The following is a 212,710-nucleotide window of genomic DNA, read 5'->3' as shown; positions in this document are numbered from 1 at the left end:
TCCCTTGACATTGAAGCAGCCATGCCCAGTCTGCTGATCCAGCTCTTCCCTGGTAGGGCCGGTGGTGATGAGTAGAGACCATTGACCTATATGTGGTAACCTCACCCAATGAGCACTCTGCTTTGATTAATCAACCTAGTTCATGCAGCAGTCAAGCCTTGGGAAGGTCCTGACACACAGGGGTCAACTATAGGATAGGGTGCTTGAAATGTTTATGTTAAACATCACTATTGTGTGTGTACCTCACTCACAAGGTGAAATATTGATGACTCTTTGAAAATTCCAAACAAATGTTATTACCATACATATTGACGTTGTCTATCATTCATTGTTTATTAAATGATGTTAAAATCACATTACCCGTCCTCCTAAAAATGAAACTTTTCCACACCTCCTTGTCATGTTTGTGAAACGGACTTTGAGATAAGATCCAAAAGGTCGACAGTTCATTTGAAGAACATTCAAAACGTTTTAGAACATTACGGCATTCTGATTAGCCAAATTATGTTCTCTTCGCACTATATTGCAAACTTTACAGTGTTTCTCATTTGCAATTATATATATAGAGAGAGAGACAACAGTACAGTAGCACATCAATGACGGATAAACTATTAAATAACGTTTCCCAGAGTTTGATATGTCCTTTCAAGTACATAATAAACAACTGCCTAGCCGGTCGACTCAAACCCCGGTCTCAGGATATAGAAAGATAAAACATTTAGATTTCTTCATCGCACTATGAGTTTGTTCAAATGTAGCCCTATCTGTAGATCACTCAACCCCTAAAAAGGAACCAATGTGTTCTCCTTTTCTGGATAAAATGACTGATAACATCTTTCTCTCTCACTCTTAGTGAGAACATCACTGCTGTCATTCAGTCACATTGGGTCCTAGTGAACAGGTCACTGCCATTCTCAAGCTCTGTTCTGCAGAACTGGTTTCGCAAGAGAGAGCAACTGTGAAAGGAGAGCCGGACTACCCCATTTGGGGCCCCAGGGGACCAACCTTTTTTGGGGGGTGAAAACAGATAATTTCATGCATTTCAACAAATTGTGTGTTGAAAAAATGTTTTAGAACGCTATTCTACACATTTTGTAAAGAGGCTATGAGAAAATGTACAGTTTTAAAGCTAATTTCCTGCAATTCTATACTTTTTGCAATGGGTCAGAGAGAAAGAATGTGCTGTTTTATAGCTTATCTCATGATATTGTTCACATTTCCTGCTATTCTACACATTTTTCCATGAGACTGAGTGATAATTTACTAGTTTTAAAGCTAATTTTCTTGTAATTCTAAAGATGTTTCTATCCTATGGTATCTGGGGGTCCCCAACCTCAAAAATATTTTGGTTGGTAGCCCCCTTGAAGGTCGGGGGCCCTGGGGCCCTGGGGCACGTGCCCTGAGTGCCCATCCAGTACAGTCCAGTCATCTTGTAGTGCCTGTAATAGGCCTAGGTGGTTGAGTGAGAAGCCGCCCATGGTTGACTGGTGCTGCAGCAGAACAGACATATCTTGCATAGGATGACTGTGGATGCAGAACGTCAATTCAGTGGAGTCCTAGTTTTTTCCATTCAACACAAAAGTGGTTTTAAGCCCTAATTACAATAAATGCCTACATAAAACCACATTTGTGTCAGTACCTACTATGGGCTGTCTGGCTCGGAAAAGGCAAATTTGTCCAAAGCTTACTCATTACGATAGATTACCCTACAAGGAATAAGTCAATTACATGCCAAATATATAGCGGAATTAGTGGAGATGGCGCTGAGATCTAGCAACTATGATCTAGCAAGCTATGTGACACTTTGACCAGACTTCTCACACCTTATTCAGAGAAGCAGACAGAGTTTATTTTCAGAAAAAAAATTCTCTGCCAAATCTAGGTCTGCAAAGCTAAGATAACTGATCTACCAAAGATAATCTTCTGTAATTTTGGAAATTAGCAGGTAATCTATAGCAATATATGGTAACTTTGGTAATTTATACTTGAATAACCTTTAAATATATGAATGTAGAGTTTTATCTTTTTAAATATCTGTGTCTACTTTCTAGTGGATAGGGAAAGGGAAAGTGGGATACCTAGTCAGTTGTCCAACTGAATGTATTCAACTGAAATGTGTCTTCTGCATTTAACCCAACTCCTCTGAATCATGGAGGTGCGGGGGGCTGCCATAATCGACATCCACGTCTTCGGCGCCTGGTGAACAGTCTAACAGATTTGGCCTAATTAATGAAAAAATATCTAATCAAGAGTTCAGTGTGTCAAATCGGAGGGCATGCTGTACGGTCCTCTGGCAGTCTCTATGGGGGTGCCACAGGGTTCAATTCTCGGGCCGACTCTTTTCTCTGTATATATCAATGATGTTTATCTTGCTGCGGGCGATTCCCTGATCCACCTCTACGCAGACGACACCATTCTATATACTTTCGGCCCGTCATTGGACACTGTGCTATCTAACCTCCAAACGAGCTTCAATGCCATACAACACTCCTTCCGTGGCCTCCAACTGCTCTTAAACGCTAGTAAAACCAAATGCATGCTTTTCAACCGATCGCTGCCTGCACCCGCATGCCCGACTAGCATCACCACCCTGGATGGTTCCGACCTTGAATATGTGGACATCTATAAGTACCTAGGTGTCTGGCTAGACTGCAAACTCTCCTTCCAGACTCATATCAAACATCTCCAATCGAAAATCAAATCAAGAGTCGGCTTTCTATTCCGCAACAAAGCCTCCTTCACTCACGCCGCCAAGCTTACCCTAGTAAAACTGACCATCCTACCGATCCGCGACTTCGGCGATGTCATCTACAAAATGGCTTCCAACACTCTACTCAGCAAACTGGATGCAGTTTATCACAGTGCCATCCGTTTTGTCACTAAAGCACCTTATACCACCCACCACTGCAACTTGTATGCTCTAGTCGGCTGGCCCTCGCTACATATTCGTCGCCAGACCCACTGGCTCCAGGTCATCTACAAGTCCATGCTAGGTAAAGCTCCGCCTTATCTCAGTTCACTGTTCACGATGGCAACACCCATCCGTAGCATGCGCTCCAGCAGGTGTATCTCACTGATCATCCCTAAAGCCAACACCTCATTTGGCCGCCTTTCGTTCCAGTACTCTGCTGCCTGTGACTGGACGAATTGCAAAAATCGCTGAAGTTGGAGACTTTTATCTCCCTCACCAACTTCAAACATCAGCTATCTGAGCAGCTAACCGATCGCTGCAGCTGTACATAGTCTATTGGTAAATAGCCCACCCATTTTCACCTACCTCATCCCCTTACTGTTTTTATTTATTTACTTTTCTACTCTTTTGCACACCAATATCTCTATATCTTTTGCACACATTGTATATAGACTCCCCCTTTTTTTCTACTGTGTTATTGACTTGTTAATTGTTTACTCCATGTGTAACTCTGTGTTGTCTGTTCACACTGCTATGCTTTATCTTGGCCAGGTCACAGTTGCAAATGAGAACTTGTTCTCAACTAGCCTACTTGGTTAAATAAAGGTGAAATAAAAAATAAAAAATTGCATTATTTTCCATTAACTCTGAAACTATTCCAATTATTAACTTTTTTCACAGCTGCCACCAGTTTGACACCAAAACATTTACATTAAAGACATTTAAACAAAGTACAATAAATACAAGTGTGTAAAACATTTTTTAAGGATATTTCATGCAGAAACACTTCTATTAAACATTAGTGGTATTCACTAAGTTGATGGTTTATGCAGGGCCTTAAGAAAGTATCCACACCCCTTGACTTTTCCCACATTTTGTTGTCTGAAGTTAACTTGAGATTTTGTGTCACTGGCCTACAAACAACACCCCATAATGTCAAAGTGGAATTATGTTTGTAGAAATTTTTACAAATTCATTAAAAATTAAAAGCTGAATTGACTTGAGTCAATAAGTATTCAACCCTTCCGTTATGGACTAAATAAGTCATCGTAAATAATAATTTGTTCTTAACTGTCTTGCCTAGTTAAATAAAGGTTACATTTAAAAAATGTAAAAGTTCAGAAGTCAATATTTGCTTAATGAGTCACATAATAAGTGTTTAACATGATTTTTCAATGACTACCTCATCTCTGTACCCCACACATAAGGTCCCTCAGTCGAGCAGTGAATTTCAAACACAGATTCAACCACAAAGACCAGGGCGGTTTTTCCAATGCCTCACAAAGAAGGGCACCTATTGGTAGATGGGTAAAAAGACATTGAATATCCCTTTGAGCATGGTGAAGTTATTAATTACACTTTGGGTCGTGTATCAATACACTCAGTCACTACAAAGATACAGGCGTCCTTCCTAACTCAGGAAGGAAACCGCTCAGGGGTTTCACAATGAAGCCAATGGTGACTAAAACAGATAAAGACCTTAATGGCTTTGAGGATGGATCAACAACATTGGAGTTACTCCACAATACTAACTTAAATGACAGTGAAAAAGGTGAAAATAAGGAAGCCTGTACACAATACAAATATTCCAAAACATGCATCCTGTTTGCAATAAGGCACTAAAGTAAAACTACAAAACATGCATCCTGTTTGCAATAAGGCACTAAAGTAAAACTACAAAACATGCATCCCGTTTGCAATAAGGCACTAAAGTAAAACTACAAAACATGCATCCTGTTTGCAATAAGGCACTAAAGTAAAACTACAAAACATGCATCCTGTTTGCAATAAGGCACTAAAGTAAAACTACAAAACATGCATCCTGTTTGCAATAAGGCACTAAAGTAAAACTACAAAACATGCATCCTGTTTGCAATAAGGCACTAAAGTAAAACTACAAAACATGTGGCAAATAAATCAACTTAATATCCTGAATACAAAGCGTTATGTTGGGGCAAATCCAACACAACACATCAGTGAGTACCGCTCTTCATATTTTCTGCATCATGTTATGGGTATGCTTGACATCGGCAAGGACTGGGGAGTTTTTTAGGATAAAATAAACAGAATAGAGCTAAGCACAGGCAAAATCCAAGAGGAAAACCTGGTTCAGTCTGCTTTCCAACAGACACTGGAAAACAAATTCACCTTTCAGAAGGACAATAAGCTAAAACACACGGCCAAATATATACTTGAGTTACTTTCCAAGACTACATTGAATGTTCCATAGTGGCCTAGTTACAGTTTTGTCTTAAATCGGCTTGAAAATCTATGAAAAGACTTGAAGATCGCTGTCTAGCAATTATCAACAACCAACTTAACAGATCTTGAAGAATTTTAAAAAGAATAATGTACAAATATTGTACAATTCAAGTGTGCAAAGCCCTTAGAGACTTACCCAGAAATACTCACAGCAGTAATCGCTGCCAAAGGTGATTCTACAAAGTATTGACTCAGGGATGTGAATACTTATGTAAATGACATATTTCTGAATTTCATTTTCAATAAATTTGCAAACATTTCAAAAAAACTTTGTCATTATAGGGTCTGTGTGTATTAAATACAATCCCTTTTTAATTCAGGTTGTAACAAAACCAAATGTGGAATAAGTCAAGGGATATGAATACTTTCTGAAGGCACTGTATTTAGGAGAACGTTTTCCAGCTTCGTTAATTTCATTTAGATATTATGTGATAATCCAAAGTAGCCAAAAAGGCCACGAGATGTTATTTCATAAAATTCCAAAACAACTTAAAAAGATACCAAAATCTGGTGGTTTACTGGTAAACTGAGACATTTTCCAATATTATACCCTCCTTTTGCAATCCTAGTCAAAACACAGATTAAAGTACATCCGTGGAGTCATTACTATGTGTGTGTGTGTGTGTGTGTGTGTGTGTGTGTGTGTGTGTGTGTGTGTGTGTGTGTGTGTGTGTGTGTGTGTGTGTGTGTGTGTGTGTGTGTGTGTGTGTGTGTGTGTGTGTGTGTGTGTGTGTGTGTGTGTGTGTGTGTGTGTGTGTGTGTGTGTGTGTGCGTGTGTGCCTGCGTGCGTGCATTAAGTAGAAAATGGGTTCTATTTTGTCCAAAAAAGTCAAACATCTTATCAATATCAACAATGAGCTCTGAAGCAGTCCTGTTAGGAATATTTAACAAGGGAGATTAAAACTACCAATGTACTGAGAAGACAGTAACCAGTGGCTACCAGGAAGACTTCAATGTTACTATGAATCATAGCTCTTCAACACAGAGCTGTAAATCAATAACCTATCAATAAGCTCTTTGCACTGAACGCAGTCAAGTGTATCAGAAAATCACACGACACGGAGAGCGTGGTTGTGAACCCTGACCTCTCAGCAACAAACTCCAACATGCTCCTAAAGAGGGGCACAATAACCAGGAAGCTCTGAGTAGATTTCCACACGTCTGTTTCCATGAGATTCCTAGTATTTGCCCACTTTGGATGATTTACAACCAGAAATTGGCCTGGCGGCTTGCTAACAAGGGGTCTTGTTGATCAGATTGATGAGGTACTCCTTTTCTGAGGAGGTGATTTGTAACCTGTTTATAGCATCCAGCAAGTCCAGGAGAGAGTGTTTTCAAAAACTTAATTATTGACAAATCATGCCAAAATATAGCCAAATAGGCCTACAGTCTGTAGCTGTATATCGTTTAGCTTTCTGTGCAGTTTAAGGAAAATGCACATTCAAGTTGCTGTTTGGTCCACTTTCTTGACCTTCGCAATTCATAATCTTATATAACATACAATACAGGGGAACCCAAACAAAAGAAGAAGCATGCATGACTCATTGATGGAGAAACTGTAAAGATACACACTGATTTGAAGAAGAAATCTTATGATCATACACTCTTAGAAACAAAGCTGCTATCTGGAACATAAAAAGGCTATTTGGCTGTCCCCATAGGAGAAACCTTTGAGGAACCATTTTTGGTTCCAGGTAGAACGCGGTCCACAGAGGGTTCAACATGGAAACCAAAAGGGGTTCTCCTATGGGTAGAGCCGAAGAACCCTTTAGGAACCCTTTTTTCTAAGAGTGTAGGACAGTTGGAAAAGAAATGAGACATAGTGTGGACAGAAGGGGACTATAGGGTTTTCTTCCTCACAACCACTGATTTACTAGTTCAGATGACAAGATTTGAAGGGAGAACAAGATGCTATCCCTCTGAGAGAAGAACTGTCTTGTGGTTTTGTTTCGACTGCGACACAGTAAATCATGCATTGTGTTCTCGATTCCAGCCCTATCTGGAGGGAGCAGTTGGCAGCTGGGGGTTCAGTCAGATTTGGCTTGTTGTTCCCATTGGGCTGTGGTTGAATGAGGGGAGGCAGTGGGTGAAGTTAAAGTAAGGTTTGTGTGCGTGTCCATGTGTTTTTTTCCTTAGCTGTGTGTGTGTGTGTGTGTGTGTGTGTGTGTGTGTGTGTGTGTGTGTGTGTGTGTGTGTGTGTGTGTGTGTGTGTGTGTGTGTGTGTGTGTGTGTGTGTGTGTGTGTGTGTGTGTGTGTGTGTGTGTGTGTGTGTGTGTGTTGTGTGTGTGTGTTTTCCTTAGCGCTTCACGTTTGTGTGGTTTGTGTGAGTGGGCCAGAGGAACTTGTGAGGTGATTAGATAGCGGTGTGGTTTTTATAGAGATGTCTCAACACTGATGGAGGCTCCACAACAGACTCCACTCTTACTGGATTCCAGCCCCCATGATCTGCCTCTGACTGCTTGACGTACATTGGGGAGATTATTTTGATACACTGTGTAGCTTAATATTCTATGGTGAATTGGACAAGAATCCAAACATGCTTGAGTCACATGAGCTACAAAATGGACTGTGGAGGCTCACAGTCCACTGAGCTGTTGATAATGTCTGAGAATACCTGCTCGGCTTTATAAAACCCACAGATACATACATAAGATTAGTCTATCAGTGGTAGGCTTATTTTTGTACCTTTATTCAACGAGGCAAATCCGTTAAGAACAAATTCTTATTTACAACGACGGCCTTCCCTAACCTGGACGAGACGCAGCCCTATAGGACTCCTAATCACGGTCGGTTGTGATACAGCCTGGAATCGAACCGCGGTCTGTAGTGACGCCTCTAGACCGCTGCGCCACCCGAGAGCTTAACAGACCTGACTTTAAAGTAATTTTCCTTGTTGCATCACTTTTAGAGTGGATTGCAGTCAAGAAGGTTCAGTTGAAACTTTCAGGGCTGGTTTTCCAGACCAAGTTTAAGCCTAGTCCTGGATTTAATAGCACTTTCAATGGAGAATCTCCATTCAGCACAATGTTTTAAGTCCAGGAGTAGCAGACTTAATCTGGGTCTGGAAAGCAACCCTCAAATAACTAACATATTGCACAATCAAGTGTTTTGAACTGAGTTGTCTTCTGAGAGATTAACAGGGACTGTGTGGTGTTGAAGCGACAGCATTGCACAGGTAAAATACTATATATACTTTCCAGGAACAGTAGTCACATACTTTCTCTCTGCGCAGATATGGTTTCAAGAACATTAGCTTGAGCTGCAGATATAGACTGGTGGTTCAGAGACAGCAAGTCAAAGCCCACGTTTATTTCTATAGCATGTTTGAGAAAGTTGAAAGAAAAAAACCACAAGCTGTTATCACAGCGACTCTTTGCAGCTATTTCAATCACATATTTGGCTGAGAGACTGTAGCGTTTACCACCAGGGTCTCTGGATGGTGAGAAAAGGGGAGAGAGAAAAAAAGCCCGGCTGACGAGATGATGACCTGCCGCAGCGTTGATAGCGCCTGCTCTGCACTGTGTTTGATTTCCTGTTCTGCCTCTGAGTTTATACTCTCCAATTCCTTCAGCTCTGCTCAGATAGATATCACTCTGCAACACTGCACAAGGTCAGTCTGCTTTGCCTTTACCTCAATGCAGTGTGATTGTGATTGACTGCTCAAAAGGATGCAAAGATATTTGCACTCCTTTTAATTTTTGTAATGGCTTATATGGTCATTATTATAGACAAGACAGAGTGTTGGGCTTGATGCACTTGATGCTCTTAGTTTGCTTGATGCTCTTAATGCCTCAGACACCATATTAAGTCTGTACAGTATCGTACATGTCAAGCTATTTATCTAATCAGTCTCATTCTCAAGACCCTAAAAGGCACATAAAGGTGCATCCTCCACTGAGGTCCCATGCAAATGGGATTTTTCCCTCCAGATATCTTGATGCAGATCAAAACTTCAGGGAACAAAAACTCAAAAGATTATACATATTTCACAGACCCGGGTTCAAATAGTATTTGAGTTGTTATCTTTCAAATCCTCAAATTTGATTGAGTCTGATGGAGTGCCAGATGGGAGAGGTTTGCACTTGGGTCTATTGCATTGGTTCAATTTTACCAGGCATGCTCAATCAAGCCAACTCAATTATTTGAACCCAGATGTGATATCAAATTCATAAAGAGAAACAATGAAGGCCACTATGCCCTGCCCTGTGTGTAAGAGTAGGCATTGGTGCATCAAGTGACAGTCCGTCTGGCTTTCAGGTTGGAGGCCTTCTATTCCAGTGAACTCCATCCAGTGACAGTCCGTCTGGTTTTAAGGGTGGAGGCCCTCTAATCAAGTGAACTTCCACCTGCAGGAAAGTGAAAACCAGGAGAGAAGACAACAATGAGCTATTCATGTCAGTCAAGATGCCTGGTCAGTTCAGTACACAAATAGTTCAGATAATGAATAGTTGCGAGATCCATTTAAAGGAATGTTTAGGATCTGTCTGAAATTACACAGCTTCTGTGTGGGCATTGGCACTGTCACAGCTAAGGATAAGTCTAGCCAGCCCATAACCCGTAGGTCTAATATTGGAAACATCATTACAAACTCACAGCCCTACCTTGAGCTGTAAATAGACAAACAGAGTAAAATTGGGATATGGAAAAGCTGCTTTGGAACATGAGTTGTCTGTGGGAATTTTTAAATGATGATTCATTGGGTGTTGTGTTATTAATTCATGAGGAGGTATAACTTTGTTATAACATCAAATCAAATTGGTTGAATTCATTTCATATGACTTGATTGTCAAACAAGGTAGAACAATTGAAGTAAGCCTACAAATTATTTAGAATAGCCCTTTATGTCATTAGTGATCAGGCCTAATCACTGTCTATTTACTGAAAGTTGTGCAAAAAAATCTGAAGTTCAGGAAGTTGTCAGCTGTTTAAAGGTCATGACAGCCGCACAGCTGCTGTGTTCAGATGAGAGAGAAGGAACGCTGCAAGTGGCGTCTATTACGCATGTGGACACCGTGTACGGGTAGGTCTCAATGCATTAGACTTAAATAACAAAAAATGTAACTGAAACTGTTTTGTTTCTTGACAATTTTAACAATGTAGACTAAATGTGAATGCTTCTATGTGTGGTTGATTGAGTGTCAAATGTTTTAAGGTAATTAATTAAATACTTTTTTGGGGGGGGGGGGCAATACTTCTGATGTCAAGTGATTTATCAATTACCTAAAGTTGCAATGTGTTGGAGGTGTTAGTTGTTACTCAAAAGGCTCTGTAAATAAATAATAATAAGCACGGGTAAACTACTTTGGCTATGAGTATCGAGCATGTGTTCCAACTTTGCTTATCTCAAGTTGTACTTGCAGGTTCAACTAACAACGTTCTTTCCCACACCGTCCAGAAATCGATATCACTTTGCTTTCAGACAACGTCGAACACCAACTTTGAACAAAAAAATCCTCGCAATGATTTAATTTGAAGCTTAGTGATTTCTGGAATAGGATAAATGACAACATCTCAATTCACTCCAGCTGTTTTTAATCTATGGCGAGCCGAACCCTGGGCACGGGCGTCTCATGTCATTGAAATGACGTGAAAACGTTGATTAAACCAGTGTGCCCAGTGGGAACTGATATAACAATATAGCCTTGACATGCTTTTGCATTACGCATTTGGATAAGATACATTTGGAAGAAGTTGTTGGGTCTATATGGGTGAATTAGCCAGCATGTTAACTGACGGTGGTTCAGTAAGGGATACCTCAGGTCCGCACATGCAGACGGTTGCATGGAGAGGGCTCGTCACCTTGCCGTGCATGCGTCATTAATGGGATATCATTGCCGGTGGGTGAGCTCTGAGAAGGTACCGCAGGATCCGTTTACATTGACATGGGCCTAGCTGCATAGGCCATTAATGAAGGGAGGGTTAGGGCTTTAAATCGAAAAAAATATTCTAAAGACTCCACATCATAATCAAAGAAATTCCAATAAGATTATGTCAATTTTAACCCAATGCACACGCGTTTAAACCAATCATTGTATCAAATGATAATCTGTCATCTGATTCTGAAGAAACTCAAATATTACCTGTCATGAAAGGAAACAACTACTATGGCCTCTTAATGACCTTTTTGAAATATTATAAATTGTGGTATTCAATCACACACTCCGCAGACCGTGGAGGGCAGTAAGTTCCTCTGGCCACCTGTCTAACAACACCTGGTGAACGCGCAGGTGCCTTTGGGCAATGCGCATGCTTCATCTCCTGCCAAAAAAATCCCTATGCTGGATGAACCTGTCAACCAATGGTATTCAAATCTTTCCAGAGATAAAATAGGTCCGTGTGGACGAAGAGGATTTCATCACAAGTGACCAGGGATCTTGACAGTCACACAGCAGAGAGTAACCATGCCGAGGTCATTTTTGGTGAAGAGTAAACGAGCACATAGCTACCACCAACCACGATACCTGGATGATGACTACATTAGAATGGATACTATTTTAGCCCATATATGCGCAGGTATGTCTATCTGTGATGCTGCTCTCAACGTATGTCTTGCCTAGGCCTGGACTTAATTATAATACATTATGCACGTCACACACAACTCTGTCTGGATATGGATACGATTCAAAAGTGTCTAAATTCGCGTCAAATATTTATGTTTACTTTTTAGAATTAACAAATAAAATATAAAACTATGACGAATATTGTGAGCTTGAGATAAGTGCCAGTCCTTGCTCTCTTTCGCTGTGGCTATAGAAAGCAAATTGCAGGTTGAGTTTGAGGGGAACTGTGACGCGCAGGTTGCACCTAACCTCTCCCCCGAATCCCGTCTGGTGCACACGGCTGACCACTCGCCCATCTACCCGCTGAGCTGCGAGGGCAGCGTGTGCGACCGCTTCTCGGACTATGACGACTACTGGCGCCCTCCATCTCCATCTGCATCACCAGGTTTGTGTTTACAGTTTGTTGTGATGTCATCATTACGCATATGCGCACTGCATCTCCAAACATGGTTATTTGAGGCTGTCCCTCTCCTTTTCATATTTTAGCACTTTTATCCTTCAATATAGGCTACCAGAATATTAAAGGATGTATTATTTAATAACTATGACCTATTTTTGTCAATAGTATTTGGAAACGTGACGACTCATAGTCCAAATGTTTTCCAGATTCGGAACAATGCTTCACTCCGTCAGCAGACGACGCTCACCCTTTCGCCATTCCATTTCGCCCTTACCCATGGATTGCCTACTCTGGCTCCGAGCTCCGGCACCTTGTGCAGCGAACATATCAACACAATCTCCCCACAACCCTGGAGCCCGACATACAGATGGGCCTCTATGGATCCGAGGATGGTGCCACCAACTCCCTCATTTACGCACAGAGGGGCCCAAACACTGGATTTTATAGGGACTTTGGGTCGACGGTGTTCCCTACCTATAGAATGCGGGACGCCGACCAGTTATATTCGGACATCAAGCTGAAGACCAAGGCCTCTGAAATCAAGTCTGAATCCGATCTCATCTGTTCCCGTATAGAACCAAGTGGATCGTACAAATGCATCAAGTGTTGCAAGGTGGGCCTAGCCACACTCATCTATCAAAACGTATGGCAACGATAAACAATTGTTCGGTTTCAATTGGGTGATTGTCACTTATTAACACATAATACCATCTCTTTCATCCTTTCCGAAAGGTATTCTCGACGCCGCACGGGTTAGAGGTTCACGTTCGTCGGTCGCATAGCGGTACTCGCCCCTTTGCCTGTGGATTGTGTGGGAAAACGTTTGGGCATGCAGTGAGCCTCGAACAACACAAGGGTGTTCACTCACAGGTAAGGCCCAAATGCCTATGTCACTTAATATTTGGACCTTTAGGCCTACTTTCTCCTATGCCTATTGGGAATCAATACCACGTGTAATGCATGCGTAAACGACAAAAACGCAATGGATGAAATTAAAAGGTGCAGACGGCCACATGTCACATGTACTCACATCTTACCTGGTTCACAGGAGAGGAGCTTCAACTGTAAAATATGTGACAAAAGCTTCAAGCGCTCGTCCACGCTGTCCACGCACTTGCTTATCCACTCGGACACGCGGCCCTACCCTTGTCAGTACTGCGGGAAGAGATTCCATCAGAAGTCCGACATGAAGAAACACACCTTTATCCATACAGGTGAGAGATCCCGCACCAACCACAAAAGATAAGTTACTGATTTTAAAAGATTATATAAAATATTTTACAAACGCCTGTTATATATATTAAAAGTGTCAACCAACCCAAAAGTAACTTTTCCCTCTGGGCACACACTGGTTGAATTAATGTTGTTTCCACGTCAGTTCAATTAAATTACGTTAAACCAACGTGGAATAGACCTTGAATTGACCTCGGTGCCCAGTGGGTATGCATATTATGTTTCTAAAAGTCAGATAATTAGGCACGAGAACAATCACAGCAGATATGGAGAGCTCAAAGGGACACTTTCATAATGCAACTTGTTTACATTATCAGGTGAGAAGCCGCACAAGTGCCAGGTATGCGGGAAGGCCTTCAGTCAGAGCTCCAACCTCATCACGCACAGCCGCAAGCACACAGGCTTCAAACCTTTCGGCTGCGGCCTCTGCGGCAAAGGATTCCAAAGGAAAGTGGATATGAGGAGGCACAAGGAAACACAACATGGATTGAAATGAAAAACTGTCAACACCGAAAAACTGTGCTGGAGAATTGTATTCTTTTAATACATGTAGCGTAAATATGTCCCTTTCAAAATACGTTTATGTTATTCTATCATTGCTTGGCTATATTATGCCTAATTGTTTTCCTTCTTGAATTCTTGTTTTGAAAATTAAACATGTATTTATTAAATAGGCCTATAGATTTTCATTAGCTACAGGCCAAATTCTGAATAGCGTTTCACACAACAAAATACAGGATTTAAAAGTTTTGGTTGTGATCCACAAGGATTGTATTTGCGCATAATTCGTTTTAGCCTAGCCTATTTGTTTTCTTCTCGAGAAGAAACCGGCTGGTTAAATGCTATAGCTTAGTAGGCTATTTATCGGAACATTTTAATATTAATGCCTGTTTAATTAATTAACGCCTTTAATTATCCAACACAGTCGCTTTATAATCTGCTGTGTATACCGAATCCATGAGTTGATGAATTTATGCTCTTTTGTCTGAATATACATTTTAAATGTTCCCTTGTCTTTTGTAAAAAAAAACAACCAATGATAGGCTTATAAGTGAAGACATCTAAACCAAACATGTGCATATATATACATGTATGAAGGCCTATATATATATATGGATGAAGGCCTATATATATATATAATAGGCCTTCATCCAAAATTGTTGTCAGCACAAACACACATTTTTATCACAAAAGGCGGCACACCCATTTGTGTAAACTGAGTCAAAACCCTATTTTCAGTTCTCACTTGGTAGACAGCAGGTTTGATAAACTGGGACACCATTATTACAGTCCTAATTGTACCCCAAAAACAATTCAATGTTGTGTGATTAGGAAACATCTGAGAATTTCAGAAATATATCATGTGTTGTATATGTTGGCAAGATAAAGTGTCACATTTTTTCTGAATTCCTTCAAATAACAGTACTAATAACAATTCTACAAGACAAAATGAACAAGAAATTGTACTACAAGAACCAGAACCTTGCCTAACCTAAGTACAGGTGTTCCCTAATGTAAACCGGATCTTTCCTCCATTGGAAAAGCCTAGAAGCCTGTCCTACTTTAGCTAGCTATGTTTAGTAAAGCGGGACAACAAAAAAGTGCTGAATTATAAAATGTAAACATAATATTGGCAACTTAAAAAAAATGTATTTGATGCACCAGTAGTATGCACATTTACATCACAACTTGGCACTGTTCATTATGAGTTGTATGGCCAACAGAAAAAAGCTATATGTCACTGTGCATTGTAAGGTGAACTTCCTGTTTGAAGTTTGCTCTTGGTGCTTTCAAGACAACTGGGAACTCAGAGAAAAAAATATGTCAAATCACGACGTCCAGATCGGATATCTAGAAAGAGGTTAGAGTTGCTGACTTGGAATTCCGAGTTGAATCAGTTCAAAACGATTTTCCCAACTCAGAGCAAGTTTCTTTCGGGAGTTCCCAGTTGATGTGAACTCACTGACGTCGGAGATTTCGGCCAAGTACCCAGTTGTTTTGAACGTGGCATCTGCCCCCTCTATGATGTCACACCAACGAAGTGATGTGATTTTTATCATGTGGTTGGTTTCTCTGCAAGGGCATTTTTTTACTGTTTACAAACTGTCTTTCTATTTGTGCAACTAAATTAATCGGAACTAGGAATCTCAGAAATGTCCGCTTTACTAACTAGTTAAACATGGCTCGTGCATAACTACAACCAGTTTGCAAGTGTGGCATTTCCGAGTTTAGTAATATCTGAACGTGGCATTAGTGTTGGTGCTTTCAAGACAACTGGGAACTCAGAAAAAAAACGAGGCATCAGTGATCTTCAGGTCGGAAAGTCAGAGCTCGAGAAAGATGCCAGAGTTTCTGACTTGGAATTCCGAGTTGGATGACCCTTCAAAACGTTTCACCCCCTCCGAGTTCCCAGTTGTCTTGAACGCACTGATGTCGGAGATTTCCGAGTTCCAAGTTGTTTTTAACGTGGCATAACAATAATTTAGATTTTCTCTTGTCAGACCAATGAATATATGCTTCAGGATTAAGCTGTCCCAGTTTATATGATGTTCCACTTTCTGAATTCACCCTATAGGCTTTTACAACTTCGACACAATTCTATTGCACAATATTTTAAATATATAAATAATATAGTTTAAATGAACAAGGAAAAAATGAAAACTCGCACCAACAAAATTAACATGTTATTGGCTTCACGCGAAAATCTTTAGAAATAATATACTAAGGTTATTTATATCTGTAACCGCATAATCCTAAAATCTTTGAATAATAAAATACACAAAATATCCATAAAGAATCACGATAAAATATTTGTATCCCCTTCAAAATGCTCCTCAGATAATGTTTCAATTCGCGCGAGCCACCTGGTCCAAAACAAATATTTTCAGACACAACTTTGTCACACTTGGAACAAATGAGATTACAACACCATAAACTTTCTGTGAAGGAAGCCGGGATAAACAGCGACACATTTATTGCACCATCCTCTTCCAGTATGGCAATATAGTCGATCACATGACATTTTTATACACAGTGGAAAACCTGAGTGTGATTTATTTGGTTGTATAGAAGCATGGGGTTAAACATTGGGAGGCTTGTAACTTTGAAGATTTGATTTAGACATTTACAGTATCATCAGATTCAGTATATCAGTGTTTGTTTGAAAATTAGAAGAGGCATAATACGACTATACATTTCCGCCATGAAGCTGTGAACGATGCACCTGTGTAATAACAAGCCTATTCGATGATACAGTACGTCTGCAGAATCTTCTTGGAAATTACAGTCTTCATTTCAGAGCACTAAAGCCTCAACAAGCACTGTCCATATCCCGAGAGAAGATGAAAAGTAATTTCTCTCAATTCTCAATAGTTGTATCAATAAAATTGAAAAATCAACCAAACCAAAGTAATACAAAAAAGGCAAGGCAAGGTTCTCCAATAGTGATTTCAAATAAAAGTAAATCAATGATATCAGAAGTGCGATTACCTCCAGCCCTTGCCGTTCTGATAGGAAACATGTAAAGATTTGGCTGTAACAGTAAAGAAAGTAGTATATAGTAGAGGATACTGGATGGCTATGGTTGTGAGTAGCTAGACTAGGCTCTGTAGGTCCTGAAGTGACAGCTGCTACATCAGAATAGAGAGGTATTCGACTGAGGTCGGGTTCTTCAGGGCCTCCCGTACACCACTGATAACCTGCAACACACAAACACAACATGGTCAGGAAAAACCAAGGGTTATCCTACAAAGCAGGTTTGAGGAGTTAGCGAGGTAACTTTGGTCAACTCTTGAGTTCAACTCGGGATAACCGTAATTCAATAGTGGCTCACCTTTTAAGCCTGGTAAATGTATATGCAACGAATCCATCAGAACTATAACCTGCTCTGGGGAAGAGCAACTCACGGCCAATGCCACTTACCCTGAATGAAATGACTGAGCCACGAGTTGAGGACCAATGAAATCAGATTCCCTCCTTCATTTGAGGAAGACAATTGATTATATATTTTAATAAAATGTCTGTGTTAAAAAATAAAAATGTTAAAATATATCACATTACCCATTTAGTAATGACAGAAAGCATTAGGGGTGGGAAAGGTGTTTGTGCATTGATAAGCACACCAAAGCAAACCAAAGTCGGCACGAACAATAATAAAATACAGAAGGAACTTCGAAAATCCTATTTCACGCCACAGCTTGCTGGATTTGCAAGAAAAATATTATTTAATTTTGATTTCAGCACAAATGAAAATGTGGCACTTACTCGCCCATATATTGACGTTTCAGTATTAAGTCACTGAAGAGTTTTATCGTCCGACCAACCATGTGCTACATGCACGCGTAGTTACAAGCCTGCTAGAGTTAGCAGCAGACGGACGAGCAATATCCACCGTCATAGTACGGACGAAGCCTATGAAATGCGAAGCTAATTGAAGCTGATTAGCTTTAGAAAACCATGAGTAGATCTAGCTTGCTTCATAGGATCCCCCCCTGGATTCTAGCAGATCGCACCTTGTCGGCTATGCACCCTTTGGGCTCCCGAGTGGCGCAGCGGTCTAAGTTTAAACGGAATCTTCTCGACTGCAATCCACTCTAAAGTGATGGGTCAACTTTTGCAACAAGGCAAATTAATTTAAAGTGAGGCCTGTTAAGCTCTCGAGTGGCGCAGCGGTCTAGAGGCGTCACTACAGACCGCGGTTCGATTCCAGGCTGTATCACAACTGGCCGTGATTGGGAGTCCCATAGGGCGGCACACAATTGGCCCAGCCTCGTCCGGGTTAGGGTTTGGCCGGGGTAGGCCGTCATTGTAAATAATCATTTGTTCTTAACTGACTTGCCTAGATAAACAAAGATTAAAAAATAAAAACATTAAAGGCAATGTTCCCACGTTTGCTGAGACCGCATTCCATAAATGATACATCTGTCGGCTCAATAGTAAATGACCTTTGGTGGTAGCAAGCAGACTAGGTATCAACAGACAATCCAGAATGGGCTGAAAACTAATGAGCTTCGATTGGCCAACAGTAACGAGATGTCACTGAGTATTTGCATAAAGTTCCACATTCCCCAACTTTGGTCCCGCCCTTTTCAAGTCCCTAGCCCATGTTCTTATTGCCCAACGGTACCGCCCACTTCGCTTCTGTCATTGAAAATAAACGTGCTTCTGTTGTTTCATCGCCCCCGACGCGACATGCAGATCTCCGCAGGCATCTATAGTAAATATGTATATGATTTCTGGGTGGCAATAGGACTAATCTCTTCAGCAGCACAATGCACATGTTGGTAAAGTTTACAAAGCTGTGTGTTTAAGGGAACACTTTATTTTGTATAGCCAGTAGGGATGGGTAAGGCATTCCAGATTATATATTTGCCTTTGGTGATGGGAAAAGTATATCAGAAATAGGCTAACCAGAGGGCTGGTGAATATGTTTTAGGAATACCGGAGCACAGTGAGTATGTCTCCTGGAGCAATGCTGCTACCTGGGTCTAGTGTTGCATGAGGCCCATCCATTATTCACATGATTCACCTAACAACAACAACAGAGGCCTGACTAATTACACAGCTGCCATGCAGGAGCTAGGCCTCAACTGCAAATTATTAATGAGATGGATAGTTGGATAGTTGACTCAAATGCTAATGGCTTGGTACTGTTCTATGGTCCTGCAGATATATTTGTAAGTAAAAAAAAAATATGGATAACACTTCGGATAAGTATGTATGCTTTATGATGCGCTTATAATGCAATGTAAGACTTGTCATAAGACTAACTTATAATTTCTTATAATATACATCATTATGAGCAGGACTAAATACGAGATATTTTGAGTTAGTTGAAACCATACTGCAGCCAACAGCCAGGTACAACATTCAATTATTTGTTGAGCACCTCACTCAATAAGGCATGTTCTTTACCATCTACTTATCAGATTGGATGAAGACAACATCTGTAGCCTTGATAAGGTGATATCAGCTCAAGAAAGCGTCATCTCCCATTTATTTAGACAGCTATAAATCAGAGCTGAAGTTATGTCCCTGTTTCCTCTCTGGGGTGGTGTACACAGTGGATCAGTTAGGGACCAAATGGAATGTTTCCCAGGGCGTGTGTGTCGCCCCGGGCTGCTGCATCACGGATCTAGAGAGGGTTGGGGTTGGGGGGGTAATCAGGTGGAGGAGATAAGGCCCGAGAGGCGTCTGTGTGTACACAGACGGGAGCAGCACGGAACTGTCCCACACAGCGCCTGCTAGGCTCACGCCCTGCCACCGACCTGCCTGGGGAAGTAGTGCACACACACACGCCATCTGGCACAGGTCAAACAATGCAAGGGCAAGCACACAATGCAGATTGGAGATGCCACACACACACACCACTGTATATTTCACAGGGCAACATAAAACACAAGGAAACCTTTGAATTGCTGTGCCTGTGGTTATGTATATGCATTTTTCATAACAATGAATATACCATTTCTAATTCTATGCATATCTTAATGAAATCATGAGTTTTAACAGGTTGGCATTCACTTTTGTGATGTTTAAAATGTACCAAAGAGAGCATCCAAAAGAACACACACACACTCATGTGCACACACACACACTGCAGTGCACCCTGGATACACACAAGTAGAGATAAATCACTAGGTTAAGTTTGTTGAGAGGGTGTTCCCCCAGGTAAAACAATGTTCTCTGATTTCCTCTGCTGATCCCTGACGGATCCTACTGAGGCACAGGCTCTCCAGCTGTTCCTGCAACAGCACATGACACACACACACACACACACACACACACACACACACACACACACACACACACACACACACACACACACACACACACACACACACACACACACACACACACACACACACACACACACACACACACACACACACACACACAGATTAAGGAGCACCATAACGATCATGGTCCCCTCTGGGCCTTTGTGGATAATGTTGGTGTTTGTGAACCTGCCATGGAAAAAAAAAGACACGTATAGTAAACATGACATCGCACTGCCACCAGGCTGGACATCGCACTGCCACCAGGCCTGACATCGCACTGCCACCAGGCCTGACATCGCACTGCCACCAGGCCGGACATCGCACTGCCACCAGGCCTGACATCGCACTGCCACCAGGCCTGACATCGCACTGCCACCAGGCCAGACATCGCACTGCCACCAGGCCAGACATCGCACTGCCACCAGGCCAGACATCGCACTGCCACCAGGCCTGACATCGCACTGCCACCAGGCCAGACATCGCACTGCCACCAGGCCAGACATCGCACTGCCACCAGGCCTGAAATCGCACTGCCACCAGGCTGGACATCGCACTGCCACCAGGCAGGACATCGCACTGCCACCAGGCCGGACATCGCACTGCCACCAGGCCTGACATCGCACTGCCACCAGGCCTGACATCGCACTGCCACCAGGCCAGACATCGCACTGCCACCAGGCCTGACATCGCACTGCCACCAGGCCAGGCATCGCACTGCCACCAGGCCAGGCATCGCACTGCCACCAGGCCAGACATCGCACTGCCACCAGGCCAGACATCGCACTGCCACCAGGCCTGACATCGCACTGCCACCAGGCCTGACATCGCACTGCCACCAGGCCTGACATCGCACTGCCACCAGGCCTGACATCGCACTGCCACCAGGCCGGACATCGCACTGCCACCAGGCCGGACATCGCACTGCCACCAGGCCGGACATCGCACTGCCACCAGGCCTGACATCGCACTGCCACCAGGCCGGACATCGCACTGCCACCAGGCCGGACATCGCACTGCCACCAGGCCTGACATCGCACTGCCACCAGGCCGGACATCGCACTGCCACCAGGCCGGACATCGCACTGCCACCAGGCCGGACATCGCACTGCCACCAGGCCGGACATCGCACTGCCACCAGGCCGGACATCGCACTGCCACCAGGCCTGACATCGCACTGCCACCAGGCTGGACATCGCACTGCCACCAGGCTGGACATCGCTGATTTTCCATGAAAGAGAAAACACAACAGTCTCTGTCCTTTGCTTCAACTTGGCACTGAAAAACTCTAAATCATATTAGCCTAATGTCCAACCATATCAGAGACACCTCATCATATAGATTGAACAATTATAGGTGTTTATTTGACAGTTTGCAGTGTAATGTCTGGCTGCTGTTCCAGCAGGCCTTAGTAGCTAGCAGATACTTCCTGGAAACAGGCCTCTTGCTGAAGGTGTGACTCAAGTGCCTCGCTATTAAATCAGAGCTACAGGAAGTCAATAGCACTCTGCCAATCACTACTTCCTGTTGACTGCACCTCAATCAGCCAATCACAGCCCAGTTAGTGCCCATGACAGGAACAGAGTTCACCTCTGGCAGTTTGGGGCTACCCTGAAAAGTTCACTCAGTTCGTGGAAGCCTTGTCGCCACATAACTTCTCCATAGATACCAGAGCATGTATTCATAGTGTCTCAGAGTAGTAGTTCTGATCTAGGATCATGTGTGTCCTCGTCTCCCGTCCATGTAATCTTATTCACTATGATCAAAAAGCCAATACTGATTCTAGATCAGCACTTCAGATAAGATGGTTTATGACTACGGGACCAGGTAAATATTGACTGAAATAAGAGTGTAAAATGTCCAGTTTCTCTCCCAGACATTATTGGACACTGTAGTAGGAAATGGTGTGTTGAAACAGCAATCTGCAGTGTAATACATCCATTTTTGGACTTATAAATTAACAACACATACCCATTGATTCTTGAAGAATATAACTTGTAAATTGCTTTATTATCTAAGTTCAAATGTCATACCCCATCAGAACCCAAAATATAAGCTTGTTTCACTCCAATGTTAGTAAACAAGCATTTAGCTACACCTTCAGTAGCATCTGCTAAATATGTGTATGCGACCAATACAATTAGATTTCAAATATAAACAAACACTGTATTGCCTCAAAACATGCTTGAAACTCTAATCTAGGACGCTCAGGCCTGGCATCCATAGCTCTGTCTATGAATTTGAGAAGAGTTACATTTCTCCAGGCCCATCCTTTTATTGTTTTTTATTGTTTCAATTAAGGATTGGCCCTTTAACTCTCAGAGTTGACATTGGCACTGACCTGAAGGTCCTGACCAGGCTGTTGTGGTCACTGGAGATGTCAGTCATGGTGAGACGTTTCCCAAGATGAGGAAAACCGGACATATAAATACACACGCATATACACAGAACTTGATTCTTAAGTTGCTGAGATGCGAAGTTCAACAAGACCGAGCTAGTACTTACCAATGCTTCTGTAATATTGCTGGTTGTCAACTATCAGCACATCAGTGACCACATTTCCATTGCATAAAACCGTAGCAGCATTTTCATACAGACACACACACCCTCTAGTGAGCTTCTCAACCGTTATGTGTTTCTGTATGAGGTGCTAGGCATGGGAATCAAACAACCACCCTGGTCCTGGGTGGGGGGTGGAGAGAGAGCATGAGAGAAGGAGAGAGAGCGTAGATGGGAAAGGAGGAGACACAGAGTGAGGGAAAGAAGTGAGGTGAGACATAAAAAAAAACATCTTCATGGTAAAAGCCAACCTCAAAAACAAGACCATCATCATCACGCTTAACATCTATAACATCTCCAATGCTTATATATAGTGCCCCCATCTGGACACTGACGGTTACTACACTACACTTATCCCACACTCACCTCTGGGTCTCAGGGGCTGTTTCCCTGACACCCAGTGGGCTTCCTCCCCTTTGTAGAACTCCCTAACCCTCTGGGGACACGCCGTCCCCTCCATCCCCAACCCCTTCTACAACATCCTCCAGGTTATCTTCATCCAGTTCTTCTTCTTCTCCTCCTTTTTCTTCTTCGTTTCTACTGTTGTTTTATTAAAGTGGTCTGGGCCATATAGGAACTTCATAGTCTCCTCAGTCCACCATTCGTCAAAGGAACTCCATAGGACTTCTAGAAGGTTCAGTCAGACCGAGCCAGGTTTTGGAGTAGTTTCGTGGCCCTTGAGGAGCCCTGGGTCCCCCTCCTGCTCATGCCCAACTGGGTGATAATGAGCCCCGGCTGGGTGGGCTGTGCTGGGGTTGAGTCCCACTGAGGGTTGGGGGTTGGAGCTGGATCTTGATTCTGTACACTGCATTGTGTTGACGGTTGTTAGTACAGAAGATGTAACCGTGACTGGATCTCTATCCTGCATTGTGACTTGGCTCAGTAGTGCTGCGACATCCTCCATAGACCGGCCCTCTGGTGAGCCTCTCTCTTCCAGGAAAGGCTGCTGCTTACTGGGGTGGTTTGTATCTGTTGTGTGTTGTTGGGGTCCATCTATGTCATTGATTGTCTTTGTTGGTTCTTTCTGTGATTCTTCTGTATTCTCCTTCCTTCTTGTCTTCAGCCTTGTTTGTTTGTTTTGGCATCTTTGTGTCCTTCCCTCCCGACCTTCTCTCCCTCTTCTCGTTCCCTCCCCTTCATTGGTGTGCTTGGGCAGACTGCCCCAGCGCACCCTGGGTCCCTGTTGCTGGGAGACTACGCTGGAAACAAAGTGCTGTTCTGTGTCGCTGTGACCGGCTGTACAGGATCATCTGGGGTTCTCTGGGGCCACAGAGTACAGGGGAAGGTTCCTCACATCCTCCTCTCTGAAACACCTCAGTCAGCCTCTCTTCCTCTCCAGTGCTACCGCTACAGACAGACAGAGGGAATCAGGGGGAAGTCAGTCAGTCAAGCCACCAATCAATCAATAAATCAATGGATCTATAATTTAATTTGATGTATACATTCTGTGAATTATTTAATTATTATGCCGTAATGATTGATAAATGGATCCATCCCTCCATCCCTTATAAATCAGTTGAATGACAGCTACACATCTTATCAATTAATTGAGACTATATGAAATTGTAAAAAAAAAAACGAATGTACATACCAATCTCCTTTATTCATTAAGTTTACATCTGGGGGTTGCAAGCAAAAAGAGGAAAAACATGGTCATAAGAGGAGAGTCAACATTTTGGTCATATCTGGACCTATAGGAAAATGGCGGCCTACCTGAGCACGGCTATATCTGCGGTTAACCATGACTCAATGTAAAGTGAAACGGAACATAATTACCTCTTGTGCTTCCTCAATCATAGAGGGCTCTTTGAAATCTGCAGCTCAAATGACTTGGAGGCTTTGTAACAGAATTACTGCAGAAGGACTAGGTCAGAGACGAAAAGGGCATTGTTTCAGTCTTACATGAGTCACGTTCTTCAATGGTGCCGGTCATAACACAATAGAATATCTGATTCTGTACACTGACCTTGCGTTCTGTAATGTCATTTACTTTGTAATTGGCAGAAGTGATCAAGCTTTCCTGCAAATCAAGGACAACATCGTGAATACATGACAGATACCCCACACTACCTGAAATAGCGATGTGGTGCTCCTCGATCAACTTATATCGATTGACAGAAACTGTAAAATCTTTCGATGAGGTCATAGATCCTCTTCTAATACTCAAAAGTGGAACCGTTCCAAATCCGCATGTCACCATCTTAGCCACCAACCACAGATAAAAAGAGCAATCTTGTATTTGGATCAGTGTATTTGTAGACCTCAATCTTTATGGTACTCACACAGTCAAACAGGAAGTCCTCCAGTACGCTATCCTCCAAGAGACACTCCACCACCTGCAGCTCCACCACCTCTTCTCCAGGGCGGGATACATTCTTGCTTCCTCTGCAGAGGTCTGTGCTTTGACACTCTTCCCATCTGTCGAATAAGTGACATTAGGTGTCCGTGCTCATGACAGAACGTAATAAGACAGTTAGCTATAACTTATACTGTAATTAAGTATTAAAGGCTAACGTTGTATGGTTAGCTATGAAACATGTTAGCTAACTATATGTAAACACAACTGTAGCTGCAAGATTGATATCTCCATTTTCATTACTTTTTGAGGGCCTACAGAGACCCAACAATATCCAAACACAATGTTAATACCGGTCTGATGATGCCTTATAAAAACGAAACCTTTTACATTGCTCCTTCTTCATGCTGGTCCAATGTTTTGTACTAATTTCAACTTTGACCTGTGACGTATTACATCTACGGCAATTCATCAGGGTCAACGCTGTCGAAACACTTCCGAATCCACGCGACTGACAGTGTCTCAGATAATTGACATGTAAGTAGCAATTCCTCTAATAAATTAAACCGATTAATACTTTAACTATGGCCTTATATTCTTTATCGTGGAAATTAAGCTGTAGATCCTATGTAGCTTTATGAAACGATTACACTTAGAGTCTATTGTTGCCTCGATTTCTCGCCTCAAGGCAAAGCAGCCACAATAGTGAAGTGATTTGACTCTTCCGTTCTTGCTTATTTCATGTGCGTTTTAGACTAGGCTAGCTACGCCACTAGCATAAACAAACAAAATACAGTTTTATTAAATCACTAATGATGGAGTTAAACCAAGATACATTTCTGACGTTACATCCATTATGTGTGCCACTCACTCACAGCAAATCAGCTGGTGCATACTAAATAGTCCTACTTTGCCTTGACTCTCTGTTTTGTGTGCCACGGTTTCATACATAAAACAAAACTGTGATGACTGCATTCGAAACGTGTTATTTAATAACCCGTACTACTGAACACACATTTTTCCCCCCTCACAGGAGTGTTTAGTGAAGAGATACCCTCTGTTGGAGAACAGCCGAGACAACGAGGATGGCTCTAGAACAACTGAGTGATGTCGTCCAGAGATGTGTAAGTTATAAGAGTACACATAAGACAGGGGTGTGAAATTCCATTTAGGGCTTAGTGTCTGCTGGTTTTAGTTTTTTCCTTTCAATTAAGACCTAGACAACCAGGCGAGGAGAGTACCAAATTAATTAGTGACCTTAATGTATCAATCAAGTACAAGGGAGGAGCAACACACAGACACTCAGCCCTGCATGGAATGAGTTTGACACATGTCCTATGACAACTGAGTTCACCAGAGCATTGTGTTATGGCTGGTCTCGCTCACCAGACGTCCTCCCCAAGCTGGTCTCGCTCACCAGACGTCCTCCCCAAGCTGGTCTCGCTCACCAGACGTCCTCCCCAAGCTGGTCTCGCTCACCAGACGTCCTCCCCAAGCTGGTCTCGCTCACCCAGGCGTCCTCCCCAAGCTGGTCTCGCTCACCCAGACGTCCTCCCCAAGCTGGTCTCGCTCACCAGACGTCCTCCCCAAGCTGGTCCAGGCGTCCTCCCCAAGCTGGTCTCGCTCACCCAGACGTCTTCCCCAAGCTGGTCTCGCTCACCCAGACGTCTTCCCCAAGCTGGTCTCGCTCACCCAGACGTCCTCCCCAAGCTGGTCTCGCTCACCCAGACGTCCTCCCCAAGCTGGTCTCGCTCACCCAGACATCCTCCCCAAGCTGGTCTCGCTCACCAGATGTCCTCCCAAGCTGGTCTCGCTCACCCAGGCGTCCTCCCCAAGCTGGTCTCGCTCACCCAGACGTCCTCCCAAAGCTCAGATGCTTAGTATAGCATGTGCGCAGTAGCATGGGGGCAAGGTTAGTAAAGGACAGACTTACCAACCCCCCTTTCCCCCTCTCTCTTTTTCTCTACCCCTTTCTCATGCAGCAAGCCATCCAGGGTGACAACTATACGACTGAGGATTATTCCGTGTTCCAGATAGCTGGACGTACCTGTCTAGAGGATGGAGAGAGTGCTCAGGTTCTGAGTATTGTCCTAGATGAGGAAAATAAGGTGAACTAAAGATTGTACCAGACATCTATACCAAGTGTACAGTAAAAAATAAATACAAGTTGTATTATCACATATACACTGGATAGGTGCAGTGAAATGTGTTGAAAAAGAGCTGTGTTGTTTTACAGGGTCAGTCATAGTAGTACGGCGCCCAGGGAGCAAATTAGGGTGAAGTGCCTTGCACATCAACAGATGGTCATTTGGATGTGGTGTGCTGCTTCTCAGCTGAAAGGCTCTCTCTCTTAAAGTAGCCTATATATGTACTTTTATAGGGATGTATGGTTGGAACCTGAGGTTTTCCTAACCACATGATCTGACCAGGAAAACCTCTGGGTCATAATGATGGTATATGTTAGTTATTACATAGTGAAGTAATACTACTTCTCCCATTGTTTTTCTGTAGAACATAGTGAGATGTATGGGCTGGAACCTGCTGGGTCCTCTGGTTCAGATTCTGCTGAAGAAGGAGGAAAATAATCTTCCTCACTGCCTCACCATCCTCACACACCTGCTGGAGGTCTGTTGACATGTTCTAATTATTATACGTTATTACAAAGGTCTAATACTCTGCGTTTTGACCAATCATAACAGAACTTTTCACATAAGCTCTTTTTCCGAGCTGATCTGATTGAAATGGGCTGCCTGTCTAAACGCAGCCATATTGTTGTTTTGGTTATAAAATGTAAATATTTGCTAGTCTGGCCCCAGATCACCATAGGAGTTTGCAAGATATTACAAACAGATCTGAGATTAGGCTACATGTTTGCATGTCCAGACACGGAAGTGCATTGACACAGAAAAAGGAACCCTATATTCTTGTGTGTGATTGGTCAGGTTTGCAGTCCCAAGGAGCTACTGGTTGGCTTGCTGGAGCAGGTTGAGGAGGCTCACCCTGACTCCATCGCAGAGACCGTCATCCTCCTGCTGCAGCCACTACAGAAAGGTGAGGAACACCTTTCCACCTCTGAATGGAAAACCCTCAATATTGTTTGACATTCTTGACCATTAAGAAGTTTCTGTATCCCTTTCCCATGCCTTAATGCCTACTCTCTGCTACCACTCTCTCAATCTACACACCCCTTCCCACCCACTTCCTCTACTCCCACCCTAATGCCCTTTGCCCCTACTCACATTTCCCTGTCTACTCCCACCCTTTTCCCCACACTGAACCTCTCCCTTACTGTCCCCACCTCTCCACCCTCCCCCTCAGTGTTGTTGCGGCTGGGCAGCAGGAAGGCCTCCTCGGTGGGCATGACTCTCTCCACTCTGCTGGACCAGGTGGCCAGGCTGCCAGTGCCCCAGACCAAGGAGCAGGAGGAGGACGACGTGTTCAGCCTGTGCCGCTGCTGCTCGGCCCTGCTGGTCTTTGTCAGGCCCTTCGTGGAGGAGGCCAAGCAGAGCAGGACGCCCAAAGAGGATGAGCTGAGGACTGAGCTGCTCAAGTTGTAGGTCTACATGTTTTATTGGGGAGCTATTGAGTTAGCATGTGTATTTTTTTTTTACATAGGGACAGATACAATACACCATCATACTGTAGCTTAGCAGATGAGAATTGGATTCTGATTGTTTAATAGTCGCATGTACAGGGTTGCAGGTGTGATTGCAGGGTACAGTGAAATTCTTTGGCTCCGAGCTCCAACGTTAAAGTACGGTGCATTAAGTGTCTAGGTGCATGAATAGAGTGTGTCTATAACATGTGTATAGAGTGTGTGTGTGTGTGTTGTCACCCTAGTAGTATGAAGAGTCTTTGTGAGCCTCTTCTGGAGGTGCAGCTGAAGGATCCTGAAACCCTAGCAGAATCTCCCCTCAGGAACTTTGCCACAGAGATTCTGGTAAGATGCCTGCTCAGATTGTGACCATTGCTCCTAGAGCTAGCCTGGTTCCAGATCTGTTTGTGTTGTATATCTAAATCCTATGGGCATTGACAACGACTATAGGAGACTGTTAATACAGCACAAGCTAGCTCTTTTTATACTATTCATGAAGATTATATTTCACTTCCATTTAAGTGTTTACATTAGTCATTTTGCAGACGCTTTGGACTTAGTGCCTTGCTCAAGGTCACATCAACAGATTTCTTTACCTAGTCGGCTTGGGGATTCGATCCAGCGACCTTTCGGTTACTGACTCAATGCTCTTAACCGCTAGGCTACCTGAGTTCTCATACAGCTAGGTGAAACTTCATCCTGTATAGGGGTAACTAACTAATAAAGGGCTAACCCTCTCTATACTTAGGTTAACCCTGCTCCTCCTGTGTGTGTGTGTGTTTTGCAGGGCATCCTGTCAGACATCGGGGAGTCCCTCCCTGACCTACTGTCTCACAGCCTGCTGAGGAGGAGAGAGGTGCCTGGGTTCCTGGAGGAAGAGGTGTGCTACCCCAAAGAGTCTCTGGCCTGCCTGGCCTACCTGCTGTTCGTACAGCACATTGCCATGGATACTTTCCCCACAGTCTTCAGGTAGGGAATAAAGACTGTGTGTTTTCAGTTCATATTACTCTGAAAGTACTGTTGCATCTGGCTAAGAAGTTTTTCATTCAATTTGTATTGTATGCCTCGGTGGTATTGGGGTTGGTTGGCTCTTAATGTAGTGCTAAAACAGTGTTGATTGTCCTAACACTCTTTTCTTCTTTCAGTTCAGTGTTTATTCTTCAGTGTAATATGGAATACATCAACCTCTTCTTGAGCAGGTACATATTCATTTACTTTTGACTTTCTTTTCCAATTGATGTAAATGACAAAGTATAGCATTTTATAGACTTCTGTTTTGATTGTGTCTAAATCCAAACAATATATTTGGTGCCCCCCCCAGAACGGAAGAATCCAGACTGCAGAAAGGACTGGTAAGGATCCTCTGTTTAAAAGTCGGAAGACTAGCAATTCTGTACAAGTAACACTTTCTCATTGACCTTCTACAACTCTTAATTGCTTGTTTGTCCTTTGCTAAGGACCTGTATGAAAAGAGCCTGGTTAGGGTTGAGGACAACAGTCTCCCAGTCCAGCTAATGGAGCTCAAATCTTTCTTCAGTGTCCCTCAGGTAAAACAAAACATCCAATATTGATGTAATGCCGCAAATACTTGCGATAGTTTGTGTTTTATCAATCAGTAGAGAGGAATTGCGTCATCCCATCTCGCTGTGTGAATCAGAATGACATTTTATCCTTCCTTTACATTTTAGAACTTGGTGAAAGTCATGACATTGTGTCCAATTCAGCATTTGGTAAGTAACCTGTATACATATACTATGACTACTTTGTCCTCTGGAGGTTGGATTTATAACACATATATATACAGTGGGGCAAAAAGTATTTAGTCAGCCACCAATTGTGCAAGTTCTCCCACTTAAAAAGATGAGAGCCCTGTCATTTTCGTCATAGGTACACTTCAACTATGACAGACAAAATGAGAAAAAAACATCCAGAAAATCACATTGTAGGATTTTTTAAAATGAATTTATTTGCAAATTATGATGGAAAATAAGTATTTGGTCACCTACAAACAAGCAAGATTTCTGGCTCTGACAGACCTGTAACTTCTTCTTTAAGAGGCTCCTCTGTCCTCCACTCGTTACCTGTATTAATGACACCTGTTTGAACTTGTTATCGGTATAAAAGACACCTGTCCACAACCTCAAAGAGTCACACTCCAAACGCCACTATGGCCAAGACCAAAGAGCTGTCAAAGGACACCAGAAACAAAATTGTAGACCTGCATCAGGCTGGGAAGACTGAATCTGCAATAGGTAAGCAGCTTGGTTTGAAGAAATCAACTGTGGGAGCAATTATTAGGAAATGGAAGACATACAAGACCACTGATAATCTCCCTCAATCTGGGGCTACACGCAAGATCTCACCCCGTGGGGTCAAAATGATCACAAGAATGGTGAGCAAAAATCCTAGAACCACACGGGGGGACCTAGTGAATGACCTGCAGAGAGCTGGGACCAAAGCCTACCATTAGTAACACACTACGCCACCAGGGACTAAAATCCTGCAGTGCCAGACGTGTCCCCCTGCTTAAGCCAGTACATGTCCAGGCCCGTCTGAAGTTTGCTAGAGAGCATTTGGATGATCCAGAAGAAGATTGGAAGAATGTCATATGGTCAGATGAAACCAAAATAGAACTTTTTGGTAAAAACTCAACTCGTCGTGTTTGGAGGACAAAGAATGCTGAGTTGCATCCAAAGAACACCATACCTACTGTGAAGCATGGGGGTGGAAACATCATGCTTTGGGGCTGTTTTTCTGCAAAGGGACCAGGACGACTGATCCGTGTAAAGGAAAGAATGAATGTGGCCATATATCGTGAGATTTTGAGTGACAACCTCCTTCCATCAGCAAGGGCATTGAAGATGAAACGTGGCTGGGTCTTTCAGCATGACAATGATCCCAAACACACCTCCCGGGCAACGAAGGAGTGGCTTCGTAAGAAGCATGGCTAGGCCACTCCAGGACCTTGAAATTCTCCAGATCTCAACCCCATAGAAAATCTTTGGAGGGAGTTGAAAGTCCGTGTTGCCCAGCAACAGCCCCAAAACATCACTGCTCTAGAGGAGATCTGCATGGAGGAATGGGCCAAAATACCAGCAACAGTGTGTGAAAACCTTGTGAAGACTTACAGATAACGTTTGACCTCTGTCATTGCCAACAAAGGGTATATAACAAAGTATTGAGATAAACCTTTGTTATTGACCAAATACTTATTTTCCACCATATAATTTGCAAATAAATTCATTAAAAATCCTACAATGTGATTTTCTGGATATTCTTTCTTCTCATTTTGTCTGTCATAGTTGAAGTGTACCTATGATGAAAATTACAGGCCTCTCTCATCTTTTTAAGTGAGAGAACTTGCACAATTGGTGGCTAAATACTTTTTTGCCCCACTGTATTACTAACATTAGCGGTCAAATGTTATTTTCTGTTCACAGAGAATTAAAGGACTAAAAGTACTGCAGTTGAGCATCGATAAATTTGACACGGAAGCCAAATACAAATTCTTCCAGTTAAGTTCACCCCTGTAGAACAATATGGCCGCTCTTTTGTTCTGACACCTTTCTGATAACTTTTCATGTCATTTTAGGTGTATGCTGAAGACAAGTCACCATGCAGGAGTAGAGGGCTACATCATCAAGAACATCAAAAACCAGATCGACTTTGCCTTTAAGGTACGGTGCTCATGGTTTTGTGCCTTGTCAGATTTACATGGATTGCAAATGTAAATGATTTGATATTTTTGGGCTAAAACTTCAAAAAAGTGAACTATACCTTTACCAATGGTGCTATATTACCTATGTAAATGTACATATCTTTCCTCGTCAGCCGGACAAGGGTAACGAGTGGTTCATGGGGGCACACCTGTTCCCTCTCCTGCGTCAGGTGCTGTGTCTCCCCCAGGGTCCTGAGACCGACCTCCTACAGAACCTGGACAGGTCAGTCCACTCCACACCCAACTACCAGTAGTTGATTGATGCAATGTTTTCCACCCACCATCCAAGCAATATTCACTACAATAATTGATCGATTCAAACAAGTTTAGCCCAGTGAGTAGTAGTAGGGTGTAGTGAGACTCAACGCCTTGGTCTTTCTGACAGGGTGATGGAGTCTCTGAACCTGCTGCGCTATTTACTCATCAGAGACAAAGCGTGGAGGAACCAGGTAGCTACTGCCTCAACCACAACACTTATCCATATTGCAGAAGGGATGCATGCAATGTTTATGAACACAAAAAGTGAAATTTTGATATAGTGAGGATGACTGAGGATGTTTACACTATTGCCTTTGGGTTAATTGAATGCACACACTAATCATTCTCTGGTGTCCAGACGGGGATCTGGACTGAGCTGTATAAGATTGAGGACTACTACATGAAGCCACTACGCACAGGGTTGAACATGTCCAAAGCCCACTACGAGGCTGAGCTCCAGAACACCAAAGACAACAGCAAGAAGACCAATGCTAAAGGTGAGACACAACCACTTAGTCTCGTCTAGTGCCAGCTGGTATACCTTCCTAAACTCAGCAGGACCCTGTCTTTCAAAGATAATTCGTAAAAATCCAAATAACTGCACAGATCTTCATTGTAAAGGGTTTAAAAACTGTTTCCCAATGCTTGTTCAATGAACCATAAACAATTAATGAACATGCACCTGTGGAATGGTCGTTAAGACACTAACACCTTGCAGACGGTAGGCAATTTAGGTCACAGTTATGAAAACTAGGACACTAAAGAAGCCTTTCTACTGACTCTGAAAAACACCAAAAGAAAGATGCCCAGGGTCCCTGCCCATCTGCGTGAACGTGCCTTAGGCATGCTGCAAGGAGGCATGAGGACTGCAGATGTGGCCAGGGCAATAAATTGCAATGTCCTTACTGTGAGACGCCTAAGACAGCGCTACAAGAAGACCGGACAGACAGCTGATCGTCCTCGCAGTGGCAGACCACGTGTAACACCTGCACAGGATCGGTACATTCAGACATCACACCTGCGGGACAGGTACAGGATGGCAACAACTGCCCGGGTTACACCAGGAACGCACAATCCCTCCATCAGTGCTCAGACTGTCCGCAAGAGGCTGGACTGAGGGCTTGTAGGCCTGTTGTAAGGCAGGTCGTCACCAGACATCACCGGCAACAACCTCGCCTACAGGCACAAACCCACCGTCGCTGGACCAGACAGGACTGGCAAAAAGTACTCTTCACTGACGAGTTGTGGTTTTGTCTCACCAGGGGTGATGGTCAGATTCGCATTGATCGTTGAAAGAATGAGCGTTACACCGAGGCCTGTACCTTGGAGCGGGATCAATTTGGAGGTGGAGGGTCCGTCATGGTCTGGGGCGGTTTGTCACAGCATCATCGCAGGCAATCTCAAAGCTGTGCGTTACAGGGAAGAAATCCTCCTCCCTCGTGTGGTACCCTTTCTGCAGGCTCATTCTGACATGACACTCCAGCATGACAATGCCACCAGCCAAACGGCTCGTTCTGTGCGTGATTTCCTGCAAGACAGGAATGTCAGTGTTCGGCCATGGCCAGGGAAGAGCCCGGATCTCAATCCCATTGAGCACGTCTGGGACCTGTTGGATCGGAAGGTGAGGGCTAGGGCCATCCCCATCAGAAATGTCCGGGAACTTGCAGGTGCCTTGGTGGAAAAGTAAGGTAACATTTCACAGCAAATCTGGTGCAGTTCATGAGATGCACTGCAGTACTTAATGTAGCTGGTGGCCTTTTGTTCAGGGACACATTCAATTTCTCATAGCCACGTCTGTGAAACTTGTTCAGTTAACTTATGTTCATACAAATATGTACACGTTAAGTTTGCTGAAAATAAACGCAGTTGGCAGTGCGAGGACATTTCTTTTTTTGCAGAGTTTACTTCTGTGGTGTCTATTTTGGCTCCTTAGGGAACGAATTGGCTTTCGATCCATGTTTTCTTCATTTGATAGTAACCTCTGTTTGTCTGAGCAGAGCCCCAGACCCAGGAGTCAGTGTGCTCTCTGACAGTCGGGAACGAGAAGATGCCAAACATGACGCCAGAGATGCAGCTTCAGGTAAAACATTTAATTACATCTGTATAAAAAAATATTGTTTGTCTTTGGGTAATTTGATAATTAGCATGATTTATACATCTCTGCCTACTTTGTATGTAAATGTATTTTTAATCTCATGCTTGCCATTTGTCATTGTAGGTTCTGCACTCAGCACTGCACTCGTTTGACATGATGGAGAGCGTCCTGGCGAGAATAGAGGAAATCATTGAAGTGAAAGAGGAACCCTGAGCAGCAGTGGATCTGGGTTACAATTTCACCGTGTTGTATTGAGGCCTCATAATTGAAACTCCCTCCCTGTTGCCTAGACAAGCGATTTGGGTCATTAAGCAAAGCACTTTGGATCACTTGTTTCTGGTGAACTTTCTTTGGATTCTGACAATGTGGTGATTGTTTTATTCTGACATCGTTACCTAAATATGTCAGGTTCAGGCATAATGACACCAAGACCAGCTTATTGAATACTTGTAATAAAACATGTTCAGTCTTCAACTCGACCAGACTAAATGCTCGATGGCAGTTAATTGTTTTAAATGTCTGCCGTGGCCATTTATTTAGTTACTCAAATGCCACTAAGTTAAATCATGTTGATGGATCTTTGTTAGACAGTTAATAAACTCTAGCCTTTCTAACCATGCTTTGCAAATGTCTTCATCAGTTCCCAAGAGTGCTTTAATACATTTTATTCGACAAGACAATCATAAATTATATATGGTAACAAGGAAGAATTCAATTAAATAGCACATCTTCACATTTGAAATTCATACACTTCCTTGGCAAAGATGAGTGAAAACAGTAATCTCAGAGGTCAGTAAAAAGTGGATGCTGCAGTGCCTGTGCAGCTGTGATGCGTTTGGCTGGATTCAGGTCCAGCAGTCTATCCAGCAGGTCGTAGGCCTCGTCAGGCACGCTGTCCCATCCCCTCTCATCCTGGGCCTCAGGCTCTGCTAGGGTCTGGTCCTCCTCTGGGTGGTGCTGTCTAGAGGGCTCCCCAGGGTGATGAGTGGAAATGGGGGAGTCATGGGTACGGTGGTGGCGTGTGGTAGTGTCTCTGTGGGGATGTGGTGTGGCCTCATCGTCCGGGGATGGTCTCCTTCCTCTGAGGGTTTCACACAGGGTCCTCAGGTCCTGCCGGGGGAGCTCACGGCTGCACACCACTGATTTACCTGTGGTTGAATAATGGTCATGTTATGGTCAGACTGCTGTACTTTACTATGGGTTTACCGTTTTTAATATTACCAGTGGCATCCTGCCCTTACTCTTGTAATTCAACTCAATAATTAAAGCATTTAAAAAAAGTTTAGCCTTTTTGTAAATGGCTTTTTATAAAGTTATGAACTAAGCTACATTATTAATTGGAGCCTCTTATTGCTGTTTTTTTTAAGTGACATGACTAAGAGGACATTAGATTATCCAAACAATTACATTGATAACAGTAACAGGTCTTTGGTAGGCCCATTACGACATCAAGATAAAGGACTTTCCTTCCATGACATAGGTGAAGTGATGTCAGTGACAACTTTGCAAATACAATGGCTTGTGACTCAATCTGGTGCTCAGTGTTGCTTCCTCAAGCAACGGAGATACAACCAAAATATATTTCTGCGGCCTCTTCAAGCATCCTAGGGCACAGAAGAGTCTGAAGAGCAACAACAAAAATACCATGGAGGAAGGAGAGGAAATGACAGACAAAAAGGTCTGTATGAAGATTGAGGAGTAGTTGAGGATCCAAGGAGATGTGAGAGACCGCTTGTCTGAGTTGGAGACTTATTTCCCTCACCAACTTTAAACATCGACTATCTGAGCAGCTGACCGATCGCTGGAGCTGTACATAGTCCATCTGTAAATAGCCCACTCAATCTACCTACCTCATCCCCAAACTGTTTTTATTTGATTTACTTTTCTGCTCTTTTGCACACCAGTATCATTACTTGCACATCATCATCTGCTCATTTATCACTCCAGTGTTAATCTGCTAAATTGTAACTATTCGCTCCTATGGCCTATTTATTGCCTACCTCCTCATGCCTTTTGCACACACTGTATATAGACTATTTCTTCTACTGTGTCATTGATTGGTTTGTGTTATTGGCTTGTTTATTGTTTATTCCATGTGTAACTCTGTGTTGTTGTCTGTGTCACACTGCTATGCTTTATCTTGGCCAGGTCGCAGTTGCAAATGAGAACTTGTTCTCAACTAGCCTACCTGGTTAAATAAAGGTGTTCTCAACTAGCCTACCTGGTTAAATAAAGGTGTTCTCAACTGGCCTACCTGGTTAAATAAAGGTGTTCTCAACTGGCCTACCTGGTTAAATAAAGGTGTTCTCAACTGGCCTACCTGGTTAAATAAAGGTGTTCTCAACTGACCTACCTGGTTAAATAAAGGTGTTCTCAACTGGCCTACCTGGTTAAATAAAGGTGTTCTCAACTAGCCTACCTGGTTAAATAAAGGTGTTCTCAACTGGCCTACCTGGTTAAATAAAGGTGTTCTCAACTGGCCTACCTGGTTAAATAAAGGTGTTCTCAACTGGCCTACCTGGTTAAATAAAGGTGTTCTCAACTGGCCTACCTGGTTAAATAAAGGTGGGGGATTTTTTTATTTTTTTGTTCCCATTTATTGAAAATGCTGCTGCTGGAGCTTATGCCCGATTGCCCGTTGCACAATTCAAGGACATGAATAAACACTGGCAATATTATAAAATGTTAGTTTATAAGTTTAACTTGTCAAAGTAACACTCAATGCAACTTTTATTGACAGTACCCTAGCGTAGGCCTATATTACTGGCTGTCTGGTTTGCGAGGGGGGATTTTCCAACGGCACAATTTATTTTGCCAGCACTTTGATAAAGTAAAGCAAAAACTAAATGTGGACTTCCTGTTCGGTTTGTCGACTTCCTATTCGATTAGTCTATCTTGCAATTGTCTGTTCTCTCCCTCTCTCTCATTATTACTATACTGTTTTTATTCAGGCTATTCTGAGATTGAATTAATAATATAATATAATAATAATTATATAGGCCAAACAGAGTTCAATGTTTGATCATGAAAGAATAGGCTATGCCTAGGTCAAAAAGTCATTGAAATCGAAAGGGAATTGGAGAAAAAAAAGAGAAAATATATTAATAAAAACTAAGATTTTAAAACAACAAGCCAGACAACGATGTTTCCGCTGCAAAAGGCCAATGATCATCAGACGGAGGAGGAAAACACCTTGGACCCCATGTGACATGTTCAGCTGCTTTGATGCTCTCTCTTTCTACAATACACATTGTTCACTTGCATTATGTTAATAGTCAAACTACCACATACATATTAAACATTTAGGCTATGGGGAACAGGCCATTTGACATGTTGCCCTGCTTTGTGCGTTGCCAGATTCCAGCATTAAAGTCAAGTTCAAATATGCTAAACCATCGTTTGTGACATCAAGATGTCGTCACCACCGACAATGGCTGTCAAACATAGTCGATAAGACGAAATACACACCGAAAGTCATGGCAGCCTGGATGGTTTCTCTGGAGCCTCGGATGGTCATGATCTGTGTAAGGGCAATGAGGTCGTCACTGGCTTTGAAGAAGGGGTACCTGCCACTCAGCAGGGAAAGCAGGATCACACCAGCTGACCAAATGTCTATGGCTGCAGGGAGACAGGAGTGAAAAATAAACAAGTTGACATCTGTGAAATATGATTGAGAACGCATTCTAATTTACAATGCAGAGAGCGACATTGCAGTGGAGAGGAGTATTAGTAGAGATGTGAGGTGTAGTACTGCTGAGGATGGTATCTGTTAGCCTTACCTGTTCCCTGGTTGGGACACTTGGTCAGGACCTCTGGTGCTCTGAAGCCAGGAGTTCCGGCCCTGGGAGCCACCTGCTGTTTCCTGGACATACAGATGTTACAGACTCTGTCGGTGGAGTAGCAGTTGCAGGTGAAGCCCAGGTTCACCGCAGCAGGGGTCATCCTCTGGTTGGGTCTCTGGTTGCTGACAGGGGTCCTGACAGGTACTGGGCGCCGGTGGGCAGAGATAAACTTGCGTGTGGCAGGGTCCTCTGTTTTAGTGGGCTTCACCAGCTGGCCCAACATAGAGACAAAGGATTGTTATGATCGGAGGAAAGTCTTTCCAAAAAAAATCTACAGTTCATCATCTGGTTTTTACTGCTGGAGGGCAGTCTGACTGAGTATCCAGAAACATGTATTTGTTGGTGACAAGTCCAAAAGACTTAAACAGAGTTACAGCCAGCTAAGATAGAACTGAAAATTATACCAAACTTTTGCGGCAATATGTCTGTCAATCAAATGTGTTAAATACACACTGGACAACAGAGTAGCTATGGATTGAATGTAACAGGAGAGAAGGCAAGCATTTCCTACCTCTAACTTGGGGTCAGTGGTTTTGGTGGGGACTGAGGTGAAGCTATTCAGATTCCTCTCTCCAAATATGGCCCGCGGTGCTTTACACAGACCTGAGAACTCCTGGTAAAAAAAAAAATCACATCATGTCACTAATGAACACCGCAGACAAAGTATATAAAGCAAGATAACTACATGTCACCGTATACATTACAACATCCCTGAAGTGTGTTTTCAGCTCAAAACCTCTTCAGAGTATCACAACACTTTATGGTCCAATAACTACAAGGTCAATGAGTTAATAAAAACTAAGCCTATAGACAAATACCATAACACCACTGTAACCAAATGAAGTGCAATAGATGGATCCAGTGCAGACAACCTTGGTGTGTTTAGAGCGGGTGGTGGAGGAAAATGTGGAGACCGAGACCCGCTTATCTGGTGGTTTTGAGGAAGTGGAAGAAGAGGTGGAGGAGGAAGAGTGAGGTGCTGAGGTCCTGGGGTGTGAAAGTGATTGTAGAGGTGGGACTAGGGAGGTTGGTGCCCGTTTCCCCTGTGATGTCTCCGGTTTCCCCGTGGAGCCCCCACCCTTTTGGGTATTCTGCTTCACCACCTTCAACAGCTCGATCTGGGTGTCGGTCGTGCCCTGTGCCAGCCCAAAGTCCACCAGGGCAAACCTGCAAACCACCATGAAAACAATATATGGTTAACATTTAATGGGTTTATAAATGCTTGAATTTTGGACTAGAGACCATTCAAGACAGGAGATTAATGATCTCAGTCCAAAATGTGGACGTCAGACCAGAAGACATGATCTCTGGACCTGACTAACTGAGTCAAATATTCCAGAGTGTCATATAGAGCTGAAGGTTAGCTCCAGTGATACAGAGGTATTCAGTACTCACATCTTCTCCTGCCGGTTGTAAAGGAAGTTGGTGGGCTTGATGTCACGGTGGATGATGCCAAACTGGTGGACATGTCGGAGAGCTTTCAGCAGGTGGTAGATATACTGACGCACCTCCTCGAAACTCAGCAGGCCAATGATATCCTGATAGGAGAAAGATTTCCGTCACTTTGCTAGTGTTATGCCACAAACAAGGTATAAACACACTAACCAGGTAACCAACTACACAGTATTGACTCACCACAAAGGTTTGATGCTCCATATAAGGCATAACAATCACACAGTGATCATCCTTTCTGAAGCAGTAGGTCACACCCATGACGTTTTCTTTTCCACTTAAAGAGGGAAGAAAAACATTGAGAACATTGTGTTGTCTAAACCTGGGGTCTCCCAACTTTTTCTAGCATGAGAGATACTTTTAAAAACTCAAACATGTCACAAGCTCCTTTTTCTAGCTTTCAAATAGTGACATTCTCCTCCTCTCCCCCGGGAACATCAGTGTACAAATCAAATCGATTTGATTTGTGTACAAGAGAAAGTAGTGCACTGTTTTTACTGCCAATATACCTGGTAAAATAATGGTTAATAAACTACTAAGGGGGGCCCTATAAAATCTGTGCGATTGACTTGTTGGAGACCCCTGTTCTAAACTGTAAACTAATGCAGTGCAATCCTATTCATGAATCTCTTGAGAGAATGTTCCTCTACAAGTGGATCAGTCCATGAAAATATTAGTGCTTGTGGTAATATTGCTCCTACACCCAGAGCATGTAAAGTGTGAGACTTACCCAGCCACAGTGAGGCATTGGAGCTCTGCAGCGATCCTCACAGGGTGACTGGTGGGGATGAGGTGCTTCAGGGCAAATTTCTCTTTCGTCCCATTGGCCATCAGAGCCTCACCCAGGTACACTGAACTGAAAGTACCTACATAAAACAAAGTATTTTTTTGTTTTGCCAAAAACAACTGATATAGGATAACCCTTTTTTAAACTGATATTTGTTAATTGCCAAACTGTGGCTAACCCGCAGTCATCTGCATATGAAGACATACAGAGTACTACTACATACCTTCCCCAATTTTGTCTAAAATGTGGAAAACTGTGGACAGCTGAGGAACAGCTTCGTAGAGGTACTCAATGTCATTCTCCACATCCACTGGAGAAAAATAGAGTTACCATACAGAAGGCATAACATAATTGGTAAAGACAATATCACCGAAACAATGGCTCTACTTCCTGTTGCACGATCAAACTCACTTGATAGTTTTCTCCTTCCAATGTGCTTGTCAGCTTTGACTTGACTTTCTGTGCTGTTGCTGTCATCGCAGACAGAGGGAATGACTTCCATTTGTTCTGTGGATCTAGAAATACAGATGAGCATTTAAACCAGTGACAATTCTGACATGATGAATGTGATGAAATGTTAACATGTAATTGGGAAATGTAAGTTAACTAAAGTTAATATTTAGTTTAGAGTGATCAACATGTTTAGCATATGTCCAGTTTCTGTAATACACATCTTCCTGTGTTCCTTGTTTGTGACAGTCAAGATGTGGGTTGACTAGAGGCACAATGACCGAGTACACACTGATTATTCTGCAGAGCAACTGTGAGCTAACCAAGTTACTGTGCATGGGATAGCTGGCAAGTTAGCTGACTTTTAGCAATCTGCTAACTCCGGTTTGACTAGCTAACTATGTTGAAACAAGGTGTTTAATAAGGAAACAAGCAGATACAAAACAAAGTACTTTATGCTGATATTACTCAATTGTAGACTCGTCAAACAACACAGACCTGAACAACTAGCTACAAGCTCAACTAGCTAGCTTCTAGTTTGGAGAATGTACACTGAACAAAAATATAAACACAACATGTAAAGTGCTGGTCCCATGTTGCATGAGCTAAAATAAAAGATTACAGAACTTTTCCATACGCACAAAAAGCTTATTTCTCACAAATGTTTTAAACAAATTTGTTTACATCCCTTAATGAGCATTTTATCCTTTGTCAAGATAATCCATCCACCTGACAGGAGTGGCTAATCAAGAAGCTGATTAAACAGCATTATCATTACACAGGTGCACCTTGTGCTGTGGACAATAAAAGGCCACTAAAATGTACATTTCTGTCACGCAACACAACGCCACAAATGTCTAAAGTTTTGAGGGAGCGTGCAATTGGCATGCTGAGTGCAGGAATGTCCACCAGAGCTGTTTCCTGAGAATTTTAGGATAATTTCTCTACCATAAGCTGGCTCCAATATTATTTTTGAGAATTGGGCAGTAGGTCCAACTGGCCTCACAACCACAGACCATGTATAACCATGCCAGCCAAGGCCTTCATCTGCAGGATGGTCAGAGGGGGAGGTGGGGTGCTGGGGAGTATTTCAGTCTGTAATAAAGCCTTTTTTGGGGGGGGCGACGACTCATTGGCTGGGCCTGGCTCCCAAATGAGTGGGCCGATGCCCTCCCTGGCCCTACTATGGACGCGCCACTGCCCAGTCATGTGAAATCCATAGATTAGGGCCTGATGAATTTATTTCAATTGACCGACTTCCTTATATGAACTGTAACTCATATATTTGTATATTTTTGTTCAGTATATATTAGAAGACTGCTTTGAACTACCAAGCTACTTGCTGTTTAGCGAACTTAGTTAATGTCTAGGTTCAAAATATATCCCATCATCAACCTAGGCTAACGAGCTGAGCTAGCCAGCAAAGTTCTTTGCAAATCGAATTGACGTTACAAAACTTTATTTTACCTTTATCGTACAAATCGCTTGTAAAGGATAGCCGATGATACTAATTGAATACTCTCTGAGACTAATTTAAAAAAATAAATAAAGATATCCTGGAATATTACAAAGCAGGACTTTATAAAAGACAAACAAATCCAGAAGTGCTCTTCCCCCTGTCCTTTTCCGCAAACAACAAACTCCGCGCTAAAAATGTACGTCAAATGACGTTTGACGTGATACGCACACACGTTTTTCAGGTTTTATATATTTTTCTAGTAATGGCGTCTTTTTTGTATGCACGAACTGCTCCGTGGTTCTTTGAACAAAGCCCATGGAAATGTATGGAGTTCTTGTAACGTTTTTTGATAAACGCCGAAAATAAGGTCTGTGGTAAACACAGGCTTAGGAGATCTCAATCAGCTAACGTCACTTTTTGTGAATTATGTAATAAATAAAACAAACGCACATAAAGGCTTCATAATTCATAATGGTCAGGCTAACTGACTGTTCTATAGAACAAAACTTATTCGATCTCATAAACCTGTGTTAACCTCAGACCTTATTTTCGGCATTTATTCCAAAGCCCTATTCTTTCCCCATTCATTTTGCCCATAGAAATGGTTGAAAGAAAATGGGGACACCTAGTCAGTTGTACAACTGTATGCCTTCAACTGAAATGTGTCTTCCGCATTTAACCCAACACCTCAATCAGCGAGGTACAGGGGACTGCCTTAATCGAAATCCACGTCTTCGGCTCCCGGGAACACTGAACATAAACAGAACATTGTATACCTCTACACACTGTCAGGAATCCACAGATATGTTTTTTTTGACTCACTGAATAATGTTCACTCTATCAGTGATATAGAACGTAAACAGTGTGATAAACCCATCAAAGCAAACATCTAAAGAACAATAAATCACCAGGTGTTGATGGAATTACCTCAGCATTTTACATATTATTTTCTGAACAAGTAGTTCCCTTCCTATTTGAATTCTTTTTAGAGGGTATTAAAACAATGTTCTCCCTCCTACAACGAGTCAGAGGTTAATAACACTGATACCTAAGCCTAAAAAGGAAGTGCTGCTCATCGATAACTGGCGTCCAATTTGTCTTCTTAATAATGACTATAAGATAATAGCCTTACTATTTGCAAAAATAATTAAAGAAGTCCTGGATGCAGTCATTGATGAAACACAGCCTGGCTTCATGAGGAACAGACATATTTCTAACAATATCAGACTAGTATTAGACATATTTGACTACTCAGACCTAATAACTGAGGATAGATTCATATTATTTTTAGATTTTTAAAAGAGCATCAGTGCCTCTTCCACTCCCTTGAGAGACTTGGCTTTGGGGACTTTTTCTTTAAGGCTATTAAGACTCTCTATACAAATGGTAACAGCTCTATCAAATTGAAATATGGCACCTCACCTCGATTGGAGTTAAAAGAGAGGAATTAGGCAAGGTTGTCCTATCTCTCCGTACCTGTTTTTATTAATCACCCAACTTCTTACAAATGTTTTAAATAATAGTCCTGTACAAGGTATTTCCAGAACTGGTAAAGAAATTATTATAAGCCAGCTGGCTGATGATACTACTGAAAGATGCTAACCAAGTTCCCATATCGATCAATGTGATACAATCCTTTTCCAAAGCACCTGGTCTATATCTTAACATTAATAAATGTGAACTCATGGCTGTCAAAGATTGTGTGACACCTTCATATTATGGTATTCCAGTAAAATAAGCACTTACATATTTAAGCATAACCATTACAAAGGATCAGAAGTCTAGAGGCTTACTCAATTTTAACCCTCTTATTAAAAAACCCCAGAAGAAGCTAAATCAATGGCTACAGAGGGACTTATCTTTAAAAGGAAGAGTCCTAATAACCAAGGCTGAAGGTATCTCTAGACTAACACATGGCGCTCTATCTTTATATCTTGACAGTAAAATAAGCAAGGAGATGGACCAGATGCTTTTCAACTTTCTGTGGAGAAACCGTATGTCACGCCCTGACCTTAGATATCTCTGTTTTCTATATATTTTGGTTTGGTCAGGGTGTGTACTCTATTGTTGAATGTCTAGGGTTTTGTAGGTCTAGGATTGTTGTAAGTCTAGGGGTTTTTGTATTTCTATGTTGGCCTGATATGGTTCCCAATCAGAGACAGCTGTTTTTTATCGTTGTCTCTGATTGGGGATCATATTTAGGCAGCCCTGTTTCCCACTTTCTGGTGTGGGATCTTGTCTACAGTTAGGTGCCTGTGTGCGCGCACTAGAAGCGTCACGGTTCCTTTGGTTGTTTTTAAGATCAACTGGATAAAACAATTCCTAAGACCCACTTCTATCTGGAATTGTATTCCTCATGTATTCTCTACTTTTGGTGGCCTTAACTTCATGTTGGTTTGCAATTATAATATTTACAAAGTTCCAGTGAAACCTTGTGCTTTTCATCGGCAGGTTTTCTTGTCATGATCTTTAATTTATAAGCATACTTTTTCTCCACAGATGTTACATATGGAATAATCGGGATATATTGTATAAAAATACTTCTGTTATTAGAATATTGGTTCTGAAATAATATCCTATTGGTGAGCCAATTGGTAAATGCAGAGGGTCTTCTACTCAGTTATAAGGAATTCTTATCACTTTACAAGGTCCCTGTAACACCTAAAGATTTTGCAATTGTTTTAGATGCCATTCCCACAGGTGTTGTTCTATTATTCAGGAACGTGTCAGAGCCTACCTTCTATTGACTCGTCAGTAAGAAAGATGAGTTTCTCTTTTGGTCTATTCAACAACAGAGCGACACGACCCATGTATCTATCTATACCTTATGTCATGCCTTATTGGAATGGATTTATTGATAATATCTGTTGGAAAAAAGTTTGGATGTTGCCACATACATACCTACATTTCCCTCGTCAATCTACACCCCATAATGACAACGTGAAAACAGGTTTTTAGAAATGTTTTCAAATGTATTACAAATAAACAGAAATATCATAATTTACATAATTATTCAGACCCTATGCTATGATAATTGAAATTGAGCTTAGGTGCATCCTGTTTCCATTGATCATCCTTGATGTTTCTACAACATGATTGGAGTCCACCTGTGGTAAATTCAATTGATTGGACATGATTTTGAAAGGCACACACCTGTCTATATAAGATCCCACAGTTGACAGTGTATGTCAGAGCAAAAACCAAGCCGTGAGGTTGAAGGAATTGTTCATAGAGCTCCGATAGAAGGATGGTGTCGAGGCATATATCTGGGGAAGGGTACCAAAAGATGTATGCAGCATTGAAATTCCCCAAGAACACAGTGGCCTCAATCATTCTTAAATGGAATAAGTTTGGAATCACCAAGACTCTTCCTAGAGCTGGCTGCCCGACCAAACTGAGCAATCGAGGGAGAAGGGCCTTGGTCAGGGAAGCCACTCTGACAGAGCTCCCGAGTTCCTCTGTGGAGATGGGAGAACCTTCCAGAAGGACAACCATCTCTGCAGCACTCCACCAATCAGGCCTGGTAGAGTGGCCAGATGGAAGCCTCAGTAAAAGGCACATGACAGTCCGCTTGGAATTTGCCAAAAGGCACCTAAAGACTCTCAGACCATGAGAAACAAGATTCTCTGGTCTGATGAAACCAAGATTGAACTCTTTGGCCTGAATGCCAAGCGTCATGTCTGGAGGAAACCTGGCACCATCTCTACAGTGAAACATGGTGGTGGAAGCATCATGCTGTGGTCCTTCTGTGGCTCAGTTGGTAGAGCATGGCGCTTGTAACGCCAGGGTAGTGGGTTCGATTCCCGGGACCACCCATACGTAGAATGTATGCACTCATGACTGTAAGTCGCTTTGGATAAAAGCGTCAGCTAAATGGCATATATTATTATTATTATGTTTTTCAGCGGCAGGGACTAGGAGACTAGTCGGGATCAAGGGAAAGACGAACGGAGCAAAGTACAGAGAGATCCTAGATGAAAACCTGCTCCAGAGCTCTCTGGACCTCAGACTGGGGCGAAGGTTCACCATCCAACAGGAAAATGACCCTAAGCACACAGCCAAGACAACGCAGGAGTGGTTTCAGGTCAATTCTATTAATGTCCTTGAGTGGCCCAGCCAGAGCCCGGACTTGAACCCAATCGAACATCTTTGGAGAGAACTAAAAATAGCTGTGCAGCAACGCTCCCCATCCAACCTTACAGAACTTGAGAGGATCTGCAGAGAATGGGAGAAACTCCCCAAATACAGGTGTGCCAAGCTTGTAATCGCTGCCAAATGTGCTTCAACAAAGTACTGAGTAAAGGTTTTAAATGTTTATTCTAAAAACCTGGTTTTGCTTTGTCATTATGGGGTATTGTGTGTAGATTGATGAAGGAAAAAAAGCAATTTAATCAATTTTAGAATAAGAACGTAACAAAATGTGGAAAAAGTAAAGGGGTCTAAATACTTTCCGAATGCACTGCACATTTGAATGGGGCTAGTGAACAGCTGGGCTAAACAATACATCTCTATGGCAATGGCTAATGGTTGACCACTAACGGTTAGGACTGTTTGGCTAGCAATATTTGATGAGGCGAAAAGTAGGAAATGACTTAACATGTAAGCATATAAAAACATACAGAAACGTAAATACTTAGATGGTGCCAGCATAAGGGCTATCAAATACAGGATGAAGAAGGTGGGAACTTTTAGGTAACAACAACCAACTGCTTTCTGGATTCTTCATCTTCTCCCATCGCAAGCATAGGAAGTGCAGCAGGATCCTGGATGTAACTAAAGCTGGATGCTATACTGTCTTCTCCCCTAGTGAGCATAGGAAGTGCAGCTTCAAGCTGCAATTTAAAGACAGTCCACTAAAGGGAATAAAACACCATTATATGGTCCATGACACCATTACTATTGCTCTCTACACCCTCAGACTTCCTCTGAATAAATATTGTGTTCATTTAATAAAGTACACAAAATATTACATTTTTGGAATCCTGCTAAAGAAGATTGAAAGTTAATACTCCTAGATAAACATTTTCAAATAGGACCAACAGTAAATCTAACAGTGAATCCCAAACAACAAACAGTATAAATAACAGTATAACAAAATTACATACACAATAACATGACAACTCACCATGAAACATTATCATGGAAATAGTCCATACAACTACAAACACTACTAAAATAGTCCATCAAATATCCCCATGAATGCCTCCACTTCCTTGCTGTAATCCTCTCCCTGGAGCCTGCAATGAAGATTAATGCTGTCTGTCAATGATATATAGATGATATATATAATTCATATATATAATTCATAATCATGATTTAAGTTAGTATGTATTAAAAAAGTTAAGAAAATTCAATATTATTTCTCTATAGTCCCTCCTTACCTTTTGCCAGTCACAGTGTCATTGTTTGGGGTAGTCGTCTTTGAGAAGAAATCAAACCGTTGTCCCAGGGGGGGCAAGCTAGTGTCAGTCTGTTTTGGGAAGGAGGGTGGTGCTTTCATGGGGGGTTCACTGAATGTCCTCTGCAGAGGGCAAAGATGTGTGTTTTAGACTACTTTTCAAATGTGTACTGAAACAAATGGGCTAAACCTAAAACATAACATTGCTATGCCCTGCTATCTTTGATTTCAAAGCATGTGAATTGTGTGATGAAAGGTAACTTCATTCTACACTCAGTGGACAGTTTATTAGGTACACCCATTAGGTACACACTGTCGTGTGTGAAAAGCCAAGGAGGCCAGCCGTTTCTAATACTGGAACCGGCACGCCTGGCACCGACGATCCTACCACTCTCAAAGTTGCTTAGGTCACTTGTTTTGGACACTAACGTTCAGTCAAACAGTAACTGAATGCCTTGATGCCGGTCTTTTTGCTTTATATAGCAAGCCACGGCCACGTGACTCACAGTCTGTAGGAGCAAACCATTTTTGTGAACAGGGTGGTGTACCTAATAAACTGGACACTGACTGTATATAAGAACAGAAGCCTTGGCTTTGTCTGCTGTCAATTTCATGTTGACCTCAGATCCAGCATTGAAATAAACTGCATTGAAATAAACTGATACTATGGGTAGATAGTAACTCACTGTGGTCTTGTTGTCAGAGTGTCTCCAGCTAGCAGTAGCCTGGGAGTTGGGTGGTCTGACTGGGAGAGTAGTAACTGGTATCTGAGAAACAACTGGGGAGATCGACCTGAGACACACAAATCATTACATAACATTGATAATTAATTGATCAGGGTCACATTTATCAAGTATTTGCAACAGTACCAAGTTCCTTCCTACTGACTGACGTCTCTTCAACCAGAAACCAGTTTTGCCCGCTGGGATAGATGTTTAATTCAGTGAAATGACAGGGGTTTGAACTGTGGAAGTGTGAAGTCCTAGTTTGTTACGAGCTGAGCTCACCTGAGTGGGGAATTGGATGTAGTGAAGCGGGGTTTGGGCAGTAAGGAAATGGATGATAGTGGTGTGGAGTTTCCTGAAAACATCAATACATTTAACTATTAAATCATTTGCCCCACTGAAAAAGCATGAACAAAGAAATTACATTTTTAACATTGATATGTTCAAAAATGGCTCCCTGTTAGAATACCTTTTGGCCTATCACAGTCCAGGTCCACCCCTTTAGTTTTAGCAACAGTGGTGCATGGCTTCTCGTTGGCGTGCACCAAGTTGTCATCGTCAAAATCGTCCCACTCGTCTCCCAGGTCAAAGGTCACGCTGGGGGTGATTGACGATGAGAAGAAACCACTGTCGTCGGTCAAGTCTACAATGGAACTCTGAGAAAAAGACCTGCTCTGGTTTTGGGGGGTACTGTTACCCCTGCTCTGGGTTTGGGTGGTGCTTTGACTCAGAGGGTAACTCCTGCACTGGCTCTGGGGGGTGCTGTGGCTCTGAGGGTAACTCCTGCTTTGGGGGGTGCAGTGACTCTGTGGGTAACATCTGCTCTGGCTCTGAGAGATACTTTGGGAGTAACCCCTGCTTTGGGGTGTGCTGTGACTCTGAGGGTAACCCCTGCTCTGGCTCTGGGGGGTGCTGTGGCTCTGAGGGTAATCCCTGCTCTGGCGGGTGCTGTGGCTCTGAGGGTAACTCCTGCTCTGGCTCTGGGGGGTGCTGTGGCTCTGAGGGTAACTCCTGCTCTGGCTTTGCGGGGTGCTTTGGGGGTTGCTGTGGCTGAGGGATCTTCCATCGTAGGCATTGGGCTTCCTCCACATTGAAGTGCCTTAAAACAAAAATATGGATTGGTTATGATTATGAGAACACGTTGTCGTCTGTTTGCAGTCAATTTGAAGGAAGTAGTCTACTCAAAAATAATCTGTGTGTACATTTTATTGAATCTACAATAGGTCTATTTCATGGAATCGTGGGATATAACAGTTTAAAAAAAACAGTATGACAGTTTTTTTTTTGTAACTGAGACGTCCTACTTTGTGACTCCGTAAGGGTCTGAAGTTGAACAGGTGGTGGTTTCAAATCTCCCGTTGTCTGAGATATGTCTTCCAGGTAGTCATTATACTCTGTAGAGACACACATATGTTCAGTTACTCCTCTCAAGTGTCCATTTAGCACCCTTTCACTACCACACTGCTGTATTGAAGGTGAATGGAGTTAGAAGCCTCTAGAAGCATTTCGATACTAAACATACCATGGCCATAGGTCACAACATAAGCCATCTCTTGGGGTGTTGTAAAGTCCTCAGCTGAATCTACACTCTGTGGTCTTGCTAAAGCGCCATACTGGTTACCTTCATACCTTCAAAACAAGTTAAGAAAATATTTGGAATGTGTCAGATACAGTTTGGATTAGTGATCAATTAACTCCATGCTAATTAACTGCGTCTATGTTTTGGGTAAAGGAGGGTACGTACCTAGAGGAAGCAGGTAGGATTGGCTTAGGTGAATAAGAGAACTGTTGCATGTTCACAGCTCCCATCCCGCCATTCATTCTCATCTAAAGGAACCAGCAACAGGGAGATGAAACATTAATTCAGGTAAAAGTTCCTCGTTCAGTTAGTCGATGACAAATCAGCAAATGATCACGAAACACGTGTTACTCGTCTCTAACTTCAATGCATGATTTATGTGATGGTATGAATAAGTATTTTGTTTTGAGCCTATTACTCTCTCTCTCAAATTAGAATTTTAGCCCAAAGGGGTTATATTTTAAACAACCGCTGCAGCTGTTGTCAGTTGTTCTCCCACCTTGAGGCGTTTGACTGGTGTCTCCGTCAGTGTGTCACTCCTGGTCTTCAGGTCTTGGAGGTAGGAGGTGAAACTCGAATGCTGATTAATCTGCCTTTTCAGAACCCCCGGCCCTCCATTTTTACCTGGGAAACAGATAGGAGGAAATTGAAAAAACAAATGTAATCATTTGTGAATAAACAATTTGAATGATTCTAAGTGTCAATTGAGCAATGGAGAGTTTGAGGACAAAAAACTCACAGCAGTCGTGGCCACATTGATCCTTGTTTTTGCATAAGTGGTTACATTGTCTTTTGCCTGGATCTGATTGTGAGGAATCTGTATTTCAGTGAGGGAAAAAAATATATCAGAAGTTGTGTTAAAAAAACAACAACAGTCCTTGTGAGTCCGCAAGTACAACCTAGCAATGGCTCAAAAGTATACAAATGTAAGGTAATGAATAAGTCTACCCTTTTCTGTGGCACATGTGGATGTGGAGTTTCTCTTCTGTGTTTGCTGAGCTGTTGGCTGTGTTCTCTGTGTTGCACCCTGTGATCTCTGAGCATTAGCCTGTGCTTGCTGCATGGTGTTATGTTGCTCAGGTGCGAGTGATTCAGCTCCGTACCTCTTCGGTCCAGAGAAGAAGGGACTAAACTTCTGTTGAATGTCCAACCCCACTGAAGAGAGAAAGATCTCAATGTAGTTAATAGAATATATTCTTACTTTTCATAAATCTCAATTAAACAATTCCACTCTACTTAAACTGCCTTTTACAAGTTTGAAGCAGTTTGTAGAAATGTATTTGAACACAAATCTATAATAAAAATGAGAGAAAAATGTCCTGATATTTAGCTGCCTGACCGTATTCTGAGCTGACCAGATTCACATTGATCTCCTCTCCTTTGGAGGCTTTCGCCACTTCAATCTTTTTTGACCAGCTTCCCGACTTCAACAGCATCAAGTCTCTGGACGAACACACAACACAGTCACTCTCCATTTCATCACTCTTTCCCTTTCTTGGTCTTGCTCTCTTTCCTTCACTGTTTTCCCTGTCTGAGTGTATGACAGTAACACTTTATCTAAAGCCTGCAGGCAGGAATCATCAACTAGATTCAGCCGCGGGACGATTTTCTTTCTTGAGCGGATGGCCAGGGGTTCAGAACATAATTAAGCAATAAGGCCCAAAGGGGGTGTGGTATATGGCCAATATACCGTGGCAACTCAGAGTGCCTGGATACAGCCCTTTGCCGTGGTATATTGACCATATACCACAAACCTCTGAGGTGCCTTGTTGCTATTATAACCTGGTTACCTACAAAATTAGCAATAAAAATAACTGTTTTGTCATACCCGTGGTATACGGTCTGATATACCACGGCTGTCAGCCAATCAGCATTCAGGCAGGCCTCGAACCACCCACTTTATAATTACAAATAATTTTTAGACCACAAATTGACTGCAAGAATCCCAAACAGATATAATGTTTGATTAAAACATAATCATTTCAAACCTTGTTTACATTTGTATAAGATCACGTGTCTCTCTATTAATGGGTGGGAATACCTGGAAAGGATTCCACTTGCAGCCATTTCTTGGTGTTTTTACTGTGAAAACTCACAACAAAATTAACAAATATTAATATATAGTACCAGTCAAAAGTTTGAACACACCTACTCATTCACAGGTTTTTCTTTATTTTTTAAAACTATTTTCTACATTGTAGAATAATGGTGAAAACATGAAAACTATGAAATAACACATATGAGATCATGTAGTAACCTTTTTTTTTTTAAATTTTATATATAGAATATTTGAGATTCTTCAAAGTAACCAACCTTTGCCTTGATGACAGCTTTGCACATTTTCTCTCAACCAGCTTCACCTGGAATGCTTTTCCAACAGTCTTGAAGGAGTTCCTACATACGCTGAGCACTTGTTGGCTGCTTTTCCTTCACTGTGGTCCAACTCATCCCAAACCATATCAATTGGGTTGAAGTCAGGTGATTGTGGAGGCCAGGTAATCTGATGCAGCACTCCCTCACTCTGCTTCTTGGTCAAATAGCCCTTACACAGCCTGGAGTTATGTTGGGTCATTGTCCTGTTGAAAAACTAATGATAGTCCCACTAAGCACAAACCAGATGTGATGGCATATCGCTGCAGAATGCTGTAGTAGCCATGCTGGTAAAGGGTGCCTTGAATTCTAAATAAACCATAGACAGTGTCACCAGCACAGCACCCCCACACCATCTCTTCCATGCTTCAAAGTGGGAACCACACATACAGAGATCATCCGTTTACCTATTCTGCATTTCACAAAGACACGGCGGTTGGAATCAAAAATCTAACATTTGGACTCATCAGACCAAAGGACAGATTTCCACCGGTCTAACGTCCATTTCTTGTGTTTCTTGGCCTAAGCAAGTCTCTTCTTCTTAACTTTAGTAGTGGTTTCTTTTCAGCAAATCGACCATGAAGGCCTGATTCACGCAGTCTCCTCTGAACAGTTGATGTTGAGATGTGTCTGTTACTTGAACTCTGAAGCATTTATTTGGGCAGCAATTTCTGAGGCTGGTAACTCTAATGAACTTATCCTCTGCAGCAGAAGTAACTCTGGGTCTTCCTTTCCTGTGGCGGTCCTCATGAGAGCCAGTTTCATCATAGCCCTTGATGGTTTTTGTGACTGCACTTGAAGAAACTTTCAAAGTTCTTGACATTTTCCGGATTGACTGACCTTCATGTCTTAAAGTAATGATGGACTGTCATTTCTCTTTGGTTATTTCAGCTGTTCTTGCCATAATATGGACTTGGTCTTTTACCAAATAGGGCCATCTTCTGTATACCCCCCCTACCTTGTCACAACACAACTGATTGGCTCAAACGCATTAAGAAGGAAATAAATTCCACTATTTAACTTTTAACAAGGCATACCTGTTAATTGAAATGCATTCCAGGTGACTACCTCATGAAGCTGGTTGAGAGAATGCCAAGAGTGTGCAAAGCTGTCACCAAGGCAAAGGGTGGCTACTTTGAAGAATCTAAAATATAGTTGTAGATGTCTTCACTATTATTCTAAAATGTAGAAAATAGTAAAAATAAAGAAAAACCCTTGAATGAATATTAGTATTTATTTTTTGCTCAAACTTGGGGGCCAAATAAAACCCCCCATGGGCCAATTTCGGCCTGTTGCAGAACCCTGCCTGCAGGTATAATGCTTTATAACTTGTTATCATGTATGAACCTTTAAAACATCTTACAATACGCTTTTAACAAGTTGTCTGTACAGGCAAGCTTTAGATAAAGTGTGTGTCTATGCATGTATCAGACTGTGTGTATGTGTGTCTCCGTGTGACTCGAAATGTTCAACCTCCTTATCTTACGTGAGTTTTTGCAGGAAGACCACGTTGTTGTCACAGTCCCCGATGATCATGGTGACATAGTGGTGGTCAGGAGCAGTTCTCTTTGACAGCAGCTGTTCGTGGTTCTTCACGCTCACAGTCACGACAATCTCTGCGGTGGCGACGTTGTATCTTGGAAGCTAAAACGCAAGAAATAATAAATTAAATCACAGGTTGTTGGGGAGATGTATTAATTGATCAGTAATTGAAAAAATACTCCGCTGTAATATTAAATGATATGTGTGGAAAACAATTCTGTTTTGTCCCGACACCAAATATTGCTACAATGATTAATCTTGATCACCTTTTCCATTCTAACAAAAAATTAAACCAAAGCAAAGGTTTTTACCTGCTCCAAACAAACTTCATACTTGGGTAGATTGATGATAGCCTCTCTGATTTGGTTTCCGAATGGAGGATGTCTGTTGATGATCTAGACAGCAAATATTTGCATTTATTGTATTTGAAAGCACTTGTGACGACTCTTGATGTAGAAAGGGGCTTTATGAACAACATTTGAAAGACTGATTTAATTGAAAGCCATGAAACGGCATTTTTGTTTAAGTGGGTATGTCAATAAACCATGGAGAAATTGAAACAACAGGGTGTTTAAATTAATTACTTTGTTATAGTCATCTATAGAGGCTGCATGCTCACCAGCTCCAGTTCCCTGGCGTTGGTCTTCTCTATCTTACTGAAGGTGGTGAGCCCTGCGTTCACCATGGCGGCTGAAAGAGTCAACCCTGGAACAGATAGTCATCTGTGCCGTTACAGACAACCTTGGCGTTACAAGCACCGGGCTCTACCAACTGAGCTACACAGGACCACTATATTTCTATGCTCACAGCAACTATACTACTTTAATTTGTCTAGGAATAAATCATTTGGTCAATGGATTTCTTAAAAAGGGTCTCTGAACAAAGTAACATCATAGTAACTATTAACTACACATTTTCAACGAGCATTGACAGTATTTTTTGACATGTTTCAATGTCTTCCTACCTATTTTCTCCAGCTGCTTTGAGACATAAGGAGAGTTCTCCCACAGCTTGGCACTGAAGCACTTGGCCAGTATCAGGGAGTTGAGCAGAGCAGAGAAGCCTGTCTTGGAGCGCTGGTTTAGAAACTCTGCCAAACCTGGTTCGTAATCAAAACACATCTTGGATCAAAGAGTGTTTTTTTCAAAGGATGCTTGCTCATCAGACAAGGCTCAATGCAAATCATCTTCTACTATCAAAATGTTAAGTGATTGAGGACTTACATCTGCTGATTCGGACTCCATTCCGGAAGATTCTACCGGTGTCTTGTGTGAGTCCAAACTCTTGAATTGGAATGGAGCCAAACTGGGCCTGAATCAAGCTGAGGTGGAAGACGGGTATAGTGGGAAAGAGACGAAGTTCAAGAAAATACTTTTGAGATTCACCCAAAGAGAATACATGGTGGTGTCAATGTCATCCTCCATCTTCTCATGTTGGTACACTGTACAGGCCACTGCTCGACTTACCAGTTCACCTTCATCTCATTGTTTTTGATCTTTCCCTCCATGGGATACCTGGAGAAACAAAAGCCCAGATATGAGCATTTACATTTGTTGTATATGTCACTTCACCTCTTCTTCCAATGTATCATTGAATTGTACTCTAACCTGATGGTGATCCTGTTCTTGTCCTTGTTCAACGTGTTCAGGGTTCTCTTCTCGTTCACTCTCAGCTGCACGTCAGTGAACTCTCTGCCCTTCGCCATCAATTCTATCTGTGTGAAGAAGAGCCAGCTTCCATTTCAGTGGGATTCTCAATACAAAATCTACTCAACGCATCTTTTATAATTTCCTATGTAACAAACAACACAATACAGAAACTCAATAAAAACAGTTTATGTGCATATGAGACATGCTACAGTGTTACCTTGTTACTGTATACCTACCAGCTCAGGTAAGGTCTCAGTGCCAGTCACCTTGCTGAACTGCTCCATGGTGTCAAATGCCACACAGTACCTGGCCATCAACCTGCCTGCCTCTGTAGGGGATGAGCACAATTACACATGTCAAGAAGAGAACAGACTTGAGTACAACGACTTTTCGATGCTGGAAAGCAAATGTAGGAGATATCTATATTGAATAAAACCAAACATGTACAGGGTTTGTTAGTTGTTGTACACTTCTGATTATAATTAATGAAACAAACAGTAAAAGGCCATAGTAGCCAGGCAAAAACCAAAATGGGTTGCTGCTCTCAACCTGTAGCTTTGATGTTGACATCCTCATCCATGGAGACCAGACCAATGGAGGCCAGGGAGTTCAGGTTCTTCAGACAGAGCTCTGGAGCAGAGAGTATCGAGAGATATAATACAGTTAGTTACTACACAAACACATGATAGAGATATTCTGTGTTTTCAGATACGAAGTCCATATTAACAAAGAAAACACAGGAATTCCACACCTTGCAATTTGGCTTCGATCCCACATCGGTCCAAGTCGGTGGAAAAACCTGCAACAAAAAGTATGGACAGGTGTTTTCTCACGTATGATCTGCCAATGTATGTCTGTGACATTTGAGAAACTGTTGTAAGGATGTAGTGAGATATTCTAATTACATGCTATTAACTGTACTATAATAAGTTAGCATCCATGTTAACAATCTAACTGTTGACTACTGCTGAAATATATTGTTAGCATGGGTGCTAGGCTAACTCGTTCATACTGAAATAGCCGAGCATCCATGCTAACGATGTAGCTGACTGACGGGTGCAGAAATGGACTAGCAACGATGCTGGCTATTGCTAATAATGACAGGGTGATGTCCAGTCTGTGTGTACTTACCGTAGTGTTTGGGGTTCTTCAGTGCTCTGATGTAGAGGAAGGTGGAGCGGATCCAGTCCAGGGCCATGTTGACGTCTGAGATGGTGTGGAGGACGATCTCAGCGTTCAGGTGCTCTACAAGGTGGGTGTGCAGACTGAGGAAGAGGACAAAAATACTTCAACCTCAATGTGAACCACAAAAGTGTATGATATCAAACAGAGATTTAAAGAAAGGTACCGGTCTATGTAGTTGAACAATCATCACCACAATGTACTGTATCATACAAATTAATGTAAAACCAAATCATATAAGCTACACTCTGAAACAAGTGTTGAGGAACTTTGAAAAATTTTGAGAATGACACAAATATTAATTTCCACAAAGTCTGCTGCTTCAGTGTCTTTAGATATTTTTGTCAGATGTTACTATGGAATACTGAAGTATAGTTACAAGCATTTCAAAAGTGGCAAAGGCTTTTATTGACAATTACATGAAGTTGATGCAGAGAGACAATATTTGCAGTGTTGACCCTTCTTTTTCAAGACCTCTGCAATGCTGTCATGCTGTCAATTAACTTCTGGGCCACATCCTGACTGATGGCAGCCCATTCTTGCATAATCAATGCTTGGAGTTTGTCAGAATTTGTGGGTTTTTGTTTGTCCTCCCGCCTCTTGAGGATTGACCACAAGTTCTCAATGGGATTAAGGTCTGGGGAGTTTCCTGCCCATGGACCCAAAATATTGATGTTTTGTTCCCCGAGCCACTTAGTTATCACTTTTGCCTTATAGCAAGGTGCGGCAGACCGAAAGGTTGCAAGTTCAAATCCCCGAGCTGACAAGGTACAAAATCTGTCGTTCTGCCCCTGAACAGGCAGTTAACCCACTGTTCCTAGGCAGTCATTGAAAATAAGAATTTGTTCTTAACGGACTTGCCTAGTAAAATAAAGGTTTTAAAAAAAGGTGCTCCATCATGCATGAAAAGGCATTGTTCATCACCAAACTGTTCCTGGATGGTTGGGAGAGTTGCTCTCGGAGGATGTGTTGGTACCATTCTTTATTCATGGCTCTGTTCTTAGGCAAAATTGTGAGTGTTCCCACTCCCTTGGCTGAGAAGCAACCCCACACATGAATGGTCTTTACTATTGGCATGACACAGGACTGATGGTAGCGCTCACCTTGTCTTCTCCGGACAAGCTTTTTTCCAGATGCCCCAAACGATGGGAAAGGGGTTCATCAGAGAAAATTACTTTACCCCAGTCTTCAGCAATCCAATCCCTGTACCTTTTGCAAAATATCAGTCTGTCCCTGATGATTTGTGAAAATGTATATTTGACTGTAGAAGTAACCCATCACTATACCTGCTCTCAATAATTTCTGCCCCATTCATGAACTGCATGTACTTGTCTTTGGTGTGAGTCTTGGTCATGATCACTGCTGTTGCTGACGTATCAAACTGGAGAGAAAAATTATTCAGAGTCAAAGCCTTACATCAAATCAATGGACCGTCCACTTTCAGCGACACTGCTGCCATGGATACAGTGCCTTGCAAAAGTATTCAGATCCCTTGGTTACAAAGTCGATTTAATTGTAATTTTTGTCAAATCTACACAAAATACTCTGTAATGTAAAAGTGGAAGAAAACATTTACACTACTGTTCAAAATGTTTGGGTCACTTAGAAATGTCCTTGTTTTTGAAAGAAAAGCCATTTTTATTGTCCATTAAAATAACATCAAATTGATCAGAAATACAGTGCAGACAGACGTTGTTAATGATGTAAATGACTATTGTAGCTGGAAACGACTGATTTTTAATGGAATATATACATTGGCGTACAGAGGCCCATTATCAGCAACCATCACTCCTGTGTTCCAATGGCACGCTGTGTTAGCTAATCCAAGTTGATCATTTTAAAAGGCTAATTGATCATTAGAAAACCTTTTTTGCAATTATTTTAGCACAGCTGAAAACTTTTGTTCTGATTAAAGAAGCAATAGAACTGGCCTTCTTTAGACTAGTTGAGTATCTGGACATCAGCATTTGTGGGTTCGATTACAGGCTCAAAATGGCCAGAAACAAAGACCTTTCTTCTGAAACTCGTCAGTCTATTCTTGTTCTGATTAATGAAGACTATTCCATGTGAGAAATTGCCAAGAAACTGAAGATCCCACACAACGCTGTGTACTACTCCCTTCACAGAACTCAAACTGGCCCTAACCAGAATAGAAAGAGGAGTGGGAGGCCCCGGTGCACAACTGAGCAAGAGGACAAGCACATTAATTAGAGTGTCTTGTTTGAGAAACAGACTCCTCACAAGTTCTCAAATGGCAGCTTCATTAAATAGTACCCACAAAACACCAGTCTCAATGTCAACAGTGAAGAGTTCCTGTGTCCAGTGTGTGTTCTTTTGCCCATCTTAATCTTTTATTTTTATTGGCCAGTCTGAGATATGGCTTTTTCTTTGCAACTCTGCCTAGAAGGCCAGCGTCCCGGAGTCGCCTCTTCACTGTTGACATTGAGACTGGTGTTTTGCTTTACACCGCATTCAGATTTGAAAATACAGAATGGCCACTGGCTACAAATCAGGCAAAGCTAGTTGAAACGTCATAATGAATAGAACACTTTGTAATGACCTAATTTCAACTAGTTTTTCCCACTGCATAGCGGGCAACTAGTTTTGCTCGCTGGGGCGGCAGGTAGCCTAGTGGTTAGAGCATTGGCCAGTAACCTAAAGTTGCTAGATCGACAAATGTGTACAAATGTACAAATGACAGTTAACCCACTGTTCCTAGGCCATCATTGTAAATAAGAATTTGTTCTTAACTGACATGCCTAGTTAAATAAAGGTAAAATATAAAAATAGGAGCTGGTTTTGGACTATGATTTGTAACCTGTGGTGCTAAGGATGCTGGGACTAGAGTGCGTGTCTGCAATCTGTACCTGTGGCCGGCCTGCTCGGCCAATCATCTGCAGCATGTCGGCGTCGCTGTACTCCTTACAGGCTCCCCCGATGTAGTGCATGGTGGACTTGATCACTACCAGGTGGGCTGGCAGGTTCACCCCCATCGCCAGAGTACTGGTTGTAACTAAGAAACCACATACACTACCTTCAGAAAGTATTCATATCTCTTGACAGCCTAAATTCAAAATGATTTGTTTTATTTTTTTAAATCCCCTCTCACCAATCTACACACAATGGCAATGCTCTCCTGCACAAAGCGAGGTCTATACAGAAATGGTTTGTCGATATCGGTGTGGAAGAACTTGACTGGCCTGCACAGAGCCCTGACCTCAACAAACATCTTTGTGATGAATTGGAACACCAACTGCGAGCCAGGCCTAATCGCCCAACATCAGTGCCCGACCTCACTAATGCTCTTGTGGACACAAAGATCAATGAGTAGATTTAGATAGTGGGAATCGATGAAGGGTTGATTGATGCAGTTGAAATTAATAATTTTAATTTGTATTTACTAAAAATAGTCAAGTAAGACCTTAGATAACTCAAGAAATCTGTCATTAATTTAGATTTTTTGAAACTGTCTAGGATGTTTGGTGCAGTATTTCTCAAGTGAAAAAATGGGCGTGAGGACGAGTCGTCTCTCATTGAATGACAACAGGCATTTAATTGAAGAAGCCCTACTGTTGACCAATTGCCGACGAGGGGTCGTAGACTTCAGCTACCGACCTCGGCTTGCCTCAAGAAAAAATGTATGTTCGAATAGCTGAAAAAACCCTAGCCGAAGTCCAAAACGAAGAAATCGCGACAAAATGTCATCACAATTTATGCACAAACTGTTTTGGCTGGGAAGCATGCGGACGCCTTTATATGCTGAACACACCGCTCGCGTCGCAAAATAAATGTACACATACATGTTATTAAATCATTGCACACACACACTGCTCAAGCGTCTGCATAGCCAGGCGCTAAAATAGGACTTGGTTTTATTTGAGAAGCTCAATGCGCTGCAAGTCCTGCCTCTCCTCATTGGTTTTTAGGAGCATATACCCACGTGGGTGATTGAGAGCTGAACTGAGGTCCACACTCCAGTCCCATCGGTAGTTGTAATGCACCTTAAAGTTGGTTGCCATATAAAGTCCAAAGAAGAAAAAGAAGCCTGAAGGAAGGAGGAGAAATGGCGAGAAACAAATTTGATTTACCGTTTTATCTGTAGATTAATTGTCAGAGTAAAGGACCTTTTGCATTTCAACCTGCGTGTCCTGATCGCGTCTGGTGTGGGTGAACAAAATCTACTTGTGCGTGATGGTGGTTTGGTCAGCATGTTAGGGCTCAGATACACCAATAGCATTTGCTGGACGAGCGTACTTAGCACCTCTAAACTTGATTTGCGAACTGTGAGAAATGTCAGCAGTCAGACGTCTACAGCGTGTGGTCCAACATGCTGACCAGACCGCTCGTGCGCATGTTGATTTTGTCCCCCCACACCAGACGCGATCAGGACACGCAGGTTGAAATATCAAAACAAACTCTGAACAAACTATATTAATTTGGGGACAGGTCGAAAAGGATTAAACTTTTATGGTAATTTAGCTATCTAGCTTGCTGTCGCTAGCTAATTTGTCCTGGGATATAAACATTGGGTTGTTATTTTACCTGAAACATTGGGTTGTTATTTTACCACAAGGTCCTCTACTCCGACAATGAATCCACAGATAAAAGGGTAAACCGAGTTAGTTTCTAGTAATCGCTCCTCATTCAGGCTTCTTCTGGTTCTTTGGACTTTATATGGCGTTTGGCAACCAACTTTAAGGTGCACCACCGACTGGACTGGAGTGTGGACCTCAGTTCATCTTTCAATCACCCACGTTGGTTTAGATGCTCCTAAAAAACAATGAGATGGGAGAGGCAGGACTTGCAGCGCATCAAGCATCAAAAATAGAACCAAGTTCTATTTTATCTCCTGGCTAAGCAGACGCCCGCTGACGCTCGAGCAGTGTGTGTGTGCAATGATTGAATAACATGTATGTGTACCTTTATTTTGCAAAACGTTTATATTGTAAAACGCATTGCGCTGAACGACGGGGCAGACGAACGCTAGATCCACATTCGTTGCAATGTGAGAGTGCCTTTACACAGTACAGGCAGGTCTGCCATGGTGACGGTCCGAATGCTTACACAGTACAGGCAGGTCTCCCATGGTGAAGGCCTCTTCAATCACCTTCCTGTCGGACACGTCTACCCCGGCGTGGTGGAAACCAACCCCAAACGTCACCAGGTCTGGAATAGAGAAAACGCAGGGCTAGTGATTTCACATTCTAATGTAATAATAGTTATATTCAAATGAATGAGAAATGTTTGCCTACATGATACAGAAGAGAAGGAATATAAATTATTAACCCTAAATTATCCACCAACCTCTGAGTTTTGAGTCCAGGAGAGAGTTTGCATACTTCATCAACCTGCAAACAGAAGATTCCAACAATTCAATCAGATCTAACTAAACAGTAAGACATTTGTATTGAGTACCTGTACATCTGTAGAGAATAAAAAGGTAAGTAGCTCAAACCGTTGTTTATGCTCAATCCTCATGATGAACCTGGCATCCTTGGCCAGAACAGCGGCTGACTGCTGGACTCCTTTCCTTGTTGAGCAAAACTGTTAAAAAAATAATATCCCATGTGTGAGCTATTAACAATGGCAATACTTACAAATATGGTGCTGGTCACGTCTACATTTCAGACACACAAAGACAGTTCCTCACAACAAGGGTTGGTTTCTGGTCCGAGTAGGTCTGGATGATGTTGGCCATCTTGTAGTTGAGTGACAGGTCGAACTTGAACTCAGTCTGGTTGCTGCTGCAGGGGAAACCCAGCACTACCTTCCTCAATTTCACAGGTCTGTGACTCTCATCCATCTCCAGACAAGTAGCAGGGCCTCTGGTGTCACACAGCCAGTCTGCTATCTGCCATGTCAAACCATTGAACACAGTGAAGAGAGGGAATTTCTTAAAATAAATGTTCTGTTTAATGATAATTGGTAAATAGCAATACTTCCAAGACGCCTCCTCCTCTCCTTCCCTATTTACTATTCCCTTACTCTTTCTGAAGGAGACAGGACAGGACAGATAAGAACAACATATGGAGATCAGTGGAGGCTGAGGAAAGGACAGCTCATAATAATGGCTGGAATGGAGTCAATGGAATGGTATCAAATATGGTTTCCATGTGGTTGATACCATTCCATTGACTCCATTCCAGCCGTTGCTATGAGCCGTCCTCCCCTCAGCAGCCTCCACTGATGGAAATCAGTGGTGTAAAGTACTTAAGTAAAAATACTTTAAAGCACTACTATCTGTACTTTACTATTTATATTTTGACTCTTACTTTACTACATTCCTTAAGAAAATATTCTACTTTTTACTTCATACATTTTCCTTGACACCCAAAAGTACTCATTACATGTTGAATGCTTAGCAGGACAGTAGTCAAATTCGCTCACTTATCAACCAAACATCCCTGGTTATCCCTACTGCCTCTGATCTTGTGGACTCAATAAACACACATGCTTCGTTTGTAAATTAGGTCTGAAGGTTGGTGTGCCCCTGGATTTCCATAAAAAAAAATACAAATAAAATGGTGCCACCTGGTTTGCTTAAAATAAGGAATTTGAAATGATTTATACATTTACTTTTGACACTTAAATATATTTTAAACCAAATACTTTTAGACTTTTTCTCAAGTAGTATTTTACTGGGAGTCATTTTCTATTAAGGTATCTTTACTTTTACTCAAGTATGAGAGTTGGGTAGTTTTTCCACCAGTGATAGAGATGCATTTATCAAAAAGGGAAAGAAGGACTAGAGTGAAGGAAACCTCTTTAGAGTATTAGAATATGACCAAAGTGTGCCATGACCCCTCTTGGCCCCTCAGTCACTTACATCCTTGATATTGGGGATGGTGGCGGAGACAGCCACAAATCTCATGGAGACGTCCTCCTGGGGGTTCTCTGCTGCACGGAAGGCATGGACCGCCTTCATCCTGCTCACCACCACCTCTAGTGTCGCTCCACGCGTAGTGTCTTTCACCATGTGCACCTAGAACCACAGCCAAAATGGAGTATATTTAGTTGTCAATGAAACACATAACATAATACTAGACAGATATGCACTAAGTACAATGACAAATTAAAAAACAATAGAACACAATCAGTCTGTCCAAGCTGTTTCGGAGTGTTATTTGACCAGGTCTACGGTTGCAGTGATACCTGAGGGAATTTTTAACAGAACATGAAGTAGCTACTTAGACATAAACACTGACCTCGTCAATAAGGAAAAGCCGGACCAACTGCAGCAGGCAGTTATCCCTCCACTTCCTGGTCATGCTGTCCCATTTTTCCTGGGAGGAACAGAGAAATGCGTCTGAGCTTTACTTGTTAAATGAAGTGTTAAATTAACAGTTGGTCAGTTATTGTTTAAAAAAAAAATCTTCCAATGAATTATCTTGATATAACACAATGCATCCACGCGCCCTCAAAACAAAAATGTATCTATTCTCATATACCCAAGCCCTGTTTGCATGACAAACATGGGAATCCTGTCTGCTTATTCTTCAATGGATGGTTGCTATGGTCACAGGATCAGCCACATCATTCTGCTACATATCACACAGAAACAAAATGGCTGCTAGTGACGTGCTTTAATGCGACATGTACACTGGGATACATTTTCACTTACAGGTGTGGTCATGATGATATGGGCGTCCTGAATCTCAAAGAAGTCGTCGATCTCTGTGTCTCCGGTCAGCTCCTTGCAGCTCAGGCCCAGAGGCTCGAATTTCTTCTTCCAGTCCTCAAAGCGCTGGCTGCATAGAGCTTTGATGGGTGCCACTGATGAGAATAAAACTACATTTAATAAATACTTAAAATACAACATATACACTTTGAACACTGAAAGTCAATGTAATCAGGTCAAAAATGACATAGGTTAGCTAGCTTAACCCATACAGTAGCTTTAACTGGCTCTTGGTGTTTTAGATTGGCTGTTGATGTCTTAGTACATGTAATTATTTCTTTTTAAAAGGACACTAAGAAACAGGTGGTCCTGATGTGACATTACTTACTATAAACAGCTTTGACGTTTCTCCAGGGCTCTGTGGTTTCCATCAGTAGGCGGATGATGGCCAACTCAAAGAGCACTGTCTTACCAGAACCAGTAGGAGCACAAGCCACAACGTTCTTTCCTGTGTAAAGAACCTGCAAAAAGCATTTTGTTCCAAGAAATCAATCACAGATATCGTTTTGATGATTAAGGTTGAAGATGAAATAAGGTGTAGATGCACTTACATCATCCAGGGCTTTGGATTGGACGTAGTTGAAGTAAGGGAACTCTTTGAAGACAGATCTGAATTTTGCATCTGTGTTACTTTGATTAAGTATACAAACATATTCCAACTAAAATAGATTTGTAGATTTCGTTAAGATGAATGTATTTCAGCAGTATTTACTTGGGCTAAGGGTGGGAAAGGATACGGATTTCAGAGACTGGTCGGAGTATCCCAGGCCCAGAAAAACCTGATATGAAAACAATAAATCTGTATAAATGTATTTATATTTCAATATCCAAACCAATTCCAGTCAAAGTGGGAGATTATTGGCCACCCCTAGTGGTAATTGTGTGCTATTACAGCCAAGAGGGCATTGGGTAGGGCTCACCTCGTTTCACCTCATCAAGCCCTAAAGAACAGTGACAGCTGCTGCCATGACCATTAAACCTGAGTACATTCTTCAGCTACAACACATCCTAGCAATATAATATAAATAAATATATATAACTACCGTTCGAAAGTTTGGGGTCACTTAGAAATGTCCTTGAAAGAAAAGCAATCTTTTTGCCCATTAAAATAACATCAATTTGATCAGAAATCGTGTAGACATTGTTAATGTTGTAAATGACTATTGTAGCTGGAAACGGCCGACTACATAGGCGTACAGAGGCCCATTATCAGCAACCATCACTCCTGTGTTCCAATGGCATGTTGTGTAAGTTAATCCAAGTTCATCATTTTAAAAGGCTAATTGATCATTAGAAAACCCTTTTGCAATTATTTTAGCATGGATGAAAACTGTTGTTCTGATTAAAGAAGCAATAAAACTGGCCTTCTTTAGACTAGTTGAGTATCTGGAGCTTCAGCATTTGTGGGTTCAATTACAGGCTCAAAATAGCCAGAAACAAATACCTTTCTTCTGAAACTCATCAGTTTATTCTTGTTCTGAGAAATTAAGGCTATTCCATGCGAGACATTGCCAAGAAACTGATGATCTGGTACAACGCTGTGTACTACTTCCTTAACAGAACAGCGCAAACTGGCGCTAACCAGACAGAAAGAGGAGTGGGAGGCCCTGGTGCACAACTGAGCAAGAACATTAGCGTGTCTAGTTTGAGAAAAAGATGCCTCACAAGTCCTCAACTGGCAGCTTCATTAAATAGTACCTGCAAAACACCAGTCTCAACGTCAACAGTTAAGAGGCGACTCCGGGATGCTGGTCTTCTAGGCAGAGTTCCTCTGTCTGGTGTCTGTGTTCTTTTGCCCATCTTAATCTTTTTATTGGCCAGTCTGAGATATGGCTTTTTCTTTGCAACTCTGCTTAGAAGGCCAGCATCCCGGAGTCGCCTCTTCACTGTTGACATTGAGACTGGTGTTTTGAAGGTTGAGGACTTGTGAGGCATTCGTTTCTCAAACTAGACACTAATGTTCTTGTCCTCTTGCTCAGTTGTACACCGGGGCCTCCCACTCCTCTTTCTGTCTGGTTAGAGCCAGTTTGTACGAGATCTTCAGGTTCTTGGCAATTTCTCACATGGAATAGCCTTCATTTCTCAGAACAAGAGTAGACTGACGAGTGCTTTGTTTCTGGCCATTTTGACCCTGTAATCAAACCCACAAACGCTGATGCTCCAGATACTCAACTAGTCTAAAGAAGGCCAGTTTAATTGCTTCTTTAAATCAAAACAACAGTTTTCAGCCGTGTTAACATAATTGCAAAAGGGTTTTCAAATGATCAATTAGCCTTTCAAAATGATAAACTTGGATTAGCTAACACAACATGCCATTGGAACACAGGAGTGATGGTTGCTGATAATGGGCCTCTGTCCGCCTATGTAGATATTCCATTAAAAATCAGCCGTTTTCAGCCGTTTCCAGCTACAATAGTGATTTATAAGATTAAAATGTATTTCTGATCAATTTGATGTTATTTTAATGGACAAAAAAAACTTGCTTTTCTTTCAAAAACAAGGACATTTCTAAGTGACCCCAAACTTTTGAACGGTATATATATATATAACATTTCTGTCTGTGCTGTACTACCTTGTATCTGAAGGGGCTGGGGTGTCATGGGGAGGATGTTAGCCCTCTTGGTGCCCTTGTCCGTTGTATGCGGTGGGGGTCCCCGGGCTGCAGCCGGACCCAGCCCACTGAGGGGGCTGGGGCCTGCTGCTGACTGTCTTGCCAGTCGAGGCTCTGTCGCCATGGAAACCTGGTTGAAGGTTTGCTGCTCTCTGGGTCTTGTCTGGCTGTGGCGGGTGTTCAAGTCTGCACCACTGTTCAGCACCTGACCAATGAGAGGTTTGAACAAACTGTAACGAGAACGAGATGATTTCATTAACGGGCAGATAGATCATAAGTGCTTGCAGTAATATCCCACATATTATGATGTAACTAGTACAGCCATATCTTTGATAAAGAAGATTACATTTCAGACGGGCTTTGCCAAATGTTCGATAAAGGATTTATTTTTATTTTTTTACACTCATTACATTGCAAAACAATAGTATCTGAATAAGACACATGATTGGAGGAAAAAAAAGACAGCAACTGACATTTAGTATGTATTCTGAATGCAAAGTATACACACTCATTAGCTTAATTTGAATGGTTTACCTTCTCCGTACAGGTGGGCTTTGGCTGAAGTCCAGAGGAAAATGTTTCTGCTCCAGCGCATGACCAGACTCCTGTGGGGTTTCAGTTCGACCTCTGCTGACCATTGTGGAACACTGAGACTTGTTCATGAAGTCTTCCTGAGACCAGAGAGCACACCCGCCCTGGCCCTCAGGTTCTTTTCTTCCATCACTGGTCATTTCATTAAAATCTGTGTTATTTTGTATGAAACCATCACTGCCGACTGTTCTTTTCAAAGGGGGAATGAATTTCTTGGACCTCTGAGAGAAACCTGCATTGGAGATGATAGAAGACATGATGATGTAATGACTGACAGGGACTGACATGAAACAAAATCCTGGGCCGGTGTCAGACCCAGATTAAGCCTCGTCTTAAAGGATAAAATTATGGTAAATGCATTTTAGTCTAGGACTATGCTTAATCTGGCTCCGGGAATCTGGCCCAGATTGAATCACCTCAAATGTAACTTACTGAATGATGAAAGATCCTCTGCCTCTTTTTGGATGTCCTGAGTGGCTGGAATCTGGGAGAGGGATGGAGGGGGTTCCAACTGCCAAGAACTCTGATCTTGACAAAGTGGCTTTCTGGAGACAGGAGCAAAGCAGGAAAAGGGTTGAGCAAGCGTCCTCCACAACAAGAGCACCGTTCCTAGCTAAATATACATTTTGGAGGGAATGACTGTTAAGATGCAGGTTGTTTCTGACAACTCACACTTTGTGGACAACTGGCCTCTCAAAGAACAAGTTATCCAGGGACAAAGTACACTCTTCTGAGTCCAACATCTTGCCAGTTCATGTAACAGTCATCTATAGAATTACAAAGTTAGATGTAATCATGGTATATGCAGCTGACACCTGACAGCCATTTCAGGGAGATGTTGCCACAACATGAGTCTTTGTAGGTTCTGCCTTGGTTTGCAGCAACTGGTAGGGATTGAATCAGTAGCCTGACTAGACCTCATAAAATATCGTCATACTTTAAACCATAAATCGTTTTTGTGCTAAGGCCTCAGGTTGTTTTCAAAAGGTGTTGAAGACACTACATCAGATCAACGCAAGATGGCAGTCTTGTAATGGACCTAACAGTTCACTAGCTAGCAAGCTAACGGTAGCGAACTAGGCAGGCTAGTTCGCTCGCTTTCATGTAAGCGACTTATTTGACAAAATAACAGTTTATTATGACCATACGGATGAGAATATGTTAATTCGTATTCCATTTCAAACTGACTAGTGGTGTGGAAATATATAATTCCGGTTGCTAGCTAAGTAAAGTACATTTTAGCCTACCAATTTCGATGTGGGCTAGCTAACTAGTCTTGAGCCTTGACTCCCAATGCTCTTATCTTCTCTCCGTCCGGGAGTTAGGCCAGCTCAGAGGATTCAAACGATGCCTATTAACTAGTCATTATAATTCATATATCGTAAGGATTTATTTATAATCAAGCCGCTCAATAATGTACGATAGCTAGCTAGACAGTTCGGTTATGTATCTGACAACTAGCTAAACTAAGCTAGACTTTGAGCTAGCCAGCTGGTGATTGTCAGCTTGATTGATGTGCTGCGGCTGCCTCTTGACGCCAAAACGAGGGACAGGTTTCAAAACAACCTGCTGTCAGATACAGCCTACACATTCGGTACATTAACATGTGTATGGTATTTCAATATCCTATAAGATTATGGGTGGGGGGGGCATAATGTTTAACAGGTAAATAAGAGTACACTCAGACACAACTGACTGTAACATTAAAGCCAATGTCTGGGATTCGGAAAAACAATTAAATCGACGCCCCGCCACTTGTCTTGTTAAACAGCGGAGGAATGGGGTGAAGAATTGTAACCACTTTCAAAATCATAGGCTGCGAGGGCCATCCATCATGATCAACATTATCATGTTTTGAGGTATACAGCATTTGTTTACAGACAATGGAGTAAAACAAGCTTTTATTTTGGGTTCTGGTTGTGTTCAACAGTTGAACTAAGCTCATAAGGCATTGTTATAGGCCTTTATATCATGTCCATAAATGGATGTACAAATCGCAGGCTGTAGTTTTAATGACTTAAATAGCAAATGTGACAGTCTGCTTGTACGCATTATGAAGTTGCTACATCTAAAAAATAAAACGAGAAGATAGATTCGTCGGTATTGCTAGTAATCTTGTGCTATTATATTGAGGAGTAACTAACTGTATGACCCCCAAGGTGTTCCCAAACACCAAGGTGATCCAGACAGAGAAAAAGAGAAAGAAAGACATATCTACATCGAATGGAAATTACCATCTAACATGTCAATTTATTATATATAATTCAATTTAAAGCCGACTATCAGTATCATTCACCCAATCTTCCGCCGATAACTAGGTAGATGATCATCAACTCGGGATTTTTTATGCTGTCTATCTGGGACAAACCACTTTTTCTTGTAGGGGAAGCTTATCACGGTGACACAAAGTCAAGGAAAGCTCACGGACGTATATTGAAATCATTAATTACACTGTGAATTATATAATATGTTAGTTGTCCTAAACTGGAAAAATGTTGAGCAATTAAAATGTGCATTTGCATTAATGCAGTTGTTTTGTTATTGTGTTCCCTCTCACAAAAATGGTTCAACTTACGTAGACCATCAAGGAAAATGGCGACTGTGGAATGGCTGGAAGACGAAAGTGAGCAATAATTCAATGCAACGATTAAAGTGCATATCGTTTGCATTTGCATCGTTCTCCGGTAACGTTTAACATCTTATCTTACGACATTGTCATCTTTCGGTATTGTTGAAACATATCCGTTTTTTTGTGTGGTCTTGGTGGGGGTTTTGGTATGGAACAGTATGCACTGTAGTAGGCTATTGCAAAGCATCCAACAACAGGATGATTTAACGAGAAGTAAAGCACCTTTGGAGCTTTTGGGGGCTCGAGGAAGACCACAATTAGCTCGCTATGCTTGTGCTTTTGAAATCAAGGATTGCGTTTCGATTTGTTTTTGCATAGGTGGGCAGTGCTGCATCACATAGCTAGAAAGTTTGTAGCTACCATCGAATACAGAACTGTCTACTGCGGTTTCCACTAGCTGGCACAGCCACAAACTCAAAATTGACTATATCGAAAAATTTCAACAATTAGCTTTTGGTCAAAATGTAATGTTAGGATTAGGCCCAAGTTTAATTTCAGGTTAGGCATAAGGTTAGCAGTGTGTGGTTAACTTCAGGTTTAAAATAAGATTTTAAGAAGGTACATTTTAAAAATAGGCGGGGTTTATGACTTTGTGGCTGTGCCAGCTAGTGACGACCGTCTGTCTACTGCTCATCAATAGTCATAACGTTACCCATCGGTCTTGAGTAAGGGGTGATCGACTAACATTTTATTGTAAAGCATATTCTGATCAGACATGCATGTATTTATGGCATGCTTGACAGTTGTCTTTAAATTGTTATAGCCATAGCCCACTCATTGGTCACGTTGATGAAAATGCTCATCTTTTCTATTATTATTATTTTTTTCATATAGTGTTGTGGGGATTCAAATCCTCATGGGTTTTTACCTATGTATGTTATTTTAAATACTAAATTGAAGTGAGACCGAGGGGTGAATCTCAGTAGTATATAGTAGCTTCATCTCCATATTTTCTCTGTACACATGTGAAAACAGACATTCTGATGGGTGCTCACCTGGGGGAAAATCATTACGGAAACAGTTTACCATTTAAGAACCATACAAAGCAAAACCAGGTTTCTATTCGACAAATCCCCCCCTTGTTTTGTTCTGTTTGGTTCAAAGCAAATGGAATTAAACAGCAAGGGACCCATCAAGATCCTTGTTTTATTTTTTTTATATTTAAAATTTCATCTACATTTACATTTAAGTCATTTAGCAGACGCTCTTATCCAGAGCGACTTACAAATCTAAAAGTGTTAGTGTAAAGAAATTACTTTTTTTTTACAACTAGGCTAAATAACATCAGATTTCTTCCCTGTTGTAAGTGTTAACAAATGTCAAAGTGATCTTTAACTACACAAATTCTACTCATTTCATAAATACAGTTGAGATCATATTTTGCAGAAGCTCTCAGAAGTAATGTTGGACTGCTGTTTTGGTTATTGTTGTGAACTATTAGCAGACACCACTGGTGGTAGTAGAGAGTTCTTAAAGGAGTGGTACGTACCATAACTGGCAAGAGTAGCCAGCTCAGATGATAGATGGGCAAAGGCAACATCTTTCTGATGTTTTCTTTTCTTTCCTAGGGTTCAGCTACTGAAATGTCTGATCTGACCAGTATTGATGAAGAGGAAAAAGATGCAGATCCTATGATGGAGCCCTTAGATCTCCTTCAGGATCCAATGAGAAATCAGATGCCCTTGTTTATGGAAATGTTGGACAGACCTCAGACTTCTCCAATGAGAGAAAATAGCAGTGTCCTTGATGTTCTCTCAACCACAAATGTGTTGTCTGTGAATGGACCTTCTTCACACCAGATCTTCGAATCAGATGAGTTCAACAGCTTGTCAACAGAAAAGGAGGAGGAAAAGAGTATTACTCAGTTGAAGAATGTGCAGGACATTGACACTACAGGGATATGGGGTTTCGATGTGGAATCTTCTGAAAACTCAATGGATAATTATGAGGGTCCCCTAAGCTGGGACCCTCAGAGAGAATTCATGCAGTTTCTATGGGACAACCATGATGATTCTCCTGTGGAGGAGCCACCAAAGGCAGATCCTCCCCCAAATAGCCAAAGGAGGAGGAAACGCAAAATGGACATGGTGGTCATGGTTGATCCCTCAGAGGAACTTTACTCTGATTTGAGCCTCAAGTCAACAAAAGACATATTTGATGAGGAGGATCAAGAAGACCCTGTTCCCATCAACAAGGTCCAATTATTAAGAAAAAGCTCCAAACCTCAATCACCGACAGCGAAGAAAGCCCAGTATCCCAATGGAACTGTAGATGCCATCAAGCAACTGATTTTCAGTGCGCCAGAAAGAAATCCACATGAGCAAAGCGTGGCTCACAAGCTTACGCCATTGAATGGGAAACAGCAGACAGAGCCTTGTTCAGAGGAAGAGCCATTGTTTTTTCCTTGCACAAAATGCAACATCAATTTCAAGGAGAAGAACCATTTGCACCGGCACATGAGGACTCACACAGATCCGCCCAGTCCTATCAACATGCCAAAGCCTTTTATATGCAGGGAGTGTGGACAGTCATTCCGCTTTCGCAACGCCCTTCTTCGGCATATGACCATACACCAGGAGAGAAGGGAGAGACTCATGGAGGAGATCAAGGGCATGAATGAATTGAAGGATGAGGGCACAGATGCAAGGCTACAGTGCCCCCAGTGCGCTTTTGGAACAAATTGTCCAAATACTTTTATTCAACATGCTAAGACTCATGAGAAGGACAAGCGGTACTACGACTGTAAGAAGTGTAACTACATGGCTGTGACAGTGTTTGAACTTGAGAGACACGTGAACAAAGAGCACGGTCTCTGTAAAAACCAGGAAGAGCCGCCGGAGAAACCCAGTGTGTTAAAGTCAAAGGGAGAGGATGAAACGCATCATTCTTACTCCTGTAACTGTTGTTCTTATGGCACCTCAAGCAAAAACATATTCAAAAATCATCTTGCGATTCGTCATAATCAGACATACGAAGAATATGAAGCTTTGCAGTGTAGAGAAAGAAAGGAGTATGCACAACCACCCTCTGAGAAGCACCTCCCCATTAGGAAATCCCCAGTAGTAGATTCTTTTACTTCAGAGCTGACATCCAAATTCTCTGTAAAAAAACAGGCTTTCAGAAAAAGAACAGATTCCCCTTGTGATTCAAATGACATTTCCGATCTTTTCAAAAAGGATAAAATGGTTCACAGAGCACAAAGGGGATTCAAGTCTCAACCCACAGAGTCAAAACTTGACAAGTCAATAAATAATCTGCTGTCTCGACAAAGAAGTGACAAGCAGAGGAATGAAAAAATTGATGTCACCACAGGTTTTTCTTTTATCGAGGACAGAAACGGGGACACCAATGATCATGATTTTGGAAGAACATTGTCAGGAATTTCAGAAAATCCAAATTCTCCCTCTAATAGCCACAAATATTTATTGGCATCTAAGTTGGAGAATGATACATTAAATTCTGTATGTGAAAAGCCCGTTCTGAAAAAGTACCCCTCCAAAAGAAAAATGTCCACCCCTTATCGCAATACTGTTGACCAGGACTCTTGCTTCATTTTACCCCAAAATTTGCAAAGTCCAAATATGCTAAATATGATGGAAGAGGAAGACCGTGATGATAAGGATGTGTTCCAGTATAGTGACTATGCCACAGATACCAACACTAAACTTCTTGATAAAAGTGAAATCAAGCAAGATAAAGCGTACATTGTTAATTCCTTTAACAGAAGAATGTCTATGAGGGAAACCTCTGAAGACATGATTGAGAAAGGTCAAGACGGGCAGTCTCAGCAGAAGCTTGTTGTCAAGGAAGAGTGCATCGAAACACATATTTTTGGAGAGACCCATGCGCCTAACTCAGTACCTCTAAGTGAATCCTTTTTAGATCCTGATTCGGAAGGTGGTGGGGAGCGAAAGACCTGCCCTTACTGTCCTGCAGTGTTTGAGTCAGGTGTGGGATTATCCAATCACGTCAGAGGGCATCTTCATCGGGTTGGACTGAGTTACAATGCACGCCATGTGGTATCAAGGGAGCAAGTGGCTTCTCAAGATCGGAAGCCCCGCATCCGTCGAAAGATGGTAGCAATGCAACGACTGAAAAAAGGTACTAATTTCCTTTTTTTCTATCTTATATTATATTTTGTTGCATGGATGGCTATATTCTGATCCTTCAATATAATGTTCAACAGTGCTGGTCACCTTCATGTTGTTATACAGATGAGCCAGTGGTCAACCATATGGCTTCACAGAAACCTCCTCTAAATAGAGATGCATATGGTTTTTATTAGCTACATTTACATATGAGTAATTTAGCAGACACTCAAATTAGCTATAGCAAAGTTAGAGCTAGTAAGGGGGAAACAAGTACTGTGCAAGTGTTTACTTCACAAAATGATTTTTTTTGGGGGGGGGGGGTGCTGTGGGATTATTAACTTTGAAGAGGTAGGGTTTCAGAAGTTTTCAGAAGATGGGCAGGGACTCTGCTGTCCTAGCTTCAGGGAAAAGCCTGTTCCACCATTGGTGTGCCAGGGCAGAGAAGAGCTTGGGTGGAGAGCAGGGGTGAGAGGGCCAAAAGACCACAAGTGGTAGAACGTAGTGCTCGGTTGGGGTGTAAATGAAGGAAACTAAATATAGTATTGTAAGAAAAGAAATGACACACCTGGTTTGATTGGAGAAGTTTACATTATTCAACATTTGAAATCATTTGTAGGTTGCTAATGTGTTCATGATGTGTTAATGTATCACACTCGTGTGAAATACCACACCTTGAAGTTATTACTGTAGTACTAGCCTCGCCATGACACATTTTGGCGTAGTCGGCGGGATTGGGTACACTAAGTTCTCAAACATTTGTTTTTAATTTTGAGTGGGGATGGGGAACTAATTTCTTTGGCATACAAAGAATGCTTTGACTAATTATTTCTGCTGTGTTGCTATTATTTCAGCGCCCAAGTTGGGGTCCGAGGACTCTCCGGTCCAAGGGCACTCCTGTCCATTATGTGGGGACTCTTTTGATAATAAGACTGGGCTGTCCAACCATGTTCGGGGCCATCTGAAACGGCTCGGCAAAACCATCGCCACTAAGTCCAAATCCCCAATGTTGTTGCTCCGGGAGCTGATGCGTGACAAGAGAGAGTTCCAGAGAGCTCTGCAGATTCTGGGCAAAAAACGCATCCCCTCCCATTCCAGAATCCCCTCAAAGCAGGCCATATCTAATCATCTGACACCTCCTAAATGGAATCCCATCCAGAACCTCTACAACAATGCCAAATCACTGGTGCCCATGTATTCTCTACCAGGGGAAACATTGGATAAGAAACAGGCAGAGACTAAATTGGAGGTGAAAGGTTCACTCTCGAGTGCCTTGATAGGAATTCTCAAGAAGAGGAAGTGTCAGGTGGACTCAAAGTTCAGGACTTCCTCTCTAACGGCAAGAAACGCCCTGGCAGTTCCCCCCAGTACAGAGCACAGTAGAGGAGCACAAGTAAACTCAACACTCTCAAACTCTACACCAGGTAAGACCAAGGGTCAATTTAAAGTATGCTATGATGGGATTTTAACCAAAGACAAAATGTTAGCATGAAGGTTATGAATCCCAAATGGAGTGTGTCTGTATGCATACAAAACCGTGGCTGATGTGGTCAAAAGTGTGATTGATTTTTGTAAATATTGTTTCACAGAGAAAGGTGAATTCAACAGGAAGGTGTGTGTCCATTGCAATGCAACCTTCCACAGCGGTGTTAGTCTGTCCAATCACTTGCGGGCATACGCAAAACGAAAGAGGACTGCCTTGTTGGAGGGAACAAGTAAGTGCCTTCCCATCATCAATGGCACATGTTCAAAGTAATATCAATACTTCACACTGCTTACAGCCTCACTACTGTAAAGTGAACACAATGATTTCCTCAATGTCACTGCCTCACACAGACCCACTGCTTCAGTATACACATAGTCACCAGTCAATACCAAACTTACCTGAGCCTATTGTTCTGGCTTGCCCTGTTCTTAATGTTTCAGCGTATGACTGTAAACAAAGGAGGCAGAGATCGAGGCCTGGTTCCAAGAAGAAGACATCCCCTACTACTCCACACGCACCCGAGGAGATGTATAGACTAACCTGCAGGTACTCTGACCACATACCACACTGTCTGCTAAATGACTTAAATGTAAATGTAATGTAAATGTCTATGCTGTTGGTGTAAATTATTGTATTATTCATTGACATTTTTCTGATAATAAACACTAAGATTTAAGTTGTGGCAAAGATCTAATCAATGTATTTGTAGTGACGCTTTCAAATGAATGTTAAGTTGACCAACAATATTTGCATTCAAAGAGATTTAAGACAGGTTTTTAGCTTATGTCTTTGAGGGCCACTTCTGATTGGGGGTCTTACTGTGCTTGGATCCTCTTTGCAGATTCTGTGACCTAGTTTTCCAGGGCCCCTTGTCGGTCCAGGAGGACTGGATAAAGCATCTACAAAGGCACATTATGAATACCAGTGTCCCCCACACAGGGGCAGGCATGAGGGAGGTCACCTCATTGCCCAAGGACCCCTCCTTCACCACCACTGAAAGACAGACCCCATCACTGGCAACTCACACTGCCTCCTAAGCCAAGGGGACCTAGTTTTTAAAAAAAAAATCACTATTTTGGTCCTGTGCGTGTATGTGTTTGTACATTAGATGTTCCATCACAGTTTTATACAGTCATAATTGAAAAATGCTTGCCACTATTACAACACACAATTTCAGAGGAGTATGACTACCTAATCTCTTAAAACACATTAAACATTTTGGATATTGTTACATTTTAAATGTCCCATGTTACGAATATGATTCCATGTGGGCTGACTGTTTTCTTGTGTTTATGCAGTGATTAGTGTGGAACCCATTTCCAATAGAGACAACTCTTACCTCAGATTCCTAAAATTCTCTGTCCATTTGGTCAAGTTTGGAGCACCTTTTCTCTGTATGTTGATATTTACATTTATGCTACTCATGAAAACAAAAATGGGACAAATACAATTCTGTATTTTTAACATGTATTGAAATCATGATCATATTGCTACGATTTGTGTTTGTAGGGAGGGGGTTCTGGGTAAGAAAATAAATTGATAGTCAACTAATCTTTAGGTAGATTTCCTATCAATATGGGTAAGTGTGGCTTGCAAGTTAATCACAACAAAAAGGTTTAAAACATGGATGCCAGTTTGGTGGTGTGGCGGGGTTTCATACTGCGGTTATCTGCATATTAGGGTTTATCAGTTTTTGTTCTCAATGATGCAGTCACAGCGCTTATTGTTGCTGCCTTTCATGAATAACTGTTGCCTATATTTAATGTTTTTTAACTGTTTAAAAAAAATTGCTGTTTGTCTTTTTAAATAATTTATGTTTAAATGTATATCATACAGATATGATGCTGAAACCATTTTTGTGATGTTCTAAAAAATAAAAACAGTTTAGTCAACTGGATTGACCTGTGGTGTTTTCTTTAGCAGTGTCCCACCATTAGTTTGAAGGATGGACCGATTTGCTTTCATCCACTAACTACTTCATATCATACCTGAAACTAAACTCGTTCAGTAATTTTACTACACTTCATCTGGTGAATACATTCTACAGTGGGATACCGCAGGAGTGTACATACATGTGTGGGAGACTAACGCCTTAATATATGATGAACCCCTCAGCTACTTGATCTGGACCACTGAGACTCCTTCATGAAGTTCCAACTCAAAAGGAATCTGTATTCACAGGATAAAGGGCACTGTTATTCTAAAGAAACAGAAAATAGTTCCTTTTCAAGACTGCACAATTTTAACCTTAAGTGATAGTTGGTATCTCAAATGGCTGGTGTGCATATACTGTAGATTAACTGTTGTACCAGATTAATATCACAATGGTAACCTTGACAATATTTGAAAATGGGTCAACTGTCTACTGTTTATAAGGCTGTTTTATATTCCTGTGAATATCAGTCACACATCAACAATTCATTATTTTTCTTTAAAACATTTATTGTTTGGGTATTATTTTTAAATGATTAAGAAATTACAAAGTTGGAAAGCCTGTAAAGACCATATTTCTTCAAGGAAACCAAACATTACAGTATTTCTATCCTTAAATCTCAATGAATCAAAGCAGGTGTTCTAATGGAAAAAGATAATTGTGGGAAAAACATTGCAAAATGTGCTTCAATATCTATTGAAATTAAATCAATTACCAACTGAAAAATAAAAAGGTCCAAAATTACAAATGGATGTTCTTACGTGAAAAAATGTCTACATCAAACACAAAACTATGACTATGACTACATGACTACATGTTCTCAACTACGTGATATCTAGCTAATGGATGCTCCACTCTCAAGGAAAACCGGTATTCTGTATTAGTTAAGATGATCCTGTATTAGTTCAGAGATACATACGACTGAACATCAACACTAAGGGCACAGACTATGTCCATTTGGTCTTTGTCTAGTTGATTTTGATTTGTGGTTGTTGGCTGTCCACAGCAGTTCACATCAACTGTTGGTCTATTCTTCATGGCCCTCATGATGACTGTTCAAAAGGATCCTTGCCCTGAAATACAACCAATTATTTGTCATTTCCATTCAAATGAAATTAGTTTTTGTCTACAATTTATAGAATTATCACACTTTAAAAAGTAATACGAAACTTTGGTATTCTATAGATAAATAGCATTTGTGTAATGTATAGCAAATGCCTGTTCAGATTATTTACCTCACAGAAGCTTGCATACTCGGTATTCATTCGTTTCATGGTGGCCTTCGCAAAGTTCACACTTTCCAGCAACTGTTTTGTTCTAAATTCCTTCAGTGGTAAACACAGTGAAGTCATAAACATGAAATAATAAGTACACCCACTTGTCTGTTGCAGTGAAAGAACAGATTTGATGTTTGTTTCTTTAAACAATTGAATTGACAGACAAAATTCTAAATCAAACACAATCGGCCAATTTGTCCAACTTCATGTTGCATCTCAGCTAACACTACAATGACCATTGTTTTTTGTAAGATATCTATCTAATCAGTGAATAATGGAACACATGATATGAGGTGTGAGATCTGCCTCACCATTTTGTTCCTCAGGTGGTCTTTGGAGCTCAGGTGATCCTGCAGTGATGATGGATGTACGGAGACGTAGACTTGGCAAGGAGCACAGTGGAAAATATCTAACTTTGTCATGTAATCCTTGTCCTGCAATGCTGAAAATGATAGGGGTGAGATACAGAGGTCAAATCACAAGTGTAGGCTTAATGACACCAACGTTGTCCAAAGCATACAAATACATTTAGAATCAATATGTTCCGTTTCTATTGAGGAAAGAAACAATACCTCAACATTGGTGAGTTTAAATTTAGCCACCTTTACAGTTGGACACAGAGGGGGAGTCAGGCAAGTGGGAGAATAGTAGGAGGGATGGACGCGGGAATGAATCTAGTCGGGAACAGTATGTGTGACTAGCCAGGAGCATTAGCGAGAGACCCCAGGCTTACGTTAAGCTACCTCTAAGGCTTTGTCTGTTCATCTGCAGTCTATCACCTTGCCGGACTTTGGTTAACATGGCCTCCTGAAACGTAAAGAGAATTACATTTCCCTTAATTGTCATACAGATTGATAATCCTACATTTAATTCCATCTGAGAGAGAATGTATTTGCTTGACGTACATGCAAAAATGCGATTGCCGTGTCGTCGTAGTTGTTTTGATTTTGGATGTGCTCCAGGGTCTCCCAGTGACTATTGCACTTCAGATGCACCTCAAGGGTGCTCGCTTTATGGAGATCCAAGTTACACATGTCACAGGTGAAAAAATCACTGAAAAGACAATAGAAGGGGATTTGTGTCAACTCATATCAAAGTTTATTGGTCGCGTTTGCAGATGTTATCGCAGGTGCAGCGAAATGCTTGTGTTTCTAGCTCCAGCAGCGCAGTAATACCTAGTAATAAGATTTTTATTAGAACATTATACACATAATCCAGAAAAATGTTAAATATCAGAAAAGGCTGTCAAAGACCAGAATATAAATATATATATACATATAATGGTGTCAATATTATTGTGCATTTTAGTAAGGTCCTTCCAAAAAAACATGATAAGTCCCTCCAATAATTTATTTACCTCGATATGTCCTCATTTGGGCTTCTGCTTCTTTTCTTTGTGACCTCTGAGCGTGACTTGGTTAGGTCCCCTCCTAAAAATTGACATTTAAAGACATCCTACAGTGATTTGAGGATTTTTTTTGACACACTGAATACTTCAAGTAGGACATTCAATGAGTTGGTCTGATGATGACATCGTGATGTCATTGGCCTCCCCCTTGCTTGAGTAACAATAGAGAACCCGCCCCCCCAGGAGACTGGAACAGGACTTAACAAATCACACACTTTCTCTATCCCTTTACAACTCTGCCAGACCATTAGCAAAACAACACAGTTACAATCCTACCTCTTCCACTAGATTCTGATTGGCCATGAATGGGGTTGGTATCCCAGTGGGACCGGGTAAACCCTGGTGGATTTCTTCTCTGCAGACAACAGAGAAACATCACCATTACAACGCTGCACTAGTGAAAGCCTCAGCAACATCTTTCTACCTTTTTCCACCAAAATAGTAACCTGACTGCGGTGAACCTCTTACCTCTTTGCCAGCTACTGTGGTTGTGGACATTTCTCTCCCATTTCCCCCCTGCTCCCAATATGCATTGAGGGGGAATAGTGGGGTTTCTGTCGTGGGCAACGGCCGTTCTGCGTGATCATGGCTGGACTGCTCATGTCTGGTACTGGGCCGAGAGGATAACAAATCCCAGTTGAAGCCATCACGATGTCCAGCTACTGAAGCAGAGCCTTGATATCCACTACTCAGGCGGCTGCTCCATCCACTAACTCTGTGTCTGTGATGGTCTTCCCTGCCTTTGGAAGGCTCCACTTCAGAGTCTGATGATGAGCCAGGATTAGGATCATATGGGTCGTAGAGCTCGGCTCTGGAGAAAAAAAACAAGAGCATTTCAGCCAGGTCCACATTTCTATAGTATCATTTTTAAACAGGCCTTACACTTGGGTCATCGCTAGCTTTCTATAGCCACAAATTCATAAACCCTGCCCAGTTCTACAATTTCTCTTGTGATTTTAAACCTAAACCTAACCAACCACAATGCTAAACTTATGCCTAACTCTAACCTTAAATTTAGACCAAAAAGCTCATTTAGACTTTGTGGCTATATATGCTAGGGGAAACCTTACACTAGGACTAGGCCATGTCTTAAATAGCCACATAACGTGCTAAGCGATGTTCCAAACAAGTCTAAATCACATTTTGCGGGAAATCCTCTGCGTGATACATTTAGAATGGATAAATCAAAAGCAAAACTGTATGTCTTACTTTTCTGAGTTGCTTGTTTGCTGAGAGTTGTAAGAACCTGGGTTTACGGTCGAGCGTCTTGTGTGGTGGGTTGTTCCTGTGTGGAATAAAATAAGCTTTGTTCATTGAAATGAAAAACATAAACAGAATGTAAGAAATGGGTTTCCTATCCCTATCAGACAGGTATTGCAAATATTAGGCCAAAGGGAAGCAGACCTACCTGCACTTCCCTGGGTTGGTGTGATGCTGTACTCGAATAAAGAAGAGATTAAGACTGATCCACTCAACACAACACACAATTGCTAACTGAGTAGCTAACGTTAATTTATCGCATTAATTATTTTTCTGACATGCTTTCTCTTATCAACAAAAAAAACAAAACAGCAAACGACCTGTATGTTTATAATCAACCACAATACATTATTTGATTAGCTAACTAACAACTCTCAACTACTAGCTAGTGAACAGCTAAATCATGTAACTTAGCAACTAGCTACCTTGCTGGCTACAGTGGCTATGAAGTTAGTGGCTAGCCTACCTTCCATGAGCAGTGTATGTATTCGGCGGTCCATAATCAGAAAAAGAGTGATCATTTCGTCGACTCATTCTCGTCCTCAGGTAATTCACTATTAATACCTAACGAACGTTCATATGTTTTGTTAAATTACTGTCTCGTTTACGTGACTGCTGCCTACCTATAAGGCTAGCAAGCGGTCATCATACTACAAATAAGCTCCAGAACACATTTTTCTATTTTTACCTGCAGGGGGCAGCATTTTCCTACTGTGACAGTAGTCAACGAAGAAGCTGCTTCTAGGGTCTCAAAATGTATGATAACTGCCATCTATCGTGCTGGAGTGTGAAGACTACTCTGTAATGAATATATAAACAACAGCTTTTTAATGATGATTCAACTTGCAAGTTGCAATGTTGAATAAAAGGTATGTACACTATGAATTATAGCTATAGGGTTTAAAATGACAGAGATCTCCACATGCCAAGCAGATATTTGTGGCTTTCCTGGCTTTCTTGTAATGTGTAACTAGGAGCAGAAAGCAAGTGCCAACATGCCCCAAGTGCTGGAATTTATACCATCATCTCTGAAGAGAAATACAGAAAGTCACACACATATCTCAACTTGACTATATGTTATAGAATTACTAAAGTACTGGCAAGATAATGTTCTCTGCAAAGCCTGAAATGTCTGTGACAAATGTATCTCATCTTTCTGTGTGTCAGTTACAGGCATTGACTTCCAGATTGTATTTCAAAAGTTGTCTTCAATTGCCCTATTGTTGTGGCATGACATCCTCCCTAAAGATGTAGTGTAAGTTGTACCTTGCTTGATCATTCCCCTCAGTTAATGTAATGCACAGGTTATAACAATATAATATAGGTCACAGTTATAAATGAGAACTTGTTCTCAACTGGCCTACCTGGTTAAATAATGGTGGAATAAATAAAAAATTAGCAGACGCTTTTATCCAAAGTAACTTAATCATGCTAGCATACATTTTACATATAACAAACCCTCAACAAATAAATAATTTTGTACAGCAGCTTACCAATTATGTTATTCTTTATACAGATATAAATGCAGCAATGTACGGTAATGACCAATGACCATTGAGAAAGGCATGGAAACAGAGAGAATAAAAACAATAAGAAAAGTGTATCTAAGATCTAGTTTTATTGTGCCAGAAATGGTATGCTTGTAAATGTGAACAGTTCATGTACAGTACAGAAATACATTGGAAAAAGGCAATATAACAATCTTGTCCCATGTGTACACTTAATTGATGCTATTGTTGCTTAATTTAAAAACTTGTTTTGGTGTAAAACATCGCCTCCCTTTTGTCAACCCTCCTTTATTTTCAATCACACGCAAATGTTTAGCATGGTCTGTGATAGAGAAGTGTAAAACAATAGTAAACATTCAACAATATAACAAAAAGCAAAGCAAATATTGGTTGGGCAAAGTACTTCCAATTTCAATCGTAATCCCCAAAAGTGAATTACTACTGAAAATAGCATTTGTTATTTTACTGAATGGTGTTGTGAATAATGACAGGTAGTGTATCAACAAACTTGAGAGCTGTTTAGTCTTTTCTTATGAACGCCCTCACTGAGAAATAGCAGCAGTTAAGGCAAAATGATGGTCCCCAGGGTTAACATTATACCTGAGTAGCTAATACAATATTTGTTATTAAGTCTAAAAATATATTACTGCTAACAATATTATGTCATAATACACTATGAAGTAACTAAAAGCTTTTTTTATCTTGAACATTCTTAAATACTTAATAAAATTATACTTTGAAATGATATTACATTATTTATAGAGCTATACAGACTTTGTTGAGGAGAAGCATTCTCTCTCACTTTATTAAGCAAAAAAATGTATAGGAACTACCCATATAGGGCATTGATAATCAATAAAACGTGGTTCAATATCCTGTGAAAGCAACCGCCTGTTTTACTTCCGGGTCATTTCCCCTAATCTTTTGAATGTGCTTGAAGTTACATCATCAAATTCTTGAAAACGTGATCGTTTAAGATATACCTGTATATAAAATTATATTTGTGTTTGAATTTACTTCTGCCATGTGCCTTTACGAAGTATTTGGCTTCAAGACCATTGCGCTACGTTTTTGCCCATTGAAGAGGATTCAAAAAGCCTACAAAAGTTATAAAAAACTACAAGGCTAGTTCCTGGTAAATAACGTGTTACTTTCATAGTGTATTGCTTCAGTGAGTAATATACATTTCAGTTAATCAATGTACCATAAGGGTTTAAGGTATCAGAAATGATCAACTATAAGCCACTCGCAAAGGACACATTGGTCTCCCGACTAATGCTCTCCTTTACCTCTACAGGCAAAGTGTCAAAAAGGTGGTCCTCTACAATGAGGCTGTTTTTACGTAGAAGGCGACAGTTCCCCAGCAGTGAGGGAAGGCGGTCCAGACAGTTCCCCCTCAGCTCCAGCTGAGCAAGATGCACCAACTGACCCACGGTCTCAGGCAGGTTGGTGAGGACATTATTGCTCAGACACAGGAACTTTAGCTTGGTGCACCTGAACAGCTGCTTGGGCAGCACCTCCACCTTGTTTGCATTGATTGCGAAGTGCTGGAGGTTCTGCAGGAGACCCAAGTCCGGCGGGATCACTGTGATGGAGTTGTGACTGACATCCAAGTGCCTCAGCTTGGGGAGGTGGAACAGCGCCGGCGGGAGCGTCTCCAGTTTGTTGTGTGAAAGGTAAAGTGACTCCAAAGACTTGACCTGGCCTATTGAGGCTGGAATGGTGATGATTTTGTTGTGCCACAATTTGAGGCAGGTCAACCTCTTGAGGTGCTGAAAGCTGATGACCTCTTCGATGGTGCGAATGTTGTTGGATTTGAGGTCCAGCTCTTGAAGGTTGGTTAAGCTGAAAATAGCATGGGGGATCCTCTCCAGCTCACAGTTGTGCAGCTCCAGATCGGCGAGGTTTGTCATCTTCTTGAGGCTGTTCAGTACAAGTAGTTTAGTACCATCGTTATGCACCACCAGTTTGATCAGGTGTGGGGACAGCTCAGTGAGGTTGGAGGGGATCTTGGTGAGGTTGCTCTTCAGATATAATGTCTTAAGATGTTTCAAATCACGCATGCACTCTAGTCCTATCATTTTGTTGTTTTCTGAGCTTAAATTCCCTACTAAGTTTAGCTCCCTCAAACTCCTCAACAAATAAACCCATGCTGGGATCTCAGCGACGTCTGTGAACTTGACATGAAGGCAGCGGAGGTGGTCACGGAGAAAGACAAAGGCAGTCTGCTCAACTTTGGCAGGGCAGTGGCAGAGGTGCAGCTCCTGCAGACTGGTCATTTGGGAAACCTTTGCCGAAAACCTGACCTCAGGAATTAGCTCTAGTTTAAGTATTTCCAGGTCGGTGAGATCAAACACTGCATTGGGGAGACCAGAAAGCATGAAGAGGTGGAGCTCCTGCTGGTCTTGGGGATTTCGGGTCACAAGCTGTCTGAGCTTCTCAAATGTCCACTCGTGGTTTAGACTGATCTCCCTCAGCTTGTTCTCGCTGACCTCCGAGAGGAAGACACCAAACCGTTTGGAATACAGCTGGTCGTACTGATCGACCATGTGCAGAAGGAACGCAAAGTCGTTCTTCACATCAGGAATGTCACTGAAGCTACTCTCCTCTCTGACTTTCTCAAATGAGTACTCTTTAAGGGGGCGCCTGAAAAGCCAGTGGAGGGAATACAAGCAGACCATCCCATAGATCAATATGAGGGCCATGTAGCTGAGGAGGAGCTTTCTCAACATGAAAGCCATGTTGTGGGTACAAAAGAACTGCTCATATCCGGTTAAGTGTTTGATTTTGGGTTCACATATGTGATGAAACTCGATGGCAGCAATAAATGTTGACGTATAGGACAGAATCAAAATAAACTTGACCGTTTTGACCACAGTCTGAGCTACATAGAGCTTGTAGATGAAATCGCTGTCCTCCACATGGGCGCGGAATTTCCGCACCTTCTCAAATAGAGCCTTGGCCTGCTCCCCATCTTTCTTGTCCAGGATAGTCATACTTGGGGCTTCAGCAACAGGCTTATCTGCTGAGAACTTGACTCCTGTATTCCCAAGCATAGGGGTAGATGAGTTTGCAGCATTTTCATCTTTAGTTTCCTGTGATAACTCTCTCTGTGCTGAAGTGGTGCCAGTCAGTCTCTGCTTGTTCTCCTCAGAATCCTCACAGGCTGTCTCGGACAAAGCCTTTGTAGTCCATGGAGACTCAAAGCACCGTCCGAGAATGGACACAAAGTGTTCAATCTTTGAGCTTGTCTTGGGGTATTTGAACCAGAAGTTACTACTGACCATAAGCACAAGGGTGTGTATGAGGGAGAGGTACGGGAAGTACTTTGAGTACCAGGGCAAGGCAATATGGTAACACATTTGGTTGACAAAGACATACTGCTGATAATCTAAGTTGGTTTGGATCCCTGTGGGCCTGGGTTGCTGCATTTTGCTCTCTCGCTTCACAACGATGGGCTGGGTGTTGTGGACCTCGTGTACTGCACTGTCTGGTAGATCTTTAGTGGCCATTGGTGTAGCAAGCACTGTCGTTATGCCAACTGCTGATGAGGCGGTTTCTTGTGGACTTTGGTATGTCCAAGAGTTTGGCCCTGCCACCGCTTCCTCCAGGCATGGAAGGCACGCCACCTGGTCCTTTGTGATCTGCATCGTCATGGCGAAGATGGACAACATGAGCATGACCACCCCCAGGTAGTCCATGAAGACGTCCCACCATGGTTTTAGGATGCGGTAGGTCGGCTGGATGTCGTTCAGCGACGCTAACTCTGTGATGGTAAACATTCCTGCAATGGAAGGAGACAGGGAATTTAGCTAATAATGAGAGCACTTATTTCAAATGATTTTCAAATCAAATGATTTTAAAAAGGCACTTTTTAAATGTTTTTTTGTTCAGTAAATATATGCTTGTTGGTAGATGTTTGTACTTGGTATGGTTAAAAAGGTAATAAAGATTGATCCATTTATTTTGATAACTAATTTGAATGGCTCTCCATGTCAAAGTGTCTCATGAAAGACAATGCAGCATTAGTAATGTAGGCTTATTATATTTGTTTGATATTGCACCTCTCTTTAGATTTTGAAAATATCTGATGACAAAGCCAAAAGTCTATGTCTGATCTAGTGCAAAGAATTCCCCCCCCTGGGGGTTAATTGGTTTTCCCTCACATCAAGACTAGTTAAGACATGTGGATACTGGAATGGCAAAGGTTCCCTTTGATGTTAGTCTCAACCTATTGTGAGTGATTGAGGCACAATATTGTCCATCTTCAGGCTTGTTATTTTTACTCGTTATTGTTAATTATTCACTGTGTATTTATTCTTCGTGTCACTATTTATATACATAAAAATCTTTAATTGCCTTGTTGAAAAAGGACCCAGAAGTAAGCATCTGACTGTTTAAGAAGCATGTGACAACTAACATTTGATTTGAGAAGTTTAGCATGTTGGTGTGCCATTTTGTGAAGCAATGAATGGTAAGTATGCCCCGTTTCAACATGTGGGCTCACTTCCTCTATTTGCCAGTGTTGTAACTAACTAACTATGTTCTCCTCTCTGTTCCTTTTCCTCTAGGGCAATAAAAAATAGTTTGAAATGTTTTTATGAGAGTTATTTAAAACAACAATGAAAATACACTTGTGTCACATTGCCCAAACTAGGTACATAATGAACACTACTGTTAATAATATGATTATTACTGTTACTACACTATTAAGGCCAGGCCCCACAGGCTGAAATGTAAAGAAACGTGATATAAATTAATATTTTCTTTACTTTATCATACTACCATCATCAACATTTTATGAATTTTTAACCACTTTTAAATGGACATCCATAATTTAAAAGCTCACTACATTGAATCACACATAATTGTAAAGCTCATTTCATAGTGAATGTTACAAACTGGACTGTATGTAGTAACTTACTTTGAAGAGATGGTGATTGGGTCAATATAGAGGGGCGGCAGGGTAGCCTAGTGGTTAGAGTGTTGGACTAGTAACCGGAAGGGTGCAAGTTCAAACCCCTGTTGTTCTGCCTGTTCTGCCCCTGAACAGGCAGTTAACCCACTGTTCCTAGGCCGCCATTGAGTAAAGTTAAGTAAAGGTTAAATAAAAATAGGTGTTTCCCAAAAGTAAGACTCTTCCCACCAGCCAACTCATTTTTCTCAGCTTCAGATGAATCTACATTCCCCAAAGTTTGTGTAGTTATCCTTAGATATATTCTCCAGACATACTCAGAGGGAATTGTTGATATGTTGTCAAAATTGTATTCTATACTGAAATAAAATATAAATTCAACATGTAAAGTGTGGATCCCATGTTTCATGAGCTGAAATAAAAGATTCCAGAAATGTTCCACGTGCACAAAAAGCGTATTTCTCTCAAATGTTGTGCAGAAATGTGTTTACATCCCTGTTAGTGACCATTTCTCCTTTGCCCACGATAATCCATCCACCTGACAGGTGTGGCATATCAAGAATCTGATTAAACAGCATGATCATTGTGCTGGGGACAATAAAAGGCCACTCTAAAATGTGCAGTTTTGTCACACCACACAATGCCACAGATGTCTCAAGTATTCCCCTTCCAGTCATGTGAAATCCATCATTTAGGGCAGAATTGATTTATTTCAATTGACTGATTTCATTCTATAAACTGTAACTCAGTAAAATCTTTTAAATTGTTGCATGTTGCATTTATATTTTTGTTCAATATTGATCAAATTTTCTTGGTTACATTTTCTAAAATTCATTTTATGTACATGTCTTTATTTAACTGAGTATTTATTTATTCATAATATGGTCAAAGAAAGTTTGGTCCTGGAGTGTCTTAACAAAATGAAAAAATATATATTTAGGCTGACTTCATCCAGAGTCCAGAAAAAAGTATTTGCGTTCTAATGAAAATATGTAAATGAGACCACATCATTTGCATAAGGTCTCATTTGCATAACGTATACAATATTTCAGAAACATTTTAATATAAAAAGGCATTATATTTAAAAGTTAATTGTGATATGATTAAGAGAAAAAAATACCTATTAGGGTGTGGTGCCTGGCCTTAAGAGTGATTTTATTCCATACTCTTTTTCCTTGCAACAGATATGGACACTTGATTTATAACCAATAAAACTTTAGATGATATTTGCTTTCATCAATAATTTCCGTTCATAGTTGAAGTAAATAATTACAGTAATATACTTTTGATATTATAGGCTATCGCCTATTGGCTATATTTATAGGTATGATATTATTAAAACACGCTTTAAGATAACATCCCAACAAGCCATCATCAATGACGTTTTGCATATAGGCCAAATCGAAGTGGGACGAGAATCTGCAGATGCAGCTTGTAGACAACACTGGTTCTAACAAAGAGACCAGTTGTGGAATAAACCTAGGCTACTGATTAAACACATTTACAGTCTTTTAATTTATAGGAAATATTAGATACATGTTATTTCTTGCACAAGCTTTGCACAAGCTTTGTTCTTCTGTTGTTGTCTGACTCTGAGGTCAGGTGACTTGCTGTAACTGTAACTTTTTTTTATTGCCTGTAACTCAACTACAACATGTGCCCGGAGTTGAACATTTACAGTGCAGTAACAATGTATTATCTGGCTACTTGCGTTAAATAAACTGCCCTGGGATTACCGCACATTATGAAAATCAACATCAAATTAATGTAAATTATGATTTTACAGTTTTTAAAGCGTGGTAAGTCCGAGGAAAACGAGCATACTTACTATCTCGGTGACCTTATCTAATTAGATGTTCTGTACTCCATTTCCACTTTTGCGCTCCAGACAATTCCTTCTGACGATTCAGCTCAATCCATTAAACTATGGAACAAAGCTTGTGACCAAGAACATTTGTTCGTGACAATGCGAATGTCGGCACCATCCTCAATAGCAGCGGTTCTGCATACCTGAGCGTCGTGGAGAATATGCGCATAACGTCGACCACTGTACGCATGTAATTTGAAGAAAAGGGTGGTCCAATTTGAACATGACTCCGCTATTACCGGAGTTTCTTATTGGTGGACGCAACAGATCAACGTACTAAAGACACATCATTCTTATCTATCTCAAACAGCTTCACAGTTCTTTCCAGCTGTAAATGTAATGTCTCACTCAGATGCCACCAAATTGGAAATAATGATGATAACTGGGGCACCACCGACCGCATACTGTACTACGACTTGATCGAATGTGTCTTCCGCATACTGTACTACGACTTGATCGAATGTGCGCATTCTGTTACATATGAATATAACTCGTTCGGAAACTTTCAACTGTAACCATCTATTCAGTAACTATATAATAAGTAACTCCTAATATTAAGGCTATAAATTAATACATTGTATCCGGCACATCATATCTGCTGCACCTGTAGATTGTAGGCTACACAATGTAATGTACATTCTCGCAATCTCTCTTCCTGTTTGTCTGTAGCTACGCTATATAGCCTAATTGTGAAAATGAAGACATAGGAATATATGTAGAGCCCTTGGTGAAAGTCGCTACCTCAGATGTCTGGATTTGGTTGCACACAGTACACTCTTGAGGAAGTGTCTCTTGAGTTTGGTACAGGTTCCAACTGGTCCAGGCTAGATAATATAAAAATAGTTGGCCACACTCTGCTCAATGTAACCAGAGAACTGAATAAAAATAACAGCCAGGCCATGAGGCCAAACAACTTTAGTCAGTGATTCTTTAAAAACGATTCATTATAATCAATGAAATTATTGTTTATTACACAGTACACTGTTATAACATAAACATATTATACACTTCCTAAAGGGAGAATATGGTGACCTGATACGGATTGTGATTGTGTAACAGCAGAGATCTGATTACAGACCTGTAGATGGCGGCAGACACACAGAAGAGAAATCTGACAAAGGGTCATATGGTTGGGTGTGAGAGCAAGAGCGGTGTACAGGGTTGTGGTCGTGGTCACAGCAATGGGGAATAGGTGGATCCGTTGTGTAATTAGGGCCTGTCTACGGGGGCTGAAGCAGACATACAGAGGTAACCCCCACATGTACTTAGCAACCAGGTCATTGTATTGAAGAAGGTCTGAACACAGTAAATGCAAATCCAATCCCAGACAGACACACCTGTTTCCATGACAATTAATGACTAGTAAGCATCACGTGTCCCCAATCCCAGTATACCAGATTGTAATATGAGTAATAATAACACCAACTGACTACAGCTACAGCCTTATATTCACAGTCACTGATACTGTATGTCTATGCATGTTCATGTTTTTCGCCTTAGGGGGCTCGGGTGAGGAACAGACAGGTGATATATAGGCTAATGTAGGAAGACATACTGCCTACCCTGTAGGCTACACATTGTGTTTATGGTGTTCTGTGTGACTCATTGAGAGTGTTGTTTGTGTTTATCAGTGCAGATGAGATAATAACCCCTGTGGTGCTGCTACTGCAGGCAGTGGATCAAATACAGCTCCCTCAGCTGGGACTCAGAGACTCACACCACACAGTGCTGGCAGAATATGGTGCTTTCAAGACAACTGGGAACTTGGGGGAAAAACAAGGTCAAATCATGACATTGTCATTAGTGTGTGACTAGCTATGACTTTGGCCTAGCTGAAGATTTTGTTGAAATGGATTAGTTTGATTAAAATTCCTTTGAGAATCTCAAGCATTCAGAGGGAATTCATCTTTAAATTATTGATATAAATAAATTACGTAGGTTGATTCATCATGAGACTTTAGTACAATTATAATATTAATTATTATTTAGCATTTGAAAGCATGATAGATGATGGCCTTATCTGACATATTGGGATTTAGCTCTACTTGCTGTTGTACATGGACATGCATTCTATTTACCTACTAGTGTTCAATGTCATTGTGCAATTTAATAAAATATGTGCTGCTGACAAGGCTTGTTTATTAATTGTAATCAGTGACATCCAAACAGCTCTAGGTGCTTGCCACAGTCGATGTAATTCAGTCATAAATTATTTGTTAAATATTGGATTTCTCTTGAAATTCTCTATCAAAGGATGTCTGGCCAAGTGAAATGACTCATTGTTTGGTGGTTGTCAAACCAGAGCTGTTGAGGTCAGTGGTACAGTGGGTGTGTGGGCGAGGGGGCAATCAAGGCAATACAGTCCGAGATTGGCACAAGGATAGGGCACAGACTGGCACACAGAGACAATGCCATCCCTGACAGTTTCATAAACAGGCCTGTCTGCTCTGGCTCTTACAGTGAGACTGCTATATTGGCTACTCAGAGTTGAGTCCGTTTTTTGAATGGGGTTAAGTAGGACAATGCTTCCACTTGCCATTTAACATGCTTTCTTATGTAGGCTACACATAACCAAACATGCTATTTTTATTTAGTAGCTGGCAGGTGGAAATATTACCAACCATGTGATGTTCCAGCTGCTCTGCTTGCAGGGGTGTTGGCTAGGATCCATTGCAGCAATAAGCATGTAAAAAAAGTTTGAGTGACACAAATAAAACAAAATCCACACATTTTGTTCTCCCTTTTCACTAGTTTTGGTTTAACACTTGATCATTTGCGTAATTGTATTCACTTAAATGTAATTATGTGACTAAAGGTGACACGGTCAGGAAGTCATCTGATTTTTAATTTTTATTTTTTTTATTTCACCTTTATTTAACCAGGTAGGCTAGTTGAGAACAAGTTCTCATTTGCAACTGCGACCTGGCCAAGATAAAGCATAGCAGTGTGAACAGACAACACAGAGTTACACATGGAGTAAACAATTAACAAGTCAATAACACAGTAGAAAAAAAGGGGGAGTCTATATACAATGTGTGCAAAAGGCATGAGGAGGTAGGCGAATAATTACAATTTTGCAGATTAACACTGGAGTGATAAATGATCAGATGGTCATGTACAGGTAGAGATATTGGTGTGCAAAAGAGCAGAAAAGTAAATAAATAAAACAGTATGGGGATGAGGTAGGTGAAAATGGGTGGGCTATTTACCAATAGACTATGTACAGCTGCAGTGATCGGTTAGCTGCTCAGATAGCTGATGTTTGAAGTTGGTGAGGGAGATAAAAGTCTCCAACTTCAGCGATTTTTGCAATTCGTTCCAGTCACAGGCAGCAGAGTACTGGAACGAAAGGCGGCCAAATGAGGTGTTGGCTTTAGGGATGATCAATGAGATACACCTGCTGGAGCGCGTGCGGGCGCGATGGGTGTTGCCATCGTGAGATAAGGCGGAGATTTACCTAGCATGGACTTGTAGATGACCTGGAGCCTGTGGGTCTGGCGACGAATATGTAGCGAGGGCCAGCCGACTAGAGCATACAAGTCGCAATGGTGGGTGGTATAAGGTGCTTTAGTGACAAAACGGATGGCACTGTTAGACACGTATGATAATATAATATATAATAATATATAATAAGTAATAAATGGCAAAAGCATTGTTCTGTGACTTGGAAGTACATTACTCTTTTACAAGTAGCCTACATCCTCTGTCCTCATATGTCAATCGCTTTTTGAAGATCTAGTTTGAGCCTTTTGCCGTTCCGTCGTCATGTAAACACGTGGGCTAAAAAAAGCCATATATAGAGGTAGAAGACGCCATTGTTCGAAACTGTTCACCACTGGCAGAAGTATAAAGAAGTAACTAACATGGCGTCGACGAGCCGGTGTGTAAACCATCTTTTCTAAACTGTGTTTGGGATTATTATGTTTTCATGTGGGGTACGATTATTGATCAAAGGGTGGGGGTGGCCATCAACACATAGAAACGTTTGTTTCTAACGCGACTCTCCGTGTTTTTCATTATAGCCGCCGGAATGTCCATACTACTTAACCTTAACTAACATTAGCCTATCAGAAAACTCTTAAATCAATTTGACACATTGTATCGATCGTATATAATGTTAACTTGTTCATATTGCTCGTGTAGGACGTCGTCCTCGCACGTGCGATTTTCAATGAGCGGTGTAATGTTTTTAAAGGGATGGGTGATGTTGTCAGGCCATCACAGCTGGCTAACTCGAATTACTCTAGCTAACGTTATCTAATATATTTTTACAGTAGCGGTGTCAACGCATGACACATTGACAGTGATCTAATCATGACAAGTTATTAAGCCATTGATAATAGCTATGAGGACACAAGTTCATTTGGTGATTTTTACCACCGATTTATTCTACCGTCAGCTGTTGACTAACTAGCTCAAAATAAATTGCTTGTTTTCGCTTGCCTAAACGAAGAGAAACCGAATGTTGACGTACCCAAGTATCAGTAGGCACAACGCCTTTGTCAAAGGACAGAAAGACAGGGGATTGGAAGAATAGTTTGTGCCAGAATTTCGGATAGACGGCTATATGGGGTATGTATCAGTTTTGGTATTAACGTTATAGAATCGAATTGGTGTCGAGGATAACTTCCAAACCGCTGGATGCCCATTTAATGGGTCTTGTGGTCCCACGTAGGACAGTTTCGAAGCGCTTTTGGCCACATCAGCATAATTTCAGTTGGAAATTAATCTGGGTACAAATTAACACAATCTTTGGTGTCTTCTGTACTAGCTAGGTTTGCAGTACTTCCCAGTCCAGTTCTTGTTGATAGATAAATATATCATGTGTATGTGTGTATATGCATTTGTAAGTCGCTCTTGTCTGCTAAATGACTTAAATGTAAATGTAAATGCTTGTGAAAATGTAAAACATTGTAACTTGTAATTTTCATAAGTGCCTTTTTGTTTTAACAATCTGAAAGGTAGCTAGCTATTTTCCTAATAATTCCCTGATCCAGGGGAAGACTGACATGTTAAACAATTTGAGCAGAATTTGAACAAAGGCCTTTCAGATTTATGTCATTATCATAATTTGCCAATTCAAATGTCACAGTAAACAATCGGCTTTAACTGAAGTTAACTGGTGTATAGAATAAGTGAACTAATACCACAAACTTGACAGTAAACCAGCTTTATGGTTATAAGTACAGTCACACCCAATTCCGGGGTCAGAGCTTCGAGATCACCGTCAGCTGACCTATGGGATTTCTTCTCTCCTTTGCAGCGGAGATGTCCTGGCCCTTCCCAAGGTGCAGTGCCCCAACCACCCAGATGCCATGCTGGTGGAAGACTACAGAGCAGGGGACATGATCTGCCCCGAGTGTGGCCTTGTAGTGGGTGAGGACAGGCCACGCACAGCTTTGTGTTACTCTTTGTATTACTATACTTGAACTGTTAAACCCTAAACCTAATTCTAACTCAACCTAACCCCTAAGCCTAAAATAGCCTTTTTAGAAGTTAGGACCAGCCAAATGTCCTCACTTCTCTGAATTGGCCTTGGTTTAACATAGTTGTGAGCACTTCTGGTTTAGTATAGTAAAACAAGCACACACACACACATTACCTGTCAACAGACTGACATAAAGCCTTGTGTAGGGATGAGAAGGCTTTCCATTAGGTAAATAGCGGAACTTAACATAAACCGACACTTCTATAGACACGTACTCAAAATACCAACCTTTAGTTCAGAGGGAGTGATGTGAAAGTGTTTGTGCTGGTATTATGGGACTGGAGCAATGAGATATCATGTCAGACCTGCCACATGGCTAGAGTGCATAATAATATGTAACATGATACCATGAAATTCTAGAAATGACAACATCCTCGCAAAGATGCAATAGAATCAAATCTGTCCACACCTTCCTTAAACCGCCTTGGAAAGCCACCCTAGTTACAGCAACAGATTAAATTACAGGGCTCTATCTGAACGTAACATAGCAGGTCTCCCATAATGAGTCCCAAAGGAAACACTTAGCTAATCATATGGGGGTATAGTGGGTAAGTGGGTGGATTCAGTGATGTAAAGCTAGATTGTATCCCATAGCTTTGCCATAAGCAGATTAACGTCATATTAGTACTCAATATTAGTGTGATTTATCTATGGGAAGGGCTTATGGGATTAAGGTGAAAAATCAAATCCCTGACCCTGCTAGTTTCCAGGAAGTGGCGATAAACGAGAGAAAATATTGGACAAAGGAAAGTGTCTAGTTCCTGAGTGAGAATGCCATCTTGTGGCCTGGTCTGGGAAGTGCAGGGTGTAATCAAATCTGTGACCGGAACAATGGAGAGATGAGACACATTTGGTTGATTGTGTCCTGGTTGTATCATTAGACCTAGTTACTATTCTCATTTACATAAACATGTTCAAAATGGTGGCCTGGGTCCCACTGACCCTCAATACGGCTTACTTTCTTAATAACGATTTCCCTCGTCTCCTTTTATCACAAAAGGAAGGACTCACTTGGTGAAAGCATTATACTATGATGGTAAAATCAATACAGTGGGTGCTTGATAATCACTTTTACCTCCTTTATCCATTCATGTCACTGTCAATGCTCACTGCTCAAGGAGACAAAATAGAGTAAATGACAAAAGGAAAGGAAGAGATTTTAACATTGGAACATGGCCCCATGTGGTAATGTATCTGGTTCCTCAGGTGACAGAGTGATTGATGTGGGTTCAGAGTGGAGGACCTTCACCAATGAGAAAGCCACCCAAGACCCGTCCAGAGTGGGCGATGCCCAGAATCCACTCCTCAACGGGGGAGACTTGAGCACCATGATCAGCAAGGTAAGTACACAAGTTACCACTTACAGGGAAAGATGCTCTAAAACTATTTTTATGTTTGTGGTCAGTGGCTAGATGTTAATGCCTGACAAGAGAAGGACCACATCTAAATGTGGCCCAGGAAGCCAGACAAAGAAATGTGATGACAAGAGAAGGACCACATCTAAATGTGGCCCAGGGAGCCAGACAAAGAAATGTGATGACAAGAGAATGACCACATCTAAATGTGGCCCAGGGAGCCAGACAAAGAAATGTGATGACAAGAGAATGACCACATCTAAATGTGGCCCAGGGAGCCAGACAAAGAAATGTGATGACAAGAGAAGGACCACATCTAAATGTGGCCCAGGGAGCCAGACAAAGAAAGGTGATGACAAGAGAATGACCACATCTAAATGTGGCCCAGGGAGCCAGACAAAGAAATGTGATGACACGAGAAGGACCACATCTAAATGTGGCCCAGGGAGCCAGACAAAGAAATGTGATGACAAGAGAAGGACCACATCTAAATGTGGCCCAGGGAGCCAGACAAAGAAATGCGATGACAAGAAAATGACCACATCTAAATGTGGCCCAGGGAGCCAGACAAAGAAATGTGATGACAAGAGAATGACCACATCTAAATGTGGCCCAGGGAGCCAGACAAAGAAATGTGATGACAAGAGAAGGACCACATCTAAATGTGGCCCAGGGAGCCAGACAAAGAAATGTGATGACAAGAGAAGGACCACATCTAAATGTGGCCCAGGGAGCCAGACAAAGAAATGTGATGACAAGAGAATGACCACATCTAAATGTGGCCCAGGGAGCCAGACAAAGAAATGTGATGACAAGAGAATGACCACATCTAAATGTGGCCCAGGGAGCCAGACAAAGAAAGGTGATGACAAGAGAATGACCACATCTAAATGTGGCCCAGGGAGCCAGACAAAGAAAGGTGATGACAAGAGAATGACCACATCTAAATGTGGCCCAGGGAGCCAGACAAAGAAATGCGATGACAAGAAAATCTCTGCACCCCTTTTTGTGTGACATGGTCTTTATCAGGTTCCTCTGTTCTCCATAAAATAGACTTCATTGTCATTAGATGTACTGGTAGTAAATGGATTATGCTAATAAAGGGATCAGGCATTGCAAATGTGTTTAATTGTTTTTTTTAATATAATAGCTTTTCTGTATGGTTTTATTTCTCATGATACCGTCTTGTTGTATCATTCATTCCTTGTTATGTAGCTTGTATTTTCTGCTGCAGGGCTCCCTGTGAAAAACAAAGGTTAAATAAAAAGTATTTATCGCCTCTACTGGTTCCAACCATTCTGTTCTCACCATAGGGAACAGGCGCGGCAAGTTTTGATGAGTTTGGCAACTCCAAGTACCAGAACCGGCGGACCATGAGCAGTTCAGACCGCGCCATGCTAAACGCCTTCAAAGAGATTACCACCATGGCTGACCGGATCAACCTACCAAGGAACATCATAGTGAGTCCTGTACTCTCTTCCAATTGTTTAGCTTTGTGGAACCTAGTAGCTAGCTAGCTGCTCATTTCTACCTACATAGGATTAATATATTTCCAAAATTCAAGTTATTTAGCAGGTTACTTTAAATATAGGGTTCTCTCTTAATAAAGGTGCAATATGCAGAAATCATTCTGACATTTCCTGGTTGCTAAAATTCTAACAAGTCGCCTAATTTCAGTTTGAGACAAAACAAGCAATGCATAGTGTAGAGAACAAACCCGAAAGTAAAAGACACAAAAACAAAACTTGAGAACAGGAAGCATGGACATAGCGCACAAAGAACAGATCTACTACTGCTTCTGATACTTGCTTTCAATGATAATTAGATCTATAACTCCCATTTAGGTGAATTTGTCAGGTTGCCCAAAAAGGTACATATTGTAGCTTTAACCAAATTATAAATGTCTAAAGCATTTTAAGATATTTTGCACTGACCTAAATGTTGTATTTGACCTGCAGGACCGAACAAATAACTTATTTAAGCAAGTGTACGAACAGAAGAGCCTGAAGGGGCGGGCCAATGACGCTATCGCATCAGCCTGCCTCTACATCGCCTGCAGACAAGAGGGTGTGCCTCGGACATTTAAAGGTGAGTTCTTATAAAGAGGATGTTTAGGGCCTCCCGAGTGGAGCAGTTGTATAAGGCAGCGCTGGAGGCGTCACTACAGATCCAGGTTCGATCCCGGGCTGTGTCGCGGCCACGACCAATGAGTCAGCGCACAATTGGCCCAGTGTCGTCCGGATTAGGGGGTTTAGCCTCATGGGATGTCCTTGTCCCATCGCGCTCTAGCGACGACTTGTGGCGGCAGGCACATGCACACTGATTTCGGTCGCCGTGAATCAGTGTGCACAACAATCAGTGTGCACAACAATCAGTGTGCACAACAATGTGTTTCCTCCAACACATTATTGCGGCTGTCTTCCGGGTTAAGCAGGCAGTATGTCAAGAAGCAGTGAGGCCTGGCAGGGTTGTGTTTCGGGGGACACATGGCTCTCGACTTTCGACTCTTTCGAGCGCGTATGGGAGTTGCAGTGATGGGACAAGACTACAACTACCAATTGGAGAGACAAAGGAGTAAAAAGTACAAAACAACAAAAAACCTGAAGAGAATGTTTAGAGCTCATATTAGGATGAACAAATATTTCATGCAACACCTTGGAATGAGTGTGTTGCTGAATGCTACAAATTAAAACCAAGACTCCATGGTTACAATAAACAAAAAAAGAAAAGTCCTTTTTTAGAACCCTGTCTTTCAAAGATAATTCGTAAAAAGATCACAGTTCTTCATTGTAAAGGGTTTAAACATTGTTTCCCATGCTTGTTCAATGAACCATAAACAATTAATGAACATGCACCTGTGGAACAGTCATTAAGACACTAACACCTTGCAGACGGTAGGCAATTAAGGTCACAGTTATGAAAACTAGGACACTAAAGAGACCTTTCTACTGACTCTGAAAAACACCAAAAGAAACATGCCCATGGCCCCTGCTCATCTGCGTGAACGTGCCTTAGGCATGCTGCAAGGAGGCATGAGGACTGCAGATGTGGCCAGGGAAATAAATTGCAATATTTGTATTGTGAGATGCATCAGACAGCGCTACAGGGAGACAGGATGGACAGCTGATCGTCCTCGCAGTGGCAGACCACGTGTAACAACACCTGTACAGGATTGGTACATTCGGACATCACACCTGCGGGACAGGTACAGGATGGAAACAACAACTGCCCGAGTTACACCAGGAACGCACAATCCCTCCATCAGTGCTCAGACTGTCTGCAATAGGCTGAGAGAGGCTGGAGTGAGGGCTCGTACATCTGTTGTAAGGCAGGTCCTCACCAGGCAACAACGTCGCCTATGGGCACAAACCCACTGTCGCTGGACCAGACAGGCCTGGCAAAAAGTGCTCTTCACTGACGAGTCGCGGTTTTCTCACCAGGGGTCATGGTCGGATTTGTGTTTATCGTCAAAGGAATCAGCGTTACACCGAGGCCTGTACTCTGGAGCGGGATCGATTTGGTGGAGGGTCCGACATGGTCTGGGGCAGTGTCACAGCAACAACGGACTGAGTTTGTCATTGCAGGCAATCTCAATGCTGTGCGTTACAGGGAAGACATCCTCTTCCCTCATGTGGTACCCTTCTCGCAGGCTCACCCTGACATGACACTCCAGCATGACAATGCCACCAGCTTGTTCTGTGCGTGATTTCCTGCAAGACAAGAATGTCAGTGTCCTGCCATGGCCAGCGAAGAGCCCGGATCTCAATCCCATTGAGCATGTCTGGGACCTGTTTGCTCGGAGGGTGAGGGTTAAGGCCATTCCCCACAGAAATGTCTGGGAACTTGCAGGTTCCTTGGTGGAAGAGTGGGGTCACATCTCACAGCAAGAACTGACAAATCTGGTTCAGTCCATGAGGAGGTGATGCACTGCAGTACTTAGTATCTGGTGTGGCCACCAGCTGCATTATCTTTTGATTTTGACCCCCCCCCCCACCCCCTTTGTTCAGGGACACATTATTCAATTTCTGTTAGTCACATGTCTGTGGAACTTGTTCAGTTTGTCTCAATTGTTGAATCTTGTTATGTTACAAATATTTAACATGTTAAGTTTGCAGAAAATAAATGCAGTTGACAGTGAGAGGACATTTCTTTTTCTGCCGAGTTTATATTCCTGAGTTGTTTGTTAGGCACAAAAGGGAAGAAAATTGACAAACTGAGGTAGCTGCCATCTGGAATGGTCCAATAAGAAAAGCTTATTTTCATCCTACATTTTAAAATGTCCTCCGTTGCGTGACTTATTAGAACGATCCTGATGGTGTATCACTAATGACTCCCTTGTCACCTATCCCTTGCAGAGATCTGCGCCGTGTCCCGTATCTCCAAGAAGGAGATCGGCCGCTGCTTCAAGCTGATCCTCAAGGCCCTGGAGACCAGCGTGGACCTCATCACCACCGGAGACTTCATGTCCCGCTTCTGCTCCAACCTAGGCCTGCCGAAGCAGGTGCAGATGGCAGCCACCTACATCGCCCGGAAGGCCGTGGAGCTGGACCTGGTGCCCGGCAGGAGCCCCATTTCTGTGGCTGCCGCTGCCATCTACATGGCCTCCCAGGCCTCTGCCGAGAAGAAGACCCAGAAAGGTGAGGTGGGGGGTAGGCTTTTTCAGGTGGTCATCACTTAATGTTCTTTATTGGCTGAATCTGAACTACACTACACAACCAGAAGTATGTGGACACCTGCTTGTCGAACATCTCATTCCAAAATCATGGGCATTAATATGCAGTTGGTCTCCTCTTTGCTGTTATAACTCTTCTGGGAAGGCTTTCCATTCGATGTTGAGACATTGCTGTGGGTAGTTGCTAACATTCAGCCACAAGTGAATTCGTGAGGTTGGGCACTGATGTTGGGCGATTAGGCCTGGCTCGCAGTCCGGGCTCTGCAGGCCAGTCAAGTTCTTCCACACCAATCTTGACAAATTATTTCTGTATGGACCTCGCTTTGTGCATGGGGGCGTTGTCATGCTGCAACAGGAAAGGGCCTTCCCCAAACTGTTGCCACAAAGTTGGAAGCACAGAATCGTCTAGAATGTATATGCTTCAATGGAACTAAGGGGCCTAGCACGAACCATGGAAAACAGCCCCAGACCATTATTTCTCCACCAAGCTTTATAGTTGGTACTATGCATTTGGGAAGGCAGTTGTCATGGCAACTGCCAAATCCAGATTTGTCCCTCTGACTGCCAGATGGTGATGCATTTTTTAAATTTTTTTATTTTTTACCTTTATTTAACCAGGCAAGTCAGTTAAAAACATATTCTTATTTTCAATGACGGCCTGGGAACAGTGGGTTAACTGCCTGTTCAGGGGCAGAACGACAGATTTGTACCTTGTCAGCTCGGGGGTTTGAACTCACAACCTTCCGGTTACTAGTCCAACGCTCTAACCACTAGGCTACGCTGCCGCATGATTCATCAATCCAGAGAAGACATTTCCACTGCTCCAGAGTCCAATGGCGGCGAGCTTTACACCACTCCAACAAACGCTTGGTATTACGCATGTTGATCTTAGGATTGTGTGTGGCTGCTTGGCCATGGAAACCCATTTCATGAAGATCGTGAGGAACAGTTATTGTGCCGACTTGGCTTCCAGAGGCGGTTTGGATCTCGGTAGTGAGTGATGCAACTGAGGACAAGATTTTTACACGCTTCAGCACTCTGTGGTCCAGTTCTGTGAGCTTGTGTGACCTACCACTTTGTGGCTGAGCCATTGTTGCTCCTAGACTTTTCCACTTCACAATAACAGCACTTAGTTGACCCGGGGCAGAAATTTGACGAACTGACTTATTGGAAAGGTGGCATCTTATGATGGTGCCACGTTGAAAGTCACTGAGCTCTTCAGTAAGGCCTTTCTACTGCCAATGTTCATCTATGGAGATTGCATGGCGGTGTGCTTGATTTAAAAAAATATATATATACACCACAGTCAGCAACGTGTGTGGCTGAAATGGACAAATCCACTAGTTTGAAGGGGTGTCCACATACTTTTTCACAGCACTTTATATACAAAAGCATTTGCCCCCTTTCAAATTGTAATCACTTATGCATATTTCTGATATGGAATTATCAATTTTCAAACAAAACCTAATATTAGATAAAGGGAACCTGAGTGAACAAATAACACAATTACATATTTAATTATTCATAAACAAGATCAGTCTCTCTCATCGCTGTGGAGGAATGTTGGCCCACTCTTCCATGCAGAGTTAAAGAAGCTCTGTGACATTTGTGGGTTTCAAGTCCTACCACAACTATTGGGATTAGGACTTTGGCTAGACCATTCTAAAACTAAAAATGTGTTCATTGTCTTGTTGCATGACCCAGCTACGCTTCAGCTCAGACCGATGGCCTGACATTCTCCTGTAGAATTCTCTGATACAGGGCAGTATACATGGTTCCTTCTATTAGGGCAAGTAGTCTAGGTCCTGAGGCAGCAAAGCATCAGACTACCACCACCATGATTGACCGTTGGTAGGAGTTTCTTACTGTGGAATGCAGTTTGACCCATGTTATACCTTTGAATCATTTGTCCATAGAACATTCTTCCAGGAGTCTGGATGATCATCCAGGTGCTTTTTTTTGGGGCAAACTATAGTCCACTTTGGATGAGATGGGTCCCATTTATGTCTGGCAAAAACCAAATACTGCATTCCATATTAACAACCGCAGACCAAAGGTCAGCATGGTGATGGTAGTGTGATGGTTTGCTACCTCAGGACCTGGACGACTTGCCTTAATAGAAGGAACCATGAATTCTGCATCAGAATCCTACAGGAGAATGTCAGGCCATCTGTGTGTGAGCTGAAGCGCAGCTGGGTCATGCAGTGAGTTAAAGCCGTTCTGCATGGAAGAGGGGGCTAATATTCCTCCACGGTGACGTGAAAGACTGATCAACAACTACAGGAAGTGTTTGGTTGGAGTCATTCCAGCTGAAGGTGGCACAACCAAGTAGTGTAAGGGGGAAAATACTTTCACACAAGGGCATTGGATGTTGGCTTTAAAGAAAGAAATACAATTCAGGGTCCCTTTTTATAATAGGTTTTGGGTGAAAATCTGTTAACAATCAGTATCATTAAGGGGGCAAATACTTTTTAATTGCACTGTATAGTGTATATATGTAGTATTTGTTTGTCTGTAAGCTTTACAACCTGCTTCAGTACATTTCAGGCATGAATAACAGTGTGACAAAGGTTCAGGAACTCGTATTTCTGATAGTTCTGAGAACAAGTGCAGCACCAATGTTCTGAAGACTCTTAAAACACCAGTAGTCAATTCTTCAAATCCTTCGACAGAGATTGGAGACATCGCTGGTGTGGCGGACGTCACAATCAGACAGTCGTACAGACTCATCTACCCCCGCGCTGCCGACCTCTTTCCCCCAGACTTCAAATTTGACACCCCAGTGGACAAACTGCCCCAGCTGTGATGACCTGCCGCCCCAACAACACATTCTGCTCTACTGGGTTCTTTTTTAAATTGAATTTCTATGATTTTCTTTCCTCTGTTCCCTTGTTAATTAAGCCTTCGGGCCCTTGTCACGGCACTTCTTTGCAGGAATACAGACAAGTACAGGACACACATTCCATTGCTATAAGAATTAGATTGCAAACTGTACATACAGTATTTCATTTGTGTGTATATATATACTGTATATATGTCCAAGTGAGAGTGTAATTGGTGCTTGCAATATTAGGCTGGTTTTATACTGTATACACCTACTTTTGTAGGAAATTAGCAGGTTACATTTTGTTAGCTTATTGGCAATGTATTAAAGTAAATTTAAATGCTTTTCTGAAAAGCACGTTGATCACCTCATGCATTGAATAACATTAAACTTTGTATGGAATGTGTTTGAGTGACTAATACTGCTTTTTTTTATTATCATTTGAAGTGTTCATTTTTTTTCATTACATTGATCAGTAAGTCTTTGCCCTTTACGGACAGTTAAAGGTTGTCTCATCCCTCCTGCCGGGTGTACAGTTGTGGGCCTAGTGTAGCAATAGAAGCATAAGTTCAACAATTGCTTTTGTTTTGAAAATATGCCATTTAAGGGTCAAGTCAATACAAGAAGTAAACTCGACAAAAAATAATTATTTTCACTGTCAACTGTTTATTTTCAGCAAACTTAACGTGTAAATATTTGTATGAACATAATATTCAACAACTGAACAAGTTCCAGACACGTGACTAACAGAAATGGAATAATGTGTCCTTGAACAAAGGGGGGTCTAAATCAAAAGTAACAATGCAGCCGGTGGCCACAACACACATACAAAGTACTGCAGTACATCTCCTCCTCGACTGCACCAGATTTAGCCAGTTCTTGCTGTGAGATGTTACCCCACTCTTCCACCAAGGCACCTGCAAGTTCCCAGACATTTCTGGGGGAATGGCCCTAGCCTCGACACTCCGATCCAAATGCTCAGTTTGAGATCCGGGCTCTTCCCTGGCCATGGCAGAACACTGACATTCCTGACTTGCAGGAAATCACGCACAGAACGAGCAGTATGGCTGGTGGGATTGTCATGCTGGAGGGTCATGTCAGGATGAGCCTGCAGGAAGGGTACCACATGAGGGAGGAGGATGTCTTCCCTGTAATGCACAGCGTTGAGATTGGCTGCAATAACAACAAGCTCAGTCCGATGTTTACGCACCCCCCCCAGACCATGATGGATTCTCCACCTCCAAATCGATCCCACTACAGGCCTCGGTGTAACGCTCATTCCTTCGACGATTAACGCTAATCCGACCAAAACCACAACTCGTCAGTGAAGAGCATTTTGCCAGTCCTGTCTGGTCCAGCGACGGTGGGTTTGTGCCTGTAGGCGACGTTGTTGCCGGTGATGTCTGGTGAGGACCTGCCTTACAACAGGCCTACAAGCCCTCAGTCCGAGCACTGATGGAGGGATTGTGCGTTCCTGGTGTAACTCGGGCAGTTGTTGCCATCCTGTACCTGTCCCGCAGGTATGATGTTCAGATGTACCAATCCTGTGCAGGTGTTGTTACGTCTGCCACTGTGAGGACGATCAGCTGTCCGTCCTGTCTCCCTGTAGCGCTGTCTTAGACGTGCCACAGCAACGGACATTGCAATTTATTTCCCTGGCCGCATCTACATTCCTCATGCCTCCTTGCAGCATGCCTAAGGCACGTTCACGCAGATGAGAAGGGATCCTGGGCATCTTGTTTTTCCGGAGTCCGTAGAAAAGAAAATTTGAGACACTAAAGAGGCATAACTGTGACCTTAATTGTCTACCGTCTGTAAGCGTCTTAACGACCGTTCCACAGGTACATTGAACAAGCATGGGAAAGTGTTTAAACCATTTACAATGAAGATCTGAAGTTATTTTGATTTTTACAAATTATCTTTGAAAGACAGGGTCCTGAAAAAGGGAAGTTTTTTTGTTGTTGCTTAGTTTATTTGCAAAGTTATACTGTAGTTTAACAAGGGGAACTTGTGCGAAATGCTTCACCTTCATTAAAGGTAAATTAGTCTCTCTACTATACTTCGAGGTTTTGATCCTTCTACGTGAGAATGTTTTAGTTATCCACTTACCTCAAAGCCAGGTCACACCTTGCTCACTTCAGTAAGATGCACTCTGGGTCATGGATGAACAGTGGACTACTGTAGTATGTTCATGGACAGTTCTATTGGGCATGTGTCTCTTCACACCATGGAAGAGATTCTCAAAGCAAAGAGACCAAGACATGGGCTTGAAAGTGATGTGCTCACGCCAATAGAATACAATATGCAAAGGTAGCACAACTATTAAAAACATTTAATTTGTGCATTCATGATAGGCGACAAACCCCAACAGCAACATGCTTCTTTACACCAGGGCCAACAGTCTTGTAACTTCAATGTGGTGCACCATTCAAAAAAGCTTGAGCGTGTTGCAAAAACAGACCATTCAAACACTGGGACAAATAACTTTGTACAAACTATTTTCATAATTACACTAAACATAGATCATAAAAAAATACCTATTGATAGTGCTATCAGCTTAATTGTGTGTATATACATATATACCCTCCCCTGTAGTGATTCATTTACATAGTCTGCACAAACTGGCACTAAGTTTAAGCTCCTGGGTAAAGATCTAGGACCAGCTTCCCCAATCCTCCTAACCTGGAGGCAACTTCACCCTACACATTAGTTTGATCATACATCCATTACTGTTTCCATAGTCCCACTGTCAGGACTGAATGGATTAGTTTTGGTAATCAGTTGTATCAGTCACTTCAGATCCACCATTTGACCAACTCTAATCATTGCAGGCTCTGGTATTTTCAGTTAAAAGAATTGAGGTATTGAGGTTGGAATCAATTCCATTTCAAATCAGTTAATTCAGGTAGCGAATGAAAGTTCAACAGATTTTATACATTTTCTGCATTGAATTGAATTATAATGGGACTGACCCACTCCGTTAGAAATGCTAGAATAATTGATTCTATCCACAAGAGCACATCATTGCTAGCTGAATGCATTGTTATCCCCCAATAACTAAATCTGGGGCTGTATAGCGCTGAGTACAAGTGCTGATCCAGGATCAGGTTCCCCTGTTCATGTAATCCTTTTCATTGTGATCTAAAAGGCATAACTGATCCTAAATCAGCACTTCTCCTCTGAGACACTTGATTCATATGCTTAATGGTGCTAGGAACCCGCCAGAGGGAGCCATATCAGACAAGTCTCCATATTGTGTGCACCTTACAAATGACAACGTTTAAAGCGTCAGTCGCCTTTGTCTCTAGAACTTTGCTCCACTGCTTAATTATTTTCCCTCCAACATCCTTATAGCATTACATGGTGAAACACGGCCCTGTATGCTAGTAAATGAGGGATAGTTGCAGTACCTTGAGGGCTAACACTGGGTGCACTGCTTTGTCTAATGATCATCTGTTTTAAAATATAACATTTCTGCACTCTATTCTTTGAGAGTGAGCCAGCTCTTAGCTTTGCTAGCAGAAACAGGAAGGCATTCTTTAAAAACGGTGGGAGGGTTCTCCCTGCATTGTTGCAAAGGGCCTGTAACTAGGCCCGTAACTAAGCATTTCACTGTTAGTCCACACCGGTTGTTTACGAAGCATGTGACAAATAAGTGTGGGTGGGGGAGATGACAAGGATCAGTTAAAAGGGAGCCCTTACTTTGGCTTTCAAGTCAAAAGGCAGTAGTAGTCAAGATGTGTCGTCTTTAACCTCACGTGAGAGTTCAGTGATAAATGCTTAAAACACTTATAATACAATATGGCAGACGTTACAGAGAGAAGAAGTTATGGCTTGAGAAATGACTCGTTAATACGGATGAATAATATTCTGTACATGATAAAAAATAAAAGACTGACTATGAATAACATGATGTTGCCGGTGTTTCCTTTGACATAGTTCATATGAAAACCTCAGTGGTCAGACAATAGACAACATGCGCTGGAGGCCTCCTCCTCCCTCTTCTCTCAGAAGAAAAGCAAAATATAATCTCTTCTTGTTAAAAAAAAGTTCTTCATTTTGTTAAAAAATAAACAAGGGTGCTGGGTTGTGGAGTCGGGGGGGTCTTTCAATGGCACAGAGTGCGTCCGAAGGCTGGGAGAGCGATGTTTCACCTCCCTCAACATTTGTTTGGAAAAAAGCCTTTTTTTCCCAAATGTGAGCTACAGTCAGTCAGCGCCGTGTTGTTTGGTTCACTGTGTGTGTTTGTTCAACGTGTTAGGAGGAGGGAGAAGGGGGGCTAACACCAGTCTGCGATGTAGTCAAAGTCTGAGAACATGTCCTGCTCATTCTTGCTGAGCGCCCTGGGTTCTCTGGGCGGGGTCAGGATGGGTGCTTCTGAGGTAAATTCGTTGTCGAAGTTGCTGACGTCGTTGGAGTTCTGGATGGTCGGCACAAACGGAGGCTTCACCTTCTTGGACAGTAGTCCGTTCCAATCCATATTCTGGGGGGAGAAAGGAAGGAGAAAATTTATGAAAGAGGGAACTTGATTCAATACATGTCTGTCCTGATAGTTGACCCGTCTACCTTGTGAGGAAAAAAAGCTAATGACAACCAAGGTAAGTAGACACAGTCCACATTACCTGTAATCAAGGCTTTTTGTTTTGGTTTACAATATCAAAACAGATCAAATATATACAATTTAAATAAAAACCACTTTCAACTTACTCTGAAGAACAGATGTTTCTTCACTTCTTCTGCGTCTCGTTCTCCTGCCCCAAGACGTCTTTCTGGACTCCTCCTCAAAAGCTACAAACAAAAAGAGCATAACATAGCAGAGTAAACATTAAAGCTGTGTTTCAATAACGCCATTGTCTTTTGTTTCTTCTCAGTTCACACTTTTGACAGCTGATAGCAGTCATTTGAGATGTTGTGTAAAGGTCAATCTGAGGTGACTGCACCATTTGAAGTTAGTAGTAGAACTTCACCAGAACCCACCCTTCTCATGATGGAGATGGCCTCTGTTGAGAGGAACCTTGGGTAGCGGACTTCATCGTTGACGATGCTGTCAAACACCTCTTCCTCATCGTCCCCAGGGAATGGAGACTGGGACGGGGGGAAAAAACACAGATTTTTGCACATATAGTCAATGATTGAGAATGCTATTTTCTTTTATATGGACAAGTACTGACCAGGTCAACTATGTACAGTTGGAGTCATTAAAACTCGTTTTTCCACTCCAACCATTCCACACATTTCTTGTTAACAAACTGTAGTTTTGGCAAGTCGGTTAGGACATCTACTTTATGCATGACAAGTAATTTTTCTAACAATTGTTTACAGACAGATCATTTCACTGTATCACAATTCCAGTGGGTCAGAGGTTTACATACACCAAGTTTACTGTGCCTTTAAACAGCTTGGAAAATTCCAGAAAATTATGTTAATGCTTTATAATTTGAGTTCATGTATTTCAAGGCGTACCTTCAAACTCAGTGCCTCCTTGATTGACATCATGGCAAAAAATCAAAAGAAATCAGCCAAGAGAAAAACAATTGTAGACCTCCGCAAGTCTGGTTCATCCTTGGGAGCAATTTCCAAATGCCTGAAGGTACCACATTCATCTGTACAAACAATAGTATGCAAGTATAAACACCACAGGACCACGCAGCCATCATACCGCTCAGGAAGGAGACGCATTCAGTCTCCTAGAAATTAAATCTAATCAAATCAAATTTTATTTGTCACATACACATGGTTAGCAGATGTTAATGCGAGTGTAGCGAAATGCTTGTGCTTCTAGTTCCGACAATGCAGTAATAACCAACAAGTAATCTAACTAACAATTCCAAAACTACTGTCTTATACACAGTGTAAGTGGATAAAGAATATGTACATAAGGATATATGAATGAGTGATGGTACGGAGCAGCATAGGCAAGATACAGTAGATGGTATCGAGTACAGTATATACATATGAGATTAGTATGTAAACAAAGTGGCATAGTTAAAGTGGCTAGTGATACATGCATTACATAAGAATGCAGTCGATGATATAGAGTACAGTAAATACGTATGCATATGAGATGAATAATGTAGGGTAAGTAACATTATATAAGGTAGCATTGTTTAAAGTGGCTAGTGATATATTTACATCATTTCCCATCAATTCCCATTATTAAAGTGGCTGGAGTTGAGTCAGTGTCAGTGTGTTGGCAGCAGCCACTCAATGTTAGTGGTGGCTGTTTAACAGTCTGATGGCCTTGAGAAAGAAGCTGTTTTTCAGTCTCTCGGTCCCAGCTTTGATGCACCTGTACTGACCTCGCCTTCTGGATGATAGCGGGGTGAACAGGCAGTGGTTCGGGTGGTTGATGTCCTTGATGATCTTTATGGCCTTCCTGTAACATCGGGTGGTGTAGGTGTCCTGGAGGGCAGGTAGTTTGCCCCCGGTGATGCGTTGTGCAGACTTCACTACCCTCTGGAGAGCCTTACAGTTGAGGGCGGAGCAGTTGCCGTACCAGGCGGTGATACAGCCCGCCAGGATGCTCTCGATTGTGCATCTGTAGAAGTTTGTGAGTGCTTTTGGTGACAAGCCAAATTTCTTCAGCCTCCTGAGGTTGAAGAGGCGCTGCTGCGCCTTCTTCACGATGCTGTCTGTGAGTGGACCAATTCAGTTTGTCTGTGATGTGTATGCCGAGGAACTTAAAACTTGCTACCCTCTCCAAAACTGTTCCATTGATGTGGATAGGGGGGTGTTCCCTCTGCTGTTTCCTGAAGTCCACAATCATCTCCTTAGTTTTGTTGACGTTGAGTGTGAGGTTATTTTCCTGACACCACACTCCGAGGGCCCTCACCTCCTCCCTGTAGGCCGTCTCGTCGTTGTTGGTAATCAAGCCTACCACTGTTGTGTCGTCCGCAAACTTGATGATTGAGTTGGAGGCGTGTGTGGCCACGCAGTCGTGGGTGAACAGGGAGTACAGGAGAGGGCTCAGAACGCACCCTTGTGGGGCCCCAGTGTTGAGGATCAGCGGGGAGGAGATGTTGTTGCCTACCCTCACCACCTGGGGGCGGCCCGTCAGGAAGTCCAGTACCCAGTTGCACAGGGCGGGGTCGAGACCCAGGGTCTCGAGCTTGATGACGAGCTTGGAGGGTACTATGGTGTTGAATGCCGAGCTGTAGTCGATGAACAGCATTCTCACATAGGTATTCCTCTTGTCCAGATGGGTTAGGGCAGTGTGCAGTGTGGTTGAGATTGCATCGTCTGTGGACCTATTTGGGCGGTAAGCAAATTGGAGTGGGTCTAGGGTGTCAGGTAGGGTGGAGGTGATATGGTCCTTGACTAGTCTCTCAAAGCACTTCATGATGACGGAAGTCCGTAAACACACCGGCCAGCTGGTCTGCGCATGCTCTGAGGGCGCGGCTGGGGATGCCGTCTGGGCCTGCAGCCTTGCGAGGGTTAACACGTTTAAATGTCTTACTCACCTCGACTGCAGTGAAGGAGAGACCGCATGTTTCCGTTGCAGTCTGTGTCAGTGGCACTGTTTTGTCCTCAAAGCGGGCAAAAAAGTTATTTAGTCTGCCTGGGAGCAAGACATCCTGGTCCGTGACTGGGCTGGATTTCTTCTTGTAGTCCGTGATTGACTGTAGAGACCCTGCCACATGCCTCTTGTGTCTGAGCCGTTGACATACTTTAGTGCAAAAAGTGCAAATCAATCCCAGAACAACAGCAAAGGACCTTGTGAAGATGGAGGAAACAGGTACAAAAGTATCTATATCCACAGTAAAACGAGTCCTATATCAACTTAACCTGAAAGGCCACTTTGCAAGGAAGAAGCCACTGCTCCAAAACCACCATAAAAAAAGCCAGACTACAGTTTGCAACTGCACATGGTGACAAAGATTGTACTTTTTGGAGAAATGTCCTCTTGGCTGAGATGAAACAAAAATAGAACAGTTTGGCCATAATGACCATCATTATGTTTGGAGGAAAAAGGAGGACGCTTGCAAGCCGAAGAACACTATCCCAACCGTGAAGCACAGGGGTGGCAGCAACATGTTGTGGGGGTGCTTTGCTGCAGGAGGAACTGGTGTACTTCACAAAATAGATGGCATCATGAGGAAGGAAAAGTATGTGGATATATTGAAGCAACATCTCAAGACATCAGTCAGGAAGTTAAAGCTTGGTCGCAAATGGGTCTTCTAAATGGACAATGACCCCAAGCATACTTCCAAAGTGGTGGCAAAATGGCTTAAGGACAACAAAGTCAAGGTATTGGAGTGGCCATCACACAGACCTGACCTCAATCCTATAGAACATTTGTGGGCAGAACTTAAATAGTCTGTGCGAGCAAGGAGGCCTACAAACCTGACTCAGTTACACCAGCTGTGTCAGGAGGAATGGGCTTGTGGAAGGCTACCCGAAACGTTTGACCCAAGCTAAATCATTTAAAGGCAACGCTACCAAATACTAATTGAGTGTTTGTAAACTTCTGACCCACTGGGAAATGTGATGAAATAAAAAGCTGAAATAAATCACTCTACTATTATTCTGACATTTCACATTCTTAAAATAAAGTAGCGATCCTAACTGACCTAAGACAGGGAATTTTTACTAGGTTTCAATGTCAGGAATTGTGAAAAAGTGAGTTTAAATGTATTTGGCAAAGGTGTATGTAAACTTCCGACTTCAACTGTATTTAATGTTAGAATAGTCATGACAATTGTGGTTTTGTGCTAGTTTTTTTGCCATTATCGTCAATTCAATTCTAAAAATGTAAAAACAATATAATACACATTACCAGTCAGAAGTTTGGAAACCTACCGGTACTCATTACAAGGGCTTCTTCATTTTCTACATTGTGGAATAATAAACTATGAAATAACACATATGGAATCATGTAGTTACAAAAAACACTATTTTAGATTCTTCAAAGTAGCCACCCTTTGCCTTGATGACAGCTTTGCACACTCTTGGCATTCTCTCAATCAGCTTAATGATGAATGCTTTTCCAACAGTCTTGAAGGAGGTCCCACATATGCTGAGCACTTGTTGGCTGCTTTTCCTTCACTCTGCGGGTCCAACTCAACCCAAAACTCAATTGGGTTGAGGTCAGGGTGATTGTGGAGGCCAGGTCATCTGATGCAGCACTCCATTACTCTCCTTCTTGGTCAAATAGCCCTTACACAGCCTGGAGGTGTGTTGGGTCATTGTCCTGTTGAAAAACAAATGATAGTCCCCCTAAGGGTGGCAGGGTAGCCTAGTGGTTAGAGCGTTGGACTAGTAACCGGAAGGTTGCAAGTTCAAACCCCCGAGCTGACATGGTACAAATCTGTCGTTCTGCCCACTGTTCCTAGGCCGTCATTGAAAATAAGAATTTGTTCTTAACTGACTTGCCTAGTTAAATAAAGGTAAAAATAATTAAACCCCTACAACTAATCCAGAACGCCGCAGCCCGTCTGGTGTTCAACCTTCCCAAGTTCTCTCACGTCACCCCGCTCTCTCCACTGGCTTCCAGTTGAAGCTCGCATCCGCTACAAGACCATGGTGCTTGCCTACGGAGCTGTGAGGGGAACGGCACCTCAGTACCTTCAGGCTCTGATCAGGCCCTACACCCAAACAAGGGCACTGCGTTCATCCACCTCTGGCCTGCTCGCCTCCCTACCACTGAGGAAGTACAGTTCCCGCTCAGCCCAGTCAAAACTGTTCGCTGCTCTGGCCCCCCAATGGTGGAACAAACTCCCTCACGACGCCAGGACAGCGGAGTCAATCACCACCTTCCGGAGACACCTGAAACCCCACCTCTTTAAGGAATACCTAGGATAGGATAAGTAATCCTTCTCACCCCCCTTTAAGATTTAGATGCACTATTGTAAAGTGACTGTTCTACTGGATGTCATAAGGTGAATGCACCAATTTGTAAGTCGCTCTGGATAAGAGCGTCTGCTAAATGACTTAAATGTAAATAAATAAAAAATAAATAAGCACAAACCAGATGGGATGGGGTATCGCTGTGGTAGCCATGCTGGTTAAGAGTGCCTTGAATTCGAAATAAATCACTGACGTGTCACCAGCACAGCACCAACACGCCTCCTCCTCCATGTGGAACACCACATGCAAAGTTCATCCTTTCACCTACTCTGGTTCTCACAAAGACACGATAGTCAGAACCAAAAATCTCAAATTTGGACTCATCAGACCAAAGGACATATTTCCACCAGTCTAATGTCCATTGCTCATGATTCTTGGCCCAAGCAAGTCTCTTCTTATTATTAGTGTCCTTTAGTAGTGATTTCTTTGCAGCAATTCAACCATGAAGGCCTGATGGGGCTCCCGATTGGTGCAGCGGTCTAAGGCACTGCATCTCAGTGCAAGAGGCGTCACTACAGACCCTAGTTCGATCCAGGGCTGTATCACAACCAACTGTGATCAGGAGTCCCATAGGGCAGTGCATAAATTGGCCCTGCGTCCAGGTTAGGCAGTCATTGTAAATAAGAATTTGTTCTTAACTGACTTGCCTAGTTAAATATAGGTTAAATAAAAAATAAAACAAACAAAATTAACAGTCTCCTCTGAACACTTGATGTTGAGATGTATCTGTTCCTTGAACTCTGTGAAGCATTTATTTGGGCTGCAATCTGATGTGCAGTTAACTCTAATGAACGTATCCTCTGCAGCAGAGGTAACTGAGTCTTCCTTTCCTGTAGCGGTCCTTATGAGAGCCAGTTTCATCATAGCGCCTGATAGTTTTTGCGATTGACTGACCTTCATGTCTTAAAGTAATGATGGACTGACTATCTTTTCGCTTTGTTTATTTGAGCTGTTCTTGCCATAATATGGACTTGTTATTTTACCAAATAGGGCTATAAATCGGTATATCACCCCTACCTTGTCACAACACAACTGACTGGCTCAAACGCATTAAGAAGGAAAGAAATTCCACAAATTAAATTTGACAAAGCACACCTGTTAATTGAAATGCATTCCAGGTGACTACCTCATGAAATTGGTTGAGAAAATACCAAGAGTGTGCAAAGCTGTCATCAAGGCAAAGGGTGGCTACTTTGAAGAATCTAAAATATTCCATGTGTTATTTCATAGGTTTGATGTCTTCACTATTATTCTACAATGTAGAAAATAGTAAAAATAAAGAAAAACTCTGGATTGAGTAGGTGTTCTAAAACTTTTGACTGGTACTGTAAATATACTTTAGAGTTGACCAAATATTGGCCAGCTTTAAAGAGCCGTAGTATTGAGTAGGTATGCATCCATATGACAGGTGAGAACCACTAACCTCTCCAACCAGCATCTCAAAGACGAGGACCCCCAGACCCCACCAGTCCACAGCACGCGTGTATGATGTCTCAGTCAGAACCTCTGGGGCCAGGAACTCAGGAGTACCACAAAACGTGCTGGTGCGGTCCCTGAACCCCATTCCTGCCAGAATACACATAACCATGATACATGTATGGAGACTTTACTGTCCACCCAGACATGGAAATCTGACACCCACATAAGTTTCAGATCAGCATATTGTGCATTCAGAAGGTATTTAGACCCCTTGACTTTTTCCACATTTTGTTATGTTTACAGCCCTTTTCTGGAATGGATTAAATCGTTTCCCCCCCTCAACCTACACATAGTACCCCATAATGACAAAGCAACAAAGTTAAAACAAATTGGTAACAAAAAACCCGGAAATATCACATTTCTATAAGTATTCAGACCCTTTAAATAGGTACTTTGTTGAAGCATCTTTGGCAGCGATTACAGCCTCGAGTCTTATTGGGTATGATGATTCATGTTGGCACACCTGTACTTGGGGAGTTTCTCCAATTCTTCTCTGCAGATCCTCTCAAACTCTGTCAGGGTGGATGGGGAGCATTGCTGCACAGCTATTTTCAGGTTTCTCCAGAGATGTTAGATCAGGTGTAAGTCCATGCTCAGGCTGGGCCACTCAAGGACATTCAATAACGTGTCCCAAAGCCACTACTGCGCGTTGTCTTGGCTGTGTGCTTAGGGTCGTTGTCCTGTTGGAAGGTGAGCCTTAGTCAGAGGTCCTGAGTGCTCTGGAGCAGGGTTTCATCAAGTATCTTTCTGTACTTTGCTCTGATCATCTTTCCTGACTAGTCTCCCTGCCACTGAAAAACATGCCACCACCATGATTCACCGTAGGGATGGTGCCAGGTTTCCTCAAGATGCGACACTTGGCATTCAGGCCAAAGAGTTTAACCTTGGTTTCATCAGAGGTCAGAGTCCTTTAGGTGCCTTTTGGCAAAATCCAAGAGGGCTGTCATGTGCCCTTTACTGAGGAGTGGCCACTCTGCCATAAAGGCCTGATTGGTGGAGTGCTGCAGAGATGGTTGTCCTTCTGGAAGGTTCTCCCATCTCCACAGAGGAACTCTGGAGCTCTGTGAGATGAACATCGGGTTCTTGGTCACCTCCCTGACCAAGGCCCTTCTCCCCCGATTGCTCAGTTTGGCCGGGCGGCCAGCTCTATGAAGCGGTGGTTGGTGGTTCCAAACCTCTTCGATTTAAGAATGATGGAGGCCACTGTGTTCTTGCTGCAGAAATGTTTTGGTACCCTTCCCCAGATCGGTGCGACACAATTCTGTCTCGGAGCTCTAGGGACAATTCCTTTGACCTCATGGCTTGGTTTATGCTCTGACATGCACTGCCAACTGTGGGACCTTATATAGACTGGTGTGTGCCTTCCCAAATCATGTCCAATCAATTGAATTTACCCTTAGACTCCAAATCAAATTGTAGAAAGAGCTCAGGATGACCAATGGAAACAGAATGCACCTGAACTCAATTTCGAGTCTCATAGCAAAGGGTCTGTATACTTATGTAAATAAAATGTTTTTAATTTTTAATACATTTGTTAAATCTTCTAAAGACCTGCTTTTGCTTTGTCATTATGGGGTATTGTGCTTATATTGATGAGGACCTTTGTTTATTTAATCCATTTAAAAATATGCCTGTAACGTAACAAAATGTGGATAAAGTCAAGGGGTCTGAATACTTTCCAAATGCACTGTAGACCTTATATAGAGTCAGGGTAAGGTTATTATACATTTATTTTACATTCAATGGTGTTGGAACAGTGAGAGATGGCATTAAGTTGAGGTTGTGTGGCTTTTGTCCTATTTACCCTCTTTGCAAAGGCCAAAGTCAGCTATTTTTACATAACCCTCAGTGTCCAAGAGCAGATTGTCAAGCTTCAGATCTCTGAAAGTAAAACAAAAATAAATAAATTGTGATAATCCGTATCAATATATATTATAAGAGTATATATTCACCCAGTGAATGGAACTATTCTTACCTGTACACAATCTTATGTTCGTGTAAAAACTGTAATCCCAATACGACACAAGCTGCATAAAATCTACAAGAGAAAAAAAAAAGAAGATTGCAGCAAGAAATCAGAGAAAATGCAATGACTTTTTTCCACTTCATGATTTAGCGTATCACTTAAAACAAGACCGTGGATATAGAGGTGAGCACTTCAGATACTATTTCAAAGCTAATTGCACCAGAAAATAATCTTGGCACAGAAACAAACGCGTTGGTGCTCACAAAGGAAGTGAACCTTCATATTACTACTAGACAAAAAAATACGTTAAAGATTAAATTCACAGTAGGGGAAATCGCCCCACTATCTGCCCCATGGCCATTAAGGTTTTTGTTTTGTTGACAAAGCAGAGCTGGGGAGCATCGCAGTAGAAAATAAAATGGCAGTACATATGCTGCTGTTCTATCACGTGTGCAACGATGTCAGAGGGGGAAAAAACAACTGTGGTTTGCAGTAACTTCTGTTGTTGTAATATCACAAACAGACGTGGCAGTTTCATTCTTTTTTTTTTACGGGGAAATCTGCAGTTGCTCCATCCATTTTTGGACTTATAATTTAATTATATGTACTGATTGATTCTTCCAGAATATAACATATAAATCCCTCATGAACTTAGTTAAACTGTAATAACCCAAAATATAAGATTGTTTTACTACAATGTTTGTAAACAAAGTAAATGTAAAACAAGCATTATAAAACCTCAACATGGTTAAAACTATAATTTTGATATAATGGATGGTCAGTCCTTGTATAGGTAGGTCTATGAATTTGAGAGTGATTACATTTCTCAAGCCCCATCCCATAGCTTTTTAGCAAAACAGGGGCAGGAGGGGCTTTGTTATTGATTTCAGCTTTAAAGCATATAAATATAAAAAATGGTGTCACTCACATGGCCCTGGGCTCGGAGAAGACGTCAGCGTGGATGTGCATCATCAGGTCTCCCCCGGCAGCGTACTCCATGACGAAGCACACGTGCTCCTGCGTTTGGAAGCAGGCAAAGAGGTTGACCAGGAACGGGTGGCGCACGCTGTTCACCGCCTCAAATATACGCTTCTCACACATCAGACTGGGGGAAAGAAGAGACCGAGAGACAAAGATGTAGGCCACTGATGCCTGGGCAAGAAAATCTATTTAATGCTACTTAAAATCCATGTGTAAATCAATTCCTGAAATGAAAGGAAATCAGACCAAACTTGTCTGAGCTGAGCTAATATCTTTCGCAGCAACAACTGTTAAAGGATTAATATGTAGAAATAGTTCCGCCAGTGTCTGGTTGCAAAACTTTTTTTTTTAAATATTCACTTAATTTCAGTTTATTTGACAAAACAACCAATGTATAGCGTAGAGCATTACCAACCCGGTTCCTGGAGAGCTACCATCCTGTAGGTCCACAATCCAACCCTGTTCCTGGAGAGCTACCATCCTGTAGGTTTTCACTCCAACCCTGTTCCTGGAGAGCTACCATCCTGTAGATCCACAATCCAACCCTGTTCCTGGAGAGCTACCATCCTGTAGGTTTTCACTCCAACCCTAATCTAGTGCAGCTGATTTATAATAGTTAGCTGGTTGATAAACCACATCAGTTTAGTTTTAACTAGGTTGGATTGAAAACCTACAGGAGGGTAGCACCCTGGGTACAGGGCTGAATTTAAAACCTACAGGAGGGTAGCACCCTGGGTACAGGGCTGAATTGAAAACCTACAGGAGGGTAGCACCCTGGGTACAGGGCTGAATTGAAAACCTACAGGAGGGTAGCACCCTGGGTACAGGGCTGAATTGAAAACCTACAGGAGGGTAGCACCCTGGGTACAGGGCTGAATTTAAAACCTACAGGAGGGTAGCACCCTGGGTACAGGGCTGAATTGAAAACCTACAGGAGGGTAGCACCCTGGGTACAGGGCTGAATTGAAAACCTACAGGAGGGTAGCACCCTGGGTACAGGGCTGAATTGAAAACCTACAGGAGGGTAGCACCCTGGGTACAGGGCTGAATTGAAAACCTACAGGAGGGTAGCACCCTGGGTACAGGGCTGAATTGAAAACCTACAGGAGGGTAGCACCCTGGGTACAGGGCTGAATTGAAAACCTACAGGAGGGTAGCACCCTGGGTACAGGGCTGAATTGAAAACCTACAGGAGGGTAGCACCCTGGGTACAGGGCTGAATTGAAAACCTACAGGAGGGTAGCACCCTGGGTACAGGGCTGAATTGAAAACCTACAGGAGGGTAGCACCCTGGGTACAGGGCTGAATTGAAAACCTACAGGAGGGTAGCACCCTGGGTACAGGGCTGAATTGAAAACCTACAGGAGGGTAGCACCCTGGGTACAGGGCTGAATTGAAAACCTACAGGAGGGTAGCACCCTGGGTACAGGGCTGAATTGAAAACCTACAGGAGGGTAGCACCCTGGGTACAGGGCTGAATTGAAAACCTACAGGAGGGTAGCACCCTGGGTACAGGGCTGAATTTAAAACCTACAGGAGGGTAGCACCCTGGGTACAGGGCTGAATTGAAAACCTACAGGAGGGTAGCACCCTGGGCCGGAGAGACCTGTTTTAGAGAATCCTTGTACCATCTAAACCCCCGTGAAATGTCTTCAATAACCAAAAATATCTGGTGTACAAAACCGAAAGTAAAAAGACGCAAAAAATATGACACTAAAAGGACCTACCACTTACCAGGCTTGCTTTCCATGAGAATGACAGGTCTATAGCTCACCTTTCTTTGTGAATTTGGTCAGTTTGCATACAAAGCTACATATTGCGCCCATATCAATGGACTTTCTTTTTGCTCGTAGTCAACTCTGAATTGAATTACACGGCTAAACAAAGGTAAACTGTTCAGCTCATCAAACAAACAATTCAAAAGACATCAGTATCTTGGTTGAAGTGCACAGGTTGAGCCCCTTGGTTGAGCCCCTTACCTGTCCACCTCGTCACGAGCCACAATGTCTCCTTTCTTCAGGGCTTTGATGGCGAACATCTCTCCTGTGCTTTTATACTCGGCTAACAATACCTGTGAGGGGAGGGAAGAGAGGAGGCATTTTAGGAAGGCTGGGTTGGGATTTTCAGTAAGAGCACCTCTCTCTAGAGCAGGGTTTCCTAAACTCAGTCCTAGGCCTGTGCACATGCACACATCCGAGTGCACGTTTTGGTTTTTGACCTAGCACTATACAGCTGATAAAACTAAATCAAAGATTGAGGGCGAGTTGGTTATTTTAAAATCAGCTGTGTAGTACTAGGGGAAAACTAAACATGCACCTAGGGGAGGTTCCTAGGACCTCTAGAACAGGGACAAGTAACTTCAGTCCTCCGGGTTATGATTGACTCCAATAATCAACTAATCATGATCTTCAGTTTAGAACGCAATTAGTTTAAAATCAGCTGTGTTTGCTAGGGATGGGGAAAAAAGTGAGAGAGACCACCCTGGCCCCCGAGGACTGGAGCTGCCAGCCGCTCCAGAAGGGCTGAGAAAAAGGGAAGGAACAGGGCTCTCCAACCCTGTTCCTGGAGAGCTACCCTCCTGTAGGTTCACTCCAACCCTGTTCCTGGAGAGCTACCCTCCTGTAGGTTCACTCCAACCCTGTTCCTGGAGAGCTACCCTCCTGTAGGTTCACTCCAACCCTGTTCCTGGAGAGCTACCCTCCTGTAGGTTCACTCCAACCCTGTTCCTGGAGAGCTACCCTCCTGTAAGTTCACTCCAACACTGTTCCTGGAGAGCTACCCATCTGTAAGTTCACTCCAACACTGTTCCTGGATAGCTAACCTCCTGTAGGTTCATTCCAACCCTGTTCCTGGCAAGCTACCCTCCTGTAGGTTCACTCCAACCCTAATCTTGCACACCTGATTCTAATAAACTGGTTGATAAGATGAGTCAGAAGTTACAACTGGGGTTGGTGTGAAAACCTACAGAAGAGTAGCTCTCCTGGAACAGGGTTGGTGTGAAAACCTACAGAAGAGTAGCTCTCCTGGAACAGGGTTGGAGTGCCCTGGGATCGAGAAATGGGTTGGGTGTGTGCCACGTACCTTTCCGAAATGACCACGACCAAGGACTGCAACACATTTAAAGTCTCGGAGACTAAACCGAAATTGTTCTTCTTCCCTGGAAATGGAGGTAGATATCATATATTCAATGGAAAAATACAGACAAACTAATGGTGTCCTGTGTGGCTCAGTTGGTAGAGCTTGCAACACCAGGGTTGTGGGTTTGATTCCCACAGAGGACAACTACTGTAAGTCGCTCTGGATAAGAGCATCTGCTAAATGACTAAAATGTAAAACTTTTTTTTATTGCTTTCAATATGAAAATAAATAACCAATCAATTAAGAGGTAAAAACATGCACTTCCTCATGGAAGTTGGGAACAATACACTGCCCCCAATAAATTAATTATAACCAATCAAACAAAAACAAAACAACTATTAAAAGTACATCAGGCCTGTTAAAACAACATTTGAGTCACAGATATTCAACCTATTTGAGAATCGCTGCTCTTGATCACATAATGAGTCATTATTTAGGATTTGTAAATCAGTGATTCTGCACAGTTCAACTGCAATGTAGTCGTCAGTGAGCTCTACCTTATCTCCTTCTGTATGGCTGTGAGCTCCAGGCCTGGAGGCTGGATCTCCTGCTCTGCTACCTTGTCTAGTCTGTCTAGGTCTGACGACTTCACAGCTATGCTGTTCCTCTTGTTCAGGAAATCAAACGATGCCAGGGCGTCCTGCAACAGCATAACACACTTGTTAGGAGGATGGGGCAGCGTGGTTGTTTCAGTGTGGCACACTGTAACAAAATGTTTTGCAACGGAAAAAGTTTGTTCGGATTCAGGTAGTACAGCCCAGTTTCAAAACATTTTCATTGAGCAAGACCCAGGTTTCCATTGACAGTTTTTTTGTGTTTTAATTTGCTTGAGCTGGGATGACCATTCCCACTATCATAACCATTATCATATGTGACTACAGCTGCACTACTTCCTCTATCAGGCATCTCCATGGTAACCCCATATCCGTACCTGTACTTCCTCCTTGTCGGGCAGTTTGTTGTCCTGTGCCAGTGGTTCTCTGATGCCAGCGGGTACAGGGTAGTGCTTGGGTCCCGGGGTGGGCTCTTTGTCAAAGTCCAGCTTGGTCACCAACGGTTCACTGATGGGACTGGAAGGAAAGGTGCCACATCTTAATGAGAGAGTCTACAGACTGTATGTGTGAAGATGTTATGAAGGTCTCTGGCATTTGTGACATATACAGTGCCTTGCGAAAGTATTCGGCCCCCTTGAACTTTGCGACCTTTTGCCACATTTCAGGCTTCAAACATAAAGATATAAAACTGTATTTTTTTGTGAAGAATCAACAACAAGTGGGACACAATCATGAAGTGGAACGACATTTATTGGATATTTCAAACTTTTTTAACAAATCAAAAACTGAAAAATTGGGCGTGCAAAATTATTCAGCCCCTTTACTTTCAGTGCAGCAAACTCTCTCCAGAAGTTCAATGAGGATCTATGAATGATCCAATGTTGACCTAAATGACTAATGATGATAAATACAATCCACCTGTGTGTAATCAAGTCTCTGTATAAATGCACCTGCACTGTGATAGTCTCAGAGGTCCGTTAAGAGATAGTCTCAGAGGTCGCAATGTTCAAGGGGGCCGAATACTTTCGCAAGGCACTGATAATATATACATACACACACACACATACATACATACATACACACCTGGTGGGTGTTGGAGATCCTGGCAGACTGCTGGTCCCGGTCTCAGCCACCTGTGGGCTGACTGTGGGTAAGGCCCTTCTGACCAGGCGACCCCAGGTGGCAATGTTTATGTTCATCTGAGGAGCACGCAGGAACGTCTTCCCTGAGGACAGTCACAGGATAGGTCAGTGACACACTAACCTCCTTAACAGAGGTCACAAAGCCGGGCAGAGAACACTAGTCCTCACAACTAGTGGTGACCGTGGAAATCATCACCTCACCATTATTTGATTACCGATATTTAGTGTAAGAGACTGAATTAAGCCGTCCAAAAGAGGACAATAAATAGTGAGTATGAAGTAACGTGTATTCTGCTTCTCAGAAAATGACGAGTTACCTTGCTGCTTGGAGAAGATCTTTTTTTGTCTCTGCAGTTTGGGTCGCCGCTCAATGACAGGGGTGAAAAATGTGACCTGAACAAAAATCCATAGTTTGGAGGAGACATACAGGACACCCAAGCAAACAGGCTTCATCATAGGAAGGTATTGATAACTGGGTGGTGTTCATTAGGGCAAACACGGAAAACATTTAAAAACGCTAGCACCCGAAAACTAAAATGAGCGTTTCTTATTGGACAGTTCCAGGTAGTCCCCTTCAGTTAATGAACACAACCCTGGTGTAGTGTCAATGTGGGATACCTCTGCAAACAGGGTTCCCTGAGGCTCCAGGTAGAGACACATGCCGTGACGCTGGTTGTCCAGGAAGTCCTCCAGTCGCAGGAACTTGACAGCACACAGCGAGCGCCAGTCTCTCCAGTACACCGAGATCTCCAGCTCACGAGACTGCAGGTCAAACAATGCACACAAGGTCAAGCGCACAAACACACAAGGCAAAGTCAAGTATTCATAGGGTAACATTAACGTGGTGCACTGTGATTTCATTTGAAACCTTTCTTCAACAATGTGAAATACAAGGAGGAGATTATTTAACTAGCGTCTAGTGAACTGAGGAATCCACTAGTCTTCTCCTCATAACAAATACTGTTGCAGAAAATACCCAAATTAAACTGGCTGCCAGATAATGAGGTTTGCAATATGCTTATAAGTTAACTGTGTGCGTGTCGTACCCTGTCCAGCTCCAGTGTAAACTTCTGATCCCAGGACTGGTTACTGACAGGTCTCCAGTTGGTCTGTCCCACCACTGTATTGTCCAGCTTCAGCACAGCACTGATTTCATCTGGAGAGTAACAAATATTTAATACCATTTTCTGCCAAAAATGCACATATTATAGTTCATACATGTATTGTTCAAATGACATTACATTTAAACGAACACGATGATCTTCCTTTAGGATACACCTCATATAGAGTGCTGTGGTTTCTGTATATTTATAGTTCTGCTACAACTCATGCTCTCAAGAGGAGGGGATGATGGCAGCCGTAATCAGTCACTCGACAGGTTTCAGGTTTCTCCAATGTGCTTTCGTAAAGTGTGTATATGGCGGTGTCTGAAATGTGCCCTATATAGGGAATAGGGTGCCATTTCAAACAACTATGTATAAATATTGTACATCGTAAATTCCTGGATTTCTGATGGTGACAAACAAGCTATCAATGGATTAAGTTATCGATGGAGGGCTAGTAGGAGAGACTGTTGGTGTTTGGAGACTCACTTGAGAGGTCTTCACTCTTGGAGAGGTTCCGTGCGCTGGCACCTCGGTTGCGATTCCCCCGGCTCATGAAGGAGGAGCGAGTCTCGCTGGGGCTCCAGCCAGGCAGCAGCACAGAACAGACTTTGGAACGACCCGGAACGTTCTCCAGCAGGTCCTGGCAGCCCATGAGCCTGACATCTAACGTGCCTGTGGGAGACCAGATATTTTTTATCATAAAGTGATAGATTTTATGAGCCCAGGCTAGGCACAGCGCTACAGCACTATTGTCATGATATATTGTTAACTGCATACTTTAAAGACCGAAATCCCAAAATGCCAGTACATAAAAGGCTAGAACTTCAGATCTTTGTAAACCAAGTTTTCACACAAACTTCCCTTGACAAGCTTAACAGGCGCATATCTCAAGTTAAGATTCAGCTCTACATTCAGAGGTTATCCGCATGCAACTGATGACCACTGCTGTGGGATATAAGCCCTTTACCTGTGAGTGCGGCGGGCTTGGCCACGGTGCTGTATTGGTTCTGGGTGGAGATGACGCTGGAGCGTGGGCTGAGGGCGGGCGAGGACATGAGGGACAGCTCCTCCACGATGTTGGTGCTGCGAGGGTGGTTCTTGGGCAGCTCACTCAGCCTCTGCTCCAGGGAGTACTTGAGCAGGTCCAGCTTTTGACTGGACTCGTTGAATCGGGCCTGGGCCTAACAGCAAGGTCAAGGGTCAAAACAGGGGCATCTTCAGTTGGCACTAAATGGGTGAAAACTCAAAATGTACAATTTTGTTTGTTTTTCAATTCAAAATGTGTTTGCTCTCACACGGGTTCTACAGAATGTGGTCCAGGAAAAACAAGTTCACAAACAGAATGGGTATTTTGTATAGAGTTTGTCCAACAGGCCCAGACATTTTGAAAGTGTTTGCTCCCATAAGTTTGTTGAGCAGTGAGTTGACTAAGGGTTTAGGAATAGCTTTCGAAAACATTTGTTTTTTGTCGAGTTGTTTTTGGGGCCATGGTAGGAGTGCTGACCTAGGATCAGTTTAGCCTTTTAGATCATAATTATATAGACTATGGGACCCGATCCTAAATCAGCACTCCTACTCAACTATGGCTGTGGTCTGTACCTCTGAGTGTGCCCTCTTCTCCGTGACTTTGCCAGAGCCCAGGAGCTTCATTACGTTCTTGGCGCCCTCGGCCACGGCTGACTCTATCCTGGCATGGTGACACAGCTCCTCTACCCGCAGGTCCAGTGGGCTGATGATGGGCTTGGCTGGAGGAAGAGGACCTTGTTAGAGAGACTATCAGGGCATTTGAGGGGATCAGTTTGAGCAAGAGGAGGCGCAGAATCACTAATCTGGATCACACGGTGAGTAAATATTTAGGATGGAAGGTAATCTCTAGATCAGTGATTCCATGTAGTGAATCCACTGTGTGTGTGTGTGCTTGTGTATCCATACGTGTCAAAGAGGATAACACAGGACAGGAAGCCACGACCAGAATGAGTCACAGGCAGGTGTGTGTGTCTCACCCATGACGTCGTTGTTATCGAAGCTCAACTCGCTGGCCTGGCTGCCTTTGAGGATCTGCATCCTGATGAACTCAATCTTTGTCTTGCTGTCCTGGAGCATCTGTTGAGCAGTCGCTAGCAATTTCCGGTCCTGGGCAGAAAATAAAGACAACACTCACACCATCACCAACAGGTACACTGAGGCGTCTATAACAGAAAGTAACTCACTGGACTGTGTGATATTGATCAACATCTGATCTAAACAGCATTTCTTCATAAGTAAAATAACCCAAAACACCTGACACAAATTCCACATCATACTTCAGACAGAATGTGTGTGTGCGTGCGTGGGTTACCCAATCAGAACACGGTCTCGTCAAATCATGACCTTAAGTGGAGCAAAAGTTTTCAATGAACGCATGGAAAAAGTTATTCACCGCAGGCGAAAGTAGAATGTCATTGTGTTGTTGTGTTATCGGTGACCCTCGAGTTGACGCACACACTGGCCCGTGGAGTAAACTAGTCGGCTCCACCCAGAATTCCTTTGGTGGAAGAGTGCACTATGCTATGCCGTGCCGGCGAAGAGGGCAGGAAAGGCTTCCAGTCTGACAGGCATTTCCTGGCTGACATCATCAGGCCATGCCATTTCCCACAGGATGGTGCCACTTTCTCCAGGCGCTCCAGCAGGGGAGCGCTGACCGGGGGTTGCCAACATTCCACACCTTGATATTATACCGTGCTCACAGAGTCAGCTATGGCTGATTTTAGCAAAGGGCACCTTCGCAAATAGAACGGAGCTAATACTATCTTGCATAAAATGCTGTGGTTAGTAGTTAGCACGGAGGTTGCTATCGTTCCACACTTTAGCGTTAATATCCCTACTGTATTAGTGCCGTATGATTTTAGCTGAATTCATCAGCATTCTACACCTTAGCAACCAGTGCAGAGCTAAATACAGCCTGATAATGCTCTGTTAATATGGCTGGGGTTACTTAACATGATTCTGCACAGGGAGTACTAGCTAGGTCTGTTAATACCATGTCTGGTGTCACTTCCAGGGACACCATCTTGAAGGTTAGTCCTACTATACACCATATTTATAATGATGCTAACTGAGCTCACCATTTTGAATAATGGATTTTGTGGTCTCTTAAAAAGAAAATACCACTTAAAAACACTATAATTTGGTATTTGCTCCATTATTCCACTGTTGATACAGTCCAAAAATGTTTTGCATGTCAGCAATCAAGTTTTCAAAAATATAGAACTTTCAAAATACAGATATGTGTTGCATCATACTGTGACACTTTGGGAAAAACCCTACCTATTTCCAACAACAGACTGCAAGGAGGGACTACCTGGAATTAACCAATAGGACACGCTCATTTTCGTTTTCTGTAGAGTTAAGTGCCCTAATGAACATGACCCAGAGGTCACAAACTGAAGGGCAAGAGGTCAGAGGGCATACCTTGGAAGAGCCGTTGGAGTACATCTGTATCATGTTCTCTGCCCCCTGTTTGACCTTCAGCTCAATGTCGTTCTGCTTCTTCAGGGCGGCCAAGCGGCTGTTGCTGGTGCACATCCTCGCCTCGCTAGCTGGGGTGTCCGGGGTCAAAGGGCACTCTAGAAACCAAGGTAGAAGATCGGAAGGGAAGATATGAAGCTTGGATATTAAAACCCATTAAAGCGCTTACAATACAACAATAAAGTTTGCATGTTCATTAGCTACAACATTCAAAGGCTTGTATGGAAGGTCTTAGAGTTGGTCATAATGCATTTCTTATCTTGTTCAACGCAGCCATATTCACCAGGTTGTTGTTTACCATCTACAACAAAGCAATTTGTGTAAAAACAGAAAGCCTTTTGGCAGTGATGGAATTGAAGGATTTCGGACACTGGCCAGCCGGGGAATCAGACTGAAATCTTTACTAGCCCGGGTCGAATATCTGTTCCATGCAATATTTCAAAATACTAAATGTCACTATCCCGCGGGCTAGTTGGGCACATTTTCTACCAGCCCGGTCTGAAAAGTCATTTCCATCCCTGTCTGCTGGTATGAAAACTACTGATGACAGGGAATTATTGTATGTACACTTAGATTCTTTACTAAAATTCCCTGAAGAGTTGGGATTTCTGTTCCAAACAGCACAGAAGTTAGGGGAACCCTGAAGCGGTCTCTGGAGAAAAACAAGCACAAACTTGCTCAAGACAAGATGTGACGTTACTGTACATGCAAATATATGGTATGACTGACAGGCCCTTGTTGCTAAAAGCCAGGGTTGTGTTCATTAGGAACAAAACAGAAGAATGGACAAACACGGAGGGACTACCTGAGGGTGACCAATAAGAAACGCTCAAGTTCATCTTCTGTTGCAAAGCGATTCACTAGAGTTTTGCCACCCAGGTACTCCGTGCTCTTGTCCTGCCCCAGGGGCTGTTGGGTCTGGTGCTGTGCACACCTCAAGTACTCTCCTTCCTTCCCTCCAAAAACAAAAGTGTCCTCTATCATTTCAGTCAAGCTGCGGTGCTGAGGGATGTGCTCACTGGTTTTCATGCCTGGGCAGAACCCCTCCTCTCCGCGGCACCCCTGCTCTCCGCGGCACCCCTGCTCTCCGCGGCACCCCTGCTCTCCGCGGCACCCCTACTCTCCGCGGCACCCCTACTCTCAAATCAAATCAAATTGTATTTGTCACATACACATGGTTAGCAGATGTTAATGCGAGTGTAGCGAAATGCTTGTGCTTCTAGTTCCGACAATGCAGTAATAACCAACAAGTAATCTAACGAACAATTCCAAAACTACTGTCTTATACACAGTGTAAGGGGATAAAGAATATGTACATAAGGATATATGAATGAGTGATGGTACAGAGCAGCATAGGCAAGATACAGTAGATGGTATCGAGTACAGTATATACATATGAGATGAGTATGTAAACAAAGTGGCATAGTTAAAGTGGCTAGTGATACATGTATTACATAAGGATGCAGTCGATGATATAGAGTACAGTATATACGTATGCATATGAGATGAATAATGTAGGGTAAGTAACATTATATAAGGTAGCATTGTTTAAAGTGGCTAGTGATATATTCCCATAATTTCCCATCAATTCCCATTATTAAAGTGGCTGGAGTTGAGTCAGTGTCAGTGTGTTGGCAGCAGCCACTCAATGTTAGTGGTGGCTGTTTAACAGTCTGATGGCCTTGAGAAAGAAGCTGTTTTTCAGTCTCTCGGTCCCAGCTTTGATGCACCTGTACTGACCTCGCCTTCTGGATGATAGCGGGGTGAACAGGCAGTGGCTCGGGTGGTTGATGTCCTTGATGATCTTTATGGCCTTCCTGTAACATCGGGTGGTGTAGGTGTCCTGGAGGGCAGGTAGTTTGCCCCTGGTGATGCGTTGTGCAGACTTCACTACCCTCTGGAGAGCCTTACGGTTGAGGGCGGAGCAGTTGCCGTACCAGGCGGTGATACAGCCCGCCAGGATGCTCTCGATTTGTTGACATTGAGTGTGAGGTTATTTTCCTGACACCACACTCCGAGGGCCCTCACCTCCTCCCTGTAGGCCGTCTCGTCGTTGTTGGTAATCAAGCCTACCACTGTTGTGTCGTCCGCAAACTTGATGATTGAGTTGGAGGCGTGCGTGGCCACGCAGTCGTGGGTGAACAGGGAGTACAGGAGAGGGCTCAGAACGCACCCTTGTGGGGCCCCAGTGTTGAGGATCAGCGGGGAGGAGATGTTGTTGCCTACCCTCACCACCTGGGGGCGGCCCGTCAAGAAGTCCAGTACCCAGTTGCACAGGGCGGGGTCGAGACCCAGGGTCTCGAGCTTGATGACGAGCTTGGAGGGTACTATGGTGTTGAATGCCGAGCTGTAGTCGATGAACAGAATTCTCACATAGGTATTCCTCTTGTCCAGATGGGTTAGGGCAGTGTGCAGTGTGGTTGAGATTGCATCGTCTGTGGACCTATTTGGGCGGTAAGCAAATTGGAGTGGGTCTAGGGTGTCAGGTAGGGTGGAGGTGACATGGTCCTTGACTAGTCTCTCAAAGCACTTCATGATGACGGAAGTGAGTGCTACGGGGCGGTAGTCGTTTAGCTCAGTTACCTTAGCTTTCTTGGGAACAGAAACAATGGTGGCCCTCTTGAAGCATGTGGGGACATCAGACTGGTATATGGATTGATTGAATATGTCCGTAAACACACCGGCCAGCTGGTCTGCGCATGCTCTGAGGGCGCGGCTGGGGATGCCGTCTGGGCCTGCAGCCTTGCGAGGGTTAACACGTTTAAATGTCTTACTCACCTCGGCTGCAGTGAAGGAGAGACTGCATGTTTCCGTTGCAGGCCGTGTCAGTGGCACTGTATTGTCCTCAAAGCGGGCAAAAAAGTTATTTAGTCTGCCTGGGAGCAAGACATCCTGGTCCGTGACTGGGCTGGATTTCTTCCTGTAGTCCGTGATTGACTGTAAGACCCTGCAACATGCCTCTTGTGTCTGAGCCGTTGAATTGAGATTCTACTTTGTCTCTGTACTGACGCTTAGCTTGTTTGATAGCCTTGCGGAGGGAATAGCTGCACTGTTTGTATTCGGTCATGTTACCAGACACCTTGCCCTGATTAAAAGCAGTGGTTCGCGCTTTCAGTTTCACGCGAATGCTGCCATCAATCCACGGTTTCTGGTTAGGGAATGATTTAATCGTTGCTATGGGAACGACATCTTCAACGCACGTTCTAATGAACTCGCACACCGAATCAGCGTATTCGTCAATATTGTTATCTGATGCAATACGAAACATATCCCAGTCCACATGATGGAAGCAGTCTTGGAGTGTGGAGTCGGACTAGCGTTGGACAGACCTCAGCGTGGGAGCCTCTTGTTTTAGTTTCTGTCTGTAGGCAGGGATCAACAAAATGGAGTCGTGGTCAGCTTTTCCGAAAGGGGGGCGGGGCAGGGCCTTATATGCGTCACGGAAGTTAGAGTAACAATGATCCAAGGTTTTCCACCCCTGGTTGCGCAATCGATATGCTGATAAAATTTAGGGAGTCTTGTTTTCAGATTAGCCTTGTTAAAATCCCCAGTTACAATGAATGCAGCCTCCGGATAAATATTTTCCAGTTTGCAAAGAGTTAAATAAAGTTCATTCAGAGCCATCGATGTGTCTGCTTGGGGGGGATATATACGGCTGTGGTTATAATCGAAGAGAATTCTCTTGGTAGATAATGCGGTCTACATTTGATTGTGAGGAATTCTAAATCAGGTGAACAGAAGGATTTGAGTTCCTGTATGTTTCTTTCATCACACCATGTCTCGTTAACCATAAGGCATACGCCCCCGCCCCTCTTCTTACCAGAAAGATGTTTGTTTCTGTCGGCGCGATGCGTGGAGAAACCAGTTGGCTGCACCGCCTCGGAAAGCGTCTCTCCAGTGAGCCATGTTTCCGTGAAGCAAAGAACATTACAGTCTCTGATGTCCCTCTGGAATGCTACCCTTACTCGGATTTCATCAACCTTGTTGTCAAGAGACTGGACATTGGCAAGAAGAATGCTAGGGAGTGGTGCACAGTGTGCCCGTCTCCGGAGTCTGACCAGAAGACCGCCTCGTTTCCCTCTTTTTCGGAGTCGTTTTTTGGGTCACTGCAAGGGATCCCTTCATTTGTCCTGTTTGTAAGGCAGAACACAGGATCCGCGTCGCGAAAAACATATTCTTGGTCGTACTGATGGTGAGTTGACGCTGATCTTATATTCAGTAGTTCTTCTCGACTGTATGTAATGAAACCTAAGATGACCTGGGGTACTAATGTAAGAAATAACACGTAAAAAAAACAAAAAACTGCATAGTTTCCTCGGAACGCGAAGCGGCCATCTCTGTCGGCGCCGGAAGTAACCTCCGGCGGCACCCCTACTCTCCACGGCACCCCTACTCACCGCTGCACCCCGAGAAGAGTGCTGAGCAAATGCTCGCTTCTTCACACACAGGTGGGCAAAAACCTGCCTGACTGACTTCTACTGTCTCTTACCATCATCTTGGTGACAGTTTGAGGTAAACTGTACGGTGTTTGATGGTTAGATTTCATTTAAATTTACAGTTACACAGGAACAGAAATAAATATTCCGCTCCAGCCATTACCACGAGTCTGTCTTCCCCAATTAAAGGTGCTACCAACCTCCTGTGCTCAAATGGCTCCACAGCCGACCAACATATCCCTACCGCTAACTAGCTCTAGGCCTATACCCAGTCAACAGCGCTAACCACAGTTAGCATTCAAATATCACACACACACACCGCTTTAGCATGAGAAGCACATCCTGTTAAACATTGGAGTCTCTGGAGACGCCTCAGGAGGTTGCCAATTCATTCTAACAGCGTAATAATTAATTTAATCAGCCAATAACCTGGCAATGCATATGAAGGAGAACGTCAGGTTGCTAGGCAACACCAGAGTCATAAAGTCGTCCACTAAATTAGCACTAACGAGAATGATTATGGGTTCGCAAGATTCCTCCGACAATATGTTTGATCTGTGTTCAAGCTCAGACTGAGTGTAAGCAGATGCAAATAAAAACGTTGGCTACTCAGCTATGTTGTGTGTGTGCAGACTGTATTGCAGTCCTAACTGACATTCGATTATCTGTGTGTGTGTGCGTATGTATCCGCGTGTGTGTGTGTGTGTGTGTGTGTGTGTGCCTGTGTCCCAGGGCTTCCCTCCAGAAGAGAGGGGTTTGGTCGGGGTCAGGACCAGTCAAGGACCCCCTCCTCCACACAGCCCACGCTGGGCCATTGAACATGGTCCCGTGTGGCTCAGCTGGTAGAGCATGGTGCTTACAATGGCAGGGTTGTGGGTTCATGTTTCCCACGGCGACCAGTACGAAAAATAACCAACATGTATGCACTCCCTATTGTAACTCCCTCTGGATAAGAGCATCTGCTAAAATTACAACAACAAAAAGTAAATGAATATCAAGCAGGATGATATCACTCCTGGAACGCTGACAGGGGAACCAGCCCAACGTCTGATCCCAGGTCAGCCACCGACAGGGTAGAACGCAACACATACAGTTACATCGTCATTTAACAACTGACCTAAGACATTAGTGTTTTGTCATATTGCTGGTTAAGGTTGGGTGTGAAAAAAGGGGAAGGTGATCTGACATCAGTTGTGGAGGACAGAACCCCCCCCGTTGCTCTAGAACTTGGCCTGAGGTCAGTTCCCAGTTCTGCGACATACCACTGGCCATGCATCATTGAACAAAACACCTTCCTCGTCAGATAAGGGTTCAATGAGTCAGGATAAATTTGTTCCCACTTAAAGATGCGTTATAAAAAAGGTTTTGTATAATATCAGCCAGGATTTTTGAATGTAGCGCGAAAATTATGCACAATTATGAACAACGTCATCCATTTCTCATGCTATGTTATATCCTGAAAATTCTCTAATTCGTGCAATATGTTACACATTTTTAAGTGCTTTAGATCCCGTTCAATATCTTTATGACTACCTTTAAATACAGAAAGGCAGTCCCCATTTCCAATGTCTAAAACTAGGGAGTAAGAAATGCCATAGCAGCAGACAGACAAACCCAGTCCTTCTCTCTCCACCCATTATTAATACGATCAACTATTCCCTGCACATCCACTGAAACATTTACCCATGTTCAGGTAACGTGCTAAAAACCCATTTTTGTTCACAAATTCGCGGTAGCAGGTTTCAACAGCCTCGAAAATAACTAAACGGAGCCCTATTGTAAAACAATAAGGAATATGCCCGTGTCAGCTCCTAGAAGATGAGGCACCACAACAGAGGGCATTCATTGTGTGTGGGTCCTATTTGTGTATTATGTGCTGTATCATGTATTGAGTGTCCTTATACCAAGAAATACCACACCTGAAGAGAGCATAGTATTGTATTCCACTAAATTCCGTTTAGCCTGTGTGAAACAGGATAGAGAAGAGAAAGCATTCAGTACATACACCTCATATCAAAAGAAAGGCTACATCCCCTGAAGTTTCCAGGCTTTTCAAAAATCCCTGTTGAAGGATTCCTGAAATCTGGAGGGAATAAGCAGCGAGTGAATCCTCCAACTAGGGATTTCTGAAAAACCTGTGGAAAGTTTCAAGAGTTTGGCAACCCTAGTTACTCCCACGCTCCATGAAAAATAGCCATACCCAGCAGGTCATCGGGGTCCTTGACCACAATGTGGGCGTTGAGCTCCTGGAGCTCCTGGTGGAGCTCCTCCACCTTCTTGTTGGACTTCTTCAGCATGTTGTCCACATAGGCCAGGCTCTTCTTGTCCGTGGTGACCTTGCGCAGGTTCTCCGCACCCTCCTTGATCTTCAGCTCTTTGCGGATCTCGCGGCGGATTTGCTCCTTGATCTCATCCAGCTTCTGCTGCACCATGGTGTCCGACAGGTCCAGGTTGTGGCCCAGGCCCAGCCGCTCCGACACCAGCTGGCCCCTGGCGTCGCCCTGGAGGACAACAGAGAAAATAGATTGGGGTTAGGATTCATAAGGAAATGTAGGGCTGTCCAACTAAAAACAAAATCTTGGTAGACCAAGAGTAATCTGTTCTTTCGACCAATCGATTGGTTGAAATGTTACGTGTATTTTTCCATATGTAGACATATGATATGCGTTTTAATCAAATCAATTAAACTCAGCAAAAAAAAGAAACATCCTCTCACTGTCAACTGCATTTATTTTCAGCAAACTTAACATTAAATATTTAACATTAATAGTTAACATTAAATATACTTAAATATTTGTGTGATCATAACAAGATTCAACAACAGGCATAAACTGAACAAGTTCCACAGACATGTGACTAACAGAAATGGAATAATGTGTCCCTGAACAAAGGGGGGGTCCAAATCAAAAGGAACAGTCAGTATCTGGTGTGGCCACCAGCTGCATTAAGTACTGCAGTGCATCTCCTCCTCATGGACTGTACCAGATTTGACAGTTCTTGCTGTGAGATGTTACCCAACTCTTCCACCAAGGCACCTGCAAGTTCACGGACATTTCTGGAGGGAATGGCCCTAGCCCTCACCCTCCGATCCAACAGGTCCCAGACGTGCTCAATGGGATTGAGATCCGGGCTCTTCACTGGCCATGGCAGAACTGACATTCCTGTCTTGCAGGAAATCACGCACAGAACGAGCAGTATGGCTGGTGGCATTGTCATGCCGGAGGGTCATGTCAGGATGAGCCTGCAGGAAGGGTACCACATGAGGGAGGAGGATGTCTTCCCTGTAACGCACAGCGTTGAGATTGCCTGCAATGACAACAAGCTCAGTCCGATGAGGTTGTGACACACCGCCCCAGACCATGACGGACCCTCCGCCTCCAAATCGATCCTGCTCCAGAGTACATGCCTTGGTGTAACGCTCATTCCTTCGACGATAAACGCAAATCTGACCATCTCCCCTGATGAGACAAAACTGCGACTCGTCAATGAAGAGCACTTTTTGCCAATCCTGTCTGGTCCAGCGACAGTGGGTTTGTGTCCATAGGCGACATTGTTGCCGGTGATGTCTGGTGAAGACCTGCCTTACAAGACATACAAGCCCTCAGTCCAGTCTCTCTCAGTCTATTGCAGACAGTCTGAGCACTGATGGAGGGATTGTGCGTTCCTGGTGTAGCTCGAGCAGTTGTTGTTGCCATCCTGTACCTGTCCCACGGGTGTAATGTTCAGATGTACCGATCCTGTGCAGGTGTTCTACATGTGGTCTGCCACTGTGAGGACGATCAGCTGTCTTTCCTATCTCCCTGTAGCGCCGTCTTAGGCGTCTCACAGTACAGACATTGCAATTTATTGCCCTGGCCACATCTGCAGGTCTCATAAGGCACATTCACGCAGATGAGCAGGGACCCTGGGCATCTTTCTTTTGGTGTTTTTCAGAGTCCATAGAAAGGCCTCTTTAGTGTCCTAAGTTATCAGAACTGTGACCTTAATTGCCTACCGTCTGTAAGCTGTAAGTGTCACCTGTTCCACAGGTGCATGTTCATCAATTGTTTATGGTTCATTGAACAAGCATGGGAAACAGTGTTTAAACACTTTACAGTGAAGATCTATGAAGATATTTGGAATTTTACGAATTATCTTTGAAAGACAGGGACCTGAAAAGGGGACGTTTCTTTTTTTGCTGAGTTTATATTCACTGAGCTTGTCTCATTCTTTAAGCACACTGTTTGATTAAATAATTAAGACACACAAATGACTAGAGGGAGTCCGACCAGCAATGGATTTGATTGTGCTGGGCTCAAACTTGCAGCGCTGTGTAAAAAAAAAAAAAGATAAAAAAAAGATGGCGAGTGACTGACAAACACCTGTTGTCCCGCTTTCCTGCCGCAGCGACCAGCAGTTATCACGCTGTACGCGTTGCTGAAGCTGCAACATAATTCACTTCTGACTGAAAAGCTCAGTTACCAAAATCACTCATTTTCTTTGGAAATATATTCCCTATTTCTTAAACCCTTGCTCTCTTTACGTGACATGTATGCATGGCATGCACGTGACCAATAGGGCCTGACCTATAATCGCATCAATAAAATGGTTATAACAAACTCCAAACACCGTAACAGCAAAATGGATGTAGAGGACGTGACTCATGAGGTAAAGGTTGCTTGACTGCATTTCATATCATGAATGACTCATATGATTGGTACAGTAGCCTATATAAGTATTGAAATATAGGCCTACGTAAGTTACGGTATTAAGACTAAACATGATGCGCTCTTCGGTCTACAGCTGGATGGTGGTTATACAAGGCTGCTATACTAACACTACTAATGATAATGACATCACTTATTATTATTATTAGTAGTAGTAGTAACAATATGAAAGAGATCAAGAAAAAGGAGCGGTAATAATATATAAAATATATATTTACTTTTTTTTTTTTTTAAATAAATAGGACAATTTTGAAGTGTAAACACTAAATAAATATTACCAGAAAGGCTGTTCTAACAAAGTAAAGATTAAAAACAGACGAATGTGAATTCTTTAAAATATATTTTTTCCCAGGGGGTGGATCAGCTTTAATATTGAGGATAGATTGTTGCTTCCATTAATGTAATTGTCTGCATCATTTCCAATCCCCCATATTTTTTGGGTAAATAAATATATTTTGGGGGTAAAATAAATAAATCAAATATAGAAATTGTGTATATATGTGTATATATATAATATATATATATATATGAAATTATAAACACACACACACACACACACACACACACACACACACACACACAGCTCAAAAAATAAAGGGAACACTAAAATAACATCCTAGATCTGAATTAATGAAATATTCTTATTAAATACTTTTTCCTTTACATAGTTGAATGTGCTGACAAAAATCACGCAAAAATTATCAATGGAAATCAAATTGATCAACCCATGGAGGTCTGGAAAACCACACTACAGGCTGATCCAACTTTGATGTAATGTCCTTAAAACAAGTCAAAATGAGGCTCGGTAGTGTGTGTGGCCTCCATGTGCCTGTATGACCTCCCTACAACGCCTGGGCATGCTCCTGATGAGGTGGCGGATGGTCTCCTGAGGGATCTCCTCCCAGACCTGGACTAAAGCATCCGCTAACTCCTGGACAGTCTGTGGTGCAACGTGGCGTTGGTGGATGGAGCGAGACATAATGTCCCAGATGTGCTCAATTGGATTCAGGTCTGGGGAACGGGCGGGCCAGTCCATAGCATAAATGCCTTCCTCTTGCAGGAACTGCTGACACACTCCAGCCACATGAGGTCTAGCATTGTCTTGCATTAGGAGGAACACAGGGCCAACCGCACCAGCATATGGTCTCACAAGGGGTCTGAGGATCTCATCTCGGTACCTAATGGCAGTCAGGCTACTTCTGGCGAGCACATGGAGGGCTGTGCTCCCCCCCAAAGAAATGCCACCCCACACCATGACTGACCCACCGCCAAACCGGTCATGCTGGAGGATGTTGCAGGCAGCAGAACGTTCTCCACAGCGTTTCCAGACTCTGTCACGTGTCACATGTGCTCAGTGTGAACCTGCTTTCATCTGAAGAGCACAGGGCGCCAGTGGCAAATTTGCCAATCTTGGTGTTCTCTGGCAAATGCCAAACGTCCTGCACGGTGTTGGGCTGTAAGCACAATCCCCACCTGTGGGTGTCGGGCCCTCATACCACCCTCATGGAGTCTGTTTCTGACCTTTTGAACAGACACATGCACATTTGTGGCCTGCTGGAGGTCATTTTGCAGGGCTCTGACAGTGCTCCTCCCGCTCCTCCTTGAACGAAAGCGGAGGTAGCGGTCCTGCTGCTGGGTTGTTGCCCTCCTCCACGTCTCCTGATGTACTGGCCTGTCTCCTGGTAGCGCCTCCATGCTCTGGACACTACGCTGACAGACACAGCAAACCTTCTTGCCACAGCTCGCATTGATGTTCCATCCTGGATGAGCTGCACTACCTGAGCCACTTGTGTGGGTTGTAGACTCAGTCTCATGCTCCCACTAGAGTGAAAGCACCACCAGCATTCAAAAGTGACCAAAACATCAGCCAGGAAGCATAGGAACTGAGAAGTGGTCTGTGGTCCCCACCTGCAGAACCACTCCTTTATTGGGGGTGTCTTGCTAATTGCCTATAAATTTCCACCTGTTGTCTATTCCATTTGCGACAACAGCATGTGAAATGTATTGTCAATCAGTGTTGCTTCCTAAGTGGACAGTTTGATTTCACAGAAGTGTGATTGACTTGGAGTTACATGGTGTTGTTTAAGTGTTCCCTTTATTTTTTTGAGCAGTATATATCATTGAAAGTCAATATATATAAAAAATATTTAAATAAAGAGTTCTTAACAGGGCATGTTTTTTTTTAACCTCGCAGGTGTCGTCTCCTTCAGACATGAGCTCGTCGTCAGAGCAGATGTTGAGCACGTTAACCAGCATCTCTGTCACTTATATAGACATATATACACACACACACTTTTTAGAATATACCTTTATTATTCCCCACAAACCCTACCACTCTTCCCCCAATTGGAGTAAACTAATAAACAATAACACTTAGGCTTCTACCTTCAGTTTATACATATTATACACATTTTATAGACAATCTATTTTACAATAGTTATATTTAGTTTTTAGTCTTCCCTCTATTTCTGATGTCAATTGACTGACTTTTCACATCACCCAGTATTGCTATCGGCAGCATTAGTTCTAGGTAAATGTTGCAATTCTTCAGCCATACCAGGACCTGTGTCCAAAAACGAGCTACATATGGACAGTACCAAAATAAATTATTTAACGACTCTGCCTCCTCGCAGAAAAATCTGCAGAGCTGAGAAGATTGTATTCCCTATATCATTCTATTGGTTGCAAGAATTTTGTATAATAATTTAAATTGAAAAATGTAAAGTTTTGAATCCGGTGTCATTTTGCGTGTCAATTCATAAACCATGTGCCGTGGAATTGGTACATCGAAAATCTCTTCCCAACTATTTTGCAATATATATGGCACAGCTGTCAATTTTCTTATCCTTAAATGAAATTGGTATATAGATTTTTATTTTTCAATTTTCTTTAACCATTTTTGCTCTTTAATGCAGGGCCGACAGACAAGTTCCTTACTTTTGTGGTAATGCTGCAATTAGTTGTAATTTTGGGTAGAGCAGACATTTCCATATGGCTGTGTTAACTGCATGTGTGACAACTCCACCAGTCCTATTTATGATATCATTTACAAACAGTATATCTTTTTTTTTTTTAAGTATCGAAAAATCTTTTTTTAATTTTTTTTTTATCGTATATTTGAGTTTAACCACAATATTTGTTGTATTATTTGTTCTGTCTTTTCAGGTGGATTAAACTGAAATGCAAAAAAAGTGAGCAGCTGTAATTTGAATGAAGGGAAAAGGCCATTCTTGAACATGGGGTGAGACATTCTTCCTAATTTACTAGAGAACCATTTCGGATTTAAGTTGAACTTCGTAAGAAGCATTTCAAGGTCCTGGAGTGGCCTAGCCAGTCTCCAGAACTCAACCCCATAGAAAATCTTTGGAGGGAGTTGAAAGTCCATGTTGCCCAGCAACAGCCCCAAAACATCACTGCTCTATAGGAGATCTGCATGGAGGAATGGGCCAAAATACCAGCAACAGTGTGTGAAAACCGTGTGAAAACGTTTGACCTCTGTCATTGCCAACAAAGGGTATATAACAAAGTATTGAGATAAACTTTTGTTATTGACCAAATACTTATTTTCCACCATAATTTGCAAATAAATTAATTAAAAATCCTACAAAGTGATTTTCTGGAATTTTTTCCTTCTCATTTTGTCTGTCATAGTTGAAGTGTACCTATGATGAAAATTACAGGCCTCTCATCTTTTTAAGTGGGAGAACTTGCACAATTGGTGGCTGACTAAATATTTTTGTTGCCCCACTGTATGAAAACCAGGCCTGGTTTCCCCAATATTTCATAGTATTCTATTGTTTCCAGTACTTGTCTTATATTATCTCCAATGTATCGTCCATGTAAAAAAACTTGTCTGACTAGGATGAATAATATCTGACAATACCTTTATAATTCTATGCGCCAAGCATTTAGCTACAATTTTTGCATCACAACACTAACGTGGAAGAGGCCTCCAATTCTTTACATGGACTGTATTTTTAGATATACACACCACTTGGATCCTGTTTCAGTAATTCAGTAATAATAATTCAGTAATAATGAAATCACTTCTGCTTTCAAAATATTGTTCGGTGAATCATGAGTGATCATTTGTAACAAGTTTCAATACATTTTTTTCGTAGCATTTCTATGTTGAAGATTTACATTTTATTGTGCATTTTTCCCCATATTGTTTACTTGACATGTCGTTGTGTGATGTGTGATACACACAGAATCAGTAGGGTATTAAACAAACACTCAAACAGGCAACTGAAGCAGGTTCTGTCTTATTTCTGTAGATGCATAGTGGGGAGAACAAGTATTTGATAACCTGCAAAATCGGCAGTGTTTCCTACTTACAAAGCATGTAGAGGTCTGTAATTTTTATCATAGGTACACTTCAACTGTGAGAGACGCAATCTAAAACAAAAATCCAGAAAATCACATTGTATGATTTTTAAGTAATTAAATACATTTTATTGCATGACATAAGTATTTGATACATCAGAAAAGCATAACTTTTAATATTTGGTACAGAAACCTGTGTTTGCAATTACAGAGATCATACGTTTCCTGTAGTTCTTGACCAGGTTTGCACACACTGCAGCAGGGATTTTGGCCCACTCCTCCATACAGACCATCTCCAGATCCTTCAGGTTTCGGGGCTGTCGCTGGGCAATATGGACTTTCAGCTCCCTCTAAAGATTTTATATTGGGTTTAGGTCTGGAAACTGGCTAGACCACTCCAGGACCTTGAGATGCTTCTTACGGAGCCACTACTTAGTTGCCCTGGCTGTGTTTCTGGTCATTGTCATGCTGGAAGACCCAGCCACGACCCATCTTCAATGCTCTTACTGAGGGATGGGGGTTGTTGGCAAAGATCTTGCGATACATGGCCCCATCCATCCTCCCCTCAATACGGTGCAGTCATCCTGTCCCCTTTGCAGAAAAGCATCCCCAAAGAAGGATGTTTCCACCTCCATGCTTCATGGTTAGGATGGTGTTCTTGGGGTTGTACTCATCCTTCTTCCTCCAAACACGGCGAGTGGAGTTTAGACCAAAAAGCTCAATTTGTCTCATCAGACCACATGACCTTCTCCCATTCCTCCTCTGGATCATCCAGATGGTCATTGGCAAACTTCAGACGGACCTGGACATGCGCTGGCTTGAGCAGGGGGACCTTGCGTGCGCTGCAGGATTTTAATCCATGACAGCGTAGTGTGTTACTAATGGTTTTCTTTGAGACTGTGGTCCCAGCTCTCTTCAGGTCATTGACCAGGTCCTGCCGTGTAGTTCTGGGCTGATCCCTCACCTTCCTCATGATCATTGATGCCCCACGAGGTGAGATCTTGCATGGAGCCCCAGACCAAGGGTGATTGACCGTCATCTTGAACTTCTTCCATTTTCTAATAACTGCACCAACAGTTGTTGCCTTCTCACCAAGCTGCTTGCCTATTGTCCTGTAGCCCATCCCAGCCTCGTGCAGGTCTACAATTTTATTCCTGATGTCCTTACACAGCTCTCTGGTCATGGCCATTGTGGAGAGGTTGGAGTCTGTTTGATTGAGAGTGTGGACAGGTGTCTTTTATACAGGTAACGAGTTCAAACAGGTGCAGTTAATACAGGTAATGAGTGGAGAACAGGAGCGCTTCTTAAAAGAAAAACTAACAGGTCTGTGAGAGCTGGAATTTTTACTGGTTGGTAGGTGATCAAATACTTATGTCATGCAATAAAATGCAAATTAATTACTTAAAAATCATACAATGTGATTTTCTGGATTTTTGTTTTAGATTCCGTCTCTCACAGTTGAAGTGTACCTATGATAAATATTACATGCTTTGTAAGTAGGAAAACCTGCAAAATCGGCAGTGTATCAAATACTTGTTCTACCCACTATACATGGATGACTTACAAGACAGGCATTTTTAACAGTTAGGCTATTGATTATAGACAATTAAGTGGGGATTTCCTCTCTCCTCACCTTTCTTAGACATTAAGGCAAGCGTTGTTTTCTGATATCCTCATTCTGCTGCTGCCTCCAATGCATTGTTCTCAACACCAATATGCTGGTTAACTTTGCTATTATGCACATAACATGGTCTAGGAAAAGGCGCACTGATTGTCTACGGTTCTGAAACCAGCGACTACTATCCTATGCAGGAGAAAGTGCATTTGTTATAAAATACTATTTTTTTTATTAGTGTGGCACCATTGTTATTATGGCATAATATACAAGTTCAGAAGAACTTCTTAGAGTGATGGACTGTGCCATCCATCCCGATGGCCTCTACACTGGATTAGCACACTCAGACATGTGAAAATCTGACAGGTGTCTTGTACACATATACAGTACCAGTCAAAAGTTTGGACACACCTACTCATTCAAGGGTTTTTCTTTATTTTTACTATATTGTAGAATAATAGTGAAGACATCAAAACTATGAAATAACACATGGAATCATGTAATAACCAAAAAGGTGTTGTAAAATATATTTTGATTGGTTTATTTTTCAAAGTAACCACCCGTTGCCTTGATGACAGCTTTGCACACTCTTGGCATTCTCTCAACCAGCTTCATGAGGAATGCTTTTCCAACAGTCTTGAAGGAGTTCCCACATATGCTGAGCACTTGTTGGCTGCTTTTCCTTCACTCTGCGGTCCAACTCATCCCAAACATCTCAATTGGGTTGAGGTCAAGTGATTGTGGAGGCCAGGTCATCTGATGCAGCACTCCATCGCTCTCCTTTTTTGTCAAATAGCCCTTACACAGCCTGGAGGTGTGTCGGGTCATTGTCCTGTTGAAAAACATATGTTTGTCCCACAAAGCACAAACCAGATGGGATGGCGTATCGCTGCAGAATGATGTGGTAGCCATGCTGGTTAAGTGCGCCTTTAATTCTAAATAAATCACTGACAGTGTCACCAGCACAGCACCCCCACACCATCACACCTCCTCCTCGATGCTTCACGGTGGGGACCACACATGCGGAGATCATCCATTCACCTATCAGGGTCTCACAAAGACACGGCGGTTGGAACCAAAAATCTAAACTTTGGACTCCCCAGACCAAAGGACAGATTTCCACCAGTCAAATGTCAACTCCTTGTGTTTCTTGGCCCAAGAATGTCTCATCTTATTATTGGTGTCCATTAGGAGTGGTTTCTTTACAACAAGTCGACCATGACGGCCTGATTCACACAGTTTCCTCTGAACAGTTGATGTCGAGATGGGTCTATTACTTTAACTCTGTAAAACATTTATTTGGGCTGCAATCTGAGGTGCAGTTAACTCTGATGAACTTGTCCTCTGCAGCAGAAGTAACTCTGGGTCTTCCTTTTGATGTGGCGGTCCTCGTGAGAGCCAGTTTCATCATAGCACTTGATGGTTTTTGCAGATTGACTGATCTTCATGTCTTGAAGTAATGGACTTTCATTTCTCTTTGCTTATTTGAGTTCTTCTTGCCCTAATATGGACTTGGTCAAATCAAAATCAAATCCAATTTTATTGGTCACATACACATGGTTAGAAGATGTTAATGCGAGTGCAGCGAAATGCTTGTGCAGTAATATCTAACAATTCCCCAACAACTACCTAATACACACAAGTCTAAAAGGGGTGAATGAGAATGTCTACATATAAATATATGGATGAGCGATGGCCGAGCGTCATAGGCAAGGTGCAATAGATGGTATAAAATACAGTCTATACATATAGTATGAGTAATGTAAGATATGTAAACATTATTAAGTAGCATTGTTTGAAGTGACATTGTTTAAAGTGACTAGTGATCCATTTATTAAATTAGCCAGTGATTGGGTCTCAATGTAGGCAGCAGCCTCTCTGAGTTAGTGATTGCTGTTTAGCAGTCTGATGGCCTTGAGATAAAAGCTGTTTTTCAGTCTCTCGGTCCCAGCTTTGATGCACCTGTACTGACCTCGCCTTCTGGATGGTAGCGGTGTGAACAGGCAGTGGCTCGGGTGGTTGTCTTTGATGATCGTTTTAGCCTTGCTGGTCATTCACCAAATAGGGCAATTTCTTTTTACCTTTATTTAACTAGGCAAGTCATTTAAGAACAAATTCTTATTTTCAATGACGGCCTAGGAACAGTAGGTTAAATGCATTCCAGGTGACTACCTCATGAAGTTGCTTGAGAGACTGTCAAGTGTGCAAAGCTGTCATCAAGGCAAAGGGTGGCTACTTTGAAGAATCTCAAAAATAAAAGATTTTGATTTGTTTAAAACTTTTTTGGTTACTACATGATTCCATGTGTTACTTCATAGTATGTCTTTATCATGCTACAATGTAGAAAACAGTAAAAAAAAAAAAAAAACTTTTGACTGGTACACACTGCTCAAAAAAATAAAGGGAACACTTAAACAACACAATGTAACTCCAAGTCATTCACACTTCTGTGAAATCAAACTGTCCACTTAGGAAGCAACACTGATTGACAATAAATTTAACATGCAGTTGTGCAAATGGAATAGACAACAGGTGTAAATTATAGGCAATTAGCAAGACACCCCCAATAAAGGAGTGGTTCTGCAGGTGGTGACCACAGACCACTTCTCAGTTCCTATGCTTCCTGGCTGATGTTTTGGTCACTTTTGAATGCTGCAGGTGCTTTCACTCTAGTGGTAGCATGAGACGGAGTCTACAACCCACACAAGTGGCTCAGGTAGTGCAGCTCATCCAGGATGGCACATCAATGCGACCTGTGGCAAGAAAGTTTGCTGTGTCTGTCAGCAGTGTCCAGAGCATGGAGGCGCTACCAGGAGACAGGCCAGTACATCAGGAGACGTGGAGGAGGCCGTAGGAGGGCAACAACCCAGCAGCAGGACCGCTACCTCCGCCTTTGTGCAAGGAGGAGCAGGAGGAGCACTGCCAGAGCCCTGCAAAATGACCTCCAGCAGGCCACAAATGTGCATGTGTCTGCTCAAACGGTCAGAAACAGACTCCATGAGGGTGGTATGAGGGCCCGACGTCCACAGGTGGGGGCTGTGCTTACAGCCCAACACCGTGCAGGACATTTGGCATTGGCCAGAGAACACCAATATTGACAAATTCGCCAGTGACGCCCTGTGCTCTTCACAGATGAAAGCAGGTTCACACTGAGCACATGACAGACGTGACAGAGTCTGGAGACGCCGTGGAGAACGTTCTGCTGCCTGCAACATCCTCCAGCATGACTGGTTTGGCGGTGGGTCAGTCAAGGTGTGGGGTGGCATTTCTTTGAGGGGGCCGCACAGCCCTCCATGTGCTCACCAGAGGTAGCCTGACTGCCATTAGGTACCGAGATGAGATCTTCAGACCACTTGTGAGACCATATGCTGGTGCGGTTGGCCCTGGGTTCCTCCTAGTACAAGACAATGCTAGACCTCATGTGGCTGGAGTGTGTCAGCAGTTCCTGCAAGAGGAAGGCATTGATGCTATGGACTGGCCCGCCCGTTCCCCAGACCTGAATCCAATTGAGCACATCTGGGACATCATGTCTCGCTCCATCCACCAACGCCACGTTGCACCAGACTGTCCAGGAGTTGGCGGATGCTTTAGTCCAGGTCTGAGAGGAGATCCCTCAGGAGACCATCCGCCACCTCATCAGGAGCATGCCCAGGCGTTGTAGGGAGGTCATACAGGCACGTGGAGGCCACACACACTACTGAGCTTCATTTTGACTTGTTTTAAGGACATTACATCAAAGTTGGATCAGCCAGTAGTGTGGTTTTCCACTTTAATTTTGAGTGAGACTCCAAATCCAGACCTCCATGGGTTGATCAATTTGATAATGTGTGATTTTGTTGTCAGCACATTCAACTATGTAAAGAAAAAAGTATTTAATAATAATATTTCATTCATTCAGATCTAGGATGTGTTACTTTAGTGTTCCCTTAATTTTTTTGAGCAATATATATATATATATATATATATATATATATATATATATATATATATATATATATATATATATATACACACATATATATACACACACACACATATATTTGTTTTTTTACTACAGCTCGACTAAAGAAATCTCGTTCGACCAACAGCCTATCAACCAAACAATTAACCAGTCGACTAAATGGAGTCAGGCCTAAGGAAATGTCATGGAGATTGCTATATAAAATGATCTGGAGGACAAAAGGTTATACCACATTTGGCAAAGCACCAGAAAAGGACCCTTTGTATCATGATCATCCTTTATGCAGGCGTTGTTAACAAATGATTGAAGCATCTATAAAGAATTCCGGAATACATTAAAAGGATCTGCCCTTTTTTTCCCAATTTTATCCTAAAATGACATACCCAAATCTAACTGCCTGTAGCTCAGGATCTGAAGCAAGGATATGCATATTCTTGATACCATTTGAAAGGAAACAGTTTGAAGTTTGTGGAAATGTGAAATGAATGTAGGAGTATATGTTAGATCTGGTAAAAAATAATGCAAATAAAAAATAAATACATTTGTACCATCTTTGAAATGCAAGAGAAAGGCCATAATGTATTATTCCTGCGCAGGCGCAATTCAGATTTTGTCCACTAGATGTATGTGCAAAGTTTTAGACTCATCCAATGAATCATTATATTTCTGTTCAAAATGTTATATCAAGACTACCCAAATGGTTTATTAATAACTTTAAGTTCAAAACTGTGCACTCTCCTTAAACAGCAGCATAGTATCCTTCCACTGTAATATCTACTGTAAATTGGACAGTGCAGTTAAATTAACAAGAATTTAAGCTTTCTGCCAATATCATATGTCTATGTCCTGGGAAATGTTCTTGTTACTTACAACCTCATGCTAATCGCATAAGGCTACGTTAGCTCAACCGTCCTGTGGGGGACCCATCGATCCTGTAGAGGTTAATGCTTTATAAAGTTTTTATTAAAAAGTTGTAGTTTGTTTACAGTGGGACACATTTAATTGTGTCAGCCTGTAGCACCATTTGAGGCGCAACAGGAAGAAATGCCGAGCAGGTAAACACCAAAGCCTGTCAGGTGTACAAATAGCAGGTAACAGCAGGTAAAAACACCCAAGCATGTCAGGTGAACAAATAGCAGGTAACAGCAGGTAAACACCAAATCCTGCCAGGCCTACAAATATCTCTAAACGATACTTTTTAGCACACTTCTCTATTCAAAAACTTTAGGGAAAATAGAATGGGCATACAATTGACAATTTCATTCCATTTCACTCGGGATGACCCCATTGTTAGAACTTGTGTATAATATTTATTTGAAATTGTAGCCGGAAATAAAAGTAAGCTCCCCCACATAATGAAACCATTAAAAGCTTAAGGCACTTGAACTGAGCTTAGCCTACTGCTCCATTCATAGACAAGGCACAATGAGCCCACAACACATGTTACGCCTATCTACACCCCATGTTGCATTCAGCCCATCCAAACATGGATGTTTTACAATTGCTACAGTGGCTACTGGCTACACAAATCTATGTTCCTTACCATCACATCATCAATTTCCATCAACCTCGTCTCCATTGTATCTGCTTCAGATGCCCGCCCACGTATGTTTTTAACTTCTGCTTTGTTCTTCCTCTCACAACAAAAACAAAAAGTTCTCCCTTTTTCTAAAAACAGAGTTTGGCCTAAACCGTCTGAGGAAGGGGCAGCCAAATCCTGTTAGCCTCTCGCTCTGTGAGGTCACATGAGACGAGAAAGGGACCTAATCTCACTCCGGGGAGCGAGTGGAGTCTTAAAAATAAACTTTGGTTAAAAAAAAAACATTTAAAAAACGCCAGAGTTCCAATGGCCTCCCCTGTTGAGTGACGTGTATGGGAGTAAGAGGAGGATCAGTTGTGTACAGCTACATGTAAATTAATACTTCTAAGGTTGAGATTGGGAGCCTTGGAAACATTTTTTGCCTTGTTGGTTTCCCAACACTGTATACATATTTTAGTACAGTTAATGAATCAGTATTTGGCCAATGAAATAATCTAATCCACTACTTCGGTGAACAAGCGCCACATTTCAACCAACGGAATAATATACGGCGCTTTGGAGCTGTTGTATTTGAGTCAAAGTTGCCTACGTTTATTTCTCCCTAACGGCTATACTCTTATTGACACCTATGCTTAGTGTGTATTTGAGATTGTACGGTGACTGTACGGTGGTTCCCTGTTCTGGGTGACTAGTGGCTAAACCTTTACAGAGGAAGTATGTGTTGGCCAATTAGGCCTGCGTCTCAGTCCAGAGGGAGAGAGGCTCCGCCTCCCTGTATGACTCACAGGTAAAATGGACGTCACAACTGCTGGAAGAAGTAAAAAGACAGTTCAACCCAATTGGTTTCTGTAGCTGTGTTTGACTACCAGTGTGAATACGATCCAAAGCCATGGACCACCCTTATTTTCCACTCTAAGCAACAACATAGCTATGAAAATCTAACTGACTGAGAAGAACATTGAACTTGGACAGGCTTGCATATAAGTTTGAATCAACGCAAATGATAAAAGCTTGTGTCCTTATTCCTTAATTTAGCTTAACCTATTTCTCATGCACCTACAAGAATCCAACCAAAGCAAATATTAGGGCATGAACTTCCACTTTAAGCAGGCTAAATAGCCTTAAACTCAATCTCCAACAAAGCTCAATTCGAGGGACAATGGAAAAGTCGTACGGGCGAACATTAACTTATGCTAAAAGACTGACTTTAAAAACCTAGACTATTTAGGTTTAAGGTAGAGCGCAATGGTACCTGCTCACCAATTCCTACCCCAAACCGGATTTATTACATTTGGTTTGGTAGCTGCATTTATACCAGAAATGGCACATAAGCGTGAACAATCACCTCCAAGCCAGACAAATGCATTTATAAGACTGCAACACCTGTAAATTACATCGATGACAGGTATACATCAAACAAAAATATAAAAGCAACATGTAAAGTGTTGTTCCCATGTTTCATGAGCTGAAATAAAAGATCACAGAAATGTTCCACGTGCACAAAAAGCTTATTTCTCTCAATTTGTGCAGAAATGTGTTTACATCCCTGTTAGTGAGCATGACAAGTGTGGCAAATCAAGAAGCTGATAAAACATTGTGATCACTACACAGGTGTACCTTGTGTTCAGGACAATATAAGGACACTCTAAAATGTTAAGTTTTTCACAACACAATGCCACAGATGTCTCAAATTAAGGGAGTGTGCAGTTGATATGCTGACTGCAGAAATGTCCACCAGAGCTGTTGCCTGAGAATGTAATGTTTATTTCTCTACCATAAGCATTTTAGAGAATTTGGCAGTACATCCAACTGGCCTTACAACAGCAGGCCACATGTAACCATGCAAGCCCAGGAACTCAACAACCGGCTTCTTCACCTGCGGGATTGTCTGAAGTGGCGGGGGTAGGTGGTAGGCAGTATTCTGTCTGTAAGAAAAACTAATTCTGATTGGCTGAACCTGTCTCCCAAGTGGGTGGGCCTATGCCCTCCCAGGCACATCCATTGCTGCACCCCTGCCCAGTTGTCAAATCCATAGATTAGAGCCTAATTAATTTATTTAAATTGACCGATTTCCTTTTATGAACTGTAACTCATTCAATTCTTTGAAATTGTTGCATTTATATTTTTGTTCAGTATAATTACAGCCCTGGTCAGTTCAACTGGACGTGTCACTCTTACATCACAGACCAAGGGCAGTGATACCTAGGAACAGTATGTTTTGCCCGTTTTTCTTTGCAGAATTACAACACAAGACACAAACTACCGATGACCAAAATGTTATGGGCAATAACACCACTTCGTCACTCCTATACATGCACTAGTCCTTTGTCTAGTCGTCAACAGCAACATAATCAATTTGACAAATACCAGATATAGTCTTCCACTCACTGTCCAAACAATCTCAGCGATCACCCAACAAACACAAGAGTCTTGTGAAACGATGTCTGCAAAAAGACATGTCTGAATTCACGAGTGAGGCTGAGTGTGTACAAATAAGGTTCCAGAGAGTGACCTGCCTCTAATCTAATCACTGAAACTGCAAACAAAGGCAATATGTTCACAGGTTAGTGTCCTCAAATACAGAAGTTTGAGAGAGAAAAATGTAGATACATGTAGAAAAATGTAGATACATGTTCCGCAGGATACAAAGTTATGGTCACATCATTATGCGTCCACGCTACATTGTTGTTCGATAGCCTTTTTTTCTCTCCCCAATATAAAAATGACCAGATTTGACAGCTGACGTCACCCCAGAGTCAGCAGTGACCAAACTTTTTTTCGGAGTCATGTTGCGGTTGAGATCAAGGAAAAAAACTTCACAGGATGTGAAGTTTCAAAATGTATATCATTACAGTTACCATTTTCAAACTCAATCATGTATCAGGGAATACTCAACCTTTTGGAATTGAAAATTATTATACTTGCATGTCTTGGAACATTATTTTCGACTAACTTAGTACAAGTATTATAGCCTAGTAAAACATGTTTTTCTTTTAATAAACACCTTTGGGCTTTAACACGCGCCCACTTGACTGGGTCACTGTTTACAAAGGACCTTAAAATGGAAAATGTTTTTCCCATGCGTTCGAAACGACGCTATTTTTCTTCCAAAACGCTGAACATTTTACTATCGGTCGATATTCAATTGATTTTTTGTCATTAAAATAAACAACCGATGAATTCAGTAGTTCAGCTGGTGGGCGCTCAAGTGCAAAATTACACAAAACTTTGGATATTTTGATAATTGTTTTCCAGGCCTCAATCTATAATTCCCAATCCTTCTGAAGAGGGGGACAAAATCCCTAAGAAATGTATTAACCTCAAAATATTTGAATCCACTGCAAATGGTATATAGAATACAGTTATTTACCAACTTGGAAAGCGCAATTTACAACAACTTTACGCATGTATTGCAACAGTTGTCAACTTTTCATACCTGCACGGAATCGGCGGCCATCTTGGCTTTTGACTTTGAATCAAACTGTACGGAGACAGGGGAGGTGGAACTCCAAAAACAGCCTTGTTTTAAGTTTCCCTCTCGTGCGTCAAAAATAACCTATTCAGTGACCAAACCATAGGTCATATTGGAAATACTTGACTTTCCATAGCTTTCCTTGAGTCCTTGCGTCTTTTTTCGCTTAGGGAAGAAAAGTTGTTCTGTAGTCCACATATATGAAGCAGCAACATAAATAAATGTCCCACTGCTTTCACTTTGGGAGCGAAAGGCTGTGGTTTGTGTGGAAACACATCAGCGTCCGCCCATAGGAGCTATGCACCAACTCAACCCAGAGCCCATTCTCTCAGCCAGATTCTATTCACACTCTCTCACGTGATCATAAACTTCTCACACGCACGAGCATCGCACTCTCCTGTTAGAAATCATGTTTACACAATATATTAGCGTGTGATAATTCTAGAAGTGCACTAAAATGATGAAGATTATGAGCTGGATACTACTTGTTCCAGGTTATCCTATAGTTGAAACTTAGTGGTGTAAATGATTTAAGTAGAAATACTTTAAAGTACTTCCTTAAGTAGTGTTTTGGTGTATCTGTATTTTACTATTTATATTTTTAACTACTTTTACTTTTACTCCACTACATTCCTAAAGAAAATTAGGTACTTTTTACTCCTTACATTTTCCCTGACACCCACAATTACTTGTTATATTTTGAATGCTTAGCAGGTCAGGGAAATTGTCTAATTCACACACTTATCATGAGAACGTCCCTGGTCATCCCTACTGCCTCTGACCTGGCACTCACTGAACACAAAGTCTTTGTTTCTAAATTATGTCTGACTGTTGAAGTGTGCCCCTGTCAATTTAAAAAATACACAAAAATCGTTCTGCCTTGGTTGCTTAATATAAGGAATCTGAGTTGATTTATACTTTTACTTTTATATTTTAGCTATTACATTTACTTTTGAAACTTAAGTATATTTAAAACCAAATACTTTTAGACTTTTACTCAAGTAGTATTTTACATTAATCAAGTATGACAATTGGGTCATAGAGGTTTCACCTCTGATTGACATCATCATCATTCATCATAATAGGATGCCTAAACATTTTTTATTTTTTATTTTTTAAGTGGCAGTAGTATAGTATATAGGGGTAGCCTAATACACTGTAGTAGTACAGTAGTAGCAGTTACAGAGAATGACTCTCTCGATTGTCTTCAGAAACTGGGCAGAATCGGTTACAATCTAAAATAGCTGTCAACCGACTGCACTACTTACCAATGGCACCGTGAGCAGGCAGGCCTTCTACAGAAATAGCTGCAACAAGACAGAAAGAAGCAAGTCCATGTGTCAGCTCAAGAGGAGGGAACGAAGAGGGCACGAAGAGTCGTGAAGAGGGCATGACAAAACATTTACCCCCGCAGGAAGCTGAAAAGATTTGGCATGGGTCCCCAGATCCTCAAAAAGTTCTTCAGCTGCACCATCGAGAGCATCCTGACCGGTTGCATCTGACCGTAAGGCGCTACAGAGGGTAGTGCGTACAGCCCAGTACATCACTGAGGCCAAGATTCCTGCCATCCAGGACCTATATACTAGGTGGTGTCAGAGGAAAGCCCATAAAATTGTCAGAGACCCCAGTCAACCAAGTCATAGACTGTTTTCTCTGCTACCGCATGGCAAGCGGTGCCAGAGCACCAAGAATAGGACCAAAAGGCTCCTTAACAGCTTCTACCCCCAAGCCACAAGACTGCTGAACAATTCATCAAATGGCCATGGGGACTATTACATTGACCCCCCTCCCTCCATTTATTTAGTAAACTGCTGCTACTCGCTGTTTATTATCTATGCATAGTCACATCACCCCTACCTACATGTACAAATTACCTGAACTAACTTGCACATTGAAAAGTTGAAGTTACATCAGACCTCTCTCAGTCTCATAGATGACACTGTAGACTAGAGCCTTCATTACAGGTCCTGGATCAATTTGGTCATTTCACAAATGACAAGAGAGAGCACACTATTTAATCTCATGAAGCAGGCCCCAGATCAGTCTGGGAAGTAGCACAAAGGGAGAAAGCATAATGGCACTCAACAGCGGTGTTTCCATTCTGCTGATTCTGTTGCAAAACATTTCTTAAACTGAAGCAAGCAGAACAAGACAACGAGGGGTTTATCTGAATTTGTCCAAGAGAAACTCCAAACAGTTGCAAAATGTTCCATTGTGAAACAGAATTGGTGGAATTAATACACCTGTTGAGACAGTTATGGGAAAAACAGACAAGTAACTCTTAGAAATAAAGATGTTAACTAGAACCATAAAAGGTTCCAGGCAGAACCTTTCCACCCTACGAAGAACCATCAAAGAACCTTTTACGAAAGAAAAGGGGGTTCTACAAGAATTCCATCCGGCCTAATTGTGGCTTGGACAGAGGGTAGGGCAACCTTTTTTATTGTGTCACATTGGCAAATCCCGGAATCTGTTGTAGGCGGCCTAACAATGGGATTACTGGGAGATTGGTTCAGTAACTGATGACTAGCATAAGATTACCTGGGCCTGGCTGGGTAGAGTTTAGTGGAACCCTGGGCCAGGCTGGGTAGAGTTTAGTGGAACCCTGGGCCAGGCTGGGTAGAGTTTAGTGGAACCCTGGGCCAGGCTGGGTAGAGTTTAGTGGCACGCTGGGCCAGGCTGGGTAGAGTTTAGTGGCACGCTGGGCCAGGCTGGGTAGAGTTTAGTGGAACCTTGGGCCAGGCTGGTTAGAGTTTAGTGGAACCCTGGGCCAGGCTGGGTAGAGTTTAGTGGAACCTTGGGCCAGGCTGGGTAGAGTTTAGTGGCACGCTGGGCCAGGCTGGGTAGAGTTTAGTGGAACCTTGGGCCAGGCTGCGTAGAGTTTAGTGGAACCCTGGGCCAGGCTGGGTAGAGTTTAGTGGCACGCTGGGCCAGGCTGGGTAGAGTTTAGTGGAACCCTGGGCCAGGCTGGGTAGAGTTTAGTGGAACCCTGGGCCAGGCTGGGTAGAGTTTAGTGGAACCCTGGGCCAGGCTGGGTAGAGTTTAGTGGAACCCTGGGCCAGGCTGGGTAGAGTTTTGTGGCACGCTGGGCCAGGCTGGGTAGAGTTTAGTGGAACCCTGGGCCAGGCTGGGTAGAGTTTTGTGGCACGCTGCTTCGACCATAGAAACATTATTAATTATATGGTTTCAACAGTGTGCACCAGCAGCCCTGGGTTGGAGCCATTATTTTTCCTAGTTTGAAAACCCCTGTGTCTCGATTATGGATTTCAACCATGGATTTCATTTTATTTTATTTATTTTTTACGTATTTTGACATATAGATATTTGATCTTCATTGCAACACTATTGACAAATAAAGGTAACCTACTTTAACATAACAACACTGAACAAATATATTTGCAATCATCTATTCAACAAAAATCAACAGAAATGCAATTTCCTTGTGCAGAAAAAAGTAGTACACCCCTAACATGAAATAGCGTCATATAGGCGTTTCTTGTAACTGTCTATCAGCCTCTTCCATCGACTGGGAGGATTTTTTTGTCACTGTTCCTTACAGAATTGCTTTAACTGTGTGATGTTTGAGGGATTTATTGCATTACAGACCGCTTCTAGTCCCCCACAGCATTTCAATAGGATTGAGATCTGGGCTTTGATTCGGCCATTCCATAACCCTCCATTTCTTATTTTTGAGCCATTCAATTAAGGATTTGCTGGAGTGTTTTGGATCAATTGTCCTATTGCAAGATACATTTTCGGTTCAGCTTCAGCCTTTTGACAGATGGCCTCACATTCTCCTCAATTATTCTCTGGTACAATGTGAATTGATGGGTGATTCAATGATGGCAAGTTGGCCAGGCCCTGAAGCAGCATAGCAGCCCTAAACCATAATGCCCCCTCCACCATGCTTTATGGTTGGTATAAGGTTCTTCTGTTCAAAGGCAGTGTTTTGTTTTCGCCAAACATGACGCCTGGCATTGCGCCCAAACAACTCCACCATTGACTTGTCTGTCCAGAGCACATTGTTCCAGTAGACTTGTTCTTCACCCAGGTGCTGTCTGGTAAACTTCAGTCGTCCATTTCTATCATTTTTTTGAAAGCCGAGGCTTCTTCCTTCCTGACCTCCCATGTAGGCCAAGTTTGTGCAGTCTCTTTCTGACAGTTGACTCATGCACTTCGACATTGATTGTTGCAAGATGCCTGTAGATCCCTTGATGTTGCCCTGGGGTTCTTAAAGACTTCTTTGAGCATCTTTCGGTCGGCTCTTGGGCTGAATTTGGTGGGACGGCCTGTCCTGGATAGATTGCCAGTGGTCTGGAATTTTCTCCATTTGTAGATGATCTGTCGGACTGTGGAATGATTGACTTCAAATTGCTTGGAACAGGCTTTGTAACTCCTCCCAGACTCTAGTCATCAACAATCTTTCTTCGGAGGGCCTAGGAGAGAGCTCTTTTGATCTTGGCCTATTTATTTATGTATTTAATTAGGCAAGTCTATCACATACCTGTATGGTTTAGACCAACACAGACCACGTTTCTGATCTTTATGTACCCTCCAAGTTACTCTGATGGGGCTCTAATCATTTGCACCTGTTTTGGTGCACCGGGTTCTAATTTTAACCATTTGATGGGATGATACATGTAGGGGTGTACTAACTTATTCCACACACAGAAAATTGGATTTCTGTTTATTTGAATTGCAAAGTGTTATTTGTCACTGTTAAAATGTTCAATTAGGTTAACTCTATTTGTCAATGGTTTGAAATTAACATTAACTATTCATATGTCCAAATATATCAAAGACATACTTTTTTCACAGCACTGTACATACACAATTGCATGCATACCTCATAACACTATTGGCAGTTGCCAGTGATGGTATAGGGAGGGTTGGATCTGGTCTACACTAACAATACAAGTGTTGCAGTGGTGCAGTCATGACCTCAACCTATGGAACAAAGATTTGATTTGGTCCTTCTGTGGCTCAGTTGGTAGAGCATGGCGCTTGTAACGCCAGGGTAGTGGGTTCGATTCCCGGGACCACCCATACGTAGAATGTATGCACACATGACTGTAAGTCGCTTTGGATAAAAGCGTCAGCTAAATGGCATATATTATTTATATTATTTATTATTATTTGAGGCTAAAGCTATTTTGAATAGCTGGGGGGGGGGGGGAGCACCTAGCCTGATTCATTTCTTTAAACTTACAGTATCCAAGTGTTAATTTGCTGTTTCCATCACACATACCACATCACCATGGACTGGATAATGTCTCCCATAGATTTCTTCACTTCAGGCAGAGTGAAGACACGATAGCGAATGAGCTCCCTCTACAGTATGCAGCAAGAACAGCAGCCTTTAACATTTTCATTGATCAATGTACTAATGAAGAATGACATTAAAAGCACTCAGTCATGGGCATTTCTGTTTTTAAATGTGTGTGTGATATATATATATAACAATAAAAACATGAGAACGACAGAATAACAGAAACATTGTGTGGTTGACATTCCAGCAGATACATCTGCAACAGAGAGAGGGAGAGATTGTTTTGGGGTGTCTCGGGAGGAATACACAATATGCCATGTAACAAACTACAATACTTTCTGTTTAACAGACCTTAAAAAGGGACGCTTCACTACTTTTGAACCTCAAATATTCATGACCTCTAGCACCGTACAGTAACAGCATTCTCTGTAGTAAAAAAGAAGAAAAGATGACTAAGAAAATGACTCCTGATATCACATGGTGAAGTGCCTCTTTAATGACATGAGAACACAAGCAATGTGTCTGACATGATCTCAATGTTTGGTTTTTACTGCCTGCCTACCATGCCAACATTACAACTCACCTCGGGGAGTCGACCTCTCTTTTATAGTCCCCTGTGAACAAAATCCCTTTGCTTTTAGTACTACTGCTGCCTCAACGTCTGGGAAGGGCCTGATTAGTTGGGAAAGTCACTTATTCACAACACTGTTGCTGGGCTGAGTCACAGAGATGATCTGATCAGTGTCTGTATTAGCAGGCAATCAATAGATGAACCGAAATTGGCATTAGCAGTGTCAGCAGTTAGCAGTGCACACATGGGTTAGGTTAGGTTATAGTCTTACATAATAACCATACACATTGAATGAAAATGGGTTGCAAGTTATGATCCTAAGGGGAATAGCAAAATAACATCTAAATTCAGTCATCAAATATCACGTCAAGAAATTCAGCAAGTTCATGAGTTTAAAGCAGTAAAACAACAGATTTGGGAGATCTTTGGGTTATGACAGTAAAAGCACAAAAATTAAATGGTCTCTTGCCAATATAGAGAAAATAACAAAAGTCAAGAGAAAAATCTATAAATGGCTCATTAACTAAATGTGTTATACCAGAGCTGAAATAAGGTAATAATAGTAAGTCCTCTTGATATAGAATAACTGTTTGATCCAGATTGAAATTAGTATTATGTACAGCAGCTAAATGGTCGGTTGTCTGTCTTCTTCCATAGTTTAATTAAATCATGTGCAAATACTTCACATTCCTCCTAGCAATATTCCAACCGGGTGAAAGAGTCAGAAAACAACTAAATAAGTATAGTATAGTATCAAACACTGAATAGTAGTACCACAGTCGTGAACAGGGTGCATCCGTCACTCAAGTCTATGGAGGTCACAGGACTTAGATTTTGGAAAAATGTCTGCAGTTCATATAGGTAAACTCCAAGATAACATAGTAGTCAACTTTTAAGTTATTAGTGGGAGGGTTACAACATAAAAAATTACACCCTCTTAACGTATAAAACTGGGTCAACAATGTTCCCATAGACGATGATAGTAAAGTAGAATAAACCACAAAAACGAAACCAAACAGAACACGGCCAATAAAACCCCTCCCCCTGGACGGAAAATATAAATCATGTGATCAGAAGAAAGAGAACATGGGCAGCTGCCAAGTAGACTCGTCTCCTGTCATGTGTCCGTCGAGCATACCACTCCTGTGACCTTTCACCTGGAAGTATAAAGGGAGTCCTGGACCTGGGATTCTGGTGGGAACATGACCTATTGGCATGATCTCGCACCAGGAAGAGGCCACTTCCTAGTTCTGTCGGCTACTATGGAGACGAGGAGGAGGAGTCAGTTAGTTAAGTGGGCGACATTCAGAAACTGCTGACTAACGTCCAAAACAGACAGTTCCACAGACCCACTGATTATATTAGTCTTCCTCTTCTCCTCTGTCCAGTGTATGTGACTACGGGATGAAGCCTAGATGAAGGGTCCATCTTCCATGTGCATTAGTTAGTTAGTTTTGGGGTAGATCTTCTCGTAGAAGAAGTTCTGGGCCAGCAGGTAGAGTTCCCCGTCCTTCTCCCGGACGGCGTGAGCCCGGACAAACTGGAACTGCTCCAGGGCAAACTCGTAGAACTCGTTCTCCATCTTCCAGATGGCCGACTGCTGCAGCTTGGCGATGGACTCCTTGGTCGGCGGCTTCTTCTCACTCGTCTTCCTCAGATGGGATTTCTTCCCTGTGGGGGAAGGGGCATATGGCATCACTACCAATCCAGGTGGCCCTTGGATTTTTGTATAGTTAAAAATGGTATATTAAAAAAAAAATATCTAATGTAATAAATGTAGAGGCACTTGCATATTTCTTTTTAGAGCTGTTAAAAAGGTGAGAATTGCTCAGGGGAATAACAAGTGAAAATGTTGTTTTGTTTGCACAGCAAATCACCTCTCATGTGTAAAGGTACAGCTAAGTGCACGTTCAGAAATAGGTACGTAATCATTCCACATACGATTTACAAAGACTCAAAATACATATTAATCTATTTGAGTATGCTGACACTATAACCTTTCTTTAAAAAGCTTTAAAAAGACAGAAAACAAAGAAATCAATTTCTGCTTAGTTGGCAAAGTAATGAATAAAGTCAATGTCAAAGGTCATCTCAAGAGGCATGGTGGCATCTCTGGATCAGTACCTGTTCTGTAGAGCTCTGTGGCGCCCCTGAAGAAGCGTGGCAGCGCCGCCTCCAGCATCATAACAAAGTCCTCCAGTTCCTCTGTCACCCCCACCAGCAGGTACTCATTGACCAGGTTATACTTGGCCTGCTCCAGGGCCCAGTGACTGCCCACGTTCCTACAAGAGATGTCAATCAATCATGTTATCAATTAAATGCATTTATAAAGTTATTTTTTTCATCACCTGTACATCAGATGTTGTTTAGATCGAGCAAAATAGGCTAGTCTCGCATTCTCAACAGATGAGCTAGAGAGAAGAGAATGATACATATCACAAGAGAGAAAAAGCAAATAAACGCCTCTAGAAAAGAAAGACATGCAATATAGCATGTAAGTTATATTTTAAAGGGGTTCATGTGTGGTGTTCTACTGTTCATATATTAGCCCATTAAGAGTGTAATGGGGTTATAGGTTAAGAATGCATGTTGTGGATGAAACGTAAGGAGGGGTACATACCAGCACTCAGAGTAGTGACCACAGAAGAAGGGGATCTGCAGCCACAGCTTTTCCGGGGCGCAGTCTGAGCCTCCCGCCGACACACACTCATCAAAGGTCTGAAACACATCCATGACAATCAAAGACAGAATTGCCTATGGAAGCCTGTTCTACTGTTCAAATACATTGTATATATAATAATAGTTTGCGGGATTTTTTCTCTCTCCCAGATTGTAGCTTTAGCGTAGGCATAATTTTAACAATATTTTACAGTTTTAATCACTAATACACTAGTTGGTACAAAATAATCAGGAGGATTGCAGACTGACCTTCTTATCCCCCTGTTTCCGGCGCCGCAGGCCGGGCCGGTAGTCGTCCCCAAAACGCAGGAAGTAGTAGTAGGACACCAGGCGCTCGATGGGGTCGCGGATCACATTGATGTAGATGGGCTTCTTCTTTACTCCAAACCTGTGTCAAAACAGAGAGCGAGTGTAAGAATAGATGGTATAATGAAATGCCACCCGCATGTTACAATGCGCCAGCCACACGTTACGATGCGCCAGCCACACGTTACGATGCGCCAGCCACACGTTACGATGCGCCAGCCACACGTTACGATGCGCCAGCCACACGTTACGATGCGCCAGCCACACGTTACGATGCGCCAGCCACACGTTACGATGCGCCAGCCACACGTTACGATGCGCCAGCCACACGTTACGATGCGCCAGCCACACGTTACGATGCGCCACCCACACGTTACGATGCGCCAGCAACACGTTACGATGCGCCACCCACACGTTACGATGCGCCAGCCACACGTTACGATGCGCCAGCCACACGTTACGATGCGCCAGCCACACGTTACGATGCGCCAGCCACACGTTACGATGCGCCAGCCACACGTTACGATGCGCCAGCCACACGTTACGATGCGCCAGCCACACGTTACGATGCGCCAGCCACACGTTACGATGCGCCAGCCACACGTTACGATGCGCCAGCCACACGTTACGATGCGCCACCCACACGTTACGATGCGCCACCAGCACGTTACGATGCGCCACCAGCACGTTACGATGCGCCAGCCACACGTTACGATGCGCCAGCCACACATTACGATGCGCCAGCCACACGTTACGATGCGCCACCAGCACGTTACGATGCGCCAGCCACAAAGTTACGATGCGCCAGCCATACGTTACGATGCGCCACCAGCACGTTACGATGCGCCACCAGCACGTTACGATGCGCCACCAGCACGTTACGATGCGGCAGCCACACGTTACGATGCGCCACCAGCACACGTTACGATGCGCCACCAGCACACGTTACGATGCGCCACCAGCACACGTTACGATGCGCCACCAGCACGTTACGATTCGCCAGCCACACGTTACGATGCGCCAGCCACACGTTACGATGCGCCACCAGCACACGTTACGATGCGCCACCAGCACGTTACGATGCGCCACCAGCACGTTACGATGCGCCAGCCACACGTTACGATGCGCCACCAGCACGTTACGATGCGCCAGCCACACGTTACGATGCGGCAGCCACACGTTACGATGCGGCAGCCACACGTTACGATGCGGCAGCCACACGTTACGATGCGGCAGCCACACGTTACGATGCGGCAGCCACACGTTACGATGCGCCACCCACACGTTACGATGCGGCAGCCACACGTTACGATGCGCCACCAGCACGTTACGATGCGCCACCAGCACGTTACGATTCGCCAGCCACACGTTACGATGCGCCAGCCACACGTTACGATGCGCCACCAGCACACGTTACGATGCGCCACCAGCACGTTACGATGCGCCACCAGCACGTTACGATGCGCCAGCCACACGTTACGATGCGCCACCAGCACGTTACGATGCGCCAGCCACACGTTACGATGCTCCACCAGCACGTTACGATGCGCCAGCCACACGTTACGATGCGCCAGCCACACGTTACGATGCGCCACCAGCACGTTACGATGCGCCACCAGCACGTTACGATGCGCCAGCCACACGTTACGATGCGCCACCAGCACGTTATGATGCGCCACCAGCACGTTACGATGCGCCAGCCACACGTTACGATACGCCACCAGCACGTTACGATGCGCCAGCCACACGTTATGATGCGCCACCAGCACGTTACGATACGCCACCAGCACGTTATGCATATCACAAAGATCATGTGTCATTAAATCGAAGATGATCTATGAATAGACAAGATGTGAATCTGGGCCCTGTTCAATAGGACCTGGATCAAAAGAGAGAGATAAGAATACAGTACATTTGATTTAACCTAGAGAGATCCTTTAATGACATTATTTCAAGATGTGAATCTGGCCCCTGTCCAATAGGACAATGTTGCAGATGTGAATCTGGGCCCTGTCCAATAGGACAGTGTTGCAGATGTGAATCTGGGCCCTGTCTAATAGGACAGTGTTGCAGATGTGAATCTGGGCCCTGTCCAATAGGACAGTGTTGCAGATGTGAATCTGGGCCCTGTCCAATAGGACAGTGTTGCAGATGCGAATCTGGGCCCTGTCCAATAGGACAGTGTTGCAGATGTGAATCTGGGCCCTGTCCAATAGGACAGTGTTGCAGATGTGAATCTGGGCCCTGTCCAATAGGACAGTGTTGCAGATGTAAAGCTTCAACCTGCCATGACAGGTTCATTTTCACATGATTTAAAGACCTATCCCTTCTATAGAGAGTTGCATTCTATCTGTTCTGAATGTTGCACCCTAATGTTGTATATAAGACCACAAGGGGGAGACAGCAGCAAAAGTCTATCTGGTAAGATGTGTTCTGCAGTGGAGAGGGGGCACTCACTTTGTAAAGTCCAGGAAAGAAACGTGACCGTGGTAGAACGCCGGCTTCATCTCCCTCCACTCTGTCACGTTTTTCACAAACCGCACCTGAGCAGATAGACAAGACAATTGATACATGATATGTGCCAATGCAATCCCTTCTTCAATATCACCCTCCCACTTCCCCCCCCCCCCACTCGCTATCTCTCCCTGTCTCTCCGTCTCTCGCCCTCTTCCACAGAGGTCAAACATTGCCACATTAGTGTGCGATCAGTGACGGCTGGTGTGACATTAAAACTGGCTCATTTTAATGGCTGGAATGGAAGAAACCCATTGTTTGATATCTTTATATTCATTCCATTCCAGCCATTTCAATGAGCCTGTCCTACAATTTCTCCACCCACCAGCCTCCACTGTGTGCAACATTTTCTCTAATCAGCTACGAGTGCCATTGACCGTTGAGTTTTGCCTCTGACCTCACCCTCTCACCTGGTCCTGCATGGACATGACCGGGTTGTTCTTGGTGGTGTTGATGTGCAGCACGTGGTAGTGGTTCTTGCCACACAGGTCGTAGGCGATGTTGGTGAAGGAGGTACTGGCCGTCTTGGGCACGCGGTTGTAGATAACCACCACGTCCTCGCTGTCAGCCACCGAGGGGGCCTCCCGCTCCCGTAGGCCATCCTGTGTGTGCCGCTGCTCGATCTCACGCACCTCGTGCCTCGCGATGGCCCGCTCTGTACAGAGGAAGAGGAGGAAGATGAGTTAAAGGGATAGTTCACCCACATGAGGACCTATATTCTGTTAGCAACAGTGTGCTAACAGTGATCTTACCGCTTCTATTGTCTCAGCCACAACTACGCCAATACCATACAGTGGCAAATAAACCCGACATATCTTGGGTATATACTGTAAATAGGCCACTTTATATCTATAAAATGGGGAGCACTTGTAACTTAGGCAAACTATCCTTTTACCAGACTTCTGAACATAATATAAAGAACAGAAAAAAATGAACGATCACCAAATTGCCTGAGAATACATTACATTGTATGAATAATACTCCAAAGCTTCTTTATACCTGTCAAACAGAGTGAAGTGACACTGTGTACTGGCCTTTGGGGTGCGCTCGGTGTGGGGTTTGACCATTCATTTAGACCCCTCATGTCTTACTCACTGTTAAACAGATTCGCCGGTACTTTTGAATACTTTTTAGCCAGTAGTTTTAAAAGTAGAGCTCACGAGCCAAAAGTGGTCCCCAACCACATCATTGTTCCCTCTCTTGCTACAGTGTCTGCATCTTGCTAGCAGTCACTCAAATGAGTAGGGGCTGAAGCCCATTGTCTAGAGCTCATGGTCAAATTGGTTGCAATCAATTAGCTTAGTTCCTCAGTGTTCAAATAATCTTTAATGAAAATAACATTTCAAGAATGCTAATCTTATGTTTCTAACTACAGAAAATATTTCAGAACAAATCGGAGATGGTGGGTGTCGGACTCCACTTTCTTGTAGTTTTTGGAGGTGGAGTCCTTTATATCACACCACAGCCTGGCGTCTGTCCCTGTTATATCTCACCTCTGTGTAACTTAACAGATGTGTCTGAGTATGCATGGCCTAAATACTCTCCTCTTTCTGGGAATGGGAATAGAGAACCATGTCCTCTCTATATATCATTTCGATTTGAGTCATTTAGCAACTTAAAGAGGCAATTTGGGTTAAGTGCCTTGCTCAAGGTCACATTGACAGATTTTTCACCTAAACAACTTGAGGATTCGAACCAGCGACCTTTAGGTTACTGGCCCAAAGCTCTTAAACACTAGGCTACCTGCTGACCTTACAGTAGCTGTGTCAGATAGAAATGTATGTGACTAATTGTGAATAAACAGACAACGCTGTAGGCCTGAGCCCTTTCTGTTTGGCTCTCAGATTGACTAGTGGTGACATTGGCTCAGATCTGTGCTGGAACAGATCAACACTCCAGCATCTAATACTTATGGGAATGCCAAGCCAGGCCATGCCAGGTCATGCCTAGCCGTGCTGGCAGCTGGTACAGAGAATAAGGTGTCATCTGTGATCACACTGCACTCCCAACCCCCAAACCCCCTTTGCCATCCCCACATACACCACACCGCACCCCCCCTTTTTACACCCTCCCAGGCAGCTGCTAATGTCCCACTGATCAAAGCTAGCGCTAACCAACAGTGCTAGCAACTGGTGCTAGCCACGATACTGGGCTGTGACAGGTGGCAGTCTATGGTCGTCTGTCGTCATGATGACCATAGATAAATATGGTCATAAGTAACACCCAGAATGTATAGCTAGGAGAGACATCTATCCACACATCACCTAAAGCACAAAGCCATAAAAGAGCAGTTATCATTTTCATATCAGTACGAGTGTTGATCTAGGATCGGTTTCACCTTTTAGATCATAATGAATTAGATTTTATGGACAGTTGGAGACCTGTTCCTAGATCAGAACTCCCACTCAGATGCTAAGGCTGCGTTTAGACAGCCAGCCAAATTCAGATTTTTTTTCACCAATTGGTATTTTGATCAAACAGATCAGCTTTGAAAATGATCCCAAAAAAATTGGGCTGCCAGTCTGAACGCAGCCTTATGTGAAGCCCAGATCTCTAGGCCTAGACCTTAGCGTATTCCCACAGAGCGTCCTAACATTGGAGACAGTAGTCACGGTCTGTAACAACTGAATCAGAATCAGCACTCCCTAGCCCTAAAACATAATGAGCTGAACTTAAACAGGCCCCAAGCCACTAGTTCAGGGCATTGTGTTCAGTGCCAACAATTAAAACGGAGGTACAGTTTATTGTAGTCCATTGTGTTGAACAAGCTTAGCTAAAACCCCACTGTGTCCAAGAAGAGGGCGCCACGCACACACACACTTAAGCTAATGGACGAGTCTGAGGTCATTTAATTAGTGGACAAAGACCCGCTCTGTATTGATGAATCACTCTGGCCACACAGTGTGCTTCCATTCAGTCACCATTTCCGTTGGTTCCCCCCTCGCCATTTCCAGCTAATTATGACCTATGGTGGAACGGGCAACACAGTCTTAAACACTACAACAACTAAGCCGATGCTCATTGTTCTGAATACATATTCTAGAACGCCACCCGAGATAGCAATATTTACTAAAACAATTTCACGCTAGATTAGAATTGCCCATTTCCAATCATCATTCGTCTTCGGCGGGAAATCCGTGAATATGACAGTTTGTCGTGTGTTATGGTGTCTCATACGATCTTATGGGATAATAAAAACAGGGGAGAAGATGATCCCTTCTCCAGGCAGCTCATACATCCATCATACTCCGCAGCTCTTCATCCCTGAGCGGGTTAGCCTATCGAGCACAAGCCTAGGCTGAGGGGTAATAGAGAGCCTGAGAGTTAGAAGCCTTGTATGGTTCTGCTTCAGTAGCGCTGGATTGCCAAATCAATGGAGTACGACAGGGAGGAGATCTAGGTTGCTGCTGGAAAAAAATAAAAATATGAAGTGGTATTTTTTATTTATTTAAATACAGTAAGCTTTGATGTGGCCTGTGGCACCTGCAATATTTGTTAACCAGAGTGCAAACATAGCCAGGTGGTAATAGGAGTGTGTGATTAGTAATTTCAAGCATATTGTACAAGAGACCCTTGGGCTAGCCTTTCACAGCTGCAGGAACAGGGGATTCAAAAGAAGCCTGTTCAACTAAATGCTTAATCAACGACTGTACAGAACTACTGTTTCAAACTAATGTATGACAGACACCTCATCACAATCTTGCAGTGTTTGCAAATAAATGACGGAGGCACCATGAGTTACAATTTAATTCCTTAAGTGCCCTTTTTAGGACAGATTACCGTAGCTGGGGGGTTCCTGGCTTGGAGACAACTGCTGCATTCATGGCCCATGAAAGCTCTCATTCACGTCTAGCCTGGCGGCTAAGGTGTAGACAGCTGGGAGAGAGACGGCTGGGCCGAGCCCGGTGAAGACACAAGGCAGAACATGAGAAACGACACTCGGATGGTTAGTACAGTTGAGCCCAAGCAAGTGGAGATATTTCGCTGGCATCAACAGAGGTGCAGTGGAAACTGAATAACTAAGCACTCACATGCTCTATTTCCACATGCCAATATAAATCTGTGTGTGGAAGCAGCCCATTTCTAACAGGCAATGTATCTTGTTAAGTAGCCTATTTTCCTCATGGGAGAAAATACAAGCCTATATGGTCAGTGAAACCAGACCAAAAATCTTGTCAGCAGACAAAACATACGAGTATCACAATAGAGTGCCATTGGTTACGCCCCATGGTAGTGGACCTCACCAATGGCACGGTTTTAGAAGCCCTATTGGCTGAAGAGACAAAATGTTGGGGTTTTAAAAGCAAATTTCCTGCAATTCTACACATTTTGCCATGGCTTATGCCAGTGGTCACCAACCGGTCTAGATCGACTGGTCTATCTTCTAGGCACTCCCAGTCGATCACCAAAATGTCTGTAGAAAAGCAAACGATAAAGTCTCCTTGATTTTTTATTCGACTTTGCACTTTTGCCCGTAAGGTGCACTTGATTCAGAAGCCCTGCGCCGGGTAGGCAAAGTGTTCCCATTTTTAACCATTTCATTTGTCTGAAGGGACAAACTCCACCTACCCGGCGGACCAGGAGAGCTGTAGTTAAATCAAGTACGCCTACTGCGCTGGCCAATCGGATGGCTCCAATCACCATGCCTATAGCTTCCAAGAACCCACAGTTGGATACTAGCCTGCACGAGATTTCACAACTTTTAAACCATGACCAGAGAGAAACTGCCAAAGAAAAAAAGCATAGAGCTGCTGTTTTTATGAGTGAGTTATTTGTTTTTATTCAGCACTGTCAACACTTTTTTTTTCTCCAAACCTTTCACAAAGCATAACACTCCCCTCTCACTACCTCTTCTTGCACCGCAGCTGCAAATAATTAGTAGCCAAGTATCGATAGGCTTGTGTTTTTATTATTAGCAGCTTGTCATGTGTATTTTAATAGAGGAATATTTCACTTTCACTAGTCAAAGGAACAACATGAATTTATGCCTGAGGTAGAAGTAATGTGGTGCAATTCCAGTTGCCTTCAGGGGATGGAAGGTGTCCCCTCTCTGGTCAGTCTCACCGGAGGAAAGGAGTGAACGGGGACAGGGAGAGGTAGACCCTCTACTGCCCTCTCCCTCCCTTCGCTGAGACTGATCATCAGCTGCAGGTACCATCATTCCAGACAAATAAAAAAGCTAATTAATTTCAATTTATGCAAAGCTGTGCATCGCAAGTGATACACCAACTGATATATTCTGTTATCAAAGCTCGTTGTGAAATATAATATGGTCTTAGCAGAACAATATTAGCAGGCCAAGCACAAAGCCAATATGCTGTGACAAAAAAAAAGTTTATTCATGTTGCATAGGCTTACATTTTTTAAGTCAGGTTTTTAATCGTTATTAGTATTTTTTTTATCTGAGTGGTAAATCTCTGCTTGCTTTTTGACTGCGAAAGTGATCTTGACTCAGAAAAGGTTGCCGACCACGGGCTTATGCTATCTGAGTGACTCAAACATTATAACAAACATCAATGGGGGCCCCATGCCGTGGCATTTGTGGAATTGTAGTTTCTCCCGTCTGGTGGTGATTGTTCGTTCTCAAAGATGATCTTAATAAAAAAAATATATTGTTCCATTATATTTTCTACATACTTTTCATCTGGTTTTTAGTTTTTACCATCCCAAAAATTATTAGGGTTAGTTTATGCTACACTGAACAAAAATATAAAACACAACATGCAACCATTTTTAAAAGAGTTACAGTTCATATAAGGAAATCAGTCAATTAAAATAAATTAATTTGGCCCTAATCTATGGATTTCACATGACTGGGAATACAGATATGAGTCTGTTGGTCACAGAAACCTTAGTAAACAAAATGTAGGGGCGTGGATCAGAACACCAGTCATTATCTGGTGTGACCACCATTTGCCTCATGCAGTGCGACACATCTCCTTCGCATAGAGTTGATCAGGCTGTTGATTGTGGCCTGTGGAATGTTGTCTGACTCCTCTTCAATGGCTGTGTGAAGTTGCTGGATATTAGCAGGAACTGGAACACGCTGTCGTACATGTCGATCCATTGCATCCCAAACATGGTCAACGGGTCTAGTGAGCATGCAGGCCATGGAAGAACTGGGACATTTTCTGTACAGATCCTTGGGACATTATCATGCTGAAACATGAGGTGATGGCAGCGGATAAATGGCATGACAATGGGCCTCAGGATCTCGTTACGGTATCTCTTTGCATTCAAATTGTCATTGATAAAAAGCAAATGTGTTTGTTGTCCTTAGCTTATGCCTGCCCATTCCATAACCCCACCGCTACCATGGGGCACTCTGTTCACAACGTTGAAATTAGCAACCCGCTCACCCACACAACGCCATAAACACTGTCTGCCATCTGACCGGTACAGTTGAAACCAGGATTTAGATGAGCTTCCCTGAGACGGTTTCTGACAGTTTGTGCAGAAATTTTTCGGTTGTGCAAACCCACAGATTCATCAGCTGTCAGGGGGGCTGGTCTCAGATGATCCCGCAGGTGAAGAAGCCGGATGTGGAGGTCCTGGGCTGGGGTGGTTACACATTGTCTATAGTTGTGAGGCCGGTTGGACGTACGGCCAAATTCTCAAAATAACATTGGGAGTCGGCTTATGCTGGAGAAAATAACATGGGAGGCGGCTTATGCTGGAGAAAATAACATGGGAGGTGGCTTATGCTGGAGAAAATAACATGGGAGGCGGCTTATGCTGGAGAAAATAACATGGGAGGCGGCTTATGCTGGAGAAAATAACATGGGAGGCGGCTTATGCTGGAGAAAATAACATGGGAGGTGGCTTATGCTGGAGAAAATAACATGGGAGGTGGCTTATGCTGGAGAAAATAACATGGGAGGCGGCTTATGCTGGAGAAAATAACATGGGAGGTGGCTTATGCTGGAGAAAATAACATGGGAGGTGGCTTATGCTGGAGAAAATAACATTCCATTCTCTGGCAACAGCTCTGGTGGACATTCCTGCAGGCAGCATGCCAATTGCACTCTCCCTCAAAACTTGAGACACCTGTGGCATTGTGTTGTGTGACAGAACTGCACATTTTAGAGTGGCCTTTTATTGGTGCACCGGTGTAATGATCATGCAGTTTAATCAGCTTCTTGATATGCTACACCTGTCAGGTGGATGGATTATCTTGACAAAGGAGAAATGGTCATTAACAGGGATGTAAACACATTTGCGCACAAAATTTCAGACATAAGCTTATTGTGCATATTGAACATTTCTGGGATCTTTTTATTTAAGCTCATGAAACATGGGACCAACACTTTACATGATGCATTTATATATTTTTTTCAGTGTGCATGAATATGGGGGAAACACTGCCAGTCCCTGGTACAGAAAAGGATGAGAAATGCTGGTGTAGTTAGTGTCAATAGTAGGATACATTAAGTATGGTACCAAGCTACTGTATCACTGCAAGCTTAGCACAGACACTGATACCTTAACGCTAACATAAGTTAATAATCATAGTTAACTTAACCCTGCAATTTTTCTCTGCAATCAAAGCTCATTTTATCTGACAAGGTGAGTTTATACGATAATCGGGGAAAAAAAGACAGCTTCAGTTCCGCCCATCAAAAACTGGCAGTTATTTGAGATGATAATTTACACAGATGGCAGGCTTTACAGCCTAATAATTCTATGCCTTGGCAAGGGCTGCTCTGTGGAGTGGACAATTGATTTGTCTGGATCTCTTGGCAGGACTTGTCATTGACTAAGCAGGGTAATTAGCCTACTGCTTGAAATAGGGGGGAAATATCAGGTTCTGTCAATAACACCATCTCTCCAGAATCACAGGAAGAGAGACAGCAGCCATTTCTCCATGTCCACCACCAGTTAAGAAATGGTACGGCAAACTGTTCACGTGAGAAACTGTATTACTGTCCAAATGTTTAAAAAATAACAATCACAGACATAAACAGCTTACATAACAATGCAGGTGTAGGCTAGTTATTATAAAACACAGAAATGTGATTCTCTCCCCCATAAGTGTTAATAATGCATAGGCAGGAGTCCAGGGAAAACTCCACAAATGTTCGGGCAATTCATTCTGAGGGCAGCTATTTATAGGACAGATGAGGAGTGGCTAATAGATTAATAGGACCCAAAGCTCCACAGAGGAAGCCCAACAGAGAACTCCGGTGTCAATTGTGAGATCAGATCCATCATCGGCTGTCATAGCAACCAAGTAGGAGGAAGGAAACGGACACCAAAAATGTTCCTCTATGGTCACAAGCGGTTCTCAATACTACTCCTCAAGAACTATAGCCTGGTTAAACCAGATTGAACAATGGAGAGTGCAGCGTTCAGTCTGGTTTAACCAGGCTACATGAACTATGGCAGCAGTTAATGAATTGATTGAGATCATTCATGAACAAGAACATCTCAAGTGTTCCAACTGGCCTTTCTGTGACATACCACCTCTGTGGTGAGAGGCTGTCCCCACTCCCCAGAGTCTCGGCACACTGTGTGCGAGACTGCCAGCACTCACAGTGCAATGCAATGCTGAAGAGAAAGTCTGACAAGGAGAGCGGGCCACAGCAGCAGAGAAACTTTCAGTTCCCCCCCAGAGCTGATAGTACAAGATGCACTGTATCACAGCAGATGAAAGCCAAGCCAGGATAGAGTACCACAGTATGAGTCATAATACCCATAAAACATAGCGATCAAACAGGAAATGTTTCCAATCTTTTCCCCACTGTACATGTTTCCCATAGGGGATTTTAGAAACACTTAAAATAAGGGCTGTGTTTCATGTAGGCTTACCCTGGCGTGACGTTTTGACAAGGTGACTTTTATCAATATATTCGTCTGTATTTACCCCCCAAAAATGAAATGCTAATTATCTGCTAATGTGGCTATCATGAAGAACTACAAATGCCATGATGATCTGGACGAGGGTAACAGGTTTCTTCTTCCTCCACTGAGGAGGAGCAGTCGCAAGGATCGGAGGACCAAAATGCAGCGTGGTATGTATCCATAATGTAATTTAATGGAAAATTAATACAAAATTCAAAAGAACAAGAGAATCAAAATGAAATCCGAAACAGTCCCGAAAGGTGACAAACACATAACAGAAAATAATCACCAACAACTCAAAGGTGAAACCAGGCTACCTAACTATGGTTCTCAATCAGGGACAACGATTGACAGCTGCCTCTGATTGAGAACCATACCAGGCCAAACACAGAAATAGAAAATCATAGACAAACTAACATAGACAACCCACCCAACTCACCCTGACCATACTCAAACAAAGACATAAAAGAACTAAGGTCAGAACGTGACAACGAGACTGCCGAATCGAGGCAAAGGTAAGAATCTCTGGATTAACTATCTAATGTTAGCTAAATGTGTAATTAATAAATTGGCTACATTTCTTTAAAATTACAATTATGTGAACAGTCTTGTGTAAGTTTTAAATGGACACAATACCTATTAGCAAAACTGTCAGCTCGGGATGACGTGCAGGAACTTGCAGGGATTTGTAGTTTTGCATGATGTCTACTTTGACGCAAATTAGCATTTTCGAATCAAAGTAAATAGAGATGAATATATTGATAAAAGTCACCTTAACTGGTTATGACACCTCCACTGTGAGGCTCTATTCAGCTGCTGTATACAAGATGGAAGTTATATGCAGACAAGAGGAGCGGAACAGTTCAGCCAGACTGCCTTATCCCTCTATTCTCTGATGAAATTGGTTTTAAAATGCTGCAGGCATGTTTCTCTCCCCTCCTTTTGTTAAGGCTTATGATGTGAGCAGCCAGGGGTTTTAAATATTCCTGTGTTGAGATGAAAATTAAATCTCACCACACCCCACCCTTCCCCCCCATAGCTTTGAAGAGGAAGATAGCTTTTGGATGTAAGTTGGAAATTGGGAAAGGCCTGTTTGGCCACAGGGGATTATCATCTTGCACTACAGTAGCATCCCAGGCTCCAGATAAAGAGGCTGTTTATGATTATTGATTAGCAAAGGAAGGACTCTGATGAAAAGTAACATGATTATCAGTTATAATGACGCTTGGTATTCTTACAATACTTCTACAGAAGCTCTGTTAGAGCTGGGTCTCTCAGAGGGATGTTGATCAGTGTTACAAAAGCGATAAGTCACCCACCTGCTTTCACGCATGCTTAACCACACCGACCGCATCGTTCGTCAAACCCCTTGGAAACCCGACAAGGGAACACTGCGGCGCGAGGAGAGCGGTCTCAATTACACTCTGGGGTGCGAAACAGTTCATAGCACCGTGATTAGCCTGTCAGTCATCCTCAACTGTGCACGGAAATGTAGCACAGAACTTCAAGGGAAAACATTCTTCTTTAAAGTGCAAGCCAATGCCCATAAATACACCAATCAGGGCCCTAACTGCTCGAGCTTAGGGCCATTAGTACTCTGCCCACACCAAATCCATTCCTGACACCTGTGTTTCCACAGTAGTATCCAATCCATTAGGCACTCAAATGGCATGTTTCAGAGTGCTGAGACACATAGAGATGTACAGTAACCACTATTTAGTGAATACCAGCAGACTGCCAGTGTATGACTCCATTTAATAACCCTGGGGAAGCTAAAAACAGCTCCATGGTGTCAAAAGGCGTGCTCCGGATAATAGTGAAAAAGAGAGAGCCAGGGAAAGAAAGAGAAGGAGCTGAAAGTGAGGAGGTGGCTGAGGTGTGAACTTGGTGATGCAAGAGTTTGATCAGAGGGAGTCAAGTTGGTGTGATCACTAATGTGATCTTCCTGTCTGGGTTGACGCCCCTCCTTGGGTTGTGCCGTGGCGGAGATGTTTGTGGGCAATACTCGGCCTTGTCTCAGGATGGTAAGTTGGTGGTTGAAGATATCCCTCTAGTGGTGTGGGGACTGTGCTTTGGTAAAGTGGGTGGGGTTATATCCTTCCTGTTTGGCCCTGTCCGGGGGTATCATCAGATGGGGCCACAGTGTCTCCTTACCCCTCCTGTCTCAGCCTCCAGTATTTATGCTGCAGTAGTTTATGTGTCGGGGGACTAAGGTCAGTTTGTTATATCTGGAGTACTCCTGTCTTATCCGGTGTCCTGTGTGAATTTACGTATGCTCTCTCTAATACTCTCTTTCTCTCTTGGAGGACCTGAGCCCTAGGTCCATGCCTCAGGACTACCTGGCATGATGACTCCTTGCTGTCCCCAGTCCACCTGGCCGTGCTGCTGCTCCAGTTTCAACTGTTCTGCCTGCGGCTATGGAATCCTAACCTGTTCACCGAACGTGCTACCTGTCCCAGAACTATTATTTGACCATGCTGGTCATTTATGAACATTTGAACATCTTGGCCATGTTCTGTTATTATCTCCACCCGGCACAGACCGAAGAGGACTGGCCACCCCTTATAGCCTGGTTCCTCTCTAGGTTTCTTCCTAGGTTTTGGCCTTTCTAGGGAGTTTTTCCTAGCCAACGTGCTTCAACACCTGCATTGCTTGCTGTTTGGGGTTTTAGGCTGGGTTTTTGTTCAGCACTTTGAGATATCAGCTGATGTACGAAGGGCTATATAAATAAATTCGATTTGATTAACTAGCTTGTCCTGCTTTGCATATAAACTAGTAATATCATCAACCATGTGTAATTAACTAGTGATTATGTTAAGATTGATTTTTTTTAATAAGATAAGTTTAATGCTAGCTAGCAACTTACCATGACTCTTTGCTACACTTGCGTATCACGTGGTCAGCCAGCCACACAGTCTCCTCGTGGAGTGCAATGTAATCGGCCATGATTAGTGTCCAAAAATGACGATTATGAAAACTTGAAAATCGTCCCTAATTAAAATCGGCCATTCCAATTAAATTGGTCGACCTCCAGTCCAAACATACCAAGACAGTCATATAGAGGGCATGACAAAATCTTTACCCCCGCAAGAGGCTGAAAAGATTTGGCATGGGTCCCCAGATCCTCAAAAGGATTCTACAGCTGCACCATGGAGAGCATCCTGACCGGTTTCATCACCGCCTGGTCATCACCGCTTTGGCAACTGCTCGGCATCTGACCGTACGGCACTACAGAGGGAAGTGCGAACGGCCCAGTACATCACTGCCATCCAGGACCTATATAATAGGCGGTCAGAGGAAAGCCCATAAAATTGTCAGACACTCCAGTCACCCAAGTTATAGACTGTTCTCTCTGCTACCGCACGGCAAGCAGTACCGGAGCGCCAAGTCTAGGACCAAGAGGCTCCTCAACAGCTTCTACCCCCAAGCCATAAGACTGCTGAACAATTAATAAAATCGCCACGGGACAATTTACATTGACCCCCCCCTCCCTTTTGTACACTACTGCTACTCGCTGTTAATTATGTATGCACAGTTACTTCACCCCCACCTACATGTACAAATTACCTCAACTAACCGGTACCCCCGCACACTGACTCGGTACCGGTGGCCCCTGTATACAACCTCATTATTGTGTTACTTTTTATTATTACTTTTTATTTGAGTCTACTTGGTAAATATGTTCCTAACTCTTCTTGAACTGCACTGTTAGTTAAGGGCTTGTAAGTAAGCATTTCACGGTGAAGTCTACACTTGTTGTATTCGGCGCATGTGACAAAGTTTGATTTGATTAGTGTATCAGGATTTTGACTTTTTATAATGTTCAGATTCATTATTATAATTGAAAGCATTCAAATGTCCAAGATGTGAACTAGGAACTTGACCACATCAGCGATGATATACTGGTCCTCCTAGCGCTGCATTGATATGGACTTTTCAAAGCCATGCTCAAAGCTACTGTCAATCACATCAAATAGTATAACTCTTGATGTCAGTCTGTTGATGGCAAGATCTTTTCATGAGCAAATTCCTGTCCAGGGCACTCAGCAGTAAGGAGGTTGGTGCCCCGTATGGAAATGGAAGATAATTCAGGTCTGACTCTTTATGAAGTCGCAGCGCAGGCAATGAATGAATGTTGAGCAGAAGGCATTCCTACATCATTGTGTCACTCCCTCCAAACACATTCACAATGCATGGACAGTACCCTTTCTCCTTTGCATTAAAAGGCCTCTCTTTCATGAATTATTAAAGCAGTGTAAGAAATAAAAGACAAAACCTCACTTAGGATGTTTCACTCCGGTACAACGCTTGCAGTAACATCGCGGCGAGTGGGAACTTACTTAGCTCATTGCTCCTCATGGAGCGGCAGGTAGCCTGGCTGTTAAGCGTGTTGGGCCAGTAACTCAAAAGGTCGCTGGGTGGAATCCCTGGGCAGACTAGGTGAAAAATCTGTTGTGCCATTGAGCAAGGCACCTAATTGCTCCTGTAAGTCGCTCTGGATAAGAATGTCTGCTAAATGACTAAAATGTAAATAATAATAATAATATATGCCATTTAGCAGACGCTTTTATCCAAAGCGACTTACAGTCATGTGTGCATACATTCTACGTATGGGTGGTCCCGGGAATCGAACCCACTACCCTGGCGTTACAAGCGCCATGCTCTACCAACTGAGCTACAGAAGGACCACAAATGTTGTGGAGACTGGTGTGGTGGTTAAATGTAGATACATAGTTAGTTACATGGGCCATGAGGTGACAGGTTTATAAACAACGCTTCAATTTACACTGCTCTTAGCAAGTACAGCATATACTCCCATCTAGAGTTACGGCCAATGAGGAAAGCACACCGTCAGCCCCACCTCCACGTGCTAATGTTAAACTTGACGTTTCTACAAAATGTACCTAGCTGGCATAAGAGGACGCTACAGGAAATACAGTGCATTCAGAAAGTATTGAGACCCCTTCCCCTTAAGTTACATTATTACCTTATTCTAAAATTGATTAAATAAAAAATGTCCCTCAACAATATACTCACACAATACCCCATAGTGACAAAGCAAAAAGAGGTATACACATTTTTGCAAATGTATAAAAAAAAAAAAAAAACGGATACCTAATTTACATAAGTATTCAGACCCTTTGCTATGAGACTCAACACACACCTGTCCACATAAGATCCCACAGTTGACAGTGCATGTCAGAGTATAAACCGAGTCATGAGGTCAAAGGAATTGTCCCTAGAGCTCAGAGCCAGGATTGTGTCGAGGAACAGATTTGGGGAAGGGTACCAAAACATGTCTGCAGCATTGAAGGTCCCCAAGAACACAGTGGCCTCCATCATTCTTAAAAGGAAGAAGTTTGGAACCACCAAGACTCCTTCAAGAGCTGGCTGCCCGGCCAACCTGAGCAATCGGGGAGAAGGGCCTTGGTCAGGGAGGTGACCAAGAACGCGATGGTCACTCTGACAGAGCTCCCAGAGTTCCTCTGTGGAGATGGGAGAACCTTCCAGAAGGACAACCATCTCTGCAACACTCCACCAATCAGGCCTTTATGGTAGAGTGGCCAGACAGAAGCCACTCCTCAGTAAAAGGCACATGACAGCCCGCATGGAGTTTGCCAAAAGGCCCCTAAAGGACTCTCAGACCATGAGAAACAAGATTCTCTGGTCTGATGAAACCAAGTTTGAACTATTTGGCTTGAATACCAAGCGTCACATCTGGAGGAAACCAGGCACCATCCCTACGGTGAAGCATGGTGGTGGCAGCATCATGTTCTGGGGATGTTTTTCAGAGGCAGGGCCTGGGAGACTAGTCAGGATTGAGGGAAAGATGCCAAAGGTGTTTCAACAAAGTACTGAGTAAAGGGTCCGAATACGTATATAAAATATGATATTTAAATTTTGTAGAAATTTGTAAAAATTCTAAAAACCTGTTTTGCTTTGTCATTATGGAGTATTGTGTGTAGATTGACAAGGATAAAAAACAACAATTGAATAAATTTTAGAATAAGGCTGTAACGTAACAACGTGTGGAAAAAGTCAAGGGGTCTGAATACTTTCCGAATGCACTGTATGTCACCAGATAACACAGATGAAGCTAGCTACAAGACACATGGATCGTTATGGGGTGATTTCAATCCATGCCGAGACTACCAAACCACTCACAATTAGCCTGGAAGCAAATCACAGTGGCTTCTGAGTGAAGTAACAAGCAGATAAGAAAATAAGTTGGAAATGGGCAATATTGGAGCGTGTAATAAATATACAGCTTGTTTTCTCAATATAGACGGGAGAAATGCATCAGCACCTGGTTGGACAGCAAGTGGTGTCCATCATGTTGCCCTGCCTCAAACCTAGGCTATTTGACTATGCGGGATATAATTGACGGCTCCAGTTTACAGAGACGTTTTTCCTCTCTAGGCATCATTCAGACGCATTGTCAAGTCAATAAAATTCTTTGAGTAGGCTGTAATGGAAAAGACTGCTCCCTTTAGGTCTTGTTTTAGCATCTTGTGTTTTTTACTCCAAAAGCATTTAGATGTTCCCTGTGTTGTTTCAGCAGTTGATTTTGATGTCTACCCAGAACATTCAGATATCCTCCCAATACTTGTTACGGAACCACCATGATAATTAATTCTGATCACAGTTTGTTGAAATGAGCCGGTTGTTTAGAACACATTCTTTTGGAACTCATGTTTACATGAATAAAGGTTTCTGTGGCACAGCACACTACAGCAAGGACATTTCTCGGAACGATCAATTCCACCATGCAAATGGTTGTTGAAAATAATAATGCATACATAGAATGCACATTGAATGGGCTGAAATAGTGAACTTTTCTAATTCCCACGTAGTGCATGTTTACATGAAATCACCTTGGAATGGCCATCATTCAAATTTTAAGTCTCTCTCCACACAGCTATTGTTGTATCCTTGCATGTTCTGTAAAGAGGTATCTGAAGCTTAATGAAATTGGAGGTAGAGCCCTTCTGCCGTAACCACATGGTCTTTGGTCCAAGCCCGGCTCCAGTTTACTCTCAATTGCTATCTTGGTGGCAGCGGTGGGATAACCATGCAGCCCTGAAAGGCATTATGCAAGGTTTGCTTTTTATTTTAAAGTGTAATGACCTCTGTTTACCAAGAGGTCTGGACCTTCTCCATGGCAAAAAGCTGTACTGCGCCAGCTCTAAAACTGCTGGGTTGATGGTTCAAGCCTAGTTGTTCCCCCCCAATCACTACACTATCAATCATTAACCCACTGGAGGGATAATGGTGCCACAGGTTCTACTTGCTGTTCACACATGATCTGGTCAACCATATGGTAAAAGAGGGCAAACTCATTATACAATAGGTTTGTCAAATCGTTTACTAAACCTGACTGAAAATGTAGTTGATGTTCCCGAGTTGCACGTTGTCCTCAAAATGCCAGTTTGTCACTTCCCAGGGGGAGCGCGAATGATGTCGTCACAAGTCAACCGCAAATTGGCAACCAAGCTGACAAGATGTTCAGCAATGGTTCAACCAACCCCTACTGCATCTCACGGACACATTTACCTACGGCATGATGAATAAGGACAGCTTGACCGCAGTCTTACCTAGCTTTCCCCGAGACTCCTCCAGCTTCTGGATTTGGTTCTCCAAGAAGAACATGGCCACTGCGAATGCCAACAGCGCCAGAAGCTGAAACTTGGGCGGTATCATGATTCTTAGAAGCCCCATCAAACAATCCAGTAAGAACAGGTCATTCCAGTTTTAGAAAATACTACATAAAAAGGTAATGGAATTGTCAATTACAGAGCGAACGAGTGTCTGTTAAAACCCTGGCTGTGCAGTAGGAAACACACTCAGGTCCAAATGATGTTTCATACTATAATATACTCTGAATGCAACCTCAATGCCGTATTCTTGATGTTGAGATGTCCCCCTCAAAGGGTGTCAACAGAAGCGGGTTTGTGTTTCTCGGCGAGTCTTTCTCTGTAGAGCTGTCCCGTTCAGTTCACTTAACACGCCTACCTTCATCGGAGGACTTATTACTACAAACCCCTTATTGGTGAAACCAACTATCCACGAAACGGAATAGGCTTTTCATTCGTCAACAGTCAAGTCTGTTAAAATGCGATTGGACACATTTTAAACTGTTCTTGAATTTGACCACGGGGGGCACTGTCCACATCCGAATGGAATGTAACTGTGAGTGACCGATAAAAGAATAAGTTAAAGGTGCCCTTCTGTTTGCCATCTGAAAATAGGAATACAAATTACACATTTGTATTAGACAAATAACATAAACAACCAAATATTATTTTTGCGAATTTATGATCTTTTTTTTAATATAAAGATAATTACTAAACAACGTGTATATTACAATTTACAGGACATTAGGCATTTGCCAGTAGCTACTACTTCCTACTTTTTAAGGGGTCCTCAGTTTTCTTCCGTAACAAAGCAATCGCCAAAATGTCGGGGGAGGTGTATATTCTGTGGCTTCTTTCTCTCATACAAACGGTAGGTTTATTAACAAAAATAAGTTAAGCCATAGGTATGCGTTTGTTGCTTTGTTGCCTATGGCTCTGCTTGTATCGGATTGCAGGTTTTATTTTGCTACACTCGATTTAAAACCACTTCTTTGCTGCGACATTCGCAACCGGTATTAAACCGAATGACGTGGCTTAAAACAATTGCAATGATTTACAAAGTTTAACGTTAGTTAGCCAGCTATCCACCTTTGGTAAAACTGATATTTAATTACATTGTAATAAATCTTAAACTTTACCACTCATACTGTACTTCAAACAAACGGAACCTGCTCGCGTTCACTGAAGTGACAGGTGACAAAGTAAAGAGCCAACCAATCACGACGAGACAGCGGCTGCGATTCTTCAAAACGTTCAAGTCATGGGGAGAACGTGTTACCGAGCCCGATTGTTTGAGTATTTGAGTGTATGACGATAAATGAAGTATTAAACATGGTTACATATCCACCACCCAATGATATATAATCACATCTTGTGTTTATTTACAACTTATTTAATTGTTTCAACTTACAACTTTATTTCTAGTCAATGCACAGCTACAGTGAAATCACGTTCTTGCTAATTTAAAAACCAACAATGCAATAATCAATAACAATGTTATACTAGAAAAAAACGCGATAAATTAAAATGTGAGGAACACTAAGTAAGCATACTATATACTTTTTGAAGTCGGAAGTTTACATACTTAGGTTGGTGTTATTAAATCTTGTTTTTCAACCACTCCACAAATTTCTTGTTATAGTTTTGGCAAGTCGGTTAGGACATGTAATTTTCCAACAATTGTTTACAGATTATTTCACTTATAATTCACTATCACAATTCCAGTGGGTGAGAAGTTTAAATACACTATGTTGATTGTGCCTTTAAACAGCTTGGAACATTCCAGAAAATGATGGCATGGCTTTAGAAGCTTCTGATAGGCTAATTTCACCCCCCCCCCCAAGCCATGCTTCTTAACACCCGCCCGCTTAACCCGGAAGCCAGCCGCACAAATGTCGGAGGAGACACCGTTCAACTGACGACTGAAGCGCCCAGCCCACCACAAGGAGTCGCTAGAGCACGATGAGCCATGTTAAGCCCCCCCTTCCCAATCACGGCCAGGTGTGATACAGCCCGGAATTGAACCCGGGTCTATAGTAACGCCTCTTGTACTGCGATGCAGAGCCTTAGACTGCTGCGCCACTCGGGTGGCCCCTGAAAACATTAAGTGACAACCAATCTAATGTCTCTGCATTCTTTCCTGCTCAGCTTTCGGCCTATGGAGCCGACCTGTCCTCAGAGGCATGCAGGGAGCTGGGCTTCTCCAGCAACCTCCTGTGCAGTTCCTGTGACCTGCTGGGAGAGTTCAGCCTGGGCCAGATCCAGCCTGTCTGTAGACAGTGCTGCCAGCAGGAGGCCCAGATGGAGTCCAGGAAGGTAAGACCTTTGACGGCGTTTAGAGTATCTAAATAACTATAACGGGTGTATCAATTAGAGGTCGACCAATTATGATTTTAATGCCGATACCGATTATTGGAGGACCAAAAAAAGCTGTTTCTGATCAATCTGCCAATTTTTTTATATATATATTTGTATTAATGACAATTACAACAATACTGAATGAACACTTTTATTTTAAATTAATATAATACGTAAAAATCCATTTAGTCTCAAATAAATAATGAAACATGTTCAATTTGGTTTTATTGATGCAAAAACAAAGTGTTGGAGAAGAATGTAAAAGTGCCGTGTATAAAAGCTAATGTTTAAGTTCCTTGCTCAGAACATGAGAACATATGAAAGCTGATGGTTCCTTTTAACATGAGTCTTCAATGTTCCCAGTTAAGAATGTTAGGTTGTCATTATTATAGGACTATTTCTCTCTATACCATTTGTATTTCATATACATTTGACTATTGGATGTTCTTATAGGCACTATAGTATTGCCAGCCTGATCTCGGGAGTTGATGGGCTTGAAGTCATAAACATCGCTGTGCTTCAAGCATTGCAAAAAGCTGCTGGCAAACAGAGGAAAGTGCTGTTTGAATGAATGCTTACGAGTCTGCTGCTGCCTACCACCGCTCAGACTGCTCTACCAAATATCAATTCATAGTCTTAATTATAATATAAACACACAGAAATACGAGCCTTAGGTCATTAATATGGTCAAATCCGTAAACTATCATTTCAAAAACAAAACGTTTATTCTTTCAGTGAAATACGGAACCGTTCCCTATTTTATCGAACAGGTGGCATCCATAAGTCTAAATATTGCTGTTACATTGCACAACCTTCAATGTTATGTCATCATTATGTAAAATTCTGCCTAATTAATTACTGTCTTTGTTAGGAAGAAATGGTCTTCACACAGTTTGCAAGGAGCCAGGCGACCCAAACTGCTACATATACCCTGACTCTGCTTGCGCAGAACGCAAGAGAAGTGAACAATTTCCCTAGTTAATATTGCTTGCTAACATGAATTTCTTTTAATTAAATATGCAGGTCTAAAAGTATATACTTGTGTATTGTTTTTAAGAAAGTCATTGTTTGGCTCAACAACAGTACTTCCGTTCAGTATTTCCGCGAATGCGCTTGTTAAATCATCACCTGTTTGGCGAAGATGGCTGTGATTCAATGATAAATTAACAGGCACCGCATTGATTATTTGCAATGCAGGACAAGCTAGTTAACTACACATGGTTGATGATATTACTAGTTTAAGTAGTGATTATGTTAAGATTCATAGTTGTTTTTATAAGATAAGTTTAATCCTAGCTAGCAACTTACCTCGGCTCCTTGCTGCACTCGTGTAACAGGAGGTCAGCCTGCCACGCAGTTTCCTCGTGGAGTGCAGTGTAATCGACTATAATCGGCATCCCAAAAAAATGCTGATTACCGATTTGTTATGAAAACTTGAAATCTGCCCTAATTTAATCGAATCAATTATCCTCGTTGTCTCAGTCCATCCATCTGCGCTGATTAGAAGGACTTGCCTGGTGAAAATAATGTGCAGGAAGCTCATCAATAGGCTGACTTTCAGCCGGTCAGTTCCTCTCAGACCAGTGCAGATGAGAGGCGAGGAGAGGATGTAGTGAGCTGCATGAGCAAGGATCGACTCCGTCACACATGCAAGTCATGGGATCAGCTATGTCAGAATATGATTACATGGTACCATGTGCATTGACCCTCTGTGGCCAAACAAACATGAAGTACTCTCATGTCCAGACTTTGCGAGAAGATACTGACCCCACCGTTACGCGTAACACAATCATGGGTCCAGAGTGAAATACGGGTCGGAAAACGTACCTCGACGCATGTTAGTGCTATAGATGTTATTAGATATTAGTTGTTAGATATGAGTTATTAGATATTGGGTGTTAGTGCTATAGATATTATTAGTTGTTATTAGATATTAGTTGTTAGATATGAGTTGTTATTAGATATTTGGTGTTAGTGCTATAGATATTATTAGTTAAATATTCGTTGTTAATAGATATTAGATATTGTGTGTAATTGGGTTAGTGGAATAGATGTTATTAGTTGTTACATATGAGTTATTAGATATTAGTTATTAGATATTGAGTGTTAGCGCTATAGATATTGTTAGATATTAGTGTGTTATTAGATATTAGTGTGTTATTAGATATTAGTGTGTTAGATGTTATTAGGTGTAGGTGTTATTAGGTGTAGGTGTTATTAGGTGTAGGTGTTATTAGGTGTAGATGTTATTAGGTGTAGATGTTATTAGGCGTAGATGTTATTAGGCGTAGATGTTATTAGGCGTAGATGTTATTAGGCGTAGATGTTATTAGGCGTAGATGTTATTAGGCGTAGATGTTATTAGGCGTAGATGTTATTAGGCGTAGATGTTACTAGTGTTATTCGGTGTAGGTGTTATTCGGTGTAGGTGTTATTCGGTGTAGGTGTTATTCGGTGTAGGTGTTATTAGGTGTTATTAGGTGTAGGTGTTATTAGGTGTAGATGTTACTAGTGTTATTAGGTGTAGATGTTACTAGTGTTATTTGGTGTAGATGTTATTAGGTGTAGATGTCATTAGTGTTATTAGGTGTAGATGTTATTAGGTGTAGATGTTATTAGTGTTATTAGGTGTAGATGTTATTAGTGTTATTAGGTGTAGGTGTTATTAGGTGTAGGTGTCATTAGTGTTATTAGGTGTAGATGTTATTAGGTTTAGATGCCATTAGTGTTATTAGGTGTAGATGTTATTAGTGTTATTAGGTGTAGATGTTATTAGTGTTATTAGGTGTAGATGTTATTAGTGTTATTAGGTGCAGATGTTATTAGGTGTAGATGTTACTAGTGTTATTAGGTGTAGGTGTTATTAGGTGTAGGTGTTATTAGGTGTAGGTGTTATTAGGTGTAGGTGTTATTGGATGTAGGTGTTATTAGGTGTAGGTGTTATTAGGTGTAGGTGTTATTAGGTGTAGGTGTTACTAGTGTTATTAGGTGTAGATGTTATTAGTGTTATTAGGTGTAGATGTTACTAGTGTTATTAGGTGTAGATGTTACTAGTGTTATTAGGTGTAGATGTTACTAGTGTTATTAGGTGTAGATGTTACTAGTGTTATTAGGTGTAGATGTTACTAGTGTTATTAGGTGTAGATGTTACTAGTGTTATTAGGTGTAGATGTTACTAGTGTTATTAGGTGTAGATGTTACTAGTGTTATTTGGTGTAGATGTTATTAGTGTTATTAGGTGTAGATGTCATTAGGTGTAGATGTTATTAGTGTTATTAGGTGTAGGTGTTATTAGGTGTAGGTGGTATTAGGTGTAGGTGTTATTAGGTGTAGGTGTTATTGGATGTAGGTGTTATTAGGTGTAGGTGTTATTAGGTGTAGGTGTTATTAGGTGTAGGTGTTACTAGTGTTATTAGGTGTAGATGTTATTAGTGTTATTAGGTGTATATGTTACTAGTGTTATTAGGTGTAGATGTTACTAGTGTTATTAGGTGTAGATGTTACTAGTGTTATTAGGTGTAGATGTTACTAGTGTTATTAGGTGTAGATGTTACTAGTGTTATTAGGTGTAGATGTTACTAGTGTTATTAGGTGTAGATGTTACTAGTGTTATTTGGTGTAGATGTTATTAGTGTTATTAGGTGTAGATGTCATTAGGTGTAGATGTTATTAGTGTTATTAGGTGTAGGTGGTATTAGGTGTAGGTGGTATTAGGTGTAGGTGGTATTAGGTGTAGGTGGTATTAGGTGTAGGTGTTAGGTGTAGGTGTTAGTAGGTGTGTAGGTGTTATTAGGTGTGTAGGTGTTATTAGGTGTGTAGGTGTTATTAGGTGTGTAGGTGTTATTAGGTGTAGGTGTTATTGGGTGTAGGTGTTATTAGTGTTATTGGGTGTAGATGTCATTAGTATTATTAGGTGTAGATGTCATTAGTGTTATTAGGTGTAGATGTTATTAGTGTTATTAGGTGTAGATGTTATTAGTGTTATTAGGTGTATATGTTATTAGGTGTAGGTGTTATTTGGTGTATATGTTATTAGGTGTGGGTGTTATTAGCTGTGGGTGTTATTAGGTGTGATGTTATTAGTGTTATTAGGTGTGATGTTACTAGTGTTATTAGGTGTGATGTTACTAGTGTTATTAGGTGTCGATGTTATTAGTGTTATTAGGTGTAGATGTTATTAGGTGTAGATGTTATTAGGTGTAGATGTTATTAGGTGCAGATGTTATTAGGTGTAGGTGTTATTAGTGTTATTAGGTGTGATGTTATTAGTGTTATTAGGTGTGATGTTACTAGTGTTATTAGGTGTGATGTTATTAGTGTTATTAGGTGTGATGTTACTAGTGTTATTAGGTGTGATGTTACTAGTGTTATTAGGTGTCGATGTTATTAGTGTTATTAGGTGTATATGTTATTAGGTGCAGATGTTATTAGGTGCAGATGTTATTAGGTGCAGATGTTACTAGTGTTATTAGGTGTAGATGTTACTAGTGTTATTAGGTGTAGATGTTACTAGTGTTATTAGGTGTAGATGTTACTAGTGTTATGTGGTGTAGATGTTACTAGTGTTATTAGGTGTAGATGTTACTAGTGTTATTAGGTGTAGATGTTACTAGTGTTATTAGGTGTAGATGTTACTAGTGTTATTAGGTGTAGATGTTACTAGTGTTATTAGGTGTAGATGTTACTAGTGTTATTAGGTGTAGATGTTACTAGTGTTATTAGGTGTAGATGTTACTAGTGTTATTAGGTGTAGATGTTACTAGTGTTATTAGGTGTAGATGTTACTAGTGTTATTAGGTGTAGATGTTACTAGTGTTATTAGGTGTAGATGTTGTTAGTGTTGTTAGGTGTAGATGTTGTTAGGTGTAGATGTTAGATGTTGTTAGGTGTAGATGTTGTTAGGTGTAGATGTTGTTAGGTGTAGATGTTGTTAGGTGTAGATGTTATTAGTGTTATTAGCAGTCTATGGCACTGCATCTCATTGCTAGAGTCGTCACTACAGACCCTGGTTCGATCCCGGGCTGTATCACCAGCGTCCGGGATCGGGAGTCCCGTAGGGCGGCGCACAATTGGCCCAGCGTTGTGTGTTATGGAAGGGTTTGGCTGGGGTAGGCTGTCATTGTAAAATAAGAATGTGTTCTTAACTGAATTGCGTAGTCACATTTATTTATTTTCCAAGCTACTGTATCGTACACAATATTTTACATACAGTAGGTTTTTCAAGTCTGCTTCGTGTAAAAAAATATAGATTTAAATCCATCAAAAACATATTGCGATACTTGTATCGTCCCAGTCCTACTTAACATGTGTTCAACTACTCAAATAGATTCAAAGTTGGCTCAAGTGGTGGAGTACAGAACTGTAATTTCTGCTTGATTAAACTAAGCAGCCCATGCCACCGGAGCGCTGTGGTATCCTAGCAACACTACCTAGGAGAGTAAGCCTAAAGAGAGGTGTAAGCAGCAGCTCATTTCACATCTTGATTATTACCTCCGTCCTGTAATATATCGTAATATGCCACTTAGCATACTCTTTTACCAAAGTTACTTACAGTGAGTGCTTACATGTAGAAGGACCAATGAGCACCAACGTAAGAAGTTCATAGGATCGTGACAAATGACACCCACTGTACTCTACTGTGCTGTGCTTTGATATCCAAACTTGTGAAAGACACTTCTATGATTGGTTCAAATTTGGTCCGGTCTGGACCAACCAAATTAGGTCTCGTTCGGGGGCAGCGCTCATTAAAATAATAACCAGTATGTAGAATACTACCCAAATATGCTAGGCAGGATATTGCGTATGTATGCAATATCCATTAGTGGATGGAAATTACACACACATATAAATGTAATTTCTCAATTTGACTTCAATATTATGTAAATAAATGCAACAGGCCCTGTACGTCTCTGGAGGACTCTAGTGCAGGCAGCGAGCCTCGCATCACCTCTCAGTATGACTATAATGAACATGTCTAACTTGCACCGTTATGCAATTTTTGAGAGACTAAATACAAATGGCTAATCCTGGCAACCAATGTTCTAGAATGAATTTGAGGCAAGCAGATCAGCGATATCAAGGTGGTACCCAAGAATGTGCTATGTGTATAGTGTTAATAACTACCAATAGGTCTACTCAAGTACAAGTCTATAGTCCAAAGAATTACTCTGTAAAACGAGGAATGCATTTCATGAATTAAAGTAATAGATTAGTCAAAGAATTAACACTCAAACCATTCCAGTGATGCATGATATACATGATACATTAAATGGCATATATACATTAGACTAACAGAGTAAATGACTATCACCAATAGGCTAAGAATTAACGCGGTTTTACACTTTTCTCGTTAGAACAGTAGACAGGAAAACACTCAGATTCTAATCAACTCCATTTTAAATGAGAGGTGTGCACTCCTGTGTCTCTCCCTCTTTGAACTCGATGCCATCCAATGAACAAAATAAGTTTTCCTGTAACAAAAAATCCACAGCACTTAGTTAGGCTTGGGCGCTATACTGTATACTGAGGTATTTGGAAATAGCCACAGGTTTTTCCATACATATTTGTAGGGTGTAGGCAGGTAATGTAGCGTTTAAGAGAGTTGGGCCAGTAACCGAAAGGTTGCTGGTTCAACTCCCCAAGCCAACAAGGTGAAAAATCTGTTGTGCCGTTGAGCAAGGCACTTAACCCTAATTGCTCCTGTAAGTCCCTCTAGATAAGAGCATCTGCTAAATGACTCAAATGAAGAGGGGAAAAAATGTATGTGGTTATTTTTGGGGTAAATAACTGCAGTTAACTTGTGCAATGCGTTACGAGAGAACCACTTGCGTTCTTCGTTTCACCCTTCACATTATTTTACATTATGAAGCTCATGGAGTTCTCCAGAACAGTTTAGCCAATCACATTATTTTACATTATGAAGCTCATGGAGTTCTCCAGAACAGTTGAGCCAATCACATTATTTTACATTATGAAGCTCATGGAGTTCTCCAGAACAGTTGAGCCAGTCACGTTATTTTACATTATGAAGCTCATGGAGTTCTCCAGAACAGTTGAGCCAATCACATTATTTTACATTATGAAGCTCATGGAGTTCTCCAGAACAGTTGAGCCAATCACATTATTTTACATTATGAAGCTCATGGAGTTCTCCAGAACAGTTGAGCCAGTCACATTATTTTACATTATGAAGCTCATGGAGTTCTCCAGAACAGTTGAGCCAGTCACATTATTTTACATTATGAAGCTCATGGAGTTCTCCAGAACAGTTGAGCCAGTCACATTATTTTACATTATGAAGCTCATGGAGTTCTCCAGAACAGTTGAGCCAATCACATTATTTTACATTATGAAGCTCATGGAGTTCTCCAGAACAGTTGAGCCAGTCACATTATTTTACATTATGAAGCTCATGGAGTTCTCCAGAACAGTTGAGCCAGTCACGTGTTTGTTTGTAAATGGCACAAAGGGAGAAAGCGGAACAGGTGAGTCCAGCAGTGTATGGACAGGGTTTTTATTTTATATTGAAAGTCAAGCATTTTTTGCTTCAATAGAGGGATCAGGGACGTGCAACCTATAGTTTTCCTTCTCAGAAAATACATACATTAGGGCAACACGTTCAACATAAAATAGCTCAATTTTCATTAGATGACAAAAGTGCAATGCTATTTGGCTGGCAGCAAAAAATATTTGTAATGTTTAGGCCCATCATAGAAAGAATGTAGCCAGATATATTTCCTAATGTGTAGCTTAAAGTTAATCTTGCATTTTACCTGAGAAAAATAGCTACATATCAGTCAGAGCGCTGTTTGCTGAATGAATACCCGTTCCTGAGTTCTCATTCGACTTTAGAAGTGCAACTGAAGCGTAAAATGTTTCTGATGCCGAGCAGAAATTACAATAAGAAGCATTTTAGATCCGTTTACAAAACGCAGCAAGATATTTATGCCATTTTATATATATTTTTCCTGCGTGAAAAACTCTGAATTATGTGTTAGCAAGTTAAACTAGGGGTCTGTTATCTAAGTAAGTGGCTCAATTAATAAAGTAAGGGGGCGTCATATTGTGTTAGCTTTCTGCCTGTTTGAGAAGTCATAGGCCTTTGGAGAGTTATTCGTACAGCTGCCACTGCTATCTTCATTTCCTTGTGCTGCTTTCTCCTCTCCGGTCTTGGCCTGTCTGCTCCTCCCCCCTCTTCTCCAAGCAGAGCAGGCACACCAGTTGCCCTAGTGACTCCAGATTCCACACACACAGCATGTAGACATGCTGCTGGAGAACCAGTACTGTTCTTCCTTCAGACAAGCATGAGTCAACTTTGTTCATTTGCACAATGTCTCTCGTTCACATTCGCTTGTAAATGTCCAAACTGACCAAAAATGACGTTCCGTAGCTCCTACCTATATATGTAGGCTATAACTTAATGAGTGGGATTGCCTTTCTTTACAATTTGTTTATTTTTGTTTGCTGCTCATTAGCATATTTAGCTAGCAGCCTCGTGGAAATTCGCTATTACTTGTGCTGATTTTGTTAGCATTCTGGTAATAGATGCTGAATGGGCTTTTTTGTGTTTTTTGTACTACGCCGGTAATGGCATGAAGGACAGTATGATATAAAAAATCTCGATACCACTCAACCCTACTTACAGCACAATAGAACGTATCTAAAATTCATAGCTCTTTGTGAACTCTTGAAACATGACAATTTCATTCACACAGTAACATTCATTTAGACGATTTCACGTTTTCATCTGTCTTCACACCTCCAACGGTGTCCGTGCTCCCAGGGTTCTGTGGGAACGCCCCTCCCCGGAGAAAGCCACAGTTAAGGTGTGTTTGACCTTGATAGCCCGCAGATGGTCAGCCATCCAAACAATGTCATAAATTGAGATTGAGTCGTCACACTGGAAGTCAGCGCCAGCAAGTCGCCAGTCGTGGATATCATATCCATGCATTTCTGTGTAGTACAGATCAGACGCATGATGGAATTCTGTTACCGGGTGTAAATCCACTTCACTTTCTGTAGTTCAATATCCAAAATAGATTTGGTCGATGTGTCATGTTATATCGAAATTCTGTTACCAAACTGTACACTTCTTCCAGTAAATGTGTTTTTGTAAAATGTTCAGTGTACATTGTTATGTAGTCCTTGTGCATAAAGTTCTATGGTTTATTAAACTTTGAAATCCAATTGTTTTTGTTTGGCATATATGTTAAGTGAAATATCTGAGAGTCTGTGCAATTCTGTTACTGTGGAATTGCCTTTGATCTCTCAAGAGTGCCCCACTCTTACCAACTGTGTCACAAAGGACCACATGTACTACAAGGTGGCGGCTGCTGCCCCTCTTCTTAACCCTTAGGAGAACTGGGAGAGGGCGCTCGCTAAGCGCAGTCAATTCTCTGACTGTAGAATGTTCTACTCACGATTGACATTCTGCTGCAAAATGAAACATTTGTAAAAATGACTTTTTATAGTTTAATGTGAGTCTCGATGAGCATGGAGGACGTTTTGCCAACCATATCTCTGTGTGTGTCCAGAAATGCTCCTTCAGCTGCACCTCTGGTCCTGCTGCCTCTCTGCAGGCTAATATTACTGTCGCTCAGTGGAGCAAGCCAGCGATGGGCTTTAGGGTTTTGGCCCATTGTAAATGAGTTTTTACTCCAAGCGTTTTAGAAAAGCACTGCAACTGGCAACGACATCTTGGTTAGTTCAGAGGATGAAAATAATAGAAATGGCCAAATTATTGTGTGCAAAACTAAAGTTTGCTGTAAGTGTGAGGGATTGATTAACACTTGTAAAAAAGGCCATCATGGTAGGAATCATCGCCACCCCTGTGTTCAAGCCTTTGTCGACGTGCCCCTGTAATCAACAAAACGGTTACTTCCTCCCGTGCAGTATGTGAAAAAGGATAAAGGAAGCTCGCTTTTGTAATTGTATTTGTGTTCCCAGTAACAGCGTGCCTGGGAAATACTGCTGTGACACTCCAATTTCCTGTTAGTTATCGCGTAGAGGTGTGGAGCTTTGATTACCTGTCACAAAGCTGCCTTCCATCAGAGCATATGCAGGTTCACAGTTTAATGACCCTGAGGAACAGCCTGTCTACCACATTCATGAACGAGACTGTCCAGAATCACATCAATTCACCGCCAGGAGCTTCTCTGTGTGTGGGCGTCAGTGTGTAAAAATGTGTCGTCAGGAAGGAAGTTGGATTTTTCTAAGACTGCATATTTTTGTTGGCCAAAAGATTGTCAAGATAAACCTCTGCATTGGTGTAGAGCAGTGGTGTACAACTCTCGATGGCCGTAGTCCTGCTGGTTTTCCTTTTGAACTGGCAATTAATCAGTTAAGGTCATTGACTGGCCAGCGTTTGCTGGCCTCCATACCATAGTCAAGTCTGGTAAAAATGTAAGGAGAACCAGCATAGCTTGTGGCCCTTGAGACCTGTATTTGTTTAGCTAGTTTTAGTAATGAGCGGATGTTAGGAGCTGTGTGTTAGTCAGTTAGGTGACCTCCAGTAGAACAACGTGGTCATCCTGCGCCGCACCCTGACCGTCTGCTTGTACACACTACAGGACTTAATGCAGTACTTTCCCCTCCACAGCTCTACCCTGGGGCCATCCTGGAAGTGTGTGGATGAAAGTTGGGGAGGTTCCCTCAAGTCCAAGGTGAGTTGTGTGGTAATGTTTTGTGATCACCAATCTTGCAAAGCTAATTGGTGTCAGTTTGTTCTGAGGGGGCTGTTATTGTTGCCAGCTTGTTGGGGTTGAACCGGGATCATCAACGAGATTCAGCCACAGGCTAATTTTTTTTCTTTTGAGGATGGATGGGGGCCGGAAGATAATTACAATAATTTGTAGCGTGCAAATTTACCACAAGTAGCCCAAACACATTACATTTGACTAAAATATAAGCATTTCAAATCTTGCTAACATGTGTATCTCTATTGTTATGCGTGGGAATACTTGAACAGATTTTCCCAATTGAAATCACATGGAGCTGATTTTCCGGGTATAAAAAAACAACAATTATATCCAACAATACATTTAAAACAATATATATATATATATACATAATTTTGCTCAGAAGGGGGGGGCAAATAAATCCAGTTAGGAAACCCTGGGCTCTGGCCTTGGAGCTCTGTGGCACTGTTTGTGTTTAGGACAGCTGTACTGTTTCGTTCAAAACTGTGGTGCCGTTAACTTGATTACCGAAGAATGTTTTCCAATGGTTTCTGTTTACAACCTTTGTGTAAAAATATGAACTGTCCATCGATTCATTCGACGGATTCATTAGACCTGCGATAATGAGTTAACCTTGTTTTCTGTCCACAGCTTTTGTCAGGTCTGACAAGCCGAAGATGTTCAAGGGTCTTCAAATTAAGGTACAAATGAATTGGAGATAATCTTGCCTGTTGCGATTAGTTAAGTATCAAATGCTGTAAAGAAGTTGATTCTCTCAGCTTTTTTACAACTTTGGAATTAAAATAACCAAATGGTCTTGGAACATAATCTTCTGTCAGTATGGAAAATCATGAAGCCCACGCACCAACATAAGGTTTCACAGTATATAGAGTTTTTATAATCTTATTGGCATTTCAATGGCTGTTGAATTGAAAGGGTTTACTGGCTTGCCCGTAGTCCTGATAGTCCTCTTGCCTGTGTGTTTGGTTTCAGTATGTGAGAGGCGCAGACCCTATACTAAAGCTGCTGGACGATAACGGGAACATCGCTGAAGAACTCAGCATCCTCAAGTGGAACACGGATAGCGTGGAGGAATTCCTGAGCGAGAAGTTGGAAGTATATAATACTGATTCATAGTGCATCAACCTTTTTCCCTGCTACAAATCTGTACACCATTTGGATTTGATTTTCTAATTGTATGTTGAAGTACTGCACTGTTAAAAAAATATTTTTTTTACCTGAAAATCAATCTGTAGTTTTTCCTAATTACATTTTGTGCCAGGATGTAAAACGTCTGTTTTTGTAGATCTGTGAACATATCAAAATACTTAAACTTACATGCAAAATACCTGCTGTTAACTTTTAAATGATTGGAATGAATTATCCAAAGAGAGTGTAAAGATTTTCAGTGCTTGTTACATTTTATTTTTGAATGTTTTTTTTCCTCCTCCCGTCTGTCAGTTGTCCCTGTGTAGTTTTTAAAATATTGCTAATGATGTCAGCAGGAGAATCTTAGGGTGGGGGACCTAAGTGTCTCACCTCATGAGAATGTTCTAGGGAGGCACACATTAATGAAGGCCTCACAGTAAACCACAGTTTGGGATGTGAGACCTGATGGCCCTGTGTGTTTCTCTGGGCGTCTTGCTGTGGAGAGGGTCTGGATTCCCCAGTGTGTGAATGAGTATGGGGAGGAGGAAAAACGCTGCAATTAATAAAATGTCTTTCACGGTATTTATTTCTAATGGTATCTGTCTTTGTGCGTACCCTTAATTTAATCAACTGTGCTGTGTGTGCTGTGGTGCATACTTCTGAGTACCACTTTCACTAAAAGCAAGCTACACTGATTGAAGTGGATTTATCAAGTGACATCAATAAGGGATTCACCTGGTCAGTCTGTCATGGCAGGAGCAGGTGTTAAATGTTTTGTACTCTCATTGTAGGTCCAACATGGAGAGGAGCTTTGATTTGCCAAAAGTTGTAGTGTTCTTGCCATCTAGTGGAATAAAATGTCAGTTTCCAGGTATGTACCACAGAGTTTTCAAATATAGGCTCTGTGTATTGTGTACTCTGACTGAATGTTATGGTAGGACATTTGAGAAATGGAGAGCATTTTGAAAATGTATTTGGTGCATTTCATTGTACAAATGAAAGCTTTACATTAATGGTTTATTGACAAAATAGCAATAACACATTACCCAAGACCACATGAAACTAAAACAGTTACTGGCAGTATAAAATGGAGCCCACTATCAACCGCAACAGAATACAATTTTTTAAATAACATGCAGTAAAATGTATTGAAACTCTAGGAAGCGTATATGAAAATGAAGCACTATATCCCGAAGCAACATTTAAATTCATGCTTCTTAATGTAGAATCAAATTTATTGATGCAGAATATAACAGAAATTATACATATTTTTGGTTGTCTCTCTTCCCATCCTCTGCATGGTGGTCATCATAGACGGGCCTGTTCTGGGCTTGGGAGGCTTTGTAAGCAACTCCTGTGTAGCTGGGCGGAAAAATGCAAGAAAATTACAATTTTGCATATTCACTTACATTTACATATGTGTAAAAAAAAATGTGCCTTCATCACATTGTTCATTTTTGGGCCTACCTGAATATAGCTAGAAAATTATGTAAAATTGATAACCTACGTTGACTTGTCTGGCTGTAGTCCCCTGAAGGCAACACACTTCAGAATCCCACCCAATAAGAGCAAAGCTGCACCTATCCAGGCAACAAAGAGGGCGGGGCCAAACGTGTACCTGTCACAGAGAAAAAGCACAGTCAGTAACTGACTCACCTGTCTATAGTGATACCATGACCAAATATGGAAATAGAGATGCATGAAGTTCACTCTTACCTCGGCATCATATTTCCTCCATTCTCTATGCCCTGTCCCATCCCTCCTCCATAATTGGGGTTGTAGGTGGTCATCATGAAACTAGCCACAATTTGGTTAGCATAGATTGAAGCTCCAGCAATAGCACAAATGCCTGACAGAGAGGAAGGAAATTCATTGCTCGGTGGCAATAAGATTTTAACAAAAGCAAGCCGCTGAAACTGGAATTGTAAGTTTATTTTAACAATTCATTGATTGAGGACTTGGGTGCTTACACATTATCACCAAAGACATACGTTCAGAGAGTGACATGTAGAAATAAGTGATTGAATTGCTGTTCTCCAAGCAACATGCAAATAAGCCGCCATTGTAAATAAGAATTTGTTTAACTGACTTGCTTCGTTAAATAAAGGCAACATTTTAAAATGTGTTAATATAAAACTTTTCGTCCCTATACCTGCAATGATGAACATAACCCCTGCTGTAAGGGTCATCTTGGCTTTGGAGGAATCTTCCATGCTGCCCATTTTAAGGCACTTGAGGGAGAACAGGGCTATCATGGCCCCTATTACACCCAGAACAATGCCCACAATCATCAGTGCTCTCACTGCCTGAAAGGTCCCTGGAAGACAACACAAATCATTATGTATATTCAAGCTACACATTGTTTTAGTACCCATGAGTTTACAAGTCATATTGCCAGGGATAGAGGCTCCAATGTGAATAACAAGCTTCAATGTATTCTGTTGGTATTTGAAATTTGAATCGGGGTTCTTTGTAATTTTTTTTGCCTGTGATAATGGTGTTGACCTAACATGAGTCTGGCTATGGAACCATAATGCACTGGGGCTAAGGTCAATACTGATAGGAGCAGGCCAGGGAAACAGGCGGGAGTTCATTTGGGGAGAGGACTGAAACTTAAAAGCAGAAAGACTCCAAAATGTCCTGTCAAATAAGTAAAAAAACCTTTTGGCTTCCCTTTTCTTTTTCTTCAAATGTCACTAATGATTGAGCCGATTCTGCAAGTAAATAAGTATATATTTTTTCGTAAACCATGATCCATTGTTATACAGGTCAACTGTTCCATTTTCCATTCCTTGAGAATTAAAATGAGAGGAATCTACTTGATTATTTTGACAATATCAAGGTCAGAAATGTTCAAGTGATGCCCTGTTTCAAGTCCAACCCAGGTGTCAGTGTGAGTTTGGACACAAAAGACCACTAGGCTACTACAGAGTTGAAATAGAACTACAACTCTTGCTCTAGTTTAGTGGTACATTTAAGAACCTTGACACAATTTGGTGGTACAGGTAATTACTTTTGGAGAAAACACATTGTTCATCAACCTTTTGAGGAACTAATGGCCACACCAATTCTTCTCCAACTCCCCCATACAAGTCAATCTGTAATTTGAACCCTGAACCAATATCTCCAAAACCTTCAATGTAAAGCACTTGGAAAAGAGTTTCATAAATTCCACATTATTTACCTGAGAAGCCCAGGAGGCCGTAGAGGGGCCGGCACTCAGTGAAGCCTGAGGTGCCCACCTCACAGTTCTGCCACAGGCCCTTATAGGTGTACACCGAGGTCACCACGTCCCCCTGACGATCCTTGACGCTCCAGTTGTTCATCCCCGTGGCGGCGATGACGGCAGCCCCGCCGAGCAGACCCAGGACAAATCCACCCGTCTGGAGTGCAGTGGCCATACTTTCCGGAGTGTGAAGTGTGAGTGAAATGTGTGTGTGTAGGAAAGGGATGTAGAAGGGTGAGAGAGGGGGAAGGCGGAAGGGCGGTGTTGGAACTAATGTGGAGTAGGGTGGGGTTGCTGAGGTTTCGCCCCGCGTGTGATGTGGCGTGGGCGGTTGACCATGTGCACGTTCACGCTCACGTGCACGCTTCTGCTTGGTTTCTCATCAGAGATGTGGGCACAGTGGAGATAGGTGCACCAGGTACCTTTTATCTGAGCCAACCGTTGTTGGGCAGGAGTAAATAAAGAGGTCTGAATCACTTTAGTTAAGACAACCCCATAACAGCACGGCATGGCGAGCATGTGTAATGTCTATATACCCTGACAAATAAAGCTAGTGAGACAGAGATAGGTAGGTAGGTAGGTAGGTAGGTAGGTAGGTAGATAGATAGATAGATAGATAGATAGATAGATAGATAGATAGATAGATAGATAGATAGATAGATAGATAGATAGATAGATAGGATGGCATATTAAGAGGCACCCACTTCACAGACAGGTGATGGAGATGATTTATAGACGGGATTTTAGGTGAGACTCGAATGATTCAGAGTGAACTGTAATGAATGACATCAGGTAAGTCCCAGAGTGTATAGGCACCCAGACGTTAGTGTTGATGATTTGTTGATGTGACCGCATCAATTCTTTTAATATGATGCTTAGTAAGACTCATTCCTTTTCACACTCAGAACAAGCAGAAACTCATTTTAATCACATGATCATTTTGTCAACAATCCAACTGGGCAGGAGAGGCTTTCCATTCTTCTCTTATCGCAAGCCTCTCTCAAGCACTGAGAGCACACACACATACACACACACAGACATATACACACTGAAAGTTTTTATACAGTGAAACTAAACAGTCTGGATTCCATCAAACAATACTGGTAGACCATTATGGACCAATAACATTATTGATAAAAAATACCATGGTAACACAATCTTGAGAGCTTTTGCCAATCGTCTTTGGTGGGCAGGGAATACCTTTTTTTTATAAGTGGTTTAACAAATAACTTCCTTTGCTTCAGAATTTGAATGTAAATGTGGTCCGATGAAAATCATCAACAAACTAAAAGCTAGGTAGAGATTGACCTCAAACGCTGTTCTAAGATCAGTTAACTCAACTCCAATCCTCCTTAACCATTATGGAGGTAAAATGTGAAACTGAATATAAAGCCACTTCAACTAGATTAATTTGAATGCAGATGATCATGTCCATGTCAACAAAACACAGTAGCAGTGGTCATCATGGTATTCATTGATTATATTGTAATAAACTGCTCAATTATGTTGCAGATCCTTGTTTAATGAGTAATCATAGAGACATCGATTGACTGCTTTATTCTTTTGTTTAACATAAAGCATCCATTTTACATCACTAAGAGTCTGTTTCTGTTAGAAATCATCACTGATTCACAGGTTTATCCTGCCCTCCTCTGGCCACTAGTTGAACATGTGAGATGACATTTGCAAAATTATACTTTGATGCAGTCTTATTTATGAGGTAATTTCATAAGACAAAGGTGACTCATTGGGGTCTATCTGAATTGGTACGTTTACAATGTATCTTCTGATAAACTGACTTATTAGTAGCTGGCTAGGAACAGCTGCCAAGGAATATGGTCTGATCTGTTAAAAACAAACTTTTTTAATTGACAATAGACAAATCCAGATTTTTGAAGGCATATTGACAATTGAGATTTAAAGTTTGGTAACTGCCTTTTTTGAAATGCCAAAATAACCTAAATCATATTTCCCAAAAATATTGCCATATCATCATAAAGTTAATGAAGTAAACACAACATAAATACAGAACGAAAAATCCATATAAATAAGGAAAACCAATCAAGAATGAAAATGTAAATTCATTTGACCTATCTACAGTAAATAAATAGATATATTCAGTTTTACCATAATCAGAATCGGTCCTCGTTGCGCGTGCGTGGTAGATATAGCCCATTGCTCACCTTGATGTGAGACAACAGCAAAACTATTTTGACAGTTATGATGTGAACATTCATGTATTTTATTCACATGCGTTTTTTCTTTATGTGGTCACACACTTGAATGTGGTGAACAGGAGTACGGGTCTATACCGGCCATACCTGGAAAAAGGATGTATGCAACCTGAGGCTGTAAACCCGTCGCCGACCAGGTGCCACAGTTACAGGGCAAGGCGTACCCCGGGTTCGTGGAGGACGGGTGAGTATGAGTGTGCTGGCTGGGGCATCCCAAACTTCCAAACGCGCCAGTCTGGTATCCCAAAGAGGGCGCATATGACAAGCCGTTGGCAGCCAGAGCGTGGGGAATTTCTGAGATCCTCTGGACAGCACCGGTGCTGAATTGACCTGAGTCAAGGAGCGAGTATGGTGATGATGTCGGCGGCAAAAGGGCTCGAGCTTTCTCAGCGGAAGCCAAAATGGACTCCGTGGAAAATCCTTTCAAATGTTCTGCGTCCCCGAGGAAGGGAAAGGGGAAAAGGAACCGGTCCTTCTTTAGCAAGCTCTTGGGTTTGCGCCGAGGTCTGTACTTGTAGTTGGGGTGATCTTTCATGTGTTGCGCGCGCAATCTCTTGGCTTCATCAATGTATGGTCGCTTCTCTGATTCGGAAAGCAACTTCCATTCCGCGCCAAGTCTTTTGCTGATTTCAGAGTTGTGCATTTTGGGATTCTCCAGTGACATCTTTCGTCTCTGACCGCGAGACCACACCATGAAAGCGTTCATGGGCCTCTTTATGTGATCCAAAGGTTTTGCCATCTCAATAGCGCACGGTGAAATGCGCATCAACATCAACCAAAGTTATAAAGATCTATAGATTTAGTTGTTGGTATTCAGCTCACCAACTGCTCATGCTCCTTTAGTGTGGAGATGTGGCACAGGAGAGAAAACGTAGCCTATCCAAATTGGGTAGGATAATTAACAGAGTTTAAAGATAAAAGTTCATACAAATGCCTCTGTTAAAAAAACACGACTAAACCCGGTGGCAACTGGTGCTCCAATGCGAGTTGAATCACTTGTGTGTTTCTCCAGAAAAAAAAGCTGCCTGCAATGCAAACTCAAGAATGTGAAGAGGCGCGTGAATGGGAGCCAAACGTAGCCAAGTTCAAAGGTATGGATCGAGCTGTGTAGGTCTGTGCGCAACCTGACAACATCATAGAAGTGTCATACTCAGGCAAGCCAATCGGAGGATAGAAAGCATTGTAATCCCTTTCCTAAAGATTTAACCTATGCAACCGGCAATTTGGGGGAGAGGAAAGCACTCTCTTTTTTTTGTAGCCTTTTTTGCGTTCCTTTTGTTTAGAGTTTTTCACCACCAGCAGATAATGTATTCTGAATTTGGAAATGTATCTGGAGTTAATCTCTCGTGGCCGTTTTACTAGAATGGACAAGTATTACCTACTTGTCCATGGTCCTGAAATGCCCATTTGAAGCGAGAGGTGTTATGACATCTCCAACTAAAATGTGTAGCAATTACCATGAACTTCTTCCCTCAAACAGAGACTCTGAAAAGAAACAAGAAACACTTAAAGAAAGTGTAACCTTGTTTATCTAAAAAACAAATAACAGTAGGGCCAAATTAGTAAAACATTTAATAAAATAAAATATGTGTTGTCAAAAATATATATTTTATTGTCACACACACCGGATAGATGCAGTGAAATATGTTGTTTTACAGTAGTACGTGGCCATATCAACAGATTTTTCACCTTGTCAGCTCAGGTATTCAAACCAGTGACCTTTCTGTTACTGGCCCAGCATGTTTGACTGCTAGGATACTTGCTGTCCTTAGGCCATGCCAAGTCTTTTCAGGTAGCCTATCAAACCTAATCATTACTTAAGCCCACACTTTCCACAGTTCTCAAACTGCCCTTAAAAGTTGACAGGTTCATAGAAATGCTCAACTGCACCCTCAATGACTTAATATGCGTCAGTGTGTCTCACCTGACCCAGCCATCTTTCACACCCCAGTGTAATCAATAATAATCACAGAAATAATTCAATAGTCCTGGATGATTCCATTGATTGTGAGGTGCTGGTAATTACTATCCCTTATCTGATCAAATATATATTTAAGCTATTTTCCTTGATATTGAAATGACATTGATAAGACAGGGCCAAATGTCTGAATGTCCTTGCCAGAATACTTCTATGACAACAAACTGTACAAAGTGTTTTCTTAAATTTGTTCCCTCTTTAGATCGTGTTCCCCATTCAATCTTTAAAGAAACAAAAAGCAATATTTTTACAAACGAGTGTCATGAGATCATATAGTTTTGTCTTGAAGTTTCCTCCAAAAGCAGGGAAGGGACCTCATCTGAAGCAGGGAAGGGACCTCATCTGAAGCAGGGAAGGGACCTCATCTGAAGCAGGGAAGGGACCTCATCTGAAGTGGGGAGAAGATTTGTACATAACACATTATCATTTTGATTAGGATTAAACATTCTAAAAATCTTGTACCATGAAGGACACCATTTTTGAAGGGGATAAGGAAAATACACCCCTCTTGGGGAGGCCTCAAAAGAAGTGGAAGCCCCTGGGCCATCCTACAAACCCTGAAATGTGCAAAGGGGCTTGAACCAAACAGATTATCACCATGACAGGCAGATTATGTGTTTTTTTTACACTGATAGGCTTGGTACCAGTGGTTCAGAGTTGATAGACTTGCTACCAGTGGTTCAGAGTTGGGAGTGTTGGGTATTATTTATTTATGACCTTTATTTTACTAGGCAAGTCAGTTAAGAACAAATTCTTATTTTCAATGACGGCCTAGGAACAGTGGGTTAACTGCCTGTTCAGGGGCAGAACGACAGATTTGTACCTTGTCAGCTCAGGGATTTGAACTTGCAACCTTTCGGTTAACGCTCTAACCACTAGGCTACCCTGCCGCCCCTATAAGCACAGATGACCAGATGACCAGAGTGGAGGCCTTCTTTATTTCAACCCAGCGCCAACTAATCAGAATCAGAAGCACTATTTTCACCAAGTACATGTACACATAGCCTACCCGGAATAGGTGCTGCCAGAGGTAAACAGGATTACCTCAACTCTGTACATCAGAGGCACTGCAGGCCAAAGCCATTTCAAAGGCAGACAAATGGACAGAAGGGAATCTAACGGTGCACATCGTTACAGCGGCAGAGATTATAAAGATGTTAAACCACCATTGGGGTCCAAACTGGGCCTCGCCGAGGGCTGTGTGGATAAACTGCCTGGCAGCAGGGCTCAGTGGATCAACAGTAACCCAACAGCTATGTTCTCTATCTACTATGGGGGTTTAGTTCAGAGATTCAGACACAGGAGGCGTTGACCATGCAGCGAGGCTGATTGCTTCTACAGTACAGGGTAAACATCCTGTTTGTTTGCTCTAAGAAGATGCCAGTTTGAAGGAATCAGCGGATGGATTAATATAGCAAAGTGTGTAAACAAAAATTCCGGTATTTCCCTGGTGAGAGTGTGTAGATAATGACAACACTCCTGTCACTCTTTCCAATAATGCTGTTCTCCGAAATATTTCCTCTGTTTGAGAAAAGCGCTGAGAAGTTTAACTACATGATGGCAATTTTATACATAGTTTTCTGTACAGTCTGTTTGTGTAAATCAGTGTTGGGTGTGACTATGTTCTGTGAGGACGGCGTTTCCTCTCTACAGTTCGACAAAACCCTGGGTAATAAGAAAAACTGCCTGCAGCACAAAATGGCCGTCATAATCCGGTTATCCTCCGAGCTCTAAAGATACTGGTCCTCAGGAGTCTATATTTTTCTTCTTATGTCAAAACTGTCCTCCATGCACTCAGGTGGATTAAGAAGAAGTCACGCTGGAGAGAGAGATTGACAGGTACAGAAGACCTGGGGGAAGAAAGGAAATGAAAGAGGAGAAGGAAGGAGGAATAGTTGTACCTCAGGGCACTAACTTTCTGTTGGCAACTCCACAGAGTGCAAAAGGTAAATAAGTCCTGCTAATGTTTGTGTTGAATACCTGCAGCTCAATTCTGTTGACATTAGAAAAACAATCAACCGACTTGTATATCTTCGCCACACTGTTGTGCTTGACAGTACATTGACGAATGATAAGGAGTTGTGAAGGTACAGTAGGTGTACCTGAGCTGCAATGCAATCAGTGTGCGGACATTTACTTCTCATTGCTACTTTCTTGTCCAGCTCCTGTGACTCATTTGGATCTCCTTTCTTGACACACGTATGGAAGCGGGTTACCTACCCTAACAGTGCTCGAGCTATGAGCCCAGGCTTTAACAAACCTGCGCGGTATGATCCCTTTTGCTTATCGAGAGTGAAACGATGGATGCCATGTGGCCATTCCTGTCTGACTCAATCCATTAGTTCAGTGTCTGTCTCTATCCCCCTGCATTTTAGAGTTGCCATTTTTCTAACATCGGCAGCAGGCATCCTTCTCTCTCTACGTCAAGTCTGTAGTGCTGGATTAGCCAGGGTCAGGCAGGGAATCAAACACAAAAGAGCTATACCTAAGAGATCGATAAAACCTTGAGAACAGGAAGATGTCACGGATCCCCCCGGAACATTCATTACGCACACCTGGCCCCTATTCCCAGTGATTAGTACTTGTATAAGTGTGTCCTTGGTTTAACATTTTCCTGTCGATTGTTGTTACAATGTCCGTTGGTGTGTGTGAGTACCTGTGCTGCGTGTTTTGGCTTTCGTGTCATTGTGGATTGCGCAGATGATTACGGGTCTTGTCCCATGTGTTAATCATTGTGCGCGTTTTTTATTTATTCAAAGTACTCCTCGCTCTTTTGTTTTGAGTTTCTACCCTGTGTTTTGTTATGTGTTTGTATGGTCTTTGTCCCCGTGCCTTTACATGGCACGCCGTAATTTGGGCTTAATAAAAAAAACATTACGTATTCCTGCTCCTGTCTCCCCGAATCATTTATGTAATGGTGACAGAAGAAAAAACCTGAAGATAGGGAGGCCATTGTTTTTTCTGACCACGCAGAGGTTTTCCAAGTTTGGGAAAAACTGAGTGCCCTCCTGATGTGGGAACCAATGCCAACCTACACAATATTTTCAATTAATTGAATAACCTTATAAAATACATTTATTGTAGTTAATCTATCAAAAGCATACATCAAATGTGGTTATGTTAGTAGAAATGTAAGTAGACCTTAATGACATGGACTTTGGGAGAGTTCTGCTTGAAGCATGTGATGTAAGCATAAGTTGTTTGTTCTTTAAAGTTCCAGAATACTTACTTTTGAATACTTTCACATCACAAATTAATATTCCTTGTGTTATTATTTTTCATTTTTTCTAGTTTTTTTCTCTCTCTGCATTGTTTGGAAGGGCCCTTCAGTAAACATTTCACTGTTAGTCTACACCTGTTGTTTTCGAAGCATGTGACAATTAAAATTGGATTGGATTTGAAAAACCCAAGGATTTTTTTTTTTCAAAATCCCAAACCTATATTGTGACCATGTATGCAGAGGACATTTGGCACTCGCTGAGTGTGAAGAAAGTTCAGCATCAACCTCACTTTAAATTGTGTCATTTCAGCTACTCGTACAGTAAATACACAGAAATTCCCAACAATGCAAGACTTCTGGGTAACTTGAGGGGGGCGTTTTAAATCCAACAACAGTTTCTGACACTTCCGAGGAGTACATTAGGGACCATTTCAGGGGGAAAATCCCTCAGATTTTCCAGACCCTGGAGGGGATTTCACTAAATCTTGTGCTTATTCTCATGATACTTAGGAAAAGTAAAGCGGTTTTAATAGCTTCCCCCTGACACATTGATGGCGGAATATGCTTGGGGTCTGTGGTCGACAGCTCCAATCCCGCAGGGGGTTGAGAGATCTACTCCTGCATGCTCTCGCAGTCCGCCCGACTAAATTAATACACTTCCACCATCTCAGGATAAACCTGAAGGCCATATTACGGTGGGGCCTATCTGCAAGCTTGAAATAGCACTTAGTCAGCAGTCAATGAGAGACAACCAGGCATTTGTCAGCGACTCAGCGTCATGCAGGCTAAAGATTTTAAAATGTCCTGCAGTAAATTAAGTGCTGCTTGAAAGTGAAAGGGGCCAGCTAAGCAGGATGATGCTTTACTTTACATGGCAGAGTGGTTTAGGGGGTGAAAGTGCTCCTCAGTTGGACTCAGATTTAGAGTCACAACTCTTTAGCATGTTTCATGACCTTCAAACTAGCACAACTGATATCTCACTGGGCACAGACGTCAATTCAACATCTATTCCACGTTGGTTCAATGTAATTGAATTGAAATTACGTGGAAACAACGTTGATTCTACCAGTGTGTGCCCAGTGGGATCAATGTTAAATTAACCTGTAGTTGCTTTTATATTTATCTCAACTTAATTTAACCCTCACATTTTTTGAAGAAAAGTAAGGAGTGAAAGTGATATCAATCTTTCTCATGAATGGCTATCAGTTTTGTAATAGGGCATCCTTGACCAACTCCATCATTAATGACCTACTGTATTTGAAACAGGGACGTACCGAGGGATAGCCAATAAGGAAAATAATCTCTTACTAGACAAGTGTTTTACATACAGAGTGATTTGCCCACTTTGGTTGGATTAATTACATGCTGAATCGAGATGACAGAGGTTTAGAATAATGCCAGTAACACGAAAAGGGACTCCAACATGCAAGATGATCACTAAGGGATCAACTGTTAGGATGCTCACAGAAGAAAATCATTAATACCTACAGTTATTAGACGCTACGAATAAAGACAAGCTTTTACTGTATGCAAATGAGCTGGTAAAACGTTATCAGCAGCCAGGAGAGCTTAGCAGGGGAGCAGTGTGTTTTCAGCTGATTAAACTCTGCTTAAAGTTACAGGATTTATTTCCAGAGGAGAAGAGTGAGGGGAAAAGATGCAAGAGAAGACAGTGTTTGTTTAAGACCGTATTGGAAGAAGGTATTGAAAGCAATATACAAGCAATTCCTTTAATCAGTGTGTTCATGTGTGAGAGAGTTAGAGAGAGAAAGAGACCACCATTCCCTCTGAAGAAGAAAAAGGAATGAAGAGGAAGATCAATGTTGAGGGTGTGGGGAGATAGGAGGACCCCCAACTGACCTTGTTTGTCTGTTACTTCTAGACAGACATTTATCTACCATCTTCCTCTTCCTTTAGGACACACAGGGGGGAACAGAAACAATCTGCCCTCCAGGTACCAGCCTGAGCCTGGCAGCTTTACCTCTCCTCTCTACCTCTCTCCTCTAAGCAGCCTGGTTACCCCCTTTAGAGGTGAGACTCCTCTTTAAGGAATGGGATTATATAAGTGGCCAGTTAAAATCACTGGAATTATTAGTGCTTTTATATTCCGAGTGGAACAGGAATTTGTGTTGCCATGTACTGTATGAGGAGAGCCACTTCAAATACAGGCGAATGAGGCAATATCCATACGGATATTCATAATATGACCCCCTAAAATGACAGTGTGGTGCTTCTAAGAGGCTTATGATATAATGAAAACAGTGTTCCCCCCAGCTATGATATGCTAGCTGTGACAGTAAGGAGAGATTTGTATTTACTGAGATTGCCTGTACTCGTGTTAAGCACCATACTGAGCCAGAAGAGAGGGAGTAGGGAGACCCCATGACAACAGTATGCTTAGATAAACCCCTACCGGTAGAGGACAGGCAGATAGACAGGCATGAAAGTGGAGGTTTTTAAGTCTTTTCGGAATGTTCCTGCTCAACCAATGGGATGGCAGTGAGTGTACTGTAGGTAGGTGGATTTGGTTACAAGGACTGATTATCTGTGGGCACCTCAGAGCTCTTGGGAATCAGGACATGACAGATTAATTGCGCTTGTTTCTGAGGTGGGCTGGGTAGAGCATAGCACAACACAGGCAAAATATATGGGACTGGAGAATCTTGATAATCCTCTTCATCAAACCTCCCTCTGTCTCATCGTTCTTGTCTTACTCGGTTGCATTTCCCACTGATTCCCTTGTAAACACTGAACAATGTTAAACAACAAGACAGGAGACATGATCAAAAATGCTAAGACACGACTGAAAGTCAATCTGAAAACAAATGCAAGTTGGAGAAGCACACCAAGTCAAATCAATGCACACACTGAGGTTAGTACTGACAATACAATGACATGCAAGGTGTTAAGGACCAGCAGCACCAGGCATTACAGTGTATTGGTTTAACTGCACACAATGGTAGTACTGAAGAAGGCCACAAGAGATCAGTATAACAACAATCAATGATTGGCCTATGCTCCAGCAAGGAGCTTGTAATTTGTTAAAATCACTGTATTCACATCCTACCATACCCTTGTCTGTACATTATGCCTTGAATCTATTCTTCCGTGCCCAGAAACCTGCTCCTTTTACTCTCTGTTCCGAATGCACTAGACAACCAGTTCTTATAGCCTTTAGCCGTACCCTTATCCTACTCCTTCTCTGTTCTTCTGGTGATGTAGAGGTTAATACAGGCCTTGCAGCGCCATGTTCCACTCCTATTCCCCAGGTGCTCTCATTTGTTGACTTCTGTAACCGTAAAAGCCTTGGTTTCATGCATGTTAACATTAGAAGCGTCCTCCCTAAGTTTGTTTTATCCACTGCTTTAGCACACTCTGTCAACCCGGATGTCTTAGCCTGGCTTAGGAAGGCCACAAAAACCCTGAAATTTCCATCCCTAACTATAACATTTTCCGACAAGATAGAACTGCCAAATGGGGTGGAGTTGAAATCTACTGCAGAGATAGCCTGCAGAGTTCTGTCATACTATCCAGGTCTGTGCCCAAACAATTTGAGCTTCTACTTCTAAAAATCCACCTGTCCAGAAACAAGACTCTTACCGTTGCAGCTTGTTATAGACCCCCTTCTGCCCCCAGTTGTGTCCTGGACACCATATGTGAATTGACTGCCCCCCTATCTATCTTCAAAGCTCGTACTGTTAGGTGACCTAAACTGGGACATGCTTAACACCCCGACCGTCCTATAATCTAAACTAGATGCCCTTAATCTCACACAAATTATCAATGAACGTACCAGGTATAACCCCAAATCCGTAAACACGGGCACCCTCATAGATATCATCCTGACCAACCTGCCCTCTAAATACACCTCTGCTGTCATCAACCAGCATCTCAGCGATCACTGCCTCATTGCCTGCGTCCATAATGGGTCTGTACTCAAACGACCACCCCTCATCACTATGCAACTTTTCAGGGAAGTTTGGAACCAATATACACAGGCAGTTAGGAAAGCAAAGGCTAGCTTTTTCAAACAGAAATTATCTCAGCTCACTGGTCACCATAGCAGCACCCACCCGCGGCACGCTCTCCAGCAGGTATATTTCACTGGTCACCCCCAAAGCCAATTCCTCCTTTGGCTGCCTTTCCTTCCAGTTCTCTGCTGTCAATGACTGGAACGAATTGCATATATCACTGAAGCTGGAGACTCATATCTCCCTCACTAAATTTAAGCATCAGCTGTCAGAGCAGCTCACAGATCATTGCACCTGTACATAGCCCATCTGTAAATAGCCCATCCAACTACCTCATCCCCATATATTTATTTTCTCCGTTGTACCCCAGTACCTCTACTTGCACATTCATCTTCTGCACATCTATCACTCCAGTGTTTAACTGCTCAATTGTAATTACTTCACCAGTATGGCCTATTTATTGCCTTACCTCCCTAATCTTACCTCATTTGAACACAGTGTATATAGATTTTTTTCTATTGTGTTATTGACTGTACATTTGTTTATTCCATGTGTAACTCTGTGTTACTGTTTGTGTCGCACTGCTTTGCTTTATCTTGGCCAGGTCACAGTTGTAAATGAGAATGTGTTCTCAACTGGCCAACCTGGTTAAATAAAGGTGAAATAAAAAATAAATATATATATAACATATATATATTTTTTAATTAAAAAATGTATTACCCCTTTTCAATTCCAACTTTTTTACATTTACATTTACATTTAAGTCATTTAGCAGACGCTCTTATCCAGAGCGACTTACAAATTGGTGCATACACCTTATGACAGACAACCAGTGGAACAGCCACTTGCATCTAAATCTTGTTGGGGGGGAGAAGGGGGGTGGTTACTACATGATTCCATATGTGTTATTTCATAGTTTTGATGTCTTCACTATTATTCTACAATGTAGAAAATAGTAAAAATAAAGAAAACCCTGGTATGAGTAGGTGTGTCTAAACTTTTGACTGGTACTGTATGTTAGACGGTTGAAAAGTTTAAATTGCTTTGCTACAACGTACCGGAAGTGTTGAATTAAATGAGAAAACTATCAAAGATGAAACAAAATACATTTATAACTAACCTCCTTCTGTCTGTGATGAAACGCTGGAACTATGGTGACAAAAATACGGGCTCGTCCGGGATTTGAACCCGGGACCTCTCGCACCCAAAGCGAGAATCATACCCCTAGACCAACGAGCCGCTTGAAAAATCTAGAGATATAAAAGTATATGTAACAACACCAGCCATAACGATACGAAATCTTTGTATTCCAGAGTGAATTTATAGCCGTTATTTTTGTGAAAACAGTTATCTGGTTGTTGGCGAGAAATTCACAACTTGCACATGGTTTATGAACTGATACACAAAATAATGACGAATACGTTGAGTTTTTCCATTAAAAGTATTATAAAAAAGGATTGCAACCAAAATAATGTTATGTATATGGGGGATACAACCATTCCAGCTCTGCAGACTTTGCTGCCAAGAGACCGAATCATTAGCTAGATCACTTGTTTTGGTACTGCCATGTACAGTAGCTTGTTTTGGTACTGCCATGTACAGTAGCTTGCTTTTGGTCGCTGGTTCAGGAATGGCTGAAGAATTGCAACTTTTATCTGGAGCTAACTCTCCAAATAGCACTGCAGGGTGACTTGAGTCAATCTAGCCATAGTCAATCTAGCAATAATAAATACTCTCAGTAAAAAAATGTTCATCTTTAATTTCCAATCAGTAGAAACTATGAGAATAGAAAGGTTCAGTAAAAAAATGTTAATCTTTAATTTCCAATCTGTAGAAACTATGAGAATAGAAAGGTTCAGAACATTTGTGAAACATTAAGCACAGTTGAAAAATTGTTGAAATATATATGGCAATTAGAAATCAAAACTGGGTGGTATTCAGAGATAGATGGGAGGGGTTGAGGGTAGCTGAAGGGTGGGACTAAAAACAAATACAAATATATAACTAATGTAAAATATTGCGTTTCCGTAAAATGTATATAGTATGTATAAACTGGAAGTAGAAGCCTAACTATTGTTGTCCATTAGATTACTCCTATTATGGGAGGGGTGGTAGGGTTAAGGGAAAATAATACAGAAGGAAAACATATACAAATATTTATAAATGGGGGATTGAAAATGATGCAGACAATTACATTGTTAGAACCCAAAATATGTTTGCAATATTAAAGCTTATCTAGCCCCTAAAGAAAAGAAAAGAAAAAAATGTGAGAGTCATACCCCAGTCTCATGACCAGGGTTCCTCAACTGGCAGCCTGTGGGTCGATTTGGACGAATTTGGCCCACGGGTGGTTTTGAGTTTTCTGAGCAAGACATTTTCATTGTGGGACAAAAACCCTGTAAAAGCACCAGGAAATAAGCTTCAAATGATTTTAATTTTGGAAATCTCTTCCCAACTATTCCCACGCATAATACGATGTGATCACATACAAATGTAAGCAAGGTTTGAAAGGATTATGTTTTAGTCAAATAACATATCTGTTTGGACTTCTTGAGGTCAATTTGCAGTCCACAAATTATTTGTAATTATGTTCCGGTCCCCTGACCACCCACTCAAGAAAAAAAAATAGGCCCGTAACAGAATTTAGTTGATGATCCCTTGTCTCGACCAACAAGACTCTTGATAAAGCCGCAGATGTCGACGTATAAATAACTACATACCAACCATGATGACACAAAATCGTTGCTGTCCAGGCTTAATTTGTAGCTGTCGTTTTCTTTTAAACAGTTATCTGGTTGTTGGCGGCAAACTCATAACTTGACAATATAAAATGTACCTTTTCATTATGAAGAAAACGCTTTACGGGCTACCATTTCATCCAACTTGCCTTAATTTAGCTAATATTCTTGTTAAAAAATGTTTGGTCTTGCACAAATTCTACCGGGAGCAAGCTTGCTATATAATAAGGCGGGTTGAAGATGAAATACATTATCACAATGTTGTTTAAAATATATATATCTAGTAGTAGGCCTGTGCAGAAATAAATACAATGCTGTTGTGTTGTTTGGTTCAACTTTCTCTTTGCCGCATGACAAAATGTGTAAAATTTCAGGAAGTTAGCTGCTACCCCCCAACAAAATCATTAAAACCACATTTCTGCAGGCCCACCCACAAACGAGCCCGAAGCCCATCTGGTTTTGACTAGAAAGGCTACTGCTTTTGTAAAAAAAATCTGAGCCGGTTAGGAAAATTTATGCAGCAGGTTATGAGAATTAACATAGCAGGTTAGGATAATTAACGTAGCAGGTTAGGAAAGGGGTTTGGAGGGTTAGCTAAAATGCACAAAAAAACAACAACTTTCTAGCCATGACCGGCCCTCCTGCCAGACTAGCCTGAGCATACGGTGTCTGAGGCTTTGAGACTATACTGTTCATCATTATCAAATGAATTTAGGCGTACTGTATGAGGATGTGGCACTTCAAGTGGTGGCATGGGTGGTGAAGATAGTGTTTATAACAGCTAGACCTAGTCTGTTGGCTAATTTTGTCCATATGGGACAATAAACGCAGTCCCACACTCAATATTTCTGGCTCAATCGTAGACTACTTTATTCTTACTTTA

The 212,710-nt window shown here is 42.3% G+C and overlaps 14 protein-coding genes, 2 long non-coding RNA genes and 1 other non-coding gene across 36 annotated transcripts; 6 read left to right on the top strand and 11 right to left on the bottom strand.

The window, feature by feature from the left end:
• The first annotated feature begins 8,712 nt into the window (after positions 1-8,712).
• LOC118394484 (zinc finger protein Gfi-1-like) lies at positions 8,713-14,373 on the top strand. 4 transcript variants are annotated; one of them, XM_035787702.1, is made up of 9 exons: positions 8,713-8,783; positions 9,431-9,584; positions 10,088-10,193; positions 11,493-11,686; positions 11,927-12,118; positions 12,340-12,746; positions 12,866-13,003; positions 13,182-13,347; positions 13,684-14,373. In XM_035787702.1, exons 4-9 carry the CDS (start codon positions 11,575-11,577, stop codon positions 13,860-13,862), a joined length of 1,194 nt encoding a protein of 397 aa, XP_035643595.1. In that variant the 5' UTR covers positions 8,713-8,783; positions 9,431-9,584; positions 10,088-10,193; positions 11,493-11,574; the 3' UTR covers positions 13,863-14,373. The 4 variants fall into 4 exon arrangements, with proteins under 4 accessions (XP_035643595.1, XP_052319418.1, XP_052319416.1 ...); XM_052463458.1 differs by lacking the exon at positions 10,088-10,193; XM_052463456.1 differs by lacking the exons at positions 8,713-8,783; positions 9,431-9,584 and having other exon boundaries at positions 9,594-10,193.
• Positions 14,374-16,313: 1,940 nt separating this feature from the next.
• Positions 16,314-25,447, bottom strand: LOC118395181 (uncharacterized). Of its 4 annotated transcripts, none has more exons than XM_052463452.1 (8): positions 25,381-25,447; positions 24,984-25,119; positions 24,668-24,721; positions 24,478-24,565; positions 24,293-24,320; positions 17,630-24,048; positions 17,288-17,341; positions 16,314-17,064 (listed from the first exon to the last, which is right to left on the bottom strand). In XM_052463452.1, the coding sequence occupies exon 6, from the start codon at positions 21,336-21,338 to the stop codon at positions 20,007-20,009; it is 1,332 nt and encodes a 443-aa protein (XP_052319412.1). In that variant the 5' UTR covers positions 21,339-24,048; positions 24,293-24,320; positions 24,478-24,565; positions 24,668-24,721; positions 24,984-25,119; positions 25,381-25,447; the 3' UTR covers positions 16,314-17,064; positions 17,288-17,341; positions 17,630-20,006. The 4 variants fall into 4 exon arrangements, with proteins under 4 accessions (XP_052319412.1, XP_052319413.1, XP_052319415.1 ...); XM_052463453.1 differs by having other exon boundaries at positions 25,351-25,445; XM_052463455.1 differs by having other exon boundaries at positions 25,301-25,427.
• Positions 25,032-35,282, top strand: glmna (glomulin, FKBP associated protein a). Its single transcript, XM_035787693.2, has 20 exons — positions 25,032-25,094; positions 25,473-25,534; positions 26,031-26,121; positions 26,980-27,105; positions 27,509-27,622; positions 27,940-28,048; positions 28,316-28,550; positions 28,838-28,937; positions 29,380-29,561; positions 29,738-29,791; positions 29,914-29,944; positions 30,050-30,139; positions 30,281-30,322; positions 32,033-32,106; positions 32,185-32,269; positions 32,424-32,533; positions 32,696-32,759; positions 32,927-33,065; positions 34,566-34,648; positions 34,787-35,282. The coding sequence occupies exons 3-20, from the start codon at positions 26,083-26,085 to the stop codon at positions 34,874-34,876; spliced, it is 1,767 nt and encodes a 588-aa protein (XP_035643586.1). The 5' UTR covers positions 25,032-25,094; positions 25,473-25,534; positions 26,031-26,082; the 3' UTR covers positions 34,877-35,282.
• A 31-nt stretch (positions 35,283-35,313) lies between these two features.
• cdc7 (cell division cycle 7 homolog (S. cerevisiae)) lies at positions 35,314-42,848 on the bottom strand. 5 transcript variants are annotated; one of them, XM_035787696.2, is made up of 11 exons: positions 42,662-42,848; positions 41,156-41,259; positions 40,968-41,054; positions 40,688-40,823; positions 40,141-40,234; positions 39,901-40,043; positions 39,378-39,672; positions 39,017-39,118; positions 38,443-38,716; positions 38,132-38,281; positions 35,314-35,811 (listed from the first exon to the last, which is right to left on the bottom strand). In XM_035787696.2, exons 2-11 carry the CDS (start codon positions 41,244-41,246, stop codon positions 35,447-35,449), a joined length of 1,737 nt encoding a protein of 578 aa, XP_035643589.1. In that variant the 5' UTR covers positions 41,247-41,259; positions 42,662-42,848; the 3' UTR covers positions 35,314-35,446. The 5 variants fall into 5 exon arrangements, with proteins under 5 accessions (XP_035643589.1, XP_035643593.1, XP_035643591.1 ...); XM_035787700.2 differs by having other exon boundaries at positions 39,609-39,672; positions 42,662-42,846; XM_035787698.2 differs by lacking the exon at positions 42,662-42,848 and adding an exon at positions 42,143-42,276.
• Positions 42,849-46,953: 4,105 nt separating this feature from the next.
• On the bottom strand, positions 46,954-69,518 carry LOC118394481 (probable ATP-dependent DNA helicase HFM1). Its single transcript, XM_035787692.2, has 40 exons — positions 69,226-69,518; positions 68,651-68,745; positions 68,411-68,523; positions 67,922-68,210; positions 67,349-67,617; positions 65,514-65,555; positions 65,328-65,398; positions 65,105-65,237; positions 64,720-64,871; positions 64,304-64,381; positions 63,925-64,080; positions 62,749-62,949; positions 62,554-62,642; positions 62,403-62,446; positions 62,163-62,264; positions 59,966-60,111; positions 58,385-58,479; positions 57,048-57,181; positions 56,668-56,715; positions 56,466-56,546; positions 56,153-56,244; positions 55,875-55,981; positions 55,734-55,781; positions 55,491-55,588; positions 55,232-55,366; positions 54,887-54,972; positions 54,579-54,662; positions 54,212-54,369; positions 51,695-51,798; positions 51,304-51,510; positions 51,095-51,172; positions 50,855-50,979; positions 50,521-50,603; positions 50,299-50,405; positions 50,081-50,170; positions 49,246-49,875; positions 49,059-49,131; positions 48,738-48,843; positions 48,035-48,174; positions 46,954-47,890 (listed from the first exon to the last, which is right to left on the bottom strand). The coding sequence occupies exons 2-40, from the start codon at positions 68,719-68,721 to the stop codon at positions 47,824-47,826; spliced, it is 4,932 nt and encodes a 1,643-aa protein (XP_035643585.1). The 5' UTR covers positions 68,722-68,745; positions 69,226-69,518; the 3' UTR covers positions 46,954-47,823.
• Positions 69,519-70,499: 981 nt separating this feature from the next.
• LOC118394479 (zinc finger protein 644-like) lies at positions 70,500-78,078 on the top strand. The gene is made up of 6 exons (XM_035787691.2): positions 70,500-70,662; positions 72,176-74,708; positions 75,550-76,119; positions 76,285-76,410; positions 76,622-76,727; positions 77,023-78,078. The coding sequence occupies exons 2-6, from the start codon at positions 72,191-72,193 to the stop codon at positions 77,216-77,218; spliced, it is 3,516 nt and encodes a 1,171-aa protein (XP_035643584.1). The 5' UTR covers positions 70,500-70,662; positions 72,176-72,190; the 3' UTR covers positions 77,219-78,078.
• A 524-nt stretch (positions 78,079-78,602) lies between these two features.
• Positions 78,603-82,744, bottom strand: znf326 (zinc finger protein 326). Its single transcript, XM_035787690.2, has 11 exons — positions 82,526-82,744; positions 82,208-82,233; positions 82,009-82,084; positions 81,268-81,610; positions 81,076-81,154; positions 80,749-80,821; positions 80,297-80,444; positions 80,135-80,198; positions 79,703-79,833; positions 79,350-79,439; positions 78,603-79,187 (listed from the first exon to the last, which is right to left on the bottom strand). The coding sequence occupies exons 1-11, from the start codon at positions 82,591-82,593 to the stop codon at positions 79,158-79,160; spliced, it is 1,128 nt and encodes a 375-aa protein (XP_035643583.1). The 5' UTR covers positions 82,594-82,744; the 3' UTR covers positions 78,603-79,157.
• Positions 82,745-83,658: 914 nt separating this feature from the next.
• On the bottom strand, positions 83,659-91,117 carry LOC118394477 (volume-regulated anion channel subunit LRRC8D-like). The gene is made up of 2 exons (XM_035787689.2): positions 90,311-91,117; positions 83,659-87,351 (listed from the first exon to the last, which is right to left on the bottom strand). Exon 2 carries the CDS (start codon positions 87,347-87,349, stop codon positions 84,803-84,805), a length of 2,547 nt encoding a protein of 848 aa, XP_035643582.1. The 5' UTR covers positions 87,350-87,351; positions 90,311-91,117; the 3' UTR covers positions 83,659-84,802.
• Positions 91,118-94,115: 2,998 nt separating this feature from the next.
• gtf2b (general transcription factor IIB) lies at positions 94,116-105,094 on the top strand. The gene is made up of 7 exons (XM_035787688.2): positions 94,116-94,229; positions 95,613-95,725; positions 97,044-97,177; positions 98,506-98,652; positions 99,151-99,280; positions 101,548-101,829; positions 104,537-105,094. Exons 1-7 carry the CDS (start codon positions 94,213-94,215, stop codon positions 104,668-104,670), a joined length of 957 nt encoding a protein of 318 aa, XP_035643581.2. The 5' UTR covers positions 94,116-94,212; the 3' UTR covers positions 104,671-105,094.
• A 1,911-nt stretch (positions 105,095-107,005) lies between these two features.
• Positions 107,006-152,830, bottom strand: LOC118394475 (serine/threonine-protein kinase N2-like). Its single transcript, XM_035787687.2, has 22 exons — positions 152,428-152,830; positions 135,044-135,344; positions 128,351-128,505; positions 126,904-127,033; positions 126,500-126,645; positions 125,868-126,081; positions 125,387-125,572; positions 124,841-124,950; positions 124,413-124,556; positions 124,112-124,187; positions 123,736-123,877; positions 123,030-123,168; positions 122,596-122,738; positions 122,042-122,117; positions 120,940-121,031; positions 118,908-119,084; positions 117,989-118,051; positions 117,818-117,894; positions 115,958-116,100; positions 109,666-109,773; positions 109,396-109,476; positions 107,006-109,171 (listed from the first exon to the last, which is right to left on the bottom strand). Exons 1-22 carry the CDS (start codon positions 152,446-152,448, stop codon positions 108,968-108,970), a joined length of 2,928 nt encoding a protein of 975 aa, XP_035643580.2. The 5' UTR covers positions 152,449-152,830; the 3' UTR covers positions 107,006-108,967.
• Positions 119,093-120,933, bottom strand: LOC127907597 (uncharacterized). 5 transcript variants are annotated; one of them, XR_008065081.1, is made up of 4 exons: positions 120,491-120,933; positions 119,846-120,447; positions 119,674-119,802; positions 119,093-119,630 (listed from the first exon to the last, which is right to left on the bottom strand). It is a non-coding gene; the product is annotated as an uncharacterized LOC127907597 (long non-coding RNA). The 5 variants fall into 5 exon arrangements; XR_008065083.1 differs by having other exon boundaries at positions 119,717-119,802; XR_008065084.1 differs by having other exon boundaries at positions 119,889-120,447.
• A 5,375-nt stretch (positions 152,831-158,205) lies between the features above and the next one.
• On the bottom strand, positions 158,206-180,641 carry LOC118394474 (heparan sulfate 2-O-sulfotransferase 1). Its single transcript, XM_035787686.2, has 7 exons — positions 180,239-180,641; positions 164,213-164,457; positions 163,746-163,831; positions 161,232-161,370; positions 160,924-161,021; positions 160,428-160,585; positions 158,206-159,974 (listed from the first exon to the last, which is right to left on the bottom strand). The coding sequence occupies exons 1-7, from the start codon at positions 180,360-180,362 to the stop codon at positions 159,748-159,750; spliced, it is 1,077 nt and encodes a 358-aa protein (XP_035643579.1). The 5' UTR covers positions 180,363-180,641; the 3' UTR covers positions 158,206-159,747.
• A 356-nt stretch (positions 180,642-180,997) lies between these two features.
• Positions 180,998-195,042, top strand: LOC118394473 (selenoprotein F-like). The gene is made up of 5 exons (XM_035787685.1): positions 180,998-181,148; positions 182,426-182,593; positions 193,233-193,296; positions 193,963-194,012; positions 194,305-195,042. The coding sequence occupies exons 1-5, from the start codon at positions 181,101-181,103 to the stop codon at positions 194,446-194,448; spliced, it is 474 nt and encodes a 157-aa protein (XP_035643578.1). The 5' UTR covers positions 180,998-181,100; the 3' UTR covers positions 194,449-195,042.
• LOC127907599 (uncharacterized) lies at positions 182,632-187,460 on the top strand. Of its 6 annotated transcripts, none has more exons than XR_008065098.1 (5): positions 182,632-185,063; positions 185,106-185,823; positions 186,102-186,832; positions 187,051-187,157; positions 187,208-187,460. It is a non-coding gene; the product is annotated as an uncharacterized LOC127907599 (long non-coding RNA). The 6 variants fall into 6 exon arrangements; XR_008065096.1 differs by having other exon boundaries at positions 182,632-185,156; positions 185,649-185,823; XR_008065097.1 differs by having other exon boundaries at positions 182,632-185,823; positions 186,102-186,226; positions 187,108-187,157.
• Positions 195,043-195,458: 416 nt separating the features above from the next.
• On the bottom strand, positions 195,459-197,928 carry cldn18 (claudin 18). Its single transcript, XM_035787683.2, has 5 exons — positions 197,645-197,928; positions 196,613-196,777; positions 196,177-196,309; positions 195,968-196,078; positions 195,459-195,822 (listed from the first exon to the last, which is right to left on the bottom strand). Exons 1-5 carry the CDS (start codon positions 197,859-197,861, stop codon positions 195,720-195,722), a joined length of 729 nt encoding a protein of 242 aa, XP_035643576.1. The 5' UTR covers positions 197,862-197,928; the 3' UTR covers positions 195,459-195,719.
• Positions 197,929-198,491: 563 nt separating this feature from the next.
• LOC118395091 (transcription factor Sox-14-like) lies at positions 198,492-201,001 on the bottom strand. The gene has a single exon (XM_035788878.2). The coding sequence runs from the start codon at positions 200,690-200,692 to the stop codon at positions 199,958-199,960; it is 735 nt and encodes a 244-aa protein (XP_035644771.1). The 5' UTR covers positions 200,693-201,001; the 3' UTR covers positions 198,492-199,957.
• A 9,255-nt stretch (positions 201,002-210,256) lies between these two features.
• Positions 210,257-210,328, bottom strand: trnap-ugg (transfer RNA proline (anticodon UGG)). The gene has a single exon. It is a non-coding gene; the product is annotated as a tRNA-Pro (tRNA).
• Between the last annotated feature and the right edge of the window lie 2,382 nt (positions 210,329-212,710).

This window comes from Oncorhynchus keta, chromosome 15 (assembly GCF_023373465.1).
Source record: "Oncorhynchus keta strain PuntledgeMale-10-30-2019 chromosome 15, Oket_V2, whole genome shotgun sequence".
Classification (NCBI taxonomy): domain Eukaryota; kingdom Metazoa; phylum Chordata; class Actinopteri; order Salmoniformes; family Salmonidae; genus Oncorhynchus; species Oncorhynchus keta.
This window is presented reverse-complemented; position numbering and strand designations above follow the sequence as displayed.

What these genes read in the sequence shown, in the direction of transcription:
- LOC118394484 (XM_052463458.1), top strand. Translation starts at nt 11,575, where the DNA reads ATGCCGAGGTCATTTTTGGTGAAGAGTAAACGAGCACATAGCTACCAC. An exon ending in AATGCATCAAGTGTTGCAAG is followed by an intron (nt 12,747 to 12,865) that starts GTGGGCCTAGCC and finishes CCTTTCCGAAAG; the next exon opens with GTATTCTCGACGCCGCACGG. An exon ending in ACAAGGGTGTTCACTCACAG is followed by an intron (nt 13,004 to 13,181) that starts GTAAGGCCCAAA and finishes CCTGGTTCACAG; the next exon opens with GAGAGGAGCTTCAACTGTAA.
- LOC118395181 (XM_052463452.1), bottom strand. Translation starts at nt 21,338, where the DNA reads ATGTCCAGCCTGGTGGCAGTGCGATGTCAGGCCTGGTGGCAGTGCGAT.
- glmna (XM_035787693.2), top strand. Translation starts at nt 26,083, where the DNA reads ATGGCTCTAGAACAACTGAGTGATGTCGTCCAGAGATGT. An exon ending in AGGACTGAGCTGCTCAAGTT is followed by an intron (nt 28,551 to 28,837) that starts GTAGGTCTACAT and finishes TTGTCACCCTAG; the next exon opens with TAGTATGAAGAGTCTTTGTG. An exon ending in CTCCTACAGAACCTGGACAG is followed by an intron (nt 32,534 to 32,695) that starts GTCAGTCCACTC and finishes TCTTTCTGACAG; the next exon opens with GGTGATGGAGTCTCTGAACC.
- cdc7 (XM_035787696.2), bottom strand. Translation starts at nt 41,246, where the DNA reads ATGGAAGTCATTCCCTCTGTCTGCGATGACAGCAACAGCACAGAAAGT. An exon ending in TGGAAGGAGAAAACTATCAA is followed by an intron (nt 41,055 to 41,155) that starts GTGAGTTTGATC and finishes ATTTTTCTCCAG; the next exon opens with TGGATGTGGAGAATGACATT. An exon ending in CCACTGACCCCAAGTTAGAG is followed by an intron (nt 38,717 to 39,016) that starts GTAGGAAATGCT and finishes ATGTTGGGCCAG; the next exon opens with CTGGTGAAGCCCACTAAAAC.
- LOC118394481 (XM_035787692.2), bottom strand. Translation starts at nt 68,721, where the DNA reads ATGTTGGACTCAGAAGAGTGTACTTTGTCCCTGGATAACTTGTTCTTT. An exon ending in CACCAGTCAAACGCCTCAAG is followed by an intron (nt 50,604 to 50,854) that starts GTGGGAGAACAA and finishes TGGTTCCTTTAG; the next exon opens with ATGAGAATGAATGGCGGGAT. An exon ending in ACTCTGACAACAAGACCACA is followed by an intron (nt 48,175 to 48,737) that starts GTGAGTTACTAT and finishes TGCCCTCTGCAG; the next exon opens with AGGACATTCAGTGAACCCCC.
- LOC118394479 (XM_035787691.2), top strand. Translation starts at nt 72,191, where the DNA reads ATGTCTGATCTGACCAGTATTGATGAAGAGGAAAAAGATGCAGATCCT. An exon ending in ACTCTCAAACTCTACACCAG is followed by an intron (nt 76,120 to 76,284) that starts GTAAGACCAAGG and finishes ATTGTTTCACAG; the next exon opens with AGAAAGGTGAATTCAACAGG. An exon ending in ATGTATAGACTAACCTGCAG is followed by an intron (nt 76,728 to 77,022) that starts GTACTCTGACCA and finishes TCCTCTTTGCAG; the next exon opens with ATTCTGTGACCTAGTTTTCC.
- znf326 (XM_035787690.2), bottom strand. Translation starts at nt 82,593, where the DNA reads ATGAGTCGACGAAATGATCACTCTTTTTCTGATTATGGACCGCCGAAT. An exon ending in CGGCAATCGCATTTTTGCAT is followed by an intron (nt 80,199 to 80,296) that starts GTACGTCAAGCA and finishes TTTACGTTTCAG; the next exon opens with GAGGCCATGTTAACCAAAGT. An exon ending in AGTATGCAAGCTTCTGTGAG is followed by an intron (nt 79,188 to 79,349) that starts GTAAATAATCTG and finishes GTTGTATTTCAG; the next exon opens with GGCAAGGATCCTTTTGAACA.
- LOC118394477 (XM_035787689.2), bottom strand. Translation starts at nt 87,349, where the DNA reads ATGTTTACCATCACAGAGTTAGCGTCGCTGAACGACATCCAGCCGACC.
- gtf2b (XM_035787688.2), top strand. An exon ending in TGAGCACCATGATCAGCAAG is followed by an intron (nt 97,178 to 98,505) that starts GTAAGTACACAA and finishes TTCTCACCATAG; the next exon opens with GGAACAGGCGCGGCAAGTTT. An exon ending in TGTGCCTCGGACATTTAAAG is followed by an intron (nt 99,281 to 101,547) that starts GTGAGTTCTTAT and finishes TATCCCTTGCAG; the next exon opens with AGATCTGCGCCGTGTCCCGT.
- LOC118394475 (XM_035787687.2), bottom strand. Translation starts at nt 152,448, where the DNA reads ATGGCCGCCGATTCCGTGCAG. An exon ending in CCGACAAGGAGGAAGTACAG is followed by an intron (nt 122,739 to 123,029) that starts GTACGGATATGG and finishes ATGCTGTTGCAG; the next exon opens with GACGCCCTGGCATCGTTTGA. An exon ending in CTTTGGCCTTTGCAAAGAGG is followed by an intron (nt 116,101 to 117,817) that starts GTAAATAGGACA and finishes GTATTCTGGCAG; the next exon opens with GAATGGGGTTCAGGGACCGC.
- LOC118394474 (XM_035787686.2), bottom strand. Translation starts at nt 180,362, where the DNA reads ATGGGGCTTCTAAGAATCATGATACCGCCCAAGTTTCAGCTTCTGGCG. An exon ending in GGAGTCTCGGGGAAAGCTAG is followed by an intron (nt 164,458 to 180,238) that starts GTAAGACTGCGG and finishes TCCTCTGTACAG; the next exon opens with AGCGGGCCATCGCGAGGCAC. An exon ending in GGAAACAGGGGGATAAGAAG is followed by an intron (nt 161,022 to 161,231) that starts GTCAGTCTGCAA and finishes GATGTGTTTCAG; the next exon opens with ACCTTTGATGAGTGTGTGTC.
- cldn18 (XM_035787683.2), bottom strand. Translation starts at nt 197,861, where the DNA reads ATGGCCACTGCACTCCAGACGGGTGGATTTGTCCTGGGTCTGCTCGGC. An exon ending in GGTTATGTTCATCATTGCAG is followed by an intron (nt 196,310 to 196,612) that starts GTATAGGGACGA and finishes CCTCTCTGTCAG; the next exon opens with GCATTTGTGCTATTGCTGGA. An exon ending in GGAGGAAATATGATGCCGAG is followed by an intron (nt 196,079 to 196,176) that starts GTAAGAGTGAAC and finishes TCTCTGTGACAG; the next exon opens with GTACACGTTTGGCCCCGCCC.
- LOC118395091 (XM_035788878.2), bottom strand. Translation starts at nt 200,692, where the DNA reads ATGTTGATGCGCATTTCACCGTGCGCTATTGAGATGGCAAAACCTTTG.